Source organism: Alligator mississippiensis, chromosome 4, assembly GCF_030867095.1.
Source record: "Alligator mississippiensis isolate rAllMis1 chromosome 4, rAllMis1, whole genome shotgun sequence".
Classification (NCBI taxonomy): domain Eukaryota; kingdom Metazoa; phylum Chordata; order Crocodylia; family Alligatoridae; genus Alligator; species Alligator mississippiensis.
This window is the reverse complement of record NC_081827.1, coordinates 186,360,550-186,633,469: the sequence shown is the minus strand read 5'-3', so window position 1 is coordinate 186,633,469 and position 272,920 is coordinate 186,360,550. Positions and strand designations below refer to the sequence as shown.

At 43.5% G+C, this 272,920-nt stretch overlaps 2 protein-coding genes and 1 long non-coding RNA gene across 9 annotated transcripts; all 3 read left to right on the top strand.

Annotated features, from left to right (window-relative positions):
- The first annotated feature begins 24,550 nt into the window (after positions 1 to 24,550).
- LOC109284278 (uncharacterized) lies at positions 24,551 to 29,876 on the top strand. The gene is made up of 2 exons (XR_009462068.1): positions 24,551 to 24,878; positions 26,313 to 29,876. It is a non-coding gene; the product is annotated as an uncharacterized LOC109284278 (long non-coding RNA).
- Positions 29,877 to 60,999: 31,123 nt separating this feature from the next.
- COL6A3 (collagen type VI alpha 3 chain) lies at positions 61,000 to 184,204 on the top strand. 7 transcript variants are annotated; one of them, XM_014594260.3, is made up of 46 exons: positions 61,001 to 61,286; positions 93,231 to 93,375; positions 94,940 to 95,557; positions 100,339 to 100,941; positions 106,397 to 106,999; positions 110,700 to 111,299; positions 112,868 to 113,434; positions 115,732 to 116,349; positions 119,034 to 119,627; positions 120,059 to 120,661; positions 124,185 to 124,787; positions 127,325 to 127,671; positions 128,369 to 128,447; positions 130,050 to 130,195; positions 132,354 to 132,446; positions 133,155 to 133,208; positions 134,321 to 134,392; positions 135,549 to 135,575; positions 135,696 to 135,740; positions 135,836 to 135,889; positions 137,048 to 137,110; positions 138,083 to 138,148; positions 138,559 to 138,612; positions 140,949 to 140,984; positions 142,011 to 142,073; positions 142,482 to 142,544; positions 144,571 to 144,633; positions 147,226 to 147,288; positions 148,143 to 148,193; positions 148,366 to 148,401; positions 148,508 to 148,570; positions 149,757 to 149,819; positions 151,495 to 151,527; positions 151,622 to 151,658; positions 151,755 to 151,766; positions 151,959 to 152,452; positions 153,793 to 153,892; positions 155,929 to 156,627; positions 159,418 to 159,520; positions 160,751 to 160,995; positions 163,499 to 163,762; positions 166,610 to 166,693; positions 170,919 to 171,089; positions 171,207 to 171,257; positions 182,128 to 182,298; positions 183,375 to 184,204. In XM_014594260.3, exons 2-46 carry the CDS (start codon positions 93,288 to 93,290, stop codon positions 183,413 to 183,415), a joined length of 9,603 nt encoding a protein of 3,200 aa, XP_014449746.1. In that variant the 5' UTR covers positions 61,001 to 61,286; positions 93,231 to 93,287; the 3' UTR covers positions 183,416 to 184,204. The 7 variants fall into 7 exon arrangements, with proteins under 7 accessions (XP_014449747.1, XP_019347550.1, XP_014449746.1 ...); XM_014594261.3 differs by lacking the exon at positions 170,919 to 171,089 and having other exon boundaries at positions 61,000 to 61,286; XM_019492005.2 differs by lacking the exon at positions 171,207 to 171,257 and having other exon boundaries at positions 61,000 to 61,286.
- Positions 184,205 to 202,511: 18,307 nt separating this feature from the next.
- LOC132249893 (uncharacterized) lies at positions 202,512 to 212,455 on the top strand. The gene is made up of 2 exons (XM_059725553.1): positions 202,512 to 202,622; positions 210,647 to 212,455. Exons 1-2 carry the CDS (start codon positions 202,574 to 202,576, stop codon positions 211,306 to 211,308), a joined length of 711 nt encoding a protein of 236 aa, XP_059581536.1. The 5' UTR covers positions 202,512 to 202,573; the 3' UTR covers positions 211,309 to 212,455.
- The last annotated feature ends 60,465 nt before the right edge of the window (positions 212,456 to 272,920 follow it).

Sequence of the window (272,920 nt, the reverse complement as noted above, 5' to 3'; positions counted from 1 at the left end):
AAAATGTTGGCTGGAGCTGAGGGGAGACCCAGGGATAAGCTTTGCTTATGTGCATTTTATAAGCATTCCCCTTGACTTGCTGATGTGTTAGCTCTTCCATCTGCAATGGTTTGCAGGTGACTGTAGAAAGCAGTCACAGACTAAGTGCTTATTTTTTGTGGTGTTTTCAATCCACTGGGATGGGTCCTTAATGCCTTTGATAAAATAGATGCTAGGGAGAGAGGCCATCCTAGGAGTAGGGTTGCAAACCCTCCAGGGTTGCCCTGGAGTCTCCAGGAATTAGAAATATATCTCCAGGAGACTGCTGAGAGTCCCCTAGGAGATAAATTATAGGGCCTTCGTTAAAATAAATATTAAATGTTGAATCTGATTTATATAGTAGTCCAGTGGATTTTTTAAAATGTAATAGTAATGTGTACTTGCCTTCCTAATGTAATAGCATTAATGCCATTACGTCACGTGATGAAACCTCCTGGAACAGATTCAAAGAGTTGGCAACACTACCTAGGAGATGCACGCCCAGGGTTTGTCTCTGGTTCCACAGGAGTTAGGTACCGTCTCAGTTATCTGACTGCCTAATACAACAGAGATTAGATGCTTCTGCAGGGCTTCTTAGAGAAACAGTATCTGCCTGCTATGTACTGGGCTAGGGAGAGACCAGAAAGAGTTCATCCCTCAGTGATGGGGACCAAGAGGAAAGCAAATCACTCTTCTTTTCCCAGTGGGATTTGCTTTTAGCTACTCGTAACCAGAGGAAGGATTGTCCTAGAGTAGGAAATTAGGCTGGGACTTGCAAAACCTCTGTTCATCTCTGTTCTCTGCCACTGATGCTCTGCAAAATATTGAGAGAAGTTTCTATCAGTTCACCAGACAGAATATAGCAGCTCATGAGCTGCTGAAAGATTACCATACTACAAGAGCATCTCACCATTTGTACAGTAGTTAATGTGGTCCCTGATGAGCCATGTTAGAGTATAGAGAGTAAGACAAATTTCTTCTGTACCAGAGACATGCCTTAAAATGATTGCAACACCTTGGCATTTTTCATGGTGGATAGCTTCTCAGTGCAGGTACAGCATGCCAGCAGCATCAATTCACTTTTAGTCATATATTCATAGACATGGTTATCTTTTAAATGGGCCCTCACCTTTAAGCCTTAGTTGTTTTTCATTTCGGCAACTGAATAAAAATAAAAAAGGGTAGTTTGTGGTGCCAGTTAGATTCAAAGCCTAAGCAACTATTTTCATACTAAGACACTCAACTGGATAACATATCATCATCATTGGCAAACACTTGCAGTCGAGGATGATTGTTGTCCATGACTGCCTGATCTGAGGGTCTGAAGATGGCTGACAAGGCCAATCCAGAATTAACGGACTCTGTTGCAACTCAGGCATGTGCTTCCCTGTGGGGCTGGTGGCTCTGGTCTGCAACACACTGTTTTTGCCTTCCCTGCTTTTCCACCTCCTGTTGTTGTCTTAAGGTTTCAGAGTACTTAGAACCTCACAGCAGACATTTGCTCCATTTGAGGTGGTCCTGGGCAATAGTCTCCCATAAGTTGATGTTGCATTTTTTCAAGCTGGCCTTGAGGATGTCCTTGAAGTGCTTACTCTGCCCTCATTTTGAGCATATGCCTTGACTAAGCTAGAAAAATAAAACTTGTATTGGAACTGTGCAGTTGGACATCCAGATGATGTCACTGGCCCAGTGAAGTTGATGTCAGATGATCATTGCCTCAATGCTCATGGTGTTTGCTTGCGAGAGGACACTAATGTTGGTGTGTCTGTCTTTCCACTGGATTTGAAGGATTTTCCACAGGTAGCATTGATGGTACTTCTCCAGCGACTTGAGGCGTCTCTTAAATTATCTTTGAGACACCTCAAGGATAACATATAAGGTCACATTAATTTAACTTATTTAGAAAAAGCAAGTCTTCTCACACCAGATGCCATATTTATTTTGCATCTCCCATGCAGAAAATGACTCATCACATCCCCTCCTCCTTTTGGTTCTAGATTATGTAAGCAGACACAGTACAACAGTTATGTTCAGTTTGGAGAAGAGCCCTAAGTCTGTTAACCGTGAAACACGGGGACATCATCTGACAAGATTTTAATTCCACATTTTTGTAATTAAAAACAGTGCCCATTATTTTCTGGAAAAAAAAATATTTTCCATTGGCCCAGCATGGGCTGGAGGGAGGAGGAGGGGGGTTTCTGTGCTGCACCAGGCAGCTTGGTCATGGCCCCTGACTAGTGTTAGCCGGCTGCCCTGCCCCACAAGTACGGGCACCAGCCCTGCTGCTGCCAGCCCGACCATGCAGCTCTCTCCCACACCCCTTCCCCAGCTGGAAAGGGCAGGCACCTTCCCGCCACCCCTCTGCCTTGCTATGTTCCTCCAGCGCCGATTGCCCCAAGCAGCCCCTTGCAGGCTGGAATGCTGCCAGCCTGCAAGGGGAGACCTGTGCTTTCCCATGGTTTTTGGTGATTTGTCCATGACCCTTTCAAATATTCTCGCGACCCACTTTTGGGTTGTGACCACAGGTTGAGAAACACTGCTTTCAACAGCAAGATTAGCTGGGGGAAGGAAATGCATCCTATGAATGTTCAGTCCTAAAATAATCCAGTTAGCTCCATTCACACAGAATTGTAGAGCAATTAAAAATAAAAACAACTCCCACAAGGTATAAAGGGAATAACAAACAGATAAGAGGGCTGCACAGTTATGCATCTAAAATAAACCAGATCTTGCTGCCACTGAATTAAGTGGTGAACATGGTATTGACTTAAAGGAACCAAAAAAAGGATGAAAGGGAAGGTGTGCATTACCAACTTCTGCAAGCATGGTTATGCTGATCTGTGGTGTCATCTGCAACAGCTGTGCCTACAAAGGCCCTGCTGTAGATGCAGCCATATAGTGGCCAAATTATGCTCTGCTACTATCTATTTTTTTAAAATAAACTATGCAAGAAATACATTGTTTTGCAAGGATAAGCAGTGCTGAATCTAAGAGCACGTTGCTGGCAGTAGTGATATGGCAAGGAATTCCTACACCATAGGAATTTTGGGGCACCATTCATACTGTTCTAAGGAGGGTGTAAAAAGCTACCAGATCAGGATGTCAGCATTTTGAAATCATTTTGTTCTGGCTTATTTGAAAGCATGATCTCCAAGTAAATAGAGAAACAGGAATATTAGTTTAATTTTTTTTTCCCTTCTGATAAGTCAATTTGATCTATGCCACCTTTCTTTGTGTGGTATTTTCTTGTTCTTTCTACAACTACAGATGAGATTAATTAATGTACTGCATGTTCTCAACTACATCAATTAAAGATTTTTAACAACAAGTACTTTATGTTTTGAAATGAACTATTTTCTTCCCAGGGCAAGTTGCAGGGTGGGGAGAGGCAGGGGCAAAATTCTGTAGCCTTTTCAACCAAGCAAGATTCCTATGAAATACAACAGGGATTTTGCTCAAATAAGAACCACAGGATTTTACTGTTCATGTAATATTGCTGATTATAACCACTTAATAATCATAAGCCTAAAAATCCCTCCAAAACCATGAGATTTAACAACCTTCAAAGCTTCCCAAAACACATTGGTTCTTTGTACTTGTTCTGAGTTTTTCAGCCTCTTCAAGCTCCTAATCTCAAAGCTGTGGGGAGGAACAATAAGTTTGAAAGCTGATATTTTCACAGAATCATAAGACTCCAGGAGCTGGGGCTTGATTGGAATCAAATATTGCAAAGTTGACAGTAATTATTAGGGCCTGGTTTAAATTGCTATTTTGCATTTTTCATGAAAGTCATGAAATTAAGTGATTTTCATGAAAAATGCAATTTGCAACAAAATACTACCATATGGCTGCTTCCAGGGGTGTTCCCGAGCAAGCAGCATATCATGGTTTTTCATTGCAACAACACCATGGGATGGGGCAGGGGTTAAAGAGAGGAGCAGCATGGCCCGCCTGCTGGGAAAGCAACAGTGGTGGTGGCAGCAGGGTGGAGGAGAATAGTCTGCCCTCCTGCTGCTGCCAGGATGCCCCTGAGCCCTGCCGGCCTCCATAAAGATAGAGACGGCAGTGGCCATTGCCTCTCCAGCCCTATCTTTGTGCACCAGCCCAGCCTGCCTTGCCCAGGTTGGCCCCAGGCTTTATTCAGCTCTGAGGAGGTGTGGGTGGAGCTGTTGTGCTGTCCCCTCCACAGCCCATAGATGGGAGAGGACTGGAGCCCCTAAAATGGCAGTGGTGAGGGTGGCGGCCAGCAGGAAGGGGCCGACTCGCTGCCCATCTGGCCCATCCTCAGCCTGCGGGCGTGGGGTGGAGCAAAGGGGCCAGAACCCCTGTGGTGGCAGTGGTGGTGGCCAGTAGGAAGGGGCCAGCCCCCTGGATGAGGAAAGCAAAGTTACTGCCAGACTGGGCCAGCCTCTCCCTTACACACTCCCGTGTCCCCTTCCCCATCCCCAGGGGATAGCTGGGGCCAGGAAGGGGCTTCATGCCCTCCCCAAATGTGGAGGTGAGGAGGAAGCCCCAGCCACAGGGGACGAAGGGGGACCCCTTTCTCAGCTCAGTGGAAGGGGGCAGGGGAGGTGGGACTTTGTTGGCACCATGATCTAGGCGTGAAAATGGTGGCCCCTTATTTGCAAGCTGGGCCTACAATTTAAACCAAACCCTGCTAATTATAGTAGTTGGTAACACTGGGTGTGTCTACATGACATGCTTTACTAGCATTACTAGGTAACCCAGTGCAGGAGCTACTGCACAGTAGATTAGTGATCTACAGTGCAGCTTTCTACTACAGTAGCTACTGCGCTGAAGCAAATGGTTAGATACTTGACCCCCAGCAAATTGCTCCTAGTCAGCCTGGGCAGGAGGGGCAGGAAGAATAATCCCAGGGCACAGTCTGGTTGCAGAGCCTGGATGGGACAATGTCCCTGTGCCCTGGCAGCAGGCAGCTCCTGGCCCTGGCTCTACAATTGTGGCTGGGGCTGGGAGATTGTTCTGTGGAGCTGGGGCCTGGAGAAGGGTACAGGATCAGAGATCCTGTCATTACTATTTATTTTTTTAAGGCAGACACATATTTTTCAAATGCAATCAGCATTCAAAAGGACATGGCAAATGTAGTTTTTCCCACCCTGTACAGTTTCCAGGCAGCACAACCTTTATTTCTGGAGCAGATAAGTGTGTGAGGAGTTATTGATGTTTGCTGCCTGGGATCTCTACAGATTTGTAGTTTTGGCTGTTAGAGTCAGGTTTCCTATTCACTTCTTTCCTTATCATTATACATAATACATACTTGATAGAAAATGCTGGATGTTTATTATTAAGGTTGGCTAATACTTCTCATTACAAGACACAGTTTTCAGTTGCTCATAACTTTTCCAAACACTCAGAATTTTGACTGAGATTTTCCACTCCAGGGAAAATCAGCCTGAGGCTGAATGCTTTTAGAAAATGCCAATCAAAATCATTTGACCATGTCCAAAAATTATGATAATGAAAAATACATGGTTTTATCCATGCTAATTTTGGGTGAGCTTTTCTCTGAAATATGCTAGCATATTTCACATTGGAACAGATGCAGGTGGTGGGTTTTTGTATAGGGCTGTGTCTTTTGCTGCCTCCATGATAATCTACTCAAGTTTGACCATGCCAGGAGCCTTTTGATAAACTGCAGTCTTCACATGTCCAGTAGAAACCTCTCTGACTTCAGTTCTAAATTTCCTGAAGATTATATCCATGGGGCCCACATAGGACTGAGAGCAGGAAGACTCTCTCCTGTGTTCTTAGTGATGGAGGAAACTGTCTGATTTGAATACACAGGGGGAAAGAGCTGCACCAATCATGGGTGGGTGGTATAGATTAGGATAAGAAACCTAGGAGAGATGGGACAGATTGAGACTGGGGTAAAGTATCCCTATGTGGGAGAAAGAGTGGAACAGGGAGTCTGGAGGGATTAGATCACAGACTATCTGGACAAGGTGACTGAGGTAAGATGCCTAACAAAGGGAGACTGGGACCAGTTGGGTGAGGAGAATGGAAATAGGATGAGGAGCCAGATACGGGGAAAAGACAGGACAGGGAGAGGTTAGAAAAGTTGGGGTAAAAGAGGCCATGCTTAGGGAAATGAACAGAAGAGTGCGTGAAGATTAGAGTACACACTGCTCCAGAGCCTGGAATGGAGCCCAAAGGTTCCTGGGTCTCGACATTCCTTTGTTGGCAACATGCATCTGTGAAACCCACTGGCAAAGTATGTGCCTCTAGTGCTTGTCTCCATAAAGGGTGATAATCTGTTACTGCTGTCAGCTGATGAAGTGCCAATAATCTGTGTTGTGAATCTACCCCTGTTCATAAACTTGTGGCTGTCAATATGATACAGTTTGGCTTTTCAGTTTATTTTCTAAAATTGTAGGAAACCTCTGATCCACATGAATATATGTATGGGATATTAGAAGAACATACATTTCCAAAATCCAGCTCACAGAAGTTGGAAGATGCCAAAATTAAAGTTTTTATGCAATCCAAATTTAGCTCTCCCGCATATATGCTCTACAGTGCAGTCTTTTATTAGACAATTACACTTGACCTGAGCCTCCAAGAGGCTGAGAAGTGATTTCCCCCCAGTCCCCCTGCATCTTAACAGCACAGAGGATGAACAGTCCTTAACTGATGGCCAGCTGTTCAAGAGTTTATTTTCTCCTTATAGTGCAAAGTGAGGCCCCAGGCCTTACTGACTGCCCTTTATTCATCATCATTGGCAATCCCTTGATTCAAGCATGATTTCTGCCACAGCCCATTGATAAACTTTAGAGTTAGTTTATTATTGAATAAAGAGCCCTTTATTCAAACCCTACTCTCAGCCCTGAATTATTACTTTAATTCTATGCTTGCTTATGGAGCCCATGCCTATAAAATCTGAGTGCTTCATAGATGCTATTCAATCTGTCTTCATAACATCTCTGACAGATCTTTTTCTCAGTTTGCAGTTCAGAATCTCAGACACAGAGAGTTACAGGTAAAAGATATCCACTGATTTTGGCAGTCCAGTCTGAGACTCCTACAATCTGATTTTTTGGAATACTTAGCACAATGTAACATTTTTCATGTTCAAAGCACAGTTTCAGCTGGCTTTGATTGTTGCTGGGGTACCTGACTTTTATCTGTAATAACACATTTAGTGAATAAGTGTCAATATTATACAGAAGTTAAGGAATGGGAATTGTTTCCTTCATGGTAAGTGATCTAGCAGTTGGCTGGTAGGAAAGGGTTCTTTATTAAGCATGCTGAGCCAGTGTTATATGCCAAGAGTCAAGCGTCTGAGCATAGGCAGCCTGGCATTGTCTTGTACTCCCAAATCCTACTGGAATTATGGGCCAATGTTGGTTTTTTGGGGGGAACTGGACATTAACATTTTGGCTCACACTCCTTCAACAGAGACTTGCTTGCATGCATTGTGTGATCACTTCTGTTCAAGGGCAGGTGAATGTGCTATAAACAAATCACTCCAACTGCACATCTCTGAGTTCTCTTCCAAATGGGGAGTCAATCTGTGAAGCCATGATAGCTGCTCCTGCTCATCAGAGAGAAGATGGGACCATCCAAAAAAAAGGACAACAAAAAGTCCTTCTATAGGTACGTAGAGAGCAAGAAAAAAAAAATCAAGCTCCACTGTGGGACCCCTACTGAATTCAGAGGGGCAGTCCACAGTTGATCCCCACGAAAAGGCAGAGCTCCTAAATGCTTACTTCACATTGGTGTTCCTGAAATCAGGTGGGACCTGTTCACCTGTCCAGAGGCTCAGGGATTATGGGGAAGACAACAGCCCACATAAAATCAGTCCTGAACAGGTGAGGGTACTCTTAGATCATCTAGACGTGTTCAAGTCTGCTGAGCTAGATGACCTGCATCCGAGAGTCCTGAAAGAAATGGCTGAGCTCATAGCAGAGCTTCTGGCAAAGCTGTTCAAAGAGTTGTGGAACTTGGGAGTGGTCCCGAATGACTGGAAGAGGGCTAATGTGGTACCCATTTTTAAGAAAGGGAAAAGGAACAATCCTGAAAACTACAGACCAGTCAGGCTAACCTCAGTCCTGGGAAAAATCTTTGAAAATTGTCAAGGAGGCCATCAACCACAAGCTTCTAACTGGTGGGGTATTAAGAAGCAACCAGCATGGATTTGTTGAGAGCAGGTCATGCTTAACAATCCTGGTGTCTTTTTATGACCAGGTAACTAATCAGCTAGACAAGGGGCATGAGGTTGATATTGTTGCAGAAATGCCACCATTGGTGCTCCTCTCCAGAGATCTGTCTCCACCAGCCTGGGAGGCTGCTGTTGAATCCCTCAGAGCGGGGATCTCCCACCTTGTCTGCATGACAAAAGCCTGGCGCCTGGGAGGCGATGCTCTGGTCACCTGGGCAGAGGGGGGGACAAGCCCGGCCCTGCGCGGGGACCCAGGTAGCCAGGGATGCTTGGGAGATTGGTCGGTTTGTAGCCAGTATTGGCAGCTTCGATTGGACCGGGCTGCTGAGGTCAGAGAGGTTATTTAAGGGTCCGGTCCAGGGAGAAGGCAGCCATTAGCCATGAGGTCATCCAGGTGAATCTGAACCTGGCCCTCTCCTCATCACTGCATGTTCCAAGAGTGGCCTGCCTCCAAAGGAAACAGCAACCACCTCTGGATGATGCGAGTGAGTAAGCTACTCGAGATCCGATTAGATATTTAGCTTCAGTAACTCAGATGAGTGTTTAAACGGCTACCTCAGCCACCCTGGTTTGCTCTATGGGATTCCTTTGATATTCCTGTAATATTTCTATGATATTGCTCTGCCTTTTACCCTGTTTCCACCCTACCCCCTGTAATCAATAAAGTTCTACTTGTGACTGGTGTGGGAGACTTATTGAGGGGTGGGTCTAAATTATGCCAAGGAGGCCCCTTGGGTTGGTGGACTAAGGGAGGCTTCCTAATAAGCCCCTGACTTGGGGAAGTGCCCCAAGTAATTGTATTGGGTTTAGTACCCATTGGACAAACAGGCCTGTGTTCTCCAAGGTGCACAGAGCCAGAAGTGAGTCCAGAGCCTTGGATGGTGGCAGCGGGACCCCCAGGCTAGTGGGCGTGCTCCAGGGAAGGGGTCGGCCGGACGGGAGGCACCCCAGGGAGGCACTCGGAGCCTGGAAGGTGGTCGGGCGCAGGGAGGTGGGCGGCTCAATGCTGGAGCGCCCCCCTACTGGCCCGCCACAGATATCATTTACCTAGACTTCAGCAAGGCCTTTGATACTGTTTCCCATGAGATCCTATCAATTAAGATGGAACGTGCTGGCCTAGACCAGTCTACAGTGAAGTGGGTTGGCAATTGGCTCAGAGGCCGATTCCACAGAGTTGTAATCGATGGGATGGCCTCATCCTGGAGGGCCGTCTCCAGTGGTGTCCCCCAGGGATTGGTGCTTGGGCCCATGCTGTTCAACATCTTTATCAGTGACTTGGATGAGGGGGTGGAAAGTGCAATGATTAAGATTGCGGAGGACACCAAGTTGTGGGGAAATGCAGACACATCTGAGGATAGGGAAAGGATCCAAGATGACCTTGACAGACTGGTCCTATGGGCTGAACGCAATCAAATGAGGTTCAATAGGGACAAGTGCCAGGTCCTTCATCTAGGTAGGAAGAACCTTCACCATATCTATATGATGGGTGGTGGCCACTGGCTGGCACTCTATTTGAAAGGGACCTGGGGGTGACAATCTACCAGATGATGAATGTGAGCCAACAGTGCAATCAAGTCACCAGGAGAACAAATAGGACTCTGGTGTGTATCAGCTGATGTGTTGTGAACAGATCCAGAAAGGCACTCCTCCCCCTCTTTGGCATTGGTGAGGCCATAGCTGGAGTACTGTGTCCAATTCTGGGGACCACCCTTCAGGAAGGATGTGGATAAGCTTGAGAGGGTACAAAGAAGGACCACCTGTATGAGGATAGGCCCTATGAAGAGAGACTCCAGGAACTGGGCCTGTTCAGTCTGGGTAAGAGAAGACTGAGAGGTGACTTGATAGCCGCCTACAAGTATGTCAGGGGTGAACACCAAGATCTAGGGGAGCAACTCTTCAGAAAAGCACCTCTAGGGAGGACGAGGATCAACAGGCACAAGCTAACTGAGGAAAGATTTAGGTTGGACATTAGGAAAAACTTCTTTTCTGTAAGGGTATCTAGAATCTGGAACACACTCCCAGCATGGGGTGTTGCAGTCACCGTCTTTGGAGGTGCTAAAGAGGCGGCTGGTCAAGCACCTCAAAGAGCTCGTTTGAGCACAATAATCTCCTGCCCATGACAGGGGATTGGACTTGATGATCTTATAGGTCCCTTCCAGTCCTTTGATTCTATGTACAACACAAAGGGTCAGCTCTGACTCTTCCTGACCTCATTTTTCCTTCTGCAAGTTATCACTCTTTGAAGATTTCTTGCCTCAGTTTCCTAATTTATATATTTTTATGCCCTATTACTACAGCACACAGGAGGGTATGCCTCCCTTCTCAGTCTCACATATTTATGCATATTGGACATGTGCCTTCCCCAATGATATTGCATGGTGCACAGGAATCTCTTGGAGTTTTCATTCAAGTAAAGAGCTGGCCTAATCCAGATTAATTTGCAATACAGTGGGAATCACAGCACAGTGGGAGAGCTTTATAGATAGGGCTAGAAAGCCACTATGATCTTCTAGGCTGACATCTTGAAGAACACAGGCCATTGGACTTCTCTGCATTAATTTCTATTTAAAATTACATATATCTATTAGAAAAAATATGGTTATTGATAGAGACTCCACCACAACCCTTGGTCAGTTGTTCCAATGGTGAATTGTCCTCACTGTTAACATTTGCACCTTGCTTACTAGTTTGCTTACTGGAGACTAAAGCTATGAAATTTCAGAGTCAGATTATTGAGAAATAAGGGTAGAGAAATAAAGATGAATTATAATGAATTCTGGAGCAGAGGACCTCAGAGGAAGGGGGCAGAGTAAGCACAACCACATACCAAGCATTCATGAGTGGCAGTACAACATGCTTTTTCATAAGAATGTAGCTCATGGAGTTTTGCTATGCACTTGTGGGTGCTGACAGATGTGAGCTTAGCTTAATCGCTAGCCTCCTTGGAGATGTAAGGTTGTATTTGCATGTCTGTTAAGTCTGTTTTGAGCTGCCCAACTTTCCAGATATGGAAAACTGGCCAAGACAACTTTGCCCACTGTGGACATTCCTAGTTAGGAGAGTACGTTTAGTCAAACTTAAGCATCCATAAAGGAAAATCTGTGTGAGTCTTTCATGATTACCTATCCCAAGCTAGAACCCCACTCAGAACCTAGAGTAGACCTTAATATTGTTCCTTCTTAAAATCAAGGCCTTAGGTCACAGGAGTTGCCATTTTTCTAGCTCAGAAGCATTCTCTTGGTCTGAGAAACTCAGTCTATTTAATAGAGCCAGTTACAAGACCAGCCACTTTCTCCAAATCAATACATCAAATGAAAGTGGGAGAATGCAAACATTTAAGAATGAGTAATTTCACTCATGTGAGCAGGCAGAGGTTTGTCAGATAGGCCTGTAGGAGCAGAACAGCACACCACAAAAGGATTTTTAATAAGATAGAACAGAGAATATCTGTCACACTGCTTTTTCAGGAAACTGTTGTTTGAACACAGAGCCACTAATTTTGTTCAAGTAAAATAGTTGGTCTGATATACTATCAGCTTATCAATAGATTATTGCTATGTACTAGGCTAGCTTTAACTATGAGTGAACCATAGCCAGTTAGGGCAATTCCTTTGTTTCATTCAGGAAAAACAGAGGACAAGAATTGATTGAAATCCTTGGACTGATTAGATCAGTGATTCTTAACCAGGGTGCTGTGAGATCCTTTAAAGCAGTGGTTCTCAACCTTTTTTGTACTAGGACCCATTTGTAAAAATCAATGGCCAGTCCCAACCCAGTGCCCCTGACTTCTGACCTCTGTCCCCAACCCTGCAATGCGTGGGGTGGGGGAGGGCATGGGGGCCCCCAAGCAGCCCCTTGAAGGTTAAAGCTCTGACACCCCTCAAGAGAAAAGCCACAGTTTCCCATGTTTTTCTCCTTTAAAGAAGAATCCATTTTTAAAATTTGCTTGCAAGCCTTTCATATATTCCTGTGACCTACAGATTGAGAAACGCTGTTTTAAAGGAGTGCCACACAACATTAGCACCATTTGTTGTGCAAATACCTACACACGATTCACAAGATTAAACCCAGAGATTTCAAATAGGAATCCATAGCGTCAACAAAATGTGGACCTGTTGTGGTCTGAGTTCTTTGCAATAGAAGAATGGTTCTAATCTTTTTCTGCACTCAGACAACACACAAATACTAAGAGCTGGCATTTTCCAGAGAGCAGGGGGAGGGCCTTGAGTCTATCTCATGTAGTTAGTCCTTATTTCAGTTTATGAGCACTTGAAATAAGAGTGAAGGAAACAAACATTGTTTCAGTTCAGATAGAACATTCTGTTTGAAGCCAAATGAATTTTGGGGGTTTTTATGTTTCAGTGAAGAAACTTGTGGAGGGGGAGGGGAGTTGGCTATTGGGTAACTTTTTGCTTTATGCTGGGGTCACTTTCCTGTCTAGTGTGGGGGGGCTGGACCTGATGATCTGCAAGGTCCCTTCCAGCCCCTTACAATCTGTGAATCTATGAATCTCACTGAACCCCTCTGTACCATTTACTATGCAAGGCTTGAAGGCAGTGTGAAAACTAGCTCCCTTTCCCCAGACACATAACAACTAGGGTCTGTAGCCTGGGTGGCAATGGCTGGGCAGGTAATGGTGGCTATGGCAGCTGGGCTGGCAGCAGCGGTGGTTGTCATCTTGTGCCCCCTCTAATTGGGCACCCAGGACCCTGTTCACCCACTGCTTATTACACAGCTGTCCCTTCTCTAATTCATATTGTGCATGAGCTGCTTGAAGGGAATGGATGACACTAGTTTCCTTGTGCCACCTAGTGGCTTTTAGCCATAATGACAGGAGCATCCCAGTGTCCAGCAGAGGCTGACAGCAGAGAGCGCAACTGATTCACAAGAAAATCTGCTCCTACCACTCACGCACACAAAAGTTCCACCAGCTCCTGCTGCTGAAGGTAAAACAATTAATGAAGTTTTAATAGTGTAGTGTGAGATGATGCAAGAAGAAAGCACAGCACAGACATTGCTAGGAAAACAGAGTTTCTGTGCTGTTCAAACTAGGTCTTACGTGGTCAACTTAGCCTTAGATAGTCTGAATAGGATAGGGGCAGGCTAACTCTCGTTGTCACTCAGCAGTGACAATTAGCCTACCTAAGGAGCTCAGTGGATGCACCTAGATGGCTTCCAGTAATGCTACATCCCATCTGCAGCTGCACTACTGGGGAGCTGCTATGGAACAGGATAAGTTTACTGTGAAATATGGCCTAAATGAGACGAAAAAAATGTCTCTCTCCCCTAAAGGGGATAAGACTTTTTTTTTCCTTTTAAAGCCCTCAAGGGATAGCACACTCTCTACCCCTACAGCAGTCCCCTCTTAGTGCCTGGTCCCAAGTCAATGAAAAGACTCCCACTAACGTCAGTGAGCTTTGGCTCCAGTCCTGTAGTTCCTTCACAAGCATTATAAATCACTTTAGTTTACTTCCATTATGGAGAGATCCCCAAACAATCTGAGCCCTGAGGATATGCAGCTGTGACCTGTCTGCTCCTGAGGAAAAGGTTAACTCTTTTCCTGCTGACTGCTAGAATGCACCAAGATTATTCTGTAATGCACTCAGTATTATTACTTGGGCTTCTGGTAATTCCCCACTGATCAGGAGCAATTAGGGCTCATGGTGTCAGAAACATCATGTTTCTAAGCATGAGATCTTAGCAAAGATTAGAGCTTTCCATATTTTCAGACGCCAATGACAGCCTCTCCCTTTGTGGTTACATTGCTCATGGAAGCAATCCCAGAACTCTGCATGTAAGCTAACATGGATCTTTCACAAAAATTGGAATGATTAGATTAAAAAATTAAGTAACAAAAAAGAAAAAAAAATCTCTCCCTCTGGAAACAGTAGGTTGTACACTTCTCTTGCATAGTGAAAAATCAAGGAGGAAGAAGCTGTAAAGCAGTAGGGGCCAACCTTTTTTTAGCAGGCATGCCACAAATCAGCCCCACACCTTCCTCAGGTGTCACTCTAATCCCCTTCCCCTGTCTGATTGTCTGCTCTGCTTTCTGCTCCTTACCCTATACTCCATGCCCAATTTGCTCCTCTGCTTTCTGCTCCTGGTCTTGTTTGCCACTGCACTGCTTGTCCCCCTTCCCCCCCCCAGTCTGCCACATACTACACAAACTGCCTATACCACCTGTGACAAGTATGCCATAGGTTGGTCACCTGTGCTCTCAAGCATCCAAAGAGACTTAGTAGTTTATGCTATACTGCAAATGAGATATGGTTCTTAGCTAAAAGCAGGAAGAAAAGAACTCAAGGCAACAGTTGCAAGTCGGTCTCTAAATGACTTCATATGGAAAGGGAACTGGGGTGGTGGTATGAAAGCAGGGAAAAAAATCAGGAGATGTATGATGATGGGGATGTCATGCCTAGGCCAAGGGGAGAAGAATCACATGGGGTTAATGGGGGTGTGGTAGATGCCCATGGTTGCAAAGAATTTCAGAACTGCTTTTATGGCCTTTCTATGGATATAGCAGAACCCAGTATGCTCCTGTGTACAGTTGTCTATGCTTGTTGTTAACATGTTGGCTGTATTTGCATGATTTACCTGATGCTAGGGTTAGGTTAAGATTATATACTAAGTCTTTTTTGATGTTAGATGAGATTTTTCACAACACTAATACTGAATGTGCACTAACAGAGTTGAAGAGAAAATCCTGGTTTCAGTATATGTATTAGCAGAGACACAAAGAGATAAGGATGTTGAGGATGATGAAGACCTTCAATGAATTAGGGTAAGAGAAATGGTCAGTGAAGTGTGCTGGATGCTGGTGGAGATATTGGATCTCAATGTGTAATGCTCTGCAATATGAATGATACCTCAAACCAGCTGGCTAAAGCTACCTTGCTATGTCAAAACAGGTATTTAGGACACAGCACCTTAGCCTGCCTCTTAACTTAGAAAGTGAATTTTGACAGAAGGCTCATTGCTTTGTACAAAGGCTTTTGGGAATATCCTACACTTCAGCTTTTACTAGAAAAATTGGGTGTGGGCATAGGGGCCTAAAACCTGTAGTCCACACTGGCATAGCTCTGTTGAAGGGCAATGGACCTACACCATTTGCTTCAGTGGATCATCTGCCCAGTACATTCCTTAGAATAGCAGAGCCAAAGCTTGGTTCTACTAATAATGGCACCAATTCTGTCAAAACTAATTGTCAAATCTTTGCCTTTAATTTCCTATGCATATTGTGCTGAAGCAAGATTGTCTGGGAACTAGGCTTTCACTGTAGTCACCTTATCAGAGCCAGACATGGCTCAGCTCATTTTAGAGGAGGAAGTTTCTTGCCAAACCTGTAGCAGAAGGAATAAGTTCTAGAAAAAATGGGGTTTCAGTTTTTTCATATTGTATAACCTCTTATTAAAGCACAGAAAGCAATATTGTACATGGCTGTCTCAAAGAATGTGGTCAAGAGACAGGAATGCTACAACCCAAACACTGGGGGAAAAATGGAAAACAGCTGTCTTTTGTCTCTTTGAGGGAACTTCTCTGGCATATGTGCTTTGAGACAGCTGCTCTGAATGAAGGTCATTTTTACTGGACCTCCATTGGCAAGTTAAGCTCTCAAGAAACTATTGTGAAAATACTACTACTTCCCTTTTCATAGATTCATAGATGTTAGGGTCGGAAGGGACCTCAATAGATCATCGAGTCCGACCCCCTGCATATGCAGGAAAGAGTGCTGGGTCTAGATGACCCCATCTAGATGCTTATCTAACCTCCTCTTGAAGACCCCCAGGGTAGGGGAGAGCACCACCTCCCTTGGGAGCCCGTTCCAGACCTTGGCCACTCTAACTGTGAAGAAGTTCTTCCTAATGTCCAGTCTAAATCTGCTCTCTGCTAGCTTGTGGCCATTATTTCTTGTAACCCCCGGGGGCACCTCTGTGAATAAATACTCACCAATTTCCTTCTGTGCCCCCGTGATGAACTTATAGGCAGCCACAAGGTCGCCTCTCAACCTTCTCTTGCGGAGGCTGAAAAGGTCCAGTTTCTCTAGTCTCTCCTCGTAGGGCTTGGTTTGCAGGCCCTTAACCATACTAGTGGCCCTTCTCTGGACCCTCTCCAAGTTATCCGCATCCCTCTTGAATTGCGGCGCCCAGAATTGCACGCAGTACTCCAACTGTGGTCTGACCAGCACCCGATAGAGGGGAAGTATCACCTCCTTGAATCTATTCATCATGCATCTGCTGATGCACGATAAAGTGCCATTGGCTTTTCTGATGGCTTCGTCACACTGCCGACTCATGTTCATTTTGGAGTCCACTTGGACTCCAAGATCCCTTTCCACTTCCGTGCCACCCAGCAGGTCATTTCCTAGGCTGTAGGTGTGCTGGACATTTTTCCTCCCTAGGTGCAGCACTTTGCATTTCTCCTTGTTGAACTGCATTCTGTTGTTTTCTGCCCATATGTTCAACCTGTCCAGGTCTGCTTGTAGCTGTTCTCTGCCCTCCGGCCTGTCCACTTCTCCCCATAGCTTTGTGTCATCCGCAAACATGGACAGAGTACACTTCACTCCCTCGTCCAAGTCGCTGATGAAGACATTAAAGAGTATTGGTCCAAGGACCGAGCCCTGCGGGACCCCACTGCCCACACCCTTCCAGGTTGAAACCGACCCATCCACCACGACTCTCTGGGTGCGACCCTCTAGCCAATTCACCACCCACCGGACTGTGTAGTCATCCAAGTCACAGCCTCTTAACTTGTTCACCAGTATGGGGTGGGATACCGTATCGAAGGCCTTCCTGAAGTCTAAGTATACGACATCCACCCCTCCTCCTGTGTCCAGGCGTTTCGTAACCTGGTCATAAAAAGAGACTAGATTGGTCAGGCACAATCTGCCTGCCATGAACCCGTGCTGGTTTCCCCTCAGCATAATTCGTCCTGCCGGGCTCTCGCAAACGTGAGCCTTGATAATTTTTTCAAAGACTTTGCCAAGGATGGAGGTGAGACTGACTGGCCTATACTTGCCCGGGTCCTCCTTCCTCCCCTTCTTGAAAATGGGGACCACATTGGCCCATTTTCAGTCCTCCAGGACTTGGCCCGTGTGCCATGAGCGTTCAAATATTCCCGCCAGTGGCTGTGCAATGATGTCGGCCAGTAGCTTCAGCACCCTCGAATGGAGCTCATCCGGGCTTGCCGACTTAAAGACATCCAGTTCTTCCAAGTGACTCTGCAGCATCTCAGGGTCTACGCATGGTAGTCTGGTGCCTTGCTGCTGCCTCTCTACAACCCCAGTGAGAGACTTGTCGTGCCCCTCACTTAGGAACACTGAGGCAAAGAAATCGTTGAGGAGTTCAGCCTTGTCCCCCCTGTCTGTCACCAATTGTTTCTGCCCATTTAGCAGGGGTCCTATTCCTCCCTGGGCCTTCCTTTTACTCCCTATATATCTAAAAAATAATTTCTTGTTGTCCTTTACTTGGGATGCCATCCTCAGCTCCATGGTAGCTTTGGCCCGTCTAACTACCTCCCTACAAGCACGAGCAGAGGAGGTATATTCGTCTTTGGTGACCTCTCCCTGTTTCCACTTTTTATGTGCTCCCCTTTTGGCCCTTAGGCTGCCCTGGATTTCTGTGGTCAGCCAGGGAAGCCTTCTGGCCCCTTTTCCTCTTTTACCTCGCACGGGGATCATCTTGCTTTGTGCCTGAAGGATCGTTTCCTTAAGGAACAGCCACCCTTCTTGGGCTCCCATCACTTCAAAACTCCTACTCTGCAGTGTGTCCTTGACTAATCGCCTGAGTTCATTTAAATCAGCTTTCCTAAAGTCTAGCACTTTCACCCTACTAGTTATCTTACCCACTCAACATCTTATGGTGAATTCTATTATTAGGTGATCACTGTCCCCCAGATGGCTACTGATCTATAGGTCCCCTACCATGTCATCCCCCATTGCCAATACCAGATCCAGTATGGCATTCCCTCTAGCGGGACCGTGTACCTCCTGTGTCAGGTGGAGGTCCTGTACACAGGTTAGAAACCTGCGTGAGCAGTGGGACTTTGCCATCTGTGTCTCCCAGCAGATGTCCGGGTAGTTTAGGTCCTCCATGACTACCGCCTCTTTAGCTTTTATGGTCTCTGAGAGCTGCCTCAAGAGCCCCGAATCTATTTCTTCCCCTTGATGTGGGGGTCTGTAGCAGACCCCTAATACCAAATCCCTTTCTCCTTGCCCCCCATGTAGCCTAACCCACAATCCTTCTACTTCCTCATCCTTGGATTCCGTCTTGATGAGAGTCGATGTATATTGCTCATTGTCATAGAGCGCAACCCCTCTCCCTTTCTTCCCCACCCTGTCCTTTCTGTACAATCTATAGCCCTCAATATGTACCGCCCAGTCGTGGGACGAATCCCACCAGGTTTCCTTTAGCCCCACTAAGTCATAGGTGTTTTGTGCAAGCAGGAGCGCTAGTTCATCGTGCTTGTTTCCCATGCTCCTAGCATTAGTATATAGGCACTTGAGCCCTTTTCATTAGGGGTAAGCAAAATGGTGGATCTAGCCAGTGGCTGGACACCATTTCCCAGCATCCCCTGCCCACATCACTGTAGCCAGTTTCCATGGAGATCTCAGGAATCCAGGGTTTCCATGGAGATTGGCCCCAGCAGTGCTGGCAGGGTGTGTGGCTGGTGGGGAGGGGCTGGGATCTTGCAGTGGCGACAGCTTCCTGCAAGCCCCTGCCTGGCATGTGTGGTCAGTGGATCGTAGCTGTGCCCCAGCTCTGGACCATGCTGTCACTGTCACAAGATCCCAGGCCCAGAGCAGCTCTCTGACCAGCTGTGTGCCCCAACAGTGTTGCTGGGGCCAGTCTCCATGGGAAGCCTAGCCCCATGCTGTCATGGTGCTGCCAATCCTGGGGTTTCCAGTGATGCAGGCAGGGGCTGCTGGGAAATGGAGTCTGCCATGGGTCCCATCCGGCCCATGGGCCAGACTTTGTCTGCCCCTGCTTTACATATACCCATGATGAAAGTTACTTCAGGTGTAGATGTAATGAAGTGCTATATTCCCTGTCATCACAAAACTAGGAGGATCACATACTCAACATAATGATGTCAGACAAGAAGTGTCACTTTCAATTCCTTGGAAATAACAATTTCCAATTCACATGAAATAATGTGTGAACTCTTATCCCATCTTGTGGTTTCTAATTAGCATCATTAGTTAGACAATGATGTAACTTAAGAGAAATAGGAACATATCACACTAGCCTCAGTACACCATAACATAACAATGTACCAAGTGACCTTCACTAAGTACAGTCAAAAAGCCTGAGGCTGATTCAATTCAGTCTTTGCAGGTTAGTCTAAGCTGCAGAGATTAAATTGAAACAGAAGCGAACAGACATTTAACTTTGATTGGGAAAATACAGCCACATGCCTGCAGTGGCTCAGGCCAGGAGCTGGAGTGCACTAGAGCACAGCTCTCTGGCTGAATGGTCACTTTCTCTTCCTGTTGTCCCCAAGGTCTCTGGGATTTTCAGTCCAGAATTACAGCAGCAGGATTCTGCAGGGTTGTTCATCACTTCCTTTTCCTGCTTCCAGGTGCCTCTGGCATTTGTAGTCCACAGTTGCAGTAAGTTTGAGCAGGAGAAGGGGTGTTTAACCCCTATCCCTGGCCCCAGCTCCCATCTGGGGTTTGCCTGGAGGGGCAGTCCCCCTGCCCTCTGTAGACTGGGCTGCACCCCTAGCTGGGTTTGCGCCCCTCCCCATTGTCAGCCAGCCCTCACTGCTTCAGCTAGGGAGCAGAGGGGCAGGGCCAGCCCTGCTCTCTGGAGCAGACAGTATAGCACAGCCCAGGGCTGCAAAGCATGCTGGGATGCTGGCAGACTAGGGGTCTGGGACAGAAGTTTCATAAACTGGTTTGACTTGAATCAGTTAAGTCTGATACTACATTCAACCAGGTTTATCTTAAACCAGTTTCAGCCATTTTGAAACTGGTTTATGCACACTGAGCTTCTGTTCTGTTACAGGTTTAAACCCGTTTCTGATTACTCAAACTGGTGTATGTGTAACTTCTGTCCCTAGCCCTCATAGCAACTACTTAGGTGAAGCTAAATAACAAGTACACACGAGAATGACCAGTCACTGACAAAATAAAAAGGACAGACATACACACATCATTAATATCACATTTCTCACAGAACAACAGCTGCTTCCAACCTCACTATCTTGATGCTCAAGGAAAATCTACCCAACACTTTTAAAAGGTGAACTTGGGAACAAAAATTCATAAGCTGGCTAGACATGAAAAGCCACGGATTAAACACTGATGTCAGGTTTATAGTACATTCTCACTTTTCTATTTACACAGGAATTCAGGAGTTGGATAAAATATAATGACGCCCCTCCCTGATAGACTAGTCTCCCATTATCAGCTTATTTTCTTCTCCTAATTGTGTGTCTGCTACCCCTGAGAATTTCTCCAGCTCCCTCCTTTGCTCTTTTTCACTATGCTGTGCCCAGCTCCCTGTGATCAGAGACTTAAGGAAGTATGACTTGCCTTTGAAAGCTTGTCTAACTTTATCCCACCTACATAGTTAGTCCAATAACAAATATCACCCTAAGAAATCCTATACCATAATACTCACTCTCGCATAGTAAAGTCTTACAGCAGCTAATAGCAGGATCAAAAGCAATTTTAATATACTTCTTTTAAAGGAAGAGAAGTGAATGCATGCAGCCCCTATTTTCTCTCAACTTGGCTTTCTTTTGCTTCTATCTCAACTCCTGACTAAAACTGCTTCAGTCTTCAAGTTTCTGTCCACTTCTTTGCCTTACTTGATGGGCTAGATGCATTTCAGGGAAGGGGCGGGGGAGGCCTGGGCTCTGCTCAATGCTAGTAGAAGAACTTGACCAGGTTTGGCCATTGCTCTGGTGTTTGGCTCCATGCTACTGGACTGTTGCCAGAGCAAGAAGCCCTAGGTTTGAGTCTCCTCTAGGCCATGCTTTTTGGAGCAGACCTGGGAAACCCACTGTCCCCTGAATCCCTTTCAGAGAAGAAATGAAGAGAGACTCTTTTTGTAACTCTCTACTACGGAACTTTCTAGCCTGCCAAATTAGGGCTGGCTCAGGCCAGTCCCAGGGCCCCCATTTGTGCTGTAAAAACACTGAAGTAGAGCGCCACAGGAGAAGGAGACTTGAACACAGGTCATGGCTCATGCATAGTGCACAGGCAAAGCAACACTTGGCATGCTTCTCAGAGATGAGGGCAGGCTAGGTTAAAACTTGCCTTTTGCCTGCTGTGCAGTTGAAAGAGCAAGCCATTGCCTTCCCGTGCCTGGGCCCAGGGTTATGCCCCAAGTCACCATGCTGTGGTGTTGCTCTTCCACTCCTCAAGTGTCACACGATGGCACCTAAACACACCATGCAAAATAAACAAAGAACACAATAGAGATTCCTCTTCCCCTTCCCAAGTCTGGAGGATAACAGGAGCTAGAATATTACACACACAAAACACCATGCTCCATTTAGGTTCCCATTCAAAGCCTATCACTTCTGCACAGAACAGGTCACATAAACACTCTGGAAATCCTCTACACTCCCACCCTTGCCCTGCATGACTAGGGGTTTCTTGTATCGAGCTGGGCACTAAAAGTCTGGTTTGTGCTTTATACTTTCCTTCCCAGGTATATACAACTAAGAATTCATGTTTAAAGTCAGCAAAGCTCCAATCCAAAGCACAGTCTTAAGGATGTACTTAGCTTGAGCTTCAACAAGTTACTTGAGGATTGAAAATAAAACACATTTTATTGTTATTGTGTTATTGTGCCCTGTTCAGTGCCTATCATGTTAATGGGCATGGACCAGGTATTTTGAGCTTTCTAGATTTTTCATGAAAGTGCTTTATACCAGCCTCTGGCCAAGGACTGTCAACAGGCTTTCTCCATGCAAAACATCTTAAACCATGGAAAAGAAACAAACATAACCTTTAAGAACTCCTTATTTTTTACCTTTGGAAGGCTTTCCTATCCCCTTGGGAGCAATTACATGTTTGCTTTTCCTCTCCTCATTGCTCTCTTCTGTTACTAAGGGAGAAAAACATGAGTGTTCACAAATTATTTCAGTGAATGCAAGCTAATGGTCACCTCTTCCAGGGTGGAGTCCCCTTGCCTTTCTTTTTTTTTAGAGTTTACTCTTTTAATTTAATTAGGTTTGTCCAGGATGGTCCAGTACTTCTATAAGTATAGTACCTTTCTAAATAAGGGACCTTTTCTTGATCTATGTAAATATCACAGAAGTAAATCTACCCTTATATCCTAGTCTGAGAAAAGCTGTCCCATTCACCCTGATGAACTTCCAAAAAAGAAGGGAAAAAAAGGATTTTGTCCCTAGAAAGTATGTACTGCCTCACTATGGGGCTATGTACTGCTGTAGAGAGAGAGAGATGGGTTGCATCCCCTCTGGACAATGCCTGCAATGCCTATGTAAGGGCTAGGTCATAGGTGGCTTAATGATCTGGCCACTGTGGGATGGCTGGAGCTTCGAGGGTGAGGCGGGGGCAGTTGCTGGGACAGAATCCTAGAGCTGAATTACCAAGTCCCGAGGAAAACCTGGTGCAGCAGCCACAACACAGGTCAGGATCAGGATCCAGAAGGTCAGAAGTCAGGCTACCAAGTCTGAAGGGAAACCCACAGGTTGGGATCTGAATACAGAGCCAGACCAGGGATCAAGAACCAGAGCATAGATGTGTAGGGTAACCCAAAGCCAAGGTCCAAAGAAAACTCAAAAGCCAGGATCAGGAACTAGGAATACCAAAGAACAGAAAAATCCAGAGACTTGCCACAGCAGACTATGTCAGAACTGCTGACTGTCCTGCAAACCCATGGCCCCAGCTGGGTCTAAATGAACAGATGCACTCCCATCCGCCAATCAGGTCACTTGCTGTTCTTAAACTGGAGCGGAGTTTGCTAGCTGGTGTCTTACTGCAGGTGTGGCTGCTTAGGTACTTGGCTCAGGCTGGCTTGCCTGATCTTGGTCCCTGACATCAGTCACATAAATAAAGACTTGCAAGGGGGCACCAGCTTTGGGCATCAATTTAGAGGGGGCATCAGTGCTATCTTATAGTATCCTATGCTCCTGCTCTCTGGTGCTCAGATTCTCCCTACCCTCCCTTCCTCTCATTTGCTCAACAGTATCTCTCTGCCCAGGGTACTTAAATTGCTAGTTACACCCCTGCATAAACCACATAACTAAGTTCACTAAAATCACTTCCTCCCAGGCCTACCAATAGCCACATTGTTTTCTTGTGCTCACTAAACATCTGTTTATAGTAGGGGCAGGTAATTATTTTGGGCAGAGGGCTGCTTACTGAGTTTTGGCAAGCCATCGAAGGCTGCATGACAGGCAGCCAAGGGCAGATATATATTAATTTCCTACATTTTGTGGGGCCCTGTGGGCCGGATAGAATGGCCTGGCAGGCTGCATTTGGCCTGTGTGCCGCAGTTTGCCCACCCCTGGTCTATAGTCAGTTGGTCTGCCTGGTGCTATATTTAAACTAAGAACTCTTTAGGCTAAGGTCATCTTTTTATTCTGTGTTTTAACAACAACTAGCATAATGGGGTTCTGTGATCCTCTGTACTGAAAGCAGGTAGCCATACCCAGCAGGCAACTAGGGCCGTGGGGCAGTTGTTAGGCCACTAGCAACCAGGCCAACTTGGGTAACTAGGTCTGGCTGGTGACAATTTGACTAGTCTGCTGCTCTGGCCCCTGACCTCTGCCTTAGCAAGTTAATAGTTTTACTCAGTTTAATAAAGTCAGCTGAAGCACCGTGTGTCCTGCATGGCAAGAAGAGGCAGCAGCCATCATTCTTCTATGGGAGCATCCTGCCATTTAGAGAAACACAATGTGGTAATCAACTAAACAATAAACTCAGTGTTTTCATAATCTGTTTCTGGTATTACCTGGCAATACATTCTAAGTGTGTTACTACTTCCTGAATACAGTTAAGAACTTCATTTTGATAAGAGAAATCTCAGTGGATATTTATTTCATATAGAATATGTTTTCATTCAGTTTGCTACATCTATTTTATTCAGGGACTGTGTGGGGGACACTTGGCTAAACTATTTGAACAGATGTTCTCTGAAGAGATTTGAAATTTTATACAGCACAGCTAAAAAAGGACATTAGTGGCATGTTCCTTAAGTATACAGATCAAAATCAGTACATACTGTACTCCGCACATTGTTTCACGTTTCTGCTAGCAGAAAGGACCGGATATAGGCAACTGTTCTCTTTTTGGAAATTAGCATTTCAGATCAAGTTACTAAAGTGGATATATAGCTTCAGTTTCAGATGCAGGAATTCTTTGGACATAATAGCTATGCAAAGCGAGAGAAAAATGGATGCAAGTTTTGGATTGCTGGATTCTGAACTGAAGCAGAGGGCTTAGTATGATACTGGGTATATAGTTACTTTTGTCCATTTCATATTGTCCAACTTTTCATCATCAACAGTCCCTCAATCTGAGGAGTAAATAGGGGAAGTCACCAGAGAGTCCAGAGATGGCCGAGGAGGCCAAACCAAGATTCACATGTTCGACTACAGATGTGGCATATAGTTCTGGAAGGAAGGAGTGGGTCCTGATAATGTTGAATCACAGCTCTTTCCCTTTGTCTCTCTTGGCTGTTTGCTTCCTCATAGTGAGGTGAGTTTCCTCAAAATGATCAATGTCATGTTGTACATTGTGGACCCATTGGCAATTCATTATTTGAGTTTCCCTAAGTACTGATGTTGATATCACATTTATTCAGATTGGCCTTCAAAGTATGCTTGAATCTCTTCTTTTACCCACCTCTGGAGTAGTGACCATTGGTGAGTTGGGAGTATAGGACCTGCTTTAGGAGCTGGACACAGACCTGGTGCTATATACATATAGCTTCACTGCTGGTTGAGTTTCTTGAGCCAGAATACTGGTGTTCATTTTTCTGTCCTTCCAGTTGATATGGAGGATTTTCCAAAGATGTTGCTGATGGTAACATTCCAAAGCTCTGAGGTGTTTCCAAAATGTCATCCAGCTTTCACACCCATACAGCAGAGTAAGAATGATAACAGCTTGGTAGACATGAAGTTTGGTTTGGGTTCTAATGTTGTGATGATCATTGAAGACGCAGTTTTGAAGATATCTAAAGGAAGCACTGGCAGATTTTACCTAGTGTTGAATGTCATAATCTATGTTTACTTTTTGGGGAAGGTGGATACCCAAGTAGCAGAAATATTTAATATTCTTCAAAGATTATTCCCTAATTGTAATATGTGGATGAGCAACTGATTGGAGTGGGCTGTATTAATAAAGTATCTTGGTTTTCATAAATCTGATAGTGAGTCAAAGCATTTCATGTTTTATAAAAACAAGTCAAGAGTGCCCTGAAGTTTTTCAACTGAGTGGGAGTGCCTGGCACCATCATCAGTGTACTGAAGATTGATAATGCAGATATTGGTTGTCTTGAATTTGGAAAGTAACTGGTTGATGTTAGAGAAACTTCCATTCCTGCAGTACAAGGTGCTGATTCTGGATGGAAGCCTGTCAGCAATAAGATGCAGAATAGCTGATATAGATGGCAAAGATACTTCGTGCAATCATACATCCTTGCTTGATTCCTATTCTAATAATGATGGGGTTTGTTTCATAGCCACTACTTAAGACCTCAGAGGGAATGGCTCCTTATGTGCTTGGCCCCTAGAGAGCTTTGGCTGTGCTGAAGAAACTACACAAGTCATGGCTGTCAGCCAACTTTTGAATCTCTTTTACTTTGCACTGCTTGTTTTTTCACTCTTGTATCTTTCTGTGGTGTTAACTGTCTTGCTTCTGTTTGGAGTTGATATCATTCTGCCATATTTAGAAGGCTCTCCATTTTCTGTCAGGGAGAGCTTGAATTTTCCTATAATTCTTATCAAACTAGTCTTGATGATCCTTTGTGGAGAAGCCTAGTGATTTTTGCATACTTCATGGATGCCTTTCTTGAGGCTCTCCCAGTGATCAGTGGTCTCAAGATCATCAAGAAGGTCAAAGAATTTCTTACTGATGCACTGCTGGAGGTGTTGAATCGCTTTCATAGCTTCTTGTGTTTACTTCATTTAGGAACGATGCGAATGGACATTGTGGACCGTATTAGATGAGGATCCATCCTGCAGCTATCTGTGCTGGTCATACCTCTGGTGATACAGACATTGTGATGGTCTGAAGCATGCACCATGTTGGAGTTTGTGAGAATGAGATCATGTTCTGAACACTTGCTCAGGGAAGAATTCCATCAGAGTCTATGCTCACTCTAACATTAAAATTCCCAAGAAGAATTATCTTCTCTACTTTGGAGACAAATGACAGCAATAGAACTCTTCTTCTGTTTTGTCATCTGCATCAAAGGTCAGGGCATATGTACTAATGACTTTTGCATGTTACCTGCTGCTGGATATCACTTATATCTGACAGGATTATCTGACAGCAGTAAATTAGTCTACTGTGCCCTAATTGCCATGCATGTCTAGACAGTTATGCTTTACTGCACAGCAAATTAGTCTGCTGTACAGTAAAATGTCTCATATAAACATGCCCACTGAGGAAGGAGGACGTTGACTGGAGAGGAAGGACAGACTCCATGACTTGAAGGAGAAGTCATATGCTAAAATGAGACACTAGAAACCTTAGATAACTATAAAGAATACTCTAGTATTTTGAGGAAACCAAGACAGGGAATGGCATAGAGGCATTTTATTTTGCCTGGAGCTGTATTGCGTTGTCTAGAAAAGATGAATGTTTTGGTTTGGAAACTTTGGCAAAACATTTGCTTTAAATGCTTATAAAGGCCTTTTAGGCTGACAAATAAATGCCGATATAAGATAAAATGACTACAGATATATTTAGACTAGAAATTAGAAGAGGACTTCTGTCAGAAGAGTAAAGTTTTGGAATTGTCCTTGAAGCAAAGTACTGGGGGCACAAAGCTTAGTCACTTCAAGAATGAACTGGACAAATTATGCAAGGGATGATATGATAGGATAGATTTCTGGCTTAACAATCAGTGTGTCTGTGATACAGATTCATGTGTTTGCACCCCCAGTTTGAAATATTAAGGTAGCTCTTATGGCCAGAAAGATTTCTGGAAAGGCAGTCCTGGAAACAAAGACTAAAGACATCTTAAGTTGAATGTCCTTTAGAGAGCGCCCAGCAGCAGGAGCTTTGCCAAGGATGACAGTAGCAAATAAAAAAAATAGTTAGCTGTGTTAAACTGAAGGTAAGCAGAAGCCAGGGCAGTGTGACACCTTACAGACTCACTTGTTCAGCAAGCCATGAACTTTTGTAGTCTACAGCCTACTTTGTCATATGCTATAAAATAGCAGAAGTAGCAAATAAGGTACAGTAGAGTACTGATTATTCCAAATGTCAATTAACTGGAAGGTTTTGTATTAATGAGAAAATGCTGTGTTTGCCAGTGTAATAAGTTCAGTACCAGTAACATACATGGAATTTGCCCTGCCCTCTGACCTTCCCCCTCACTCTTTCATGCAGGCATAGTCAGCAATTTTGGGTTCATGCTTCTTATTTGCTGTACAGTACAGTAATTATAGCATTCAGCACTTCAAACTATGTTGTTTGATTATCTGGAAAAAAATTATTATCCAGAATGATGGTGATACTAACAATTCCTGATAATCTATGCTCTACTGTACATGGAAACAGAACAAATTTCCATTCTTTTTCTTTGTTAATTAGTGGTATTTTTTTTTCTTCCAGAAATCTCAGCTCCCCATAAACTTCCAGATCCCAGAAATTCATTCACTCTAAACATTTTGAACTAACCAGAGGCCAAGGCAAAGAGTCAATTTCCCTATGGCTCAGGCAGCCACCTTGCATATAACATGGCATGTTATCCCAAGACTGGCCATTTGTTCACACCTTAATATTAGTCTTCCAGATTCTTTCTTGGTTATGCTACCTGGTTGATACCTGCCATAACATACATAAAACCCTGCCTTTTGTTTTTAAGTGAAATTTATTTCTACAGTGAGAATAGGGGAGCTGAAAGCCCCCCTTTTTTTAGCTTACACTTGACGTGAGAAGCTCTAAAGCAAAAACACATGTCTTAGAAGAGTAAAGATGATTTTAATTTTCTAATTTAAGAATATTAGTCAGATGGTTTAAGGAAAATGTTTCCAATGCCAGAAGACAAAAATCTTCAAAGGTATTATATTTCTTAGAAGGTTGGAAGGAAGTATAAAATAGATTGATTGTGATGTGGTAGGAAGCAAACTAAAGCCCCCAGTTATGCAGGGAAGAAAGTCTTTTGCAAGTTGCTACAGCCCTGGCAGCTGTATAAGGCTTAAATTTGGTAACCTGGCATTCATCTCATGTCCTAGAAAGAAAAAGCTCTCATTCAGTTTTTCTGGAGACTTTCTATTTCTTTATAGATACTGAGTGATGAAGATGGAGAATGAAGACGATGTGGAAGGAAGTGGGGGAGTAAAGCCTTCTTCAAAACATCTTCTTAGAAAGATTACCTCTGAACTATGGAAACAGCTGAGTAAAAGGAAGGATTCTTAGGGAGCATGTTCTCTTTGCCTACAGTTCAGGATCTACCAAACTCAAAGAGGTAGCCAGCTGATTTCACAGGCAGATCCCAGGGCCAGCCACCAGTTTTGTGGGCTGAGCATAGAGGGGTCCTACCATGCCTCTGATTGGCCAAGGGGCACTGGCAGTCCTATCCCTCCCTGCAGATTGCCATGTGACTTCAAATTACCTTGAGCCTACAGCTCAAGGTAAGCTAAATTAGCTTGATTACCCTGATTAAACCCAGGGAAGTCATTAATCCATGTGTTATTAAGTGTGGATTAACGGCTTCCCCAGGCTTAATCAGGATGATTAAGCCATGGTTTTGAGCCATCCCCAAGCAGTGGGCTCCATGACTTTGGCTGGCTTGCAGCAAACCGCCCCCCTTCCCCCCCCAACCCCTCCCCACAAAAAACAAAAACCCCAAACAACAAACAAACCCAACCCCACCAAAAACCCCTTACTGGCAAGCAGAAAGTCTTGGAACATGGGGAAGGTGTGTAGGGCAGGTTCGTTCTGCCCCACCCCCTTCTCCTTCTCTCCCTCTTCCCTGCCCCTCCCACCCCCCAGCACAGTTACACATATTGCAAAAAGTGGAAATTCATTAGACAATAGGAGAGATGCAAGTGTGGAATCAGAATAAATATATGCCTTAAACTTTGATTATTTTAGTTATAAGATGACATAACCGCTTTGTGGAGAATTGCTGGCTCTGTATAGTAGAACAGATAAAAGAAAGTGTTTGTTCTTTGTAACTCCTCTGTAACTGCTTTGCTCACCGCGGCCTTGAAGATAGCAAAAAAGTATGTACAAATCTGATTTCCAGGTGCAAGAAGGAGGTTTGTGAACTAACCTGGCCTCCCCCATTAGTTCCCATCCTGATTACAGCAAAGAAATAATGAAGTAATATTATAGCCGCTTTTCATGCTAATGTCACTATATGATCACGTGAGTTGTAAGCGACTGTTAAAAAGTATATAAGCCTCCTGATTTTGCTCTTGGGGGGGGACCCCTTCCAAGTGCTTGGGAAATCCATGTCACTTTGGAACTCCCCCTACAGCTATAGTTTCTTTTGAATAAAAGCTTCTGCTGACCTGACCCAAAAGTATGCTGCGTGTGTTTCCACGACACAAGGAAATGCATTACCCAATGAATTTAAATAGGGAGCCTCTTTTGGATTTGTTAGTGAAGATAACTGGCCAATAATGTGAACCTATTTCTCAAGGTACTGCACTGAACACAGAAAAAAGTGATGTTGCAGTGCTATTGCGAAGACTGAAACCTTGCCTTTTATGATGCAGCAGTTTTTTCAGATCTAAGATGCCAATGGCAAAAGCAGAAGCTGAGCAAAGCCTTCACTGAGACAACATAGAAAAGGATGAACTGTCACAGCACCCCAGTTAACAACAAGGGAATTATTTTATTGTCTGGAGCCAAGTTTCCAATTGCATCTGCAATGCAAAGCAGTTTGCCCCAGGGAAGAAGAAAATAATCCTTCTCCAATGTGCCTGAAAAGTCCCAGGGTCTCAGTCAAGAAAAGAAATTATGAAGTTTTTGATTGTGTTTGGGCCTGTAGTTAGTGCCGAGGAATCATCCAGCATAAGATGGTATGACAGAGCCTAGCCCTTAGTGGAACGTGATATTTATGTATATCTGTTGGATTAAAGGGGTCAAAGAAAAGGAATGATGGAGAGGTCCGGAGAGAACATTGCTATGCTGTGCTATACTGCTGAGGAGACACACACAGGCACCACAGGCAAACAGCCTGAAGAAAACTGGTATTGCAAGAGTGTGTTGAAGGGAGGGGATGGAAGGGTATCAATTTAAACTAGTTGAAAGGACACCAGTAATTCAGAAAGATATTCTGCATAGAAAAACTTGCTTATAAATCTAAAACTTTATGCAAAATGTTGCAGACACTGCTGGGCCACAGAGCTGGGGAAATGCCTGCACCAACAGTCAGCAGATAGTGCCTCAGAGGAGGGAAAAACTAGCCAAATGGCACAGTCTTGGTTACTGTTTCTCATCACTACAGGCTACATTAAGGCTGGTGGCACTGCAGAAGCAGCATAGGGCAACGTGATGGTTTAGAGAGGATCTGGGAAAGTTGCTATTAAGCAGAGCCCAAGTTGGGGATACCACTGTAACAGGTTGGAGTCCTAGGGGCTGCCGTGACACCTCCTGGTGGCCAGGCAAATCCTGCCCCGGCTCCAACTCTAGGGGCTTTCATCTTCTTTTCTCGCCTGTTTGATGTTAATGTTTGGAAATGAGGGAGGCTGCCTGAGGGACCTAGAGCATACCTGTTGTTGCTGGAATTTCAGGCTTCATCCACTTCAGCCTCTGCCCTTTTCCTTCAGCTGAACCCACTAGCTCTAGTCCAGGACTAGCCCGAGCTTCAGGGTTCTCAGCTTCTTGACTGGCCCTCTCAGACCTCGATGTCAGATTGCCCCTCTCAAGCTTGTGTCAGACTGTAGCTCCCTCCTTGTGAGTACTATGGGACCTCCTGAACCACCCCTATAAGCCCCCCAAACCTCTGGGTCTATCAATATTGGGCTTTTAGATTCCCCATGTCTCGGCTGTGGCCAGTCAGTGACCTTCAGCCCCCCGGGCCCTGGCCCCACCTTGGGCCAGTTGAGATCTCCAGGTCCTTGTTTCCAGCAGCCTCGACCGTGGTCCCTCTTGGGCACTGGCCCTGCCTTGGGCCAGTTCAGACACAATCCCTCAGCAACCAGCCCAGTATACTGAAATCAAAACCTCAAATACAAACCCTATCCCCCTGAGTCAGGGTTTCTGAGCCTGCCTAGACTCAAACTAATCAAAATACACATACGGGCCCTTCTGGCTCAAACTACTGCTGCCCAATCCTGGCCTGAAATTCTTTGTTAGCCTTCAGCTCTGTGGCTGACTGAGGGTCTAGCCTATTCTCTATTTTACAGAGGTCCTTCTTGCTCAGCTCTCCCCAGCCAGTCTCTGGAGCTGCCTTATATTCCTCAGGCCTGCTCTTCTTCCGGTCAGCTGGCTTTCACTGCGCGTGCCTGCAGGTGCCTCCTAATTAATTATAGCAATCCAGCCCCAACAGTGCCCTGCTTGCCCTGCAAGGCTGTGGCTGGGGTCTGGCTCTCAAAGTGACAGAGCCCCTCAGGTCACAACCACTATCACAGCCCTTATCAGCTGAGTTCACAGCTTTTTTTGAGGTGGAGTTTGGATACCCAGATCCTCCAGAGACATCAGAGCAATAGTGGTGAAGGGAGGGAAATCATTTTTACAGACACCTACATTTCTCTAGACCAACACCTGGTCTCCAGACTCTCAAATCTAGCTCCTGGAGGTTTCTCTCACAGCAGCTGTTTACAATTCACTTTTGCTACCAGATGACTCTTCCTGTCTTTTCTCATTTCCCACGACTTTTTGTTTTGTATTCATCACTACCTTTCCCCAGACTTAAATTTTTCACATCTCTTTTTTCCCCCCTGTACACTTACCCTTTTTCCTCCCACCTTCTCCATGTCAGAATGTGTAAATAAACAGATCAAAATAGGCCATACCCACTAGGAATCCTTAATATAACCTAAAACGTATTAAGTGCATCAACTCAAGTAAAGCCACCACCAATAAGTGACTCATGCTGAAATTCACCACCATCAGTCCATTTTCCACTGTTTTTGTGGTCTTGGTTCACTTCTAATGGCTGGTTACCAGAAGAGGAGAGATGAGTGGCAAACTATTCTTTCATGCCATGACAGTTTGATTTAAAATTTAAAAAGTACTTCTGTCCTATTAGGATGAAACCAAAAATGAAGCCCATGCCAGGAGTGCCCATAGGTCAATAGTGAGAACACTCACCTAGGAGGGGAAAGCACAATTTAAACTCTTGCCTTTGCCTGGAACACATTTGAATTTTGTTCTTCCCAGTTGTGCATCTAACCACTGGGCATTTTGCAGGAATTGGGGAGCTGCCTCATTTCACCCTGGAGCCAAGAAACATGTTTCCCAGTAAAAATTGTGCCTTCAGTACATTCCCATAAAAATCACTTTTTCCCCTGAGCCTGCACACCCCACCTCCCAGAAATAGCATTTTCCAGCAGGCATTTTGGACAGACAAATTCTCAGTTAAATGACCAGCACTATCCAGGTTACTCTTTTACTTAAAAAGGTAGAGCCATATATATTTTAGCACTGGAGGTTTTAGCTTCAGGCTCCACTCATGAACCAAACATAGTGGTTATTACATTATGCAATTTCAGTCAAGGGAATTGACAGCTAATATGTCCTAAAATGCAGGGACTGTTACTGGGATTGGACGTAGCAAGGGAAACCCCTTATCTTATGTTCTCTCCAGGGATACATACTACACAAATTCTTGAGAAAAGCCCTTGCTTGGGATCTCCAACCCTAACTGGTCCTTTGAACACCTCCTAAGGCCAGCCAAAGTCCGAATCATCAAAGCTCTTCAAATCTTTTCCGAAGATTTGGAGAGGTTTGAATCGATTCGGGCCTTAGAATTGATCCCTGATTTGATTGGGATTTGGTGATTCAGCCACCAAATCGGACCGGATCTCCTGCAAATCGAATCATCACCCAAAGCTTCGCACAGCCCTAGCAGGGATGTCTGTTTGCAACTTGTGCCACCATAACAATTTAAATCAAGCTTATGATCACACGATCTAAGGTTATTTTCTGTTATCCCAAGCAAGTCTAATACAGTATCATCTCCTGTTGGCTTAATGATTGTTTAGTGAAGTAATCTTTCAGCTGTCACATAAATGGACCTACTATTACTAATAGCTTCTGTTCACCAAACTCTTTCTGGGATGTTATTTAAAGTCTCCCATAATGACAGTTTTTGTTATTATTCATCTCTCACAGGCAGCTAGTCATATCCAGATTTAGATCATGGGGTATACAGCAGACTCTAATCACTGTACCAACAGAACGTTGTTTAACATCCTACCATAAAGGAATCTTGGCCCATAGCAGCTCTTGTTTTATCCATATTATTTCTTTTTATGTCTTTATAGTCTGGCATCTTTACCATACTTGGTTATCCTTCCATTTTAACTTCATTTTCTATCTTTCTGAAACATCATGTATCCTTCATGATCCATGTTCCAGACATTCCTGTTATTTCACTATGTTATCCCATTAATATGTGCCCTTGGTGCTGTTTCTTTAATTTCTCCATTTGCTGCCCTTGCTCCTTGCATTAGTACACATACTTTCCAGTTGTTTCTATTGACAACACCTAGCTCCCTCACTGAATTAGGCACTAACTAGGTTATTTGTATTACTACACCTAAGTTATTTATATTACTACAATTCTCATAAATAATGGTACTTCGTTCTTACTATAAATTCATATATAACTTGTAGCATCTGATTCACAAAAAGTTAATATCAGCTAAAAACAAATCAGTATTCAATCTTCTTCCATGTAATTACTGCATATTAATTTAACATGAGTAGTGAAACCATGTGACTTATAGAACTCATATGCAGATTATCATTTGTATTATTGGAAGCAGCTAAGTAATAACCAAGGCTATAGTAATGTCCACAAATTATATGAATGATCCATTTTTTCAACCCAGCCCAAACCCCAGTTTTTTGTTCTTCTGTTTCATAACATGTTATTTATTCCTTTCAGTTCAAAAGATGTCATTATCTTTCATGAATTATCTGTCATATCTTTTAGCAGACTCACTTTCTTGTTTAAAGATTTGTCTTCTACAATAACAAGTATCAGAGATACTTCCTTCATCTTTCATGTGGTTCATTCTCATTCCTCCAGAATGCCATTCTGGAGCCTGTCCCCAAACAAAACTGTATTTGTTCAAGATTCATTCTCTCCATGTTCCACCCTGGGAGTGGTTACCAATTATTTGCATGCTAGTGACTGTTCCAATGGGAAAAGAAAAAACGGCCAGCAGAAAGTAGAGAGCCAAGTAATTTATGCTCTACTGGGAGCCAGAGCAATCAATTAGAGCTTTCGTTTGCTGCTTTTGCTTATTTGCCCTACTTTCAGCCATTATTGGTACACATGTAAGAGGTAATAGCACTTGGTCTTTCAGGTCCCAACAATATGCTGCTAGGCATCATTTTTTACAACGGAAAGAGACAAACGTGCAGTCTTGTAACTCTGGCAGGTGACAGGGTTTTCCTATGTTTCTCTTGCTTCAGAATGAAGAAATATTTGACTGAGAATGCATTAGTAAGGCTGGCAACGTTGCTCAATATGTGTTTTATAGGGAAGGCCTTTTTCCGTTAGTTTATCCCATAAGCTGTTGGAAAGCCTGAAAACAGTAACTGTAACTATGTGACCCTTCCCCACCTTTTCCTTTCTTAGTGCAGGTTGACTTTGCATGTCAAAACAGACTTCAAGAAGCCAGACACCCTTCATATGAAGCAGTTGACAAGGGTAGTCAGCTCCACAGCCAACTCCACGTATTGCTTGAAATTCAGAATATTCTATGCTCAGAGACAAACAAATATTTAGAGCAAGCAAAGTGAATGTGGTCCCTTGGGGAGCGAGGAAAAGCTGGGGAAAGGTTTTCTAGGGACATATTAAATATAAAAATATAAATATTTAATAAATTTTATATAAATATTTCTGGGAAACATTATAAAATGGAGTTCATGGTGATTAGTATGTAGCATGTCTCCTCTTCAGGAAATTAGCTTTGAGGAAGCCACATGACACAGACAGCATCTCCTTTCCCTACGCCAGCCATCTGAACATCTGTTTGGGCAACTGAAATATTATTAAACTTGGGCTCAGCTAATATTAAGATGAATGAACTGTCAAAGTTCCTTGCAAAAAATAGTTTTTTCCCAACACCACCTCTACAAGTGAAGATTCTTGAGCAGCCACATTTTATGGACGCAGAAACTGAGACAAGGGACTGAATTAGAGTTTGTCCAAGTACAGAGGAGCCTGTGTGTCAAGGCTGGACCTCAGGACTCCCAGGCTATCACTCTCATAAGGGACACCTTTCTCAGGTTAAGCATGGTCTCTGAAGTATGACAATACTTGCATTTTGACCAGCACCAGTTCATTTGCATCCTCACTCCAGACAGCTATTGTAACAACAGATATTGTTTCTAGTTTAGACAATACTTCATGAGTTATTCTTTAATATTTTGCAATCTCCATATGCCATTTAAGGCTGTCTACTCAACTGATTTTTTAAAAAATTAGCAGATCATATTTTTCAGTCCAAATCCCTGTTCTAAATCAGGAAAAGTGAACATTTTAGCCAAGGCTTCTTATCTCCAGGGCAGTGCCTGAACTACTGTGTTAGGGAGTCTTTTTTGCTGTGGACATGCAAGGAGATCTTGCAACTTGGAACAGTGTCAGCAGGAGGGATTGAGAGTGCAAGAGGGATTGACTCCTAACTCAAGTCTCAGGCTTTCTCAGGGCCATAGGCTGTTTAGCCTTGTCTCTGTCTCTTGTGGGCTTTGAACCCCTTCAAACTCCTGCCCCTTCAACCCTCTAAAGCAATGCTGGACTCCTTGGCCCTTGTCTCTGCCCTGCTAGTTCTCTAGGCCCTGGGCACGGTCAGCGCCTTGAGCCTGACCCCTGGTAGGACTCAAGGCAGTAATGGGACCTCCAAAAAACCCACTCTTTACAGTCCAACCCACACTACCAGTTGTAAACTGTAATTAAAAACATAAGCACTCTGGCTATAACTAATAGGCCTGTGTGAAGTGGCTAGTATTTACTTTGGATTCAGCCGATTCGGGGGACAGTGATTCAATTTGGTGATTCGAATCACTGTCCCAAATTGATTCAGCTGAATCTGATTTGGAGATTTGGCTGCCACCAAATCAGCTGAATCTCCGAATCACACAGGCCCCAACCTCTGCCCACTCTCAATGGCTGCCCCACGTGCCCTCAATGGCTGCCCCACCCGCCCCAGCTCCTGGCTCTTTGAAAAAAAAAAGCCCCCACTCACCGGCTCCTGCCCAGCAAGGGGGGCGATCCCTGCTGCCCCCCAGTGCTCCATGCCACATGGGGGGCTCTGTCATGAGCCCTCCAGCCCCTGCCTGTTCTCCCAGCCCCCCCATGGCTGCCCTGCACACTCCAGCTCCCAGCCTTTTAAAACAAACAAACAAACAAAAAACCTTGGGCTCACCAGCTCCTGCCCAGCAGGGGGGGGCATGATCCCTGTTGCCCCTCACTGCCCTGCGCTGCGTGGGGGGCTCTTCCATGAGCCCCCAGAAGCCCTGAGGCTGCAGCAGTTGGTGAGTGTGGGCGGGGGTTCAAAGAGCTGGTAGCTGGGCTGGGTGGGGCAGCCATGCAGGGAGCTGGGAGAGCAGGTGGATATCGGTGGGCTCCTGGCAGAGCCCCCCATGCAGCATGGAGCAGTGGGGGGCAGTGGGGATCTCCCCCCTGCCTGGCAGCACCCAATGAGTAGGTGCTTTTTTTTAAACAACCAGGAGCTGGGGCCAGGTGGGGAAGCCATGGGGGGGCTGGGAGAGCAGGTGGGGGTTGGGAGGAGCTTGGTGGGGCTGGGGGACCAGGCAGGGGATGGGGCCTGGCAGGGGTCCCCCCCATGGTTGCCTCCCCTCTCATCTAGTCCCCCACCCCATACTTACCAGCATGGAGTCGGGGTCCGACTCCCTGCTGCAGCCAGTGGGGACTGCCCAAATCGCTGAAGCTCTCCGAATCTTTTCCGAATCAATTTGGACCTTTTAATTGGTCTCCTGATTCGATTTGGATTTGGAGATTCAGCGGCCGAATTGAGCCGAATCTCCTCCAAATTGAATCAGCACCTGAAGCTTCGCACAGTCCTAATAACTAAACCTCTAGCCTCCAACCTCTATAAGAGTCCTACCTAGCCATGGGCCTTAGTCGGCTGTAAGCCCTCAGCCTTTTACTTGCTGTCACAGATCTGTTCCCTTTCCAGCCTCCATGGGCAGACTGGCTACCCTGGCCCTGACTACCTCTCTCCCAGGTGACTGCAAAGGGCTGGCCACAGGTGCCCCCTAATTAGGTTCACTAACTGGTCTCCATGGCAGCCTACCTGTAGCACTGCCTTATCTCCTCTGCAGGGCTCCTGCCTATAGTCATACTGCTCTACTTCTGATTTACCAGCTCTGCAGTAAGCACTCCTAGTCCCTACTTCCCTGGCCAGTTCTCCTGCAGCTTCTTCCACAGAGTCTTCTCCCACCTGCCCCTCTCTCTGGGCTCTTTTTCCATTAAAATAACAGAGAGCCTCAGGTTCTGTTAGAAGGTGCTTGAAAACAAAACATTTCATGGAGATATTACAAGATGTTTGGCCATTTTTAAACCAAATTTGGCTAGATTTTAGCCAGATTTGGCAATCTGAAATCACAAATATTTTTGGCTGTGCCCAAACTGTATTCTTTCGTCAAATATGACTTGCTAAAAAAATTGTCCAGTTCAAGTCCTTTTCTTTCCTTCTATAGATTGTTTTAATGAGATGCTCGAAACTGGTAATTTGTCCAACTTTAAGTGATTTTGTTGCTTAACAAGTTATTTAAAAATCCAGTTGCCGAAGTTTATATGCAAACAATGTAGGACTATAAAATATAAACAACTGAGGACTATACCAGGCTTAAGAAAAGCCATTTTGTTAATGATGCATACTGCAGTTGTACTGGTTTTTGATGTAGCACTATTAAAGCACACTTTATAATTTACTTTAACAGTCCAGCAAGTCCTGATTAATCCCAGATTAACCCACATATAAGATCTTTGAATAAATTAAGATCATAAACATGCTTGCATTGCATGAAATATTGGTGTGGATTTCAAAATTAACAATGAATAAATTGATCAATATTATTTCTGCAATATTACAGGAATGCGTTCAGATATTTAGTCATTTTATGTAACTTTTGACAAGTATGCTGCTGAATGCATGGCAAAAATTGCCCCATGACTCATTCTTTAAGTCACCCAGGAAAGACAGAAAACATTGTACCTGGCTGTGTCCTTCCATTTGATCCCCACTGCCCCCTTCCCCCCCCAGTTATTATTAATAAAAACAAACCTGTCTTATACCATGTTCTAGAGACTGATAAACTTATGCTTCTTTAAATAAGTAGCGGCTGAAGGACCCACGTTTATACATAAAATGCCTCACTGCCAGTTCACAAAGGACAGAAAGTGATACCCTTTCCTTTACTACACATCTTACCATACAAGTAGATCCACTGAAGTTAATGTGATTTCTGTCATGGAGTAAGGGTGACAGAGTTAGATCTGTGTGAATAGTTGCATTTTTCAGCAAATCATCTGTCTGATGAAAGAAATTGCACAGTGCTAATCAGAAACCAGTCCCACGTAAGTACATTTAGAAACTTTTGGCAAATTGATTCAGCTGATGTCAGCTATCACAAAGATGCATTCATGACAGGCTGGTTCTTCACAAGTGCCACCTACCAATTCACATAAAGCTTTGTGGAATGGGATAACATTTCCAAAGTGACTCAGTAACGTATGCCTGATTCATTTTAGAAAATTTTACCCGAGAAAACTTCTTTCCACAACCTGAAGCCATTAGGAAGCCAGTGCAAAACAGGGGTGTATTGTGCTCACATCACACTACTTCCACAGAAGTCCCTGTGAGTTTTACTTGGGATGTAAGGAGAAGAAATTTTAACCCATGGTTAAAATTTTCAATAGAGGTGGTAGGGAACACTTGAACAGCATAGAGTTTAAATGCTTGTGGCTGTGCCTGCAGTCAGAGTCAGTTCATTAAAGTGGAAATTAAAGTTATATTTGTTGGACTTTTACTACTGACATGCTACTGACCTACTTGATATCCTACCAGTAGGATAACTAGGGGTGGGGGTAGGGGGCGGGGGACAACCGGGGAAGCAAAAATAGCTGTCATTGCAGTGGAGGTAGATGGCTGTACCGCTGCCGTTGGCATCCAGTGCTTTCCCATGTGCAGCGGCTGCTTAGGGCATGGAAGTGTCCCGGTTGCACCTGTACTTGATAATAAGTGAGGGAAGGTGTGAGGCTATGGTGGGGTGCTAACAGAAACCCTAAAGGAACAGATAACACACAAGGCAGCTGGGCCTTACAGGCATTGAAAACAACAAATGTTCTGGAGACCTAGATTCCAAGGCCTCTTCTTTTCTCTACCTGCACGCTGAACTCCAGTTGATGGTCTTTGTCTTTGCCAATGAATATAGGGAGAAGATAGCCCCTAAAAGACAAACTGAAATGGGACATGGAATACTTTTCAGTTACTAGACCCAATGTAAAGCATCTCTACTGTCTGCCTAATTTGAAAATGCTGACATGTGATAAAGTGATATATGATGTGTAAGTTTCATCCAGCCATATTCAATGCACTCACAATTCTTCCCCAGGAGGAAAATGAGAGAAGGAATGAACTGCATGTGACAGAAGTTAATCATATTTCAATGCACTGCCATGAAGTGCTCAGATTTTCAGGCAATGATGGTGGTATAAGAAGCTACCTAAAAGAGAGGAGGTTAGAAATGGGTGCTCCATGTCTCTGAGGTAGTATCTCAGATAGTTTAGTATTGTAGGATACACTTATAAGTGATTTAACTTTTCTGATAACATTGAAATATGCCCTTGATCCTCTTATTTATGAGCTCTTACAGGCTCTCACCTTCCGAACTCATTTAGATGAAGATAAATATGGTCCCTCAACTTCTAACCACCTTAATCTTTTCCCACATTCCCACCCAGTTTCTTCCTGTGCCTTGAGAAAGGCACACTTCTTCCTCTATGTAGCAAGAGTAATTTCTTGGGTAATAAAATTGTCATTAAAGCCTGGAGTTAGCTGAGGTGATAGATTCAGGGTCATGAAAAAGAGGTAGACATGGTTTTTATGGACATGTGTACCATGAATTATGAGGCTTGAATTTAGTCAGTTGTTTGTTCTGGATTAAGATACAAAATTTTTCTGTAGGCACTCCTCCAGCTTTCTGGAGTTCAGCCATTTAACCTTTTGAACCAAATCTGAACCCTGTAATGGAAAATAAATGAAACATACTAGAAGGCTAAGACAAAGCAGGGGCTCTATCAGGTACATGCTCAGACAAAATTTAACAGAAACAACTAGGAGCATGGTATTGTGGCTATGAAATAGAACAAAGACCCTTCAGGTTTTCATTCCTAATTAAAGTAGAAAGTCCTTTATGAATAATTTTTATTGGGTCAGATCCTTATCTTCTGTGAACTGGCATGTCTCTAAGTTCAGTGCATCTTACTTTTTAAGTTAACACCAACTGGTCTAGTCTGTTCTTATTAGCACTAAGGGGGCACATCCAGATGAGCATGGAAGTGTGGTATGTGGTACTGCAAACACCTTTGCAGCGCCACATACCTCACAGTCCAGAGTTCTCCGTGTTGCAGGCACACACTGCCCAAGCGTGCACTGCTCCATTTTTTTTCCATGTTTTTTTTACCCCTGGGTGTCCAGGGGTCAAAAAAACACTGTGGAAAAAAACCCTGAAATGGAGCCAGGCTGCTCAGAGCCATGCTGCAGCTGCCAGCCAGGCTCTGCCCGACAGGATCGCTGTGGCTGAAGCTCCAAGAGGCCCCCAGGACCCTAGGTAAGGCTGCTGGGGCCAGCAGAGTGCTGACCCCCCCCCCCCCCCCGAACTCCTCAACGAGTTCTTTGCCTCAGTGTTCCTAAGCGAGGGGCACGACAAGTCTCTCACTGGGGTTGTAGAGAGGCAGCAGCAAGGTGCCAGACTTCCATACGTAGATCCTGAGGTGGTGCAGAGTCACTTTGAAGAACTGGATGCCTTTAAGTCGGCAGGCCCGGATGAGCTCCATCCGAGGGTGCTGAAGGCACTGGCCAACATCATTGCAGAGCCACTGGCGGGAATATTTGAACGCTTGTGGTGTACGGGCCAAGTCCTGGAGGACTGGAAAAGGGCCAATGTGGTCCCCATTTTCAAGAAGGGGAGGAAGGAGGACCCGGGCAACTATAGGCCAGTCAGTCTCACCTCCATCCTTGGCAAAGTCTTTGAAAAAATTATCAAGGCTCACATTTGCGAGAGCCCGGCAGGACAAATTATGTTGAGGGGAAACCAGCACGGGTTTGTGGCAGGCAGATCGTGCTTGACCAATCTAGTCTCTTTTTATGACCAGGTTGCGAAACGCCTGGACACAGGAAGAGGGGTGGATGTCGTATACTTAGACTTCAGGAAGGCCTTCGATACGGTATCCCACCCCATACTGGTGAACAAGTTAAGAGGCTGTGACTTGGATGACTACACATTCCGGTGGGTGGCGAATTGGCTGGAGGGTCACACCCAGAGAGTCGTGGTGGATGGGTCGGCTTCGACCTGGAAGGGTGTGGGCAGTGGGGTCCTGCAGGGCTTGGTCCTTGGACCGATACTCTTTAATGTCTTCATCAGCGACTTGGATGAGGGAGTGAAATGTACTCTGTCCAAGTTTGCAGATGACACAAAGCTATGGGGAGAAGTGGACAGGCCGGAGGGCAGGGAACAGCTGCAAGCAGACCTGGACAGGTTGGACATATGGGCAGAAAACAACAGAATGCAGTTCAACAAGGAGAAATGCAAAGTGCTGCACCTAGGGAGGAAAAATGTCCAGCACACCTACAGCCTAGGGACTGACCTGCTGGGTGGCACGGAAGTGGAAAGGGATCTTGGAGTCCTAGTGGACTCTAAGATGAACATGAGTTGGCAGTGTGACGAAGCCATCAGAAAAACCAATGGCACTTTATCGTGCATCAGCAGATGCATGACAAATAGGTCCAAGGAGGTGATACTTCCCCTCTATAGGGCGCTGGTCAGACCGCAGTTGGAGTACTGCGTGCAATTCTGGGCACCACAATTCAAGAGGGTTGCGGATAACCTGGAGAGGGTCCAGAGAAGGGCCACTTGTATGGTTAAGGGCCTGCAGACCAAGCCCTACAAGGAGAGACTAGAGAAACTGGACCTTTTCAGCCTCCGCAAGAGAAGGTTGAGAGGCGACCTTGTGGCTGCCTATAAGTTCATCACGGGAGCACAGAAGGGAATTGGTGAGGTTTTATTCACCGAGGTGCCCCCGGGGGTTACAAGAAATAATGGCCACAAGCTAGCAGAGAGCAGATTTAGACTGGACATTAGGAAGAACTTTTTCACAGTTCGAGTGGCCAAGGTCTGGAATGGGCTCCCAAGGGAGGTGGTGCTCTCCCCTACCCTGGGGGTCTTCAACAGGAGGTTAGATAAGCATCTAGCTGGGGTCATCTAGACCCAGCACTCTTTCCTGCCTATGCAGGGGTTCGGACTTTATGATCTATTGAGGTCCCTTCCGACCCTAACATCTATGAATCTATGAATCTATGCCACCTCAAGGACAAGAAGTGACAGTGCAAGATGCGCCGCCACTACTTGTCCCTGGGGAACCAAACATTCACACGTCTGGACACGTCCAGTATACCTATATACATGGCTCAAAGGTAGGGAGTGGACACTTTAATTAGAGTGGTTCCCAGAGATCCACTTTAATTAAAATGCTGCAGTAGCACGTGTATTAAGCCCCTGCACATTTAAAAATAGCCATGGGATGCTTTAACTAAAACTCATTTGATGAGCTTTAGTTAAATCATCCCAGCAGCCATTTTTAAACTCACAGGAGATTATACATGTAATGCTGTGGCAATGCTAGAACGCTCTAATTAGAAGTTGGAGCAGACTTGATTAAGTAAGTCTGCTCTGATGCATTCTAATTAGAACACATCGGAGCACATGTATAGGCACCCTAAGTGTTGTGGTTATGTCAGTAAATTAATCTATAAAAAAGGTCTCTGGTTTAAATGTGGCAGATGGGTGAGAAAGATGCTGATTATTAGTTTGGATGGAAAAAAATAGGTCCCTCCACCACAGAAATGATAGATAGAGAAAATCAAGGTGCTTTTGGATGGCATGGATAGACATTCATTTGAAGCACTCCAACTCCCTTTCTAATATGGTGTGGTTTAAATTTGGTACACTTTAGCATTTGGTGGCAATTCTCTCCAGTCAAGGGCTGGAGATCAGATATCCCCACATGCTTCGGCCTCCAGTCTCTGGAACTCACAGGAGAGCACTCATTAGAAGCATACCATACTCAGATGGGTGAGGGGAGGAGGAGGGGAGAAGAATGAGGAGGAGCACTATGGTATGCCCGAGGACTGAGCATACTCCTATCATGCTCTGCTGGAGGATGCAAGCATTGGAGGTGCTCCAAAATGAAACATTTCTAAGTTGCTTTTTTTTTTTTTTTTTTGTCTCTAGGAGTCATTTTTTAAGTGCTTTGTCTAGTGTTCATCCATGAATTAATGGAGGCCGCATGTGCACAGGACATGGTTGTCATGGGTAACTTCAACTACCCAGACATCTCCTGGGAGGAATGCTCAGCCAGCTCAGATCGATCACAATCCTTCCTGACCAGCATGGAAGAGCTTTTTTTGACTCAGGAGGTGCACAGGCCAACTAGAGGCAAAGCAATTCTTGACCTGGTCCTGGCCAAAGGGGATGACCAGGTGACCAACTTAAACATGGAGGGCAGCCTAGGTGATAGTGACCATGAAATCATTAGGTTCATGATTAATTGCAAGGCTGGCAAAACAGATACCAAGCTCAAAGTCTTAGACTTCAAAACCACAAATTTTAATAAGCTCAGGTCACTAGTAGAGAATGCTCTGAGAGAACAAGGACCACAGGTAAAGGAGAGAAAGAAGAATGGTCGTTCCTTAAGGATACAATCCTTAAGGCTCAGAGAACATACATTCCCTTACCGAGAAAAAGTAGCAAAAAGATCAAAAAACCCTCTTGGCTAAGCAGGGAAGTTGCAGCCCTCCTACAGAAAAAGAAAGAGGTGTACAAACAATGGAAGCTTGGGACAGTATGGCAAAGTGGGGCTTGCCGCCTAGCCACAGTGCTAGGTTCCCCGCTTGCCATTGGGCATGCCACCCACCTGACTCGCTTGCCACGCAGTTGTTAATTAAGGTGGCAGGCAGCCCATGTTATGCACTGATGCTGGGGGTACTATCTGCGGCTCCGAACCTTCCCTACACCACAGCCCATGCCTCACTGATGGCATCCAGATATTACAGTGCTCCCGGCTTACAGATGGACCAAGCTTAGGCCACACCGTCAGGCCTCAGTCACACGCACATTCATACCGCCCTCCTCTCACTAAAGCCTCTCATTCCACCCTCTCCCACAGGGTTTCTTTCATACATCAACGACTCATCATGCCTTGCTTCCTCTTGAAGCAGGCCCCTTAGGCCATAGGCTTAGCTAGTCCATCCCTTGGGTGGCAGACTTATAATCTTTTGGGCCTCTACCATGACCCTCACCAGGGTACTGGCCAACCAATTACCCGACTGGGTCTAAGCTTGCTCTAGCCCCTTCCAGGGGCAACTCTACGTATATAAACCTACTGGGCACTCAGTTTTCCTTCCCCCCCACTGGGGCTCTTCATCTCCAGCCCTTTCGGGGGCCATCCCTCACTGGGGCATTCTTATTTCCTTCACTTGGGGCTCCGCACTGGCCCCTTCACTCAGGGATATTCATCTCTGACCCCCTCAGTCAGGGCTACTCACTGCCCCCTTGCTTGGGGCTACTCATTTCTGTCCCCTTCACTTGGGGCTCCACACCGCCCCCTCACCTGGGGCCACGGGGCTTCACTCCCCAGTGGGCTTAGGTGGCCGTAGCAGTGCCTGGCCCCACTCTCCCTCCTCAGGGTGTCTTGGGGTCTTGCACCCCACAGGGCTCAGGTGGCCTCAACCGTGCCTGGCCCCCAACTACCTCCGGTGTTACTTAACCCACCCAAAGTGAGGTTAGGGTTAAGGCACCCCTACCCGCCTTTCACCAGGATGATAACTGGCCTGGCATTTCCTGGGGCTCCGGTGCCACTGGGAGCCCCACCAGGCCACCCACTCCTGGCAGGGTGCAATTTGAGGTCATGCCCAGGACCAGGAGCCTCCAATCCATCCCCTACAGCTCCTACCCTTACCCCCAGGATGTTATGGAGCCTTGCAGCTAGGCAATGTTACTGCCTGCCCTGCCAGCAAGAACCTGATCTGTTTATATGGGCAGCCAGAGATCTAAAATGGTCGCTGCAATCAAGTACCTGTTGGCTGCTTGGCTCCAGTCTTAAAGTGGCAGGCACCAACAGTGCCCTGCCATACACCTTCCCCCTTAAAATGGTACCTGGGGAAGGTTTCCCCTCAGAGCCCTCAGAGCCTGTGAGAGACCACAAGTGGCGAGCACTTACAAAGGTGCTCCACCACAGACAGCCTCTAAGGAAGACTACTTGGCAATGGCCCGCACTTGTAGAAAACAGATTAGGCAAGCTGAGGCAGAAACTGAACTAAAACTAGCTACAAGAATCAAGGACAACAAAAAGTCCTTCTTTAGCTACATAGGGAGTAAAAGGAAAATTAATGGGAGTGTGGGGCCACTGCTCAATGCCTCAGGATACCTGGTCACTACCACTCAGGAAAAAACAGAACTCCTAAATGACTACTTTGCCTCGGTCTTTCACAAGACCAAAGGGAACAACATGCCAGGTAGGGCACAGAACGAGCAGGGTGGGATTGACACTGTTCTCACCATTGCCATAGAACTGGTGCACAATCAATTAAAGAAATTAGACATATGTAAATCAGCAGGACCAGACAAACTCCACCCAAGAGTGCTGCAAGAGTTAGCCGAAGTAATCGCAGAGCCCCTGGCAAAGGTCTTTAAAAAATCATGGGCCTCTGGAGAAATCCCAGAGGACTGGAAGAGGGCCAGTGTTGTGCCCATCTTCAAGAAAGGGAAGCGTGAAGACCTGGGAAACTACAGGCCAATTAGCTTAACTTCTATTTCAGGGAAAATCCTGGAAATATTCATCGAAGAGGTGATATGTGACAAATTTGCAGAAGGAATGATACTGAATGACAGCCAGCATGGCTTTGTCGCGGGCAGGTCTTGTCTGAACAACCTCATTTCTTTCTATGATCAGATGACTCCTCACCTGGATGAGAGAAAAGTGGTTGACATCATCTACTTCACGTTCCAGAAAGCCTTTGACCTGGTATCCCATGAGGTACTGATCAGAAAACTGGAAGATATTGGGCTCAACTGCGGGACTGTCAAGTGGGTGCAAAACTGGTTGTGGGTTAGGACACAGAGAGTCCAAATGAATGGATCAGTGTTTTCCTGGTGAGATGTGGGCAGTGGTGTACCCCAGGGGTTGGTACTTGGCTCAGTGCTGTTCAATATCTTCATCAACGACCTGGATGAGGAGGTGAAAAGCCCATTGGCCAAGTTCGCGGATGACACCAAGATATGGGGTTGTGCAGACACACCTGCAGATAGGCTGTGGGTACAAGCAGACTTAGACAGGTTGGCATGTTGGGCAGAACAGAACCAGATGAAGTTCAACGTAGAGAAATGAAAAGTGCTGCAACTGGGAAGTGTCATAACCAGATGAGTTGAGTGCCCCTGTCACAATAGAACTGCTGAATGACCACAGTTATTAATACCCTTAGTTGGTATTTTACTTTGTGTTTGTGTTGGATGTTGTATCTTAAACACACTTAAGAACTCGAAGGTATCTAATCTGGCATTTGGTCAAGGGGGCACGTGTAAATGGAGAATGACCAAGCGCCAGTCAAATGTAAAACACGAGGGTGAATTATGCTCAGAGTGTGAGGGAGTCATGATGAATGCACGATCAAATAGCCTCAGCAAATCAGGGGTTACATGAGGGGTGTGACCACACGGCCGGCAGTCACAGCCTCCTAAAAGTCAGCAGATACACAGGGCGCATTTTGATTGGCTCTGTAGCTTATAAAAAGGGGCAGAACACAAGCACAAGGGGGATCCACAAGTCAGTTTGGAGAGGCCTGATCACCCTTTCCAGGATCCTGCGTCCACGAAATCCCTTCCCCCCGGATGCCCCCATCATGACCGAGTATATCATTCAAACGTGTTTAGAGCTCTCGAGTCACCAGCGAGTTTAATCTTGAAACTGCTGTAAAGGAAACCACCTAGACGAAAGTGGTGAGTAAAGCATTTATTTGTTATACCGCCTCCTTAATTGTTTTTCTGTCAACGGGAAGAGAGATAAGAGAAGGAGAAACAAGGTCCCGTAACCCTTTCGTCCCCGGCCTGTTCGCGCAGCACCTTTCTGGGTCCAACCACCCACCGTCAGGTTGGTCAGGAAGGAAGAACCCCCAGCACACCTACAGGCTGGGCATCACTAACCTGACCAACACTACAAATGAAAGTGATCTAGGGGTAACAATAGACTCCAGCATGAATATGAGCTGGCAATGTGACACAGTAGCCACTAGGGCTAATAAAACTCTGGCATGCATCAATCGATGCATCTCCAGTAAATCCAAAGAAGTGATCCTTTCAGTTTACTCAACATTGGTGCAGCTGCAGCTGGAGTATTGCATCCAGTGCAGGGCACTGCACTTCAAGAAGGATGTGCTAAAACTTGAGAGAGTCCAGAGAAGAGCCTCCCGTATGTTCAGGGACTTGCATGGCAAGCCATACGAGGAGAGGCTGAGGGATCTTGGACTCTTCAGCCTAAAGAAAAGAAGGCTGAGAGGGGACCTGATTGCGGCTTATTGCTATATCAGATGTGTACATTAGGGGCATGGTGAACAACTGTTCACCAAGGCGCCCTGGGGGAAAACTAGAAACACCAGCCACAAACTCCTGGAAGATAGTTTCAGGCTGAACGTTAGGAAAAACTTCTTTATAACTAGGGTGTCCAGACTATGGAACAAGCTCCCCCTAGAGATGGTGCAGTCATCTACCCTAGAGGTCTTCAAGAGAAGACTGGACAGTCACCTGGCTGGGGTTGTTTGACCCCAGATGTCTTTCCTGCTCATGCAGGGGGCTGGACCTGATGATCCTTCGGGGTCCCTTCCCGCCCTATGATTCTATTTTTGAAGTTTTTCTTTGGCCATAAACATCTGCACCTTAGCTTTTTTTAGAGCACTTCAGAGGCACTTGGAGCGCTTCAAATACAATGTCCATCGATGGCCTGAATCTACTATAGATGCTTGGAATGGTCTTATGTGTTTTTCTCAAATCAAACAAACTTCAGGTTATCCATGGGCAAGTTATGCCTCCCACATACAAATAACAAATTCCAGCATGCTCTTGCTGGAATACAACACCAGAGGTGCAAACCTCTGACAAATAATAGTAGCAGCTGTTATAATAAAGCCACACACAGTTGAAGACAACAGAGAAAGATAAATGGAGTTACAGAGGTGATTTTTCTCAATTGTAAGCTTTTCTTTATCCACTGGATTCAAAATAATACAATTTGGATTAGGAAGGACATGATACAAATGAGGATTTAGGGCCTAATCCAAAATCCATTAAAGTTAATAGAAAGGCACTTGATGACTTCAATAGGCTTTAACCCATGCATATAGTTTCTACAGACATCAGGCCATGTGGCAATAGGGGCTGTCAAGGGCTCTAACCTCCCTAACCTTTAATTCTCTAACCTCCCTTCTTAACCTAAAAGAGATCTGTGATAGATGATTTCATGTGCTAGATGACAAAAAAAGGTAATGTAATGGCTGTTAGAGCAGCACTGAGAATGCCAAGTACAATTCACACTAATATGCTTGAAACAGAATCTGGGTGAAGTGCTAGTTATACACCAAAAAGTAGCTATGTGGTGTTTTTTGATAGATCATTATCCCCCATCGTAGGTGTGCGGGCCGGGAGAGGTCCGAGGCTTTCGGGGGCGCGCGGCGGGCTGTGGCCAGCAGCCCTGGCACATGGGTCAGGGAATTCGGCACGGCGGACTAGAATTAGGCACGCTTAGAGGTTGATTAAAGATTATTTTACTTACACCGTAGTTGGTCGCGGTGCAGGCAGGAAAACTTGCTTGTGTTGCAGTTACAGATAGGAAAGAAGAAGAGTGGACTAGAGTTCTAAGCGAACTCTGGTCCAAGGCCGGCTGAGAGCTCTAGAACTGTGAGCCCGTCGAATCAACCGGATGAAATAACTCGAGAAGAGCTCTGGATACCACGATGAGAGTCCGAAAGGTGACTCTCCACGAAAGCGCGCAGGGAAGGGTACGCCGAGGGATCAGGCGGCGACGGGGAGAGGCTAGAGGTTGATCAGGCCCCTGTATCCTGCTTAAGGCATACGCTGGGTTCGTTAAGCTCCACAGCGCGCTTAGAGTTCTTCACGAGATGTGAAGTCCTAATTTTCCTCCTCCAACTTGGGCGGAAACCGCTCAAGCCTCTTATACGGCTAGCAAGCCAATTGCTAGCCACCACGTGGGAAAAATTTAGAAACAGCCAATAGTGGGACACAAATTTACATATGGGTGGCGGGAACTCCTTTGCACCGGGGCTGTCTCTATGCAACTGAGAATTGCACCGTGCAAATAAAGCTCCTCGTGGCGGGAAATAATTCTGCAGTGCCGAAGCACACACACAATCATACCCTTTGGGTCATGACAGTAGGGAACATTATCTACCAATGAGGAAACTACATTTTCCATCACATTCTTGTGCGTTGTCCTAACACAACCATTTCAGATTTGGAGACACACTGCACCTACAAATGAATAGCACTACCAAGGGGACACATAGGGTCCCCCATTATTAGGATGACCCTCCATCCTGGTTGGAAATCTGGGACATTGCCTCTCTCTCCCTCCCTCACTCCCAAGTTAGTGGTGCGCTGCAACAGGCAGGCAGGCCAGCCGTGGTGTCTGCTTGGCTAACTTCCTGGGGCACCATGCTGCTTCCCTTTCCCACTGGACTATGTGCTGTATCTGGGATGCTCATTTTAATCTGTGTCCTGTGCCCAGTACCAGCCTCCAAAATCTGGGACTGTCCTGGAAAAAAATGGAACAGATGGTCACCCTACCCATTATACCACCATATTTATGACAGACCTCAAAGTCTGCTTTCTCCACAGCTGCCCTCTCCTCCTGGTATACCTGGGGTATGTAGATGACATCTTTCACCATGTGGACATATAGAACACATCCTGCCCACATTAATGCTGCTTACATTTAGCATTACAGATATAGGCTAATTTGGGTTGTGGTTATGATCAAGACAAGGAGGAGAATTGTATTTGGGAAAGATGCATTATTTTTAAATCATTCTGCTAGCTACATGTGCATGCTTTGCTCCATGTGATAGGAAAGGCAGAACAGGGTGTATCTTTCTCCTGCTTAATTTGCTTTCTGAGAACAGTTTTCTAAATTTCTTTCTCCCCTTTGCATACACTAGAATGCCCTGGCCCTATAAGCCTCCCTGCTTGCTTTTCAGCATAAGCATGTTATCAAACAGTTGAAGCATTTGCATACCATGTATCAGATAAACATAGAGCTTAGAAAAGAGTGGAATCAAGAAAAGCTTTAGAAAATATTTCCTGGATCATTTCCTAACTGGGAAAAAATATTTGGAGGAAAGTGATGGCAGACGCTTTGGAACTAATGAAAAACATATATTTCAAGCAAAATCATAATGCAGTCAGCAACCCTGGGCTGGAATCTACATCTGTCATTTTAGGACAAGTAAATAACAAAAGCCAAACAACAGATCTCTTCAGAGGATATAGCAACAATATATACAAATATAAAATGTTTGGGTTTGGTTCACTGTACAGAAACTAGTGAAGGTCAAACACAGACCATCCCTAGTTTGATCTGCATGGTTAGATATTATCCTCCCTCATGATAAACAACAATGCTCATTTCAGGAACTGCAAACAATTTATTCTGGAGTAAGAATAGCATTAGATCCAGCAGGCTGCACAAAATATGCCTGCTCGAGGAAGACAGGCCCTGTCCTGATCTTGTTCACTTCCATGTATCAGAGGTGAATTGCTTAACATTTTGATGGGGAAGAAACCTTCTAGACTTTATTACGCTGATTCACTGGTAGCGTCAGTGCTGTGAGTGACCCAGGCTTCTGAGATCTGTTAAGAAAGTATTGTCTGTATATGTATATATAAAGAGAGAGAGAGTAGAGTTGGAGTGTTGTAGCTATAATGATCCAGGAAATATGTGAGGGAGGGTTTTTTTTGTGATATTCTTTTTATTGGACCCAACTGTACAGCCGAGAGAAATCTAAGACAAACTGTTGGACCCTTCCTATAAATGTAAACAGTTACTTCTTGGTAAAGTGCCTTTAGATAGTGCTCAAGAATATGCAACTGAGAAGCTGGGTTTTATAGGGCCAGTACATCTATCACAGATCTCTCTTAGGTTAAGAAGGGAGTTAAGCAAGTCTGCGTCTTCGCTTCAACACTCTTCTTAATATTCCTTACTGCAAGGCTACATCTCACCATCAACAAGCTTCCAGTTGGAATGGAGCTAAATTACTGAATGGCTGGTAAGCTGTTTAATATCAGCCGACTCCAAGCCAAAGCTAAGACCACCCTGACCTCAGTCATCAAGCTGCAGTATGCTGTAGTGCATGCTTACCCAGAAGCAGACCTTCAGGTAATTGTCGACATCTTCATCAAGGCATACACAAAAATGTGACTTATGCTTAACATTCAGAAGACTGAGGTACTTATCAACTAGCTCTTAATGAGCAATCCCTAGCTCTGGTAATTCAGATTTACAGTGAGGCTCTGGAGAACGTTGAGTATTTCCCATACCTCGGAAACCATCTCTCACAGAAAGCTGACATTGGTGAAGAAATCCAACTTCACCTCAAATATGCAAGTGAAGCTTTCAGATTCCTGAGCAAACAGGTGTTCAAAGATCATGGCATCAGATTTGAAACCAAGCTCATGGTTTATCAAGCAATTTTGATCCTACCTTATTGTAGACACGGACAACATACAGGAGACACCTCAAGTTGCTGGAGAAAACCATCAACACTGCCTATGGAAGATCCTTTGAATCCAGTGGAAAGACAAATGAACCAACATCAGTGTCCTCTCACAAGCAAACACTTGGAGCATCAAGGCAATGATCATTCAACATCAACTTTTCTGGACTGGCCATGTCATCCAGATGTCTGACTCCAGGCTCCTAAAGCAAGTTTTATTCTCCCAGGTTAGCCAAGGCATACGCTCAAGAGCAGAGCAGAGAAAGCACTTCAAGCATGTCCTCAAGGCCAACTTAAAAAAATGCAACATCAACTTGTAGGAGGCTATCACCCAGGATTGCCCCAAATGGAGGAAGAGTTTGCTGCATCACTCTGAGTACTTTGAAACCTCACAACAACAACATGAAATGGAAAAGCAGGAGTGACACCAACAACATGTTGTGGGCTGAACCAGGAATCCAGAACCATCCACCCGGCACAGAAATATATGCTTGAGTTGCAACAGAACCTGTCGATCAGGTTCTGGCCTTGTCTGGACTGGTCTTGTCTAGACCCACAGATAAAACAATCATGGAAGACAATCATCCTCGACTGTGAGGGGTTGCTGACAATGATGACATCTTAATGTTTTCTCTGCAGATGGCTTCCTCTGTGCAGCTTTTTATATTGACTCCTAACACAGTATCAGAAGTAAAAGCTTTCACTCCTCTAGTTTTTCCTTCTGGATGACCAGAGGCTTCCCCTTTAACAACACCTCAGTCTCTGCAGTGATGGCGGTGCATGGGATATTCATGAAAATGGAAACTTCTTCAGTCTCATGGACAACTATTTATCTACATATACCCTGAGAGTTCTCTGGTAACAGTGCGCCATAGAGACCTCCCTTGCCTGTAGGTGAAAATGGCTTTATTGCTTGCCCTTCCCCCTCATCCCTGCATGGAGATTCCTGGAGACCTCCTGCTGTCTCCGTAGATAATGATGACTAGTGGAGAGGCTCTCTTTGCTGACATTATATGGACAGCCTGGGGTTGAGTGGATCTCCATGAAAAGCCACATTAGATATATTCATTCAGAAGGACAAAAAAATCTTTTTCACAAACAATGGCATTACTTTTTAGAAATTCAATTTATCCTAATCAGGGAATAATAAGTAACATTAATTCCTTTTGGCATGGAGCCACAGCTCACCATTCTACTCTGATACAATTCCTGTCAGCTTCCCAGTGCCTTGTATGCTGCTACCTGAGGGAAGAATATAGCTCTGATGCAAGTATAGACTATTGACTTAAACTGAAAAACAAAGAAAGCCTCTTTTTTTATTCACACACAGAAATATGATGAATAAATCCTAAATAATCTATCCCACTGAACATTTAAAAAAAATGATATAACCTTGGAGCTTTGTTCCAAAGGGGAGAAAGGCCACTTGGGTGGAATAGCTTCAGATTACAAATTTATCTAAAGCCCAAATTTAAAGGGGCAATACTTTCATTCAAATGAAACACTGCACCTGTGAACAGGTTGACATTTTAGAAATTGGTTGAGGATAAGCCCCACCCTCAACAGGGCCATGATCCCTCTCTGTAAGAAGATGTTTATTGTGATCTTACTTCTGAAGAATAGTTTTGATCATGAATGAGAGGGACTTCTGAGATTCAGTATCAGGCAGAAAAGAAACTGACAGTGGACAACATGTTACATTCTTATAGGAACTTTATTCCACAAGTCAAAAAGGTCAAAGCTCCATCCAAGCATAGTAGCCCATTGGGCTAGCATGGTAAAGGCGTAACAGGTTCTGGGTCAGCTGCAGCACCCTTTGGTAGAAGCCTGAGGTGAAGCTTAAACTCACATCTCTGGAACAGAGCAAGACACCATAAGTGCTTTATCACTACACCCCTTCTCACCTTACTGAAATCAATGAATTTACTTATAGAAAAAAGCAATTTGCCTCTTAGTATGAACAAAGGGATCACAATTCAGCCCAAAGCCAAAAGGACTCCCCAATGAAAGATGTAAGACTGTTCCAATTGAAGACGTAAGACTCTTTCCCACATTAAAAATTGGATTATGTAGTCTAGAGCAAAACCAAAACAGTGCTTCTCTTTTCTGTCATACTGAGAATTTACTACCTTCTAGAACTGTCATTCTTCTGAGACATAGACTATACAAGAAACAAAAGAGTGTGGCAAAAACAAGTCCTAATTTTGTGATCTGCTGCATGGAGGATAAATGAAGGTGGCTAAGATCCATTGTCCACCCAAGGACTTTCAGAATTACTTCCTGTAACATCAGTGTTTGATACAAGATGAGAACATCTTAGGTCTTGTCAGTGGATTGGTTACATTAGAACAATATTTTTGTTAATTGAATGGTAACACACTAAAGGCGGTAGGTGAAATTCTGGCTCCTTTGACTTCAATAGAGCTAGATTTTCACAGTGGTCTTTTTAGGATGAATGTGGGGTTTTTTGTTGCTCTGCAGTGCTGATTCAGATATATTTTCTTTCTCAGACTTTGGTATTGAATTTGTCACAAGGCACACAGCTCATAGAGAGGGCCTGTGTGTATTTTTGATGCCCCAGGAGCAATCCAGGGAAGGAATTCTGGCTCAAGAAACCAGTTTTCTTCTAGTTTCCCCTTGCTCTATGGGTGCAGTAATTTGTGCTAGTCTAGACCAGCACTAAATTGCTACCTCCCACATCCTGGCCACAGAGTAGTAGTAGTAGCTCTCTCTATTCCCTGTCCCATACCTCCTTTGGGAAGGAATAAGTGAGCACATAAATGAGCTGGTCTAGTGGTTCAACAGCTACTCTGAGGTATGGGAGACCTCAGGGTTTGAGTCCCTGTGTAAGTTTAATAAAGTCAGTTAGGGAAGAAGTTTTCCAAGGAATAAACAACATATGCAGCATCTCTGGACTTTCAATGAGAGTAGCCAACCCCTTGAACTGCAAACCATGCATCAGTGAAATTCCCTACTACTCAAGGAAACTGGGAAGGTGAATACTTTACAGGGGGTGATGTGCACAGATATTATAACAGAGAACATAGAGGGAAAGGTACAACCCCCTGAAGTTGCCTGTATAAGGGTCTATAGGTGACTCCCTCTCACTACTTCATACAGCCCTGTCTCCCAAGACATGTTTTAGATCTTTGCTTTAGTACTGGTCAAATAATTTATTGGGATTTTTACTGCCCTGTTCTAGCAAGATGAAAAAGGCATCTTTGAAAAACTTGGACCTGACTCAAGATTATTGAATCATGTCTCATAAGGTTTCCGCTCTGTAGTGTACTAAGTAGCATTAGCCATTGCTCTCAGCTTCTGTCTGCAGAACATAACAGCATGTTTCAATGCTGTGTTTAGCTTTCTCGCCCCACAAATGAGGTGGGAATGGGAAGAAGCATTTGACTTAAAACATACTCTACCACTGTCCACAGTGTGACAATGAATACAGTTAGGATTTGTCTTTACTCTGAACTGATTGTTTCTATCTGGAATGTGTCCCTTTGTTATTGATCAGCTGGCAGATAGAAAGTTTCCTGGCACTTTCTTCTGAGGATGGAAGCGTCTCTGCAGAAAGAGAGGGACTTGCTGAAGTTGCTGGGTGAGGCAGTCATGAGACTCTATCAGTATAACTGAAGACTATCGTGAATAAAAATCCCTTTGCCTGCATTGCTAGATTGGTTGTGGCACTTTTGCAGTGAAGCTATAAACCCCTTTTTGGAAAACTTTTAACATGATTATTAACATAATAAAACCAGTAATATGGAAATTAAAAACCTTACCTACTCTCCTTCAATTAACACAGTACTTGGTAAAATAGCTTTAATATTAAAACCATATTAAGACAAATTTTGTCATAAAAACACTACATATTAAATTACAAGTGAAATATGTTTTAAATAGAACTGCTATCAAAATATAATGCAGACCATATGGGTTTTGCCAGCACCATTACACCATTTGTCTGTAAAGCTGTAACTTAGCTGTTTTCACTGCTGTTCTGTCTTCTTTTGCTATTGCCAATCTTAAAAAAAAATCTTGCCCATATTTTTAATTTCTCTATGATTGACTGTTTCTAATGCTGCTCTATACTAAACCATTGTTTTAAATGTCATAAAAATAATCCTAGTTGGGATGTTAGTGAATGATTTCCATGGAGTGCCTGTGATCTTCAAAAAACCCCCACCAAAACTTCCAAGACAATGTGATACATCAATAATGTATTGTTTTGGTTACAGTGGGCATGTCTACATGTGAGCTTTAATGCGCAGTAGCCTATTTTACTGCACATTAAAACTGCGCATAAAAAAACCTGCACTATTATGCTAATGCTCAGTAAAATAGGCTACTGTACATTGTCACCTGAAAAGCATGCACTTGTGCTATGCTATTACAGGTTAGTGCATCCGAATATGCATTAATTTAGTACCTCACATTGGAGGTACTAACTTTAATGTGCATTAGGAAAAGTGCATTGATCCACATGTAGATGAGCCCAGTAAGTCATAAATTGAAATCACAGAATCATAGAGAGGTAGGGCTGGAAGGAATTCCCATTGGCCATCTTATCCAACCCCCTACTTGAGGCAGAATCATTTCCTCCCAGCCCGACGTGGCAACCAGCAAAGCCCAGATGCCTACAGAGTTGTTGGCTATTTGTGTTGAATTCATATTTATGGCAATCACATTTGTATATAAGGTTATAACAGAGCTTAGATATATGCAATTATCATTTTGTTTATTAATTCAAACAGACATAATAAACCATTCATTTTGTTTATTAATTAATGAATGCATAGTTGCGTTGAGGCAGTTCCAAGAGGCCTAGCAGAGCTTACAACTAGCAGAACCTAGTTGAGGATGGTGAAGAAACACATGAACAGACAGTAGATAGACAAGGAGTGGGAAAATAGAATGCCCATTAGAGGCAAACAGAACTCACAGATAGTGAAATCATTTGACCAGCACAATGGACAGGGACCATGGAAAAGCCAGGATGTGAAGCCGGGGGGGAGGGGAGGGTCCTTTATTTCTAGTCTAACAGAAAATTCATCAAATTGTTTCTAATGGGTATTATATTCTACTTAATAAGTGTGCACGTAATCCTGAAGTGCTTACTCAGCTCTTATTCAGGCAAAACTCCCACTGAAGCCAATAGGTATCTTTCTTCATTTGCAACTCAAAAAGGGCTCTAGAACTTAACCTCATCTCAATAATGCACAGTACTGGCTGAATATGCAAATTTAGCATAGATGAAAGGGACAAAAGAGTTTGACACAAAAGTTAAATTGTTTCTCCTTTGTACAGTAATTGAGAAGTGAATTTTGGCCCATCATCTGCTGATTTGGGGCTGTGGACATCATTTTCAAATGGTTGCTGGCAGTGCTTCTGGCAATTGTGGTCTACACTTAGCCCATAACTATAGCCTAAGCTTCTTCTTAGGTATCTGCTATATGGCTCATTTTGGCTGTGTAGTCCCTAACTAGCTTTCTAGTCATTTCTTTACCATTATGGAAGGCAGTGAAGTAACAGCTAGATTCTGTTCAGTTCTCAATATTACTATCCAAGAAAGGGAATTAACACAGGGAGCCCAGTGCTGTCATCACTTACCTACCTCTTCAATGAGAAGCCATAACCAGGGCAGGAGTAAGGCAATCTAGTTGTTGCAACCATATAGGACTGTAGCGGTGGAACCCCAAGAGTGAGCAAACCCCACAGGGAGGAGCCCCATTAGGTAAGGTGGGTGGCTGCAGTCTAACTGGCAATAGCCTGGTAGGGGTTAGAGACAGAATTGACTCACCTGCAGGTTCAGAAAAGTCAGAGCTGGAATAGTGCATTGCACCACTGCAGCACTTTATCAGTGCGTGCTCCCTGCAGCTCTGGGGATGCTCTTGTACTGACATCCAATTATTGCGATGTGTCAGTGATACAAAACTGGAAGCAGAGCCAGAAGGGGTGGGGGAAGAGTTGGGTGCAGCTTGGGGGAATGTAGAATCCAACTAAGTGCAGGGTTGTCTCCACAGTGTGAAGACCAGGAGGGGCTTCTAACATCTTCTCAAAGTAGGACTTCATGGGTAGGGAAGACCGGTAAGAGGGGAAGGTGCTTTACCAGAGGGAGCGATTGGAGAAGGACTAATTGCTGGCACCTGAGGGTTTGGGTCCAGCTCTAGGACTGTAGTGGACATTTTCTTTTTTGCTTTCATTTTCAGCTGCTCACTGTTCTTTTGAGTTCGGTTTCCTTTAAGGATATGTTTCCTTTTCCTTTTGAGCCTTGGCACAAAAAGGTGCTGTAGCAGACAGGATAACCCTAGTTAAGAGAAAGGGTCTTGACCCAGGGGGTCCGGAATTGTCTAAGGTCATACAGCAAGACAGTGTCATGGCTGGGAATAGATCCTAAGGTACTGTACTTGTGGTCAAATCACCAGACCACCAGAAGAGAGATTCTTAAATGTGGCATGAAGACTAATGATGGTCTGAAGAGCGTTGTTGGTGGTCCTCAGAATGCTGGCAGACCACATAATTCTGGCTCTGCTCTTTGTTTCCAGCTATTGACAGCATTAAACACAGTTAAACACATACACAACTTACTGCCGGCCTAATATTACTGTTTCATACAGGTAATTGCTGTCATTACTGCATAGCTGACATGACCATGTACAGAAGGAGAGATCGCCCATACCATCACAGATGCAGGGGCCAATGGCTGTTGTGATAATTTATGGAAGGGAAGACCATGAAGAGGCCAAATCTATCAAGATGTCCACCATATGAAAAGCTCGGGAATCCTTTTATCCTGCTTTTGATGAAACTCTGGAGCTCCTCAGAGGGTCTTTAATCAGCAGAGCTCCACTGACTTTCACAGCACTGTACCAAGATACACCAGCAAGGCACTCCTGTCTACAGGACAGTTTTCTAGATGTATCTAATCTCTACTGAAGAAACAGTTTCCCTGGAGATCATAGTTTCAGTGTTTGGGGTATGTTTTCTGCATGATACATAGTGTGGCTGTTTATATTGCATCCTTATATGAACTCAAACATTCACATTCCATGCTAATGTAGCGACCAAATGGTACCAAGTGCCATTTCTAAAACTATTACATCAGTAAAAGAGTTCTAGGAGTTTTCATCACTGATTTGTTCCAGCTATTTTTTCATATGGCTGATATTAGCAGGAACATCAATCAAGAACAAACAATCCCCATTTACAATGTGTTAAAATAATTTGAATGATATTTTACTGGTTAGTTACCTTAATTTCTGTCTTATAAAGGACAAAGGTGGAATGAACAAAAGTGTTTTTATATTCTAATCCTTGTAAAGAAAAAGAAAAAAGTACACTATTTTGGTTCAATCAATGACGGCAATTGGTATGGATGCAGAAGCTTTCAAATATCCTCAAATACTTGTTTGATATCTTACCTCTTTCAAGACAGAGGGTAACATATTTATAATCACTGTTTTAGTTTGTTCAAAACCAACTAAATGTCGTGGGAGCTTAAGTCGCATTTTCAAAATTAGGTAGGCACTTAGGGATAGTTTTTAAAGGTATTCAAGAACTTAGAAGATACAGATAGTCACACAGAGGTTTTAAAACAGCTTAAATCATCTTTAAGTGCCTAAATACTTTTGGGTGCCTAAATAGCTTTTGGAAAGTTGCATGTACATCATTTTAGAAAGTAGATGTCTATGTCACTTAGGCACTTAAAAAAAAATTAAACACAAATATGAGGATTATTGAAATTATCTTTCACTATTTTGCCTGTGTGCTAACCTTGTTTTTCATGCAATGGAGCAAGAACAGGATTGCAGACAACATCACACATTTCTATGAAAAGAGATTTGCAAAAGAAAAAGCTATAAGGATTGTCATATTAAAGAAAAAGCAAAACGTATTTCAAATATCTTATGATACTGCTGCAATATGTAACCAAATTTGAAAAAAACCACAGTGAGGGTTCTATCTACTACCTCTTTTCTGTCTTTTGCAACTGTTTCTTCAATAAAACTGATTCAGTAAGGAACACCATGGTTGTTTTCCATTTATTACTCAGTATAAAACCACAGAAAATTTTATTTGGTTAAAAAAACCCTCCCCAAACCTTCCAGATTAAAGGACGGATTATTAAAATGCACACTGTGTGTCCTAAAATTCAAACAAGCAAAGTTTTATTTTTAAATGTGAAAAAACACTGCATTTCCTGTGTTTTCCCCTTCAGATAACTGTGAAAAACAGTTCAGGCCAACTCTGGGTGCTGGGGAAACACTTCAAACAGAAATCCCACTTAAGAGAGCTTTTAGGGATGTAGCCAAAAAGGTGATCAGAGAGGAACTTTTTTGAAGAGCTCATGTAAAAGTGTGGGATGGAGACAGCCTTCGATATGTGACATCACCCTGGAAGAAGAGCCAGAAGAAACAACGTAGCATGAGTCTGTTTTTCATTTACAGTTGAGTCACTCAGCGAGGAGGCCTTAAGTGTAATACTGGAGACAATCCAGTTCGGAGCTGCATCCTCCACCTAAAGGCAGCTCACTTCTCTGCTGCTCCAGTTTCTCTGCAAGAACTGCAAGAGGATTTTTACCATTCACAACCCCAATTCCTCCCACTGGGGAGAAAAACATCTGAGAGAAGGGGAGACTAAACAAAAAGAAGAGATGATTCAAAGGTGCAAATGATTTGGTGTGAAAAGTCCTGGAATTATTAACACTTCAGATTACTCAGGGGTAAGTGTTTTTTTAAGTACATTAGAGCTGTTATGGCTGAGTTAACCTTACTTCACATCATTGCTGCTGTACTGGAAGTTCTCTCTCCTGTCAATTCAAGTTGCATGTTGTTTCCTTTGCAGAATTTGGTTTGTTTTAGACAAAACTTTTCTTCTTTTTTGTTAGATCAAGTAACCACACACAGCCTGAGTGCAATGGCTCTGACTCAGTATCTGCCAGGATGCATCTTATCCCATACTTTCAATGGGATCTGAGCAACAGACACTCCCCAGCCTTATTTATTTGCAGGGGCTTTGGCTCATACCCGAGCAGATAAAAAATTTGCAAACCAGTAACATAGAGGAAGCCAGTAGCAGAGTGAGAGTAAATTTAATCCCATTGTTGTCGGGAACCGTAAATGAAAAGCAGTCCAAAGCCATAAATGAGGTTTTATTTAGATTGCTGGCTGCTGAGTTTTTTTTCCTTTGCTGCCTTAGTTTTATACTGTACACATAAGAAACATTGCAGCTGCCCCATCTGAGGAGAAGCAGGACCAAAGCTATGGAAGAGCCAGTCCCCAGGAGGGGCTGAGGCAGGGTGGGGCCGAGGCAGAGTTAGTGCCTGTGGTGGGGTTGAGGAGAGGAAGGAGCTGGCTGGCAAAGTGTTATGAAGGCCACCTCCTCCCCCTTCGGGCTTCTTTGCCAATCAGCAGCGAAGGGCAGAGCTGCCAAGAAATGCCTATGACATTGACTCTTCATGATCTTTATAAGTTTTTAAGGACAGGTTACACAAACACGTGTCTGGAAAGGTTTAGGCAGGGATGATCCTGCCTTGAGCAAGGCGGGGTTGACTAGATGGACTCCTGCAGTCCCTATCAGCCCCCATATTCCTATGAATCACGATTCTAATTCAGGGGGACAGGGATGGGTGGTGCTATTGGATGATGCCAAGTCCTGGTAAATGTATCTAAGAAGGTGGCACAGAAAGGCTAATCAAGCTGGTGAAATGATTTGCTGTCTCTCTGTCCTGTCCATGAATCAACACTTAGTTATGTGAATGCCTTTGATTTCGAGTTGGTTGGGCAGGGCACTGGGATAAAAGGTCCAAAGCAGTCTCCCCAAGGGAAAAAAAACTGCTCCGATAGGAATTTGGCTCCTTTGGAAATACTCTCCTGTCAGGACCGTTTTTTTCTCCCACTCTAGGGTAAGAAGGAAACCAACAAGTCTCTGCTCCTTATAGGGTGGATATAAAGGGCTCTATAGCCACACCCAGCTACAGAACTACCCCTGCCTCTTCCCACTCTCTCACAGCCACTCATGAACCTGGTATCTCAACTGCAGGCACTTATCTCTCTACTTAACAGTTTGCTGCCCTAGTGAACAGCATGGAATTGCCTTTGATTCCCTCATAATTCATTTGAGCTAGAAAATTGCAGTTCAGATGATTTAATATTTTGTGTGTTGAGGAAAGTTAGCTCCCCTTTACTTGCCACTTGGGCAAGTAAAAGGCATACTTCACAGTGATCCATGGCCTTCCAAATACACACTGCTGTACTGGGATGGGATTTATGTGCATTGGGCTGCAATGCCCTGTTTCTCTACGGCAGGGGTAGGCAGTGTTTTTTGGGCGGAGTGCCGAAAAAACCAAAATTTCTACCTTGGAAGGTGCCGGAGTGCCGACATACCAGAGCCTGGAGCAGTTGTTTGCAGCCTCCTGGCTGCAGCCGGCCCATGGAGCCCGGTCTGCTTGCAGCAGGGCTTACAGCCTCCCAGCTGCCTGCTGGGAGAAGCCTGAGCTCTGTGGCTGGCAGCAGCTGCTTAGAGCTCGGGTTGGTGGTAGTGTGCTAAGCAAAATGGCCTTGCATGCCATGATCAGCACACGTGCCGGGGATTGCTGACCCCTGCGAATCAGAGACCCTTTAATCTCTCCAAATTGAACCAGAACGCCCCGAATCAATTCAGAAAGATTCAGCCATTCAGACATAGATACAGCTTTAAATGTTTTTTCTACATACCTCAAGGTACTAGGTGGCTCGTGAACACTGTGACGCTGTGGTGCATGGAGCTGGGGCGCATGGAGCATCCCACAGAAGTGTGGGGGGCTCCCTAGCGTGCTTGGCAGCAGACCCAGAAGTGGATCAGAAGCACGTCCAGTCCACTTCTGGTTCTTCTGGAAAGTGCGCTGTGGGGCCCCCCTGTGAACCCTTGGTTTGGTGAGTGGTGCCTTCTGGGTCTCGGGGTGCACCTGGGTTCCCCCTGCGGCCAATCACTAAGCCGGAGAGGTGCAGGGGGTCCCCCAGTGCGCTCCCCGATGGACCTGGAAGTGGACCGGAACTACTTCCGATCCACTTCCAGGCTTGCTGCTGAGCACATAGAGGGCCCCTCCGTACTCCTGTGGGATGTTCCATCCATCTCAGCATTGCAGTGATCATGAGCTGCGCTGGTACCTCAAGGTATGTAAAAAAAATATTTAAAGCTGTGTCTATGTCTGAATCACTGATTCTCCGACTCAGCATTGAATTTTCAGATTCAGATTCGGCCGAATCGAATCAGGGACAGTGATCTGAATCAATTAATCGAATCACTGTCCCTGATTTGAACCGAATTTGAATCGAATAGGGCCCGCTTTGCACACCCCTAATGGGCATACTGAAAAGAGACTGAAGTATCCTAGCAAGACAGTGTCAAAACTCCTGTAACCATTAGAAAAGCTTATAGAAGAAATGTAACTGCATATGTTTTCAAGGGGGATATATACAGATATATATAATGTGGTTTTTTTGTTTTTTTTGCTGTGACTAACTGTAGAGCAAGCCATGCCAAACTCCCCCTCTTTTGCTCTAGTAGCACTCCCTTCCTGACCATATCCCTGGGTGAGAAATATGTTCCTGGCCAAAACTGGTTCCTTACCATATATGTGGTCCAAGAATACTCCTGACCAAATTGGAGATGGCCAAACTCAGACTCATTCCAGTGGCTGTAATGGGAGAACTGTTTGGAAGAGAAACTCTCTTGATTCATTTGTGGCTCTTTTGCTATGGTGATTCATGTAAACTCTCTAAGGAGTGTACTTTTAAAAAAAATTCACATATTTTCCTTTAAAAGAAAATCCCCATTGTGGCAAGAGAGCTGCTTCATTTGAACAGGCCACTCAGGAAGCTTTTGGGAGAGCACAGCGTTAAACTTGGGCTCTTCATCTCCCATTTTACCTCCACCCCCACCTTCCCCACCCCTCCTGATACTCTTTGGGGCTCACCCTTTGAGGTCAGTTGCTCCAATATGAGTAATTGTGGTTCAAATAGCATGGAGAACATGGTCTTCTCTGTTTTGCGCTCTTATATAGTCTTTTCAACCAGTTCTTTAAAATAAAATAAAAATATGCATGTAGTGAGACATAGTGAGAACAAAAAACGAATGTCTCTGGCTCTTACACAAAGAGATTATCAGGTTAAAACTCAGGGACCTGAACTTGCTGCCTCTGGTCTTAGAGGCAATACTTTCATTGAATTCCCAGTCATGTGCATTGGGTCTTTGCCATGCCCGCTCCCCAACAAAAAATTAAAAGCATCCTGAATGTACCTATTTGCTTCTTATAATTTAAGCTTATTCATTTTGACACGTCTATCTGAGAAGAAAAAGTGCTCTCCATGAGAGCCCAAGATACCACTAGCACATAAATAGTATTTCCATCTCATCTATCTTGAATATCACACTATCATTTTTTTTCACTGGTTACATGCAGATTTACATGTCAGTATGACTTATGTTTATTCTCTTTGTTAAATGTGCGTAATACTGTTTGGCCCCTGATGGTATTGTATGCCTGTTTTCTCCAGTGAATCAGAAGTCAAGCTTCACCGTTTCACACATCCATCATTTTTTCCACATTTCAATCATCTGTGTTCCACATTAAGAAGCGGAGTAGCATGGGTGGAGGGTGGTTGGTAGAGCAGGTTACTATGTATGAAAGAGTCATTGAGGTCTGAGGGAGTGTCTTCATATTTTCAACAAATACCCTTTTTTCTCTTACTAACTGCTCTATTTATGTCCCAGACATAAGAAGAACATAACCAGATTGTAAGACAACTCTAGGATTTTATAGAGAAACTCCCCCCATCAGATTATTATTAACTACCCACCAACTCTTACATCTATTTTGTTGTTCTAGCTTTGATTTCCTTATATTTTCCTTTAATAGTAGCAAGAAGGGCAAAGGAATCTGCTCTAAGCAGCAGTATGTGAGAAAGGAAAATGTTGTGAGGTTAAGTTAGGAGGAGAGAAAAGGAAAGCCATGGAAATAAACGATTTGCTTTGGCTAAGGCTTTCTGAATGGATGGCAGATCAGGCTCATGGAGTATAGGCAGAGCTAAAAATAAAATAAAAAGTCAGCACACAAGGTGTTATAGTTGAGAAGAGCAGTTTGAGTGGCTATTACTGAATTGTGTTCTCATCCTGTTTCCTTTAGATCTGTATGAAATAGGCAGCAGTTTACACAGTATGACTGAGGAGGTTTACCAGGTGTGGCTTACAGTGCTAAAGGCTACTTACTGAACTTCTCACCAGAGATTCCTACTGAGTTTAGTTAGCTGTCTAATTAAATCATTCCCATTCATACTCCATAAATTTGAAGTGGCTTTGAAGTTAAAGGAGAGCATTTTTCTCTCAAAAGCACATATGTAACTGTCATTAACACTAGTGTTCAAAGGATCTACCTGGATACAATAGAGACCATAGCTCCAAATGTGAAACCCAGCCCACAACAGTCAGTAAAAGAATATTGCTTAGAAAAAATGGGTTGCAATGGAAAACTTTCTGATGCTCTAAACATTTTTTTCCTTTTGCTGAGTCCAAGATTAATTTGAAGGAAATGTTTTTGGGAATGGACATTAGCCTAGCACAATCTTCTTTTTTAAAGCATGATCGGTGCCAGAAAATGTTAATAACAGTTTCAACTTTTCAGGCCAGATATAAATTAGTATCATTCCAAGCAACTCATTGTAGCTACAAGTAAACTGATGATTTGGTCTTATGACAAATCATATGTCTACTGAAGTAGCTACCCCTTTGGGCTGTCTGGCAGTGATGTTACTTGCCACAATGGGACCTAGGGATAAAAATGTGCGAAAGGGCCTCAGAAGCCTAAGTCTAATCAGTTCTTTGCTACCAAGTCTCAGTAAAAGTTATCGGAATTCAAGCTCCTTGGTATCTAACTCATTTATGAAAATGGAAATTGGCTAAAATGAAAAAAATATGCATCTTAAAAATAGGACTTGGGGCCCTGAGTCACTGAAGCATATCTGAAGGTCTAAATTAGTGGTTCTCAACCTTTTGGCTCCATGGACCAGATGAGTGGTGCAGGGCCAATCCACAGGGTTGTTGCTCAGATCAGGCCCCACATACCTAGATATGGCCTTGCTGCCTGGATCTGCCTTGTGCTGTCCAGATTCTGGATTGCCCTGCACTCAATCTGGCATGCATGGCCATAGTATCTGGCCCATGGGTCTAAAAATTTGGCAGCTGGGGGGTGGCAATTAATGCCACCACTGCCAAATTTCCCCCACTGCCCAATTTTTAGACCTGTGGGAAGCCCGGCAGGCTGGATGACATGGACCCATAGGCTGTTGGTTGAGCATCCCTGGCCTAAATGCAAATTGTGAATCAAAAAGAGGAAAGATATTTACAAATGTCATGTTATGTGGACTGTCATGCAAGCTTACGGTTACGTTGGATCATCAATTTCTGTTTTCATACATCTGGCATTATTTAGTATGCAGTCATGGAAATTAACTAGTTAATTAACTAGTTAAAAAGTTAAAGAAATGGCTAACTTTTATCTTTAACTAGTTAAATTTTTCAGCTGTCAACTTTTACCTTTAAGTACTTAAACACAAAGGTTAACTTTAACTAAGCATAAAGCCTTCACCACTTGATTCTAGCAAGTATACTATGTAAACAAGGAACAGTTGAGACCCAGGTATTTCAAGCTAAATAACTTGATTAGGAAGGCTTATATAATGAGAAGCTTTCTGTGCAGTTGGTTAGAGTTCCAAATGACAAATGTTTAATATTGACTAATGCCAGAAGTCATGATTTTTTCCCCTGGCAAATCATCTGTCCCAGTCTTCCAAATAATTTCAAAACTGGAATGTATTGAATAGCAGCTGTGCATAATTCAGGTCTCAGGAGAAAATGTTCCAGGAAATCAATAATTTAGTAGGAGACTTCTGTTGTATGTATTTAACTGCCCACTGGAGTCAACAAACAATGTTGTTGCTTGAAGGACAGTGGTTCACCGACTTGATGACAACCACACTACATGTTCTAGTGATGCATATCAATCAACTGAATTAAGATCTACTATGAATTGACGGTTAGTTGATTTGTGCTATATTTTTTTTATACAGGGAGTACCAGTTTGCAAATTAAGATGTTATTAACATTTCTTACAAACTAACTGTACCTTGAAGGGAGATTGTTCTTTAAAGTTCTGACCCTAAGAATTTAAACAGCAGTTCTTTCTGTCATACTATATAATACTGTCTGAGCTGTTCACAATCTTTATTTTATATACTGCATTTTCATAGCACTCCTATTTAGCATGGCAATGTGATTATCTACATTTTATAGATACAGGCAAATTGAGATACAGAGGGACTAGGTGACTAGCTGAAGGTTAGAAGAAGCCTATTGCAGAGCAGGGAATTGAATCTAGATTTTGCAAGTCCCAGGCTAGTGCCCTAACAGGTGGCCATCCTTTCTCCTTAGTGAAATTCAATAGGAATTAGGTGAAAAATTCCCTTAATCTCTTTTGAAACTCCCAGTTAGAAATAGACAAGGATGCAATTGATATGCATATTTTTGCTGGATCTGAACTGAATAATCTTGAATAATGATGTATAGGAACAATTACATTGAATTGACTGTTCATATCTCTTTCTGTGGTTGATATGAGATCAAGAGCTTTGTCTTTGAGGTTGGCATCTTTTCAATGGATATATGTTTCATTTGGTTTGGATGAGCAATGCTGATGTAATCCATTATAAAATGGTTTGTATCATTGTTTCACGGTGTCAAAGCTAATTTGAGTACTTTTCTGTTTTAAGATAAGTACATATGTATGGATTACAAAGTTTTAAAGGAAGAGCCAAAGTATATAGATTCTGTAACTGCCTGAGAATGTATTTCTTTGTAAAGCTTTTTAGTGTTATGAGGAATCGTTTTCCTCTATGCAGGTGCTAAGAAAAAATAATAAGTTGGAAATTTGGAATCTCTAGACCTGTGAGGCATTCTTGGTCTGTCCCCTTTCATCCAACCTAATTTTTGTAGCAGTCAGCTTTTCATCTTAAAACTACAGACCAAACTCTATTTTCCATAGCCATGTAAGCAGTCCCCTTCACTTGCCAGGATTTGGCTGGACATCAACCCCTATGGAGATGGGATGGGTAAAGAGAGACCCTGACTCAGCAATGCAAGTGCATTCCTTAGAGTTGCTGGAGGCTCTCTGTAGAAATAATCGGTCATGTGTAGGTGAAGCTAAATTTCATGTGAATTGGAATTGTTTTTATGAGGCAGAGAGTTTTTATTTTTCTCTGCTGAAACACAAGTGGTAGCTTCCAGAAGGGCTGACCTGGGTTACTTACCTGACATTTAACACATCTCTTTTAAACAGATTTATATTCCCCTAACCAGCTTTTTCATCTGTAGTATGTAACCAATACGGGGGTACCAAGCACAGAGGCATTGTGTGGGTTCACTAACATCTGGGAATTACTTGAATATAAAAACTTAGAGAAGCGCTCAATATTTGGCATGGGAAACTAACATTTACTTTACTGCTACCTCCGGCACTTGACAGAACACACCAAGTTCTATTGCATATCCTTTGAAGGAATTTGAAGCAAGGACTCCAGCAGGCGGCAGCAAAACTGAGGTTATGACATGAATCCCTTGGCAAGACAGAAAGTTGTGACTCACAGCCCTAAGAATTCCACCAACTTCAGCCAAAGCTGGGAATTGCAAGGGGTGTGGGGGTGTGGGAGGGGCGATCACAATGTATATCTTCTGTATATTAGCCTTTTTTTAGTCATTGCCCAATGCAGTGACTGGGTAGAAATAAATCTTGTAGCACAAAATATTTCTCTGGAAATAGGTTGGTAGTTTACCCTCGCATTTCCATTTGTGAAACGGAATAGCCAAGAAGAGATGAAAAAACTCTGTTTTCTTTTTGTGTGCTGCTTAAACCAGTTGTGTGTGCGTACACACTGTGTTAGGTCTCAATCATACCTGTCACAAGCCCTGAGCTGGGGTAACGTACAGTTTCTTTTTCCTGGGGCAGACTGATATTCTGCTCCTGGTTTCCATATAAGGGAGAGGCAGTGTAAGCCAGTTTTTTCGTCTGACACAGCTTAGCTCTCAAAGTGCACCAACTTCACCTACACTGTATTCTTCACCAGAAGACACTATGCCCTTAAGCTCACCTCCTACTCATCCCTACATGGGAGAACAAGTAGCACCTAGGCCTGTGCGAAGCAGCTAGTATTCACTTCAGATTTAGATTTGGTTGATTTGGGGGACAGTGATTCGACTGGTGATTTGAATCACTGCCCCGAATCGATTCGGGGATTCAGCTGCTGCCAAATCTCCAAATCTCTGAATCAGCCAGGCCCATCCGCCTCAGCCTGGCAATGGCTGCTCTGCCTGCCACAGCTCCTGGCTCTTTGGGAAAAAAAAGCCCCGACTCATTGGGTGCTGCTGGGTGGGGGGGGGCGATCCCTGCTGCCCCCCCCACTGCCCCATGCTGCATGGGGGGGATCTACTATGCAGTCAGTGTCATGAAAAAGCCGTTTGGTATAAACAGTACTACATTACTGGAGGGGTATTATCTTACTGCAGTGTAAATTAGTTTACTGTGACCTAATATCATTGCATGTATAGATGGTAACACTTTAATCCACAGCTAATTAGTCTACTCTGCAGTAAAGTGCACGTGTAGATGCAGTCTGGCAGTAACATATGCCTTGTAGTCAATTGCTTATATCTCAAATAATCAATACTCCTGGTGAAAGTATTAAAGGTTTATACAAAATGTTCCAAGTGGAAAAAGCCCTAGAGGAGGCCAGCAGAGGAGCAAACTTCCCTGTTGCCAAATTAAATACAGTCACAAGAAGAGCAGGAGTAATCACCCACCCAATTCCTCACGCAACATTTCCACCCCAAACTGAGTCTATAAAGCTAGGGAAAATCCAATATTAAGCTGCTTCTTGTGGGTGACTGACCCTGTTGGTGGGGAAGGGCCACATTCTGAGAAACATAAGTGAGAAGCCTCTTCAGTTTATGCAGGGGGCAGCTGTGCTGGCAATGCCAAGAATAGCTCCAGCAGCTCAAAAACATTTGAGGGGCAGGCAGCTAGATCTAGCATCATGACTGGTCTTTATTCACAGAGCCTTTGTATGTTCAGCCAACACCCTCTGGCCCTTCCAATAAATAGCTGGTGACATATAACCAATGGGATTCTGCAGTACTGCTTTGGCTATTCAGAGGACATTGGTCTCTTCAAATAAGCCCTCCCCCTCCTTCCCACCAGCTTTTTTCCATGGGGTGAAAGTATGTGATTCTAAATATATGAGATATCAGCTGTGATTTTGCCTGAGAGAAGCTGAAGGTTGCCTCAGGGCTTTAGATGCTTGATTTCTATGCATTCTATGGCAATGAGTTTTTTCAAAGCCAGATTTGGTATTAATATAACTTCCCCACACTTTCATTAAGTAGATTTTAACTTGTCATTTGACACACCTCAAAGCCTGTAAAAAGCATACAATTCAATATAAAAATGGCATTAATCTACACACGACTAGGAAACTTCCATCCTACAATGTAAGAATCTAAAGAGAACAGCATGAGGCAGAAGGGCTTGTTTGCCAAGCCATTTTGAATCCATAATTGCTGATGCTTAACTAATGCATTTTAAGGACTCTTCAAAGTATTTTCAGAGCTGTACTCAGATGTAGTTTCTCCTTCTGAAAATGCAAATTCCAATGATTAACTATACTATGCAAAATCTACTATGTAATCTAAAATGCAAAATCCAATTAAATACTTGGTTGGGATAGTTTAGTCAGGGATGGTTCTTCCTTAAGCAGAGGACTGGATGACTTGATGAGGTCCTTTCCAGCCCTGCTTTCCTATGATCCTATATTACAAGTTGAGTATAGGAATAATTCTAAAATGTTCGTATTTTAAAAATAAATGGGGCCAAATTATGGGGCTACCCTCCTGCACAGGACACTTTTACTCATGTGGGTTAAAAGTAGTCTCCTCACGGGCCATGTCTACACAAAATGCTGACTGTGCAGTTGTTTATACAGTAGTATCTTATGCTGGGGTAATTTACAGTGATTAAATGCACATGTAGATGCTGACCACAGGTCTAAGTTGCACCCAGTCAGCCTGCCAGCCAGAGGCCAGGTTCCTGCCTGCCACCTAGTCACATAGCTTTGCACTTTCAGCATCCTTGTGCCCTGGCCAGCCCTGACACCACCTGATCCTGCAACCTGGAGACCAGGACTGAATGGCCCTAGTGTAAACTGCTGTGCCTCAGCTCAAATTTCTGCTGTTCCAGTTACATGTGTAGGTGCTGTGCCCAGGAGTAATTTACTAGGCCTGTGCGAAGCGGCTAGTATTTGCTTTGGATTTGGATTTGCCTGATTTGAGGGACAGTGATTCGATTTGGTGATTCGACTCACTGTCCCGAATTGATTCAGCTGAATCTGATTTGGAGATTTGGCTGCTGCTGAATTGGCCGAATCTCTGAATCACACAGGCCCCATCCCCCACCTGCTCTCCCAGCCCCTGCAATAGCTGCCCCGCCCACCCCAGCTCTGGCCCTTTAAGGAAAAAAACCCGACAGAAACCCCCCAGACTCACTGGTTCCTGCCAGGTGGGGGGCAATCCCTGCTGACCCCCACTGCCCCGTGCTGTGTGGGGGGCTCTGTACAAGCCCCCAGAAGCCCCAAGGCTGCTGCAGGAGCTGGTGAGCTTGAGGTTTTTTGGGTTCTTTTTCCTTAAATGGCCGGAGCTGGAGCAGGTGGGGCAGCCATGGCGGGGAGGCTGGGAGAGCAAGTGGAGGTCAGAGGGCTCATGGCAGAGCCCTCCCATGCAGCATGGGGCAGTGGGGGGCAGCGGGGATCACCCCACTGCCAGGAAGCAGCTGGTGAGTGGGGCCTTTTTTTTAAATCTCTGGGAGCTGGGGTGAGCAGGGCAGCCCTGGGTGGGGGCTGGGGGAGCAGGCCGGGTTTGGGGCCTGGCAGGAGTCCCTCCATGATCCCCTTCCCCTTCCTTCAGCCCCCACCCTGTGCCCCCTACTTACCAGCTTGGAGTCCAGGTCCAGCTCCCTGCTGCAGCCAGCAGGGACTGCCTAAATCACCGAAGCTCTCCAATTTTTTTCCAAATTGATTCAGACCTTTTAATTGGTCCCATGATTCAATTCGGATTTGGAGATTTGGCCACCAAATCGGGCTGAATGTCCTCCTTCGCACAGCCTGTTGGGCCATCACTGTGTAAGGGCGTATACTCCGACGTCCTGCTGACATGCACCGGCCCCTCAGGGTGGCTGTGCCCCTATGGCTGAGCTGGATGAGATCTGACGTCCCTTCTTTTCCCGCCTGCCATGACTTTGATGATATAAGAGATCTATAAAAGGGAGGTGGTGACTGCCCATCTCCTGCCCAGCTCAATCACAAGGGGCTGCCTCGCACCCTGGGGCCCAAATCTGAGAGCGAAAGAAGGACCAGCTCGGAGCCAACTTTCTAATTCTCTCTTCTCCTTTTGTTATTATTATTTTTTTTTATTTTTTAAGAAGAGTCCTTGACCTTTGGCCTTCTCTTCCTCAGGGGTCTTCAAGGTCTGGTGCTCTCTTGCCTGGGGCCGCTACCCCAGACTCTTCCATGATCCACTTTCCCCACCCAGGTCTCTTCCCCAGGACTTTCAAATTGTGTTGCAGGGAGCCTGATTACTGGCAAGTGCCGCTCGAGTGGCAGGGGATTCCCTCAGACATAATCAGCTGGGGCAGACGTAGTCTTCGCGGCTTGGGATCTTGCCTGCCCTGCCTCAGCTACAAAGGCTTCTGTGGGGAGGCGGGCCCTGCTCCCCTTTTCCCTTGGGCAGGTGCCTGGCCTCAGTCCAGACTCTCTGACCAGCCGGGGGATGTCCATGGGAGGCAAAAAGAAAAGAAAAAGAGAAAAAAAATGCCACGGTGTGTGGTTCGGGCGGATCTGCCACCTCTACTGCTCCCAGGGGCTATCCCCAGATTCCCCTCCTGTGCCTGACTTCTTGCACCCTCCACTTCACTCCTGCGGTGAGGGTGTCTCCGTCTTTTCAGCCTCAACCCAGCAGCTTACCCATGCTTCTGGTTCCTTGGCTACTCGCCCCTGATTCTTCGACCTTCCCTTGGGTCCGCCCCTGGCGTCCGGATATAGCCCGCACTGCAGATTGGCCCCAATTCGCTTCACCTGATGTGGAGGTAAAGCTGAGCCGGTGCAGATCGGGAGTTCTCACCGTAGAATAGACGTTGCCGTGTGAGGTAGCTCATGTCCCTGGCCGGAGATATAGCCCCGGTGAGTGCCCTCCGGGTTCTCACACAGCCCTATAATTTGCTCCCACTCAAACCGCTCTGGAGTTTATTGCTTCAAATTAATTGTGTGTAGATGCACTCAGTGCTGCATAATACAAAGGCACATGAGACTGAATTAGAATACGTTGGATTTATCACTGTGATTCCACAAGTAAGATCCCCATATCTCCTCCTATGTTAAAAAGGTGAAAGGTAATAACTGTATCAAAGAGATGCCTGGCTTTGAAAGAGCTACAGTGAAAGAGCTACAGTTCCACTGCAAAGTCTCTCTAGAAAAGAAGACCCAAAAGTGAGGGGCAAGGGCCAAGGACTACAAAACAGGCATTGGCCATTAAATTTGTCCCTCAGCCTTTGACCAACCATTAGCAGCACAACCAGGCAAATATTAGTGCTCCCAGTTGCTGTGTGCTTCTCCAATGATCTTGGTAATCTGCAAACTACCTGTACTAGGTACAGCAGCAGCACTACTCCTCATACTTATCCATCTTTCTCAGGGAACTTTACAGACAGAACTGAGCTCAGCTCCTTGCCCCTTTTTCAGGGAATTGCCTGCATAGAGCTCAACTAACATTTGCTCATTATACAATAAAACCAGGATGCAATAGGCCAGCCACAGTTCTATGCTTTGGCTGTCACATGGAGGACTAAACCAGCAATTTCCAGAGCTAAAGCACAAGTTGGGGCAGCTTTTGGGTTAAAGGACTAAGGTATGCTTACGACTGTAACAAACTCACATTCTCTGTGGATCTGGCACAGAGAGTGACCTGCAACACACGCTAATTTGAGTGTTACCATCTTATTTCCTTTTGGTATATGAAATGCCATATGGATTTGGGATTAAGTATAGGCAATCTCTTTTTCTGTGAAATGAAACATGTTCTTTATATATTAGGATTTATTGCCACAATAGCAATGCATGTGTTTGCCTAATATATCCCTGAGATACATTGGATACCTGCAAAAATACTGTGCCTCCTTGACCTTTATTCTTCTGAGGCAATACATACATGGATTACTAGCTGCACATGCAGAGTGAATGTAAAAAATGCCCTTCAAGACAGAGAACAGATTTTAGGCCCGTCTTTGTATAATAATAGCTCAGTTGATATGCATAGATGTTTAGAGAAGTAGAACAGCCCATACAAAATTGAATAGTATTTGTTCAAATCTGTTGAGAAAGATCACATCATAGATTCATAGATGTTAGGGTCAGAAGGGACCTCAGTAGGTAATCGAGTCTGACCCCCTGCCCTGGGCAGGGAAGAGCACTGGGGTCAGACAACCCCAGCTAGGTGCTCGTCCAGTCTCCTTTTGAAGATCCCCAGGGTAGGGAAGAGCACCACCTCCCTTGGAAGCCCATTCCAGATTTTGGCAACCCTTACTTTGAACAAGTTCTTTCTAATGTCCAACCTAAATCTGCTCTCTGTCAATTTGTGGCCATTGTTCCTAGTTACTCCAGGGGGTGCCCTAGATAGAGCATCTCCTATTCCCTGCTGCCCTCCCCTGATGAATTTATAGGCAGCCACAAGATCAACTCTCAGCATTCTCTTGCGAAGGCTGAAGAGAGCTAAGTCCCTTAGTCTCTCCTCATAGGGCCTCTGACCATACGAGTGGCCCTCCTCTGAACCCTCTCAAGATCCTCCGCATCTCTCTTGAAGTGCAGCGCTCAAAACTGGATGCAGTACTCCAACTGTGGCCTGACCAGAGCTGCACAGAGGGGAAGCATCACCTTCCCAGACCTCTTCATCATGCATCTGCTAATGCATGATAAAGTGTGGTTAGCCTTGTTGATCACTTTGTCACATGGACGACTCATGTTCATCTTAGAGTCAGCACTTTGCACTTGTCTTTGTTGAACTGCATCCTATTTCATTCTGCCAATTTTTCCAACCTGTCCAGATCCGCCTGGATCTGTTCTGTACTCTCTGGTATGTTAACTTTGCCCCATATTTTGGTATCATCTGCGAACTTGGACAGGGTGCTCTCCACGCCCTTGTCCAAGTCACTGATGAAGATACTGAATAGCACTGGTCCAAGGACTGAGCCTTGCAGGACTCCACTGTCCACATCTTTCCAGGTCGATATCAACCCATCCACCCCCACTCTCTCGCTGCGACTCCCTAAGACAATTTGCCACCCACCTGACCGTGTAATCATCTACATCACAGCCTGTCGGTTTATTTATGAGAACAGAATGCTATACCATATCAAAGGCCTTCTTAAAGTCTAGGTAGATGACATCTACCTCGACTCCTGCATCTAAGCTTTTTGTGACCCGGTCATAAAAAGAAACAAGGTTAGTCAGGCAGGATTTACCTGCAATGAATCTGTGCTGATTTCCTTTCAGCATTACTTCCCCTGCTGGGCTCCCACAAATGCGATCCTTAATGATTTTTCCAGAGTTTTCCCAAGGATAAAGGTGAGACTAACTGGCCTATAGTTTCCCATTTCCTCCATCCTCCCCTTCTTGAAAATAGGGACCACATTGGTCCTTTTCCAGTCCTCTGGGACCTGACTGGAGCACCATGAGTGCTCAAACAGCTGTGCCAGTGGCTCTGCTATGACACTGGCCAATTCCTTCAGCACCCTTGGATGAAGTTCATCTGGGCCCACTGATTTGAACACATCCAGTCCCTCCAAGTGCCCCTTCACTAAGTCTGCAGTAAGAGTTGGTGGGCTGGTGTCCCTCCTGTGCCTATTTATGATCCAATTGGGAGATTTGCCTTGGTTTGTATCTAGGACTACAAGATCCAAAGAACTCATTGAAGAGCTCAGCTTTGTCCCCCTCTGTCACCAATTGCCCTAGTTCAGTGGTGGGCAAAATGCAGCCCGCAGGCTGGGTGTGGCCCACAAGGCCATTCTAACTAACTATCTGGCCTGAGGGGGCCCCCCCCCCAATTTAGAAAATTAATGTTTATCTGCCCCTGGCTGCCTATCATGCAGCCCTCGATGGCTTGCCAAAACTCAGTAAGTGTCCCTCCATCCAAAATAATTGCCCATCCTGTTTATCCTGTAGGGGTCCTATGCTACCCTGTGCATTCCTTTTGCTCCCTATATACCTGAAGAAGGACTTTTTGTTGTCTTTAATTTTTGTCACCGGCCTAAATTCTAATCCTGCTTTGGCCTTCCTAACTGATTCCCTGCAAGTGCGAGCCAGGGAGGTATACTCCTCCTTGGTAGCTATCCCCTGTTTCCACAGCCTGTATACCTCTTTCTTTGCCCTTAGGCTTTCTTGGACTTCCGTGTTCAGCCAAGAGGGCTTCTTGGCCCCTTTTCCCCCTTTTATGCACAATGAGATTGTCTCCTTCTGCAGCCGTAGGATTGCTCCCTTGAGGAACAACCACCCTTCCTGGACCCCCATTTCGTCAATGCTCCTGAGCTTTAACACCTCACTAACTAATCTCCTGAGCACACTGAAGTTAGCCTTTCTGAAGTCTAGCACTTCAGCCCTGCTGGTTGGTTTACCCACCCTTCGCCGGATAGTAAATTCAATCAATTGATGGTCACTATCGCCTAGGTCACCTTGTTCCTGCAGATTCCCCACCAGGTCGTCCCCTGTAGCTAACACCAAGTCCCACAAGGCATTTCCCCTAGTGGGATCCTATACCTCCTGCATTAGGTGGAGGTCCTGTATGCAGGTTAAGAACCTACGTGAATGGTTATGTTTGTCTGACTGTGGTGCTTTAGTTCAAAAGTGCACTGCTATCATTTTCTGCATGCTGACACTCATTTCACCACTTATACAACTGCACGTGGTACAGTGCAGTTTGCCTCAGCTCACATGTGGAGCAGACTTGATTAATCGAGTCTGCTTTGAAGCAGTGGATCTCCAGCACATCATGGGACAAAAAAGTATGTGTATAAATGCCCTATGCTCTTTAGTTAATGTGCATTAAGACAGGCTAATGTGCATTTTCCTAGCACCTCACAATGGAGGTACTAGATTTAATGCACACTAACTAAAGCACGTTAATGCATGTGTAGATATGCCCAGTGGGTTACAATATTATTAAAAAATGATTAATAGAACCAAAATAAAATATGTCCTCCATCCTGAAGGGTTTTTTTGTTGTTGCCATTTTGGGGTCTATTGTGGGCAGGAATTTCACAAATAAGTCCCTACCCATGGCTGTATGGTTGAAAAATTCCCAGATTCATGCCTGATCTAAAACTTACTATGCCCTCTATTTAATTGCCTCATGCACTAAAACTGCAAAGAATAGCAAATAGTGAATATAAAAAATCCCGTGGGAATTTAGAGTTGCCCAAATATCCCTGTATGCTTTATATTATGACTCAGTGACTCGGTATTCCCCGTCCTTTCTTCCCAACATTTCCCCTCCACATCCCTCCCTCCCCAAATCCCCCCTCTGCCCCAAACCACAGCTGGGAAATGAATTCAAGAAAAATTTTGAAATAACAGTAATTATGCACCCCATGTGCACCCACATACATACTACAGTCATGGATGTACCCTCACTGCCTCTCAAGATCAGACAGACCAGCTGAGACATATGTAATGAATCAGAATGATATGTAACAGCTTTAGTAATTTTTTCCTGCCTTTCATGTTCAGCTCAAATGTGCTTTCAGATGTGGTTATTTGCTTTGCACTTCTTGGTTCTACTTATTTTTTCTAGTAAAAAAAATAATGAAGGAGTTTAGAAGGAGAGTGTTCAACATTTACTAAAATATAAAATTATGTTAATTGTCAGCCATTATGCACAGAAAAGTATGAAATAGGCAGAAAAAAGTTGCTGGGGAAATATTTAAGGAAATCTGTTCATAGCATTAGTTATTAGAAATGATTGCCTTTTGAAAGAGTTATTAGTAACAGATGTGTATTATCTGATGTAACAGTGTACATACATTGCAGGAAGGGTTAGTACATTTTATACACACTTTAGACAGACGTAAAACTTCAGATTATTGAATACTACACAATTTAACCTTTAAACACATAAAATATTAGCAAAATGGTTCTGCAGCATTTGGTGTTAATCCACACCAGCTCTAGAATAAGCCCTGCTGTTCCAAGTTTATTCAAACCACAGGCATTAAGTCCTATTCTTTTGCAAAATGTAGTGTTTCATTTTACATGAAGTTCTTATGTGTGAGGATTGTGAGAACATGCATTCACACAAACACAAAACTCCCAAGTAGGGGGAAATAACCAACCCTGTTACCATTGGGGTAATGCAAATAAATATCTATTTATCATCATGCTTTAGAAATGTTGTTCTAATTACAATAAACAAACAAACAAAAAGCATTAAGCAAAAACACTTGGTGATACTATTATGAAAAAGCCACTGTTTGAAAGCCAGAAATTTAGGAAGCTGTAGAACAAGAAGACCTATGCCAAAAAGCTAAAATGGCTTTATTACAAACTAGCTCCATACCCGCATGAGTATTCAGAAACACTTTTTTCTGCACCAGCCGTCCACACAGCAGGTTACAATGGAGTGGAGAGAACAACTCTAGCAGAGTCACACTACTCCTCCTATTTAGGTGACATGGGAAAAATTGAAAACTTTGGCATTCCTTACTTTATCTCCAGGACTGTGGCCTGCAAAGGCAGTGTGCTGGGGAAGTAATTTTGTAGGGCAAAAGGCAAAAGAGGTTTCCTTTTGTCCTGGAGGAAGGATCAATTGTCACAATTTGACTTATTTATGACCTACTTCTGAGGCCACTAGCCCTAAGTTTCCAATGCCAACCGTAAATTCTTATCTTCCCCTTGCTATCAGGAAAACTACATCATTTCATTCTCTCCCTCTCCTATTTGGGGATTTATATAGTGCCCCTTATCATGGATCCTTGAATAATCATCTTGCTACATTACTTCTTTTAAGCAACCAGAATATTTATTTCCTTCCACTCTTGTCTCCTGTCCTATGTCCACACACAGCCCCTTTCCTGATCTTGTCTGTCATGCCTCCATCATTTCCTTCTAGAAGTCTTTCTTCAAAACACATTTCTTCTATGGGCAGCAGCCTTTTCTTAGCAGATGAGAATGTGGCCATGGTAAGAGCACATGATGGAAGCCAAAGGGCAGTATGGGGATGATGATACTTAGAAGGCAGGCATGACAGCAGTTTCAAGAGATGGACAATCAACCTCAGCAACAGCATTTCCTTATTTCCTGTAGCCTTCATTCATCCATCTACCTCTCCTCATCTGATGTGTGTCCCTTTCCATTGAATGACTTGAATAAATAAAGAAATGCATTTGTATCTCTATGTGAAGTATAATGGTTTTAGTATTCAAGGCAAGTAATACAAAGAAAAAAATAACAACTGGCTTATCACCTCACATCATTGACCTCCATGAAAAACAAAACACTATATGTTGGGTCCCTAAATATTTCCTTATGTATTTAACTTTAAGGCACCCACATTTAAGTAGTCTTTGATCATTACGCCTATTTCTGCTTCAGTCCACTTGAAGTACTGAGAGATTTGTTTTTGATTTCATTGGAAGTGGGCCACACTTTCCCAAGCTTGCTTCCAGCAGGAAGCATAACAATAAAAGGACAAACAGGTATTACCTGTCCAGTGGTGTTCTTCCATCCTATTTGCAATTTCCATCCATTCCATTACTTCCATCCTATCTGCAATTCTTTACAGGAAGTTACCCTCCCTATTCCTTCCTATCTGCTTCATGTACCTACTTGTTTTTTGGCCTTCGCAAGCAAAGATAACCACATCCAGTGGGGGGGAGGGGAAGGAGAAGAGAGAGAAAGGAAGGGAGGGAGAAAAGAGAAAGGGAGAAAGAGAGGAAAGAGGAGAAAGAAGAGAGAGGAAAGAGAGAAGAGTGGGGTGGAGGCTAGGTCGCGTAGGTACGCAGATGATTTATAAGCCCAATCTTTGCCCTGAACAACCTGCTGCAGGAGGGGCAGGAGCGTGATGAGGACTGGACATGAGAGGTCCTTGTTTTCCCAGCTGCCTCCTCAGTGCCTCTGTCGTGCGTTGCTGCTTGAAAGCCAGTGCTCTGATGACCTCCAGGATGGACGGTCACGAATGATTTGCTCCCAGAACTCTGGGCTGAAACTCTCTAGGGACATCTTTAAGGTGTGCTTGTATTGCTTCTTTGGTGCTCTGCAAAAGCATACTCCATTTGAGTTTGCCATAGAAGATTTTTTTGGCAGGCAAGTGTCAGGCATTCTTGAAAGGTGGCCAGCCCATCTTAGCTGTGCCAGTTTCAGTAGGTGTGGATACTGGGGAGAGCTGATCTTCTGAGCACCTCAGTGTCTGGCATTTTGTCCTGCCACTTGATCTTTAGTATCTTTTGCAGGCAGCACAGGTGGAAGTGGTTTAGTTTCTTGGCATGATGCTGGTAGACAGTTCAGGTTTCGCAGGCATAAAGGAGGGTCGGGCAAATGATGGCTTTGTAAACCTTCAATTACATGACATTCTGATGCCTCTGCGGTCCCAGACTGACTTTGGTCCGCAGAGGCGGACTAACGTACCTACTTAATGTAATGCAATTTCACTTATCCATTTAATTTAAATATATTAATCTGCTTTTATAGTTTATCTAGCTTTCATTGTAAGCTGCCCTGAGCCTATTTTGGGGAGAATGGCAAATCAATTTAGTAAATAAGCAAACAAACTCTTTCACCATTAACAAAGTAGAAATTATATCTTCTGTTCAGAACAGAAAACACATGGTGTTGCCAGCTCTCATGATTTTATTACAAGTGTCGTTAAGTTTGATTTTGTACCTAATAGTTCTGCTGTTGTATGCATATTGTTTCTTGAGGATCTCAGCTTCCATATAAACAAAAATCAGCTTCAAGCACTTAATTATAGAGAAAATCTTGGAAACATGCTCTGAATACCTCTGAAAGGCAACAGAATGGAAATACAGATTTGCAAATTCATTTTTTTTAATTCATGAGTTTTAAGCCAAAGTAGATAACATGACAACGTGTCAGTTTCTTTTAACTTTTTCATGATTTAAAAAAAAACTTCTATTTTGGGACCTGCCATTTTTTAAAGGTATGACCATAAGAAACACTTTGACTAAATGAAAATGGTGTTTATTGACATTGCTAGATTATTGTGAAATGCAATAAAAGTATTATTCTGAAAAAAACTCTTTGATGTGCACAAAGGAAGGCCAGTCAAGGGGAAAGAGTGTTTCATGCTTATGTCACTGCAGTGGGCTTTAGAAGAATTAGGCTCAATTCCTGGCACTACCACAAGCCCCCAACAGACTTATTAGTCAGGTGACTGAGATTTTCAAAGCCATCTAGAAAATTTAGATGGGACTTCACACCCTAATTACCTAGGTAGCCTCAAATGTCTCACCCTTAATTTCTTTGTACCTTGATTCAATTCACCACTTATACCAGTGATGGCCAAACATTTTTGGCAGACGTGCCACAACCTAAGTCCCACACTCTCCAAGTGCCACTGTCATCCTGACTTTGCTGCTCTGCCTTCTGCTTCCTGTCCTGCGCTCTCTGCCCAATCTGTTGCTCCAGTCCCTGCTCCTTCCCCAATCTGCTGCATGCCACAAACAGAGGCTGCTTATGCCACTTATGGCACGTGTCATGGGTTGGCTACCCTGATCTATGTCATGAAGATAAACAGCATTTTGCTATGAGACAAGAGCATAGATTCATAGATTCATAGATGTTAGGGTCGGAAGGGACCTCAACAGATCATCGAGTCCGACCCCCTGCATAAGCAGGAAAGAGTGCTGGGTCTAGATGACCCCAGCTAGATACTCATCTAACCTCCTCTTGAAGACCCCCAGGGTAGGGGAGAGCACCACCTCCCTTGGGAGCCCATTCCAGACCCTGGCCACTCGAACTGTGAAGAAGTTCGTCCTAATGTCCAATCTAAATCTGCTCTCTGCTAGCTTGTGGCCATTATTTCTTGTAACCCCCGGGGGCGCCTTGGTGAACAAATACTCACCAATTCCCTTCTGTGCCCCCGTGAAGAACTTATAGGCGGCCACAAAGTCGCCTCTCAACCTTCTCTTGCGGAGACTGAAAAGATCCAGTTTCTCTAGTCTCTCCTCGTAGGGCTTGGTCTGTAGGCCCTTAACCATACGAGTGGCCCTTCTCTGGACCCTCTCCAGGTTATCCGCATCCCTCTTGAATTGCGGCGCCCAGAATTGCACGCAGTACTCCAACTGTGGTCTGACCAGCGCCCGATAGAGGGGAAGTACTCCTTCGACCTATTCGTCATGCATCTGCTGATGCACGATAAAGTGCCATTGGCTTTTTTGATGGCTTCATCACACTGCCGACTCATGTTCATCTTGGAGTCCACTAGGACTCCAAGATCCCTTTCCACTTCCGTGCCACCCAGCAGGTCAGTCCCTAGGCTGTAGGTGTGCTGGACATTTTTCCTCCCTAGGTGCAGCACTTTGCATTTCTCCTTGTTGAACTGCATTCTGTTGTTTTCTGCCCACTTGTCCAACCTGTCCAGATCTGCTTGCAGCTGTTCCCTGCCCTCCGGCGTGTCCACATCTTCCCATAGCTTTGTGTCATCTGCAAACTTGGACAGAGTACATTTGACTCCCTCGTCCAAGTCACTGATGAAGACATTAAAGAGTATCGGTCCAAGGACCGAACCCTGCGGGACCCCACTGCCCACACCCTTCCAGGTCGAAACCGACCCATCCACCACAACTCTCTGGGTGTGACCCTCCAGCCAATTCGCCACCCACCAGACTGTGTAGTCATCCAAGACACAGCCTCTTAACTTGTTCACCAGTATGGGATGGGATACCATATCGAAGGCCTTCCTGAAGTCTAAGTATACGACATCCACCCCTCCTCCTGTGTCCAGGCGTTTCATAACCTGGTCATAAAAAGAGACTAGATTGGTCAGGCACGATCTGCCCACCACAAACCCGTGCTGATTTCCCCTCAGCATAATTTGTCCTGCTGGGCTCTCACAAATGTGAGCCTTGATAATTTTTTTAAAGACTTTGCCAAGGATGGAGGTGAGACTGACTGGCCTATACTTGCCCGGGTCCTCCTTCCTCCCCTTTTTGAAAATGGGGACCACGTTGGCCCTTTTCCAGTCCTCCGGGACTTGGCCCGTGCGCCACGAGCTTTCAAATATTCCCGCCAGTGGCTCTGCAATGATGTCAGCCAGTGCCTTCAGCACCCTCGGATGGAGCTTATCCGGGCCTGCCGACTTAAAGGCATCGAGCTCTTCCAAGTGACTCTGCACCATCTCAGGGTCTACACATGGAAGTCTGGCGTCTTGCTGCTGCCTCTCTACAGCCCCAGTGAGAGACTTGTTGTGCCCCTCACTTAGGAACACTGAGGCAAAGAACTCGTTGAGGAGTTCAGCCTTGTCCCCCCTGTCTGTCACCAATTGTTTCTGCCCATTTAGCAGGGGTCCTATTCCTCCCTGGGCCTTCCTTTTACTCCCTATATATCTAAAAAACAATTTCTTGTTGTCTTTTACTTGGGTTGCCATCCTCATCTCCATGGTAGCTTTGGCCCGCGTAACTACCTCCCTACAAGCACGAGCAGAGGAGGTATATTCATCTTTGGTGATCTCTCCCTGTTTCCACTTTTTATGTGCTCCCCTTTTGTCCCTTAGGCTGCCCTGGATTTCTCTGGTCAGCCAGGGAAGCCTCCTGGCCCCTTTCCCTCTTTTGCTTCGCTTGGGGATTGTCTTGCTTTGTGCCCAAAGGATCATTTCCTTAAGGCACAGCCACCCTTCTTGGGCTTCCATTTCTTCAAATCTCCTACTCTGCAGTGTGTCCTTGACTAATCCCACGAGTTCATTGAAATCAGCTTTCCTAAAGTCTATCACTTTCACCCTACTAGTTACCTTACCCACTCGACATCTTATGGTGTATTCTATTATTAGGTGACCACTGTCTCCCAGATGGCTACCGATCTGGAGGTCCGCTACCATGTCATCTCCCGTTGCCAATACCAGATCCAGTATGGCATTCCCCCTAGTGGGACCGTGTACCTCCTGTGTCAGGTGGAGGTCCTGTACACAGGTTAGAAACCTGCATGAGAGGTGGGACTTTGCTGTCTGTGACTCCCAGCAGATGTCCGGGTAGTTTAGGTCCCCCATGACTACTGCCTCTTTAGCTTTTATGGTCTCCGAGAGTTGCCTCAGGAGCCCCGAATCTCTTTCTTCCCCTTGATGTGGGGGTCTGTAGCAGGCCCCTACCACCAAATCCCTTTCTCCTTGCCCCCCATGTAGCCTAACCCACAATCCTTCTACTTCCTCATCCTTGGATTCCGTCTTGATGAGGGTTGATGTATAATGCTCACTGACATAGAGTGCAACCCCTCCCCCTTTCTTCCCCACTCTGTCCTTTCTGTACAATCTATAGCCCTCAATATGTACCGCCCAGTCATGGGATGAATCCCACCAGGTTTCCGTTAGCCCCACTAAGTCATAGGTGTTTAGTGCAAGCAGGAGCGCTAGTTCATCCTGCTTGTTTCCCATGCTCCTAGCATTAGTATATAGGCACTTCAGCCCTGCGACTGGTGCCTTTGCTGCCCCCCCCACTCCGAGTCCCAAGGGGCCCCTTGATTCTTACCTTCTCATTTCTTACCTGTGCCGTAGTGCTGGCCTCCCCATGGCTTTCAGGTTCCCAATGCTCTCTTTTTTCAGGCTGGGCTGTCCTTGTGGGTGCCACATGGTTTGGTGGTCCACAGCTTCCCCCGCCCTCATCTTCCCCTCCCCCCGACGAGCCTAGTTTAAAGCCCGCCGGAGGAGATCTGCCAACATAGAAGAAAACACACGCTTACCTTTGGGGGACAGGTGAAGCCCATCCCAGCTGAGCATGTCCCTCATCGTGATGTGCGGGTCGTTGTCCAGGGAAAGATAAACACAACAAAGAGTGCAAGGGGCACAAGATACATGGCACTACATCATGATCAGTACTTCATATTTTGATCTCTAGTCAAACAGTTTGAAAACATGTTGGATATCTTTTCATATCTTATAGCATACTATCCAAGTTTTTCTAGCCTGAGCCTAGACTACATCAGTTGAAAGTAGACTACATCAGTAAAAGCCTGTAAACAAGCTAGTATAATCCTATTCACTCTTAATATCAAACGCTAAAAAACAAATAATTTTCATTTTGGTTCCATGGGCGACTCGTGCTGGCTTAGTCCTGCTCACCAGGGTGGGGAGGTCCCCCACGGCTGATCTCACTGCCCTGACCCCCACAGCTACTTCCAAGAGTGGCTGCAGCTGCTTCTGGGAGCGGCTGCAGCGATCAGCCGGTGCTTGTGGGGGGGGCACTGGTGCTCCCGCCTACCCCCCCGCCCATCGCCTAAGCGGCAAGTGCGGCTGGTCAGAGGGTGCACTGGTGCTCTCAGGGGGTGCACATGCAACCCCATGTATCCCTTAGGCGTCACCACTGATTGGTTCTTTCATATTAGTTGAGAAAAGATTAATTTTCATTCATTCATTCATTCACTTCCATCTCCTTACAGGCCAGATGTTCTAGATTAAGGAGTTTGACTAAAAGATGAAAGGCAGACCATCTGTAGTCAATAAATGGAAGAATAATAATAATATAAAATGTATACCCAGTGGCATAACAAGTAGAGTTGGTGCCTGAGGCAAGCCCTACAGGACAGTGGGGTGGGGGATGTGGATTCTGAGAGGAGGGGCGTGGATGGTCCCAAGAGTTGGGGGTGGAGGGAAGAGGCATGAGGGTGCAGTGTTGCCCATGTCAGGAACTCCTAAATAGTCCTCAGCTAGGTTGCTGCTTCTGCTGCTGCTGTGTACTCTTCCCACCCTAGGTGTTGCTCTAAAAAGGAGCAGCAGCAGCCAGAGAGTGTTTTGGAGTTTCTGGCATAGGTATGGTGCTAGGCATGGACTCTGCAGAGGGTGAGGGGTGATTCTGGCACTACTTCTAAGTCAGCACCCATGACAGGTGCCCTTCTTGCCCACCCCTAGTTACACTACTGTGTATGCCTTTTAGAAAAAAATATTACCAGTCTAATCAGATTACACACATTAGTCACACTTATGTGAATAAAGCCAACATAATTGTGAGGCCACTCATTTGGACTGTGTATTTTATTTTAGATATCTAATCAGTTAGTAGCTTAATTTTTACTGTTGCAACAAATGCTAATAAAGCAACCTAACATGAATCCCTGCAGTGCTTGTAGAACCCAGTTTTCACAGAGAGGAAATTTTCCAACAAGGCAGAGGGAGATTAGCATGAATCATTCTTCTCATTTTGTGCAAAAGTAGGACCCATGCCACAGATACATATCTTTGTGTCATAGTACACAGGTGAATAATCTCATGGCAAGCAATGAATGAGCCTGTCCCCACAGCTAAGCTTGCATGCGTATGTGAGTGTTTGCAGGAGCAGGGAATGGGGGCTTTGCTATTGACTCAGGGGAGCCAAGTTTTCACCTTTTGTTGTTTGCAGTTTTGAAATAATTAAACAGAAGGATCTCCGAGGGAGCTGCATGTAGAAGAAAACAATGGATAAGTCTGTGAAAAAGGCCTTACAGAGAAAGGAGAAGTCAGGTGTTCTATTGGATAAAATACTGGGGCAAACTAACTCATATAGCCTAAGGCTGTTTTTAATTATGCAAAGTTATTATCTAATACTTATCATATGTTTGTCATATGGTTTTCCAGTATAAACTGCTGTCTTATGTTTGACAAATTGATGGAATGTAAAATATATTGGACCAAATCCTCAGCTGATGTAAATTGGCTCAGTTCCATTGAAGCTAATAGCATTATATTGATATATTCAAGCTGAGGATTTTGTTCATTATTCCTAAGGGTTCCATCATATTTTGAGTTCACAGAGTTCTTATTATTTATCCTTTGTATTATGGTAGCAATTGGGGGTCCCCAGAGAATGAATCTCTGTTGTGATGACTTATGGAAAGGAAAAAAGAAAGATAACAAAGTTCAATGTATTTAGAAATAAAGGATCAGGTCATCCTTGTGTTGCTCCACGCAGCCACTCCTGCAGTTCAGTTCTTCACAGTCCATTTTCTTGAGAAGAATTACAAGAGGGAACCCAACATTATGAGGCATCTCAGGGAATTGTTGGTTGTAGCCGTGTTGGTCTAAGGACACAGGCAGACAAGGTACTTTGGATAGATGAGATATTTCTTATTAGACCAACTAAATAGTTGAAAAAATGATTCTTTGCTAGCTTTTGGGGGCACACACCCTTCTTCAGGCAGATTCTTAATATGCCTGAAGTGTGTTTCACGGTAGATGTTTCATATGTGTTTGTGCCTGAAAGCTTGGAAAGAACAATTTTCCCAACTATTTAGTTGGTCTAATAAAGATTTCACATTTACCCAAAGAAACTTGTCAGTGGGGTTTAAGCATTTATCAGTCTACTGAAAGTAAGGTGAGTGTACACATGGAATGGCCAGGATCTGTGGCTTCTGGGCTTTACAGATACGTGGGGAAGGGCTGAGCCAGACCATCCTTCTGCCTTCTACCAGAGGTTCAGCAAAAGCCACATGCATGTGTTCTTTAATGTGTTCTTTACTCATGTGCATTACGCACTAAGGACTCCTTACAGGATTTCTGTGTAGGAATCTGGGGACAGAGGAGGAGATGGTACTGCTGAAATCAGTTGCTCTCTTTTGCTATCTTCTTCTGCTACCCTACCCAGAGTGCTTCAGAGGGGTAACTCCATTGAAACTGCTCTGGAAAGTATTTTTAGGCAGGCTGGGATCAGCGGTGTCCAACTTTTTCCAGGGCCATGGGGGTGGGAAAGGAATTATACTTACTACTGGAGGGGCGTGGGGGATAGGGAAGGGACAGGAGTCATTCCTGCCTAGGCTCTCCTCACTTGAGTGCCAGCTGCTACTGTTGCTGTTCTAACAGTGCAGGCTGGGCTGCTACCAGAGGGACACACAACAGATCCAGGGGCTCCTCACGGTGCTTCATTCACCTTCCTGTCCCCATGAGTAGGGCTGACCCTCCCACGGCAAAGCCTCCCAGGAGAAGGGGCATCATTCCACCTCCTTTTCCTGCCAATCAGATACAGTGCTGGGCATGATGCTGCTCCTGCCTGGTTCCCTATGATTGGGCTCTGTAGGGCTCTTTCTGCCATGAAACAACTCCTAGTGAGGAGGAGGCTATACTAATGCCCCCTCTAAGTCAGTGACCAGTGTCGGTGTCCCTTATGTCATCCTGGTGACAGTACTAGGTGGAATGACAATGACTTGGAAGTAGCCCACTTTCCCTTATTGATGGCTCCCTGAGCATAGTCCTTTTCACTCATAGAAGTGGAGGGTACAATCAATCATAATTGTTATTTATATGTGTTCTTAGGTTTCACTTTCACTGCAGTCAACAAAAGCTTTGAAATTGATTTTAATGGGAGTAGGAAGGAGCTTTTACTTGCTAAAATAATACTTTTCTAAGTTTTATAATGATGGTGATATTACTCTCAGCTATGATAGTTGTCTCTATTAAGTCAACATTTGCCAACTTTCTTAATAATTAGAATATAAAATAATTGTTACATGCTAAGTATTGGCTCCTGTTGACTTTTTAATGGCAGTCACTCAATATAATCATTTCCATGTTCGTGAATAATTAAGGCATTTACTTCGATTTCTTTCATGCAAAGTAAATAACTTTAATGTTGTGAGCAAAGAAGCAAAGCTAGAAGAGAGATGAGGGATACAGCCACGCATACCATCTGGAACAGTAAACATTGTGGATTCTTTCTCCTAAATAGGAAAATATGTGTGCATTTTGGATTTTCAATAATTCATAACAAACTGAGTGTATGTTTCCTGGATCTCTTGCATTTCCTTGAAATATGTTGGACCATATTCTTAGCTTATGTCAATCACTGTTGTCCTGCGGAAGTCAATGGAGTGATGATGATTTATACAAGCTGAGGAACCGGATCAGATTAAACCCACTATGAAAAGACCGTGTGTAAAATTATTTCTCTGTGAAGAGTTAACTTCTCCAATTATGCTTCAGTTTCCTGAATTTTCAAAGGTTCAGGACATGTAGATTTATTTACAGCTGTTTTTTGTCAGTTGTGTAACTTGCAAGGATTGAAGCAAACTCATTGTTCTTTTCGTTAATGGTCCTGGAATCCTTTGTACCACTTGCCAACTCAGTTAACGTAGTGAGGGCTAAGAATAGCAGAAACGAAAAAGAATGTAATTACTGATGTTGACCTGATTTAATACCTGGCATGTTTGAATCTCTCCTGTCTCATTTGAAAGATTGATCTCATTTTGGGGAGAAATAAATTCTAAATCAGTGGGGGGTCAACACACGATTCTGTACAGCTGTGGATGGGGATTAATTTCCTTATGTTGACTTGCTGTTTGTTCCAACCTCTTCTATCTCCTTCTTCATAGTGCCTTTACTTCAGCTGCACTCTAGCTACTTTCCCTTTTGTCCTTCTATTAAAATACAAGGACCAAAAAAAAAAAAAAAAGAGTTGACACTAATTTGCTAGTTTACTGCTATCTCTCTTTTCAGTGCCCTTCCCTTACAAAGTCTATTTAAATTGCAAGCAATTTGTGGCAAAGACTGCCCACTATTCTGTCTTGTACGGTGCCTATGTAATGGAGCCCTAATTTTGGTTAGTCCCTATGCATTATTGAAGGAGTAGTTTTAACTAATAAAAACAACACACACACTGCCAGTTTCCTCTTGAGATTTCAGTAATCTTAGGCTGAATTTGGCCATGATAAAATACAATTTTCTTTGGATCTTTTTGACTTGCTATTGATTTTCAATTATACATAATTCTTTGTGTGCATGCACGTGTCACGCAACACACTCATTTGTAACTAATTAATTCATATTGTGATTAACACGTAGAATCCCCAGTCGTGAACAAGATCCGAACAAGTCCCAGTGGTGCCAAGCACTGTAGAAACACAGAATAAAGAGACCATCCCTGCCATCAGTGACTTGCAATCTAGTATTGGTGATAGAAACATTTCACCAAGTAGGAAACAGAGATCAGCAGTGAGATGATGAGCCAGCTCTCCAGCTGATATTAATCTGCATACTTCTACTGACTTCAGTGGAGTCAATTGATTTGCATCAGCTGTGGATCCAATGCATTACAACCGCTGTAGATGACAGATGTTATGTAACTGTTTTCAGTTCATGCTGCTTTGTCCAATGATAGGACATAGATTTTAGATTTTTTCATACATTTAATACATTTTTAGGGTTGGAAGGAACCTCAGTAAATCATTGAGTCCAACCCTCTGCCCTGGGTAGGAAAGAGCGCTGTCCTAAGGCACCTGTGTCTCCAGCTTTTCATTTTCATTTAGAGCTAGACAATGGGCTGAACAGTTCATCTGCACAGGTTTTCAAGGATATGTAAGAATCTTCTTTATGCCCATTTGTAGGTGACCTTGGCTTTGTGTCTAGATCAGTGGTTTTCAACCTCTGGTCCATGGACTCCTAGGGATCCACAGACTACGTCTAATGGGTCCATGAAAGATGATTATGATCCATCAAAAGTATGTGAATACCCACACTTACAATTCAAAGGGGCCCACACCTCCATTCAAAATTTCAAAAGGGGTCAGTACCTCCATTCAAAACATTTTCTGCAAATGAAAAAAGTTTGAAAACCACTGGTTTAGATGCATAGGAGTAAGCAGGCCAAACACAGGAGAATCACAGATCTGCCTTTGAAGTGCGCTAGACTTCATTGTGGAAGCAGTGATGTGGGGCAGGGAGCAGTAGCTTATTGCTGATAATGGACGCCATTCCTTCCCACAAAGCTGTATTCCTTGGGGATAGATCAGCACCCCCCATATAATTCGCCCTGATCATTTTTCAACAAACTGCAGCTACGTAGAAGTCTATTTTCCATTCTATTTCTAATATCTTTTACTGGTTAGTTAGAAAACATTTTCCTTTCCAAATTTCCATTTAGCAAACATTCATTTTTCCTATTTTTGAAGAGGTCTTCAGTTTCCTTACCTATTTTATTTTTAATGTCCATCAATAGCCACTTCTATTTTTTATTTTTTTTCCATGAAAAAAAACAGTGTTTTTCATGCATCCTGGTTGGCCACAATGTTAGGATAGGAACACCATCTAAATATTATTTTGTTTAACTGAGGCTACAGAGCAAATTGAAGTTGTATAAATTATTGGGAGGTAGGGAGCCACTGACGACTGGACTTGACTTGTTATGGGACAGATTTTCTTCCCTTTTACCCTAGTGAAAATCTATTGAAGGCAATGAGCTAAATTCAGCTTTGGCATAAACAAGCTGCTCTCCCCCTGGAATCAGGAAAAGTTACATTTTCTTACACTAGTGCTTAATTTGGTCCAAGGACATTTCAGAGGTATTCTTGCAATATATTTATAGAATCAGACACTCAGAAAAATAGGATTGAAAGGGACCTCAAGAGGTCATTTAGTTCAGCCCCCATGCCAGACAAATATCTGCTTTAACCTTCACTTAAAAACTTCAAATGAGATGGATTCCTCAACTACTCTATGTCAAATGTTGCTGTGCTTAACAGCTCTCCTAGCTAGAAAGTAGTATCCAACCTATGTCAGCCTTGCAATTTCAGCCCTTTACTTTTTGAAAGAAGAAGAGTACACCATAGAGTCCTTAGTAAACAGGATTTGGATTTGCCTGAGAGAACTCACTGATTTACTAGCTCAGTGCCTTAACCACTCATCCATAACTAATATACCCTGCCTAACATTGATTTAGTTAGCTTGAGCACTGGTAGCAGTAAATCCCTAATGATCTTGGTTTCAATCAAGCAAGTACCTAGAGTCCTGGGCACAAGCAGGATTTTTCAACCTATTCTGAAGCCCATGCTACTACAGCTTCATTGCTTTTGGTACCCGAACTAGGGAGATTAAAGCTAATTTTGATAACTTTGTCTACACATGCTGCAACCACACTTCTAGAGTACAGTGGTAGAAATGGAGTAGTGAGAGGAGAATTTAGCCTGTTATGATGTACATCCTATCATCTTTTCATTTCCAGACCTCTCATCAAAACCTGCGGGAATTCTACGGAAAAATCTATAATAGGTTTATGTCCTGTATTACTTAGGGACCCTATACTTTTCTTGTTCATTAGTAGAGTTTTCCATGGACATGAGGGGAAAGTTGCAAAGCAGAGATCACTGACTGAGGAAAGTGCTTATTATCATCATCATCACTATTACTTCTACTGCAGTTTATTGTATGCATAGTGTTTTGCAGGTCTGCTAATGGATTGTGCCATGTGCTGTATATGCTCATGCCCAGGCCCAGGCTCATGCCCAGGCCTAGCCCTACAGCTGTGTTGTGAAATCATTATTAGAGCTGAACTGAGAATGCTATTTACACTGACAATGTCTCTGTTTTTATTTAGGTCACACATTGGTGCTTTGAAAAACAAAAAAAACAAAATAAACAAAAAAAAATCAATATGAGGAAACATCGACATTTGCCCATCGTGGCAATCATTTCTATCATACTCTCTGGCTGTTGTATGGTTGAGGCTCAGCAACAAGAAGGTAAGTCCTTGGCGTCTTTAGAGAATTTGTAAAAATGTGATGCTTTCTCATGAGATGTTTCTAGAATGTTTTTAAATGTGCATGTTGAAAATGCATTGTGATTTGCCAGCATTGCTGATGGAGAATTAGCCCAAGCATACTACTAGCTTATTCTTTGCCAGCCCATTGGGCTGAACATCATTTCATGTACATCCCTTAGAAAACATTCAAGTTTTCTTATGTAGGCACGTAAATAGCAAATAATGATGTTTTGCATGAGAATATGACTTTGCCAGTAGAGTGTTAACATTTAGTGTGTTATCTATGTATTATCCATGCAGAACTATTCTGCCTCCCTTATATGTATGGAAAAACCTGGATAGGGAAATTGAATGTTGTAATGGCAAAACCACCAAATTCCAGCCATTGACATGGATGGCCACTCCCCTGCATTGTTGCGGAGAGAGGTTCATTAGCTTTTTGAAAGGATATAATAGCTTATTTTGTATTGTAACTAATTTACTAGGGGTCTGGCATAAGGTGAAAGTTATTGGGGAACAGAATTCAATCTGGCACCTTAATTTTTGCAATTACTTAGGTCATGTTTACACTAATGGTCTCTCTAAAGTCCAGAGGGCTCCTTGTGTGAACAAATATTGCAGGATTTGGCCCATATTAACTAAACCAGTGATTCCCAAACTGTAGTCTGTGGTGGTCCACAAGACCATGGTAAGTTGACCAGGACCTGTCCCCTGTTGGTCAATTAAAAGTTTGATGATAAGAGTGTATGGTTGTCCATGAGATATGCTGAGGGTTAACAGTGGTCTGCTAGTCCAGAAGATTTGGGAATCACTGCTGTAAATCTCATGCAAGAAATATTTGTATATATTAGCAGTGTTCAATATCTAAGCTTGCATTTTGACTGGCCAGAAAGATGTCCTGGGCCTAAAAGTCTATTGTCATATGGTTTGGGTATTAGTGGGACTTTAAACCTGTAATAACATTAAGCAGTAATTGTGACTTTCAGACTCAAATCCAGCAAAGCACTGGAGCAAATGCATGACTGACTTAAGGTTCATAAGGAGTCCCACCCCAGAAGGGCTACTTGCCTGCTTGGAGTTGCACACATGATTCAGTGCTCTGCTGGATGGAGCTGTGGTGCCAGTAAGGGGAAGTAGAGGCACAGAACTTCAGTGAAAGCACATGGAAGAAATTATCTCAGATTAGTGCAATGGCTTTTGAAGACAGAAGGAACATGACTTCTGCTACGCACTATGAAATGGTGCAGTGCATGCTCCTCCCCTGCTAAATGCTGTCCCTTCTCACCTTTGTGTTCTCTAAGTACAGTCTGGGACAAGCCCCTGTGCAGCTATAAAGGAGGATGGCTTCTTGCACCCTTTCATCTACTTGTGTTCCTGTGCAGGGGTATTCACAGTCCAGTTTACAGAGATCCTTCTGTTCTGTCCTGCATTATGAAAGAAATATGAGTTTCACGCTGAAGATGTGAAATAGGCCATGCTTTAAAAAAGTGTTTGGGCAACATGGAAATATTCAGCTGACCTGTAGAAAATCTGTTTTTTTAAAGATGTCAAAATCGTTGCTGCGGCTGATATAATATTTCTAGTGGATTCCTCTTGGAGCATTGGAAAGGAACATTTCCAACTTGTTCGAGAGTTTCTTTATGATGTTGTAAAATCTTTAGATGTGGGAGAGAATGATTTCCATTTTGCTCTGGTCCAGTTCAGCGGAAACCCACACACAGAGTTCCAGTTAAACACGTATCGCTCTACCCAAGATGTCTTGTCCCACATTTTGAACATGCCTTATATGGGGGGAGGCACCAAGACTGGAAAAGGATTAGAATACCTAATTCAGAACCATCTCTCTAAAGCTGCTGGAAGCAGAGCAAGTGATGGCACCCCCCAGATTATTATAGTGTTAACGGATGGACGATCTCAAGATGATGTGGCTCTGCCATCATCTGTCCTTAAGTCTGCTGATGTAAACATGTTTGCAATTGGAGTGCAGAATGCAGTGGAAGGGGAATTAAAGGAAATAGCAAGTGAACCACTTGATTTGCACGTTTTCAACCTAGAGAACTTTACTGCTCTCCACAACATAGTAGGAGACTTAGTGGCAAGTGTTCGTACATCTATGACTCCAGAAATGGCTGGAGAGAAAGGAGTGGTTAAAGACATAACAGGTAATGGCAAACTGCTGTGCTGTGTCTTTGCCATACTGATATCTGAAATAGGTATGGCAATTGCTGGTATTGCACTGTTTTAAAAACTCTGTAGGGATTGTCAGAGATGGAGGTTTAAAAGGTTTAAAACCTTTTTGAAAGGTTTAAAAAAAAAAGGTTTCAGTGTTACTGTCACAGGTTTCCAATAGATTGTAGAGCTAAAGTTGCTCATTGTTTGCAAAAGAGGCCTCATTCATTAGTTGTGTGACATTACAACCACTGCAGAGGCAAAACTCCTTTCTGGTCAAGGATTATTCTGTACAACAATGTGATTTCTAAATGAATGAGCGTAATCATGCAAATGATTGCAAAAATTCCATTGTTGTTCATTTAATTACAGAACACATTTTTGGAGATGTGGGTAAAAATTCAGTTTCACTATAGTTGCCTTTAATATCCCATGATGGTCAACATTTCATAACTAGTATATATGAAGGCAAAAGCAAATAATTACCTTGTCAGCTGCAAATTTGCCAAATTATCCCTGTTTATCAGCTTCCAAGACAGGCTGAGAAATGTAAAACAAAGGTCCTCAGTAATACAGTTACTGTCCTATAAGGTCCTAAGTCTGAGCCAGCTTAGCTAGTCCATTAGACTAGCATTTTTAAGCCATGCCAGTTTAGGTAGCCAGCAGCACACAGGGGAGACATGTGACTGACTTCACTTCCAACTGCCTTGGTCTCCCCAGCCTGAATAACCAGATACAATTCACAACTGAATTGATTAAGGATAGTTTCCACTTGAAAGTCTGGAAGAAAGCTTGTACTCACAACTCTGGAGGTAGACAGCAGACCTTCACAGCTCTGCCACTGTATCCCACATTGTCTTGTAAAATCATAATTTAAACCTTGTTGGCTCCAGTGGAGCCACAAATTATTTCAACCTTCAGCAGCTAAATATTTCAATTTGTGAAATACAGGGTAACCTATTTGTCTGCTCCCATCCATACCCCAAATGAAGTAAATGAGAGTTTTTCCATGGGCCTGAATGGGTTTTGGGATCAAAGCTGTTTCATAGTTTTTAGGGGCTGGAAGGGACCTTACATGTGAACCTGGATAAGATAATTTGGGTAGGGTAAATAGGGTATGGTAAACAGAAGGGAGAAACATCTGGGTTTGAAATCTTCACTTTTTCATCAGAGGGAAGAGAAGGTGGGACCCTATTAATCCTGTCCATTGAACAGGGCCTGAAACCTCAATGGGAAGTCTCTGAAAGGGTATATTTGTACTTACAGGAACACTGGGCCTTAGAAAGTCTATCTGTTCTTTCTACTACTTGCTCAGATCAAGTGCAACAAAAAATGACTTCTAATTCCTATTCACTTGCTGCTGGTAGCAGCTATAAGAAGAGCAGTGACCTCAAATTCCTGTGCACCTTTCTCCCTGTTAGATTGGCCTAACTTTGGGTGATTTGACAATTGCCTTATTGATGTAGCATTTATAGCACGAGGTTAGCAGCTGATATTTGCCACATACCAAAATGACTGGAGCAGTGGGATCTACTTGTAAGTGAAGGAAATATTACCTGACCCTGTTGCCTTTGGTAGAACTTACTATAAGCAAATGCTGAATTTGGCTCAAGAAATGCTAAAGGATCAAACCTTTTTTTTTTATTCCTGAGACTCCATCTAAACCTCAGTAGCATTTTGATGAAAAAAACAGTAGCAATACGCAAGGTATAACATTAATCCATTCATTTTGTCTTGTGTAATTAACCCCTTACTTCAGTCCCATCAATTGCTGTATATCACTGCATGATACTTTGCAAAACAAAGAGCTGTGCTCACATATTTTTGTGCTTGGTGTTTGGCAGGGCAAATAGCCAGTTGACTTGCAAGCCATGGAGAAATTAAACTTGTTTCCATCGGTGATGTAAGCTCTCTGAATTATAAAAAACATTTTTTTTTAATAAACAAAATATTTGTGACATCAGATTGCTCTTTAAAAAGTGCATTTTTGCAGTAAAGGGCCTGATCCTATTATAATTAAAGTCAATCAATATTTCACTACTGGCTTTAATGGGTGGGCTGGGGTTTATGTATGTCTTGATAAGAAACAAGACTAATGTGTAGAGTATCCTATTTGCTTATGCACATCTTCATAAAAGCAAATATTTTTAGGGGCAAAACATGTTTCTATGTATGAAAATGAGTATTTCTAAGGTGACCTCCATCCAGAGATCCTTTTGAGAAATGTTTCTGCTCAGTAAAGAAAGTGAAAAGTACTTTTGCTCTTTGTATAGCAAGTTGGTGCTGTGTAATTTACATGGCCAATATATACATTCTTTTTATATTGGATTATATTGAGCGCTATGTAAGGCATAGTGCAAACTGACCATCTGTCTAGGATGACTTTGAGGTGCCATTTATTCCTTTAGGAAATGCTTTTGCAATTCTAGGTAGTTTGTTTTGCATTTTCTACATTTATAAATGACGTGGAGATTATGTAGTATGGACCATGAGTGTGAGAGGAAAAACAGACTTTGTATTTACATGATAGAAAAGCCCAAATTGTCAATCTTTTGACAGTCCCAGAGTTCAAGGCTAGTCTTGAATTTGCCCTGATGCATACATTAAATCTTAGCTGTCTGTCTCATCTGACACTCTCTGCTTAGTTGTGTAACAAGCATGCTTTTATTTGTCCTCCAGCACTGGCTTGTTCATTAGCGTGTACTTAAGTACAAGGTTTTTACAGTGATGACAAATTATCCAACATTTAGAGCTATCTTGTTTCTATTTTGTCTTATATGGGAAGTATTCCTACAATAGAAATACCTATGAGGAATTTAAATATCACTACTAAAAGGAGAATCAAGATACTTGAAATATATACAAACAACACTGTCCTATATTTTTCTTTGCTCTTTTCCTATTTTTGTGGACTCTGTATGCCACAACCAGTTAAATTAAATGTTAAGGACTTTTATAGGCAAACAGGGTTCTTTGGGTAGATGTGATATCTTTTATTAGACCAACTAAATAGTTGGAAAATTTGTTCTTTGCAAGCTTTCAGCTGCAAACACCCTTCTTCAGGCATGAGGAGAGTCATAACCTAAAGAAGGGTGTTTGTACCCGAAAGCTTGCAAAGAGCAATTTTTTCAACTATTTAGTTGGTCTAATAAAAAATATTACATCTACCCAAAGAACCTTGCTTGCCTATGTCCTTAGACCAAAACGGGTACAACTAGCAACCCTAAAAACTTTCATAACTTTTGACTAAATCACAAAATAATCTCTGAACCTTTAAATAATTCACAGATATCTCCATTCTTTAACAGGCATGTTTCATGGGGATGAAAAAGGTTCAAGAGATAGGTAATAGAATAGAGAACATTTGACTTCATGTATGAATTACATAATTGAATCATGTGATGGTACTGCATAATAGCTTCATCAAAGTCAATGAGAGTTGGGTCATAGACTTCATTGGTACCAGGATTTCACCTCAGCTGAGAGTCAGGCAATGTTTTCAAAACTGATGTCTCAGTCATTTTCAATAGCATGCATGCATGCACGTGCGTGCACACCCCACCACAATAACTTTAAAAAGACTGCAGAGTAGTGCCCTGGAAACATTTGAGTATTCCGTGAGATACCTGCATATGTCTTTCACTGACATTGATAGGAGTTATGTGAGGATATGGAATGAAGGGCAGACTCTAGAAAGTTTTCAGTCTGCTTTGATAAGTCATGAAACTAAATTATGCCCTGCCTTTTCTCTAATTCTAATGCTATATAAAGTTTCATTTGATGTGTATGATCAGATTAGCCATTTCCTGCCATCTAGGTATCGTCACAGGTTGGATAATTATGTCATGGCTGGTTTTATCACCCTGTTTTAACATGATTCTGCATTACTTGATTGAATATACAGTGGTTATGTGCAAAATACACACCAGACACCTACAGTGGTCATCAGCAGAAGTTATCATATTTGTACAAAATCAAATACCAAGTTAATGTGTTATTTGTCATTACAGGTATAGTAAATATGCAGCTAAACTTATAATTGTATCATGCATTCACTTGACAATGGAAAATAATATTCATCAATCAGACAGACTTTTTTTTTCACAAAGTGGCTTTGAATAATTATACCTTTGATGAGAAAAGCCACCAGTGTATATTCAGCCAATGTTTTAAACATTTCCTAGAAATCTCAACAAAGGCTGAAACTTTCCATGTATAAAACATGATTCCATCTGTGAATAATAGTTTACAGTATAGCAATAACATTTATTTTTGAAACTGTATTGGCAGTTGTTTTTTAAAAAAATATGTAATGAGATAACCTCCTATGAATTACATTTTGAATATAATTTATATTCTCTTTTGTGTATTTCCAGGAAATCTGGTTTGCTCATTTGAATTTTGTGTCTCTAAATATTTAGGCTTTTAGACAAATAGTAGACACCACCCTAGAAATGATCTAGAGATATAAAAAAATTCTGTGCTGTAGAGTTTTCTCCCCACAAAAGAAAACTTATCTTAATATTTAATAATAGTCATGAATTTAGAGTCTGTCAAAACAGAATACTGTCTTCTGAAACACATTCGATCTGATAGCTCATATTCAATCAGAATGCAGAACTAAAAGGCAAATATCACTATCTTTAGCGAACACATATTTGTTTTCTATTTTCGTGTTTCTTACCAGCTTCCAAAGAAACATGTCAGAACACTGTACAACTGCATGTAATCACTTGTTTTAATGCTTTCACCTTTTGCATTTCTTTTTTTAAAGCGCAAGATTCTGCTGACCTTATTTTCCTTATTGATGGATCAAACAACATCGGAAGTGTCAATTTCCAAGCCATACGTGATTTCCTTGTAAATTTGATTGAAAACCTCAGAGTTGGAGCTCAGCAGATACACACTGGGGTGGTGCAGTATAGTGATGAACCCAGAACTGAGTTCTTTTTGAACAGCTACTCCACAAAAGCTGATGTTCTGGATGCAGTGAAAGCACTTAGTTTTCTTGGTGGCGAGGAAGCTAACACTGGTGCAGCACTGGAATATGTGGTGCAGAACCACTTCACCCGGGCAGGAGGCAGCAGAATAGAGGAAGCTGTGCCTCAGATATTAGTGCTGATAAGTGGTGGAGAGTCTAGTGATGATGTCAGAGAGGGAGTGTTAGCAGTGAAGCAAGCTAGTATATTTTCACTTAGCATTGGGGTCCTGAATGCTGACAGTGCAGAGCTGCAGCAGATTGCTACTGATGGAAGCTTCGCATTTTCTGCCCTGGATGTCCGTAACCTTGATGGTCTTCAGGAACAATTACTACCAAACATTGTTGGAGTGGCCCAAAGGCTCATTTTATTAGAGGCCCCAACCATTGTTACTGAAGGTATGTATGCATTTACAGACTGCTGTATTTTGTTGAATTAATGAACTATTACAACATATTTTTGAGCACATTTCTCTGCTATGCTCTAGAAAGAAATGAGAAAGCAAATAAATGGTGGCATATTATGAGGATAGTCATTTGCCCAGGAAATTACAATTTGAACACTCTGAAATGTTGTACCAATGACTATCGCAACATGCAGTTTTGAACAAAATAATCAGGGAATTAAAAAGCAATATCAACCTCCCATATAATTTCTTTGTACTGCAGGTACCATGATAATATCTGAACAGGCCTGAAGACAAGGACATGGCCTATTTCTGAGAAGTGCTTGTCTCATGAAAACTTTCATTAAATGTTTATATAAACCTTCACTAGATGTCTTAAATATGAAATTTGGCTGGGGGAGTTATCAGAGATGTGGAATCCAGATGAGGAATATGTAGTGTTAATGACATTGTCATTTCCATGGATGGGATTGGTTTTTCTTAACTATTATTTAGTATAGATGGCCCCAAGGTATACTTTTCATATCCATATCTATATTTTGAACAACTCCTCAGTGTTAGAAGAAATTTGGATTCAGTTTGAATTCAGGCTAGAGCTGGTCAAAAAGAAAAAAAAAGTTTCTTTTTTAATGCTGAAAATGTTTACTTTTCATGGGGCATTCTTTTTCAGCATAGCAAAAGAAAATGGAACTAGTTAACCAAAAATGAATATTTATCAGTTTTTGGTTTTCTGTTGACAAACTTTTTTTTCCTTTGGGGAAAGCAGACACATGTAAATAAATGAACGTGGTTAAAAATTCAATTTTATTCCATAAAAAAAAAAATTGGTGGGAGATTTTCAACCAGCCCTATTTCACATCCAGCCCTAGAAATCAAGAATTGTATACAAAGGAATTATTTTCTGTACAAAGGCTTATTCATTATTTATGTCCCCTATTTTGAAGACTTTTGTGATGAAACATAACCAGAACATAGAGGTTGTGCAGACTTTCTGCCTAGGGATTTTGAATAATATTTGAGGATAATATAATTGTGCACAGAATTTAAAAGAACAATAACCCTCAATTATTTTTAAAGGCATTCTCTTTACTGTTATCATAACTTACCCTTTAATATTGTAGCTTATTTGGTTTGCAGCTTTATGCAGAGGCAGTAGAAATAGCCAACTTGGGTTTCATTAAATGATTTAATTTCAGTGAGGATTTAAAATAGTAGTTTATCTATGCGATGCCATTAACTTGTTTATTGTAACCTAATGCATGGATGTATCTAGTATCATGTTTATTCCAGCACTAGAGGTTCACGCTGGCATAAATTTGTGCATTTTATGGATCATACAATAGGATTCTATGGTATTGTAATCTTAATTTTAAAATTGCTTTATTTAAGTTAAATTCACTAACAGAAGATTTTCATGACAGACACTATGAGCAGTACTATCAAAGGCCACTGCACTGAGTCAATCTTGAAAAGTCTATGCATCCATTCAGCCAACAATTCTCCCTAGGTACATGGAAATATTTATTTTGTCCATACAGTTATTGAAATGAAATGCATAAATAACCATGAATCCAAATGCCATTGTGCAATTTTGTTAATTATATTCAGTTTACCAGCTTGATTGGCATTCAGGTATTTCACCCCAAATGTTTTCATTTGTTCCTTCTGACCATGTTTTATATCATTGGACCCTCATAGACATAACTGAGAGCAAAATTTGACCTACTATGTTATCATACAACGTGGGCCTGATTTTTCCCTTCAAGAGCTCTCACTGACGGCATTTGGGTGTCTAAGTACCCTACATGAACCATTTTCAAAATTTAATCAGAGCACAGAATCTTTATTTAGATTAAAACATCCATTTCAAAACCCATCAAAGTCTTTGAGAAGGCCCTACCCACTATTGACTGCACTGGGTTTCAGATCATGCCATGTTAATGGGTTATCCCTTCATAGAAAGGCTGGAAGATTGGGATCTTAGTCTGGAATTAATTTATTTTTCTTTGATCATTTGTACTGTATAGCTTTTTAATCTTTCTCACCCACAGAAATCACTCAATATGCTGGGGGAAGGGGCACAGTTTGTTCTATTTGGATTTGTATAACTTCAACTCACAGAACAATTAATTTGAAGAAAACATCTGTCTGCACCAACATAACATAGCTAGTATCTAATTGATAAGGTACAGAGCTGGCTTCTGTGGAAGTTAAATTTGCAAGGGAACTGAAATTGTTCAAGGGTCTGGGAAGAGGCTCAGTATAAACAAATAATTGCTAATATGTGAAAAACTTAATTGTTGACAATTTATAAGTTGGAGAATGGAAGCATATGCAAGACTGTGATTGGAGTATGTGCCTGGATGGGGAAAGTAATAACCTCTATGTTCTTCTATGTGGGTTGCATAGACTTGGGGTCCTGCGGCATAAAAATAAGGTTATTCTTGGCTTTTGCCTAATACATTGTGCAGTCCTTACTCAATCATTAATTGATGCTTCCCCCAGAAACCTTGAGGCCTTTAGGTATTTTGTCTGAGAAAGGAATGAAGGGCACCCTTCAGTTCTCTATTCAAAGCCAGAGTAAGGTCAGGCTTCTCCAGGAGATCTCTGAAGAGTTCATAGAAATCAGCTTTTCACTCTCCTGTTGGAGTATTTGTTACTGCCTCTCGTGAGCAATAATAATTACCTTCCCAACATGGACCATTTTCAGACCTCTTCCTGGACCTTTCAGTGGAGTATCATAGTCATGGCCAGGCCCCAGTTTCTCTCTCTTTTCCCTTCCTCACACCCCAGTTCATGGAGTCACAGAAAGAAATAGTACAACTCTGGGCCCTGTAGTGCAACAGAGAGTGCTGAGTCTCTGTAATCGGCTTTTCACAATCTGCCTATGCAGCAAAACACGAGGCAATTCCAGCTATTTGGGAGCCTCTGGTTCTTCTCAAAATGTAGTTGTGAAAATGGGATCTTGTCTCATGAGAACATCAAACTCTAAAGCTATTTTAAAGTTTTTTACTAGCCAGCTGTGCTGCTGTTAATATACTGCTATACTTTCTTATCTAAGACTCAATGGCCATGTCTACATGAGACACTACCGTGCAGTGGTTACTGCACATCTATTTAGTACTTGTTTATACCTGACTTACTGCAGAGTCATACCGGCAATCACCATTTTTGTGACACTACTGCACAATAGCCTAATACTACTGCATAGTAGCGTCGTATCATGGTTTTTGCCATGCGATGCTACTGCGCAGTAGCATAAGACTACTGCGCAGTCAGAGACTTGTGTAGATGTTCCCAGTGTCTATATGAAAAGCCATGCCATTCTCTTTTAGATGAGCTAAAATATAAAAAAAACTGGGTAAGATTTTAAAAACTAACTAGTGACTCCAGGTGCCTCATTTTTTTGGGTGACCAATCTGAGACATTGTAAAGGAGCCTCAGTTTTAGTTGTTAAGGAAATCAGCATCTCAAGTTGCACACCCAAAATAAGGCAATCAAAGTAACTCATCACTTTTGAATGTTGTGGCCACTCTAGGATAATAATACCTGGAAAAAATTGATTGCTTTTCATTTGTGTTTAATGTCATCCAAAGAAACCAAGAAATTAAGAGCATTATAAAAAAAGTGTAAATTGAAGCTGAATATTAAAACCATGAATATAATGCTCTTTCTTCGAACCTATAATATGTTGATTTTTCACTTATTATGAAATTTATGAAAGTCATGTGAAGGCTGCCCAATATTCAGCTGTCCAGATACATTTTAAATTTGTCAATAAACTTCCCAAATAACATTTACACCAAAGGTTTTTCATTGTTTTCCTCATCTGAACTATATTTTCTGCTGATATATATTTGCATACCTCACTTGAAATTATTCCTATACTTTAGCAGAGAGAATTTGGACTTCCAGTGAAGCCTTATCTAGTGTCATTTGAAATCCATGGAGTGATTCCCATTTTTGTGTTGGAGCTGAGGTAGACTGTTGGTATTTTTTTCATGTGGCCAAAAAACTCACAGGATATTTCATAGATTTCATAGATATTAAGGCTAGAAGGGACCTCGGAAGATCATCGAGTCCAGCCCCCTACCCCAGGGGCAGGAAGCCAGCTGGGGTCAAAGGATCCCAGCAAGATAAACGTCCAAATGTCTCTTAAAGGAGTCCAGAGTAGGTGCTTGCACCAACTGTGTGTTTCAGGCCTTGGGGGCTCGGACAGTAAAGAAGTTTTTCCTTATGTCCAGCCTAAAACGGTCTTGGAGGAGTTTGTGACTGTTTGACCTTGTCATCCCTTGGGGTGCTCTGGTGAACAGGCATTCCCCTAGATCCTGATGTACACCCCTTATATACTTGTAGGTAGCCACCAGGTCCCCCCTGAGCCTGTGCTTTTCCAGGCTGAAGAGTCCCATAGCTCTCAGCGTCTCATCATAAGGCCTGTTTTCCTGCCCTCCAAATCATATTGTCAAATGCAAAAAACCTCTTGTGTTAATAATGATTTATTATGACATGATTGTGTTTTATCATAAAGTTATTAAGTATTTTAATATTATCAATACTCATTTATCTATTTCTCCTTTAAACGGTTTATTGGTTTTTGCCCTGTCTTACTTCAAGTTAACCAGGGAACTGAAAATCTAGTTGTATTCTTTCTGCTTCTTTCATCATCATCTGTAATAAAGATTTAAATTGCAGGGATGTAAATAAAAGTGACAATTGTTTTAGTAATATGGGAGCCATAATTAAAGCCACTCTACTCCTCTATAACTGGGTTGGCTGTGCTGAACAAAGAGAAGTAGTAACTTGTATTTGTTAGCTAAGGAAATGTATAGGACATGAAGACACACAGGGAACAGGTACGTGGAATTTGTGGGAACTGTTCTTTCCTTGTTTCTGTAAGCATAACCTATTTTATCCACATGGGAGCAGATCCCCAGCTGGTGGCAATCAGCATGACTCCACTGAACCCAATGTTGCTATACTGCGCTGTGTTAACTGATGATCTTGCTCACAAAGACTATGCACTTCTAAAATGAAGCTTTTTCATCTGTGTCTTTTGGGGCGTGCGTGTTAGAATACCTTTTAAAATGTAGCATTGTATTATAATCAACCTATGAATTTTTTCTAACATGTTCTGTTTTTCAGAAAGGGATAATGTTACAATAAGTCAAATGATAATGGAATTGAGTGCAATGTACATTAGAAAAAAGGAAATATGTTCTGAAAGGAGGCTGTTTAAAATGGAAGTGAGTGAGGGTCATGATACAAAATGAAAGTGTGAAGAAGAGACACTGAAAATAATAATAAAACTTACCTCTAGGAGTTAAGAGGTCACATAGGATGTTACCCCATTGATTTCAGCTTTATTGTTCACATTGGTATAAGCACTGTTTATTGAATTCTTTAAATAATGAGATGTGTATATTATATGTATATATGGTTACTTGCAGTTATTGAAGTAAACAAGAAGGACATAGTCTTCCTGATAGATGGCACAACTGCAATGGGAAGCACCCATTTTTCTGCAATCCGTGATTTCATTGCCAAAATCGTCCAAAGGCTGGAAATTGGACCAGACCTCATCCAAGTAGCTGTGGCACAATACGCAGATACTGTAAAACCAGAATTCTATTTTAATGATCATCAGTCCAGAAAAGACGTCCATTCTGCTGTGAGGAAAATAAAATTAATGGGTGGTTCAACACTCAATACTGGTTTGGCCTTGGACTTTGTTAGAAACAACTTCTTCGTCAGTTCTACAGGGTGTAGGATTGATGAAGGTGTTTTGCCTATGCTAGTCCTTGTTACGAGTGGCAAATCCAGAGATGATATTACCCAACCCGTAGCAGAGATGAAAAGGAGCAGGATAATGGTTCTTACCATTGGATCCAAAAATGCAGACAAGTCGGAACTTCAAGTAATTGCCCACGAGCCAGAACTTGTTTTCAGTGCAGATGACTTCCGCGTCCAACCCCTGCAAGCCCTTCTTCCTAGAGTGCTGACACCTCTAAAAACACTCTCTGGAGCAGTGATCATTCAAGAAATACCATCAGGTGAGCATGCTTTTTTAAACAAAGTAGATGCCTTTGACTTCGTTTGTATTCCTTATTGTAAACAAGTAGAGCTACTGAAGAATCCATAATGAATAATCCAGAGCTGGTAAATTTGGCCACTTTTTCCATTTGCAAAATGATTGTGGAAAGATTCATATATTTGTTATTTATATTTTTTCATTCATTTATTTGTCAGAAATATTTAAATGTTTAACGTTGATGTATATGCTTTAGTAGTTTGTTGCTTAAGTACTGAGGTATTGTTTCTTCCTTCTGATTAGATAATTAGCAACTTTTGAATCCTATCAGCAAATATAGTTGGAAATTCAGTTTTGGAAGATACTTGATTTTAGTGAAAGTAATGTGCTTGTGGTAATACAGCTAGACCATTGCGATTTTTAGTGAAAGAAAATCTGACAAGTCTATGCACATTGTTGAGTTGAAAATCACCCTCAGATCCAAAAAAAAATTTGCAGAATTTTTTTCTACTTCATTCACTTAGTTCTAGTGCAGAGTGGAATTTAGGACTGTTCTGTTTTTCTATTTCGTGTGTAATTAAAAATATCAGTTGAAGTCAATGGATACTTTATATTGAATCTTTCCATTGACTTGAGTAGCTTTTAGTTAAAAACTATACACAAATGTCTTCTAGTTTACTATGTATTTTAAACGGTGGTTTTATCTGCTGAAAGATTTTGAGCTATAGTTTTTCTCAGGGGTTTTTAGTGAGGGAAACATATCAGACTGCATTTGTGTCATTAGAAAATATAAATGATCACATTCTGAATTGAATTCCCATACCATAGGAACATTAGAGAAACTGAGCCTCTTCCAGCTGCCATTCAGTTCAACAGAGAGGCTTCCATTGACTTATATAGCCAGGGTCACATTATTTTTCAGGTTCTCCAAGCTACTGAAATTATAAGTTAGGGTGCAGGGAATTTCTGCTGTTTTAAGGATTCTTTCAAAACTCAGTGAAATGATCTATATGGAGGGCTCTAGGTTGTAGCTGTGGTGGTCTAAGGACATATGCAGACAAGATTCTTTGGGTGAAGCTGATCTCTTTTATTAGACCAACTTAAATAGTTGGAAAAAACTGGAAAAAAAATCTATATGGAGGGCTGACATTTTAAAATAAATTCACCAATACTTGTCCTTAATTAAGATGAATATCACGGAATAGTCTATCATTTAATAAGCTATTTCAAAACATGTTTTCTGCTAATACAGTGTTGCATGGCTATGTATCAACCCTGACATTTTTATTTCTATGTATAAATTAAAAATGTCCTCATTCTTTAAAATGTTATACACACTGCTTCTCTTTTTGTCTGTTTCTCTTTTTCTGTTATATAGTACACATAGCCATAAGCACACTCTGTAGGCAAGTAAGTCTTCCTCTCCAACAGCCCATTGCTAATTATTACCACTCAGTGGGCATGTCGACATGTGCGTTAATGCACCATAATTATCACGTATTAAGTTGAGCACGTATAATAACAGGTATTAACTTAATGCGCCATAATTGGCATTACTGCACAGTAGTGCTGGTGTATGTTTTTTACTAATTCTGCAGCACATTAGCGCATTAGCGCAGCTTTCGCTGTGACATGCTAATGCACAGTAGAATTAGTCTACTGAGCTTCTAGCATCTTGTGTAGATGCGCCCAATGTGACATTTCAAGTGTTACATTTCTTTTTGTTTATCTGAAAATATTAGCCCAGATTGGAACTATTATCATAGTAGAAATTAGAGATATAGACAACAGATCTACTCATTGTTATTTGCCAGAAATCATTACCCTCCAAAGGGTCCAACATTTCTCTTTCATTTTTAATGCACTATTACTATAGTGAATATAAGGTAAGGGATAGTGATCCTGATAGTTTAATAAGCAAACTTGGAAAATGTGCAGTTGTTAAGCATTGTCCTTGACAAAAGAGCATTAAAATAACAAACCTATGTATACATGCACATGTACCATATATATGTGAAAGGGGCAGCAAACTGATGAATGACAGAGATATCTATTAAATCTCATGGCAGATGATAAATAATTTGTCACCTACAGTGTAATTTATCATATATCTATGACCTCATGTCCTGCTCATTAATCCAATATCTGGGGCCTTACACTAACATTTTCGATCCTTCAGCTGCTTCAAACCTCTGATGTATTTTTTTACACAACCTACAAGAAAAGATTTGATTCCTTCCTTCCTCATTCCCGTAAAATGGATTCTCCTCCAACAAAATGATCCAAGCTAAGTCCTTGATTCACTCCTGGAACAGTTACAGCTTTTTAGTACATAGAAATATAATGCTTTTCAGTTTAATAGTATAAGTCCTTTAAGAACTACAAGTGGAAGCTCTCTGATTTTGAAAAAGGGAGATTCCAAGACGAAATCCAGAGCCCTACTGAAGATAATAAGATTTTTATTATTGACCTCCATGGGGTCAGGATTTTATTATAAATTGGCCAATGAGATTTAGCATGGACTTCAAGCTCTGTGAAGGAGCTTAAATACTACCATAACATTGTGATATTTTTGTTTGGATCCTGTAGTTGTGCATATCTTTAGGCAAAAGGACCCAAAAGCTGATGTAGGGGGAATGTTCTGCTAGCACTGAATTAGTGTCATGGCTTTTAAGCCTGCATTTTTGTGCTAAAAGGGGCTATGGCTGCATCCAGGTTCTGTGTGATATGATTAAGCAAAAAAATGACTAAGTGAAGACTGTAGGATTATTCTGTATGTTAGGAAGACTCAGCCAAATGTTGAGCATTCCTTCTGCTTAGGTAATCGCTGACAGAAAAATGCTTATTTCCAAATATGCAGCAAGGGACAGTTTAGATGTAACAGTATCTTACATAGTCACGTCCATATGGTCATGTACCAGTGAAATTTATTTAAAGTGACCGCTCAAAATTGGTTACTTAACAGTAGTAGTCTTCTACAGAAAGTAGAGCCAAATTGTACTCTGTGGGCTAGATTCTGCTCCCAGATGCACCTTGTACATCTGGAGTAACTCTCCTGAAATCAGTGGAGTTCCTTTAGACATTGAGAGGAGGATTTGGTTCACTATACTTGAGGCTGCCTTTTTGGCTTCCTCAAGGAATAGGAAAGTGGCTGATGAGGCTGGTTGCTGGCATTAGTTCATTTGTCAGTGCCTGATAGAAGAGATTTTTTTCAGGTGCTGCAGGGTTAACATTTTCAATAAGGCTCCAGTGATGTTCACAAAGTATTATTAGATAGCATCTGCCTTACACCAGGGTAAATTTGGATAAGTATAGAAACAGCTCCTCAGTGGGTATATAAATTGATACTGATCCACTGAAGTCAATGAAACCAATTTATATTTGCTAAGGATCTGGCCCACTGTGCCTAGAGAAAAGGAAGTCCTTAGTTTTTTGCAGTGGATGAAATTGCCTCTGAAGGATCAGAGACTAGGCTCCATTACTAAACTTTGCCATTAAAATACTTGTTATAGAATGATTCAAGCAACAAAATGTCTAATAACTTTCAGTGTTATCCTTGCTGTTTATTTCTTGGACACTGTTTCATTTCTTGCTTGCTCTCCCTTTTCCCACATCTCTCTAACAAGGTATGCATGTGTGTACAGTATATACTGTATGCACACATGAAAATGTCTGTTATGTTTTCTATGATGTCTCATGTTATTTTCTGTGCTCTACTGCAGTTCAAGTAAACAAAAGGGATATCATCTTTCTTTTGGATGGATCACTCAACGTTGGAAATGCCAACTTCCCATTTGTGCGTGACTTTGTTTTGAAACTAGTTGACTACCTTGATGTTGGAATTGACAATATACGAATCGGCCTAATACAATTTAGTGACACTCCCAGAACTGAATTCTTTTTAAACACATATCTAATCAAATCAGAAATAATTAATCGCCTGGGCCAGTTGAAGCCTAAGGGAGGCTCAGTGTTGAACACTGGCTCTGCATTAGACTTTGTCCTTGCAAATCACTTCACTGAAGCAGGTGGGAGCAGGATAGATGAACAAGTTGAACAGATCCTAGTCCTGGTTACAGCAGGGCAATCTGCTGATGCATACTTGGATGCTTCCCATGCATTAGCTCGGGCCGGAGTGCTAACTTTTTGTGTTGGAGTTAGGAATGCCAATAAGGCAGAACTTGAGCAGATCGCATTTGATCCAAGAATGGTATATTTTACGGATGATTTCAGTTCTCTGGCAGCTTTACCACAGGAATTAATTAAACCTTTAACAACATATGTTAGTGGAGGTGTACAAGAAGTTCCACTCACCCCGTCAGGTAATACCTACCTTTCTTCAAGTTGACTTAATATTGGTCTTTCTTCTCTTGATTCCTTGCTTTAAATGTACTACAAACTTCTTTTTTTCCAAGGTCTTGAACCAGCAAAGCACGTAAGTCTACACTTAACTTTAAGCAGTGGCTATGCTCATTGAATCCTTAAGCTCATTGAAGTCAAATTTAACATGCTTACAGTTCAGCACATTTTTAAGTGCGTCACTGGATCAGGATCAAAAGATAGATCAGAGTGAGTCTTTGACCACCGTATCAAATATTCTGTTCACTTATGTTATGAGTCTTTTTGTCTTTCTTTTTATTTTTTGATAATGTGGAATATACTGACGTCTACTTAATGTGCTTGTATATACAGCAGCTCACACAGAGTGGTTACAGGTAAATTAGGTGGAGTTATTAAAATAGTACCATTCAGTATAGATGAATGAAAACAAAACCAAAGCATGTAAGTTTGGAATCTAGTTATTTCCATTTGGTACAGCTTCCTCTCCTCCCCCCAGTAGTAGTGGGTTGGCATGGCTGTAGCTGAGGGCAAAATCTTACTCCCAGTATAAATTTAATGAGTTAAAAAGTCTTTGAGAGTTTTTGACATTTTTGACATTAGCTACAGAAACATTTCTGGGAGGGTTAACTTGATTTAAACAGGTATTTGCTCAATAGTTGTTTTATTGTGGCTCTGACCACTCGGAGACATTAAAAAGACTAGGATCAACTAGCGATGGAAAGGAGACAATTAAAAGCAACATGGCAGATGGATATCAAATTCTCCCCAAGAATTCTAAAATAGGTGAAAGGTTCCCATATATAATTAAAGTATGGATCTTAAAGGGCCATTCCTCTGCCATTTCTCTAGGTCATGGTGGGAGAGGGGAGTGAATTACAGCAGTCCTTTAAAGGGTGCAGCTCACTTCCTTTCTTGAGACTAGTCATTTATGAGGGCAGTGGGGCAGGGAAATCAAGCCAAGTGCCTGCAGAATTCTGCTAGGTCCATGTTCACTTGATCACAGTGAGCAATATATTGTACTCAAAACTCAGACCAAAACTCTAAGTAAAGCCAAGGAAGTCTGTGAGAAGGGGTTCTTTTTCTCTATTCCCTATTTAGCTAAATAAATCAAGGGCACTGTCAAGCCCTTTTAGCACTGAGATATTTCAGTAGAGGAAAACCACTCGGATACTTTATACCATATTTTCTTGAATGCAACACTCATTTTTCCCAAAACCCGGTTGTAGAAAGTTGGATTGTGCAATATAGGCAAGGAAATATGGTTAGAACACTTTTTGCTGCTTCCTGGGCAAAAGTGAAAGTAAAGTCTGCACTCAGTTCCCATAGGGAACACAACATTGAGCAGGCTCAGCTCATTAGCTCAGCTCTCGTACTACAAAGAAAGATCTTTTTTTCTTCATTCTGCCGTTCAAAAACAAGGTGTATATGGTATATGAGAAAATATGGTATATTAATATCCTGCTCCTTTAAAGAAAAGTTTCTCTGATGAAATTCAAAAGGAGAAAAAGCCTTCATATTCTTATTTCCTTTTATTTTGAATTCATTCTAGAAAGCAAGAAAGATATTTTATTCATGATTGATGGTTCAGCCAACTTATTGGGTCAGTTCCCTGCAGTCCGAGACTTTGTGCACAGAATTATTTCTGACCTCAATGTGAGTCCAGATGCCATCCGAGTTGCTGTAGTTCAGTTCAGTGACAATGTTCAAGTTGAATTCAACTTCAGTGAGTTGCCATCGAAGCAAGACATGCTTCTAAAAGTTAAACGGATGAAGATAAAAACTGGGAAGCAACTGAACATAGGTTCTGCACTGGATTATGCAGTGAGGAACCTGTTTGTGAAGAATGCTGGGAGCAGGATTGAAGAAGGAGTTCCTCAGTTTTTGGTCCTACTTGCTGCTGGGAAATCATCTGATAGTGTGGAAGATGCAGCGGAGGCCCTGAAACGAGCTGGTGTTGTCACTTTTATTATCAAAGCCAGGACTGCAGAGCAAGTAGAACTTGAAAGGATAGTTTACGATCCACAATTTATTCTGAGTGTGGATTCCCTTTCTAGAATTGGAGAAATTCAGTCAAACATAGTAAACCTATTGAAAACCATACAATATCAACCAACAGGTACAGAAATGCAGTTTCATTTGTTTCTAAAATGCTGAATTAGATGTCTTTTAGATGACTGAAAAATTGTAGTAGACAACACTTGTAAATTAACATTATATACATAATGATGTTTCGTTGTCTTTATTTAAAACTCACTGAAGTCAGTGGAAAGACTCCCAGTGATTGGACTTGGATTAGGCATATGACTTAAATCAAGACCAATATATTTGAAATTATTTAAAAAATGCTATTGCCTGTTATTGAGGCTATGGTTCTGCAAAGCACTGAAGTGCAGGCTTAACTTTAAACACAAATAATCCCACTGAAGTAAAAGCCTGTTTTACAATAATAGGCAGACTTTGTCCTCAAAATCTTAAGTAGTTTTCAGGGTTTTGGTTGTAGCTGTGTTGTCTAAGGACAGAGTCAGGCAAGGTTCTTTGAGTAGATGTGATATCTTTCATTAGACCAACTGAGGAGTTGGAAAAAAGTTCTAGACAAGCTTTTGGGCGCAGTCACCCTTCTTCAGGCATAGGGAGTCTCTGCTGGTCTGAGACTGCAAGGAATGGAGAAGCTAAAAGTGTGGCAGGATGTCAGTGAAAATGTAAATAGGTAGGAATTTGAAAGACAGAAGGTAAAGCAGGTTGTAATGTGTCATAAATCCAATGCCTATACTGAGTCCATGATTTTTTATATCCAGTAGATTTATGAAGTGAAGTTTGTAGGCTCATTTACGAAAGGTGAGAAAGATGAGCTATGAAAAACGAGCCTACTAACTTCACTTCATCAACCTCCTGGATACAAAAAATCATGGACTCAATATAGACATTGGATTTATGATACATTACTACCTGCCTGACATCTGATTTACCAGATACCTGCCTGACCTGACTTCTTACATTCTTCTTTTCCCCTACCTTTTCTCCCCTTTCCTCCCCTCCCCTCCTTTTCTGCCTTTTGTCTTCCTCATTTCCAACTAGTTCCTTTTTCATTGAGAGACTCTTTCACCTTGTATTATTATCACTGCAGTGTTTCTTTTTGGCCTGTCTTCCTCTGCTTTCTTCCCCCTCCCTTCCCTGTTTTACCTTTTGTTTTTCTAATTTCTACCTATTTATGTTTTCACTGACATCCTGCCACACTTTTAGCTTATCTCATTTCTTGCAGTCTCAGACCAGCAGAGACTCACTATGCCTGAAGAACGGCAACTGTGACCGAAAGCTTGCCAAGAACTTTTTTCTGAAAAGTTTTAAGAATTAAAAAAAAAATCAAAATATCAAAATGCTTTTACAAAAAGGTTTTTACTGTTTTCAGTCAGCATCATTTATCAGCAGGTATTTTGTGTGCACATGGTATTACTATTTTCTAAATTAGAGAGACACTCAGTGAAAGTTTTTCAACATCTTTGTCTCACCCTCCATAGCTCCATAGAGCACACTACGCAAAGTGCTAATATAATGCGCTACCTTTCAAGACCTGGATTGCTCTGGGACCTAACCTCTGGTTCCATTACCTCCCATTGAGCATCCCTGCTTGACAGCTAGCATTTCAGGGAAGAAGCAGCAGATACCTAAGGAGACACTTTACTGATCAAGCATAGCCCTTGTTGCCCATGTAGTGATTATCACTACACTATATCCATCTGTTTATTAGCCAAGAGTGTTTGACTGATGGTATGTCTACATTGATATTCAGGGTTGCTCTTAAGACATCTCCAGCCAACCAGAGCCAAGTGATCTTGTCTCCCTGATCTGTACTGTACACTGTATCCAACAGCAAGCCTAGCAACATGGTTCTTCTTTCTTCCTTTGCAGAGCCCTTCTAGTAATTGGTCTATAGATAACTTGTCTGTCCTTCTGGGTTTGTCTCTACTCATGGGCAAAAGAGAGAGAGAGAGAGGAGGAAGTAGGCCTGGAAATCAGAACCAGGCAGTTTGGGGAATGTAATTCCGGGTCTGTACACTCGGCTAAATTTCAAATACTACCAAAAGGGGTGACCTCAGTGTTAATTTCATACGTACAACATTAGCAAACTTGCAGGATTGGACATGACTGCCAAGCAGAGTTGAATTTAAAACCTGTACAATGTAACTGGATAGTGGGTATGGGCTTAGGGATGACCTTATGGTTGATCCTACCCATCAGTGGATATAGGCTGACTGGATACAGATGACAAACTTTAAATAAATTGAATCAACAATTATGATGCCTGACCTAGAATCCCAAGAATTTCTGTGCATAAAATGATTCACAAAAAGAAGAATGTCTACCTATACAGATAATTTTACTTAAGTTCTTCTCTAATTTTTTTCCAAACCACAGTTGTTGGAGATGAGAAGAAGGATGTGGTGTTTCTGATTGATGGCTCGGATGGTGCGAGAAGTGGGTTCTCTTTTCTAAAGAACTTTGTTTTACGTATGGTTGAAAGCCTGGACATCAGTCGTGACAGAGTTCATGTTGCTGTAGCACAGTACAGCAATGTCATCAGACCTGAGTTCCTTTTTAACAGCTACTATGATAAAGCAGATGTTATTAGAGCCATTCAGGGCATGTCTGTTATGGGAGGGTCTCCTCTCAACACTGGTGCAGCCTTGGACTATCTCATAAAGCAGATATTTACTGCTCAAGGTGGGAGCAGGATTGCTGAAAATGTCCCTCAATTCCTGATTTTGCTGACTGCTGACAGATCAAGGGACGATGTGCGAAGGCCCTCAGTGGTCTTGAAGACAAGTGGTGCTGTGCCTTTTGGCATTGGCATTGGAAACGCTGATATCACGGAAATGCAGACAATTTCATTTGTCCCAGACTTTGCTGCTGTTGTCCCTGACTTCAATCAACTGGATACTGTACAGCAGCTCATTTCAGACCGAGTCACTCGGCTAACCAAAAAAGAAATAGAAACACTAGCCCCGGATCTGCTTTTTCCATCACCCAGTCCAGGTGGGCAGATGTTTATCAGCTGTTTTTCATGTGGGGGTATTGTTGTGCTAGTCAGTATCTGCAACAAAATTAAAAAACCCTGATTTTTAAATAATGTGGGGTTGTGACACAAATAGAGAAAAAGCAAACACATTTACAATTGAGGCTCCAATTCTAACTGCTAATTTATCCTTTACTGAGGTAGGTTTGCTTTGCTAGGAACCATGTAATTACAATCAGCCACCCAAAAGCGCTTATAGTCCCCAATTGTACACCCAATTGTGGTTCATGATACCTCTACAGAGTGCAACTGAAGTCAATGAAGGATATTGACCCGAGTCTTAAAATAGATGAATGGGATATTACACTAGTCAGTAGCTTAATATTAGTGTTTTCCCCTTCCAATGAAAACTGAATAATTTAGATTTTATAATGGTGCTTTCCTACTATTGTGAATTAAAATCCCTATCCTGATAAATACTATTTTCCAGAAATTTATAATTTAGGTTCCACATTTTGCTTTGACATGAAACCTTACCATCAGGAGCCAACTTTTCTTTAGAGATAAGAGTAACCAGGAAAATAAGTTATAGGAGTTGAATGCAAAAGAACTGAGTGATGAGAAAGCAAGGAGAGAGAGAGCATGTGTGTTTGAAGGGGGGGGTGGTCAATGTATTCACTTTCAAAATATATCTCTGGGCTAGAGAGAAAACTTACAGTAAGTCCTCACTAGGAAATGTCTCTAAGAAAAAACTAATACGGTAATGTTATTTAGAATGACTCCTCACAATCCCCCTCGCGCCCCCCTGCCCCCCCCACCGATAATTCTCCTGGCTCTGGGGAAAGGGCAAATTATTTAACTCCTTTTCTTGGGACAGTTTATTTTCTGGTATGTATGTGAAAACCAAGTCTGGTGAATAGGGAAGAGTACAAAGCCAAGATTCTGCCCACCCCCTGCTTATTTTCCCACAAAAAGCGTATTGCAAGAGCAACTGCTACTCTTCCCTTATGGCCAATCACAATTTCAGCAGGGAAATAATGGAGACCTTAATATCCATAAGTCCCTCCTGCCGTGGCCAAGTAGGAGCTGAGATAATCTATGCCTTGTGTACACTAAATTATTCCTATATTTAGAATCTGGTTTTTAACACCCATTTCTTAAAATTAATGGATGCACCAGAATAAAGCTATATGAATTCAATAAAGGACAGAATTTGGCTTGGAAGGTTGGGTCTCCCTTAGAAGCTTGTGTCATAAATTGCAGTTACGTATGCATGGTGACTAGAGGTGACTTTTTCTAACTATTTGATATTTTGCTTAAGGCTTCATTGGGGAACTGATTTCCACTTGGTACCTTTTTGATCTGTGCAGTAGATTATACACTTTTTCTGAGCCTCTGATATGTTTTTTTAAACAGCTTCCCAGCTCTGGTAGGCCTTTTAACCTTCCTTTTAACTTCTAAAATGAGGAAATTGTTAGATGATACAAAATGTCCAAGGGCTCCTTAATAAATCATTTGAAGCTGAACATCTTTAAGGCCAGACAGATAAGCAGCAGAGAACTATATTTCATCATTTTGGGATCCATCAAAAGTAGATTTTCAAAAACTTGGGATGAAAGTCCTTGCTGAACACACTTGAAAATTGACTTGTCATGGGATTAAAGGGAATTTGCAAAGTTTCATGAATGACCAGGAAAAGGGAGTACCTAGTGAATTTGTAAAGTTTGCAGCTAATACTAAATTCTTCTGGGGAGTCAAATCCCAGTCTGATGATAAGGGGCTGCAGATAGATTTCACAAGACTAAGAAAATGATCAATAAAGTGGAAGATAAATGTAAACGTTAACAAGTGCAAAAGTGTTAACATAGGTTATGTATACTATATGTTTGTAACTATATGCATGTAATGCTAGACTCTGAGCTAACTGTTATAACTCAATTGTTGATAGTACTCTAAAAATATTGGATCAGTGTGCAGTAGAGACTAAAAAAGCTAATAAAATGTTGTGCATCATTAAGAAGAAAATGAAAGCAAAATAAGAAACAACATTATGTCATTGTATAAACTGATGCTGTACACATATCTTGAATGCTATGTGCAGTTCTGTTCTCCATATCAGAAAAGGATGTAGTAGAATTAGAAAAGGTGCAGGGAAGGGCAACAAAGATGAGCAGTATTATGGAACAGCTGCTACACCAGGAGAGACTGTAAGGGCTAGGACTCTTCAATTAGGAAAGAAGTTTGAAAGGGATATGATAAAGGTCTCTAAAATCATGAAGTAAATGGATAAAGTAATAGAAAATTGTTGTTCACCAAGCCCCAGAATGCAAGAACTAAGTGGGCACTATGGGGAGAAACCAAGAGGAGTATGAAAGTTTAAACAAGAGGAAGTAGCTCCTTACACAGTACATAGTTAAGCTTACAGAACTCAGTACTGCAGGAGTCTATAGAACCAGATAGTATAACTGGATTAAAAAAGGAGGACAGGTTGACTGGGAGCTATTAAACAGAAAAAAAATCAGGGATGCATCCTAAACCAAAGATATTCGATATCAGGGAGGGCATGTCACGGTATAGATCACTCTAGACATGCCCTATTTGTATCGTCTCATCTAAAGCTTGTACTAATTGCCACCTTAAGAGACAGAATGCTGAGCTAGATTGGCTATTGCTCTGACCCAGTACTTATGTTCTTTTTTCACAGTCAAGAAAGATGTGGTGTTTCTCATTGATGGTTCCCAGTTTGCTTCCTCTGAGTTCCAGCTAATTCGTGATTTCATTGTAAGGGTAGTAGACAGCTTGGATGTAGGTTTTGACACCACCCGCGTTGCAGTGGTCCAGTTCAGCACAGACCCCAAGGTTGAATTTCTGCTTAACACCCACTCTACCAAAGATGACGTGCAAAGTGCTGTGAGAAGACTAAGGCCCAAAGGTGGCAGAGAAGTTAATGTAGGAGATGCTCTGGAGTATGTAGCAAAGAATATCTTTACAAGACCCTCTGGAAGTCGCATAGAGGATGGTGTCCCTCAGTTTTTAATACTTCTCTCTTCCCGCAAGTCTAATGATGAAGTAGTGGCCCCTGCAGTCCAAATCAAACAAGTTGGTGTGGCACCTCTGGTTATAGCAAAAAATGTGGATCCTGAGGAGTTGGCTCAGATTTCTCTTAGCCCTGAATATGTATACCAAGTCACAAACTTCCAGGAATTGCCCAGCATAGAACAGAAGCTGCTGAGTCCTCTTACATCCCTGACTGCTGATGACATAAAAGGGATCCTGGGAGATGTATCTCTCCCTCCAGGTAAGAGTGTCTGAAATAACTTTATAGTCCTTTACTTTCAGTAAATGAAATATTTTCCCCCTTAAAAACAAGTATGGCACATTTCCACTATCAGGAGAATGGAGATTCATTAGACCGTTCAGACTGTTGGTCATCCCTGTAGATGAGCATATAGGTTTTTGGGTCAAGAGCTGCATTACTTTTCTTGCGCTTACTCATTCAAAGTGTTCTCTAATTAAAACAAACAGAAATCTGAGGCAGATGAAGCTAGGAACATTGAATAAAAATAACTGAATAAAAAGTAAATGTCAAAGAATTATGGAGCTAGTTAATTGTGTGCTTACAATTGTAGACATCTCAATTCAAAATGAACCTTATAGTAAAGATGAGGCAAAAAAAGTTTGATACTTCAATAATTTTATTTTCTCCTTAATATTTTTGTTTTCCTGCAGATGGTGAAGGTGATGAAAGGGACATAGTCTTCCTCATTGATAGCTCTGATAGTGTCAGGACTGATGGACTTGCTCACATTCGAGATTTCATCATTAAAATTGTTCAGCAGCTCAATGTCGGTCCAAACAAAGTGAGAATTGGTGTGGTTCAGTTTAGTAATGATGTGTTTCCTGAGTTCTACTTAAAAACACACAAAACCAAAACTGCAGTAGTAGATGCCATACGTCGCCTGAGGTTCAGAGGAGGATCTCCACTGAATGCTGGGAAAGCTCTGGACTATGTTGTGAAGAATTACTTCATTAAGTCTGCAGGAAGCAGAATAGAAGATACGGTCCCTCAGCATTTAGTTCTGTTCCTTGGAGAGAGGTCCCAGGATGACGTTAACAGACCTTCTTCTGTGATCACCTCGGTTGGGATTACAAGTCAAGGCGTTGGAGCAAGGAATGCAGACAGAACTCAGCTGGAGAGGATAACCAATGATCCTAGACTTGTATTCACAGTCAGAGATTTTCCAGATCTTCCAAGCATAGAAAGCAGGTTCCTCCAACCAATTTTACGACCTCAAATATATACAACTGAACCGCCTATATTTATAGACATGAGTAAGTCTTTTTTTCATACTGGGAAAATATTGCAGAGGTCTGATATAGAGCATGGGGTAAAATCCTAATAATCTGTGAAGCAATTTAGAAATAGTGCCTTTAGTTACTACTACTTTTTTTTTTTTCTGCATCACACTAAATACTTGCTGAAAGAAACTTGAAGGACATAGAAAATAATAGAATGTATAGATAGTAGAATAGAATAATAGATAGTAGGAGGAAAAATTTTCCTCATAAAATAAAGAACATCTCATCATTGTGCTTTATATTACATTTCTTTCCAGTATATGAAAAAAATGTACAAGGCCGAAGAAAATTCAAAATGAGATGAAAATAATAGCAAAATTGAATGGGTATGTCAAACCTAATGTTAGGGTCAACCTTGAGGGTTGGGCCTTAACCAATCAGAGCTACATAAACTGCCTTTCCTATCTCAGGGCTGTCCAACTGGTGGGCTGCAGGCCACATGTGGCCTGCAAGGTGTTACATTGCAGCCCCCAGGGGCTTCAAGAACAGGTAGAGTCACAGGTCCCCCTCTCTCCAGCTTCCTTTTCTCTGCCCCACCTGGCAGGGCAGTGCAGCGCAGCACACACGACTCAGGGAGCTTGCAGCCACGGCCCCCTGAGAGGTGAGGTGCAGGTGGAAAACCTAGAGTGAGGAGGGATGCCCAGTGCAGTTGGGGCTGGAGAGGTGTTCCTGGGTGTACAGTGCAGTGGCAGGGAAGGCTGCCTGGGGGCCCTGTGCACCCAGGGGAGGGGCATGCAGAGCACAGCCCTAGGGGCTCATGTCCCCCACTGGTGCAGCCCCCAGCTGCTTAGAAGTCAGACAGATCTGTTTTACTTTTTGGCCACACCAAAGCAGCTCTCTTGTACTCTCTATTCTATGTGTGTGATCTTTCGAAGAACCGCCTGCAGACTACTTGTCCCTCCTTCTGTGCTTGGTTCTAATTATAGGTCACAGAAATAGGATGTGAGATGCAGACAGACTTGCTACTTACAGACTTTCTATGGGAAGTCCTATGGGAAGGTCTTCCTGTAGGGAGGCTTGCAGACAGAAAAGGTGTGAGCCAGAAGGTGAGTGGGTGTTAGGGTTAGCACCAAACCCAGTTCAGAAGAACCAGTGGTGAGGTTTATGTGTTTTCAGTGTAAATGGTTGATGGGTCCAAACTTGAGGGACACTTTGATTTTGACCCTAACTGTTGGCATACCTAATGTTAGTTCACATAGAACTTGCTCAAAATTCCACTGAAGTCAATAGAAGGACTCTCAGTGATGCCAAACATTTTTGGATCAGACATATATTTAGAAGTTTTGCTAACCTAAAAATGTATTAAAGCATTTTTCTAGAATAGTGAGGAATCAGTATTTCATTTTGTATTTGCAATATTTTTGTTTGTATTCTAGCTCTGCACTGGTTTCAGTGAGGGTCTTGATTTATGGTTTATGATCATTTGTGAATTACATTTTTTTTACAATTTTTTTTTGCTTAGCAGTTCTTTTATTTTTCACTGGAATCCAGTAATAAATGAACCAATTATACCACAAACAGGAATTGTTATGGACTTATACTCCTTGGCTACTTATTCTTTTGAAATTAAATAACTAATTTCCATTTCTTCATGCAAACACCACTCTCTTTCTATAACAACCCTGAGTTGCACTTGTATTATTCTGTGAGTATCCTGTACCCAGTCCCCTCAAGACTTCTCCTTCCTGTCTTTGACTTATTTTGCTCTCAAGAGGCCATGTCTAGTTAATGTTCCTCCAAATTCATGTTTCTAAATGGCTTCTACAAATCCCACATTTTGGGGAGACGTCTGGGAGTGTGTGGAATTTGGAGACAGCAGCCTGTCCAGCCCTGTCCTGCTACAAGAAATATTGCTAAAAACTTACCCTGAAACAGCAAAACATGTAAGAGTGAACATCCAGGCTTGTTGTGGGCATAACAGACTTCTTACTTTTGTATATGCTCCAGGGTTTGGAGGGAGGAGGAGGTACTTTAGTTACAATGGCTCCAAGAGGTGCTTTAATTAAAGTGCCGCTGCATCTCCTATATCAGCTTCCCTGCAGTTAAAAATGGTGGTGGGGATGCTTCAACTAAAGCTTGTCAAACGAGCTTTTGTTCAAGTGCCTCCACCACCATTTTTAAGCGCACAGATGCTGATACATGAGATGCAGGAGGTTGGTGGAGCACAGCAATTGCTATGCTCCAGCAGACTCAATTGATCAAGTCTGGTCCAATGCACTGGATTTCCAGCATGTCGGACCAGCTATGGTGCTTATATATAGGCGCTCTTTGAGATCAGGTACACAGTTCTTCAAAAAGATTCAGGTTTGAGCTGGAGATTCTGTCAGTTTGCTAACATTGGCTAAGATTTTCAGAAGTCACAAATCATTTCTGTGTTTCCGGGTACTTTTATTTTTTGGTGCCCAAAATGTGAGATCACATAAAAGGGTACAATTTGCACAATATATTTGCTACCTCTCTACTAAATCAGATGTTCTCTGAGGTGTTACATTCTGGGTACTGAGAAATGGAGGCAGCTAGTCACATTATTGGGCACATGTACATATGAGCTTTAATGCACATTAGCCTATCTTAATGTGCATTAAAGCATCACCTAAAAAACCATGCACTGTCGCTAATGCGCATTTAAACTATTTTAATGTCACTTAAAAACCGTTAGCATTTATACACATACATTTGTCTGATCCAGCGTGTATTAATCAAGTCTGCTTTACATGCAAGCTGACATGTCCGGTGCTACATCACATGCATTTGTATAAATGGTGAAATATGCGTCAGCACTGAGAAAATGGTGGCGGGGCGCTTTTGAACTGAAACACTTTTGATGTGTTTTAGTTCAAAAGTGGACTGCCACTATTTTCTCAGTGCTGACACACATTTCGCCATTTATACAAATGTACGCGCCGCAGCGCCGGGCACTTTAAAAAGAGCTGGCGCTGCTACGCAAGCATGTGTACTAATTCCCCATGCTCTTTAGTTAATGCACATTAAGATAGGCTAATGTACCTCACAATGGAGGGCATTTATACATGTGCTCTGGGAGTGGAGAGGAGGTGCTTTAACTACAGCAGTTCCAAGAGTTACTGTAATTAGTGTCCAGAGTATTAGCATCCCTGAGCTGAAAAATGGCAGCGGGGTGTTTTAAATAAAGATTGTTAAACACGTTTTAGTTAAAGCATCTCCACATTTTTCAGTGTGGAGGTGCTGATACACAAGACACTGGAGTCTGCTGGAGTGTAGTTGCATCTATCTTGGTCTTCACTAGATCACTCATTCTTAATTGGCTGCTATTTTTTGTGCTTTTTTATGGGACAACCCCCTTCCACCCCCCCCTTCCCCCCCTTCTAAATTAAGGGTAAAATTACTTCCATGAGCAGCATGTACTGTTTGCATGTAATTTAAGAATGAATTGTTTTGTTTTTTCTTTTTATAGTTCAGTACAATATTATGGAGGCTACAAAGGATTCAAAACTCATTTTCTTTTTGATTATTTCAGATGGGAAGAAACAAGCTGATATTGTATTTTTGCTGGATGGCTCCATCAATTTAGGGAGAGAGAATTTCCAAGAAGTTATCCAATTTGTTTCTTCTATAGTTGATGCTATCTATGATGATACTGCCTCTATTCAGGTAGGACTGGCCCAGTACAACTCAGATGTGACTGATGAATTCTTTCTCAAGGATCACACCACCAAACAAGAGATTTTAGATGCTATCAATAAAGTAGCATATAAAGGAGGCAGAGTGGCGAATACTGGAGCAGCAATCAAACATCTCCAGGCCAAACACTTTGTGAAGGAGGCTGGGAGCAGGGCAGACCAGAGGATACCTCAAATTGCTTTTATCGTAACAGGAGGCAGACCTGCGGATGATGGACAGACAGCTGCATTGGCACTAAAGCAGTCTGGGGTGAAGCTATTTGCAGTTGGTGTGAAAAACATTGACCTGGATGAAGTGAACAAATTGTCCAGTGAACCTGCTACTGGGTTCAGAGTGAAAGCTGTCCAAGAGCTGTCAGAATTGAATGAGCAAATTTTAGTTACAATGGATGCCGTTATGAAGGAGACTCTCTGTCCAGGAGTCACTGATGTTTCGAGAGGTAAATATAATTACTTACTTCCATGGATGATCCAGAGACTGGAACACTTTGAACATTTTAAATGGATTCATTCAATAGTGCAATTGTATCCTGTTCCTGTATGGTCTTAAGCCTTAGCTTTGGAATGCCTATAGCATAGGTGTGGCGACCCTATGCAATCAGCCTGTATGCGCTCTGGCACAAGAAACATGTCTCCAAACACACAGACAATGAAGGTTGGGTGCTTCCGCTATATAAATAATAGGGCTGTGCAAAGCTCACTGATTCGCTTTGGCAGAGATTCGGCCTGATACTTGTATTGTATTCAGAGAGACTTAGACAAATTGTAGGATTGGGCCAAAAGAAATCTCATGAGGTTCAACAAGGACAAGTGCAAAATCCTGCACTTAGTACAGAATAATCACATGCATCAGTACAGCCTGGGGGATGACTGGCTGGGCAGCAGCTTTGGAGAAAGGGACCTGGGGGTTATAGTGGACAATAAGCTGAATATGAGTCAACAATATGCCCTTGTTGCTAAGAAGGCTAACAGCATACTCGGCTGCATTAGTAGAAGTGTTGCCAGCAGATTGAGGGAAGTATTATACCCAGTTGGTAATTATATTCCACTTGGTACCAGCTACCAACTAGACCCTGAGCCACTGATCAGCACCTGTTGAGCCCACATCCCTCTATTCTTCACTGGTGAGGCCACATCTGGAATGCTGTGTCTGGTTTTGGGCCCTCCACTACAGAAAGGATGTGGACAAGCTGGAGAGAGTCCAGCAGAGGGCAATGAAAATTGTTTGGGGCCCGGGGGCATGTGACTTCTGAGGAGAGGCTGAGAGAACTGGGTTTATTTAGTCAACAGAAGAGAAGACTGAGGAGGGATTTGATAGCAGCCTTCAACTACCTGAAGGGTGGTTACAAAGAAGATGGAGCTAGACTGTTCTCAGTGGTGTCAGATGATAAAACAAGGAAAAATGGTCTCAAGTTGCAGCAAGAGAAGTTTAGATTAGATATTAGGAAAACTTTGTCACTAGGAGGGTAGTGAAGCACTGGGGTGGGTTATCTAGAGTGGTGGACCATCATTGGAGATTTTTACAACCTGACTCGACAAAGTCCTGGCTGGAATGATGTAGTTGGAGCTGGTCCTGCTTTGAGAAGAGGGTTGAACTAGATAACCTCCTGAGGTCCCCTTCCAACCAGTTGTGCTGACAGGCGTTGTGGTGCCTAGCCTATGGCATGGCTGGATTAACCTCTCCTTTTATGGCTGAATTGTTTGCTCACTGTTTGTCAGTCAGATACTCAGAACAGTGCATCTTCTGGATCCTAAGTTGCTCTTAGCATCCCTCTTTGCTTTGGTGCTCTTCTCACCTGCATTTAGCATAACTGTTGTGGCATTTAATCTCTGATATGAGCCTTGCCCCATTAATTCATGCCTTTGTGACTTCCTAGTTGGACTGAAGGAACTTAGATGTCATTTTGTTGCATACAGGGTAAGAACATGAATTGACTAGATTGGAATTGCTTAATTGCTTCTTTGCATGAAGATACCCCTTGAGGAACATTTGAAGCTGACAGGCAATACAGAATTACCTACTTGCACAGCAATATTGGCTACAGGCCAGCCTAAGAAGCTAGTATTGAAAGACCTTTCCTGGCCTTTTGTCTGCTTCTGAGTGTAGTTTAGTGTTACTACTGATATAAAATATAAATCTTAGGTACTGGGGAAGCAACCCTACTGTGTATGCTTGAGTTGATATTAAACTATTTCCCCCACTTTCAACCACAATAGTTGAGAGACCAGTGGGTATACATGTACAGAAGGAAGTCTACATCTGTGGCATTGTTTAGTGTATTGGGTTGAGTCCCTGAGTCTGATGGCTTTCTCTCAAATTTATAGTAAGGCACCTGGGCCTGCAAGTGAAGTGATGCAAAATAATAAATCCAGTACATTAAAGCAACCTAACATTTCTTAAATAGTTTCCTTGTGCCATATATAGCATATAAGAAATACAATTTATTTTATTTTTATTTAAAATCAGTTCCATTTTGTCAAATTGCAACAAAGTACAACCTCCTGAAATTCTAGGATTGTCGTACATCATTGCAAACATTTCACACAGCGCCCTAAAAAGATATTAAAATGATGAAGGAGAACATGTTCGACAAAACACAGCTTTTTTGCTTAGTTTCAGCCTCATTCTGTGAATCACTTGAACCTAGAGCCATACATTTTGAAATCAGTGGAAAGCTCATTGACTTCACTTTCCTTGGTTTCAGTGGGTCTTAGGTCAGGTTCATTTAACAGTTCTTAAAGGGAAGCAGGAATTCTATGGATCAGGGCCCTATTATACTTGGCATTATACAAATACATAATATAAAAACAGTTCTTTTGCCAGAGAATTCACAATCTAATATTTCACATGTGAACAAGAGAGAACTTTTTTTTTTAAAATAATGGAGTTCTGTGAATACTCTCTTGTGAAACAATTGTGGCTTTTCCCATCTCTAATCTGTGTCTGAATGACTCTTCCTATATATTTCTTCTTCAGACTGCAAGCTTGATGTGATATTGGGCTTTGATGTCTCAGATACTGGACCAGGACAAAATATATTTTATTCTCAGAGAGGGCTGGAGTCAAAGGTAGAGGCCATTCTGAACAGAATTACTCAGATGCAGAGGATCAGCTGTACTGGCAACCAACAGCCAACTATACGAGTAGCCATCATGGGCCAGTCCACTACTGGAGCAATTGAAGGACTGGACTTTATTGAGTACCAGCCAGAATTGTTTGAGAAGTTCCAAGCCATGCGCAACCGTGGTCCATATTATCTAACAGCAGATACACTGAAGTCTTATCAGAACAAATTCAGAACAGCTCCTAGTGACAGTGTGAAAGTAAGTCCTCTCTCATTTTTCTATATGCTGAGAAAAATAAATACGTTGAGCTGGATTATCTGATGGTATAAACAAGAACAGCTCAGTTAAAATCAATGTACTGTGGCAGTTAATTAACACTATCAAGGACTTTCTCTCCTTGAAGTATAAGACATGTGAAAGGTTTCCTAACACTGCAATTGCTTAAAAACATAAAATTTGTAAATAAACAAAAGTTTAATGAAATAATGTGTATTTGGGATATTGTTTTGCATATGTAAATTTAACTGGCATAAACAGATTAATGAATAGGCATCTAGACCCTAAATTATTGCTGCACTCACCTGGCATTGCAATGAACATTGTCAGACGCAAAAATGCTGAGTATCATTCCGTCTAATGTTTGCAAATGCTGTTTTGGTTTTAGAATAATAATCCAGCTCCATCTATTACTAAGCATATATGTTGATAGCATGATCTGGCATATGAATTAAAAGGTGGGAGGGGTTACTGCCATAATCTAGTTGGACTCAGATAAAGTACATTGCAGAAGTTTGTAACTTCAAGATCTGCTTTCAACATTTTGGGGCAGTTCTGATGCTGATGGAAATTGCTGTAACTGCAGTGAAGTGATGTTGATATATGCCAGAGCACCCATGCCTGATGGAACATTTCTGTGTTTAATAGTGGACCTGATGGGATTTTGCTTCCTTCCCAGGTTGTAATCCACCTAACTGATGGTGCAGATGATGGAATGGCTCGCTTAGCGGCTGCTTCAACTGCTCTGCAAAAGGAAGGTATTACATGCCAATTCAAGCGCGCACACACACACACACACACACACACACACACACACTATATGGACTTATTTTTTCTTTTTGGGGGGAATTGAAACAGATAACTCTTGTGATTCTTTCCAATCCTATGATTCTATGTTTTTACTGAAAGTTTGGATAAATGAAGCATACCCACATTTTCTAATGGCCCAGGCTAAAGCACTCAGACCTGAATCCGATTTTTACCAGAGTTTGGAGGCAAGGATGTCATGTAGATGCACTTCAACTCCATCCCCAGTTATAAGCTATACAAGCCCATTTCTTATTTCAGCTGTAACTAGTTAGTTGAATGTAACTGAGGATGATTGGTGGAGGGGTATTATTGGAGGAGTATTTGTCTAATCCAAAGCCATTTTAATGCAAGTTTCTGGTGCAGCACTGGTAGGAGCAGTGCAAAGTCCACCCCTCCCCAGCACACTCTTCTGAAGGAATCACCTATAGGACTATGAGGGGAGTTCAGTGCCCACCCATACTTGTTCTGCAAGCGTCCTGTGTACAGGAACCCCCACTGATTTCTCAGGGTGATGGGTTCACAGACTTGAGCCCCTTGCTTTTGGCTTTTCCATTTGGGACTACTGTATTTGTTTTAGATTAGAGATGGCCAAACTCATGAACCAAAAGCCACTCCAGAGCCATTTAAAAGCAGCTCCTGAAGAAGGAGAAATATCTTTTGTCTCTCTGTTCATTTTTTATTTTCTATTTTTGATTTTCTTTGGCTCAACACATTATTATTTGAGCTGAGGCATTTTGCACAGATCATTGACTCTGGGGCATGCACATTTCAAGAGTTTTGCCTCCTGCAGTTCTCAGCCATGCCAAAATGTTGGTTTGGAGCTAAGAGGGTTAGGAAGTTTGACCTCCCTGATCTTGATTATACCATTAAAGCAGAACCTTGCACCAGTCCCTGAAAGGGGCAGCCCACAGGAAATACAAACTTATACTCTCCTTTAAGGAGTGCACTGTATTTTCTGTGCACACTTTACTACTGATTGTGATTCTGTCTACTTCCTACCACTTTCTGAAAACAATACTTCACTGGGGAGCATCTCAGATACAGACCTGCATGCCGCTGATAGCTGCAAATCCAGTCTTATGTAGAAGGTGAAAAAGTGGTAAGCTTCCTTGTGCTTTCCACACTACAAATCCAAGTGTGAGCTAACTTCCATTGTACCCCAAGATAACAGTTTTGGTGATCTGGATCTGGCCTGTACAGAGCTAATACAACTCAGCTTCCTAAAGACCAAATAATCAACCAGCAGGTATTTGAGCCACCAAATAAAGGAAACTGAATTTCAATGGGAGACTTAGCAGTGAAAAGTTGTGTATGTAGTTACTTACTGGCAATTAAAATAATGGAGCTTGCAAACATTGGGAGAGTTAGGCAGACTACTAATTTCCTACATTACCCTTGACTCATTGCGCTTACTGACCATATAGCAATATATATATATTTATAGATTTGAAGCTGCACAGATACAAATAATCCATTCTAAAATGTCCACAGGTGGGCTTCCTCTTGCTTTATGTCCCCTCACAGAAATAAATTATGTTTCAATCCTCCAGGTGTCAAGGCTCTCATCTTTGTTGGACTGGAAAGAGTGCAAAATTTAGAAGATTTAATGCAAATAGAATTTGGACGTGGGTTTACATATAACAGGCCACTCAGAGTAAATCTACTGGATTTAGATTATGAACTGGCAGAACAACTCGTAAGTAATGTCTGGCTGCTTCACTTTTATATTGGAGAAGCTTTACAAACACTGTGGGTCAGATTTGCAACTGATGTAGGTCAGTCAAGCTCCTTTGACTTTCACCAGCCTGGCTTTCACCTCACTTGGAGCACTTTGTTGTCTTTGTTTATTTATTGAGGCACCCATCAGACTTTTGTAGTGTAAATCAGTCTAGTGTTGTTAAACTCCAAGGCTAAGTACAGACAGTCAAAAAGCCTGAGGCTGAATGAATTCAATCTTTGCAGGTTAGTTTAAGCTGCGTAGATTGAACTGGTAAACAAGTGACCAGACATTCACTTTTGATTCTGGAAATGCAGCCACATGCCTGCAGTGGCCCAAGCAGAAGCTGGGCAGCACTAGAACATGCCTCTCTGGTTGGTTGGAACAGGCAGCTTGGGCCAAGACTAGCCTGCCCATCCTGTGAGGGGGAGTTTGCAGGGGAGATGCAAAACATCCTGGGATGCTGAGAGACTGTGAGTTCACTTGAATCTGGAGGGGATGTGTGACAGAAGTTTAATAAACTGATTTAACCTAAATCAGTTAAGTCTGATCCAGTTACTTCCATCCAGGTTTATCTTTCTCCATTTTGAAAGTGGTTTATGCGCATTGAACTTCTGTTGTGTTACAGATCTGAACTGATTTCTGATCACTTATATTTATAACTTCTGTCCCTAGCCCAAGAAGCTAGGCTAATTTATACCAGCTGAGACTGTAGCCTAGTATTTCAGAGATAATCAATAGGAGTAGGGTAATTATTTTCTGGTTCTAAGAGGTTGGGCTTCTTCCCATATTTGTTCTGATCCTTTTTATAGACTAATTTCATTACAGGCTAGCAGCTAATTTGTAGGCACCCCTTGTCATTGTTACATTTCTTCCAGCAAAAGAGCCTTTTAAGTTTCTTCCTCTATGTGAATATTTGTCTTTCAGAAAACCATTTCACCAAAGTGCCATCTTGCAGTTTTCCAAATATTATTTTATGAATCCCTAGCCATGTACATAATCTCTCCAGAGCTATTTCAATTAATTTTCAATCCTCACCGGTATTTGCAGTTCCTCCCAATTTAGTATCTGCTGCCAGTTTTGTTCACTTTCTCTTCCAGATTGTTAATGAAAACATTAAATAAGACTTTATCATTGATTCCAGTGGTTTCTCTACTGGGACCTTCTGTCCAAATCAGAAAATAGTCATTTCATATTCACTTTTGGTTTGTCATATTTGAGTTAGTCCTTGACCATGCAAATCAGGTTTTTTTCCAGTAATGAGTTGAGAAGGGCAAAACATTTGTAACAGGTTACTTGGCAAAATTAATTTTTGTATCATTCCTGTGGCTATTCAAAATTAGATTGTGATTTTTGTGATTGTGTTTGCTCTTTGAAATAGTTTTGTGCAATTTCCTTTCAGCCTGCGCACTGTTTAGATATTATTTACTATAAAGCTTCTTTTGATAGTGCATGTTTGGGATTTGCTATTCTAGCACTAAGACCTTTCCCATACATAACAGGACATTGTTCTGGGGTGAAAATGATGCCATATAGACTAGAGGGTTGTTTTAATGAGACCAGTGTACTACTCCATTCCCATTTCAGCTAATTCCTTGGGCCTCAATATAGGTCAGCTTGTTTCCCTTATGGTATAACTTAGTTTGGATGAACAAATTGCTTGCAGCCCTTTGTTTCAATCTCATTTTGAGAGATTCACTTGGGATTCACTTTCCATGAACATCTGTGTGGTTAAGTCTTTGTCTGTATGAATATATATGAAATGCTAAGGCAAAAGGATGCAAATACAGCAGAAGCAGAATTCTACTTAGAATACTTGTGAATGTTTTCTCCCGGTCTTAGTCCAGCCCTATTTATAAGGCCGTATCAACTGTTTTGCAGATGTACACCAACCTAACTCCTCATTCTACAGTGGAACCTCTCTTTTGGTTGATAGGGCTCATTGCAAGATGGGGGGTGGAGGGTGGGGTGGGAAGGAGGTCTTGCCTTGACTGTGTACTTACATGCAGGAAAAATAACATAGCAGTCTATGAACATCTATGTCATACATCTATGTCAGAATTAATGTTGCATTCAGAGTTCATGTTCTGCCCAAAATTTCCATGTCTTTCTTTTGAATTTGCTTGTTTCTTTCCAGGACAACATTGCAGAAAGATACTGCTGTGGAGTCTCATGTAAGTGTTCTGGGCAGCGAGGAGACAGAGGAGTGCTAGGTCCCATTGGACCAAAGGTATGTTGCTTCATTTGGTTTCATCATTTCAAAACAGAGGTCTGCTATGCACAGAAATTAATGAACACAGGTAGCACTTATCCAACTACCATCCATTCTGACCTTCAAAGGGATGAACATATGCTATTTTTTTTAAAGTTTTATTTAATATGGTTTCAAGTTTAGATGGTACTATTTTCCTTTTTTGTAGTTTTGTGGGGTGAGAAATGAAGGGGGAAGGTAGAATATTCAAAGATAGTCATCTGAAACAACACTTATGAAACTGCAGGGTACCATTCTCATTTTACCTTAGAATTATATTAATTCATTAATATTTATCCCAAAAGTCCCTAAAGACTCAAATCTGGATCAGAGCCTTATTGCAAGATGTTATCCAAATACATAGCAGGAGACAGACCCTGGTCACAAAGAGCTTATAATATAATTTATAGCAAGATGCAATGAGCAGGAAAAACAAACAAGCTGGAGGGAAAGGATAAAGCAAATTAGCGGCAGAGTGATGGTGTTATGCAGTTACATAGGCCAGTTAAATGGTTTGTGGAAGTCCTAAGTGGATTCCTTCTCTAAGTAAATTAATTTATAGATTTATTAGATTATGACACAAACCTCTCTTCTGTGATGATCCAGGGGAATTTTGAATGGGGATTTAAAGGCAGAACATGTATTATAAGAAAGGAAATACAATAACATCTGTGTGTTTATTTTTAGGGTGTTCCAGGCGAGAATGGTTACAGAGGATATCCTGGTGATGAAGGAGGCCCAGTAAGTACCAGTCTAGAGATATTTAATTATAGCTGCTATTATCTTCACTACTACTCAGATTGTGTTTCTGCCTACAGAAAAGGGAACAGGCTCTTTTCCTCCTGTGAAGAAGTGGTTAGGCTAGAGCAGGGAGTAGGAAAAGCTTTACCTGCAGCCTCCCCTAGTTGCTAGACAAAATAGCATTACTCCCAGTGCGGAGTGAAGTAGACATTCCCACAGAGACTCTGAGCCTCTGCTCTGCTTCTCGCTTGTGCAACTACATGCCATACTGTACCCAAGGCAGGGTGAAAAGTATACCATAGGTCCTGTTAATAGGGTTTCAGCTATACAGAGAAAGTCAAACCAATGGAGTAAGATACCTGACCATGAAAATGCCAGAATATCCAAACGTGATTGATACTGAGCTCATTCTGAAGGAAATTTATTAAGGTAGAGTGATTTTCCTGCCCTTTACAATCTGATTTTTGGAATATCAGACAGTAACAGTGCTAATAGCATGAGTCCCATGATTTTAATTTCTTCATCCAAACAGTTACTTCATCATGAAGTTGCACATATCCAAAGGAATAAACATCCCTTAGTCCCTCACACCACATGGTGAAATGATGGAAGCCAGCTGGCTGTCTTTTCTCATCTGATTTACAATACAGTATAGAAAAGCCAAAATCTTTCTGTCAGATACTGTTTGCAGTGGGATCTTTGCATGGGTATTTAAGGGCAGGATTTCATTATAGATGCACCCAGAGCCCAGTTTTGAAAAGAAGTGATGAGAAGATTTCATAGTTTAGAGTCTAGACATCATTTGACAAGGATGGTATTTTTCAGTTATTTGTAAGACTAGATTTAACTTCAGGGGAGTATGTCAGATCATTGGCAGGATAGTGGGAGGAAACATACACTGCAGCTGCATGCCCTGTCAGGGCCTGACCTCTGAAAAGCACTAATACATTGTATTATGTAATTATTATATTAGGGCACACATAGCCCTTTGATATATGTTTAAATTCTAGTACTGTAAAACCACAAGCCAAGCATATCAATAAAAGCAGTTAGGGGGAGGAGGTGTATGGCAGACAAAGGACAACTGTTTCATTTTTTCTTTTTTATGACAGGGTGATCGTGGTCCACCAGGTGTCAATGGAACTCAGGGATTCCAAGGATGTCCTGGTCAAAGAGGAATTAAGGTATGTTTTTAATGAATCTACAGGTATTATAGCCAGATGCACGACAAGAGTCAATCAGTATCACTTCATTGTAGCAAGCTTACATTGGCTAACAATCTTATGCCAAAGCAGTAAAGGACTATTTCTGGGAGACAGAAATGTTACCCTGGCAGAAATGTGAGGCCTTCAAGCATATTACGTGGTATCATCATTCCATTGCATTGTAATGTGACAGCATGGTACTCATGAAAGAACAGTGCTGTTAGGCAAACCTAATATCCCATAAATGTAGCCTGCAGATAAGATAATATTATTGCTGGGTGGCTTTAGAATTGGACCATAGGGGAGAGAAGTTTAATCTTCTTAACACTCTGATCATGTGTGAGTCTTGGCTCAACTCTGAGACTGTGTTGGAGAGGAAATCTACAACTGGGAGACAGGGAGCAATGTGAGGATATGACTATGATTTTGAATAGATGCATTAAGTAGCAGCTCAAAAGAGAGACCATGAATAAAAGCATGAACTAGGGGAGCAGTGCAACTTTTATTACAACTAATTCTAGATTTTTAAGGCCATAAGGGACCATTCTGATAACTTGTTCTGGCCTGCTGTTTAACGCAGCCCAAGGGATTTCACCCTGGCTCTTTTGCCTCATATACAATATTTGTGGTTGATCTGCTGCAATGCAGTAATTGAAAGGACCAAATGTTATTCTTATCCAGAGAAATGAGATTGATAAAGGACTGCAATACCAATTCTTTAGTCTAGTCCCTTTGCTTAGTGAATACCTAGCCATATCTTATCTAGGTCTGGAACAGAATAGAGCCCCTGATCTCCAGATATTCTTCAGATGGGGAGGAAGCCCAGGAGGGTCAGGGAATAGGTGGAGCCATACTCTCTCTACTATTCACCGGTCAGAGAACTTGTTTAGTGGAACATTAGAGGGAATAGTAAATATCCTTCCCAGGGCTGTTCAGCTATGTCACCATTTACTCAGGACTTTGAGACTCAGTCTGTCCCTCAGTTGCTCCTATTTAGGTCTTCTTAGTCTTATCATGGGCGCACACTCCAGCTCCTGTTCGTGCAAAGTGAAAGACTAACCCATCTTCCCTTAGCTGCAGGCCACTGTGGAAAGTCTGTTTGGAAAAGTGATTGTATGTTCTCTGTTGTCTGCAGGGGTCACGTGGATTCCCAGGAGAAAAGGTACGTAAGCCTTTTGGAAACACCACAACAATGATTGGTAATATGTGGGTTCTTTGAATATTGCCCCTTCGCCTTTATATATATTTAATCATTTTGCACTGTGCTGCTTTTATTCCATAGGGAGAAGTGGGAGAAATGGGTCTGGATGGAATAGATGGTGAAGACGTAAGTCATTTTAACTGGCTCTCTTGTTTCCTGAGAAGCTTTGGTCCTGTTCCCTACATGCAGCAGAATGTTACTAATACATTTTTCTTTGGCAGGGAAACAAAGGTCTACCAGGCTTTTCTGGGGAGAAAGGAAATCCTGGACAAAGGGTATGCTTTATTATGTTGATTCATGCAGAATAGCTAAATAAATCACCCCAGTGCATGGCACATTCATACGAGATGCTTACTGTGCATTAGCTAAATACCACCGCATAGTAAGCATCATAATAACTGGGCACTGGCGCTACTGCACAGAAACCTTAGTTACTGCACATTTAGTTAGTACTTCATTAAGCAAGTACTAAACTAAATGTGCAGTAATTAAGATGCATTAATGAACATGTAGACATGCCCAGATAGTACAATTTTTGAAGGGATGCAGAACGATGGATATAAGCCCACAGCTTTGGCTCACTGTGCACCAGCCTGATTCCAAGGTAGAAGAGCATCTGTCAGTCTGCTCTAATTGACATCAGCTCTCTATAGCCCCTAAAAGGTATTACACCAACTGGGGATTTCTGGAGTGGAGAAATTTCCTGGTCGTGTCTCCCTTCTCTCCATCAGAAGTTAAAGGTCCACCCAAGCTGGACAGGCCATCAAGCTATTATGGTTAAGTGATGATCATTTGTATAGCCTATGAAAAGCCTGTGGCTTCCCAGCTTGAAAATATACCTGGGTTGATTGGGATTGCCTTTAGTATGTTCAGAGCAGAGCTGGAATTCATGTCTCTGGAGCCATAGTAAGGCACTTTAATCAGTCTACCACCCTAAGCCCCTAGCACTATGCCTATCCATATTAGAAAATAAAGCCTGGCACGGGGAAGCCTTGTGCCCACATCCTCTTTTGCTGGCTATATCCATTACATCAGTGGAGAGCTAAGGAGTGCAGGAAATCATTATGCCAGTCCCACATCAACAGATGCAGTTCATATAGTAAGGGGATCTTCCCCTGACCAGGTCCATGGGCTATTGGGCTATTCTGTATATGCAGCTGAACACCAGGGTCAGATGCCTTCTTAATGAGTGGCTTCATACTTTTTTCATTAAGATTTGTACCAAGACCAGTGATCAGTATGATTCCATGAGTTAAACACACTGAGTTCAGTGTGAGCCTATACTCCTTACTTCATCCTTAGGCAGTTTCTCTTGAATGAGGCAAAGTGGATTGCAGCTGAAGCTCTGAGTAATGCTAATGTTAATAGTTCTTGGGTATAAGCATGTAAGGTCTTTCTGCAGTGTTTCTAATTCTCTGTATGTCTTCTTAAAGGGTTATAAAGGGCCTAAAGGAGAAAAAGGAGAACGAGGTGACCGTGGGCTTCGAGGTGATCCGGTAAATACTGTTTAATCTTCATAAGGTTTTACGTCCCCTAGGCTCCCCGCACAGACCTAGCCACATTCTTTAAGGTGACAATTCTGCACCCACACTTCCCACTGTTTAGGAGCTAGATCCTTGGTTTTGTGTTTCATTTAAAGACACCAGCCTGCAAGTCTGACCCTATCTGCATTAGGACTGTACAGTGAGGTCCTTTCTAAGAACAGATTGGATAGGAGAGTTATAGCTGTGTCACCCATACTCCTAGAGTAGGGTCACATATTAATATGGTTGTTGCTGCTGTATATACAGCAGCATTATGCCTATTTTCAGGTGGTTGCCCAAATCTGACCCATTGAACATATAGACAATGGCTTCTTAAGAAACTGTAGAAATAAAAATTATAGTTATATAGGTTTCTTCATAATTAAGTAGTAGAATCATTCCTGTTTTGAAACTCGCAACTGAAGTCTAAATAAATGTTGTTGAGAGACACATAAAGGGAATCAGAATAACATAAGGAAGACACACAGACCACTTTGCATTGCATGAGACCGATCTAAAAAAATCTGACATGTTTCATAGGCCCTAGCCACAGTGTGGAGGAGGTAAAGTAATTGCAATATGAACACAATACTGTACTGAATCATAATTACTAAGTGATTACATGAACAAAGGAAAGGGCCAATTGTAACAGCCATCAGACTGACTGGGGTCCACATTTGGATAACATAAACCTCTTGATATTGATTTATGTTAAACTGGCCATTTATGTACTGTTTGAAAACAGTCTTTCATTGTATAAACAGCCCTTTCTGATTTTTTATTCTCCTTTGCAATGTACATGGCTCAAGCTACTGTTCCAATACCTCATAGAATTCATTGTAAAACACAAAATGTTAACACTGAAGTATAGAAAAACATTTTTTATAATGTATGTGTCAGTGCCCCACTTACACAGGTGTTTTTCATTGCTTTTGCTGCTTTCAGGGTGAGAATGGAGTTGATAACACTCAGCGAGGCCCCAGAGGGTCAAAGGGTGAAATTGGCCCAATGGTAAAGTATTGATTTTTTTTTACTGTATGATAGACCAAAACCAGCAAGAAAATAGAACACTGCAAATAACATGTGGATAAACCAGAGCCAGTTAGACATTTTCAGAATGAATATTTTCCATTATTCCAAATTATTATGATATGATATGATTAATATAATATTATTATTCCAAAATATTGACATCAAGACTTTTGACATGAAGATGTTAATTTCAATGGTACTTTGCTCTTTAGGGGAAAATTAACAAATCCTTATTGGACTGAAGCATTTTTATTTTTCATTTCAAAACAGCTCCTTATTTTGAAATTTGTTTTATAGTCTTTTAGAAATTAGGAATCAAGCTCACATCTAAATGTTTTATTTGATCAAAATGGAACTTTTTGAGTGACCTGCATTTTTATTTATTCCAGGGAGATGATGGAGTAGAGGGGGCACTAGGTTCCGCTGGTGGACGTGGAAAGAATGTAAGTATCCTTAAGTCTGGAATTATAAACACTTCTTTCAGAAAGCATCCAGTACTATGGAAGGGAAAAGTTCCAGTCTAATTATACTGAATGGAAGCCAAAGGGAGAAGAGAGAGGTTTGTCACTTAGGTCAGTTCTGTTTAATAATGACAGGCTGTACCTTATCATACTATTTTGCTTCCATCTTTATTGAATCCAAATTCCCAAAGCCTCAAATCAATTGGAGTTTTTCCTGAATAAGGACTGAGTAGAAATTTTAGGATTAAAGATCTTTTTAATTATTTTGTTTAGGAGATATTAAGATACAATATTGAAACAATTGCTGTCATTTTTAAAACTCTGATTTGTGTATTTTTTTTATTAGGGATAGGTCCAAACCAAAATCCCAAATCAAACTTCAGGAAAGCTGTAAGCTGGGTATAAACTCTGCAGCTTTGGCCTCTCTCATCATCTTAGCAAATATGCAAATGTGCAAGTACACTTTGCCAAAAAAATCAGGATATGAAGAAAATTAAATAACACTATCTTATTACTCAATGTTGAAACAAAATGAGTGTTACAAATATTACGTGAGAAGGTCTTTGATCTGTAGTAGAGCTCCCATTTAAAGACCAATCCCTCGATGGCAATGCTGAGTGGAGATCATATGAAGAATACACTATACACATTCCAGAACAAAGGCCAGATTCTGATACTATACCAATGTAAAACCAATGTGCAAACAGATTAAGTTAAATCCCTCTTCGCATCTAGATACTGGAGGTCCAATCTGCCACCTACTCAGGATTATATCTTAAAGTTATGATTTAGCCTGAAGAAGCAGCAATATAGGGCTAAAAGGATGATATTGTGAATTAAACAAAACAAAGCTATTAAGTGGAAATTTATAGAAGAGTACTTGGTATATTTGACATAACTCATATTAACAACAGTGAGTTTCCTTTTGAATGGATTTCCTGCACCCTGCGCCCTTTCTTTAGATGATTATATCTTACAACAGGACATGCACTAGTATGTGTGCTCAGAAACTTGCACCTGCCCTTTAGATGCAGTGGAGTTTCCAAGTTTTATAGGAATGCTTATCTGTATATTTGATGGTGAGTGTGTTTACACATGCACTTAAAAGCAAATTAGCCTATTTTAATGTGCATTAAAGGGTCACTAAAAATATTGTGCTTTTTAGTTAATGTACATTAAAATAGGGTAATGCTCATTAAGTATCATTTAAAAACCGTGGGCACTTTTACATGTGCTCTGGGGGTGGGAGGAGACAGTGCTTTAATTTGAGTGGCTCTGACAGCCATTCTAATTAAAGTACCACCACGGTTCATGTATCAGCATCCCCACGCTTCAAAATGGGACGGGGGGAAGTGGGGGCTATTGAACTAAAGCTTGTTCGATGAGCTTCAGTTCAAGTGCCCCACTGCCATTTTGAAGCACGGGGACACTGATACATGAGATGCAGGAAGCTGCTGGAGTGCAGTAATTGCCACGCTCCAGCAGACTCGATTGAGTCTACTCTGATGTGCTGGATTTCCAGTGTGTCAGAGCAATCTCAGCGTTCATTTATGGGTGCCCTGTGCTCTTTAGTTAATGTGCATTAAGACAGGCTAATATGCATTTTCCTAGTATCTCACAATGGAGGTACTAGATTTAATACGCATTAACTAAAGTGCATTAATGGACGTATAGATGCACCCATTTAAAGACCAATCCCTATTAATATGTCCTATCTAGATTTGTTTGAACAATTGTCTGCTATAGACTCCCTTGTTAACTTCTCTAATACATTTACATCTTCAGACTCAAAGGTGTGTATTTTTTGCTGATGTTGCAGTTCATATTACAATGGGTTGGATCCTCAGTTAAGGATCTGGTCCAGAGAGATTTGGAAAGCCTAAGGAATTGTGTTGAGAGAGAACTTTTTGACTTCTGGCCTTACTTCATATTTCCCCTACAACTCTAAGCAGGAGCTAAGTTCCCCAAAGGAAAAGGTCTTGTGATTTTTCCACACTTTTCATAGACTTTAAAAATCTAATTTTGATTTCATTTCCAGTGGAGTAACTCTAATGCAAGTTCAGTTGGTCCTAATTTACACTGATGGAAAGGGCAGTAGAAGCAGGTTCTTAGTTTTAAAAGGGAAAATAGGAGGCCATTGCTCTTTTAGTCGGTGAGCCTGAACCCTTTGGAGAAACCTTCCTCCACTGCCTTGAAACACTGCTCCCATGCTGCTCACATAGCACACACTTAAAGGAGTTCAGAGTGTAAGCTGTCAGTAATCAGTGAGGTTAAGGTGCTTCACTTGACATGATTTGTTGTGATTTATTGATTTGCAGGGTAATGTAGGACGAAGAGGGCCCCCAGGACCCAAAGTAAGTATTCAAAGCAGTGTGCTGTAACTACAAGGACTCACAGTTTATTACAGGCAGTCTGTTTACACTGAAGATAGAATAAGTGATGCAGAATGAACATGTTTCAACCAGTGAGGTAGGAGTGATATGTACAATAGAAGGATATTTGAATCTTGTTTCGGTCTTCTTTTCTTCCCTCACACTTTGCAGCCCCTTCCAGTCTTGTTGCTTTTGTAAAACTGGGCCCCCATATGTGCAGAATGGTGGTCTTCAAGCTAAACTTCCATTCAGGCTAGTCATCAGCAATTCTTACCCTTCTCTTATACACAGTGTGGACCCATGGGTATCAATCAGTAGGAGCAATGCCATGGTAAACAGACAAAAAACAGTTCCTCAGTGTTTTATGTCCCTCTGGCTGGGTATTAGATAAGGAAAAGAGGAATGAAGTGGCAGAGGTTTGAGTAAGAAGTGTATCATAAGGGCTTCATACTGCAAAATATTGAGCATCTCCTCAGGGGCCCTTAATTTCCACTGAAGTAAATGGGTCTTCAAAGTGCTCAGCACCTGTCAAGATCAGGTTTTTGAATCATAAACCTATAATCATTTACTGGAGCGGGGTAACTGGGTGACATTTTAAGACTTTTGTGGGAGATCAAATAGAAGAACAAATGTGAAAATATACCCCCGAATGCATGTAATTTACTATGCATAAAACATTAATGTTCATTAATGTTCAGTGTTTGCTCACCTTTATACCAAGGCCATTTTACGGTGCCAGAATGAAGTAAAACAGCCTTAGCATACACGTAGGTACGTTGAATTTAACTAAACTAGGAGTCAAGCTAACAAGAGCTGAAATGATTACAAACTGGTATTTATTGACTGTTTCTGTGCTGTAACCTCATATTACCATTAAACAAAATAGAGCTCTTGCTTCCTAACCAGCAATAAAGAGAGGGTCCTCACAGCACCAGCTTGTTTGTAATCCTCATGTTTTATATCATACCAGCCCATTCTAACCTGCATTGTATTGCATTGTATTTTAAGGGTCCCAAAGGTACACCAGGACAAGCAGGACAACCAGGAGAACAGGGAAGAAGAGGGGCTCAGGTTAGTAGATTTTACAGACTGTTCAAGACTAAATATGTTTGCTTTGATATGTTGTGTCCTTTTCTTTCCTACTGCCATATGCCATACCTTGCAATTGTCCTATGTAATTGTTTTCAAAATTGTTCCATAATCACTCTTAAGACCACTGCAAGGGGATTTGATTTCATGATCTCTGGCTTACACTATGTTCACCAGAGACCCATAGTACACTGGAGACCCAAGTACTCCAATCCCAGAACACGTATTACCTCTCAAAATGAGGGTGTTGATTGCACCATTCAAGGAGAGAATTGGTTGGATAGTTTAAAATTTGTCTTTTGGTCTTGATATTCCTTGCTCTCTCATATTAACAAACTTTAGGTCTTTAATCTTTTACCTCTTACAGTCTGAACTTTTTTTCATATACAGGGTCCTCCTGGTCAGCTGGGAACTCCAGGTATAAGAGGAGAACAAGGCATTCCAGGACCAAGGGTAAATCTTGCTCTTTGATCTTGCTCAGACATCAGAAAATGCTTCAGACAGTCTTACTTGGTGTGATTTAATGGAAGTCAATAAAAATCTTCCCATTGACTTCACCTACTGCTTTTCTTTTTCTGCCTAATTAACAAAACATTATTCTTAGTTCATTCTAAAGTTCCACTAGCTGCTCGCTTAAAAAGGAATGCTAATTTTAAATTCACTGAATCAGTTTTGGATTGCATTTGAATCTTTTTCTCAAGCAAACTCCTTTCAGAAGTGCTGTCTGGATGGAGAATTGGATAGAAGAAAGTCAGTACTTTGGGAACTAGTTTGTTCTGATTTAAGACAGTTAAAAAATTGATACATAAGAATTATAATGTGTGAATAATATTACTAGCAGCTTCTAATTGACCCTAGTATGGAAAAGGGAGCATGGCACAGGTTTTTTAGAGGGGATACTACAACATAAGCAGGAGTTGCATTCTAAAATATCATTTTAAAAGCATGACAGTATTTTATTTTTATTGGACTCTTAGTGGCGGTTGTCATGGATGTTCTGTATTTAGAATTTGGAAAACACACAATGTGGATTGCACAACACTGCATATTTCCAAGTGTGACTCACTTGGTGCGACAGCTACCCATTTGTTCCTGCTGTTACCGTGTCACTTCATCCATTCAGCTTAAAAATGGGGCAGAATGGATTAAGTGATAGAGGGCGTGTCTACATGTTGCTTTATGGTGCCGTTGCTATGGTGCTGTGTTTTAGTACTTCCTGTTGGAAGTACTGAAGCACGGCACAGTAACTGCCTGTACTGCATTGTGCGCATGGTGCACGGTTTAATTTCACTGATACTTCACTGTAGTGGTATGCTAAGACAGGGGAGCGTGCCGCTATGGTGAAGTAGTTGCCAATCATGTGTAGACTCATGTGATCGCTATGTTGCCATAGCATGCCTTATGGCGATGCAGCGTGTCACTACGGCAATGTTGGGCGATGTGTAGATGCATCCACAGTCACTTAATAAAACAGTAGAACAAACCTTGGTTGCACCAAGGTCTGTTCTAGAGCTTTCTTTCCTTATCATTCATAAGCAGAGCCCTACATTTCTTTTTACTTCTTCTGCCCTTGAGTCCTCCCATGCATACTTACCATACTTGAGTGGGGAGGAGGATGCTGTAAGCAGCAGGTACCTCATACATGCTTATCCACCTCAGTCAAAATGCAGATGCCTAATGTAATTCTTATTGAATGCAAGAACAAAGGCTTATGTGTTACTTTTACTTGCTCACACCTGTGTAGAATAATCACCTGGGAGCTGCAAAGCACACCTGGGAGATGTGAAACTGAATTAAAATAAACTGGTCCTTTGGATCAGGCATCTTGATACATAATAATTACTGCATGGTCAAAATTTCTCTTCATGACAATGAGAGATTTGTCTGAGGCAAGACTACAGAACAGGTCTTGGGTTCATAACAGCAACATGGTAAAATAAAAAATGATTAACTTCCTCTGAAGACAACCTAGACTAATATTAACAATGCCACTAAGGAGATTTGGTCGCATAGGGTCAGATTCTGTTCTACCTATTGGGCATCTAAGTAGATTTAAATGCTTCAGTGTGATCTTAGTCTACCCTGTTCAAGTGCCTGAAAACCCATATTGCTTAACACTGTGTCACAAAAGAGCAGTGAAGAGTAGGAGGACTCACCAAACTTTGCTATTAATGGTTTTCCGGAGACTCAATTAGGCTGTAATAGAATTGTATTAGGCACCTAAGTCTATTTACATGCCGAATTGGTGAAATGGAATCAGGTCCATAATGCCTATTAAATGCAGGAGGACTGAGCATTTGACCTCTTTGGAGAGTTGTTATAGATGTCAGACTTAATAGGTAATAAGGGATTTCCACTCTTATACAAAATCTTTTTATGATTTGTTGTACCTGCTACTGTTATTAATAAATGTCTAGATGTAATTTACTAAGCTTTACTGACAGGTTGCAAATCTTAAGCTCTTGTCTTTCTCATTTAGGGTTCTGGAGGTCCCGCTGGACCGCCTGGAGAACGTGGCAGGACTGGTCCCTTTGGACTAAAGGTATATCCTGAAAAATGCTGAGCATGGACATCTAAGGGTCTGGACAAAATTATACTTGGAGCATCCTCAGAAGGGCAGAAGGAGCCCCTGCTTGGGAATGAGCAGCAACTGTTGTGCTGCAACAGTAATGTGTGCTAGTGATAGAAATGAACTAAATTACTCCAACTTTGAAGCCGGATAAAGTAGGGGTAAAGCTGGAGGAGCTTTGCTACACTTGTATCAGTACATCACTCCTGCATGCCAACTGTTACAGCTTAACATTAGCTGAAAGCTGTGTGAAGTAGCTTGCTCTCCCCTTTTGAAGCAGCTCCGCAAGTATGCATTTGTCTGTGCCCTAAAACAGCAATGAAAAGCTGCCAAATCCAAGTTTAAATTTGTTATGATACTGTCAATCAACAGACTTTTAGTAAACTGTGTTTTGTCCTCTGATGGAAAGGCATGAAATGGAACAAAACAGAGCCCAGGTCTCTGGCTGTTTCGCTAGAATCCTAGTTCATTTAACTGAGGGCCTTGTTACATATTAATTTTAGGCAGTTCCTGTATTGTCAACACACATTAACACCTGAAACTAGTTTTAAGCACACTTTAGGCAGCTTAAAGTTACACCATTCCAGGGCAGATTTATCTTTGATCTGTGTTACCCGGTTTATGTTCCATTAATGTGTGGCCACTCCCCATGGATAAGCCACCTAAGTTGTAGCTCTCCAGCATCCCAGGATGCACTGTTTGCTTCCTGACACCTCCTGCTCTGTGCGGACAAACTTTCCACCCTCTGAACTCTACTGCCCAGGGGGCGGTTCTGGCATCAAGCCAATTCCCTCTCCTGCTGCTTGGGGTGCAAACATCCCATGCCAAGGGGTACAACCCCATGCAAACAGCCTGCAGAGCACATGCCAGCTAGCCAGGTCACAGATGGGTCCAAGAGTGTGGTCTAGGGGGTGGGGGGAGGAACAAGGTAGGGGGCTGGGTTGGGTTCCCATTAGCAGGGGCTTCTTTCCCAGGGCAGGGGCTGTAGATCCCCCAAAAGCACCTTCCCTCTCTATTCCCACTTCTTAGCCACCTCAGAAGAACAACTAGGATCCGCTACATCCAATCCCAAATCCCAATTTATTTAAACATGAGGCCTTCTTTAATTTATATCCTCTATTTCTTTTTAAATTCTTTTTTTCCTTTTTTTTTTTTTTTTTTTTTACACTTCTGATTTTATCCTTCAGTGGCTGACTTCCTTCATTTCAACATGCTTCCTCCCATTTCATTATCCACCGCCATCCCTCATCCCAGGTTCAGGTCCCCTGCCCTCCCCAACACATCTTTCATATGACCCCCACCTAGAACAGGGATAAAAGTCTACTCTGTCTCATGAGCCCTGTAGTGGCAACTCACAGCTGTAAGTCTTACTGAAGCCCCTGTTTACCACCCTCTAGTAAAAAGTCACAGTTGTGTAGGTAGGGGTAGTCAGAGAAGATACTTAGCCTTAAGGGCTGGATCCAGACATGCAGGCATGCATGGTTTGTGGTGCTGCAGGGTGCCTCCGATTGGCTGCTCCACTGTCTCCATGTGCTTCAGGGCTGTCTGCTCCCCTGTCTCAGGCTATACTGTGCTGCAGCCAGCTGCTCTGTTGCTTGCCTGCCTGCTTGCTCCCCCATCTTAAGGCACACTGTGCTCTAGACACCCAGGGAGTGGCTGGGGCATAGGGTGCCTTAGCATGCGGCTCCACAGTGCACAGAGATGGGGGAGTAGGCAGCCCTGGCTAGCCTGGTCCTCTATCTCCATGCGCTGATCCCTGGCGGACTGGGGCACAGAGTGCCTCAGCACAGGGGTTGGCTAGCCTCTGCTGAGGCACCGTGTGCTCCAGGCAGCCCCCCCTGCAGCAGATAGAGCAATGGGACAATGTGTCCTGCTGCAAAGCAAATGGACAGAGGCATGCACTAAGGCACCAGCTAGCAGCACAAATTTCTGGTGCTACTATTTGTGCTGCTGCAAAGGCACGCCCCTGCTTGTGTGGAGACAGCCAAGGTGCAACTGCTCTGAACCTGAGCTAGCACTAAAAACAATCAGCGGTTGAGCAGCTCAAAGTACAATATGTGACAAGGCCCTGATAGGTATATTTTAGAATGTGAATGTCTTTGAGACTGATAAGTCTTTTTCTGAGCTGTTTCCTCAGCTGGTATCTGTCAGTAAAACTTCACTGCTTTTGTTAATTGACACCAGATAATGATCTGAATCTTTCTTTACTTCATGATCATTATAGCTGTTATGCTGTACACACACACACACACACGGATATATATGTTGTGTGGTATGTAGTGGTTTGTTATGGAATGGTGTACAACAAATGCTGGCACATTGGGCAGGATTTGGCAGGACTCCTAAATCACACTATCAGCTTCTGTGAAATGGCTGGTCAGGCAAAAGAACAAGCAGAGTTTGATCCATACACTGTTGGGCGTATGAACGTGGCCTTGCATTTCTTCCTGCTAGGGACTGTTGCAGGACAATTTGTAGAATAGAACCAAGGTACAACTGGGGAGACTGAGAGAAATAAGTCAAATTACATTTTGTTGTATGCTAAAACGTTACTACCTTTTTCAGGGTGAACCTGGTGATTCCGGACCCCCAGGACCAAGTGGATATCCCGGCACACGAGGAGAGACAGTAAGCATGGACTTAAACACTTCTGAGAGTTGTGGTCTACGCCTCTTCTCATGTGATTGGTAAAATTCCCTGAAGCAAAGAATTTTGCTTCCTGCTATCCCCTCTCTATAGCTCATTGTAAAAGATACAAAGAAAAATTATGCCTCAGTGTTTTACTCGTGTGTTATTTTTTTCAAAGATGGCAGTCACTTTCAGGAGGAGATTTTACACTGCTGAACAGATACTGTTAGTTGATTCTTTTGTCTCTTGTAAACTATTAATTTCCTAGAATACTTCACAGTGAGCAGGAGTGGAATGGATATATTGTACCTTAGACACTAACTACCTCTCTCTGTTTGTGGATATATTGAACAGTACATGAAGTATTGCTATCTCTATCTCTATGGTGGCCCCATAGAGAGACTAATTTGTTGTATAAGCTTCTGTAGGCAACAACCTCTTTCATCCGATACTATGAATGGACTACAACCACTCTATATAGCTCCAACTTATCCAGTTGCAGAGGGACAGCACCATCCCATAAGTGATGACTATTTTTCCTGACCCATTGCACAAAGCCTGGATGGATACCCCAAGTTCCTAGTATCCTAAACTTAATTCATACAACCATCCCTAAAAGTCAACTGTAGGTATCATGTCACAGGGCCTGATTCCCCTTACTCCATGTGGGACTGAAGCTGAGGAGGAGGAATAAGGAAGAACAAACACAAGTCCTAATTTTGCAAGTGCTTGTATATGTGTTAGGTTAAGCATATGCTTAAGAGTGCAGGATCATGCAAGCAGTGTCCAGTCTTGTTCCCTGCACACGTGTAATACATAGTAATTTTGTTGCTGTTGTTTTTTGCTAATTTTAGGGAGAAGATGGACTAAGTGTAACTGGTGATCCAGGACCTAAAGGCAGAAAGGTATATTGAACCTCCTTGTGTCTGTCTAATAGTTCAGCTTTACAGAGCTTGAAAATTACCCTTAAATATTGGAGCTAACAGGGGTCTATACTCCAAACAGTTGGCTCTGTGTGGATCAGCACTTTTAGACATCTCACTGAAGTTAATTTTAATGAACTCTTCTGTATTTCAGGGAGAAAGAGGTTTCCCGGGACCCCCAGGACCGAAGGTATCATACAGCTAATGTAATTTATATCTCGTTTTCTTAGAGTGTAGCAGTTTGTGCACCATGGAGCCTGGAACTTTAACTATTGTTTATGCTGTTTCTTAAATAGGGAGCATCTGGAGACCGTGGTGGTTCCGGAAGTCTTGGTGTCAAGGGAAACAGAGGCCGCAGAGTAAGCTTTTATCACAATATAATGTTTCACATAATCCCCTAGGTAATAATGGAGTGAAAGCTGCTTGGTTCCAGGAATCTGGAAGGTTTGTCATACAGCACTGATAGCTCATGTCCATTCTCCTGCAGATTCTCAGTACTGTCATGGTGTAGTTTCAGGAGAAAAATGTGCTAAGCCACATTTTGCTCTGAGTTACACTAGAGCTTCCAGCAGTACTCAGAGAGTTCATTCTGCTCACAGAGAATGGTTTTGCATGCCACAGATAAACTACTGCTTGCCGTAACCTCTGCATGTTGATGCCAGAGCAGTTCTGCAAACCAGGAAGGTGGAGGAGGATTCTTCCTGCATGCTGCTGCTTTCAACCTCTCTACTTGGGTATGAATTTGCTCCTAAAACATAGACACACTTATATGGTTTATTAGCATAAATAGTCGGCTGGACAAAATATTTTTCTTGAAGCAGCTTTTATATAGAGATGCCTTTACTCTTTAAAAAACCCTAATCTGCTTTTCAGTTCATTGTTCATAAACCTGCTTTGCTGTTTCATTACGGTGCTGTAGGCTATAACGCTTTTAACTCATTAACGCCTATCTACCTTCTGGACTCTATTTGCTTTTAAGAGCTTTTAAGACAACCATCAAGGCTGGTGTGTGCTCATATGTAGGGACCTACTTAATTCACAGTTTCACGGATTTTGCAGTTTCGGTGAAGTCTGGAATTGTGTGCAAGATCTGCGAAATCAACAACAAAATAAACCTTAATAAAAATAAAATGCTGGCTCCACACTGAGAGTCAGCAGTCCTCACTGCTCGGAGGTGAAGGTGCTGGCTGGAGGGGTGGCGTGATGAACAGCAGACAAGATGGCGGCTGTCCCCTCCTCCCTTCTCTTTCCCACTGGGGCTTTTCTGCCAATCAGAATTAAGGGGTGGGGCTACACGAAGGGCAGCCAACAGTCAAGTGGTGGCTGCCCCCTCATCCTTCCTCCCCTGGGGCCTCTCTGCCGATCGGTACCAAGGGGTAGGGCCTTTCCAATCATCACCAAGGGGCGGGGCCACTGAAGAAGACTGCAGACTTAGATCTTTATGCCGCATTCAACCCATGAAAATTGGTAAGTCCCCCAATGATTTAGGTAGACCCCTAGTCATATGGAATATGAATCAGAGATAATTACTTTACTCTTTCCTAGGGAAATGCAGGAGAACCCGGGGATCCAGGTCAGCCAGGAGACTATGGATATGCAGGACCACCTGTAAGTGCTCATTTTATGAATAGTGGTCTACAGACAGGTTTCACCACTGCCCCCTGAGAGCCTTCACATTTCCTGTACTATTTCACTTGATGTTTAGTCTGTATGCCAATAATGGAAATAAATGCCATTTTACCTCACGTCATCTTAAAACTGAACAATTTCCTCCTCACTTATCTTGTACCACTTCCATGTTTCCTTTAGGAAAAAGGGATCCTGATGTCATGGTTCTTACTTTAAGTGCCTAACTTGCTGTTATCACTGGAAATTTCACATTGCTCAAGGTTCAATGAGTGATGCAAGGGAGAAGGCAGAGGGCTTAGCACTCCTGAGTACAGTAAAGGCTATCAATGGAAATGTACCAATGAAAAGTCTTATCTAGGAACCTGTTGAATCTTTGGTGCTTAGTACCACGTATAAGGTATCTTGGATATCGTGGTGAACTCTGACCCTTCCCTATACTACCAGCTTAATATAAGAGCTACGGGCTGAGATCATTTGGATTTTGTCCTGTAAATTACTAGTTTAACATAATTGTCTCTTCTGGCCTTAATATCTGTTAAACCAGTGCAGAAACTTAAGTAGCATTTAATAAATGATCTTTGCATTTACATATCTAGCTGTGAGTGGGCTTAGAGAGAGAGTGGGAAATGTACTCTTCGTCTTTATTCTGGATGTAGAACCTTTTGCCTCTGTCACAAGACCTAGGTCCTTCCTCTTTTCAAATGTGGGACTAGTCATTAAGGGACAATACAAAATTTCTCAGCTCTTATTTTTTCTGACATCTGGTCTTTTGTTGTTCCAAGTGGGAATTTTCCTTTGCAGCATTTGATCAGATGGAAACCTGCCAAATAAAATAGCTAAACCCAAGCCCTTTTCACAACAGTGTAAGCACACAGAAACCTACTCCTGAGAGCTTTTGGGGACAGGTTGCCAAGCCTGCAGCTGCAGGAACCCTGGGCAGGTGACAAAGACTGTGTGGCACTGCACAAACAGTGCTAATATGCTATTGCACAGTATTATTAGGCTAGTGCGCAGTGTGTCACTAAAAAGGCATGCGCTGGCACTACTGTGCAGTAATTCTGGTTACTGCACACTAATTTAGTACTTGATTACACAAGTACTAAATTTTATGTGCAGTAACCACTATGCATTAAATGTGTAGAAGTGCCCACTGAAATGCATTGCCCTTAATCTGTTTTCTGGCAGTCATCCTAGCAAAGAGCTTCCAGAAACAGTGTGAAAACACAAGCCTAGAAACTGCAGTGTGGGAGGGAAGTCTTCTTATTGCCTCAGCACCAAGCTGCACACTCTTTTTTGGCAAAACATATGAATCCCAAACACTTGCACAGTGAAATTCAGCCATGCACCCAGGATCAGCCCAAAGTTCAGGAGCATCACGAATCCCCTGCTTTTAAGAACCCAGCTGATGTTCACCTTCTGCACAGGGATGAAATTTAACTATATGAAATTTAACTTACTTGCAACAAGAATGCTGTGCAATTATAAATTACATGGTAAGGAGTGTGTGTCAAGTTTAGAAAGGCAATTCCTGGTGAAGCAAATTAAAATGTGCAGAGTTTTCTATTTATACCTGCACAGTTCATGACTAAGCAATAAGTCTAGGTGACTTCCATCTTTTAATTAATTTTTTTCTGTTTTTTTATAATTTTAACAGGGGCTTAGGGGTGATAGAGGAGAAGCCAGAGATGTAAGTTCTTTTCTGTTTCCATATTGTTTTGAAATATCTTTCTGCATTACAGCATTCAGTAGCTTTCTCTTTTTCATTTCCCTCTTTTCTAAAGGAATGTGCACTTGTTCGGAACATCAAAGACAAATGTCGTGAGTATACCCATGCTATGTTGTATTTCTGTAGCTCACATTGATCACGTTGTATAAACTGAAGTAACTGACCAACTTTCTTTTTATTATTTGCAGCTTGCTGCTATGGTAAGTCATTTCTAATTTATTATTTTTTGGTCCAGACTTTCTATATTAATGGCCAGATGTTCAATTGGTATGAATCAGTCCATTGACTTGAATGGAAATGGTTCTATTTATGCCATCTCAGGATCAGGCCTTCCTGTGCCATTTATGAGTAAGAGCTATTATTAACCATTTTTAAACGTGAATTTCCCTCAGGTCCCAAGGAGTGCCCTGTTTACCCAACAGAACTGGCATTTGCTATAGATACCTCTCAAGGCGTCAATAGGGATGTTTTCAACAGAATGAAGCAAGCGGTGCTAAGGGTGGTTAACAGTCTGACTATTGCTGAGAGCAACTGCCCACGAGGTGCCCGGGTAGCTCTTGTTACCTACAACAATGAGGTTACCACAGAGATTCGTTTTGCTGACTCCAGAAAGAAATCAAGCCTTATACAACAGCTTCAGAACCTGCAACCAATTCAGACAACAAAGCAACGTAGCCTGGAAACAGCCATGGCTTTTGTAGCCAGAAATACCTTCAAGCGTGCACGCAGTGGTTTTCTTATGAAGAAGGTGGCTGTTTTCTTCAGCAATGGACCAACAAGGGCAACTGCACAACTTAATGATGCTGTGCTGAAACTGTATGATGCTGGAGTTTGGCCTGTATTCCTTACTAACAGAGACGATTCGGTTCTCATAAACGCACTGAAGGTTTGGATTACTAATACCTTATTTATGGCTTTTTCCTTTATGGCCACAATATAGCTCCCAGTAGAGTCAAAAGGCATGTTTCTGTTGATTTTAAGAGGCCCTAGATCACATTTTATTACATATGTGTAGGTTGGAAAAAGACTATATAAACAAGGATCAGATTTCAACAGTACCAGATTGTTTCACAACACAGTGCATTCTGTGAAAAGATATTATTTAGCTGTATTATAGACCATAGACCAAGAATCCATTTGGTGGGGCACTGTACAAGATGATCCTTGCCCCAAAGAGTTTACAAGTAAAGGGAAAGTATAGGACTGCAAGGCCATGCTTTATGAAATGGCCTTGGTACCATAATGCTGAGCCTCGAAACACCTAACTTGTAGACACCAGGCTCTCACAGTGGAATCCACAGCTGTAAATTAGGCACCTATGGTACATATACAATGCCTGGGAAAAGTTAGGCATAGCAGAGTGTGGATCCAACAAAACCAGCATAGTGGGTGGGGAATAGCATAGTGCTAGCCAGCAGGGAAATACTGAAGATAAGGGTGTATTTTAAATTCACAGGACTTCAGTGCTTTTTCAGTTGTACTAGAAGGTGTCTCTTTCCATTTAGAATTCACAGCCAGGGTGCCTCTCCAAGGAAGGTGTCTATTCCTATTCTTTTGGAGCCTGAACAAATGATTACTTTTTCTTTAAGACCACAGCCAGATGAGTCAGTGGTTAGAGCATGTCTAAAACTGAGTGGTTAGACACTCACCCAGGAAGTAGGAGCCCTGGGTTTAATTTCCTGCTTGAGCTGAAGGGATTTGAACCCACATTTCTCACCACCCAGGGGCATTCTCTAGCCTGCTCTAGGGTGTGTATGGGGGAGCAGGCCAATTTGGAAGGCAAACCAATGTGCAGAAAAAAGAATGCAAGACGCATTGGACCGAAGAAAAGGAGGGAGCAAGAGTGAACGAGATTCCATAGTGTAGTGATCGCAACAGCCAGGTGATAGCAGGGGTATTTTGTGATTCCAGTGCCTGCTCCCAGTGCTGTTTGTGTATTTTACATTAAATATGCATTAAAACATAACACATCCCTGGAGTAGGGGATGAACTCTGGAATTTCTGCCTAAATTGAAGTTTAATGAGCTAAATTCTTGTTTGGAGCTGGCACCAAACAACATGACTGGGACAGAGTTTAAGACAGACCCAACAAGAGATCCACATTCTTGATTCTGTGCCTTAATCACAAGCTCCCACCTACCCTTAGAGCCTTAAAGTTTACATCTGAAAAATACTGTATAATGAGCCCCATGCCTTTTTTGTTTTTTTGGCTTTTGTCTAAACCAGATCAATAACACAGCAGTGGGACATGCTACTGTCCTTCCGACTGGTGGAGATCAGTTGAATCGAACTATTCAGAGATTACTGAGATGTCATATTTGTTTGGGTAAGGAATTTGATATCTCTTCTCTGTGATTCTGATCAGTTAGGGTCACATTCTTTTTTTGTAGGCCTATGTCATAGATTGTTAGGGGCTGGAAGGGACCTCGCAAGCTCATTGGGTCCAGCCCCCCTGCACTAGGCAGGAAAGACAACTGGGGTCCGGTGACCCGAGTGAGGTGACTGTCCACCTCTTGAAGATTTCCAAGGTAGGTGATTACACCACCTCAGGAGGGAGTTTATTCCACAGTCTGGACACCCTGACTGTGAAGAAGTTTTTCCTAGAATTGAGCCTGAAGCAGTGTTCCAGGAGTTTGTGGCCATTACTCCTGCTTTTTCCCAAAGGTGCCCTGGTGAACAATTGTTCATTGAGCCTTGATGTATTTCCTTGATGTAGCGGTAAGCTGCTACCAAGTCCCCTCTCAGCCTTTTCTTTTTTTAGGCTGAAGAGGTCCAAGTCCCTCAGCCTTTCCTCATATGGCTTACCTTGCAAGTCTCTGATCATATGGGTGGCTCTTCTCTGGACTCTCTCAAGCTTTTCTACCTCCTTGTTGAAGTGCAGCATCCAGAACTGGATGCAGTACTCCAGTTGCAGTCTCACCAATGCCGAGTAAAGTGGAAGAATCATTTCCTTGGTTTTACATGAGATGAATCAGCTGATGCATGCCAGAATATTGTTTGCCCTGCTGGCTACAGCATCCCACTGATGGCTCATGTTCATGCTATGGTCTATTATTACCCCACAGTCACTTTCAGTCATGGTGCTAGTCATGGGTGACTGGTACCTCCTGAGTCTGGGGGGGGCACCCACAGAAGCCGCCAGCAGCGTCAGCAGTGGGGACATAGCTGGCTAGCATCCACAGATGCTGCTGGTGGCATCAGCAGCAGGGGTGGAGCTGGCAAGCTCCCGCAGACACCACTGGTGGCATCAGCACTGGGGGCACGTTGAACACCCGCAGATGCCCGTGGGCCCCCCCCACCAGTTGCCTATGGTGCTAGTCAAATTGTCAATAGCCATGTCATTCAATGGGAATGTGCCAGCATGCTATAGCTCTTACACAGTTTAAGATGGGTTACTTTAACATGCATAGTTTTTTGCTGAACTCTTAGGTTTGAGAGAAATTCAGCATAAAATTGCTTATTACCATTGCATTTTAGAACGGTAGCTCTGCAGCATGAACATTTTTCTGAGCACTCTCAAAATGGCTCACTTCTTTTCCCTGAGATTCAGTCCTCTACTGCCTAGTCCTATTACCAAATTTTGCAGCTGGGCAGAAGCCTGAAGGATCACAGTGGATTCCACAGCAAGAGATTCTCAGATTCCACAGAAATGTGTTCAAGTATTTTAAGATATCTCAAGATGATATCTTGTCTGTATTGTATCACTGATTTGTGCTCAAAGCTCGGGGGCATTTTATGTGACAAGAGTGAAGATTGCAATGTAAAAATATTTAATCTATGCAGTATATAAACATAGTACAGATACAGAGGATACAGAGAAATGTAATTTGATCATATTACTCTGTAGCTATGTGATCTAATCAAGCTTTTTTTTTTCTTTTAAAATCAATTCACTTGCACGTAGTGATATGAATGCCAATGGTATGGAAACAAAGGCCAGATTATTACTTGATTTGCCTTTAGAGCAAAACAGGGGGCAGGTAGTAAAGTGGTTAAAGTAACTTACGTTAGCTCCAACTTCTAACCTCTCTCCAAACTCTTACTGAAGGTCATCACCAGTGACATAGACTCAGGAATTACATGTGACTAGATGTGATGCTGGCCATAGCACTCCATCTGAGCTGTTGGTTACAGAAACTGGTGTGTGCCTTAACCATAGTAGTCTGTTGGGCTACCAACACTTGGTAGACCTTTGACCTGTTTGTTCACATAGCAAAACTATGTAATTCTCAGGTAAATTATCAAAATATTCTATAGGCATCTTTGTATTGGTTTAGTCTCATCAGACAATGGGTTATAATTATGTCAAGGAATTATATTCTTAAGGATTTACATATTAAACACCATGTGTTTTTTCCCCAGATACATGTGATCCTGATGCTGACTGTGAACCTGTTGTTCAAAGGACTAGTGTCAGAGACAAAAGAGCAGCCTCTACAGATGTAGACACTGACATGGCATTCATCATAGATAGCTCTGAAAGCACAACTCCTCTCCAGTTTAGTGAGATAAAAAAGTATATTTCCCATATAGTAAGATACATGGTAATCAGCTCTGATCCAAAGGCATCACAGCACCATGCAAGAGTAGCAGTTCTCCAACATGCTCCCTATGAGTATGAAACAAACACAAGCTCATCACCAGTGAAAGTAGCATTGTCACTAACAGATTATGGATCCAAAGATAAAATCACTAATTTTATTCAGAATCAAATGACTCAGTTACATGGCACAAGGGCTCTGGGAAGTGCAATTGAATACACAATAGCACAAGTTTTTGAAAGTTCACCTAACCCAAGAGATCTGAAAGTCATAGTTTTGATGATGACTGGAAAAGTGAACAAAGAAGAACTTGACTATCTTCAAAGAGTTGTTATACATGCTAAATGCAAAGGATATTTCTTTGTTGTGATGGGGATTGGGAAGAGGGTGAACGTCAAGAACATCTACAGCTTGGCTAGTGAGCCAAATGATGTGTTCTTCAAACTAGTTGATAAGCCATCTGAGTTGCAGGAAGATTCCTTACTGCGTTTCGGGAGACTGTTACCATCTTTTATAAGCAGTAAGTATAACATCATGCAGCACAAGCATGGGAAAGTGGCAATATGAATCTTTAATATTATAGTATAACATGGGGATGGGGAAAGCAAGAAAGTAAAGGAAAACAGCAGTTGCTGGGATACCATTCTTGTTCACTAATCTGACATTTTAACTAGAGAAAGGCTAAAAGCCCAAAGCTTAAATCTGAAGATCCAGGAATGGTACAAAAATTTGGCTCTGAAATAAGATAATCTAACTGGCCTGAATCATAATGGAAGATTTATGAAACCCTAACCTTAAACTCTGGAGCTCCTGGGAAGTCTGGATTTCAATTTGACCTGAACCTCAGAGATAGAACAAATTATAAAAATGTTTATCCTTTTATTTTGCATTTGCAAATTAATTCCCTAAGGGAAGAGTTCTGTGTTGGCTGCTTTCTGCAGTGCAAAATCTTTATCCATATGAATGCTTGCAAAGTCATTGTAAAGCAGTGAATCACAGAGATTGGAGAGATACTCAAGGACTTGATTCATAGATTCATAGATTTCTAGAGTTGGAAGGGTCCTGTTAGATCATTGGGTCCAACCCCAGGCAGGAAAGAGCACTGGGGGTAGGTAACTCCAGCCAGATGCCTGTCTAATCTCCACTTGAACACCTCCAGGGTAGGGGAAAGCACCACCTCCCTTGGAAGCCCATTCCATATTTTGGCAACCCTTACCGTAAAGAAGTTCTTCCTTATGTCCAATCTAAATCTGTTCTCCTTCAGTCTGTGGCCATTATTTCTGGTAACCCCGAGGGGCGCCCTGGTAAACAGAGTGTCCCTTATTCCCTGCTGGCCTCATGTAATGAGTTTGTAGGCAGCCACAAGATCGCCTCTCAGCCTTCTCTTGCGGAGGCTGAAGAGATTCAGATCCCTCAGTCTGTCTTCATAAGGTCTTACCTGCAGGCCCTCAACCATACGAGTAGCCCTTCTCTGAACCCTCTCAATGTTATCCACATCCCTCTTGAAGTACGGCGCCCAAAACTAGATGCAGTACTCCATCTGCGGCTTCACCAATGCTGCATAGAGGGTAATTATCACTTCCCTAGACCTGCTCGTAATATTCCTGCTGATGCAAGAAAGAGTGTGGTTAGCCCTGCTTATTACCTTGTTTTGAATTTGATTTGAATGCTTTTCTTGTGTTTGCTGTCCTACAGATGCTAAAGACTCCCTAGGAGTTTGTCCTTCTTAACCCCACCACAACACCCTGCCAGCTTGCCCAAACAAGGGCTTACAGTTTTCAGAGCTTAATTGTTCAGGTCTAAGAATTCTGGTAGCCAGAAATACAAATCATACTCATTATTTCAGCTCTCTGTTATGCAGAAAGAGGATAACTTTGTTCCATGTGGTTTACTTTGAATATCTCCCCTTGAGATTACTTTGAATATCTCCCCGAGACAATATCTTGAAAAATATTGTTCTCTTGCTAGAAAAAACATCCAACAACTTTGAGGTCAGTTGAGCTAGACCCCTAGGTACTGCAGGCTGTCATAGGTCCCATGACCTCAGTAGAATGATGACAATTTATGCAAACTCAGGTTCTGGACCACTGAGAAAAGATTTGGGCCCTTTGGTAGGACCACTGGTTCTATCATGAGAATATCTCTTGCTATAGGCAATGGATTAGTGCTGACAGTGGGGGAGCGGGGGGCATAACTCCACACTGCTGCAGCCACCTCCACTGTTATTGGGCATTGGATCCAGCTGGGCTGCAGCACCATGTCCCACCACTGGCACAGAAATTGTGCCGCTGCCATCCCCACTGCTGCCGGGCCATGGCTCCAGCCAGGCTTCAGCCCCATGCCGTGCACCCCACCGTTGGCACAGAAATCTGGGGAGGCACATACCCCTCCATGACCCCCTGACATTTCACCTGTGCCTCTTGCTATTCATGACATTCATCACAGCAGTTTCTTTTTCCTGCAATGTAGGATAGTTCCAATGCAATACGCGAAGCAAGCCAGTGGGGTTCCTCCAGAAGGATCCATGGCTCCAAGCAACAACTTGGCACCTGGGAATAAAACATAAATTAAGACCCTGCAGTTTCATTACCCTATTTACTACAGGAAGGAGGCTGAAAAACTGTAAATTGTTTAAAAAATATCAGCTGTTCAGTGCTATCTTTATTTTGGGTTTTAAGTGCAACAAGGATTAGACTAGTAGCTCTCAACCTTTTTGGGCTTGAGGCACCCCTCATTGGACTTGAGGCACTGCTCCGTAGCTTTCATGATCTGAATGGCACCCAATTTAAAAAATGAATTTATATATAACAGTCCTTACCTTCTTACACAGGGGCTGGGCAGTAGGGGTGGGGCATTGTCCAGGCAGGGACAAACCTGATCTTGGATTATCTGTTTATCTCCTCACACCTCACTTATTTCCTTGCACCCTGCAAAAGATCTGGTGGCAGCCCAGAGTACCCCAGATCCCTATCTGAGAATCACAGGATTAGATACTATCTATTATGTTATGTATATTATTGCAGGTTGTCCTGAAATGAATTGCAAACTTATGATCACCCCTAAAGTTTCATACCTCGCAGTAATACATTTACATTTGTAAGCAACAACTTAAATTTTAGTAACCAAATCAAATGAGATCAGAAGTGCCATAAAGCTATTAAGAGTAGAGTCTGACCTCCATTTTATACACAGCTTAGGACCAAAGTGGGATCTGCATTAACACAAAGTAATTGCTTTGCTCATTTGAAGCATTTGCCATTTTTAATACCATTTTAAACAATATTTAATGTTGAGTTGTATTTCTCCCTAGGTGAAAATGCTTTTTACCTGTCTCCAGACGTAAGGAAACAATGTGATTGGTTCCAGGGTGATCAGCCAGCTAAGAACCCTACTAAATTTGGCCAAAAAACAATGTAAGTTCAACCAAACAAGTTCCAATCACTTCCAGTCACTGTCTTTGTATTCCTTGTAAAATGTTGTTGAAACCCTGATATAAGAACTTCCCTAATGTCCTCTAAGTTGCATACAAGTTTGTTAGCCTCTTTTCAGTTTTCCTAGTGCATTATGAAGGGACTGTCTGTTTTTAGATACTTTTCTACTCTGGAGTCATGTGTGTTTGGTCATGTTTTGCAGCATATAAAACTATTTTCATTATTCAGTCTACGTTTTCCAAAAATTACTAGTCCCAAGAGGAACACCAAAAATTGAGATGCTCCAAAGCGCGAATTGCTTCTGGAAACAATAATCATAAATTTTAGTCATGATTTGAGAGTTAAACCTTTAAGTGGGGTCAGTAGACTCAAATCTACAAGTTCTCGGTTCATGAAAATCCCAGTGATTTCCATGATAACTCCAAGTTTGGAGCAAGCAAGATGGGGTCCTTATCTTCCCTTTATTTTAATTTATTTGTCTATTAGGGTGTGGACATACACACTTCTGGATGGAGCAGTGTTAAAATTATAGCAATATCACTCCATTTGAATCATTCTCAGTTTGTTCAGACATAACAATAAGAACTTAACAGCTGCTGCCCTTTTGAAGAGCCTCCAAATGGATGTGTATCCACACCTCTAGTTGTCCTTCTTTCTGTTCTTTCACTTGTATCACTGTAAATGACCATGAAGATGAGTCTGGTATCAGGTAATATGTATGGTGACAGTTGTTGCATTTTAACATAATCAGCATAATTGGCATAAGCATCGTACCATAGAATGGCTATGCCAAGATGACTCAATCTGTATTGTGATAAGTGCAATATATGAACTAAGACCATGAGACAGACAACCAGATGTGCTTGAAAGAGAGAAAGATGAATCTCTTTTCCAAAAAGCGTGTGTGATCTTTTCATATCTATATACCAATCTAAGCAACTACCCACTCCATTTGTAATTTTCCTGCCACCATAGCCTTAGGGGTGGTCTCTTCCAGTATGACAAGGAAAAGAAACATATTTTAATTTGTGTGTGGGCATGGTATACAGTTCATGGAAGTCCATGGCACGAATTCCATTGATCCCTATGGACTTTAGATCCTCTACCTTCAGAACTATAATTTAACACTAAAGATACTTTTGTCTGATGTGTCTATATGTTATGTTATCTGGAAAAAATATGCCTGTTGATAACTGTTTTTTGTTTAAATAGGTATTTTGCAACCAATGTTACTAAAAACACAAGGGTAGATACAAGTACCGGCACCAGTGCTAGGACCAAAACCAGGAGCGGCAACACCATGGCAGTCACCAGTGCCAGCACCACTGCACATACCACTGCAGGCACCACACTGGGCACCAAGACCAGCATTACAGCAACTACTACTACCACTACCATCACCACCACCACCACCACCACTGCAAGTGGCACTGCACGCCCTCAGAAAAAGGCAGCAGGTGGGTACAGGAATAATCATGCCTCCCATTCTTAAAGCCATGGTTTGGGATTTGAGCAATGACATTTTGAATTCATGTCTCAAATACTGTGAAATAAGTCAGCAAACACTTTCCTGTCTGCTTCACCTCCACTCTCCCAAATCATTTCTGCCCTCCTCATCTCCTGCCCCTCCACCTACCAGAGGCATGAGACCACAGGCCCTCCCATGAGATTTTTGAAAAGGAGGTGCACATGATGTGGTGCCTCATCACATATAACACAGCACATTTTTCTCCAGATAAAAAAGAAACTAGAATCTGTACTACTATGCCAAGGGTATAGGGCTGTATTATTATTTGAGATTGAAGCAAAAACAAATATAACTTTATTGGAATGAGTTACAAACAGTCTGCAGGGCTGTGAAATAGGAGCTACCAGCAGCAGCTAAAAGAGTAGAATTGAAAAAGAAAGGCTAGTTTGATTAGTGGAACATCAACATTATTAAAAAGGAGAGCAGATATTTAACACCTGTGGAATGAAGAGTTCAGAAGGAATTAGGTAGATTTTAATGACCCATGAATTGAATTGATACTGTCACTGCTGCCTGAACAGAAATGCTACTGCCACTGCCAAACCATTTGTTTTAAACTTTGGGTGGATCAGCAATCAAAGGGGGCTGCAACTCCACTACTTCACCCTCCCCCCTACCAAGGTGGGTGCTCTAAAAGACCCAAGGTGAAGTGGATAGAAGAGCACTTTTACATTGCCTCTGCTCCCCACAACTTAGGGAGGATAATAGAGCAACTGCCACTTGGAGACAGGGACCTGCAGAGCTGCACTGATGTTGCAGAACTACTGTATGGTGGGGGAAAAGCAGACCTGCAGGATGCAGCAGCTCCCTGCTGTGCCCCTTCCCTGGAGAATGTGTAGCCTGGTAATTCTGAAATGTTCCTGTTGGGAAGCATGGCAGGGGACTGCACATCTGTCCATGGCTGAAACACTCCATTTTGGAATTGCTTCGGAGTGCAGCTGCACTTTGGAATGCTTCAAGTGTTAGGCCTGTCTCCATTCAGAGAGGCCATGATTACATGTCTGCGCTGTCAGCAGAGTTAGGCTGCTTATGGCTGTGAAAAGATCACACCTGGTAGCCACTACTTCAGCATTGGCAAAATCCCCAATATAGACACAGCTCTGGCATCAGAAAGTGCCTTCTGTCAGCAAATCTTCTGTCCTTTGGGTGCCAGAGCTGGTGTAGCTCTGGCACCCAAAAAACTCCTCCTTCCAGCAGAGCTGCATCCACTCCAACTGCCCCAGCTACTATAGAAATGCCACCAGAATTAAAGCCAAAGGCCTTGGGGGTTGTGTGGCTCTCCCTGAATCAGAAACCAGACAATATTTACACAAAGCCTGGCCCAAAGATATTGCATATACTTAAGTGCCTTGTTGGTTCAGAGTGGTTTCAGAATAGTCACTATGGTGATCTACTTGTAGACAGTCCAGCCTTCTGATATTGAGTCATAGGCTGGAGTAAAGTCATTGTCTTTAATATCTTTAACGTAACATTACCTTAGAGCTAAATTTGACTCAAGGTGGTTAATTGCAGCTGCTGTGCAGGATCATTTATCTTTTCAGTCCATTATACTGAGAAGTCACAGATTGTGCAAAACAAAGGCAATGCAGACACCCTATATAAGAAAACAAAGTTTCTTTTCCTGTAAGCAGTGCCAACTTTAGCAGAGTTTTAACATAACCTTTGGTCCAGGGGTTTGTATAGCTCTTTAGGAAATGAAACCAACAACAGACACTATATGGCAAAGTGGATGTATGCTAGATCTTTGTAGAGGAACATGCCTCAGTATAAGCATATTGTTATGATTTCATTAGGGGTCAACTTTTTCATCAGTTTGAAGGGAACAAACAGCATCTGTACACATCACAAGGTTCAATAAGTTTTCAGGCAGCATTTGTCATCCAGTGTTTTATTGCAGTTTTGTCCAGGGCCGGGGAAAACCTTTCATTTAAATTAATTAGGCTCATTTAGACTGTTGCTTGCTCAGTTGCTGTTGTTGGACAGAGACTGGACTAAAATCTTCAGCAGATGTAGTCCAGAGTACCACTATTTTAATGGAGCTATGTCTCTTTACACTGATGATTTGACCCAATGGGTCATACAAATTGGCTGCAGTCTATGGGAAACTTTCAATACATTTAGTTTGAAACAGAACTTTGATTAATCAGGATTATTCGTGGGCTGTGATTGGTCATGGACTATGATACAGTCACCTAATATTTGAATATTTGGTCGTTTTAAGGTCTTTCAGGTTAGGCATAAACTGAGACAGCCCAACTACTTAATTCACTTCTGCAACACTTCTTTCTGTAATCTGTTGTAGACAGTAACCATCAACACCTTGATTAACTTTCACATTATCATCCTAAGTAATTGCTGCTTTGAAGCCACCACTGTACTGTTTTTCCTTTGAAGCCTCTTATTATAGTTTCTGTTTTGATTTTGCATTGCAGTTAAAATGGCAAATGAAATCCAGATCACTGACATCACTGAGACCAGTGCTAAGCTCCGCTGGGGAAACCCTGAGCCTGAGTCCTCCTATGTTTTTGACATCACCGTCACATCAGCACACGACCACTCCCTAGTCCTGAAGCAAAATGTAACTAGCACTGAACAAGTCATTGGAGGCCTCAGAAGTGGGCAGAAATACCATGTAGTAATTATCGGTTATCAAAAATCACAAATCAAACTAAACTACATGGCAACGTTCAGCACAAGTAAGTTGGTTTTATGTACACAAGCAATGAAAAAAACTGTGAACACAAGACACATTAACAACAGTGTAACTTCCACCAATGTAGAAGGTGGGGCAGGGTAGCACCTTAAAGGCTAACTGATTCAGAAGGGTGTGAGATTATGCCAGAAGTTTATACTTCTCTGAACTGGTTAGTCTTTAAAGTGCTCTCTCTCACCCTTCTTTTTATCTGACTTCAAACTAACATATCTAACTACCTCTTTTTTCATTATTATAAGTTGCATGGGTATCTGAAGTAGACAGACTACCAGTTGCCACAATAGGCACTTCTACCTGTAATAGGAGACAACACATGATATCCATCCATTGTAACTTATGCCATTGTAGTTTCACCCCTGATTATTCCTGGGCTAACATTCACTGAATTCTAGTCACTTACAGTGGGGTAGTGATAAAAGTCATGTGTCACCTTCTCTTTTACACTGGTGGAAGGACAGTTTACACTAAAGTAAATGGATCATGCATTCAAACCCAGTTGAGATGCTAGAAATGTTAAATGGAAGATCTGTGTAAACAATAGAGAGTAAACTGGTGTTAAATGCTAAATATGGCTCACATTCTTCCTTTCAGCTCAGTAGTACAACGTGAATTAGATGTGATCTTTTCAGCAAATATGAGTTATCATGTCAGCTGTGTTAAACTGACACAAACTGTAGTGCCCTTATGAGGTATTTGTCTCCTACTTGTATATCTCAAAAGTCTGACACATTGGAGCCCCAATCTAGATTGGGATGGTTAGCTGATTATTATTAACATTAATATTATCAGTGATAATAATACTAGGGAAACAGTATAGATTTAGGCCTTGAAAATAAAAAAATGCTTAAATACACTATTATTTTCATCACCATTTCTATAGCCTCTTACCTGTCCTACTCTCACCTATTCCATGTGTTCATATGGATGGAATCAAAACGTGGTCTAATCCAGGGGTGGCCAACTTGTAGCAGGGGTGCCACAAGTGGCATGGGTAGCCTCTGTGTGTGGTATGCAGCATATCAGGGAGAGAGCAGGAAGCACAGTGGCAGATATAGCAGCAAGCACAGGGTTGGGGAGCAGAAAGCAGAGCAGCAGATTGGGCAGGGGAAGGGGATCAAAATGGTACTCAGGGAGGGTCTGGAGCTGATTTGTGGGATTCCTGTGAAAAAGGTTGGCTCACAGTGGCCTAAACCTTTGAAGATTTGAGTCCATGTATACATAACTAGTAGAAAACTACTAAACCCTCTGGCATAGCTGGCAGTTGTTGCTCAATACAAGCCCAGGTTCCTGGCAGGTCAGTTAGAAGGTACACTGGCAAACTGATGGTAATTTGCATAGTTCCTGCCAACACTATGCCTGGCTTAGCCCCGTGTTATTAGGGCCTGATCCAATACCAAGTGAAATCAGTGAGAGTCTTTCTATTGACTTCAGTGGATTTGGATCAGGCTTGAAATCTCTTGTGTTCACAAGCAGTAAACTCTCCCAGAAAAATGTTAAGTAAAGACATCAACCCAGAGGAGAGAGAGGTGTTTGCACACATTGAATTAGAACAATGATGCCTAGTTCAGTTATTTCCATACAAGATACACTTAGTGTCAGATCAAAATAAGTAGTCTGTGACTGATGCCCATGTGTGCCCATAATTTAAGTAGCAGTCCTCCTTGTGGAACTAGTACTATGGACTTTGTGGATGGGATGGCTTTCTTCTAGCTAAATTATACTTTTGAATTATTTTCCCTTACCGCTAAACTACTTTTGGCAAAATCTATTTAATAAAAATATCCACTGCAATGTGCAGAAAAACTTTTCCCAGCAGAATTTACATTCACTGTCCAAGTGCTTGAGTAGACCTGTGTGTCACTGATTACATTCAGTCCAAACATTACTTACAAATCACAAGTATAACTCCAACAACTTGGTAATTACAAAATGCCCTGGGGGGACCAAAACTTCAGCTGATGTCCATTAGCATAGCTCCATTAACACCAATGAAGCAGCAGTCTTACAGCTGAGAATCTAGCCCACTGGGTTGGATCATTTCTTCCCCACCCAAATCCACATGTAGCTCTTCCCCCATCCCACACAGAAAGGAGCAGTTTCAGCCACATTTGCAATTCCACCAACATGGAAAGTGGGTCAGCAGCAGCACTGGAAGGGAGAAGGAGTAGGTTGGGCAGGGTGCCCTGTGGTGATTTCTTCTCCCCTCCAAGGTTCCTGACAGCAGCTACATCCAGGGACCCTTCTCACTGGTGCCCTTGCAATGTGGCTGTCAGGCCAACCTCTGGGAATTGATAGTGTGGGGGAAGAGCAGCTGTGAAGTTGCAACAGCTCCGTGCAGCTCCAGTTCAGTGCTTAGAGTTTGAGAAACTAATCCAAGGGTGCAAGCAAATTCTCCCTTACTTCTAATACAGAATAAAGCAGGCATGTTAATGTTGTTGGTAGAGACTGTGAAATTAAATCAGCTCTGCCACGGTTAACCTGAAATTTATTACTCATTGTCTCAGCTGCAACGAATAAACTTTTCTAACATTTATGTAAACAAGCCCAGATCTGAACATTGTAGTTCATTTTTGCTTCCCTTTCCATACTGGAACCTGGGCCAACAATTTTGTTTACCAGCTTTTATTCCAGTCCTTGACTGTTTGAACTGATCTGTTTCTGGCTGAGAGGTAGAGTTGTCATTGAGGACTATAGATTTCTAGTAGGCAAGCAAGATAAAGTAAGGGTTTTGAAAGATGGTTAGGAGGTGTGTTGCCTTTCCTTTCACTGCATACATCATTGCAGGATGTTTTACTTTTGAATGACCATTCCATTTGACTTTACCTTACAGAGAGTCCACCCCAGTCCAAGGCAGCTTCAATAGCAACTGCCAACCTCATGGTGAACACGGAGCCTTTGGAAGTCCCAGAAACCGGTAAGTGACAATGCAGCAAGAATCACTGAAACAGGAAGTTTTGATGTCTTGGCTAGATTCTCAGCTAGAATCTGCTGCAATTCTACTGAAGTTAGTGACTTAAGTGGGCCTTAAATTAGACATTACTGTAAATGGGAGTTGCTCCATTAGAATCAATGAACTATGATAATTTCTACCAGCTGAAGAGCTGGCCCTTTATTTTTGTCAGGATATAAATAATTTACTTAGGTAGTTAAGGTGCTAACAGCTGGAAAGTTTCTCTTCCCTTATGGCCACATTCTGCTGTTCAACCTCTGAATGCTGCATTGTACTTTATGCAATCCTATTGATTTTGATGGAATTGGATAGAGAGTGAGGTACTACTCCATGGACCTGAGACAAAGCCTGCTCATGTCACTGATTTGAATTCCATCAATTTCAGTGAGGCTTTGCATCAGGGCTCATGAAAATAAGGCTGGCAGCATCTGATCCTTCAGTAGAGGCTAAGAGCTGCCCAGTTAGCTGCTCTGCACGTCTCTCAACAATCTGCTCCCTGGCAGGAGCTGTAAGGAATGCTTTGTGCTCCTGACATTCCTCATTGTACTTGGGTCCTGTTTTTGGAAGGGGATGAACTGCCCAGGGACTGAGCATCATCAGCAACATCATCAGGTGCTTATTTCATATGGTATTTTTTGGTGGTAGTCAGGTCACCAATCTCCATTCCACAGTGTAACAAAAAGCTGTACCCACAATCCTGTTATTTACTAGGCAGACAATGGTAAAATATTTCCAGGGCATCCAAAAAGAATAGTCACATGATATTTTACAAATGTGCAGTAATGCAACTGATTTATTGGGTTTTCCTTATGTTGCACCTCCATTGCCAGACCATCCTCCCACTAATTTCTTCCCACCCTGCTTTATTGTAATAAACAATTCATGAGCAAGCAGTTCATGAGCAAGCAGTCCACCCTGCTTTATTGTAATAAGCAATTCATGGAACCCGACTCAGTGATTAACAATTTGTTTATTACCATTCATTGTTAACATGTAATCATTATAGCTAATAACATCTTCTCCATTTTGTTTTCATTGGCCATAGAGACCTTCTATTAACCCCACCAAAAGCATGCAGAAAGGGCTTATTTTAATGTTCTGTTTATTTTAAAGCCTTGTCTTTACCATAACATTATTTTTGTTGTAAACAGATTCTATACTTTTGAGAGTTACAAATGTATGATAAATGTATTAGGAGATTCAGACACCCAGCTCTTACTTGTTCCCTGTGGGAATCAAACAACTTTAATGACAATCCACATGCCGCATTGATTTCAAGGGATTTGTACGGGGGCCTGTGTATGGGTGCCTGTGTATATTGGTATATGTGTCCCTGTGTATCTGAGACACAGCTAAGACAATCATGGAAGACAATCATCCTCGACTGTGAGGGATTGCCAAAGAATGAGTGCAAACCATGGTAGAATTAAACAGTTTTCTGGAAACCAAGTTTAGGGTTCTTCAAGAGATCTGTAAACTACTAAAGAAAATTACAAGTCCTGACAGTTTTAAGGTGCTTTGAGGCAGTGACATTTCTGTGAGCTCTGAAAAAGCATGACTAGCTTTCCTAGAGTTGATATAGGCATAGAAGGGAAATCTTATTACTGGCTCAGTGTGTGTAACTGTCATTACATCTAAACTGTACCGTTCAGCAACACCACTTTGAACTTGTTGGCTCCAGACCAGGAACATTTCACTTCCGTGCTTTTTTGGACAGCATATCATTGCTGGGATTTGCTGCAGTACACCAAATGGTTTTTTCAATGTCCCTTTTTCATTTGATACATGTCACCATGTGCACTTGTTTCATTTTCATTGTCCATTATGTGTGTTCTAATAGTTCCATTCTGTGCATTATTGACCTCTGCTCTTCTCCTCACCACCATGTGCCATTCTGCATCTGCAGTGCCCTTGCCAACGTGCAAGGGTGCTTGTTCTTGTCTGTATGTTTAACCCTTGTTTTTCAGCTCTTCAGAAACAGCCTTACAAGATGCATGTCATACTGAGTCCATTTGTCCAAATTTAACTTCACAGGTTGTACACCACACTGTAGGAACTCTTAGGGGTTGATGTGAAGAACAAAGCAGCATCAAAATACATTAAGCTGTCGTACTGTATGTATTTTAGCAGGCATATGTGAATGTGGAATACAGGCTCATAGGAATAGGAAATATATGTTGTGTACACTGAGACTTTTGCTGTGAGTGCTTTGGTCCCAGAAAAGGAAGAGTCTCTAGTAGCTAGCAATCTGGTAGAAACATACCACTTTATAAACAATTCATGGGATGGCATTGCTTATCTGGATTGTTTCAACATGCATACAACATAAAACAGAATGCTCTTCTTGAAAAACACTGCTTAACATAAACTTTCCTTCAAACCTTTGCGGCAGACATCTGACTTGGATAAGAAGCATGCGTTTAAAAGTTCTAACATGTCACGCAGTAAAAGCTGAATGCTGCAGTCCTTATATAGACAAAACCTGCTATTAATGAATAGGGGCTGAGGAAGAGCTGTAGGATATAGTCCCAAAATATTAGTTTCAGGATCACAAGTGAAATACTCTAGTCTGTATTAATTTAAATGAGACCTGAAAACAGTGGGTGCCTATACTTGTATTTCAATGTGTTCTACTTAGAAAACTCAGGCACTGCTGTAGCATCATGTGTGTAAGCCCCTGTGGGTTTAAAAATGACCATTGGGGTGCTTTAACTAAAGCTTGTTGAATGATTTTTAGTTAAAGTGTCTTGTGGCCATTTTTAAATGTGCAAGGGCTTAATACACATTATGCTGCGGTGTTTTAATTGTAGCAGCTGTCCAGAAACTGCTTTAAATTAAAATGCCATCTCTGCCACCATTGAGCAGGTGTATAGGCACCCAGTGAGAGCACTTAAAAAGTGTTTTAAAACCAAAATTCACCCAAGTTGAACAGTTTTTTAACTGGTAGGATCTGGGCACACATAAGAATAGTCTCTGACTTCAGGAGGATGTTTCTGTGTAAATAGCAGCTCCTCAGAAGTTTATAATCTGGTCTTTAGTAAGCAAACATCCCTAATTGTGGCAGGTGTGGGCATGCCATCTACTTTAGCTAGGTGTTAAACTATGAAACCATATTGTAGAACATGTATTACTAAGTACCAAGTACAGCTCAGTGGTAGATAAATTATGTAGCAATTACATTGTTGCTTTCATTTAAGTAATTACTTAGGGTGAAAATTATGGGCCAAGCTGTGCAGTTCTTACATGAGCTAAGAAGAGCCAGTGTCCAGGAGCACTCCCCTTTTTCTTTGTCAGCGCTCACTGAGTCAAGTTCTACTTTCTATGAGGGAGGCCCAATATGGATTTGGAGATGCAGTGGTCAAGTGCGATGCTTGTTGAGGGACTTCTCACTGCACTCATACATAAAGGAGTGATAATATGGCTGTTAAAGCTTTGTGAGTGCATGAATCGAGGAGGGCATGTCTAGCAGTGATTGCAGTATTATACAATCCAAAAGGAGCTAACTTGATCAGGACATGAATATGGGAAAATCCTGACCACTGGAAGCACCTCTAGCCAGTGCCGAGGCAGCACACCCTTTACCTTTTCAACAGGTATAGCTAGTATCATTTTGTGCTGGGCTTCCTCGGAAATTATTATGGTATTATATCATATGCAGTCATGATGCTTGTCCTTACCTCTGCTTGGTAAGGGCAGCTCCATGCACTCTGGCCTATAACTGAGCCTTCACAGGTAAGATAAATCCCTCTGAAACCTAACCTGGATTTGGAGAAGCAGTGAAATTTGGTGGAGGGAGGAGGGGAGGGGAAATGGGAAGAAGTGCTTTATTTGTGGAATCACAGAAAAGTGATATGTCACAAGTTTTACGTGGGTCATGTAATATTTTACGCTGTTCTGGCACACTCACTATGCTCTGTTAGGCACTAGAGGCATGAAGACAGCAAGCCTATGCAAATAAGGCGCATGCACCAGCTGCTTAGCATGTTTAATTTAGTGGGATCAGTGCAAAGTACGTGCAGATGCTATTCTGTGGTACGAGCCACAAGCAGGGTTCAGCTCAGGCTCACAACAGTTCTATTTATGACGTTTTTAAAAGCTTGACTTCTCTTTGTTTGCTGTTTGGCTTTTCAGCTTTTAACCCTTTCAGAGTCATTTAACCTTTGCACATTTTGAAATTCAAATTTGACAGATCCTTGCTTGCTGGATTTTGACATGGGCACTCAGTGCAAGGAGTATCAGGTTATGTGGTTCTTTGACTACAAAAACAAGATCTGCACCCAGGTGTGGTATGGTGGGTGTAGCGGTAATGCCAATAGATTTGAGACAGAAGCTGATTGCATTAACAGATGCTTGAAGCCATGTAAGTACCATGCAGGGTTCATCATTTTGCATTTTATAATACTGTCAAATAAAGTTTCAGATTGGCAAAAAATACTGCTTTAAGAACAACCCCCAACACACTTTTCCCCCCCTACAGCAACTGAGAATGCCATGCAGCAACCACCCCTTGAGAACAGATTATTGTCAGGTAAAAGCACAAATAAAGCAGATTCTGTATTTAATCTTTAGATCATTTTATAGCTGTGTCATGGTGTTGAGCACTTCTGCTGCAAGCTTTGCTGTCATGGGACTAGGTCAAATGTAATTGGAATGTATGTCTTCTTTTTTCCTCCCTCCATTGGTTGACTTGAGTAAGATCCCATCACATGCTTTGCATGAATATGTTGTCTGCATGGATTGTCTTATACCACAAAATGCAACAGTGATGCAGTTTGAACATGGTTGTCTCAAAATGGCGCACTTTATTTCATGTTAAGCTTGTGCTCACTAAATTAGAGAAGTACTATCAGCAGGTAACCCATGTTATCACTCTGTAACTAACATGTCATTGTCTAGTTGGATGCTTTTTCCTCTTAAATATTTCAGTAGACAAGTATAAAATCAGTATTTATGCAAGTGAAAAAATGTGCCTTGTGGCTTGTATCTTGAGTCTAGATGCTCTCCTTATGCAGGGCCAAAAAAAACAAGGAGGAAGGAATACACTAAAAATAGCAAAGATTTCTTCAAGAAATTTCCTCTGCTCTAGACCCAAGGGTTTCCAGCCATGTAGACTGGAAGAGGGGATGTGACCTTGGGTACATCTTGGGTCAGGAAGAATAGAACAGAAAGCAGAGGGCTGGAACTGTCGGTGCTAATAGGAGAACTTTTTCCTCTAAATTGATAGACATAATACAAGAAATTGAATGTAGTAGAATCATGCTACCATTAGTGGAATCATGTCTTCTTACACTGTATTTATTCAGCCTGGTGATCATTACATACAACAACACTTTTGCTGAGAGTAAAATGTAATTTCACTTAGCTGACCAGGAAATGTAATTTCAGTTCTTTGAAAAATGCTGAAGTTTTGGAGGTTTCAGGTGATTGCTGTGTTGGTCTAAGGACATAGGCAGGCAGAATACCAAAATATTACCCAAGATGAGGGAATGGCTGGAATCATTGCAGGACTGTTGGCAAAGGTATTTGACACCCGAGAGTGCTGAGGGAATTGGCTGAAGTCAGTATGGGACCATTAGCAATGGTATTTAAGACATAGTACTTGGGAGAGGTCCCAGAAGACTAGAAAAGGGTCAATGTGGTGCCAATCTTTAAGAAGGGGGGGGAGGGAGGATCCAGGAAACTATAGGCCAATCGGTTTGACTGATACTAGGTAAAATTTTAGAAAAAGTTATCAAGAAGTCTATTTGTAAGAGACTGCCAGAAGGCATGATGCTGAAGAATAGTCAACATGGTTTCATTGTGGGCAGGTCATGTCTGACCAACCTAAGATTGAGTAATGAACTGCTTATATGAAGGAGATGGAGTTGATGTCATACACTTAGATTTTAAGAAGGCCTTCAATATGGCCTCCCATGACACTCTTATAAAAAAAAATGGGGGATTGTGGGTTAGCGGAGTCCATGGTCAGGTGGGTTGGGAACTGACTAAGAGGTCAAACCCAGAGAGTGTTAGTGGATGGGTCTGTATCATCTTGGCAGGAGGTGGCCAGTGGTGTCCCACAGGGTTAGGTTCTTGGCCCTGTGCTGTTTAACAGCTTTATCAACAATTTAGATGGGATGTGGAAAGCATGATCACTAAATTTACATAAAATGTACATACAGTACTAAGTTATGGGGAAAAGCAGTCATGTTAGGGGATAGGATGCAGATCCAAGTGGAACTGGACAAGCTGGAAAGGTGGGCGGCGTGGAACCGGATGCAGCTGATAAGGATAAATGCAGAGTGCTTCATCTGGGGAGAAGTAACCAGCAACATGAATATAGGTTAGGAGGAGATGTCCTGTCCAGCACAATGGCTGAAAGGGACCTCGGAGTTATGGGGTTGATTACAAGATGAACATGAGCTGCCAGTGCAACACTGTAGTCAAGAGCTAATAGCATACTGCAGTGCATTAGGTAATGCATTGCAAGAAGGGCTAAGGTAGGGACACTCCCTCTCTATTTGGCACAGGTGAGACCCCAGCTGGAGTACTGTGTTCAGTTCTGGGTGCTGCACTTCAAACAAGATGTGGAGAATCTTGAAAGGGTCCAGAGAAAGGCCACAAGAATAATTAAGGGCCTGAAGGACAGACCTTATGAGGAAAGACTATAGGATCTGGGACTGTTCAGCCTGGGGAAGAGAAGACTGAGGGAGGGACTTGGTGGTCATTTATAAGTATGTAAGGAGTGATTATCAGGAGCTGGGATAAAAACAGTTCACTAGGGCACTCCAGGGGAGGACAAAGAGCAGTGGCCATAAACTGTAAGAGGATGGTTTCAGGTTGGATGTAAGGAAAAACTTCTTTATGGTAAGGGTGACCAGAATCTGTAATAGACTTCCCAAGAAGGTAGTGAAGTTCCCAACTTTTGAAGTCTTCAAGAAGAGATGGACAGACATCTTGCAAGGATCATTTGATCTCAGCAGTGTTCCTGCCCAGAGGAGGGTGGTTGGACTCAATCCTTAATTTCTGTGATACATGTTAGTATTTCCAGTATCTATTTTAAAGCATATGTATAGTTATTTTTTTCTGTTCTGCAAACATCAAAATCTTAAGAATTCCCCAGCCCCCACCCCAGATTTGGAATTTTATATATATAAATTTTCATACACACACTCACATACATACAGGAAATACTAACTTGTTTTAGTATTACTTCCAAATATTCAAACATATATATTTGGAAATACTAACAGATATATATGGTACAGATAACTTTCCATGTGGTGTGTAGCAGCAGAGATAGGTAACCTAGCCATTTGGGGAGGTACAGAGCCTCAGACTCAAAGGTTCCCTGAATCCCTAGTGACTCAGTGTGGAACTTTAAATGTAGGGAATGTGGAAACCTAATACTCCTAGCATCCTCAGTGGTGGAAACCAGTATTCCAGCAGAAAATCAGTATTTTTTCAGCAAAATTGAAGTTTTTTTTCATGGAAAATTTGAAATTTGTAGAAATGGAGTTTTCTGTCAGAAAACTATTTGGCTAGAATATTCCCAACCTGCTTTGCTTGCCACCTCTGAGGCTGTAATTCAGTTTCAAATAATTTAGTACTTTGTTTATTGTCCCTGGTCATGGAGTTACAGGATGATGGGATATTCTCAGATTTAAGTTGAAGATAGATCAAGTTCTTAGCTCTTAGAGATACATCTAAGTGGTCAACTTAAAAGTACGCCCCTCTTGCTTCCTATAAATTCAAAAACCACAAGAGGCAAATAGGGACCACCTGCCATGTTTAATTTTAAAATTGCTCATGGTTTTCAAGCTATTATAATTTGTCATCACTTTAGGATGGCAAATGGTACTGCAGCATTAACTCCACAGTATTTTCCTGTTCCAGTATGCTTACCTATATTGTGAACTCTAGATACCCTGGAGCCAGTGAGAGTCTCAGTGCCTAAACCACTAGCATAATTCAGTCAACTATATGCATGATTTGCTCATTAACAGCACACAGTTTCCCATGCATACCTGAAATTTTCATGGTAGTGTGATATGTTGAGATCCCTGGGGCAGCCGTGACATACCCTGGTGGCCACACAATTCCTGCCCTGGCTCCAACTCTAGGCTCTCACCTCCACTTTCCTGCCATCCCTTTGATGTTATTATTTGGGAAGGAGGAGGGTTGCCGGAGGGACCTAGAGTGAGCCTGCTGTTCTTCCCGTGTCAGACTTTGGCCTTCTTGGCCTCCACCCTTTTACTCTAGTTGAGCGCTCTAGCTCTAGTTCATGGACTGGACTGAGCTTCAGGGGTCTCTGCTTCTTCTCTTGCCCTGTTGGGCTCTATCAGAGTCCCTCCAGCCTCCCTGGACCCCCTCTATCTGTATGGGCCCCAGGCCCATATGTTCCAAGGTCTTTGTCTATGCCCTCTCTCCGGCTGCTGAGCCTCCCTAAGCTCTCCCAGTTTGCTTATAGTCACCGGCACCTCTGGAGAGCTCTTCCTTCTCAGCCTCCACAGCCAGACAGGCTGCGCTGGCTCTAGCTCTGCCTTATATCTCTCCCAGGGCTCTGCCTCTTCTGGTTAGGTGACTCTCTTTGGTTGTTTGCAGATGCCTGCTAATTAATCTCTTTAGCTAGTGGCCCCCCAGTCACAGTTGTGCCCCGCCTGCCTTGCAGTGCTCGCTCTGGGCTGCTTCTCTCAAAGTGACAGAGCATCCCAGGCTCTCTGTCACAAGGGGATTCATGAGGTAAGAGATGCAGTCCTTTATCTTATACAGAATTAGCCAGGCAGAGCTCTTTTTCACAACAATATAAGAAAAATGCAAAGATTAGCCAAAGATTATTCTTAGATTTATTTCAAAATTATTTGATATTTCTTTACAACGTCTGAAACAAAATTCTGTGCTTCTGTTGTGAATAGATCACTGGTTCATTCACTGTCAGTTAATGGTGATTGGTTGGACGCACCATGCTAGTCTGGTACTTTTGGCTGCAAATTGAAGATAAAGATCTATTAACAATTGCACAGGAAACTAACATTAGAATTTGATCGCTTAAATGGAAATAGAACTCATACACGAGAGCTTGTCTGGCCTAAGCAAACCCACAACCTGCCAATCCCTGCTCCCCACCTGTCCAAAACCATAAGAGAAAAAAATGGAGGTTTTTAAAAGGATAACGGTTAGGTTTATTACAGAAATTTTTGAAGTACGTAAAAAATACATATTTCGCTGTATTCTAAGAACTGAATTAGAACATCATGCTTAACCTCTGCATTATTTACTTCTCTCTTATAAATGCGGAGCGTGGCTGGGGTGAAACAAGTACTAAGGCGCATGGTTGACATCGCAAAGCTTGCAAGTTTGGGGCCATAGCAGAAGCACGTATGGTGCAACCAGTCAGATTCCAATGAATCTGTGAATTCTGTTAAATACCTTGTCACAAGGACATGACAAAGGGAGGAAGGAATGCTGAGTGCACAGGATTTGGGAAGATGTATGGTTTACAACCCACAGACTGATGTTAGAATAACATTTCACATGAAATAAAACTAGAAGTAAAGAAGAGTAAAACTGGTCAGGATATAGTGATCATGGCTGGAACTTGAAAACAGGATGGGATACTACCGAGGATGCGTGATCTTTCACAAGGCTGTAAATTACATAATCAAATGAGAAACAATAAAGTATATAGGAAAATGTTGCATTTCATCGAATCATAGACAATTAGGGTTGGACCTCAGGAGGTCATCTAGTCCAACCCCTTACTCAAAGCAGGACCATCCCCAACTAGATCATCCTAGCCAAAACTTTGTTTAGCCGGGTCTTAAAAACCTCCAAGAATGATTATTCTGTCACCTCTCTGAGTAACCTGTTCCAGTGTTTTACTACCCTCCTAGTAAGGAAATTCTTCCTATTATCTCACCTAAACTTTTCTTGCTGCAACTTGAGACTGTTGCTCCTTGTTCTGTCATCTGCCACCACTGAGAACAATCTAGCTCCATCCTCTTTCAAACCCTGCTTCAGGTAGTTGAAGGCTGCTATTAAATCCCCACTCAGTCTCTTCTTCTCTATTGTAGCCCCAGGTCCTTTTCTGTAGAGCTGCTTTTTGTTTGCATCTGATGGTTTTTTTTTAAATGTTTGTCCATGGTTAATTGATATACAAAAACAATAAACTTGGGGAGGGGGTTCTTTTTAAAAAAGCAAAATCCTTCACAAACCATAAAATGGGAAAATGAATTCAATTTTTCCTTTTGCAAAAAGCTGTGTATTTATAACAGAACAGGGAAATAAAAACATTTTTTGGCCATTGCCATTAAAACTTTCTCCTGTCACGGAAAGGAGATATTGCTACTTCATCTTGCCCATAGTTTATCTGAATAATCTTGTTTTAAGTAAAACAGAGAGAGGTAGTTGGCCGAGAAGTCAGACAGAAAGTAGAGTAGAGCTGCACTGTATAGAATAAATCAAAGATGCTCTCTTACCAGCATCTTCATCAGCTGCTAAGGAGGGACTGTCTTAACTAAAGCAACCCTAGCAAATTACCAGTGTGTTAACAGTGCAGAAACTGAACTGACTGACACATGAGACTCACATTTGGCAAAGATGGTCAAAACATGTGCCATAAAGCAGAGGGATTTACAGCACAAAACATTTCAGCAGTAAAAAGAAAACACAATTAAAATGAAATGCCAGTATCTGAGGCTGAAGTGTCTCGGTACAAAGTGTACACAAGCACAAAACTGCATTTGTGCAGGTAATGGCCATATGATAAACTGCACAGGTATGTGATGAAGAAATTTTAAATTGAATTTGGTATCCCAATTTTTTGATCCATCCCCTAAAACTTACACTAACGTTCCAGGACCCAAAACAATTTCCAACTCCCAGTCTTCTTATTTTTAAATACTGTAATCCTTTCCTGAGAGACCATTTTTATAGCCTGTTTTTAATCAGAGTTTCAGATTAATCCCAAATTGTTCTCCAAAACAGAGTTCAGGGAGTATTATGCTGTGTTCTTTGGCATTTATCATGATTAAGTGAAGCTCACTTGCCAATGTACCTTTCATTCACCATTTCCTCTCAGTCTGGCACTTTGGGATCCTAGAACTGTCGTTGCTTTGTATTTGGCAAACCCATTGCTATAGTGAGTGAACAGTCGATGTTTGATATTAATGGGAAAAATGAAACTAGTAGAAATGGTAGTTTACAATTCCCTTTTCAGGATGCTAGGGCCTTTATTCTCATTAATTGCCCCACATGGTAAATAGTCTCATTAAACGATTTGAGCTGTGCATTTTTATGTTAAAAAAGGCTGATTCTTTTCACCTTCTTGGTTTTGTTAAGGTTGATTCAAATTTGTAATTGGGGAAAGGATTGCAAATTACAGAAGCTGTAATATACATAGGCAATTTAAACATTTCTAATCATTTAGGTAGCTGAACATTTTCATTGCCCAACCTGCAGCACTTTACAAAAGGCTTTTATTTTAGGGTGTTTCAAACTGGGAGCCCAAAACTTGAATTACCTAAAATAAACTTTTTTTTTTTTTTTTAAATACAGTGTACAGAAGTCTCGGCTAAGTTTTATGCAGGAAAAGGAAAGTCTTCAAAAGTACATAGGTGACATAAATTAAAAGAAAAAAATCAATCAATTAAAAGGTGCTTTGATTTTGCCTGTTGTCAAATCTTGCACATATCTTGCAAAATTGAATGCATATGCTATAATGCCGAAGGTTATTTATTAGCTGTAGAGTGTTATCCCTTTTGCAACTGTTTATAAATTTCATAAACAGTGAATATGTTACCAAAAAAGTGTGTAGCTAAGAGATGAAAAAATATTCCTACAGTTTAAGCATCTGCTTTTTCCTCAATTTAATTAAGAGTATTTATGAGATTTGTATATTTATTTGTTTGTTTTCATATGCTGCATGTGATTACAGTCATGTGCTATACTGAAGAATGCCAGCGTTAAACAAGAGACCAAGCAACTGGAAATACTTAAAACTATATTTGGGTCTGGCTGAACTGTTCTTGGTACAGCACGTAAGGAAAGGAGACAAAGGACATGTTTACGCATGCATTTAAGCACACCTAAATTTACTGCATATTAACTTAATACTCATTAAGCAGGTTTAGGCAAGCATCTACATGTGCAGCAGTTAAAGTGCATTAATGCTATGTGTGGACTGACTTGGGACTAAAGTTAGTCCTAAGTCTGTCCACACACACGCAGAGTGTTAATGCACTTTAACGCATCTACAAGTGCGTTAATGCAGTATAACTATTTGCGCCTTAATTTGATACTTGCATTTGAAGGTATCAAATTTAGGTCTGAATAGCCTAAATTCACCATTTTCAGTGCACATTAAGGGTGAGCACGTGTAGACATGCACCCTTAATGCACATTGACCTAGGCTAATGCGCATTAAAGCATCACATGTAGACATGCCCAAAGGGTATTAACAATTTTTAAACCCACCCTGTAATTCAGAGGACTACTAGATCCCTAATGAAAATTTGAGCAGCTAAGGACTGCTCTAACTTTCACTCTTTGCTCTCAAATTTCTCTATGACTGCTGTGCTAGACAGGTCATCCAAACATAGAAACGTGTCAACCCACCCTCAACACCAGAAGTGTCCTCTTCATCTCCCCTCCTTGCCCTTTGAGGCACTGGGGTAATACAAATCGGACTGTAGGACCTGAACCTCAACCATTATTTAACAATAACTATTAGACCATTGATCCTATGCTATAAGTGTTCAGGTTTCTGCAGGGCAACGGAGCTCCTATGTTATTTGTATCTGTTTGCAAACATCTTGCCAATGTACTCACTGCCCTATGGAATGTGTTCTCATTAGTTTTCACTTTGTTCTTGGCCCAGTGCAGAACTACTACAGCTAATAATGGTAAAATCTTCTTGCCAGATTATGCCCATCACATCATGGCCATTTAAGGCAATAGTTGATACTGTAGTGCTCAGCAGAAAGCAGCACTTTTTACATGGCAAATTATTTGAATGCTGTAAATTGTATTTCTAAGAAAGGCTGTGGCTTTATAAATCCTTTTTCCATGCTTGTGCCAGACTCTTTTGGGTGGTGAATCTCTTGGATGATACACAGTTTCTTATTATGTCTTTTGTATGAATTACTACACAATAAGCCCAGCTGAGAGACTTCTACTTTTCTCTTTCTGTCAAAAACTTGACCACTTTCATTTTGTGTAGCCTCCTGGGATTGCAGAGCACAATGTAGTCAGCAGCCACTGTGAGAGTGACCCTAATTGCAGAATCTGTTAGAAAATATTTACTAATCTGTGACATAGGGTATGGATAAACAACACAATTAGCTGATGGCAGGGGGAGAGAGGGGGATTTGTCCTGTTTCAGGCTGTTCTAATAGTTTTATGTGTCTGTTCTCTCTCAAAGTAAGTGGAAGCTAAATCTCAGTAATTTTTAACAGTTCACAGAAACATGGAAAAGTAGGGCTGGAAGGGATCTCAGGAGGTCATTTGGTTCAGTTGGACCAAATGACCTCCTGAGCTCAAGGCAGGATTAGTCCTGCCTTGAGTTCAGGGCAGGATCAGCTCTGACTAAACCAAGTGGCCATGTCTACACGTGCGCTTTACTGTGGAGTAGACTATTCAGTTGCAGAGTAAAGTGTCACCATTTCCATGTGCAATGCTATTAGGCTGCAGTAAACTAATTAACACTGCCATAAAATAGTACTGTGCATAGTGCAATAGTACAGTAAATGCACATGTAGATGCTGACCGTGGGCTTAAATTGTACCTGGTCAGACCAGCCAGCAAGAGGCCAGATTCCTGCCTGCCACCTAGAGCCAACCCTAGTGGGGTGTGGGTCCTGGGGGAAATCAGTCTGTGCAGGGCTCCCTTAACACCGTGCAGGGCTGTGGTACCCCTGCAAAGGTCGGGGGTGGGCTCCGTCCTTCTTCTATGGCATCAGGCTAAGCCATCAGCTCCAGGCAGCCCCAACAGGAGGGGCTATGGCCTCTCTGCCCAGCTCCATGGGCCCCCGCCAAAAGCATGGGGCCTGGGGTGGTCACCCCAATTCGCTGTACCCTAGGGACAGCTCTGCTGCCACCTAATGACATGGCTCCACACTTTAAGTACCCCTGTGCCCCAGCAAGCTGCTCCACCATCTGATGCTACCACCTGGAGCTTGGGGCAGATCAGGGCAGGAGCGGCCCTGGCATAAATTGTTCTGGCCTAGTTCAAATTACTGCTGTCCTAGGCACATGTGTAGATGCTGCTGCACCTGGGAGTAGTTTATTTCAGCTCAAACTGCTCCAGAGCTTATTGTTCTGAATTAATTGCACATATAGATGCACCCAGTGTCTGTCTAAACTGCTCTTGAAAATTTCGAGGGATAGATATTCTACAACAGGGGCTGGCAGTTATTTCAGGTGGAGGGTCGCTTAATAAGTTTTGTTGAGCTGTCAAGGGCTGCATGGGTAGCCTCACCCCTTGACGGCTGCCCTGCCCCCTTGTCACCATCTTGGGACTGGAAGTCCCACCCCTAACCCCTGACCTTTGCCACCAGAAGTCTCTCCCCTTGCCCCCCAGAAATCCTCGGGGGGGGGGAAGGGTGTTGCCACCTTAGTGTATGATTTGGGTTTTTTTCTGGTTCTAAGTCAAACACTGACTATAACATATTTTACTTTTATTATGAAAAATATTTTGTCATGATTTGTGTTTGTGTATTGTATATCGACTCAAAAATAAATTCTTAGTCTTGTATATTGTGTGTGTTTGTGTTTGTATGGTTGGGTGTGGGTGGAGTGTGTGTGTGTGTGTTTGTATGGTTGGGTGTGGGTGGAATGTGTGTGTGTGTTTGTATGGTTGGGTGTGGGTGGAGTGTATGTGTGAGTGTGGTGGGGTGTGAGAGGGTGTAGGTGTATGTGTATGGTAGGATGTAGGGGTGTGTGTGGAGGGTTTGTGAGGGGGTGTGGTGGTGTGTGTGCAGAGGCATAGAGTATGTTGGGGGGTTGTGTGGGTATATGTGGAGCTTTGTTGGAGCACGGTATGTATCTGTGAGGTTTGTGGGGTGTGGGGGAGGGAAGGGGGTGTGTGGGGAAACCCCTGCACTGCTCCCATGGTGCAGCAGCAGCAGGCGGGATGCTCAGGGCACAGGCGCTCAGTGGGGTGCAGCTCTGGCCAGCACTGCACATCGCAGCAGGGAGCACAGCATCAACCTGTGATTTCTGTTTTAATAAGGAGGTTGCTTCTTTAAAACTGCATGGCATCCATAACCATAGGTCTGCTGAAAACAGTGAGTCTCTGTCTTTGCATGCATATTCTAACAGGACATGTTTGACCTTGTATGTGTGTGAAACAACAGAAATGCAGGGCATGGTCTTCCCATTTTGTCTAATGCTGAGTCATTCTATTTCTCTATTATTTTATAGTCACAGATATCTGCAGGTTGCAAAAAGAAGAAGGAACCTGCAGGAAGTTTGAGCTAAAATGGTACTATGACTCAAATACCAAAAGCTGTGCAAGGTTCTGGTATGGTGGTTGCGGTGGAAATGAAAACAAATTTAGCACACAGAAAGAATGTGAAAAAGTTTGCATTCCTGGTAAGTGGAGTCTCATCTTCTACTACCAGTTTCCATTAGGGTATATTACCTGGAAACATGCAAAGGAACTACTGGTCATAAATCATTAATTGACCTCACCTACTGTAAATTGGAGTAGGTCCGTTGAGTACAATAGAACTACATTGATATACACTGGTTGAAGGTGCAGTCTATAGCCATTATGGCTTTAGGAAGTTATATCTTTGGTGTGATCTGAAAACACAGACTTTTGTCCCCAGAATCTGCATCACATGAACATTCTAGAAAGAGAGTTCTTTTAAAAGTATTAGTCCTGCCAATCATGAAGCCCCCTTTTATTCTTACAAGGTCTAATTTAAAACCAAGTGGCATAAATGAGAGTCTTCCTGCTGGACTGTCTTTTCTCATTAATTTAGGAGGAACTGCAATAGTAAATTAAAGCCAGGTTGTGAAAAAGGCATTGCCCACAAGGGCCAGGTACACAAAACTAGAAAGAAGAAAATATATTAAATCAGTTCTAAGCAGCATCTGCCAGTAAGGTGTGGGGGTAGGGGAAGAGGCAGAGACTGGGGAGCAGGGGATGGGCAACTATTGGTGACTGGAAGAAGTGTGTGTGTGGGGGGAGGGGGCGGGGAGCAAAGGATGATGGGTCCACCTGGCCTCCCCACCAGACACTATTCTCTTTGCTGTAGCAGTTGGTGGGAGGAGGGGACAAATTTAAGAAAGCCCTCCAAAAATTATATTCTATACCTGGAAAATTATAACAAAACCCAAAATGTGAAAAGAATTAGCTTTTCTTTACATAAAAATACATAGCTCAAATCCTTTAATGGAACTGCTTGCCACCTCAAATTGTGATAAATTTTCTATATATAAATTATTGGGGAGAGGGGGATCATCTTAAATTCAGAGTCAACTTAGATTTGAGTAAATATTCATAGATGTTAGGTGTTAGGGTTGGAAGAGACCTCAATAGATCATCGAGTCCGACCCCCAATATGGTCAATACTATCTTGTACAGCCACGAGAAGAGATGCTGAACATGCAGTGGTCACAAAATAAATGATTTATTTTATCCTCTCCTTCATTTTTTTCAGGTCACATTAATCCTGGGGTTGTTACGATGATAGGAACTTAAAGACGGCAACGTGTCAACATATACCTCTCAGAGAACCAGGAGTCAGCCATTGCCATCTTAGCCTTTTAGAAGCTAAGGGTATAAGTTACCTTGCACTGTACTATTTCATTCTTTAAGTTCCAAGCAAGCCTTGAAGAAAGTGTTTTGCTGCATGACCTATCAATATGGTGCTAAACTGTTTGTGGACTGAGTGCTACATGTGTCCGGGTTATATTGTAGAGCTTAAACTTTATGTAGTATTTACCCACTGCAGATTATTTTGTTTGAACATGTCTACAAATTACCATTTCTTTTGGATTTCGGCATTACGCCTATCTAAGGCAATGTAAAATGTAGAAAATAAGGGGGGAAATCATTTCACTGCAACTGTTTATGTACCTGCTTTTATCATTTTCATATCTGAGCATAACTTTAGATGGAAAGCCTGTGTGTAGGAGAGTAGTTAATTCTGATAAACAAGCAGTTTAAATTGTTCACTCTGTTTTTACTTTTGCTGGATTAGATCTCAAACTAACTGTCTTTTATGCATTTGTAACATATATGATCAATCAAACCAGTAAAGGAAAAAAAAAGCAAGATTTTTTGATACAGATGCACTGCTGGGACCAATGCCTCAGTTAAAGAATTTTTAAATTGTGGTGTAGAATGTTTTTGGCATTCCTCTAATGTTGTGTGTTTTATCATTTTTTTTTTTTCTTGCGGGGCTGGGGATTTTATTTTTATTGTGGTTTTTGTTTTTATGAAGTCTATACAAAAGAACTTTTAAATGAAGTCTAATGGAGATTTTGAGACTTGTCTGTTGTGTCTTATTTATTCAAAATTATGGGTGCATTCATAACTTCAGTGTAACTACTTGCATGTATAATTTAGTGCATGCATAGATCTGTGCATGGTCAAGGTACTTATCCTTTATTTTTGTAAAGGCAAGCGAAGTACTAAAAGTGAATTTTAGAGACAAGGCAATAATAATACTTCACTCTCCTGTCACAGTTATTGGCCATAAATGTTGAAGTAATTTACAAAACCATTATTCCCATTTTATAGGTGAAGTTGAGGCACAGAGGGGGATGTAACTTGTACAAGGTCACTCAGTACATCAGTGATGCAGACAGGAATAGAACTTGCTCTTCTGAGCTACTATCCATTGCTGTATCTAGTGGGCCAGGTTGACTTACAAAAGAATGTAGGACATTCATTTTAAGTGTTGTTCAGTCGTTTAGGGTCTGATTGGCTGAACAGGGGACAGAGTTTCCATGTGCTCCATGCCTGCGGGAGAATCCAGCCATAGCTGGAGCTGATCTTTGCCTGACAGTAAAGAGGAGAAGAAGGCAGAGAGAGGGCAGAAGCTGCAGAGATTAAATGAAGAGGGGGGCAGGAGAAGGCAATCACCGCATTCCCATCAATTTAAGTGAGTGAAGGGTCACACACTTAGAAAGCTTTCATAGTAAAAAATATGCATGCACAAATACTCCTCTCCACATTCACGAAAAGGAGAAAAATGTGGGAAACCATGGTTTTTCCCTTTCAGGCTGTCAGAGTTGCAGCCTGCAAGGGGCTGTTTGGGGCGCTCCATGCCCCACACATACCCCCACCTCCTGCCCCACACACTGAAGGGCTGAGACCTGGGGGTGGAGCAGCAGTTCAGGAGTGAGGGGCACTGGGTCAGGACTGGCCATCAGTGTTTACAAATAGGCCCTGGTACAAAAATGTTTGAGAGCCACTGATCTAGTCCAGCCTCCTGCCTGAGGCAGGATGATCCCTGTCTAAACCATCCCACACAAATTATAATCTAAACTCTACATACATAAGACTACCATCAACCCTGACACAACACAGGCATAGCACCTTAGCCTGCCACAGGTAAAGCAGAGAAACTACAGCAGCCAATGTCCTGCTTCTATGCAATGTTGTCAATATATGTTCAAGAGATCCCAGGTGGTATCCTATGCCCCCACACTACAGAGGAAGGCAAAAATCCCCAGAGTCCATACCAATCTGACTATGGAAATTCCTGCCCCCATATGTGGTGGTCGGCCTGACCTTGAGCAGGGGGGCAAGACCCTAGTCAGCTTTGTTCTCAAGAGGAGCATTGGCACACGTCAGTCAACGTCCCCAGCCTTGGCTGTAGCCAACACTCCATGCCTCTGGGAAGGCTTAAAAACACCCTGACACAAAACAGAAAGCACTACTCTAACAGTGAAGAAGTTTTTCCAGATATCCAATTTAAACTTAGTTTGCTGCAACTTCAAGCCATTGGTCCACCTCCTCTCTGCACCAAAAGAGGAAAGGTGCTTTCCCTCTTCTTTATGGCAGCCCTTCAAGTAGTTGAAGATTGCTATCATGCCCATCTTACATGCCTTTTCAGTAAGCTGAACATGTCTAGTTCCTTCAGCCTCTCCTTGTATGACTTGCTTTCCAAACCCTTTATCATCGTTATTGCCGGCCTTTGTACTGTCTCTTAATTTCTCCATGTCCTTTTTAAAATGTGGAGCCCAGAATTGCACACAGTACTCCAAATGAGGCCTAGCCAATGCCGAGCAGAGAGGCACTATCGTCTTCCAGGTCTTGCACCTAATGCTTCTATCAGTGCACCCCAAAATCTTAGCTGCCTTTTGTGTGGCTATGTTACACTGCAGACTCATAATGAATCTGTGGTCTCCAAAGACTCCCAAGTCTTTTCCATACTGCTGCCATCCAGACAGTTGTCACCCATTTTATGTTTGTGTTTTTCATTATTCCTCCCAAGGTGTAGCATCATTAGCTCTTGCCCAACTTTCCAATCTGTCAAGATTCTTCTGAATTTCACTCTCATTGTCCAGTGTGTTTGCAACCCTTCTTAGTTTTGTATTGTTTGCAAACTTGCTCAAGAAGCTTTCTATGCCAGCATTCAAATCATTAATAAATACGTTGACCAGCACAGGATAGACCCCTGTGGGACCTCACACAAAACCTCTTGCCCCTCTGAAATGGACCTGTTAATAATCACCCTTTGCTTGTGGCTATTGAACCAGTTATATATAGCCACCTTGTAGTAGTTTTATCTCACCCACATTTTCCAAATTGTTTATGAGACAGTTGTGCAGGACCTTGTTAAAAGCCTTGCTGAAGTCCAGATACACTATAGCCACAGCATTTCCTTTAGCCACCCAAGTGGTTACTTTGTCAAAGAAGGAGATCAAGTTAGTTTGTCGTGATTTGTTTTTCATAAATCCATGCTGGCTGCTTGTGGTCAGCCTTTCCTCCTCCATATGCTTCCAAATAACCTTCCTTAAGATATGTTCCAGTAACTTATCAGGTACTAAGGTGAAGATAACTGGTCTGTAGTTCCCTGTGTCCTCTTTTTTGCCTTTTTAAAGATGGCATTACGTTGGCCTTTTTCTAGTCCCTTGGTACCTGGTCTGTCTCTCAGGATGTCATGAAGATCACTGCCAGTTGCTCCAAGATCTCCTCTGCGAAGTCCTTCTGTACCCTGGGTTGAAGTTCATCCAGGCCTGCTGACTTGAATTCATTCAGACCCAACAAAAGCTCTCTGACTGTATCTTTGGCTATCTCCTCCCTAAACTTGCCCCCTTCCTTATCCAGATTAGGCTATAGCTGTAGTCTTATTTTATTGGGCTACAGCTTTTTTTTTTTTTTTGGAAAGACTGAAACATAGTAGCTGTTGAGTGGTTTTTGCCTTCTTTGCATTTTTGTTTAGGAGTTCCCCCTAGCTCAGCAGTTTTCAAACTTTGAGCTAAGCCCCACCTTTGAGTTACAATTTTGTTCACTCTCAAGGATGGAGATGCCCTTGCTTCTCTAGGCAGCCTGTTCCCATCCCTGACCAGCCTCCTAGTCAGGAAGTTTTTCCTAATCTCCAGCCTGAAGTGCCTCTAGCTGCAGTTTGGGGCCATATCACTACAGGAAGAGGGTTCAGCCTCAAGCTCCCTCAGGGGAGGAGGAGCCATCTGGGGTTGGGGGGCAGGACCCAGGGAAAGTGGAGGATCAGATTCCACAGCCCAGTCTGGGTGAGTGCAGAGGAGGCTCCTTAAAGCCCCATTCGGGGCTAATTTTCTAGTAGCCAGGCTGGGAGCACTTCTCTGCTTTCCTCCAATCAGATCCTCTTCTGCCTGAGCGGATCAGGAGGCTCAGGATGCAGCCACAAGGGACTGCGGGTGGGCTCTGCACCTGTTGCAGGAGCAGGAGGATGAGCAGGGCTCAGACCAGCCCTCCCCCCCACTGCAGGGCTAAGGCTGCTGCACCTTGGCACCGCTTCTCCGGCGCCAGCAGCTGGGCCTCAGTGGTCCATCCCGGCAGGAGTGGGAGGAGCATTTCAAATGCCGGCTGCCATCATGTTCCATGGGCAGCCCACACGTGAACTGAAGGCAGGAAGCCCCATGCCTGGGGCCATCTCAGTCTCACCTGCTGCTGCTGCCATGCCCCAGCTAGCACTGCTGCTGCCGCTCCTGCAGCTCCTGCCCCTAGCAGCGCCTGGCTCCTCAGTGAGCTCAGTCACCCGACTACTCCCTGTGGGATTCCCAGGTGGGTGGGAGCACAACATGCTCAGGCAGCAGGGAGAAAAAGGGATAACACCCCTGGAGCAGGGCACCTGCTGCTCCCCAGGCGCTTCCTGCTGGGGCTGAGCCTGCAGTGCCTGCTGGGACCAGGGACTTTGCAGACACATGGTGCAGCCTGGGCAGGGGGCCGGGAGGCATATACATCCTGAGCGAAGGCCGGACATTGCATGCTGGGCAGCCAGCACCCTCCAAGCTCCATGCCCAGGAGGCAAAACCAGAAGGGAAAAGAAGAGCTGGCATGTTCCCCCTCACCCCACCACTGCTTGCTGGACTTCAGATGTCTCTCTCTCTCTTTATCCACTGGTTCCTTGGGGGGAGCTTGCCTGTGCCTATGTGCTGTGCCCCTCCAACTCTCCTTCACGCCCCCACAGGGGGGTGCTTTCCACAGTTGGAAAACTGCTCATGTATATGGTTTGTGTGGGGAATCTGTGTGTAAGTAAATAATCTTGTGGAGACAGAAGATATATGGAGGACCCCAGCTCCAGCACCTAGAGGAAGCTTGGCCAGTGAAATTCTGGAGTTGAGTGAAAGGCCTAAGTAAATATACCCTTTTCTGTCCCAATTGTATTTAGTTACTGTTAATAAATCTAATTTTGAAGCCAGAATAGCTTCATCAATTATTTCATGTGTTTTGCCCGCCCTTTGTCCTAAATTGGTTACTTAATTAAGCACAGCACAGGTTCTTGCTATTTCCTTGTATGCGACTTTTGTGACCTGCCCATTCTTGCATTGCCTGTAGGCTTTCCTTTTGCATTTGAAGCATTTTAGAAACTCCTTGTGCAGACACATTGGGCTCCTATACACCTGCGAGGAGCCTGGTCCTACATGCTGGAAACCCAGTGAATCGGAACGGACTCCATTAATTGAGTCTGCAGGATCACAGAAATTGACGCGCCACGTCGCCATGCATCCCCATTCTGAAAAAATGGTGTGGGAGACTTCGATATAAAACATGTTCAATGAGCTTTATTTCAAAGCGCCCTGCCACCATTTTTTTCAGTGCAGGAACACTGACACATGTGGCATGCAGGAGAGGGGATGGGAGGGGCTCATGTAATCTGAAATGGGGCTGCTTGATGTGAGCACTTCAGCTTAATTAAGAATTCTAAATTATTGAATAACATTTAGATCCTGTACCCTGAGAAGTACATTTTAGGAGCCTCTCCTCTTCCAAATAAACCCTTCTTTGGATGGCTAAATAACATTTATTTTCTTCTCGAGACAAATGGTCTGGGAAATGTGCTGACAGTCACTGACTTAACATAGCGGCTATATTTAAAACATGATATAAATTTAAGAATTAAAAAGACGCCAGCATGCAGACAGATATGCAGGCAGTGAGATCTGCTCAAACTTCTCCTTTTTTGAAATTAATAAAGCCTGTTTTAGGCCTAGAAATCCACCTATCCAAAGTACAAAACTGCAAACAACAAGAAGTCATTACTTGACTGTGAGTCTCTCAAATGAGATGTGCAGTCATTATGGGCAGCTGATGCCTGACCTCATATAGAGACAGGGTATGTTTTAGGGAGAAGAATGAGATAGATTATTTAAATCACTATTTGTGGTCTCTGTATTTTTTTGAAAAAAAACCCCAGGAAAATGAATCTCTTCATTGGTAAAAAGTTGTAACTACTGAGGAAAAAACAATTTGGCTACTCACTAATAACTTGCAGCATGTGCTATATACTCTAGGTGAATTTGTCTTACTTGCACATAGAATAAGTGCCAAAATCAATGCAATTCCCCTATTTTTATTCTTTTCTTCTACTATTGTAGGTTGTTTCATTTAAGTTATTTTTGTATCATTGCATATTATGCTTTTACAATTTTGTTTAAATTGATAGAATATTTATGTTCTTACCAATAACTAGAATTAATACAATCTAATATTATAATGTTGTTAATGGTACTGTATTGTTTTAGTGAAAGTTGTAAATAAACAAAAAGTGAAATCTAAAATTTTTCAGGATCTAGAACTTCAGGATCTTTCCCATGTTGTCCATAATATTTTGGCACTGATTATTCTCAGATTTATTCCAGATTATAAAACACAGACAGTGTTCAGCATATTGATAGGGGCATCTATTGCCTTTAAAAGGATCCCCTCTAAATTAGGAAATTTAGGAGAAGGGCTTCAGAGAACCAATATAGGACCAGAATTGGCATTCATTTCCATGAGTGGAAAAAAGCCAGGGTACATTCATAGCCCTAAAAAAGTGAAAATGTGATTCTGAAACTATGACCCTCCCCTCAAGGGTTATATTTTAACCTCCCCATGCCAAACCCTTAAATGACCCTTCTTACCCCACAAGCAAGGGATCCCCATGGTAACCTGTGGTCAACACAACTGCACCCCATCCATCCCCAAACCCACCTTAAGGGGAGGGAACCTTTCAGTAGGGCTGTGCGAAGCTTCAGTCCCTGATTCAATTTGGTGGAGATTTGGCCTGATTCGGTGGCTGAATCTCCAAATCGAGGGGCGGCAGGAGAAGAGTCACTGGCGCTTCTGGATTGGTGTGATCGGCTGTGAGGAACTGCCCACCCCCAGGTCGGTGTGATTGGCTATGAGGGGCCCCCCCCCATCATTTGGCAAGATTGCCTATGAGGGATCCCCCCTCCCCTGGTCAGCGAGATCAGCTGTGGGGGACCCCCCTGGTTGCTGACTGGCTGCTGGGGGGGCATGTGCTCCTCCAGACTCAGGAGGCACGAGTCGCCCATGGCAAGAACCCTGGTTTGAAAGCAACCTCTCCCCAGAAAAAAAAGTTGCCTTGCAAGAACCCAGGTTTGAAAGCAACTTCTTCCCAGACAGGAGCCCGGGCCTTCAAGGACCCTGGTTTGAAAGCAACCTCTCCCTAGGAAAAAGAGTTGCCCTGCAAGACCCCTGGTTTAAAAGCAACCTTTCTCCAGACAGGAGCCCATGCCTGCAAAATCCTAGGTTCACAAACAACATCTTGCCAGAAAAGAGCCTTGCCCTGCAGTAGCTCAGGTTTGAAGAAAGCATATCTCCCCAGAAAAGAGCCTGGGCCTGCAAGAACACTGATTAGAAAGCAACTTCTCCCCAGACAGGAGCCCAGGGCCTGCAAGAACCTTGGTTTGAAAGTAACCCATCCCCAGGAAAAAAATTGCCCTGCAAGATCCCTGGCTTGAAAGCAACCTCTCCCCAGAAAACAGCCTTCTCCTGCACTAGCCAAGAGTTGAAACAGGAGTGTGTGATGGACAGCTCTGTGTCTCAATAGCTACCATTGACACCTCTCAGAGGGGTAAGGCAGGCAGAATGCCACAACCATCAACTTCTCTTCCAACAAATGTCCCTCTGTACTTGACCCCCACCTGGTTTTGGAATGGGCCTTTGTTAGCAGACATGCTGCATTATTAGTGCTGGATGAGCTTTATAGCCTCCTGTGCCTCACTCTCCTCCCGTAACCTGTTAGAATGAATTCTGCGTCCCCACCCTGCTCCCAGATATAATTCCATCATTCAGTTCATTCAGTGACAAAAAAGTTGGGGTTCTGGCAGTGAAGGACAAAGTGCCTCTGATTCAGTGGCTCAGTGAGGTTAAGAGAAGTTTGGCCTGTAGAATGAGCAGCTAGGCACAGACACTTGGGTGTGATCATCATTGGGACATTATGGGACATTATTGAGCTATCCAAATGGACAATGGGGGTCAATTTGGGCCAGGATAAGCCTATCACCATTTCTTGGTTCATAAATGGTGCTTGATCACATATCCCTGACTGCCAGTTCTGAGACACAGTTGACACCTGCACAATTATGAGTACATGGAATTTACGAAAAGGTTCATTCAAGACATGTCTATATAACAGCCCCACCAAGTTTGCCAGTGACCTTTCATGACTCAGTTATTGTCAGAATACCTTGGTCTTGACAAGTTCTTGGGCACGAACAGTTTCCCAGATTTCTCAGAAATCCAAGTCCAGCAGTATGCAGGTGATGGAGCAGGAGGCTGATAGATCCATCAACTGGGGCCCCAACTGGACCCAGGAAGAACTGAAGGACTTGATTGACATTTGGTTGGAGGAAAAGATCATAGAGCAGGTGGAAAGTAGGAGGAATAAGCTGGTATATATCGCAATAGCAAAAGAAATGCAGGCACAAAGGTACGACCAGGACTGGACACAGTGCTGGAGCAAGATCAAGACCCTGAGAAGTGCTTTTCATTGGGCCAAGGATGAAAATTCTTGTTCTGGGGCAGGGTGCACAATTGCTCCTTTCTACAACCAGCTGTCTGTCATTTTCTCCAAGTGGCAGGTGGGGCTTCCTGTCTCTAGTTGTTTGGGACTGGCATTGTCCTGGAGAGCACACCTATGGAAGGAGTCTCAGAGTGTCCGGAGAGGGAAATCATGACCATGTTGGAGCAGTGGGGTGACTGCTCCATGGTGCTGGATGAGAGGGATGCCCAAGAGGAGGTGACTGTGATCATGAACCTAATCTTCCCTCTGATTCTGCAGAGTATGTGACAGCCAGAATCAGAGGGATTAATAAGCAATAATATGTGCTTCTTGGAGGCATTTGGTATTTTGCCTAAACAGGTAATATTAGTTAATATAAGCTTGTAGGTTTGTAAACAGCAAATGTAACTTGTCTGTCATAAGTTTAACCAAAACGATAAATTAACTGGTTCATGGAACTGACTGGGCCCCGTAGGCAAAGCTGTAGCTGTGAGATTAGCTGGCCTAACGGTTTTTTGCTCAGGGTTCAGCCTTAGCGATAAAAACTGGATCTAACTGCTAGGCACACCCAACACATTCCAGGAAAGCATATCCCAAGAAAGCATATTCAATTGAAGCCTAAAAGGGGTTGGGATTTAGGCGGAGCAATGTCAATTTCAAACCTAAAGGTGCTGCATCATAATTTGCTTATTGGATAAACCTGCATCTGGGTAGTAACCTTTTATGATCATTTTAACACCTTTCAATCCCATAGGGTAACAGCTATAGGGCAATATTTATTGTGAGTCGCCCTGAGGCCAACAGATTAACATAAGACTAGGTATAAAAAACACATGCATCAGGTAACCAGCAGGAAGGAGGGAACAGAACAATCATTTCTGTCCCGCTCCCGGACCCCAGACTCCCAGTGTGAGTGAGTATTGGATCCTGAGCAAGGGACCTTCCCCGGTAATCCCTCTGGCAGCGTCAATCATCAGGGACGCCTGACTTCGCTGGAATCACTTGGCGCGCACCTGGCATTGAGGGACTATTGGTAAATTGCCAACCCATGTCTGTCTATTTGTTGTTTTGAACAGCCCAGTGTCGCTAATACCCTCGCAGTGCCCAGTTGGCCTGTGACAGATTGATCTATCTATCTGTTATTATTATCTGTTGTTATTATTTACTATTATCTCTTTTATACTGCCTTATCTGCTTATCGCATTTATCTTTCTGTTAACTGTTGTGTGTGTGTAAGCTGTAATAAACGTGCCTTTATTCCACTCCCAGCTTTGCCTCCTCGATCTGAAACTGAATCAAACAGCCCAGTTGGCCTGTGATAAAATTGATACACTCACAGTGCCCAGCTGGCCTGTGACAAGAGTAGCACAGATAAGGAGGAGGAGAAGAAGGAGGAGGAGGAAACCGCTTTGGATGCGGTTCCTGTGTCAGAGGTTCCTTTAGAGACCCAAAGAATGGTTTCTGTTCCTGTTACGCAAGAGGATGCGAGACTGGGGACTTGTAAGTATGGGTCTCTGTCCTCTTGTGGGGGTGGGTAAAGGATATTTTGCCACACCATGAACACTTTGTTTGCCTTTAACTGTTACCAGCTATGGTGGCCAATGCCAGCTGGGGTTGTGTCTCTGAACCGGGGACTTGTAAATATCGGGGAATGGGCATTATATCCATTTGTGCCACTCTGGCAGGAACTGTTTTGGTGCCTATGGGTTGGATATGTTGGGGAGTTAGTGCATGTAGCGCTGGAGGTGGGTCACCATCCTCTTGACTGCTTGGGGGTGGGGAAGGGAAATGTCACTACACCATGAAAACTTTGTTTTCCTTTTGTTACCAGCTACCACGACCGATGCCAGCCAGGGACATGCCTCTGGACCTCGGACCCCAGCTTGCCTTAGATCAGAGTACTCATAGGATTATCACCGCAGGCAATGATGCTCCAGAGACAGCATGATGGTGGCTTTGGTGGAGGTGGCACAAACCTGAGTCACCGCCACAGATGGCTGGCTGGCGGGATGAAGTCCAGGAGGTGCTTAGGTCTGATGAAGACCAGGAGAATCAAAGCATAGACAACATAATACAATTCAGGAAGCAGGTCCTAGACCACATAGACCAGTTTCTTGACCAGGTCACGCAGTGCCATGTCGATGTGCAGACAACACAAGACTTGATTAAGAATGTCCTGCAGCACGTGAACAAGTGCAGCGTCCATAAGCGGGTCTCACTCCCAAAAGGGCACACTAGCTTCCCTCTGTCCAGGAGGTAGCCAGGAGCATTACAGCTGAGCTGAGCTTGTTCCCCAAAACGCAGTGCAGGCAATTGAGGGGCGCATGAGTGCCAGCAGGGTCAGGTGGGCACCACTGCATTTCAGGGAGCAAGGGCCAGGTCAGACGGGGTGGGGGGCCATGGCAGGGAAAGAAGGCCAAGTAATACACTGCACAAAGTACCACACTGCTCCTAGGTGTTGCTATTTTTAGCTCCTGTTTCTCTAACTTCTCTGTTTGCTTCCTTCCTGTCTTCAGCTCTGATTGATACGCCACCATTGCCACTGCCGTTGGTGTTGCCACTGTTGCCAAAGAAAAGCAGACCACGTACAAAGCCTGAGAACGATGCCCGAAAACGCCATCACTAACTGTGCAGCATGGTTGAGATACATCAGTGTTAACTTGCAACGGTCCTACAATTGCCTTCCATAAAATATGCACAGTGGACGCATGGTAATGGCAGATAAATCTCTTGGTGCTAATTGCATGATCACTGTTACTGTTACTTGGTTGGTTGCATGAGGTGGGGCAAAGGGTTTGGCAGTTCTAGGCCCGTCTGCCTGCCTGCTGCCTCTGGTCTCTGCCCCACTGGCCATGGGGTGCCCTCTCTGCTTGTAGGGCCAGTATATGTCAAAGTGGTTAGTTCCTGCTTTTCCTCTACACGTGACAGAATCAGTTGGTTGGGGGCAGATGGAGGAACTGGGGCAGCAGGTATCTACCTGTCTTGTCTGAAGGCTAGGATGGGTGGCTCTAGGAAGATTTTTTTAAGAATAGGGTCTTTTTCTAATATGGGTTGCAATTTTTTGAGGATTTTCTGTACAGGTTCAAGGGATGGGTGATAGGTCATCACCAGCGGTGTGTGATTTGTGGGTGTTTTTCTTCTGTACTGCAGCAGTTCTTCACATGGTATCCAGGTGGCTCTTTCAAACATGCGATCTACCTCTCTGGAGGAGTGTCCTTGCTGGGTGAAAGCCTTTTTAAGATTGGTGAGGTGGCAATCCCGGGTGTTCTCTTCAGTACAGATGCGTTGGTATCTGAGGGCTTGGCTGTATATCACAGCTTTTTTGGTGTGTTTCGGGTGATTGCTGGTTCTGTGCAGATATGTATGTTGGTCTGTGGGTTTCTTGTATACTGTGGTCTGTATTTTACCCTTCTGGATACTGATCATTGTGTCTAAAAAGGGGATGTTGGTGCTGGAGTATTCTAAAGAAAGTCGGAAGAAAAACACCCACAAATCGCACACCGCTGGTTATGATGTATCACCCATCCCTTGAACCTGTACGAAAAATCCTCAAAAAATTGCAACCCACATTAGAAAAAGACCCTATTCTTAAAAAAAATCTTCCCAGAGCCACCCATCCTAGCCTTCAGACAAGCACCGAACCTTGCCAACCTCATCACCAGAAGCAAACTTCCTCAAGCCCAGAACACACCAAAAGGATCCAGACCGTGCCATGACAAGAAATGCAAAACCTGCCCCCACATCTCCACCACCTCCACTATTACTACACCCCACAACAGAGCCATCAGCATCCCTGGATCTTACAGCTGCACCTCCAGAAATGTAATATACCTCATCCAATGCACCAAATGCCCTGATGGAAGATATGTAGGAGAGACCAGACAACAACTGCGCACTAGAATTAACGCACACCGGAAATCCATCAAAGACAGAAACACCCAATTACCGGTGGGGGCACATTTCTCACAGGAGGGCCACTCTCTCTCCAATCTCTCAGTCCTGATCCTCAAGGGAAATTTACACAACACATCCCAGAGATGAGCCTATGAGCTCCATTTCATCAACCTGCTGGATACTAGAGATCAGGGACTAAACACAGACATTGGATTTTTGATACACTACAATCTGCCTGGCAACTGACTCCCCAGCCCAGCCCAGCCGCTGGCTTTACTTTTCATTCCATCCAGGAAGAGCACACACCAACTGCTGCAGCTTCCCTAGCCTGACGAAGGGTTTTTGAACCCGAAAGCTTGCTTAATAACTATTCTCCAACCATTTGGGTTGGTCTAATAAAAGATATCAAATTCACCCAAGGAACCTTGTTGGCATTACAGGGATTCAAGTATTTGCAATCCTCAAGTTATCACCAAGAGGCAACTTTCTCTGTGAGGGAAGTGCCAAATAATCCTATTTTGGGGGCTTTGGTTGGTTGTCTGTAGGGACCAGGAGGTTGTCTTGGTCATCTTCCCCTTCCTGCCTCTGTATTGCATACTGGCACAGCTGAAAGGTAGGAATTTTGATTGGGGTGAGCTGGTGCTTCTGGTCAGTACTTGGAAAGCTCCCTGGTATCCGGCTAGAGGGTCTTGTGCTCTTCTATGAAGGGGAAGATCAGCTGCCAGATTAAGGGTCAGGAGATGCTCAGAATCTTTGGTAATGAAGTCCATAGGCGTAAGTGAAGTTGAGGCAAAGGGTAGCATGCAGGAGGAGAGCAGGTGGGTAGGATATAAAAACTGAGGACTCTGGAGAGGATGGCTATGCTTATTTTTGAACTTTGGCTCAAAGACTCAGGAGACCTGGTTTTATCTCCAGATTTCGGTCACATTGCTTGCCCTTGATCTGCGAAGAACATTGCATAGCCTGAAGTCAGTGGGGCTCTTGCAGTCACAATTGAGCACATGGTTAAATATTTGAATAGACCAGGGTCTTACTTTTAGTTCTCATCTGTCCAGTGAGATTAACAATGCTTCCCTATAGGGAAGATTCCCTCTACACTGCGTGTATGTGTGGCCGCACATGATTAAAAATCTTGCCGCGCACCGACCCAGAGAGGAGCTGGGCTGCAGCTTCCCAGAGAGGAGCTGGGTGCAGAGCACAGTGGAGGCACCGGGGCTGGCATGGGACACTTAGTGGAGGTAAGCTCCTCACTCCGGGCAGGCAGCAGCTGCTCCCCGAGGCAAGGCGGGGGTGGGGACAGGGGCTGGGGCAGAGTGTCTCCTTGCCATGTGTTTCCTCGCTCCCTGAGGCAAGATGGGGGTGGAACCTGGGGCTGGTTTGGGCTCTGCTGACTGCAGGGAACTGCTCTGCTCCCCAGCCCTGATGCCATGTGCCTCCGTACTCTGCAAGGCAAGGCAGGGGCTCTGCCAGCTCCGAGGAACCGCTCCGCTTCCCAGCCCCTGTCAGTTAGGTTTCCAGAAATAAATATTTTTGGTTAAAGATTCCACCAAGGTTCGCTTCAGAACACAAGGTGAGAAGTTTCCATTCAAGTAAAACACAACAGTTTTAAGCTTATTTTTCTTGTACTGTTCCAGCTGAAGCTCTCGCTGTCACCTGCTCAAAAATTCCACCGACTTTCCAAGGGCCACAACCATGAGGGTATTTGCAATTTGGCATTTGCTTGCTGATGGCCAGAAGAATGCTGCAGCAGACAGCCACAACAGCATCACTGCATGTTTGACAAAGCACAAATAAATAGCAGGCCTGTGCAGCAGCACAGACCCATGGGAAGTTCTGGGTTACAGGGAACTGTCTCTAACAAGGGCAGAGAAAACAGCCATGATCTTGCAATCTCTCATCTGGGGCAAGCTGGTAGAAGCCATCTGAAACTTGCCTTTCCTAACACCCTCAGCATTTCTGGCAACAACTTCTCTCCCCTATTTCCATTCCTATGTTTTGGCTGTGAGGTTTAACTAACAGCAGTGTTGTGAATTAAGCACCAAGCGACTGAGGCCCAGATGCTATATCATCTTTTGTTGTTATACTGTGTTATACTGTGGGGCGGACCGAAGTGGTATGGCTGAAAGGGGAAGATGGGACCAATTCGGGAATGGACCGAAGCGGCGGGCTCACAGACCAAAGCGGCGTACTCACGGACCACTACACCTTAGAGGGAACATTGCCTACAGGAAGTTCTGCGAGTGTAAAGACACTAAGAGCCTTACTACAGTTACCTTTAAGCCAGCATAAATGCTCTTAAAACAGGAGCATTCCAGTTAAAGGTGTTAACCCATCATAAATACCCTTTAAATGTTTTAAAGTTATACCACTCTAGCTGAGGTTTATCTTTGACCTAGGGTTATTCAAGCGTATGGTATGAATGTTCTGGGGAAATAAGATACCTTACTTTCATTCCTCCAGCATCCCAGACTGCACCATTCCCAGGCCTTTCCAGGTCTCTGCTCAACTGGCAAACTTGCAACCCTCCTGAACTTTACTGCCCAGGTGGTGGTGCTGGATGCACGTCAACACCCCCTCCTGACCCCAGGGGTGTGATACTGACCACTCTGAGCATCCAGGTTCTGCTCATCGCTTTGCTGCTTGCTCTGAGCACTCTTGTGCAGCTCACCTCATCAGGCTGCTGTTTGCTTTAATAACTCCACACAAACATCAGTGGCTGCTACTCTACTATCTACTTACTACCTACTTCCATGGAGAGAATGAGTCAGAGGAGCACAGAAAACAACAGGCAGTCTGCAAACTGGACCCATGCTGAGGTGCTGGACCTCATTGCCATCTGGGGTGAGGGAAAAATACTTGCCACCACTGCCAAGGGCCTGAAGGGCAGCAGGCAGCACCAGGAGTTCTACCCGCACATTGCATTGGAGGTTTTGGGGTACCAGTGGAACTGGGTTTAGATATATGCCAAGGTCAAGTCAGTCAAGTCCTAGTATATTTGGGGTAGGGACATGAACAAGGTTTCTGGATCAATGTGCCCTACCACAAGGAGCTGTCTTGGATCCTCAAGGAGGACTATGCTGTTGCTCCCCAACAGTGCTCTTCACAGTTGCAGGCCCTGTGAGGCACAACCAGGACAGCAATGATGACAGAGCAGTATCCCTGCAGCAGCCACCTGGTGATGAGGTGGCCACACATGAGCAGGAAGGCAAGTACTCCAAGGACATGATCCAAGCTCTGACTGTGACCATGTGTTAGCCATGAAGGTTGGCTGGACTTACATATGAAATTTAAATTATTAAATTATAGCAACAGCTGCATCTTGCACAAGAATGAAAGATTGTGACTGGGGCCATTTGAAATGAAGCAATCGCAGCTGATCCATCTCCCACGCTAGTTATGGATATACTCGATGTTTAAGTATGCTAAACCACTTATGCATAACTGCGCTTCTCTAGGTGATTGTCTCTTACTTACCCACATGTCCTTCCCTGATCAATTTATATTTCCTGGACAGACAGAGAATGTCTGTCTGGGGTTTTGATCTGTCTCCATAGATTCCTACCAGTCAAGGATATTTTGGGTTCTGCCCCACTGCTAAAACAATTTTCCAAACAGTGTCTTACTATCAGTGTCCCAAGGTGTCTGATTCAGTCAATCAAGTCCCATCTCAGTTGATTAAATTGTAACCTCCAGGCCAATTAAGAGCTTGCGAAAGCAAGTTTCACAACTGGATGCACCAAACAGGATCTGAGCAGCTAACAATTGTGATCTAATTAAAATACAAAGGCTTCTTCCCTATCTGCTTTGTCTGGGCTTTAACTGTCCATCTATCAAGAAAGAATGCTTTGAAGGCACACACCTGAAGGGTGTAAGAGAGAAATGGAGCTGCTGCCAAGTTGGGCTCCAAGAGAAAGGATTCACTCATTGTAACACCGTAACTTACACCTACCTGATCACCTTCAGCAATGAACCCATGCCCAGTGAAGGCTGTAAAGATTGAGACCACTTTCTTGCCTGTATTGGTGAGATACACTATTACAGCTAAAATATACTGGATTTTAATAATAGCTCATTTATTTGAATATTGAGAAAGAGCCTTTCTGTCATGTTGTTTAAGGCTTGTTCTGTGGTGTAGTTAATAAAGCCTTTCTGCCATTCCTCAAACGAGGTGTCGTGTCAATCTCTAAACGCACTAGAGTCAAAATCCCATTCTTAAATATAATGCCGTGTTGTTATTCCTATTCGATGGTTAACAAGCAGAGGTTCATGCATAGGTGATGTATGGGGGGGCATGTGCCCACCCCCCACCCCCGAGATTGGCCCTTGCTGGCTGAGGCGTGGGGAGCAATGGCCGGTGCCCCCCCTGAGATTGTGGGGGCACCAGTGGCACTTCTGGGTTTGCTGCTGGCACGTCTGCTTGTGGTAGTGATTGGTCGCTGGGGAACCCCCAGTATCAGGAAGCACCAGTTGCCTGTTGGTTCATTCAAAATTAGTGAGGGGACTGAGTAGCCTTTTGAAGGGTTAATCACCCTATTAAATGCTTTGCTGCAGCCCATCCACCCTCCTCGGGCAACAGCCACCACCCTTAGCAAACCTTTCCACCTGGCCCAACTCCCATTCCAGCTGGCAGGCTGCCTGGCAACCTTCTGGTTGGATGCATGGTCATTAGAAGAAGCCCCCTTCCAGTTTGTGGTGGAAACTCAGGCACAACGCAGTGCCTGCCTGCCTGGCTGACACTGGTCGTAGGGAGGTGGGTGACAGCCTTGGGGAGGCAGGGAGGAGGGAGGGAAGGCCAGGGTGGCTGGGGGTTTGGAGGGGAAACCAACCAGGCATAATGCAGTGCTCATTTGCCTGGCCAGCACCACATGCTCAGAGCCCTGCTGGGGGGGGGGGGGGGAGGCAGGGAGATGGGTGACAGCCTCTGCAAGAGGGCGAGGGAGGGAGGGAAGGCTGATGTGGGTTTGTGGAGGAAACTGAAACACAAGGCAGGCACTGCTATGATGACCAAAGAGAGAGAGAGAGAGAGAGAGAGAGAGAGAAAAAATATGGCACCAGACATTTCCTGATGCTACATTAAGCACTTCAGTTGCATTAAGCCAAACAGTTGGTAAAATTCAAACAGGACTAAACATTCATATGCTCCATGAGACAAAAGTTAAAAGGGTAGTGCTAATAAAACTTTTGGAAGGGAGACAGATCTTTTTACTAGAAGGCAAGGTCAACCTTTAACCCTTAGGGATTAGGTTGTGATCTTCCTAGGACAGGTTATACTATATCTCCCTACTGTAGGTTTCTTATTGCCATTTCCTGCTGGCCTTTGTCAGAAGACACTGAACTAGACTGACCATAAATTCTTCCCATGTAGTAGTTTCTATGTGCCTATATAGGTTTGATGTTTACTTCAGAATGACAATTTGCCCGTTATGACATCATGAAGATAAAAAATGATTAATTAAACTGCCGTAATACATGGAATTCACCATTCAATGATCTACAACAGCTGCAAAGGATCAAGCTGTTTATCGCACCAACTTTCAGTAGGTTTATTTTTTGGAGCTTAATAATTGGAGTGGGCAAATTAACTCATAAAGACTACCTACTGCTGTGCAGGCAGAATGCTTCTGGTTTCCAAGAGATTTGTGGAAAAGCAAGTCGGTGTTTTCTAGACATAAACCCGAGTCTTGCCATCACTCGTGGGTCTTGGGATAGTTAATGTTTTTCTAAAAGGTCTATGCCCCAAAAATATGAGTTTCATTTAAAAAAAATATCAGCTTTCATTTAAAAAAAAAAAATAGATTTCCACCTCTCATGTTTGCAGATAAAAATCTGGTAAACATGATGCGGGTATTCCCTAATGACTCAAAATTCAAAAGACAAACAAATCCCCAATTCATTAAAAAAAAAATCTCATGATTTTAATACCCTTCACATGATCATGTGGGACCTGACTCATTCTTTTTATGGTAATCAAAATAAAGTGGAAAGAATTACCTATCTGAGTAATACTTCCTTAAAGCTAGTCAGGCAATATCTGATGTATTCCCAAAAGCAGGGCACTTTATATCTCATGCATTTTTTTTTTACCTTAGCTAATGTACATATGGAAGTTGCAATACTTGGACAAAATTTCATACGAATCGCTCTTAACTTCTGAATGAGGACATGATTTCCAGCCCACAGGCTTTTGGTTAACTTCAAGGTAAGAAGTCACATGCATGCCATGAATTGTATGAAAAAAGGCTTGCCTCCCATTCTGGGCATGCTTGGCAACACAAGTATATCTACTTCAGTACTATATCCTCTCCCATTTCTACTTCCTGGGAAGATTCAGTCTCATCACACAAAGGACAGATGTTTGCCTAATCTACAGGAAACACTTTTTGTTCAGGGTAGATTTTCCTTCTCTCTCTTCCCTTGCCATTGTACTGGTCTGCTTCTTTCCTGCTTTACAGAGCTGTCCTGGCTGGGGCACAGGCTTGGAACAGTTGGGAAGCTCTGACAAGAGACGGAAGTGTTACATGGAAGAAGTGTTTTGTCAGACTTGGGTTTCTCTACTTTGGAAGCTGAGTTAAGTGAATGTTTATTTGGACTTGCTTTCTAGTGCATTTCAAGCACCTAATTATAGAAGTGAGGAGGAGCATTTGTTGAGAGGGTTTGGGGTTTTTCTGTAAGATCAAACAAAAGTTACAGATACGTTAGATCAGGGCATCTCTGTAATGTTTTCACATAAGCATGCTACAGTACAGCCCTTCCCAATACATGCCCATCATAGAAATGAGACCCTTGAGGTGCTCTGCTGCTTCATGTGCACCAGAGGAAGAGACTTTGAGCAAGGTGGTTTTAAGATCTCATTTCCAAGTTGAGATGTTCAGAGTGAGAGCGGGTGGGTGAGGTGTAGGCCTGGGCAGATCTAGGAATGCAGATGGTGTGGTACATCATCACATATAACCACCCATTTTTCTTTAGTTAAAAAGAAATGTAAAAGCTTTAGTAATATGCTAGGGGCCTATGGCTATATTATTAAATTTTAAGATTCAATTTAAGCAAAAGAAAAAAAATCTGTTTTGGAATGTGCATTAATTTGCTATATCATATATTATGTATAACACAACAAATTAGGCAAAAATCAAAAGTTGTTTCATTAGTCCTATAGTCATTAAAAGGACATGTACATCTCTTTTTCAGATTCATAAAACAAAATCTAGCTTTCTTGAGCATCTTGATAGCGCATCCAATAATTCACTAAAAGTTATTTCCATGCCAGAGTTAATGTTTTTAGCTAGGAGGTACATTTCTAGGAGCAGCTAAACAACAGCAGAATTGCAGAAGAAAGCATAACTTGATTATTAGAACCATTAAAGACCATTATAAGAGAGAGAAAGGCATTAACACCTGTGGAATGAACAGTTCAGAAGGAATCATGCAGATTATAATGAGTTATAAAGGCAATTGACTGCTTTGCTGCTGCTTGACTAGAAATGCTGCTGCCACAGCCAGGTTTTTGATTTTAAGAACTTTTGGGTGGATCAGGAATCAAAGTAGGGTGTGACTGCATCACTGCACCCACTTCCCCCCCCCACCAGATCTGCCCCTGGATATAGGGGAAGACTGCTGAATACCAGTACATCTATTGGACAGACATACCCATAAAGGCCTAATTTTCATCTACAGTGCAAAAAGAAACAGGAAGGTGAGAAGGCAATTTCTGCTCACTTTAAGTACTGTTTGCACTCCTACAGTTGCAGAAAAGTGACTTGGTGTAAAGGAAAATAAAGAAGAATCTGACTATCCCACAATGGATGAATAATCAAGTCAAAGAAGGACAAGCTTGAGAGAGTCCAAACAAGAGCCACCCGTATGATCAGAGTCTTACATAGCAAGCCACACTAGGAAAGGCTGTGGGATCTGGGACTCTTCAGCCTGAAGAAAAGAAGGCTGAGAGGGGACCTGGTAGCAGCTTTCTGCTACACTAGGGGAGTACATCAAGGGCTCTGGGAACAACTGTTTTACACCGAAGGGGAAAACTGAGAGCAATGGCCACAAGCTCCTGGAAGACTTTCAGGCTCAACATTAGGAAAAAGTTCTTCACAGTCAGGGTGTCCAGACTGTGGAATAAGCTCCCTCCAGAGGTGGTGCAATCCCCTACCCTGGAAATCTTCAAGAGGAGACTAGACAGTCACCTTGCTGGGGTCACCTGACCCCCACTTATCTTTCCTGCTTGGTGCAGGGGGCTGGACCCGATGATCTTCCAAGGTCCCTTCTGGCCTTACAATATATGAATCTATGAAAATACAAAGAAGTTACTAGTGATTCATGGTTCCCTCCTGCACACCACCCATTTTTCATGCTGGACAGTGTTTCCTATTGCATCTTCCTGGGTCAGAGGCAGGTTCCACGGAAGACGGTTTTAAATGATTAATTATTTGTGGTGTGAGCACACTCATGTGCTTCATGGTGGCACTGCTGGAAGAAAACCATTTTCCCTCCTACCACATCAGGCATCTCTGCTCAGATTTTGCAATCCTTTTAAGGAAGCACATCATGTCACTGGAATCTGTTCAACTGCCTGCATTCCAGCCTGCACACATGGAACTGATTGCTGTTCAGCTGGGAGAGCTTCTGCCAGCGCGGCCAGACCAAAAATAACTCAGTGCAGTTCAGAGCCCTTTGCAGCAGCAGCACAGCTTTGTCTGTAGTCACTTTACATTTACTTCATAGGGCAGATGGTCCTGACTGATCTTGTGGATACATTAATTATTTCCACCCATTCTTTACTTGCACCACCATTCTATTTGTTCTGCTTGTGATCTCCAAAAGCAGCTGTTTAGCAAATAGAAGCAGCTCAGATCAGGGATCATAGATATTGGTCTTTCCCTATTCCTAGCTTTTTCCTTGGCTGTGGCCAGAACGAAAAACAAGGGAAATAGCAATAGCTTCCCCCAATGGAAAAAAAATCTGTGTCCAACTATCTTTTCACCATCAAAAGAGAGAGAGAGAGAGAGAGGATGACTTTTGTTTTTCTAAATACTGAAGCAGAAATACAACAGCGCTTACAAATATTCATTAAAAAGCTTTCCTAGGAGGAAAATTCAGTAAGTTATCTGTGAATAATGACCATTTTTGAGCAGAACAATGATTTGGGACACAGAGGAGCCGAGATCAGTTGCAGGTTCTGCCAGAGACCGTCATTTTTTGACCTTGGCAGCTCACTTAATCTCATTGTGCTTTCGCTCTTCTACTGAAAAATAGGCAAAATAGTATTTTATTTCTTCCATCCTTAGCCTGCGTTCTTCTTTTAGACTTTAAAGGGAAGGGACTATCGCTTTTGAGGTGGTTATACAAGAGCCCTGATCTCACTTGAAGGCAGCCATCCTTAATATAATGCAAATAAATATACTATCAGCATAAGAATCATGCTCACATAAGGACACTGTCATGTATTACCAAAACAGACTAAGAGGAAAATGTATCAGTGAAAGCTTGTCTTCAAGCAGTGTTAACTGAAACTTGGAAATTCCATTTCTCACTTCAAAACTTTATGGATAGTTCATAAAAGATTATGAAGATAAAAATATAACCCCAGGTTAAATTAAAATTCTAGAAAAAAGGTTTCAAAGTTTTCAACAAAGAGTCTGAAAAAGAGCAAATCCACAAGATTTTAAATGCATTTTCACTGCAGTTTGTGTCAAAATGGAGGTGATTTTGAAAAAAAAAGTTCTCTCCCTTTTTCAATATAAAAATTTTCCATGAAAAAAAAAATGTCTGAACAGCTTTATTTACTATGGTTTCAAAATGAAAGTTGCCCACTAACCCTCAGTAAGACCAAAAAAAAAGAGGTCAGACTGGTTTGTAAGTCCCCTGAACTGTACCATGAATGACAGCATTGTAAGAGGCAGTTCTCTATTTATATGCACAGTAGTGGGTCTAGATGATCTCTTGAGGTCCCTTCCAGCCTTATAGTTCTATGATGATACAGAAAGAAGAATCCAAAGAAGTGACTGGAAGATGAAGAGAAAAAAATCCTGGCAACAAAGGAAATCAAGGAGAGGCACAGGTGATACAAGAGGTGCTATATTGGAGTCCTATCCACTAAAATTTTACATCCTGGACAACCTTCAGTTTTCTTATTTTCCCAGTCCTGCATTCAAAGAAGAAAGTTCATCCTTTAATATCAAATGGCTCCTGCACCATCTGTTATGAGTTGTGATTTTGTCTTAAGATCTAAACTATCTGATGTTTCCCCCAGCCCCAAGTCTTTGATGGTGAGAAGACAAAGATAAACACTGAACTTAACTGAGATCAAAGCCAACCTCTATCAATATTTTGAAACCAATATTATGGGGAAGCCAAGGCTTCAGGTTACAGAAAGCATCTTAGTAAAGTGTTACTCACAGAAAATCCTGTGGTCTTAGTATAATTCAGGCAGATTCTATACATCTGTGTTTATCTGTTAGGGGTCAGCATTACCCCGAGACCAGAGCAAGAAAGATCTTTTGAAAGGTGTTACTAATCACTGACATTCCTCAAAGATTCAGCACGACCCAACATCCTTTATCAGCCAGAGCTTCTTCCCTTCTTTCTTATGAGGGGTTCCAGGTAAAGCTAATTCTATTGGCTCTATAAAGCTTACTGGCCTCATACACGTCCGACTGAAGTGAAAGGGACTCATCTTACTGCCTTTAATAAGTATAGTGGGAGTACAAAGGCAGTCATTTGTGGGAATGCTGAGACTGAGTCATGTCAGTGATTGGTAACGTTTAAAAGAAGTCTTCGTCTCCCTATTCATTAATCCAACAGTAGATATCTTCAGCCCTGAGTAGCTTGAATTCTAAGAGCTCTGCTTATATTCACACTATGTGTGGCTGTCACGGCGGGGTCCTTCAGGAGGGCCGTGATCTCCTTGAGGTCCCTTACTCCGTGTCAAGGCCGGCCCAAGGCTCCCTCTTATTCTCGCCCGCCACGACTTTGATGTTTGGTATATGTTGGGAGGCTGCCTATCACTCCCTGGGCACAGCTACTCGGGACCTCTGTCCCTGTGTGTTCCTGGACCCCTGTGGTCTCCCGGTATGATGGGTGCTCCCCAGGAACCCTAGCCTTATGGGCTGCGCGTGGCTCCTACCTCCCCTGATACCACGCCCCAAGCCTCGCAGATGGGATAGACATTGTCCGGTCACAACACGCCTATGCCCATTTTTGGGCCTTCTTTACAATAGGCTAGTCCCCTCAGGGACGTCCTCTCTGCCCACCGGTCTTTTGGGCCTACTACCCTCTCTGGTACGGGCTCACCGTGCTGCTATCCCCTTTGCGGACAACCGCAGCACCTTGCCCTTCTCCTGGGGCGCTGTGCCACTAACCCCTTCCGTTGGGGTCCACCGCAGCACCCTGCCCCTGTCCTGGGTTTTCCTGCGGTGCAGGCCTATCACCGGGTCCACCACGCCTGTCCTGGGCTTCTTAAACATTGCCCCTCTCGGGCTCCTCAATAATGCCCTTCTCTGGGGCTGGGGTCTATGCACCCTGCAAGTGACGCCCTTGCTGGCATCTGTTGCGCCCGTCCTGGGCTCCCTAATATGGCACTCCCCCTCTTTGGGTGTTGCTGTGCCCACCTCGGGCTTCTCAATAGACCAACATGGCTCTCCCCCTCTTTGGGGCTCGCCGTGCCCACCTTGGACTTCCCAATAAAATCACCCCTCTCTCTGGGGCTGGAGTCTACGTACCCCGCACACAACCCAGGGTCTGTGTTCCCCGTCTGCAACCCACTGGTTGCACCCGCAACCCACTGGTTGCGCTCCTCGCCGCCAGTTGCTCCTGCACTGGCGCGTAAGCTGCGCCTTCACTGGCACTGTGAGAATAATGCGCCCTCCTAGCGCTAAACTGCACCCTCACTGGTGCTAGGGCACCCCACCCCTATGGGGTCCCTATGAGGCCTCCTCCAACCCCTACAGCCTCACCCAAGCCTCCGGTTGTAATACCAACACTAACCAAACAAAACACAAACCTTCTGGCTGTAACGTAACTCAAGGCCGCCTGGCTGCAACAACATAACTCCTGCACCACAGAGCCACCATCCTTCAGCCTGCTCAAGCAGTCCTGGCATCTTAGCCCCATGAGCTCCTGCCTCTCTGGGTGCTGGCAGGGAACTGCCAGCCTAGCCTCAGCCCTGGGCTTTATAAAGGCCAGGCCTTGCCCCCTTCTGGCCAGCTGATCCTTATCAGTTGCCCTGGCAACCTGCAGCTGTGCTCGTTATCTCCGTTGGAGCTTCTCCTCTGGCAGCTTTCCCCTCTCTAGGAGCAGGAGCACCAAGGTGCCCTGCGACAGTGGCATATGACATTTGTTTAGCATGAGACTTGCCCACCTCTGGAAAGAACTCAGGTTCTACGGAAGAAAAGCACCACATTAGGCCTGAGCACTATTATTATTTTAACAAACCATTTGCATTAACTAGTGACAGGCTGAGACAGCAGAACAGAGGTGAGCCATTGTGTCTCATCTCATTGTCTCTCTGGGACATCACTTTTTATGGAGTTGTCTTCAGCTCCCTTAGACGTTGGCAAGTGGCCATGGTTGTTGATCTGAAAACTACGATACTGAGGCACTGGAGACTTTTTTTTTCATTAGTAAGAAGGAAATTGAACAAGATGGTTTTGATTAGAGTCCAATACAAGGATCACGTTTTTAATTTAATTAGCCTGTGGAACTGGCTGAAACAAGATATAATTTATGCCTAAAGCTTGGTGTGATTCAAAAGAAGCTTAACATTTAGATAATAATAATAATAATAATATCCATTTGTGTGAGGTGGGGGAAAAATGAGGATGTACTAATCCCCCATGCTCCATGACACAAGTGGCCACTAAATTGCAATTATGGGTAAATTATTCTATAATTACATCGTTTTTCCTCAGAAAAATCTTCAAATGGCCAATGTCAAACATAATACATCATAAAATGAATCACTGGTATGATAGGCCTGTCAATTCCTATGTCTAGGACAAAACTGAGAATCCACCCTTGAGGATTTGAGGATTGGTCCAGGATCTTGAGGACCAGTCGAAGACTATTTTAGTTTCTGGGGGTGTTCATTTTGATCTATAATGCCCTTTATGATTTAGATCCTGTCTCTATAGCAAATGATGCATGAGAATATGGCTAAGAACAGCTTAAGTAAAATTGCTAATTAGAAGGTAATGTCCAAGAGCTGTTGTCAGGATATACTTCTATAACACACTTGGCTCTTGAATGTACCTTCCCCTTCTTGGTCCAAACAGTTGGGCATTTTGACATTTAGGGAATGGTGCCAGGGTGATCTAATCTTTCAGCTGTTTGTATGATGGATTTTTTTGCTTGGGTTTACTTAATTGATAAACAGAGAGCTCACACTGACTAGCTAGTCTGTGAATATGACAAAAAAACATACTGACAAAACTTGCAAATTCAAAGCCAAATAGCTCTGATTTTACCCCCCACCCCCACCTTGTCTTTTGCTTTTAATTTCTTCTCAACCTGAACACACAGAGAAATGAAATGCAGTGTTACAATGCGAATGGTGAGTATTGAAAAGATGAGGAAATTGCCTTTTGAACATCAAACTTTTCTAAGCTGAAAATCCATAGTACTACTGCTCACTTCGTATTCCTGCTGCTCTTGTAAAATGTAATATTTCATTTTATTCCTTTTTTATGTATAAGGATATAGGATGTGAAGTGTAGAAAAGTTAGCCACTAACAGGAGCTTTAACTTATAGAACTTACTAACATTTCAGGCCTTGAAGTCTTGGCCTTTATGCTGTGTTTAATATTAAAGTTTTGCTTTAAATTATAGCCAACCTGGGAAATTTTTATAAGTAAATTTAAAGTGGTTCTTAAACATTTTATTAGCTAGTATTAAGTTTATGGCATCTATAAAAGAAACCAGACTGCCTGTGTATACACACACACACACATATGCACACGAGCGTACACGCACGCACGCACGCACACACACACACACTTAATACAAGTATCTAATCCCCTTAATTTAAAAATTGGTTTTCTAATAATGAAATTCTGAAGGAAGGTCATGCACAGGAGATATTTTTTCTGGGATCCAGAGTTATTTATTTATTTATTTTGAAAAGCATACCTAAATGCTCAGCACTTTTGAAAATCAGAGCACTTAGAGCACATCTCATCTATGGAAGTAGAGAATTAAAGCAACTAAGCATATACTTAGAAAAGATACTTGTGTGGTTAAAACCCTAATCTAGGTGCTGGCAGACCCAGGATAAATGACTTCCTTTGCCATACAGGAGTGTGACCATGGGCTAATAATTAAGTCTTTCTGTACTGCAGCTTCCCACTGTAGAACACATATAGTAACATTTCTCCACTTTCCAGGGCCATTAGAACTTGTCCAATAATAGATATTACAGTAATAAGGGCCATATAAATATGCTAGATGCATCAAAATTTGCAATGATTCTGTTTTTTTGGACAGGCCTCTCTCTCACTTTTGATGTTAAACATATAATGTTCCTTTCATATGTGCTTTCCCCCCACTTGTTTTTGAACTGACATTGTACTTGAGAGCAAATGCAATATATTTTCCTCTCCTAGATGGAGCGCTGTCAGGACATGATGGTAGACTGGTTAAGGCATCTTGCTACATTAATGGGAGGTGTGAATTCAAGCCCCACTTTGGACTTGTGCAAAAGCTGCTGTCAGTCATCCCAGCTGTAACTAGGTATCTGATCATCCAGATTGGAGAGTCAATGGCCGCATGTCCCGGGAGAGAACAGGGGAGAGAGGACAGACCCGGGCAGTGTGGGGATGCCAGGCCCACTCCGGGATTCCCACTGGGAAGAGTGAGCAAGGAGCCAGAGGAGGCTTCTGACACCAGCTGCAGCAACAGCAGTCGGGAACAAACCACCAGCGCTGGAGGCGAGTGGGAAGCGGCTCCACCAGCCTGTGAAGGCATCAGCTACAGGGAAAACAGTGAAGGGCACACAACGGTCATCACCACAGCAGGTGGGAGTACTGGGGGCCGTGGGGAGGAGGAGGAGCTTTATCCATTGAGAGAGCCCCGGCAGAAGCAGACAGAAGGACCACAGAGAATCAAGGCACTGACCCTGAGCATGGGAGAGAGCCAGCCACTTGTTAGGGAATGGCGAGGCACCTGGATAGGGATGCTCCGGAAGGGAGAGAAACGGGGTAGCTCAGGGCTTATAGAAGGGGAAGGGAGGACTCAAGCAGGAGGTCAGCTCCCAGCCAGACCGTAGAGGACTCAGCACCCAGGGTCTCTGACACAAGGGACCTGGGAAGGGAGTCGTTTTGTGTTTTTCTTTTTGTGTTTCTTTTCAGTTTTTCTGTGCGAAGGGGTTGAGGGGCAGGAAGGCTGCACAAGAATAGAAGATATGTGGTGAACTCCATAGGGTGGCACATGGGGTCAAGGCCTCAGGGGAAAGCTCCCCCTAGACGAGTACAGACATCATGAGCAAGACCTGTGAACATACATAACTTAGGATGGAATAAGCAAATCAGCCTTGGAAGCCGGTATCCTGGGCAGGACAGAAATCGAGAGGCTCCATGGTAGTGGAAGAAGAGGTACATAGTCACGAAGACGGGACAACTCATTGAGGTGGCATGAGGATGGGGTGTAGGGGTGGCAGAGCCCCGCTGGTGACCACTGGGCCGAGCGCGCCGTAGAAGATCCCCGGGTAGTCTCCCCACCCCCCCCTCACTGGGAAACATTCAAGTCATGGCAGGCAAGATAGGGGAAGGCTTCCCGTGGAGGGAACATCAGCTCGGCATTTTGTGGGAGGCTGCAGGGTGTACATTCCTTAGTGCGCGAGCCAAGGCAGCACGTGACTGATTACTCGAGACCCGGCGATCACACAGCGCAATGTCATGTTAGGTACACGATTCCCTTGTGTGCTGTTGACATTACAAAGTTGTATGCTTTCACTACACTAGTTGCATGGACCCTTTGGCTTGGATGGACCTTGGATTTAGAAGTACTCCTGTCTTGTCTACTTTAGCGGGAATTTTCTCCAAAATTATTCTAGCAAAACTGAGTGGGAAAGATGGTAGCTTAATGGTCCAGGCTGAATATTGTCAACTTCATTGAAGCGAGATGTATTTGGATGGTGGCAGGTGATGACATTTTACAGCCCTAATTTTTAATCACTGGAGCAGATTAAGAAAAAAGTTCAATGAAGGAGGAGAGGACTATACACAGCTCATTTCTGCAATGAGTGGGATTTTTAAACAAGTATTATAAGGCAGTTAAACTGTTACCAGAACTGAGAAGCTTGTCAATGTTTGCCTAAGCTGTTTTGCTTGTACATGATTGTATATTTTTCTACAGTCCAGATGCATGACTGTGAGCCTTTTCCTGGATTTATGCCAAAGTCTGTTCCCTGTTGATTCACCTGCTCATCATCCCAGGGAACCAAAGACAGGTGACATGATATTTTTTATTTACCAGATTGCTCCTTTTGTGGCACTGGTTACAGACACTAGCATACTTTAGCTAGGCTAATGCTGCCTGGGCTTGTGGTGGACAATGGACTATGGATCCAGCTATTTAGACCAGGGATGCTCAACCCCCAACCCATGCACCACATCCAGTCTGCAGTGCCATGTCACCCAAGTCATGGGGCTCCCCACAGGTCTGGAAATTTGGCAGCAGGGAAGTGAAGGCACTGCTTCTCTCCTGCCAAATATCTAGACCAATGGGGAGCCCCAGGCCCTGCATGCTACATTGGACACCTGATCTCAGTGTACACAGCCAGGCGAGGGCAGTGCCAGGCCCAAGGGCCCAATCCTGGCATGCAGAGGTAGCCCTGGGCCCAAGGTCCAATCTCAGTGTTGGGGGCTGGGAGTGGGGTTCCAGGCAGCTGGGGCCCAACCCTGGCATGCAGGGGTAGGAAGGAGTGGCACTAGGACCCCTGGAGCCCAATCTTGGCACCACTGGGGCCAAAAGGTTGGGCACCACTGGTTTAGACTGTAAGCTCTTTGGGGGAAACTATTGTAGGTCTGTGTTGTCTGTGCCACAGAGCATGCGATACTTGATTAGACAGTCATCACAAGAATGTTCCTCTCCCTTAGAAGCAGAGTCCTGAATCCTCAGTTGGGCAACAGTGCAGCCATTTAAGTTACACTAGAAAACTAAGACATCTGAGATTCCATTCTTTCCTTTTGACTCAGTGGGTGCATCTACTCGGTTGCTACCTCAATGTAGCAATGCACTAAGGTGAGATAGCGTCTGTGGGCAAAAACCATGATGGCTGCAGCTAGATCACTGTATTGACCAACTCCCTTGTTATAGCACATTGCTATGGTGACATAGTGCCTAAAAATAACTGTGCGTGGCTGTTACTTTTGCAAGTACTAAAAGATAGTGCAGGAACAATGGCGCCATAGAGGCACATGTAGATGCACCCAGTGTCTTTTTTCTGTGAGGACAAGAAAATCATATTAACAGCAACTAAAATCTAATACAACAAATCCATAGACCCTCAGGAAAATAATCTACCTCTGAATAACTGAGGGACTCAGGACTGAAATGTTTTCTGGTCTACCTGAATTCAGGTTCTCTGTATTCCACTCAAAACCACTTTAATGTATAACAGCATGCTTGTCTGCAGCAATTCAGAAGATGACTGTTACAGGTTGGGATGTATGCACAGTACAGTTGAAAGAGGCACTTGTGCCTAACAGAAAAGAATAGACTTACCTCCAAGCTTCATTCCTGCGTTGGGATTAGAGCTGAAAAAGATGCAAGGTTATTGGTTGTAGCCGTGTTGGTCTAAGGACATAGGCAGGCAAGGTTCTTTGGGTAGATATGATATCTTTTATTAGACCAACTAAATATTTGGAAAAATATTCTTTGCAAGGTTTCAGGTACAAATACCCTTCTTCAGGCATAGGGAGATTTTGCTGGTGTTATGTGTTCTCCAAGGTAGAAAAAAAAGCTAATTTGTAACATGCAAGTCTGTGAAAATGCCAATGAGTGGTAGTTTGGAAGAAAATAAGTAGAGATGGGGGGAGGTTGAGGAGCAAATGTGTGAAGGCATATAACTGGTCAGCTGCAGACAGGTTACCTGGGGTTATCAGATGGCAGTCAGCTGGTAATGTGTCATAAATCCAATGTCTATAGTTAGTCTATTATTTTTTGTATCCAGCTCAAAAAGATGGAACTTTATGATCTGTTTCACTGCATGGTGCACAAAATAGCAAAGATGTGCAATGCTCACTCTGGGGATCTCCGAGTGGAGAAGAAAAGTTGAAGTTATATGGCATACTTCTAGCTAGCTGCTCCAGAGGTAGCACTATAAACAAGCTGTCCATAGCATCTATCTGAGGCTGTGTGTGGTTACAGCAGTGTATGGCTGGTTCAAGAGAGCTGGACACTAGGCAGCAGCTGCTTTAAGGCCATGCTTGTGTAACCCGGGTGCACCCCAGAATATGCTCCCCTCTCCAGCAGTTGCCTGATTGTTGGAAATGTTCCACCAATCACAAGGAGGATTCTCTGAGTTTGGAGGCACTGGGCTGCTATCAGTAAGTCTACCACGCTCTCCCCTGTGGAACCCTTCACTGTCCCTGGTGAAGGGCATATCCCCCAGGCTTGAAGATTACTGGGTCCATGAGGCGGTGATGGGCACCTCTCCAGGCACCCCAGGGCATCAGAAGTAAACCCCCTAACAGGTTGCTGATTGTGCTGGGGATGAGGGATATTGTCATGTGTGGTGCTCCATGAGGGTCCTGGTGATGTAGGTTCTCTATCGCTTAGGGAGTCCCCTCTGCTCCCCTGTAGAGATGGCAGGGTAGTGTTTTCTTCAGAACAAACCAGCTGAGTCCACCTTCCGCTCAGGCCTGCCAGCTGAGGCCTCACTTGGAGCACCTCCTGAATTCCCACCACTTGCTGGAGTGGGGACCCCCAAGCTGGGGAGGAACTCTATGGGGTACCACCCGTTGTAATCTGAATCAGAGTCTGACTCCACGGAGGACGCTGGAGGTGCAGGTTCTTTCTAAGGGAGCCTCTTCTTATGGGAAGGTTGAGGCCTATTGGGCAGTGGGTCCCTTTCAAGTTGATTAGGCCCCACTAGCTGTTCCATGGGCAAGAGGAGGTTCCTGTGCACTACTTGACAGCGTCCAGGCCTGGTCTCAGGGATGACTTCACTGGGAGGTTCCCTATTTGGTTAACCACAGTGAAAGGCTCTGCCCTCCTGTGATTTTATGCTTTGCAATCAATCCCAGGTTCCTCAGTAGGACCCTGTCCTCTGGGCTTAATCCCTGTTCCCAAACACAGGTGTCGTAGTTTCTTTTATGGTGCTGCTGGTTCTGACCCGCCAGATCTGCCGCCAGATGGTAGGCTTGCCTCAGGCAGTCCTTCAACTGCTGAGCCTACTGCCTGTGGGTTAAGTACTGCCCATAAGCCTTCTCTATCCCGAAGCACAGATCTGTAGGCAGTTGGGGACGTCTCCCAAACATAAGGAGTTAGGGTCTGATCCCAGTAGCATCATTTTGGGTTGAATTATAGGCATGCACCAAGTAGGCCAGGTGCTAGCTCCAGGTGGGCTTCTGCTCATGATGGATTGTACCTAGCACATTTAACAAGGTGTAGTTAAACTGCTCAGGCTGTGGGTCCCCTTGCACATGGTGTAGGGTGGTTCAAGATTTTTTAATCCCAGTCACAGTCAACACTTTCCAGAGCAACTTGCTCTCAAAATCCTGGTTCTGATCTGAGTGTATTCTGGTGGGTAACCCAAACACTGAGAAATATTTTTCCCAGAGCACTTTACTACAGTCCTTGCTGTTTGATCACGAGTGGCAGAGGCTCAGTTATTAAAAGGATGTTTCCTTTTTGGTTTCCTTCTCCCTCAATAGACAAAAAGTCCATGTATATCAGCTCCAATGGCTGTGAGGTTTGTATAGTATGTACATAGGCTGTGCGCATCTGTAAGGTCTTTTGCTTCACGCAACACTCACAGTTAAGGCACTTAGTTCTTATGTCATTGACCATTTGCAGCCAGAAGAACCGCTCCCAAGCCAGAGCTAATGTGTGCTCTACACCCATATGCTCAAAGTCATCATGTAGGGCTTTGAGCCCAAGTGCCCGCTGCCCCTTGGGGAGGACCAACTGCAACACATCCTTGCCCTCCACATTACACACCTCATGGTGCAGGACCCCATCAAGAAGCCTTAACCTCTCCCACCCTCTCAGCAGGAGGTGGGCCATTGGGGTAACTTGACTGCTAATGGAGGGTGGAGCAGTCCCCTTTCGCCTGGCCCACAGTACATCTCATATGTTGGAGTCTTGTTCCTGAGTGGCACGCCACTCTGCAGCAGTTATCTGGGGTAGAGCCAAAGGAGGCAGAGTGGTATAATGGGCCCAAGCCTGTGGGGTTCCTTTGAAGGCACCCCTAGTACCTTGGCCACACAGATGCCATTTGCTCCTTCTGGTATAGAATCCTGAACTGGTAAGTCGCAGAGGGCCCAGACTGCCTCGGGTTGCAACACATCCTGACCAGCTGTGGAGGTCAATTGGGATAGGACATTGGCCCTATTCTTCTGTCCAGCACAGTAGTGCAAGCTGAAAGAATAATCCACCAGAGCAGTAACCCATTGATGTCTGGCTGCATCCAACTTTGTGCTGGTCAATATGTATGTAAGCGGGTTGTTATCAGTCCACACCTGAAAAGTGGTGCCATATAGATAATCTTTAAATTTCTCTGTGATGACCCACTGATGTGCCAAAAATTCTAGTTTGTGTGCTGGGTATCGAGTTTCACTAGGCTCTGACTGGCATAAGCTATTGGGGATCGCTGCCCTTTGTACAGCTGATACAGCATGGCCCCGAGTCCTGCTAGGCTGGTGTGTGTAATATGAATGGGCGGTTCAGGTCAAGGTAAGCCAGCACTGGCACATTCGTAAGATGCTTAATGATCTTACAGAAAGTGCCCTTGCATTGAGAATGCCAATGGGATCTGAAAGGCTCTGTGGGACTATGTATTCCATCAGTCCCTGCAGAGTGGCTATAGGCTCGCCGCTTACAGGAAGACTCCCCTACTGGGTGGCCTCTAGTGAGATGTTTCAATGGTTTGGCAATGGATGTGTAGTCCTGCACAAACCTCTGGTAAAACATGGTGAACCCTAGGAACTGCTTGAGTTCCCTGTAGTTGGTGGGCCATGGCCAGGTGGTTACAGCTTTGACCTTTTTGGGGTCTATACTGATCCCATCTTGGGATACTATATGCCCCACATATTTAACCGAGGCCTGGCAGAACTTTCATTTATCAATAGCTAATTTAAGCCCTGCAGCCTGGAGTTGATCCAACAAACGGAGGAGCCTCTCATTGTGTTATTCCAAAGTCTGGCCAAATACAATAATGTCATCCAGGTATATCAACACCTGGGTTAGGTGCATATCCCCAACCACCTTTTTCATCAGCCTCTGAAAAGTGTCTGGGGTGCCCAAGATGCCTTGGGGCATGAGTTCAAACTAGAAGAATCCTAAGGGACAGATGAAGGCCATCTTTTCTTTGTCAGCTTCCCCTAGATGGATCTGATAGTAACCACTCTGGAGGTCCAGCATGGAGAACCACTTACTTCCCCTAGACAATCCAAGGCCTCCTGTACCCTAGGAACTGTGTATTAGTTCACCACTGTGCAAGCATTCAGTACATGATAATTGATACACATTCTCAATTTCCCATTGTTCTTATGCACTATAACAATGGACGAGGCATAGGAACTCTTGGACTCAGTGATAATTTTGTGGTCAAGAAGCTCCTGCAAGTGGCGTTGAACCTCCCCCATCTCTGCCAACAGAACATGGTGAGATCTTTCATGAAAAGGACGCGGGTCGCTAAGCTGGATCTGGTGTTCAAAACCTTTAGCCTCCCCTATGTCCCACTCATGTAGGGAGAAGATGTTAATTCTACCCTGCAGCTTCTTACGCAGCTGTTCCTTCCATGCCTCCAGCATGGGGAAGTCCCCAAGGAAGAATCTGTCAGGTTCTATAGGCAGGGAGTCATGCCCCACAGTAAGAACCACCACCTTAGCCTCCCTGACTGTGGCCACTTTCTGTCCAGGGTGCACCACTACATCCTTCAAAGAAGGATTAACTACCACAACAATGACCTGCTCATTGCTCAGACTTCGGGGTTCAAATATCCTGTCAGCGACCCTTAGCACTTGGGGCCCTTCTTTCCCTGGGAAGATGTCTACCACAACCGGCCCCACCTGCGAGGGGCCACTTTCCCATCTGCACTCAGTGGGTAGGCCCATTGGCCCTTGGCAGGGATCTTCTTAGGTGTTGTCCTTGATAATGTAGGGCCCTCAGAATCTGGAAACTTTCTCCATACCCCTCTTTTCCCACCTAGCATACGCTTTGGAACGTAGAGCATGCATTTTCAGCTGCTTCTGATAACTTGGGCCAGCCTGCTGCCTGCAGTACTGGGCCAGTACCTGAAAGATACTGGAATTGGTTCCGATGAGGAGTGAAGCTCCCTTCCTCCACCCAGGGTCAGGATATACCAAGGTGATGGTTGACACTTCTTTATCTACCCCCCAGCCACAGTCACAGAAAATTTAATCTGGATTTTGACATATAAGGGTACTGATCCTGGCTTAAACCACACAAACCCAGGCCAAAGAGAGCATACAAAGGTAAATGCCTAAAATGCTCTTTGTAGAGGGATTCAAATAGAATAGTCACTTGCAACCTACTATCAATAGCCAGGCACTGGTGACCGTTTACAGTCACTGCAACCTCGGCTCTAAGGCCTATCAGTCCCTTGGGTATTGAGTTTAGGGTTGAGGTTTGGGAGTCTGGCAGTGCTGGGGGCAGAGCCAACTCCCTTGCTCCGTCCCTTTCTCATTTCCCAACTCCCACCAGGCCTTCAGTCATTGGAAGACCAGATCTGGATTTTTCAGCCTGGTGCACCCTTAGGCCATATGAACATATTCCCCACACCTAGAACAAGACCCAGGGGTTTTAGAGCGAGTCCTCAGCTTAGTACTGCCAGGGCATTCAGGCTAAGTCTAGGTTGTATCCCAAGGGGAGCCCTAATGACCATGGCTGCCAAAACCAGTGTCAAAGGCTCTTCCTCAGCCTTGAGGAGGGTTTTCTCCTAGGGGATTCCTGCCAACACCTGGTTAACGGGCCCCCTCTGAATGGGGGCGGTCCTCCAGGGCACACAACTTTGCATTAATGGAGGATTTCCTCCTCTTCTCTGACCTCCTTCATGAGCTGACTGAACCCAGGAGGGTTGTCCTTTCGCCCAGCCAAATGTAGATCCTGAATGAGGGATAAATGGTATTGGGCTCCTATTTGCACCTGTTGGAACCTCACATGATCATTTTCTACCACGTGAAGAGCTCCTTGTGATGCTACGCACTGTAGCACCTGTTCTAAGCAAAGCAGGTATGAGGAAACAGCCTCACCCCTACATTGAAAGATGCCAAGCAATTTGTAATAAGCTCCCCCCTGCATGCTGTGCTGGTTGTCCAAACATGTCTTGCAGGGTCTGGGGGCACTCTGGAGTAGTGATCCTGGGGTTTTGGAGTCTGGCAGTTCAAATGACCCAAAAGTGGGTTCTCACAGAACATCTAGAAGACGGCGACATTTTTCTTCATCTGGGATTTGCCACTTCAACAAGGTCTGTTGTATATGAGCAGCCCAGCCTTCAAAGCCTTCCTCTGCTTTAGGAACCAGGAGATTTCTTGAAAAGTTGCTTGATCAGTTATTGGAGGAGCTTGACACCTCCCTAATGACCTGCTGCAAGGCTGTGACCCACTCCAACATGACACTGGATAAAGCTGTTGCCCCTCCAGGCCCAAAGGATTCCCACGTACCCTCTCCTCCCAATGCTTGGGGACTACAAGGGTCTGACATGGTTCCCTTTCTGATTCTCTATAGAGATACATACCACTTCTAATGTTGAATCACTTACCACCAAATCCCAGATGAGCCCCCAAAATGTAACCCATCTGCACCCCAGAATGTGCTCGCCTCTCCGGCAATCACTCGATTGGTGGAAGTGTTCCAGCAATCACAAGGAGGATTCTCCGAACCTGGACACACCGGGCTGCTATCAGTAAGCCCACCACACTTGAACAGGAATTTTACTCCAAATTCTGTTAATTCTGTTGCTTGGGGCCTTAGCTTCTCTTGATTCCAGAATATCTACCCTTTGAACAGAGCCAACCCTAGGCGGCCCAGGGCCTATCAGCCTGTGCTGGGCCTGTGCAGGAAGGTGGGGGTGCAGGGAATGGGGAGCAGTTAGAGTGCGGGACCCCCGAAAGCACGGGGCCCGGGCGGTTGCCCCGCTTCGTACCCCGCAAAGGACAACTCTGCCTTGAGGCCTGGGTAGTGGTGAGCCCAGATATAACATTGTTTGGAGGTTCTGAGATCCACAACCTGGCATGAGGATTCCTTGCTGATCTGTGAATCCTGTCCAATTCTAGGACCATGTTTCAGCCCTTTTGTGGCAAGTTCTGGAAGGAGAAAAAAAATGCAAAGTGTTTGTAATTCTTCCTCCTCCCTCCATCTTTTTGATGAAGTTGTGACATAACCCATAGACAACCTAGTTTTACTGCTGCATAGCAAACTGCACAAAAAGCAGCAATGAGCTTCTTACAATACATTCAATGATAATAAGGGCTTCTACATGGCTCAGGAATCTGATGTAGACACTACTGACTGATCTTAGATAGTTCATAGACAAAGAAACATAGTTGTTATCAAACTAATCAGATCTGAGATCAATGTAGCTTAGTATCCCATGTCCAAGAGCTGCCATTACTAACTGCTTCAAAGGTATGAGAAACAACTGCTTCAAAGGTATGAGAAACCCTGAAGTTACAAGACAACCTATACCCAGGGAAAACTGCCTCCTAACTGCAAAATGCCAAGCTTGTATGAGAAGCATAAGGGTCAGTAGCTTTTAAGAAAGCTTCATGTGATCCTTTTTAGACTTTTTTATTATCCTTATAAATGTCCAATCTAAGCCTCTTCCAAACCATGCTAAGTTCTAGATTTCAATGGTGACTTGTTGCACTGAGTCTATTATGAGTAATTACGTATTATATATGGAAAACCTTCTTCCACACATGTCTTTCCCAGCATCCATTTGGATATCACATACATTCATATTTAAGGTTGTACCACTAATTTATTATCATCATTACTATTCCAGGAATTGTGCCCCCTCCCTTATGATACATTTTAAGATTTATGACAATTGCAGTCCAATTTATTTTAGGTATTCATCTTCTATCCACATCCCACTTCCCTACTCACTACCCTAGCCATCTCATGGCAAAGAAGGAAAGATCATAAAATGGCAGAACACAACTAGTTGAAAGTGAAGCTGTTTGTTTTAAAAGCAGACCTAGTGAAGTAAACAGTCCCAGCAATTAGACAAGTCTGTGTTCCAGATGCACAGTGATTTATGACATACCAAAACTGGTCTTTTTGCTCCAGTTAAACAGTGTGGGTAGATCCAAAGCAGATGTCTAACCTTTATCTCGATTTTTGGAGAGACAGAGGGAGCAGGCAGAGCAAGAGAAAGACAGAGCAAGCAGCAGCTAATGGAAACTAAAACATCTTCCAAAGTCAGCTCATAAAATAAAAAATTATGAATATCATTAGCCAGGAAACTTAGCCTTAGCTAAGACTATATGTTTTGTTTTGACATTTGCTACTATAACAACCACTGTGAAATAAAAGTGCAGCTTATCCCTGATGACCTCACCATATTACTGTATTAAAACTTGATATTAAAAAGCGTATATCTTGGGGCAGTTTTGTCTTAAGATTCGCTCACAAGAAGTGATTTTGATGGATCAGAAAGTTGCTGGAAGAACAGATATAGATAACGCATGGAATATTAAGTTAGAGGCTCAGCTAGCATAAATGGATCAAGTTCCACAGAGATCAGAGTTATATTGATCTACATCTTTCTAGGATCTGGATCATTAATCACAGTAGTGTAGAGGTATAGGGTCATTCAATCTGGTTCATCATTGCCATGCATCCACTGGGTGTGAAAATACTAGGTCAAAATGGCACTGCTTTGCATGTCTATGAATAGCTGCCGATGTGTAGAAAGTCCTGTCCAAAAAGGCTGAGAAGAAAATGGTTAATAACATACAGACCAAGTGGGGAGAAGACAACACCAAATTATGAAATAGGTAAAGGAGATAGATACAGAGAAGCAAATGGAGAGGGGAAAGGAGATAGATACAGAGAAGAAATGGAGAGAGGGAAGAAAAAAGGGATGAGATCTAGAAAAAAGGGATGACATTTCTAAAGGTCAATTCAGGGTTTGTCTATACTAGCAAAATCCAGACCCACAATTCAAACACTGGTACTGCTGTATCTATGGCAACGATAGTGAAAATATAGCCTGAATTCCAAATATTTGTACCACTGCATTATAGACCAGCCACATATCCTTATCTGAGGGCTAGATTATCCAGGGATTACTCATGCTTGTGAGCAATTACTTTTCAAAATGGGGATATCACTGGTCCTGCTTATACAAACAAGTGTTCACCAATATGAATAAGGTTTGCATGTAAGAATGCACTTGAGTAACTCTTTTTTAGAATAAGGGTTGCCAAAAGACTACACGTATATCTTAATGAGAAAGGATGCCCAGACTAGCTGTTGCATAGCACAGTAGCTGAGGTACTCGAGTTCTGCAGACACAAGCATTTACCCTATTGTTATTTGATTTCCTAAGAAATAATGAAAAAAAAAAGAATGCCTGGACTGACTGAAGGAAGCTGTTAAATCCCATGAAGAGATGGAGATGATGAGATAGGAATTCCTTAGGGAAAGAGGAAACCATTCTTCTCAGATGCAAAGTCTAGTGTAAGTGTATTTATATGATTAGAAGTCCTAGCGACAGCAAGGTCAGCATTAATTGGAACTAAATAAGTTAGTGAGAAATGGCTGCAGATGAATTGGGCTCTCAGAACCTATCTAGAAATGGATTAGTATTAGGACAGTCCTAAACATAAGAGAATAGATGGCAGATTGGTTCCTACACCTTAACCAAAAGAGTGACAAAGATAATTCATTGCAAACCTTTAATCCAATACCATTCATTTCCACGCTTTACTTCAGACAATGATGTGACATGCTAGAAAAATAAACATTCCCAAGGAATAGAGAAAGCTCCAAGGGAGTGTTGAACTTAATGACTGACTGCAATGCATTATGTACATATGATTTCCAGGTGCACTGGCTTGCTTATATGAAACTGAACTCTCTAATCATGAAGCAACAAAAGTCTGGTGAGCAGTGAAAAACAACTGGTGAGGTGAAACTCTGGAAGTAGGAAGGTACCCATTGCGCTCTGGTTTTCTTGACTTTACCTGTTAGGCCCAACCTGAGAAAAGATGAACGTTCCCAACTCTTGCTAAAGTGAACAAGCATTAAAAGTGGTCAATCCTAGAAGGAGATATTCAGTGTTATCAACCCAGAAGTCCAAAAAACATGAGTCACACCCCCAGAATTCACTTGTTAATAATAGATCAAATCACAACTAGAGCAGCCCTGGCCACCGACTATAAGGGAGCACCAGAATTGCCCCCTGAAAGTCTTTGCCACAGTGGAATGGTGACCCCCCCACAGGAGAGCAGGCACAGCCCTGTACACAATATGTATTTTTGGGGTGGGGAGTGAACAGGGCATCAGGGTCAGTTCCCAAGGAGCTTCTGGAGAGGAGCTTATGCTGCTATAGCAGCAGCAGTAGCCCAGGAAAGAAAGCCTTCCCTTCGACTCACTCACGTTTCTATCCATGATGGTTAGCATACCCTTGTGCACCCCCTACCCCTGCCCCAGGGGCTCAGTGAACTGGCTATGCCTCTCTTAAATCATACAGTGTTTTTTGAACTGCTGTGACCCTGAATGCATGAATGTGAGACAGCATTGCCAGGCTTGAGAATTTACAATGGGTGAGGCCATTTTGGCCATTGCTTCAGGAGCTCATTCTAGAAAATGCCATGGAAACTGGGTCCCCATTGTACTGGGCTCTGTAGATATACATATGAGAGAGAGTGCTAGCGCTGAATGCCTCGTGCAGTGGCTGTGAAGATTTTCTGCTGGCAACCCTACTTTCATTTATAAATCCTACTTCAATTATATTTCCATCAGCTTTACAGCTGCATTTTTAAGGGCTGCAGCCCCTAGGTTGGTACAAAGTCTGATGGGAAGTTTGTGGAGTGGAAACCAGAACTGGGATCCACTAAATTCAGCCCTTATATGGACTACCAAATATCCAATAAGTGGGTAGAGCGTCTCATCTTTATTGAACTGGATTCACACTAGTAATTTTAGGTGAAAGGTGCCATACCATATTAGCAGTGCCTTGAAGGAACATGTGCCCCTGAGCACCAGACTTGGAAAATAAGCCTACTTTTTGGAAAGGTGAGTTGATTGAATCAAATTCTGATCTTTTTGAAGCTAACCTTACAGGACATGTCTTCTATTCTTTGGACCCAAGGGCAAGTCTCCTAAATAGTGCGTTGGCTCTCAAATAAGTCTCAATGGGGCACATACCCTATTCCCTAAGCAATATTATATATGAATCAAATACAACTAATAAAAATGCATCAGCAAGACAAAGATGTGCATAACATCCACTTTCTCTCCTACAGTCAGTATTTTGCACTGTAAAAATCACTTTGTCAATTATTCCAACGTCCTTACACTAATCATATGTATACCTCCCTGTAACAGGGAACCTGAGCCCTGTTACTAGGCAGAGAGTTGAGTGGAGAGAAAGGGAAATGGAGAGTGGAGATGGTTGCTGGGGAAATGGGGCAAAGATTCCTTTAAGGGGGCTTCTAATTAAGAATAGAAACCTCCTGGGCAGAGAGGTGGCAGAGAAAGAGAGGGAAAGAGAGAGTGAGCAAGCAGCCAGCAGAGATAAAAGGGAGGCTGGAAACCACAGGAAGAGGGAAGAGAAGGAAAGTTGGGAGGTGCCAGAGAGGGGCTTCATAGAGTCCAGAGTTGTGAAGGTGCAGCGAACCAGTTGTGCGGAAGAAGCCAGCCCAGTGCTGGGGTGCAGCAATGAGAAGGGGACAGGACGTTGCAGCAGATAGAGCCAGAGAGGCTGCACACCAGTGAGAAACTAGGAGCAGCCAAAAGGAGAGGACTGTAAGTAAGGAGAGAGAGACTGCAAGATTTGGGGAGAGAGACTACTAAAGAGTCAGGGTACCCTATCACATGTTGAACCAATGAACTATTAAAATACCCCAGGTGGTGGTAAGAGACTGGGTAAGGAGCTGGCAATGGTGTCCCAGCTGATTCCAGCATTGTGCATATATAAAAATTGGTGATATTGGGAGTGAAAAGCCAGGACACTAAAGGTTGATGCTCGAACCAAGTGGAGGTGGAGGAAGGGGAGTGAGAGAGCCTGTAAGCAAGACGCTGTGGCAGCACAGGGGGAGGACCGGTGGTCTGCACCTGCCTCTAATTCAAGAACTCCTTAGTAACATGAAAATGTGGCAGAGAAGAACCTAGAGAGGGTGCAGGCTGAGGGCGGACTGGATATGATGCACCTCCAACCCCAGAGTTGGCAATGTAATTAGCCCACTGAGGCCAGGGACATTTACAGTGGTGCATTGTCTGGGAAACAGGTGTGATGGCAGACATGAGGATGCACCTTTGGGACAAATCCAAAGATGGACCTAGAGAAGGTCCTACAATTATTGGCTGCACTGCAGGGGGCTAATTTTCAGATACAGAATATGGGAGCATGACTTGTGCAGATGCAGCAGAAGCTGGTGAAGCAATAAGCAGTTTGGTTAGCTTGGCAGCAGACCATGTTTGAAGAATTCTTACAATTGGCAAGAAACTGAGTAGAGGAGGAAATGAAGTGGTGGCCAGCTTGAGAGGGCTTATGCTTCCTAAAATGATGAAGGAGGATGATCCTGAATTGTCCAGGTGGGGCCCCTATTGATTGAAGAGGCCCAAGTCACCTTCTGAATGCTCTGAAAGTAGCAATATCAAAAGGTAAAGGAGACCGTGCTGTGATGATTAGCAATATCTCCAGAATACCATAGGCAGAAGTTTTGGGATCACCAGGAGACAAGGTTCAAGGCCTGTCAGAGGGGACAGACAGGCATTATGAGACATAGTCTGGAAATGGCTGCATCCCCAGAAGGCAAAAGATGAAACTGTCAAGCAGTTCATACTCCAACAGTTCATCTGGGGCCTGGACAGGGACATGTGAGAAATGGTACATCAACACTGCCCCACAACCCTGGAAGTAGAAATGAAGCTAGTGGGGGCATTTGAACAGGCAGGGGATTTAGTCAAGAAAGAAAGGCCACAGAGGGCAGAAGGCAGCCCTCAGGAGCACAGAAAGTCCAAAGAAAAAGGACGGGAACCTGAAGGGAGGTATGAATCAATGTTTCTGGTGCAGTTGTGTGGGCCATTATTTTTTACAGTGTCCCAAAAAAGAAGAGGACAGGCCACTGGCCCATGAGGGCTGTGAAGGGAAAGAGACATGGAAGAAGAGGAAATGGACAGGAGCTTCGGGGAAATAAAGGGGGAAGAAATAACCCAATTAAGCAGAACAGAGTCAAACCAGTCATCAATACAGGTTTCCCTCAATTTATGAGGTACATGCGTTTCTGGAGAATGCTGCATAAATCCAATTTGCATAAAGAGAACCTAGTTTATAATGTAAGAAATAGGGATAGGTTCCTATGTTGGCTGCTCCCGGGGCCACTCCAGCATGGGCTGGGGTGGGTGCGGACAAACAGAGTCCCGGGTGGTGCAGGGCACGGCACTCACCACAGCCCTGGCTGCAGTGGCCCTGGGAGCTGCCGGCACCAGCTGCCTGCAGCTACTGTGCTGCACTGTGCCCCAAATCCTCGGGGCTCTGCCTGTCCCCAATCACCCCAGCTCCTGCTGCAGCTGTCCTGGGAGCAGCCGATGCCAGCTCCCCATAGTCGCTGGGCTGCACTGTGCCCTGGTGCAGGCAGCTGGTGCTGGCAGATCCCGGGGCCACTGCAGCCAGGGCTGGGGTGGAGACAGGCAAAGCACTAGGAAGAGCCTGAAGCCACCACTGGCCTGAGCCTGCAGTGGCTGCCGGCCCTGGCCTGTTCTTGTCTGGCTGCAGGTGGCTGCTTGCCCCTGCTGTAGCCCTGGGAGCAGCGGACACTGCCGGCTTGCAGCTGCTGGGCTCCACCATGCCGGGGGGGTCAGGGCACAATGCCCTGGGGGAAGCGGAGGCCTGGGGGGTTTGGGGCATGGTACAGCCGAGCAGCTGAAAGCAGGCAGCATCCACTGCTCCCAGGGCTGCAGCAGGGGTGGGAAGCTGCCAGCAGCCAGATGAGAGCAGGTTGGGGCTGGCCTAAGTCTGCAGCGCCATGCCTCAAACCCCCTGGTGCTCTGCTTCTCCCGAGGTACCATGCCTCGAAACCCAAAGGCAGCTGCCTGCAGCTGGGCAAGAGCAGGCTGGGGCCGGTGGCTGCTGCAGGCTCAGGACAGCAACGACCCCAGGAACTTCCTGGGGCTCTGCCTGTCTCCACCCCAGCCCCGGCTGCAGCGGCCCTGGGAGCTTCTGGTGCCAGCTGCCTGTACCAGGGCATGGTGCAGCTCCGTGGCTACAGGGAGCTGGCATTGGCTGCTCCTGGGACAGCAGCAGCAGGATCAGGGGTGAGTGGGGACAGGCAGAGCCCTGGGGGGTTCGGGGCATGGTGCAGCCCAGTGGCTGCAGGCAGCTGGTGCTGACAACTCATGGGGCTGCTACAGCCAGGGCTGGGATGAGTGCTGCGCCCCGCACCGCCCCGGGCTCTGCTTGTCCACACTTACCCCAGCCCATGCTGAAGTGACCCCCGGAGCAGCCAACACAGGAACCTATCCCTATTTCTTACATTATAAAATAGGTTTGCTTTATGTGAATTTGATTTATGCAGTGTTCTCCAGGCCTATGCTGATTGCCTATATGTGAATTTACCTTGCATATAACGATTTCGGGTACAAAAGGGTCATCGCATAAGAACGAATTCACATAAATCAAACCCACATAAATCAAGAGCCATGATGAATTCAGGCTGTTCCCAGGTGGCAATGGAGAGACACCTCATAGGATGAAAGAATCAATCAGTGGTAGACAGCCGGGCACTGATATGTCTGCTTATGGAAATTCATCCGTAGGATAGTGTGGGTAACTCTGATAATAAGGGGTAGTGGGCACACAATGTTGGCCCAAACACTAGCATACCCAAACACTAGCATACCCCATGATTTTGGGACTTGATTGGCCCTGGTTTTAAGAAGTGTTACATGGCATGACCCAAGGGGAAGATTAGCAGCAGCCAGAGGACAGGACTCAAGATAACTTCCTGGGGGGCTGGGCAGGCAGAGGAGTGGGGAGGTAGGGGGATTAGTTGAAGAGTTCCTGAGCCTGACAGCTGAGGCCCCTTTGGAAAGGTTGGATGTGGGCACAATCCTAGAAGAGGAAACTTCCAGCTAGAGCAAACCAGGAGCAGGATTTTAAAAATGCCTTTGGGAAACACTTGGATTAAGCCAATGGAGCGATCCTATGCCCAGATTTGGTCAAGGTAACACAAATTTGATGTGAAACATGGTTTGCTTTATTGTATTGAAAATGGGAGAATAGACAGGGAGCAGATAAAGCAACTCTGATAGCCTTGACGGTACTACCAGGCACTAGTGAAGGCCACCCATCAAATGCCCATGGGCAGACTTCTGGGAAGAGATAAAACAGATTCAAGACTGTAGGGAAGGTTATATTGGCTGGGGGTGAAGAGCAAGGTGGAACAGCTCTGCATGTCCTCCCCTATCCATCATAAGTTCTCCCCCAGCCAACTCTCCGGGTTTCACTTGGTACCCCTGCTGGTGATCAATACCCCGTTTGAAATGGTGGGGGTAGATATTATGGGGATGCTTCCTAAAAATAGTTCAGAATACCAGCATATCTTAGTAGTGATGGATTATTTAGCCCACTACCCAGAAACAGTTCCCTTGAGAACAAAAATAGCCACCAGGGTGGTGGAGGAATTCCTAAATATTTTTTTCACGGGTGGAACTTCCCTGGAAGGTAATCACTGATCAGGGGACTAATTTTACATTGACAGCATTTGAGGAAGTCTGTGAGATCTTAGGACTGAAACATTTAAGGACTTCAATCTATTATCCACAAACTGATGGGTTAGTAGAGTGCTTCAGTAGGACTCTGAATACAATACAAGAAAGCCAGGAAACATAAGTTTTCAGTCAGAGATCAGGTCCTCATTCTTCTTCCAGACAGCAAATCAAAACTAGTGGCAAGATCGAAGGACCATATGAGATCACATGCCAAGTGAATCCGATAGGCTATGAAGTCCTTCAGCCTGACAAATGAAAGAGATGACAGGTATATCATGTGAATTTGTTGAAAACATAGAGGAAGAGAGAAGCATTGTGAATCACACCCTACCCAGACGGCCCTGAGCTAGGACCGACCATGTTGGAAGGGAAGGGGGGAAGTGGAGAACGTGATGTTTAGATCCCAGTTAACTGAGGACCAATGACAGCAATCAGCAAAGCTGGTGAAAGAGTCCTGGGATGTGTATCAGGAGGCCCCTGGGGAAGCCAGAGGTATAGTGCACTGCATCAAAACACCACCTGGCCAAGTGATGAGGGAGTCCTGGAGAAGGATCCCACAGAGATTGCCAAACCAGGTGAAAACTGAGGTGGAGACCAGGGTGAAGAGGTGTATAATGCAAGAATCTCAAAGCAAATGTGGAGCTCCATGGTCACAGTGCCGAAGCCTGATGGGAACATTTGCCTGCGTATAGATTTTACAAAAGTGAATGCGCTGGCCTAATTTGATGCATACCCATGGCCCAGAGTTGACAAAATGATTAAAAGGATATTATCTGTTGGATAGATGCTTCACTGTAATGACTGATCATGCACTTTAGTGACTAATCTATGGAGGCTCCAGTGTATGAAAATGGACAATAGTTGGCTAACTCGGTGGTATTATTGTTTTGAGGTGAAAAACAGACTGGGATGGGAGAATACAAATGTTGATTTTTTTTTCTTTAAGGTAGGAAGAGGGAGAGAGAAAGGGGTGAAAAATAACCACCCAAAGATGGGATATAAGTGAGGGAGGAAGGGGGGATATGTAACAGGGAACCTGAGCCCTGTTACTAGGCAGAGAGTTGAGCAGTAAGAAAGGAAAATGGAGGGTGGATGGGGAAATGGGGTAAGGGTTCCTTTAAGAGCTGCTGGAGTGAAAGGAGACAAGGGGCCGCTAGTAACCTCCTGGGCAGAGAGATGATAGAGAGCCACCAGCCAACATAAAAAGGGAACCCAGAAACCACAGGCAGGGGGAAGAGAAGGAAGCTTGGGAGGAGCAAGACAGGAGCTCTGTGGATCCCAGGTTTCTGCAGGTGCGGTGAACCAGTCATGTGGAAGAGGTAAGCCCAGTGCTGGGGTGCAGGTGTGCACCAACAAGAAGTGGGCAGGACTTCATAGCAAACGGAGCCAGAGAGGCTGCATGCTGGTGAGATGTTGTGAGCAGCTGAAAGGGGAGGGCTGTAAGGAGAGAGAGACTGCAAGACTTGGGGAGAGAGGCTGTTGAAGAGTCAGGGTACCCTGTCAGCATGTTAAACTAATGCCAAGTGAATCTGAAGAAAACCCAGGTAAGAGGCTGGGTAAGCAGCTGACAATGATATCTCAGCTGACTCCACCATTGTACATATATAAAAACCGGTGATGTCGGGAGTGAAAGGCCAGGAGACTGAAGGTCAACGTGCAAACTGAGTGGAGGTGGAAAAGGAGTGAGAGAGCCTGTAATCGAGACACTGTGGCAGCATAGGGGAAGGACAAGCAGGCTGCACCTGCCTCTAATTCAAGATCTCCTTAGTAACATAAAGATGTGGCAGGAGAGAACATAGGGTGAAGGCTAAGGGTGGACTGGAGATCATGCACCTCCAGCCCAAGAGTAGGCAAGTTAATTGGCTCAATAGGGCCAGGGACATTTATACTCCCTTAACTAGAACAGGAAGAAAAAAGGATCTTCCTCCAAAACATCTAACGTTTTTCATTCTGATTTTATCATTGAAGCTAGAAAAATAACTTACATTTTCTGTAAAAAAATGATGAATAAACGTTTTGATGAAAATATAGTGACCAGTTGTAAGACTCAGGTCAGCTGCTTCCTTCAGCACCATTAGACTTCAGGGATCATGAAGCTAGTCTCTGCAGCCCTCAGCTAAGTTGCATTTATACAGCCCAGATCTGGGGACCAGAATGGGAAAGGAAAGTTTGCTGTGTCTATTTTTTGTATTTTCTTGCCTTCTGGAATATACAGTGTCCTCCCTCCATGCCATTGGTGAGGTAACACAATTATCCTTTAATTAGCTAACAACCTCAGACTTGCTTCAGTCTACAGCAGCCTTGTCAATAGGGCTCTTTCACTGACATTCCATACCTTCCTATTGATTCCAGCTCAGCAGCTAGGGAAATGACTTTTCCTGACTACGTATAATACATTCTCCATCCCCTGCAGTTTTATACCTATTTAGGTTATCCTAAATCACTCAAAAGTAGCATTTATTAGAGCTGTGTGAAACACCATCATTTTGTTTCAACATCCATTTTGTCATTTTGAAGGGACAGTGTTTTGTTTCGTTATTTCATTTCATTTTGCTGAAACTGTTTCGACGTTCCGACTCGTTTTGACATTTTGCCCACAGGCTATAATGGGGAATCATGAAAATGCCTAAAACATTGTCATTTGTTGCCTGATTCAGATGCAAATTGCAGGTACGGTAGCCCCTTCTGAGGAACTGAAGCCTGCCAAGTTTTAAGGAGATAGGTGCAGAGGTTTCTCAGAAACTGCATCTCAAATCTTGAAAGCAAAATTCATGCCACTTGCTGGCAGCAGCAGCCTGCTGTCATCTGGCACGCAGAGCTGGAGGCTCGCACCCCTGGAAGGGCTGTGGGGTTGTGCCAGACTCCCCCTGGATCTGCGCCAGATGACAGGAGGCTCCTGCTGCTGCTTGGAACCAGCAGTGGGCACAGCCTGCACCCAGCGCTGGGGAAAACTGATGCTGCCACTGGCTCCAGGCATTAGCAGCGGCCTCCTGTCATCTGGGCACAGATCCAGGGGCCCGCACCCTTGGGAGGGCGGTGGGGCTGTACCGAACTCCTCCCAGGAGTGCAGGCCCCTGGATCTGCTCTGGAGTGTCGTCTGGGATTGGCGCTGGGCACAGGTTGCACCCAGCACCAGGCTCCATAGAGCTCAGCCTGGCAGCGGGAGGTGGAGCACAGCCTCGGCTCTCCCTGCCTTCTGCTCCTGGGCTGTGCTCCGTGGGGCTGGCGGAGCCAATCTGAGCACAGCCCTGGCTCTGCCCACCTCTTGCTGCCGGGCTGCGCTCTGATCGGCTCTGCCAGCCCCATGGAGCTCAGCCTGGTGGTGGGACACAGGGAAAGCCAGCTCCCCGCCAGACTGAGCTACATGGGCCTACAGATCCACTCAGTGCAGCCCTTGCTCTCCCCTGCCTCCCACCCCCGGGCTGCTTTGAAACGCAAAACATTTCAAAACTTTTGAAACATTTTGAGTGCTCTCATTTAATTTCAAAGCTGTTTTGATGCTTTTTTTTTTTCATTTCAATGTTGTTATTTCGAGCTCAAAATGCATCAAAACAGCTTGGAAACGAAACACCCATCAAAAATTTCTCAAAGCCCTAGCATTTATTAATTTTGTTTTACATTCTGGTATGCCAAGTACTTGGCATAGACATACTTGCATGAGCCAAGAGGTAAAGACAGCACAGAGAGATTGTGCTTTCTATCTGCTCCAGAGCTTCTTTTACGAGTAGAGAAGTAATGAATACACGTTTAAAAAAAAAAAAAGAACAAAAGATGATTTTATGGTTCCTTTTATCAGACCTATAAGTCTTGAGTCTTAGCTACACAAAATCTTTACACCCAGCATAGCATAAAGGGGCTTTAAGAATGGAGGCAAAAAATACTTATTGTGATTATTTCAACCAACCTTTCTCAGTTTAGTCTTCTGACTACTTTCTCCGCTGTCACTTTTCTGTCTCTCCCATTATAACATTTAAATCAGGGACTATTAAAACAAGTTTTTTAGGAAATGTTTTCTGCCTATAGACATAGTACAGATGCTACTAGTGTTACCAAGATGATTTGTATAAGGCAGCAGTTCTCAACCACGGCGTGCCATGAGATGCTTTTAAGGGTACCATGGAGTGCCACATGCTATTAGCACTATTAGCTGTACTATACATGATTCACAAGTTAGTCCAAGAAATTTCAGATAGGACTCCATAGTGTCAAAAACCATTCTGATCTTTTGTGGTCTTTCTGAGTTCTTTGTTGGAGAATTTTTATTCCCATAATCAAAATGAAGTGAAAGCTAAGAGCTGGTATTTTCCATGTTGTACCTTGAATCTAAACAGGTCAAAAACTACTGGTATAAGGTATCTGTGGACTCAGTCAAAAGTGTCCTGTAGAACCTGCAAGACCTTTTTTGGAACAAAGCAGACTTTTTTTTTGCCCAACATAATACAAACTTCAGCTAGGGACAGACATTACACAAACTGATTTACGTGATCAGAAACTGGTTTAAACCCATAACAGCACAGATGTTCAGTGCACAAAAACCAGTTTGAAAATGGATGAAACCTGTTTGAGATAAACCTGATTGAATGTAGTATCAGACTTAATTGATTTGGGTCTGTCAGGTAGCCCCTTTGGAAGGGCGTGTGGCCTTGCACCTGACGGAGGTTCGCTGGCACTCACCTGCACGCCGTGCCCTCTCCAGCTAGATCAGGGCAACTCCCCTCTCTTTCTCCCATATGTTCATGCCTGCCACGACTTTTATTTTTGTTTGACGGTTATTAAAGATGGAAGGGAGAGAAGAGTGAGGGAGATGTTGATGTTACCACCCCGATCCCCACTGAGTGCTGGCTCGCTGCCGGATCTTCGTGCTGATGAAGAAAACAGAAAACTGCAAATGTTATGAACGAAAACTAGAAAGGAAATTTATTGAGGCCCATCAGATCCTTTTTTTTTTTTTCTTTTTTATCTTTTGTTGACAGGATGAGGACAACTTCCTCTGCTTGGCCCGTCTTCCCTTGAACATTATACCTGGCTCTTCCCTTCCCTCAGACTGCTGACACGCCCAGCTTAATTGGTGACCAGAGGTGGTTAATCAGTGTACAGCTCCTTGGAAGGGAGCATCCGCCCCTCTTTTCCTCTTCTTAATTGATCCCTGCCATGTCCAGGGTACTAGGCCACCGGCAGAGACCACCACCACTCCCAATGCGGAGAAAAAGAAGAGGAGACTGGGTCAGGGAAAAAGAAACCCATACCTCCCGTCCTTTCCACCTTAGTTGCTGCAGCATCCACTTGATTAGATGATGGTGGCGTTTAATCAAATGTTTAAATGAAAAAGGAACCTTGTAGCTGAAGTAGAGGGTGCCCATTCCTTCGCTTCCTCTCGCTCTTCTCCCTTGTCTGAGGATTCCTCCGAGTTCCCAAAAAAACCCTACTGGCCTCGTATTCATCCCCGTGTCTTCAGACCCTGGCAGGGTGTGGACCTCCTCTGCTCTGTTCACCATCTTCACTTCGCTCCCCTCTCTCTGTGTCCCAGCTCAGTCCTGGATATTGCTCCTGCCGCTGCAATTCACCAATCTGCTTCACCCAGCGAGGTGTTAAAGTGGATCTGATGTGTGCTGGCAGCTCCCGCTGTAGCGTGGAGACTTCGTTCACATTATTCCTGGGCTCGCAATTGAGAGGCTGTGCTGGGTGAGTATCTTCTGGTCTTTCACAGGGTCAAACCAGTTTATGCAATGTCTGTCCCATACCCCTTCCTCATTTAAGTTAAATCAGAGTCCCCCAGCATCTCAGCATGCTCTCTGGGCTGGGTGGGGCTCTCTGCTCCAGAGTGCTGGGCTGGCCCCTCCTCTGCTGTCTGGCTGCAGCTCTGGCAGAGACTGCAGGTACAGCAGGGTCTTCCTGGCTTCCTTCTGCTCCCCCTTCCCCTCCCCTCCCTGACTCCTTGCTCAAGCAGGGATTCCCTGCTCCCCTCTGTCTTACACAGACACCTATCAGCATTAGCTAGCATACCACGTGCTGGCTATAGTCCGTGCTGTGGGAGACAGGACAAAGGCAGACAGCACGGCTTAGGGCTTTTTGGAGCTAATCAACAGGTAGCTGGTAACATCCCTCTGTTCCTTCCTTGGAAAATGTTTAAGAAGAGCCTGAACTAATGACAGAAGCTTTTATTTTCTTAATGGGATAATAAGCACCGAGTTAAGGGTGATAAGCACTGTGTTATCTACTCCCTGCTGGGCTGCTGCGGGGTGGGGAACCCCTCCCTAATCAGAACATCATGCTGGGGCCTGGCCATGCCCCCCCGTCAGCTCAACATTATGGAAGGGAAGGGAGGGCTGCTCTAGCACCCCTCTGTCTTCTAGCCTGAGTCACTGCAGGCATGTGGCTGCATTTCTGGAATTAAAAGAGAAAGTCTACCCACCTCCAAATTGGTTTGAGCTTTGCAGGTTAAACTAACCTACAAAGATTGAATCAATTCAGGCTGAGGCTTTTTGAATGTCTGCCCCTAGCCTTCATAACTCATTATCTTAAGTGAGTCATGAAGAGTGACCTGGAGAAGCAAAAATCTAAGCATTGCCAGATCAGATCAGACCTGACCAAACCAATGTCCATTTAGCCCATTATTCTGTCTCCAATAGTGTCCAAAAACAAGTGATTCAGAAGATAGGCAAAAAAAGCCGTGAATAGACAGCTAGGCCAACGATGCATCCCCAAGGAAATTGTTTGTTTTTTAAAATCCCATTATTTACACATCGACTTATGCTCCAAAGCACCTAATCAGCTTGTCTTCATGTATTTACATTAAAGAGTCACCAGTGGCTGGTTTTAGTGGAAAGTAATAAGAAAGGGGTAAAATACAGTTATACAACCCAGACTGTTTAGGATAAGCAGAGTTCAACACCCAGCTTCCCTTGTAACTCAATGGGAGTTTGACATTTCAAACTGAATTTTTAGTGTCTTCTACATTTGAGTGCCTCCATTTTGGGATGCCTACTTTGACATGCTCCAACAGAAAACCTGAACTTAGTAGACACCGCTGAAAAAACTGAAACGCGCTGGAAGTAGGATCCCCCAAAACTGTGAGCACAGTTGACAAAGTTAAGAGGAAGTAAGCCCAGCAGGGCTGGAATTCAAGCAGTTGTTACACTAAAGCAGTAGTTTATCATTAGGCTTGAAAATGTTTGTCCTGGTTTCCAGAACAGTGATTAATGTAGCAGATGTGAGGTTGTACTGGAGGTTAATGAAAACAAAGAGCATTACACTGTGTTGGCTGGAACTTTGCAGCTGGAAAGATGCAAAGACAAAGAGGACGTAACCATGGAAAAGCCTAGCTTTATTTTTGAAATAATCAGACTTGTTTGTTGGGCTTTTTTTAAACATGCATTTGACCTTTTTCCACAATGGTACTCTCCCTAGTGCTGTCACCAGTCAAGAATTCCTATATGCAGCAGGAATTCTTCTATTCCTATGGATTGTTTACCCAATATAGTTGTAAATTCTTTGCAATAGTGTTATCACCTACAACCAGTCAAAACTTTCAGTAGGAGGAATTTGAGAAGCAAAGTAATGCAGAAAATGCCTTCATTTGATTTTCTACATATTTATCTTAAAATAAACTTAACACCCTCCCATCCAAAGCATGTGATATACAAGCAAATTGACTAGACCTGAATAACATGAAGCCTTTTTTCGATTCCACAACCACTGCACTTTATTATGAGCCACTCTCAGGTTCTCTCTCAAGCATGCTTGTTGGTGAAGGCTCAGAGCTACTCTAAGGTGGCTACGCTACCCTGGTCCAGGATTAGTGGGCAAGGTATGGTTCCTGGTGACACTTCAGGGAGTGGCAAAAAGAGGTGTACGCAAGCCCTTAGTCACTACATGCCTCCTCACTGGTAAAAGGAGGATAATACTTCCCTTATCTGTCTTGTCTGGAGGGTCTGTCTCTCATTTTGTGTATGTGTCCGTTCTTAGTAAGTACTGCAGATTTTGCTGTAATACAAAGAGCAGCAATAATCATGATATAGAGCTTTACCATTAAATAGTGTAACTTTGGATGGGGAAGGTGGGCATCAGCACCAGGAGACATAGGTGATGACTTTTATTTTTGCTGGTGGGAGGCTAAGACGATGGATATGTGGAAAGTTTTATGCATTTCAGGTGATGGCCCTGTTCCCAAGGGGGGCTGGAGCCCTCGGACCCCTGCGTACTCAGCTCCCCAGCCAGGAGATGATTTAAAGCGAGTGCCAAAATGGTAGTCCCAAGGAACCCTCCCCACCACAGTAGTAACCCAAGTTTGGGAGGACTTGGATTACAGCAGCAGCTGCAGCAGCCCCTATGCAGGAGTTAAGTGTTCAGTACCCTGTCTCCCCCTGGTGCCCCCAAATTCCTAGTTATGGGTCTGTTACAATGTTCCTAAGACAAGAAATTAGTTCATAAAAGCAAATACACTCCCACTGTTGTGGATTATAGTATGTCCCACAGCAGCCACAGTTACTGGTGTGGTTTTGGCTTTATGAAGCCATATGGAATATTGTAGACCCTGATGCAGCACAACCAACAACACCCTCTCATTTGGGACAGTAACCATGGTTGAAAGGCTACATAGCAATCTGACTCTTTAATTCAAGAAAATGATATGTGTCCTGAGCTTTCAGGACTCATAGCCTGGTGACAGTTGAAATTGTTTTATGAACAGATTTGGAAGGAATGATAGATAAACATAGGAGAAGCAAGTACCAAATCCACGACACTGTGCCAAACAATTGCTCAAAACTGTCACAAACCTTGGTTGCATTTTTAATGCCACTGTTTTTTTCTGCATGTCTCTTGTGCGCTTTTTTTCATTCCTTCATTTGAATCTGTCATTTCAGATGTGGCATCTATTTGGCAAATTTCACCTGAAAGTTGATGGCACTAACTCTTGATCATAATCCAGTCTGATGAGAGAAATTTTGCTGACTTCTTAACCAGTTGTTTTCACAGTTAAACAAAAATCAGCAATGGTTATTCTTTATCATCATCAGGGCTCCTGGTTTTCTGTTGTAAAAAATCCCCAATTCGGGGGTTTAAAGAAGTAAACCAAAATCCACGTTTTTCTGTTATCAAAATGAAACACCACTACACACACACATACACACCCATGCAATATACATATACAATATACATATACACACATATAAATGGCATTTCATTTTAATCACGGAAAAATGTAGATTTGGGGTTACTTTTCTAACCTGAAAATTGGGATTTTTTTTAAATCAGAGAAAACCAGGATCCCTGATCACCTTAGCTCCATAAGAACATTGCTGCCTTTGCATCATTGCCTACAAAGCTGACACTGAGACCGACCAATTTTGAATAACATCTTTTCCTTAAAAACACAAAAACAAAAAACAAAACAAGCCAAATTCAGCCCTTGTATAACTATGTAGACTTCATTCTATTCTTCTCTGTCCTTTATATTAAGGCATCTCTTCAGCAGAACTGCTAAGTTTACTGAGGGGGGAAAAAAAGAGAGATTTTGATTTATGTTTCAGCAATAACAAGATTGCCTAAGAGCAAGCTGTGTTCTCGTCAGCCTTTTGCATCATCACTACAATTGCCACCTCTGCTCCCTTTCTGAATTTTTTATCATTAGTGATTATGTGAAAGGGGAAAAGAATTTAAAACTTACTTTTGAAATGTTCTGGGCTGACAACTAGACAAAAAATATTTTCTCCTTTAAACTGAGCTCACATTTTGTGGAAGTCACTGATACTAAGGAAATGCACAGGGCCATCATGGCTCTGAGCAGAACCACATGTAAGCCTCTCAGGGGTTTTAGAATACCAGCCAAATGACTCACTGAGTCGTTGTGCCATTTATAAACAGTTTTAGGCCCCATCCTCATGCTCCTGGGATAACAATTAACTTGGACCATTTCATCCTGCCCCGAGTTGAAATGGGAAAGTTGTAACCTGGATCTCCCAGGGCACCATCCTCTGGGACAGAAGGATTTAGTAGCTGATTTAGTAGTAGGGACAAGAGCAGTTCAGTGGTGTAACTAGTCATTATTATGCCCTGGTTGGCAGCAGCATGTGGTGCTGGGGCAGTGGCCACAGGTTCACTACTGCTGGGGGAGATGTCCCTTCCCTTTTTGGTTGCCAACATGTGTGCTGAGTGGCCAGAAAAACCCAACAAAACCCAATCAATGTGCAGCAGCAGAAAAGGAAGCAGCATCTTCTTCAGCAGAATCAGGAAACCACCAGCCACTGCTTCTGCACCAGGCACAAATGCCACTGCTCTTCCCTTCCCACTGTTGTAGCTGGAGCCAGAGCTTCTCGTGTCTACTGTTGAGATTTTATGTATGTTATTAGATTAATCGCTTGCACTTCGATTATAAGCTCTGTGCGATGGTGATTGACCTTTATTCTCAGTAGCTATAATGCCTAGAAAAGTGGGGTCCAAGTCCACAATTGTGGCCAATGCAGTATAAACTAACCAGTAGTCATAATAATGAGAGTGAAAATTTAGGGCCTAATTTTTCATTGCCTTGTATTTTGAGCAGTGGTTTATATCAGTACCAAACAAGCGTACAATGCTGCCAGGGAAACCAGTGCAGCAGATGATACTTTGGTGTCTCTTCATACTATAGCAATCTAGTAGTTAGAACTGGTCTGGGACTTGGCCCCTGGCTTCTGTTCCCGGCTCTATCACTGGCCTCCTTGGTGAGGTTTGGCTAGTCATGATTTTCCATGCCTTTGTTTCCCCATCAATAAATCAGAGGCAATTATGCTGCCCCTCTTTCATGAAACACTTAGAAATCTATTAACTGGAACTAGCCGTTACTGTGCCATGGTGTGAGACAGTACAATACTGCACAGATTTTCCATATCCATTTTCCATGTCCACGCTATAACTGATGGGAAAAAATGACTCTGTTGACAAAGTATTTGTACAGCTACATTCTACCAAGTGGCACATTGAGCTAGAGTACGATTCTCACTTGGGATGCAAGTGGTGGAGTGGCTGCGTGTTCAACTGTTGAGGAAGCCAATGTGGCAGATGCAAGAACCATGGAACATCTGGAGCTTTTTCAGTGCAGTAAAAACAAATACATCAGACTCCTTTCAGGGCTCTCAGTTCAGTCCTCAGAGAAGACATGGCTTTTTGGTGTAAACAGTATGATTACAGTTCAAGATGATCTGAGCTCATATCTGTGCACAAGAAATCTCAATATACAGACTTTCTATGGTCTGAGTTATCCAGGAAATCAAAATAGATTATTCTGATGGTCTCAGGCTGTAGAAAGGGTTCTTGAACACAATGTATAAGTGGGTCCAGGAATTCCTCGTTTCCTCCCTTTATATAAAAGTTGGCTGGCTAGAGAAGGGGAAGGAAGGAAGGAAAGCCAGAGGCAAAAGTGTGCAGCATCATTCTGAGCCTGAGATCAAGACTCCTAAGTGAGATGAGACTTCAGTCTGAATCAGCTGCCCTGAGGTTTGTATGGGGGATAGTTCCATGCCATGGTTATTAATACCAACACAACAGCAAGCTGTTCAATGTCTGAAAATAATTAGTAGCCCTACAGGCTGCTTCATCCATTTCGCCATGCTTCTAAAGATGCCCCTGAAGCAGGCTGGCAGCTGGATTTCTTATTGCCCACACAGAGAGCTCCTTGTTGCACACTTCGGGCCTGATCCTGCAAATTTCGTCCATGCACACAAGAGCATCCCACAACAGAAGACCTCTCCACCCCTCCTTTTTTTTTTTTAAGAAGCACAGGTATTATTCACACTCTACTCTGTCCTGGGAGGGAGTACTGCAGATGGAAACACTGGCTTGTAAAATGGTGCTGACACTAGATAGATTACAATGCTGCCTACTGGAAAGATCAGCCAAATGCATTGTTGGCCATGATGAGTAAATGTTTCTGCCACAGCAAGTCTTTTCATGCCCTCTCTGTGGGTAGCACAATTCCATCCCCTTCTCTGCAGGTTCACATATGTCATGGTTTAGCTCTTACTGAGTAGGAGAAAACAATTAGTGTTTTGCATAGCTATGCAAAAGGGCAGAGTTTTGTTTGTTAATGACAAAAGGCCAAATCTACTTGCAACTACAAGAAAACTACAGGAGAGGATCTCAAGGCTCTGAGGAAGCACCACTGCATTCTGCCCTCATGGTTGTGGTCCAAAAAAAAAAAGAGGCCAGGGTAACACAGCCTCTGAACTCCTGGAACATGAGGAGGCACATCAAAACCTGCCATCAAAGCAACAGCATTTAGCGCCTCAGAACTGAGAGTCAGCCCACCCCTGCTCTTTTCCTCCTCTTTGCTGGTGTTTGTCCCTGGGATAGGGGATGGGGTCTGAACTGCTGGAAAGACAGTGTGCACAAAGCTGCTGTTTAATTGAAGACACAAGATCATTTTTTGGGGGGGGGAGGGAGAGGACTGCAGCCTATTTACAAGTACTATAAAAGGTTTCTTTATAGTAGCACAGCTAGCTTTATTTTCTACATGCAGCTTAGCAGAGCTTAGCAGTCTGCAAACTCCAAGCAAACAATACTGAATTTAATTCAAATGTGAATGGGAAAACTTTGGTGCCTCCAGAGCATTCCTTCCTAGTTTCTGCAAGACAGACCTTTGGGTCCCTCTCTTAGGAGGGGAGCTCAATACTTTTACAAAAGCTTTTTCCCAGTTTGTATGCTGAAGACGTCTGAGGGGAATTGAGCCAGAAGTGGTTTCTGCTCTGTCTGAGGGCACCATTGGGGTGAGGTGCTATAGGACCACCAGTGGCGACGTGCAGGGGGTGCATGTGCACGCCCTGAGAGTGCCGGTGCACCCCCTGTCAGGCTGCACTCCCTGCTCAGGCAATGGGCGGGGGTCAGGCAGGAGTGCCAATGCCCCCGCTGCGAGTGCTAGCTAGGGAGTGCAAACGCCAGATGTAGGCCGCAGCCACCTCTGGAAGCACCTCGGCCACTTCCAGGAGCAGCATGGCTGCTCACTGGTCGGTGTGATCGGCCATGGGGGGACCCCCTGGTCGCCGACTGGTCGCCTGGGAGGCATGTGCCCCGCCTGACTAAGGCGGCACCAGTCACCCATGAGGATCACAGTGACTCCTCTGGGGCCAGCAGATGTCTTGTTTATGCTGCCACAGTTCTCTTTCTCCATCTACCACCTACACCTTCCATATTAATCCCTCTCCTCTACTGCACAGAAGGGGCAAAGCAGAAGTTAGAGCTTCTATTGGCAGCGTAGATTTATGCTGGCTTTTGTATCAGTATTTTCCATAGGCTGCCAGGAAATGTCATGCCGTGTGAAAACAGCCACTCCCTTAAGCTGGGAAGAGAACCCATGAGTTCTGAATGGACTCCTGGCCCTGTGCTTGACCACGCTCCATTTTAAAAACAATACCACTGCAGCTAAACACGTTTGGGTGGAATGCATAGTGAAGGGAGGCAGGAGGTGAGTAGGGCACCAGCTCTGGGCACTGACTTGTGGGGGACATAAACAGCAGCTGCTGCATTGCCAGCCTTGCTGCCGTTGATACCACCCATCAGCACTGCCCCATGCACTGCCACTGGCCCCGGCACAGAAGTGCCCAACTACGCTTCTGCTGGCCTGTAACTTATTTGCATATAATCATGAAGATCACCCAGATATAAGTGTCTCTTTCTCCATGAGGCCCTTTCTGCTGACATGCTTCATCGTGGTGCTGTCCAATGTCTCTGGTGCCCTCAGACGTATAAAATATAATTCACCGAAAACAAAAGCCTAGAAGGTTTTAGTGCAGTCCTTGTTCCATTAAGTACTTTCTACTGCTACAGCAACAAAAATGCAATGTAAGAAAGGTGGCTTGTTATTGCAAACCATCTCAGACCTAGGAGAGATCAGTGTAATCATGTAAAGGCTAGTGAGCTTCCACCTGGAGAATTAAAAGTACTTTACTAAAGAAGCCAGTATCATTGTCCCCATTTTGAAAATATGTAACGTGTAAGCCAAGGCACAGAGAAGCAAAATGATCTGCTCTAGCTAACCCAGGGACCAGGTTTCCTGAGTCCCAGTACACTGCCTCTTACTTAATTATAGCAGATGGGAAGTCAAGGAATAGGGCTTCATTATGAATTATATGATGATAGTAGCTAAAGGCCATAGTTAGGATCAGAGGCCTATTGTCCAAGCCACTGTACACTAGAATGAGGGAGGGCTTAGAAGGGAGTAACTCCGCTTTCTGTGCTCATGATTGAGATGACCTTACTGTTTAACAGCTGATTTTTAAGTGCTCAGAAATTCAGGTGCACACTAAGATTATCTTGAAAATCAGTAAGCCTCATTAAGGTCCAGAGCAGGGCAAGTGCTGCAAATTTGGGGTCATTTGACCAAGGGGATCTCAGGTTGCAGTTTCCCTAAAAACATCAAACTAACATTTGGTGGCTCTTCCAACTATTTCTGTGTGCCCAGATCTCACTGTACTGCCCAGAACTAGCCAAAACTGGTATCATACAACTAGCAAATTGCCCATCAAAAATGGGGGGGGAGGGGAGGGGGCAGGTAGGGACAGAAGTCTGCGTCAGCCCCGCCACACCTCAGACTGGGGCCGGGGCCAGGGTCATTCCCTGCCTCCCCCCACTGCTTCCAGCTGGGCCCTGGGCCTGGGCCATTTCCCTCCTCTCCTTTGGGCTGGGGTTGTTCCTCGCCTCCCCCCATTGCTTTGGGCTATGGCTGGGGCTGGGACCAGGGCCAGGGCTGTTCCTCACCTCTCCCTGCTGCTTTGGGCCGGGGCCAGAGCCACTCCCCGCCTTCCCCCCACCGCTTCAGGCTGGTGCTGGGGCTGGGATCCGTGACCATGGTGGTGGTGGCAGTCATGGCTGTGGTGGGGTGCAGCCACCCCTTCCCACCCCCTCCTTCCCCTGTTCCCCACCTCCCCTCTATGCCGGCTGCTGTTGGGGGTGTGGCGGCTCCTAGGTCCAAGAAGCAGACCTGGGGCCCCCTCCACTCCGTCGCCTCCATTATGGTGGCACTCTGGTCCCCGCCATCTCCCTCTGCTTCCAAGGACCTGGGAGGGGGACTCCGGCCCCCTCAGTCCTCATTGTCATGGAGGTGCTTTGCCATATGTCTCTGTCTGTGTAGAGCACTCTGATTGGTTGCCGAGACAGCCAGAGTGTGAATAAAGCGTTATGGACAGACAGACCGACCGACTAAGGCTTTTATATTATTAGATTAGCTAGTGTCTTGCATACAGACAGGCCCTGACATGAAGAGCTTACTATCTAAATGTATGCACAGGAAGGAAAAGAGAGATACATAATGGGAAATGACTTGCCCAAGAACACAAATAAGGCCAATGGTGAAGGTGGGAATAGAATCTGGTTCTCCTGAATCCTAGGCTGGTGTTACACATAGGCATGTAACCAGGCACATCTATACATGCCTCAATGTGCAGCAATAAGCTCTGGAGTTAATTGCTGCCAGGCTCATGTCTGCACATGTGCCTAACTGCAGCACATTAAGCCAGGTTGCAGCAGCCCAGCTGGCAGCGGGTCTGGGGGCTCAGCCTCCCATGCTGGAGCTGCTCCGACTGGGCTCAACATGCTGCAGAGGGGTTGGCTGGGGCATGAGGGTGCTTCATTACTGGGCTAGTGAGCAGGTAGCCCACACACTGAAGTATCCTCATCTGGAGCCATGCCCCAGTGGGCACCTGCACCTGCTGGGGCTGCATGCTATGGGGGAGTGTGGGCCCCCCTCCATACCTACATGCTACCCATCCCAGCTCTGTGCTGCCGACAGCCTCCCCGGCCTGACCCCCAAGCCTGAACTCTGTGCTACTGCCAGGCGCAGCCCTGCCCCTGCTTCTTCCCTACCTGCTGCTTGGAGCCAGCAGGAGACTGGGGAAGCAAAGCAGGTCCTTGGAGCCTGCAGCAGGTGCAGTAGCAGCCCTGCCCAGAAGCTGCACGCTGGCAGGGTGGGGCCTTTTTGCCCACAAGGGTGGGAGTGAGGTAATAGGGTATGTTTGGGGGGTGGGTATATACGTAGGTGCCTTGCTTCCATCCTTGTGGATGGAAGAGCTGTGTGGGGCACAATTTGTTGGGGGGCCCCAAGGGCCAGATGAAAGTTATTGGTGGGCTGGATCTGGTCCATGGGCCATATTTTGCCCACCCCTGGGATATACTGTGGCTGGACCAGTCCAAATTTTTCCCCTCCAAGCTATGCTGTCAAATCACTTTGGGAACTATGTCAGCATGCTAAGGAAAAATGATTTCCATGCCTACTCCACATCCCCTGTGGAGAAAGAAATGATAATATTTCTGAAATATAAAAGATAAAAAATAACCCTGCTGACTTGTATAGAAAAAAAATTCAGGTTTAAATGTGTAGTTTCCAAACAGCTAGCTGCAAACTTAAGGAAATAAAGAAACTAAATCCTCAAGTGACTGTTGTGTAAGATAAATCATTTTTGGGAGAGTGAGGTGTTTAATGCAAAAATATTAGTTGCAGAAAAATAGTCCCAGCCACAAACTATTTCTCTGGAGGCTCTGAAAGCACATGAGCTAATCCTCTCCCCCATGAAGTCAATGGAAAAACTCCCACAGATATCAGCAGGCTTTAGAACAGACCAGAAACTGTGTGTTCCCTTTCTCACAGTTCCTCTATCTATCATCTGCTCTATCATATAGGTTTCTTCTTAATTGTAATGGAGCCAAGATGGAGAGAAATTGTCCTATTTCATTTGTCAGTTGTTACAGGGTTTCTGATACAGGATCACTCTGGACTAGCTACCAAATGGTAAAATGTTATACAGGTTTCCCTTGATTTATACGGGTTCTGTATATGTGAATTCACTTTTATGTGCTCTTATGACCATTTTTATGCCCCAAATTAGTTATATGTGAGATACAGTCACTCTTATGCGATCGGCTCCAGGGCTCCACTTGTTCCGACTCACCCCTGCCCTTGGGATGCGCCATGCCGTGGTGCAGGCAGGTGGTGTTAGCTGCTCCTGGGGCTGCTGTAGCAGGGGCTGGGATGACTGGGGAGAAGCAGAGGCCTGGGTGCAGTAGGGTAAGTCTGTAGGGGAAGGGGGGGAGGGGGCAGGATGGGGAGCTACGGCAAATTTTGGGGTGGCAACAGCCCTGCTCTTATTGCCATGGTCCACCTCAAGTGCCAGGAAGAGCCTGGTGCTGCCACCAGTCCCAGCCTGCAGCAGCCTCTGGCCCCAGCCTGCAGTGGGACAAGAGCACAAGGAAGAGCCCGGTGCTGCCCCTACTGCAGCCCCTGGAGCAGCCAACACCACCTTCTTGCAGCCACTGGGCTCTTCTGCGCCCCTCTCCCTGCCCCTTCCCTAGCCCCAGCCTTACTCCCTCCCTCCCTCACTGCCATGGGAATGTGTCCCTATTTATTACATTATAAACTGGGTTCCCTTTATGCAAATTCAATTTATGTGCAGTTTTGCGGGAATGCATCTACCGCATAAATTGAGGAAATCTGTATTAAAAATACTTGGCTAGGGATTACAGAGTGAAACCTACTCCAGGCTTCCTTGTTAAACATATTTCTTTTGGTTCCTGTCTATTGCTGATGTGTCAAGACCCTGATTGGGTCTATACCCAATGGGCATCATCCTATTAGAGCTCATTTCTAATGTCTTGGTTGGGCCACTGCATCAAGAAAAGAGGCCCCAGGGCTCAGGGAAACTCTAGGTTTTACAGAATGCAGAAGCCTAACTACCTTCCTACACAGAGTCTCAGGAAGGCAGTACTCCTTGAAAACTCTTTGAAGGAGTTTTAGTTTGCTGCACCCCCGAGTCATTTAAGGCACATTATGCTGCTGAATTTCCTGCAGCGGCTAGAATTAATGCGCAATATGCCACTGAGGTGTGCAAACACCAACGCCATTTAAGTGGTGCAAAAGCATTTAGCCTGCTTTAAAGTGTTGTGCATACATGCCTCTCGTTTCATCTACACGTGGACACTGTTATCTGCTAACTCAAGAAAGGTTTTTGGATGTTACAGTGATGAAACTATTTAAGTAACTCAAAAATTATCATTTAGCAATGAATGATTTGCAATGGCTTCTTGCACAAATCTGGCCTCTATGTTTGCTGACCATCTGTGAGCACATCTGTGTCCACCACATTTATTTGTTGTTCACAATTCTTAAAAAATTATTTCGGCATTTATTTTTTCAAATCAGTAGACTGATCCAAGAGTTTTCTGTAAATCTTGCTATTTATTATTCAGTCTATTTTGGTTATTTGCAGCTGGCCAGATAATGTCAAATGGTATAGTTAGCATTCCCCATTTGGTTGAACATGCAGAGATGTCAACGCTCATACCTGTATGGGTGGGTATAAGATTTGATATGCGAGTATAAACGTAGCTTTTCGCAAATCCTCGGTCAACACAGAGCTTTCAGAAACGTGCCACAAAAAAATGTAAACACGGTCAAAGTTACTTTGTGTAACAATTTGTGTTAATGGACCTTTTCAGCCTCCGCAAGAGAAGGTTGAGAGGCGACCTTGTGGCTGCCTTTAAGTTCATCACGGGGGCACAGAAGGGAATTGGTGAGTATTTATTCACCAAGGCGCCCCCGGGGGTTACAAGAAACAATGGCCACAAGCTAGCAGAGAGCAGATTTAGATTGGACATTAGGAAGAACTTCTTCACAGTTTGAGTGGCCAAGGTCTGGAACGGGCTTCCAAGGGAGGTGGTGCTCTCCCCTACCCTGGGGGTCTTCAAGAGGAGGTTAGATGAGTATCTAGCTGGGACCATCTAGACCCAGCACTTTTTCCTGCTTATGCAGGGGGTCGGACTCGATGATCTATTGAGGTCCCTTCCGACCCTAACATCTATGAATCTATGAATCTATGCAGGGCTGGAGGTAACTCAGCATGGGAGGAAGCATACACAAGCCGTGTAAATCCAAGAATGGTTAAAAAACTTGTTTATGATCTCTAAGTAGAAATATTCCATGAAGTTTTGTTGTGCACTTTGAATGAAGGTCTTGCAGGTGCTAAACCTTCTGCTTGATAACTTGAATTGAATATCAGTTCTGACACTCAGTATCATAAGCAGTCATTGGGGTTAAGCAAAAAGTTAATAGTAAGTGGTCTTGTTGGCATAGAAACCAACTCCTTACTCTATTTTGATTCCTGATGTCATAGGAAGCCAATTTGATCTTGGATGGAGTCCATTCTTTTTTAAAAACTGAAACTAACCAAAACAATTAGACATTTTACAGAGTGTTAGTGTTATCATAATTGCCTTTTTAAATGATATCTTAGCAATTAAAAACACAACTAAACCTTTCCAAAGATGGCTGGCACTTTCCAAGGTTTGTATGGCAGTAAGCAAGCCCTTAGCGGACATGGGACATAGACATTTTATCGTCATTATCCCTGCCATGTAGAGCTTAAAAACTACATTCAGATTATATAGATGAGGAAGCTAATGCACAGAACATTCAAAATCAGATTTGCTTAAGACAATAGTGACCAACCTGCAGCTCACATGCCACAAGTGATATAGGTAGCAGTGCAGGTGTGTTGTACATGGCAGACTGAGGATGGAGCAGGGAACACAGCTATAGACTGGGCAGGGAATAGAAAGACATCAAAACTAAGCCTGGAAAACTCCAGATGAGGTTGGGGAAGGGGATCAGAATGACACCTAAGCTAAGTACAGACAGTCAAACAGCCTGAGGCTGAATCGATTCAATCTTCACAGGTTAGTTTAAGATGCATAGATTGAACTGATAAGCAAGTGAACAGACATTCACTTTTGGTTCCAGAAATGCAGCCCCATGTATACAGTGGCCCAGGCCAGAAGCTGAGGGGCACTATGGGGAGGAGGGAGGGTTGCAGGGGAGGTGCAACACATCCTGGGATGCTGGGGGAATGTAGGTTAACTTGAATCTGGAGAGGATGTGGGACAGAAGTTCAGTAAACCAATTTAACTTAAATCAGTTCAGCTGATACTACATCAATCCAGGACTGACCATTCTGAGAGCAGCTTATGTGTACTGAACTTCTGGTTGTTGCAGATTTTAACCAGTTTCTTATCACTTATACTGGTGTATGTGTAATTTCTGTTCCTACCCCTAGGGAAGATGAAGGGTTCATCTTGCTGCACACTTGCTAAAAAACTTGGCCCCTGCAATGGCCTAAGGTTGCAGAGGAGGTCTGTTGCAGAGCCAGGAACTGAACCCAATTGTCCCAAGCCACTATCCAGAGTCTTACATTCAAAAATATATTTCTTTCTACTTTGTGTCAGAATGATTTTAAAGAAGGCTGAAGAATGTAAACTCCCTACTTAGAAAAGGTTAACTTATTGCCATAGTCAAAGTAAAAGTTGGTAGCATAATACAGACTATAATTGAATGGTGGAATTCAATTAATTCCTGGCAGAGTTTATTTGCTTCATTGAAAAGAGAAAAATGGTACATCCTACAGCTGTCTTGAGTTTTAAAGAGAGAGAGGAGTTTTCCAGGCTTAGTTTTGATTTGATCTTCCCTTGTGTTCCCTATGTTCTGTCATATAGTACATCCTCTACTGCATAAAAGCATTCCAAAAATTCACAGATTTTTAAGACAAGGAGAAACCTTTATGATCAACCTTCTAAATAACACAAGAAGGTATTGAAGGACAGCAAATGAAGTCTTCATCCATAAGCAAAGAACAAACAAATTAAAGTCTTGCTTGGAAACAATATTCAGTGTGTCATTGCATGTACAACATGGCTGCCCAGAGACAGTAGTGTCCTTAGATATTGAATATCCAGTATTGAGTAGTGTCATCACAGAAGGCTAATCTCAAAATTAATCGATGTAGCACAAGGGTGTTCAACCTCTGGCCCATGGGCCAGATCTAGCCCACAGCACTGTGTCAGCCTATAGGGCTTGCCATGGGTCTGGAAATTTGGCAGCAGGGGAATAATGGCACCGCTCCCCTGCTGTCAACTCTCCAGACCCATTAGGAGCACCAGCCCCTGCATACTGAATCTAGCATCTGATCCCAGTGCACAGAGCTAGGCAGAGGTGGTGCCAGCCTCTCTCAGCATACAGGGAGCAGGGAGGGGGTGGTGTTGGGCCCTCAGGACCCAATCTCAATGCATGGGGAGGGGATGGGGTGGTGCCAGGCCCCAATCCAGCCTGCAGATGGGCCCCATATCACTCTTCTGGCCTGCAGGGCCCAAAGACCACTAATGTAGCCCATGAAATAACCCATTTGGTTATAAGCCAACAGATATTGAAACTGGTCAGACTTCTGGGTGGAGAAAGGGAACAAAAAGTGTTAAATTAGTGAAAAGCAACCTTTCCAGTTATCTGTAGTTCATCTGAAAAGGGAGCTCCAATATTTTCTCTTTGGCTTGGAAGAGGGGGACAAAGATTCAAAACCAAGAGGAAATAACTGATCACAACAGAACACTCAGGACATACACATTTTAGACAGTTTATAGGGGAGGGAGAACTGCCACTTGAGAGCAGCAGCTGTTACCATGTTACATTTGCATAAGTCTGTAGGGATACAAAGTAACTTACCTGAAGCAAGGTTAAAGTTAGAGCAGTTCTGCTACACTTGTATTGCTACAGGCTTAGGTAGATGTAATATATCTAGGGACCTAATGAAATCGCGATTTCGTGAAATCTGGCCTTTCCCGCAAATGCTTGCAGTGCTTGTGAAATCCACAGGAAGAAAAAAAATGCTTACTGAGAATAAAATGCTGGCTCCCCAGAGGGAGCCAACAGTCCTTAGGACAATGTGGCAGCCCACTGGGGCAGGGAAGTGGGGAGGGTAGCTGCCCGCTCAAAGGGTTGCTGGCAAGATGGCTGTCTTCCTCATTCCTTGCCACTGATTGGCTATGAGGGCTGCCTGTCATATGGCCCTGTCCCTCTCCACCAACTGGCAGCAGGGGGCGGGGCCACATGATGCACAGCCTTTGTAGCCAATCAGCAGTAAGGGGCAGGGCCATATGACAGGCCCTTGCAACTGGTCAGTGGCAAGGGGTGAGGTCACTGGGGCCCCTTGGCTAATCTGAGGCATGGCGGGGCCCAGCATGCTTCACCCATGAAATGGCTGCCAGGTCCCATGCTCTGCCCACATAATCGGCAGGCAGCACCTTGAATCAGGTAAATCCCTACATATATCTTAACAGCTTTTACCTGTATCCTTTGATAGTGATAAAATGGTCACATCAGTCTATGCCCTCAGATTCAGACATAAGGGGGAAATCTGAATAACCACCATCTGAGTTTGGGGCAGCCATATATGATGCAATTAAAACACAACTCTAAAATCTACCAAATACTGTTTATTCATCGCATCAACAGGTACTTTACAGGCAAGGTAATTGGTGCCCTGGAATGTTATAGAAAGACTTGTCATCATATCCTACTTGGAAAGTCAATGCCAAATCTATACACATAAGGAAATTCTCTGGTTCTCAGATTCATTACTTTGAGGTAGAACAACCAAACTATAAATTAAATAGAGACACTGCTGTAGTAGTCTTAATGAAATGGGGTCTTTTAAAAGTTTTCTACAAACTCTACAGTAAGTGGCATGTAAGCAAAAGGGGAATATGTGTCTCCAGTGTAATTATATCCACATTTCACAGTCCAGATTGAAACCACATTGCTTCCATGGAGCACTGAGTAAGATGAGTGGAAGCATTTTCTCACAATAAGTGCTGTCTACTAAACTGCTCCCCACCTTCCCCTCCTCCTCATCTTTCATCTAAGCCAAGTACGTGTCTGGAAATTCTTGAGATTTCTGGTCCAGACACTGCACCAGCCTCAAGAAATCTCTGCACTTTTCACAGATGTGCCTGCAGTGACAACCATTGCACAATTAGCAGCACTGAACAAGCAAAGGGAGAATCCAAAAAAGTTAAGAAGTTTGAAGGCCGGGGAGGGGGAAGAGGGGAGTTTGGAAAACATTCAAAGGTTTGAAGCTGATCCAGCTTGTGACATCAGGCCCTCTCATGAGAGTTCTGCTATTTCCCAGCTGTAATGTCCTGGGAAAATCTCCAGAGTCTGGTCCTGAACTTTGGAATAATCAGAAAGGGATCACCCCAAGGATAGTAGCCTACATTTTATACAGAGGGGACTTAGCCATCTGCTGCATGCAGGCATAGGACTCTGGACCTTTGGATGGAACTGTATAGACAGAGAGATGTATATATCCCGTCAATACCTGTGGCCAAAACATTTTCTGGAGGCTATGATATGCCAACAGAACATGAAACAGTCCTGAGGCTGCTTTACTTCATGTGAGGAACTGGTTTACAGGTCTGAAAAACCCAAGAGTAGGCAACTGCTAAGACTGATGTTCTAATGCAGCTGAGAAAATGGCTCTACATATTTGAAGATGCTTTAGTGCAGCTTTTTATGATGGGTGGTGGTCCAGAAAGGTGGGCTCTTACAGAGCTTACACTGTATGATCATTATTAATCTTTCCTCATATTACAAATAGAGAAGATTAATTTGGGCCAAATTCAGACTGGGTGCATGCGATTATGACTCCAATGCTGTTTGTTACATTACACTCACTCCAGGTGTGCTTTAGGCACAGAGAGATTTGAGCCAACATTTCCAGACATGGTCGTGGGATTTGTGGAGTCTCGGTTTTTAGGTGGCTTGTCTGAAGGATCCTAGGGCTGATTTTTCAGAGACACAGCACACCTGCAGATCCTGCTCAACTAAGCTAGAAGTGTGGGTACCCAGTACTTTTGAAAAAATCAGACCCAAATACCTGAGGTTTGGTACACAAAAGTGAGTGTCCAAAACAGTGAAAATGCCAAGTTCACCAGCTGAATTTTTGTCAGACCCTGGAGTAGAATTTTCATTCTGGCTCCTAGGTTCAGACCATTAGATAGCTTGGCTCCTATCCCCAGTCCTCTCCAGCCCTCTCAATTTTAGTGCACCAAATACCGACACATCCACACTGTGAAGACAAGAACCAGAGGAAGTCTCTCCTATCCATCTTCACAGAGGGAGTGCAAGTTGTAGGATGGAACAGAGAGTATGCTGAAAAACAGCACAACAGAATGCTATGCAACATCTGTGCAAGATCCCCATGCACAGCTTTGGGGTTTGCCATGTCAGAACAAAATCTGTAATAATATTTATCCATTTCTTCTCTGTTGTGCCTGTCAGAGTTTCCAAGTGTGTACATTGCATGTATTTGATCACATCAAAGAAGATGCCACAAGAATTTGATTATTTATGTTGTCTTGCCTGTCATTTTTCTTAAAAATGAAAAGAATATTTGTCTACTCCTTTACTTTTAATGGGGGAAAAAAATCACAATTTCTATTTTTGTTTAAAAATAATTAAAATATACGTATTTCACTTTTGTGGGGAAAAATGCCCCTGCTCCTCCTGTTTTTTGTGAAAAAAGAACCAAGAAAAAGAAAAGGGGGAAAAAAGAAAAAAAAAACCCAAATTTTCCTCATGGAAAAAGGGAAGAGAAAAAAAATCCCCCCATGCCCCTGTAGCTCAACAATTTTCTGTAGATTTCTGTTTCAAAGAGAAAACAATTGATTAAAATTTTATTTTTATTCATGACAAAGTTTCATGACATTGAAAATGCATTTTGATAATGATGATGGTGGTGGTGGTGGTGGTGTTGGTGATAATGCATCCACTCAACATCAAAAACTTGGGCCCCTGGTTTATGGTCATTGAGGATACCAATTAATTTTTCATATCCCTATTAAGAGAAATTACCTCATTTAAAGTCTCCGCTGCAGTTTCTGTTGGATGAGATACATTCCTTTGCTTCCTGTCCTAAGTTGTTACACTGTACTTCACAAGGTGTTAATCAGCTGTGTTGTTTCATATCCCGTGGGTCCAAATCAGTGATGTGAAGAGAGGACTTTGCAGTACTTCAGAACGAAATGTTTTCCCCTTACACTACCAGAGGAAGCAACTGTAATTTCTATTTGAAAATATGAAAGGAAAAGGTCCTATTTCTGCATTTGGGGATTATTGGCATGATGTGGTAATCCAACTGCCCCCCCCCCCTCCCTTCACACTCTTTCTTTCTGGAATTCATAAGGCACGTTAAAATGCATTTTAAACCTGACCTAAAAGGAGTTACTGAAATCCATCATATGCCTTCACTTGCATCTTCCAGGAATAATATTAAATAGCAGCCTGTTGGATCTGGCAAAGAGACCTAATTTGGAAACTGAAATGAAAATAAAAGAAAATGGATTGCAGTTAATCATTTTTTATGTCAAATTGTGAGCTTTTGAGTTGCACTGGAGAAGTGGCTCAGTCCCATTTAAGAAAGGAGCATAGTTTAGACATGGGCTATGGGTTCTTGTTTTCTAAATTTACTGGAGGTTTTTTTTATTGGAAGGTTTCATAAACACTAACAATGATTTTGTGTCATTACTTAATAGCCTGACTCCAGAATGAAATGGAAGATCAGTAGTAAAGGGCCTTAAAGAGGGCCAGGTCCTCATCCTCTGTGAACCAACATTGCTCCATTGACTTTATGCCTGCTACAGATCTGGCCCAGTAAGGAATGGAAGATGAGGCTTTTGCATTTAATGTATTAATAGTATGGTGGGAGAGGTAGAAAAACAAGAGGGGGAGTCAAATTGAAAGACATAAGGAAACAGCAGTAAACATGGAGCCAGAAGACAAAATAACCCTCGGAATTAGATAGAAAACAGTGCACACAGGTACAGTTTTGAGGAAACACTAGCTCCTGTACTGTTGGCCAGCACAAAGCTAACGCATTCAGTAAATTAATTTCTAAAGGAAACAGACAAAAGCAAAAGTGCTATGAAGCATTAATAAAATTAATGCTAAAATACAAACTAAAATGCTACAAAGTATTAATAGAAATAAAAGGACAGTGGATTCCTGGTTTCAAGAGTCTCTTCCCCTGCACCTCCCCCATCGCTTCTCTCGCCCCAAGATAATAAATTGTGCTCAGGCAACATGACAACACCCATGTGCTTTATGTTGGGGTCTAATATAGTTCTCTGCTGTAAGTTTATTTTATGATTTCTGAAGCAGACCCTCATGGAAAGGAGACAGGAATGTATCATCAGGCAACAATGGAAAAAATCTCACAGCTCTCAAAAGAAAGCAGAGGAAGGAATCAGTCTGTCTAATGCTGTCAACACCTAGCAAGAGACAAAGGACATGGTTAGTTGTAAGGGAACACCCCACCAGGATATCATTTGAAAGGTTAACAGATTTATAGAAATAGGCCCAAGCCACATATTTCACAAATGGATCTGAACTTCCCTAAAGTTCAGGGTCCTGGAGATGATGTTTCTCTCTGGGCTCCTTTCTATTTATTTTGGTTTATAAGCAGACTCAGATTCAAATCTCTCAAAGTTGTCGCCTGTGCTTTTGTTACTTTTCTTTCAGAGAATACCTTTCAGGATGATAGTCAGGAGGCCTGTGCGAGTAGGCAGTTATTTGATCCGGCTTTGGATCTGGCCGCTTTGGATGCCAGGGATCCCATCCGGAGCTTTGGACCGGGTTCCTGCTTTGATCCAGCTGAAGTGGCTCTGAAGCTGCCTCGGAGATCTGGCCATAGGGTATAATGGGGAAATCAATGAAATATCTATAACTTTGTTGTTTTTTGTCTGGTTTGGATGAAACTTGCAGGGGTAGTAGCCTCTGCTGAGAGCATAAAACCTTCCAAGTGTCAAGAAGATCGGTGCAGGGGTTTGGGGGGAACTGTGCCCCAAATTCTTGAAAGCAAAACTCATGTCACATGTATGTGTTACACCACAGGGGGGTAAAAACTTCAGGGGTAGTGGCCCCTGGTGAGGCCACAAAGCTAGACAAATTTCAAGAAGATCGGTACAGGGGTTTGGGGGAAACTGCACATCAAGCTGCTGACAGGTAAAACTCGTGACATAGATGACCCTGTGTGTGTTAAGGCGCAGCGGGCTGAAAATTGTAGGGGTAGTGGCCCCTGCTGAGGCCACGAAGCCTGCCAAGTTTCAAGGAGATAAATGCAGGGGGCTTGGGGAAAACTGCATCTCAAGCTGTGGACAAGCAAAACTTGTGACATGGGTGACTGTGTGTGTTAAGACAAATGTCATCCAAACCAGACACCACCTGCAAACGTCATCCAAACCAGACAAAAAACAACAAAGTTATAGATATTTCATTGATTCCCCATTATACCCTATGGCCAGATCTCTGAAGCGGCTCCAAAGCTTTTCTAAATCACTTCAGACGCTCTGAACTGCTTCAGAAAGCCTAACGAAGCCAGTACTTTGATCCGGACATGCTGCTTCAGACGCCGAATCATCCGAAGCTTCTCAAGATTCAAAGCACAGTCCGAAGCCTCGCACAGCCCTAATAGTCAGCTAAACACAATTGGCTGGTTTCTGTCTGAATGAAGAAATGAGTACAGTCTGAAAGTGTTTGCTTAAAAATACAGGGATAGGGATGTGAACCTGGCAATTCCATCTCCTTCCTGTTACAGTGGATGCATTTTGAAAGTTCATTCCAGCTTTAGACATATTATGAGCTTGGTAATATCTTCAGTTGCAGAATGAACATGTGCAATTAGATATCTAGTTAGTGTAAAGCAGTGTGGCTCTTCTGAATGTACAATATCATGAAAAGCAATGGCTGTAGCTAGGATATCACCTCAAAAGATATGTATAAAATTCCATTTATACCGGTGACAAAACTGATCTGTTATATTTCCAAAGAACTGTATTTGTTTACTGTTTTCCTAAATGTTATTAAAGGAAGACCCATATGTTTGCTTCCTGTTATTACTGCAATCAATAGAAGAACTCATATTGACTTCAATAAGAGCCCATTTCACAAACATATAACATGCATCAAATTCTGTGCCCTATCTGAATGAACAACATTAATGACACTGAAAATAATTATGCCATGATCCTATAAGATGTTGTACTTCTTCTGTGAAATTTTAAGCATCTTTGATTCCCACTGATTTTCCTGGAGGTTGACCATACTCAGAAAGCACAAACCTTTAATCCTCTGCAAAGACACACACACAGACACAGACACAGACACACTTTCCATGCAGTTCTGAATACATGATGAAATCATCCTAGGTCATGAAGTCTGTTATCTTTAACAAGGAACCCTATTAGGGCAGCACAGACATTACTTTTGCTCAATGATGTGCAAGGAAAATATCTTAGTGACTGATGTTCCTTTGTCACGTAAAAGCTGGTTTATAAAGAAAATAGTATACGCTTCCAAATGATGAGAGTGCTCTTAACAATAACAGTTTAAATACATCAGATTCTCAAGCCTTTATTCTGAGTTTCTTCCACCCCTTGCCTCATATTTTCCAATGATTTGTGTGCACTGCTCTTGCTTCCCAAAATACATGTTTTTTTCTGTACATTGCTGTCTCTGGCAGGGCAAGAGGAAATAAAGGGGAGAAAACCCCCTGTTCACCCTTTCCCACTCCCCTACCATTCCCCATGGTGTGAAGACTGGCAGCCAGTGGGGAATGAGCAGCATGTCCTGGGATGGACCACCCACAACTTAGGAGCACAGTGAAAATACACCTGGGGCATTGGATTACAGGTGGTTAGAATACGAGCACGCTGATTGGAAACCTGGGGAATCAGCATGAGAATAGAGACAGGCTGTTACCTCCCAAAAGAGGGTGAAAAGGATACAAAAGCCCCAGACACTGGAAACCTGAAGAAAGAGTGAAAGGGGTGTGTGGCACCTGGATTTTCTCTTATTTACTTTGCATTATGCAACTTGTATCAATTGTTTACATGGAGGTTGTGGCATGAATGTAGAGGATGGAGGAGCTCCCACACTGTATTGCTCTGCTACAGTGATGTGGAATTGTTTGCTCTTTGATAGTGACAATGAACAAAAAAGTGTTTTTTCTTTGATGGAGAAAACTCCTGACCATGGGGGCCAATCTGTCTTATTGTCTCAGACACTGAGTAAACTTAGATTGTAAATTCAACCATTCCCCTTAAAGGAGATGGTGCCCAGACTAGCTACTGAACTGTTGAAGGGGAATAAGCCATGCTACTGGTAGCAATATATTGAAAGATGAATCACTTCCTGCTGTATCAATATAATTTAACAAGTCATGAAAGACAAAAAAAAAAAACAGGTGGGGGTCACCTCTGGGCCCAACCAGGTCAGGGGGGACCTTTAGCTTGCACCAGCCCCTTACCTGCCAACATTTGGTGCCTTGGCTGGGAAACTGAACCCAACCAAAATGGAAGGAACTAAGAATGTCCCCATGACTATGGATACATTGCAGCAAATGCAAGAGGCAGTGCTGCAAATCTTACATGAACAGCAGCAACAGTTTGAGGAATTGCTGAAATCAAGTTGAGGAAAATGAGGCCCACAAGATGCTATTTGCTAGGCAACTGGGCCTGAATGAAAAAAATGGTGGAGGTCTCAGGAACACCTGGTAGAAGGGCTGAGGAATTCAGGATGCCCAGGATGGAGCACAGGGAGGACCCAGAAGCCTACCTTGAGGCTTTTGAGAGGATGACCACAGAGGCCAGGTAGGACAGAGCAAAGTGAACAACCCCCTTTTGACAGGTAGAGCCTAGGCAACTTATAGGACCCTTTCCCATGAGGACTCTGGGGATTACCAGAGAGTGAAAGAAGCAATTCAGTACTGGCTGGAGATGTCCACAGAGAATTACAGGTTAAGGTTCAGGGAGAAAGAAATGAAAAAGGAAAGATGACCATGAATATCACTGCAACTACTAAGGGACCTGGTAAGAAAATGGCTGGACCCCCTGAAAAAAACACACCTTAGAGGAAATAATAGACCTAATCATACTAGAACAATTCACTGGGGACCTAGATGGAGGAACCAAACAATGGGTGCATCAATAGCAGCTACACATTAGAGACCTTGAATATAGCTGAAGCCTACATGGAAGTGGAGAAGAGTGTGTGGAGAGATAAGAGTCCAAAGAAGTATTTGGTTATAGGAAGAGGAATAATGGGAGAAACTGAGGGATGAGAGAAGGGAAATGGGTTGGTGTTGTGAGGGATGACAGATGCTATAAATGTGGAGAGGGCGGCCACGAAGCAAGAACCCACCCCAAACAGAGGTGGGAACGCTGGCCCACTAAGGAGATGCCATCCATCAACAATGACAGTAAAGAACATAACAGCAAGACAGGACACATAGACTGCAGTTATGGTAGTAGGGTGATGTGCCAGAGCCTACCAAAACCTACAGTAGAAATGCAACTGGGGGAATCTAACACTGTGTAGTGTGAACATCAACTGCACACAGACTATGGTGTGCACAGCATTCATGCCAGCAAATCTGGGGAAGCTGAGTGGATTGATATTATGGGATGCCTACATGGGGATACCAGAATATACAAGTGGCAGAAATTATTCTTAACCATCATCAGGAAAACCCATGAATTGCTGGTGGAAATGTCAATTAACCTACTTAATCCTACAATATTAGGCCATAATTGGCTTTATATTAAGGAATTATTATGGGAAGTTACCTCTGAACAGGGATTGCTGAGAGGTCCAAGGAGCTTCAGTAAACTGGATGAGGAAATGATGGGAAAAGAAGAGAAAAAAGATACTTTCCTGGAGGCTGAGGTCGAACCACTTGATATATAGCTATTGATCGGGTAAGGCCAAATCCAAGCAGACCAGAGCCAGGAGAATGCATTTCAGAATGTATATGAAAAAAGTACAGCTAACTGGAATGGCGAGGTCCTCAGGTCAAAGCTGAGGTCACCTGGGGAGGGATAAAGCTAAGATGGCACATTTAGTAAAATGTTTTTTTTTGGCCTGGGATATACAAAGAGGTGGAACAGTTTTGTGGGGGTTACCCAGCCCATCAAAAGGTGTCCACAATAAAACCTCCCAGGGCCCCACACCTACCTATGCCAGTAACTGAAAAAACATTTGAAAGAAGCACCCTAGGCATAATTGGGCTATTCCCCAAATGCATCACTGGATACCAATGTAATATAGTCTTGGTAATAATGGACTATGCTACAAGATAACCCAAAGTGGTACCTCTATGGTTGATTACAGCCCCCAAATAGTGTCAGAATTGATTAAATGGGTCTCCCAAGTGGGGCTCCCCAAAGAAATTTTAACTGACCGGGGAACCAATTTCATGTCCAGTGTTATGTGGGGCCTATGTGAAACATCACCTATCAAATACCTCTGTACTGCCATATATCATCCCCAAACAGATGGTTTTGTTGAGAGATTCAATAGGACAGTGAAAGGGATAAGAAGCATGATTCATGGGGATCTCTGCAACTGGAACCAGTTTCTAGCACCATTGTTGCATGCCATAAGGGAATCATCACAAGGCTCAACTGGGTTCTCACCTTTTGAACTAGTATATGGTTAGCAACCAAGGGACTCTTGGTTGGGAGAACCAGGCTAATGTTGTAACCACAATTCCAAATTATTTGGTTAAATTATGAGAAAGACTACACACCATACAACGATTGCCTTGGAACAATTTAAGGAGGACTCAGGAAAGACAAAAAGGACACATGATTACAGGACCCAAGAGAGATTTAGCTATGGGAGATAAGGTTCTTGTTGTGCTCACAGACCAGGGGAGCAAATTATTTGTCTCGATGGCAGGCCCCCTATGAAATCATCTGAAAAGTCAGCTGTGTGAACTATGAAGTGTGACACCTGGGATAGAGGAAGGAGGCTCAGGTTTATCACATAAACCTACTAAAAAAAATGGATGTAAAAAAAGAAGGCTGGCTGATGATCCAATACCCAGAGACTCTGGAGTTAGGGTCCTTGGAGCCAGAGAAACAAAAAATAAGGAAGAAGTCAGTATATCTATGGAAAAACATCTCCCAGAACATCAGCAGAGACAGTTACAATATATCTGTTACCAATAGGATTCTTTTTGCCAGAGACTCCCAAGGATTGACACAGCCCCTCGTCTGATTTGGTATCAAGTGAACTTTAATAGTAACCCCTAAACACTATTATAAGTTTCCTCCCTGTAATACAACAAGTGTCTCCTTTAGATGTTACAGGAGTGACCTCTGATGGTGCCGGCCTTGGGTCCTCCACTGGGTGTGTGGGATGTTTGTTTATGGCTTTCCAGCTGTTCTAGCAGAAATCCCCAACTGCCCCCTGTCTTTCCAGAGTAACAGCATGAACATGCAACTGTCCCTTTGTTTTTCCATTACTTTTATAACTTTCTCATCCCAAAATGTCCAGTCCTCAAGTCCCTTACTTCATTTTTTAGATAAGGTACTCCAAACCTATTCATTTGTTTTTGGTTTTATTTCCTTTTAGGGAAACTGATGTTCACCCACTGTACCAGTCACAGCACTCACTTTTTGTACTGCCATATAAGGCACTCTGTACAATTTTATTACCTAGTTCTGGGGAGGCCTAAACTATGGCTAAGAGCCCTAGCATAACTTAGTTTCCTGCTACAATATTGTACAAAACTTTGGAGATATTTTTAGCAGTTAGCTAGGTTTGGCTACAGGAGTGGTACATTGCATAAAGACCCCAGTAGGCCTGGTTGTTCATGAACATTAGCAAAGATTGCTACAGGGACTGCACAAAGAGATCAAAATGGTAATCAAACAAATGCTGGAGAAGGGAATAACAAGAGTCAAGAAGCTAATGGCACAATCTGGTGTATTGGTGCCAAAACCAGATAGGTCACTGAGACTATGCATAGACTTAAGAAAAGTGAATGCTATAGTCCAATTTGAAGCTTTCCCCATGCCCATGGCAGAAGAGATGATTGAGAAAATAGGCCGAGACCTGACTAGTGTTACATCCAATGACATTACATGTCTTTTTACCAGGTATGGAGACAAACACATTTGTCCTTTACCATAAGCAAGTTTATTAAACCCTAACAGATACAATTCTAAATTAGAAACGAAAGATTCTCAGCAGTTACAATTTTAATACTGTAGGTAGTCAAAGCAGATGCTCACTAGGGCTGTGCTAAGCTTCAGGTGCTGATTTGATTTGGAGGAGATTTGGCCTGATTCAGTGGCCAAATCTCTGAATCCAAATCAAGTCAGGGGACCAATTAAAAGGCCCAAATCAATTTGAAGCTCTCTGAATCAAATTTGGAAAAGATTCAGAGAGCTTTGGCAATTCTGGCAGTCCCCACTCCATGCAGCAGGGAGCTGGACCTGGATACTGAGCTAGTAAATAGGGGGTGGAGGAGGGAGGCCTGCAGCAGGAGGGAGGGGACCATGGGGGGACCCCTGCCAAGCCCCATCCCCTGCCTGCTCCCCCAGTCCCCCAACCCCTGCCCTCTCCCCCAGCCCCCCTCCCATGGCTGTCCCACCCATCCTAGCTCCTGGTAATTTAAAAAAAAGCCCTACTCATGGGGTGCTGCCTGGCGGGGAGGTGCAATCCGTGCTTCCCTCACTGCATGAAGAGCTCTATCATGAGTCCCCCAACCCTCCCCACTCTCCCAGTCCCCCATGGCTGCCCCACCCACCCCAGCTATAGCCCTTTAAGGAAAAAAAACAAAACAAAACCCCACACTCACCAGCTGCTGCAGCAGCCTCGGGTCTTTGGGGGCTAGTGCAGAGCTCCCCATGCAGCACAGGGTGGTGGGGGGCAGTGGGGATCGCCCCCTGCCAGGCAGGAACTGGTGAGTCCAGGGTTTGGTGGGTGTGGCAGCCATGGGGGGGCTGGGACAGTGGGGGGTGGTTGGGGGGGGCTTGTGACAGAGCCCCCCATGTGGCGTGGGGCAGTGGGGGGCAGCAGGGATTGCCCCCCTGCCTAGCAGCAGTCAGTGAGTCAGGGCTTTTTTTTTCCAAGGTGCCGGTAGCTGGGGTATGTGGGGGATGGGTCCTGTGTGATTCAGAGATTTGGCTGATTCGGCAGCAGCCAGGGGATGGGGCCACAGGGGGACACGAGGACACTTCCCAGCCAAGACAGGTGACGAGCACAAGAAGTACCCAAGTAAATGACAGGGGTCCAGATAGTCCTAGGATCAAGGAGGTGGCACACATAGGAGGCCTTAAATGCCTCTACACTAACGCTCATAATATAGGGAACAAGCAGGAGGAACTTGCCCTCCTGCTAGCTAACACAAACCCGGACATAGCAGGGCTCACCGAAACCTGGTGGGATTCAACCCATGATTGGGTGGTAAACATTAAGGGCTACAGACTGCACAGATGGGATAGAATGGGGAGGAAAAGAGGGGTGTGGCACTCTATGTCAAAGAGCAATACATGTCCTCAACAAACAGCATGGGGTCAAAGGAGGGGCAGACTGAAGTGTCAGACTGAAGGGTCAGAATACAAGGGGGTCATGGGGAAAGGGACTTAATGGTGGGTGTCTACTACATACCACCCAACCAGGGGGAAGAACTGTACCGGGAATTCTCAGGTCAGCTCGCGGAGGCAATTAAGTCAAGGGACGTGGTCATTATGGGTGACCTAAACTATCCAGACATCTGCTGGGAGGAGCAGTCAGCCAGGTCTGACTGCTCACGTAGGTTCCTAGCCGAGATATAGGACCTCCACCTAACCCAGGAGGTGTGCAGTCCCACCAGGGGAAATGCCTTGCTGGACCTGGTCCTGGCTACTGGTGATGACCTGGTGAGGGGACTGCGGGTTCTCGACCACCAGGGCGATAGCGATCATCACCTACTGGAATTCACCATGCAGCGCACGGTGTCAAAGGCCTGCAGCAAGGCAGTAGCCCTTGACTTCAGGAGGGCCAATTTCAATGAGTCAAGGAGATTAGTTGGAGAGGCACTGAGGTCCCAGAGGGTAGGGGAGTTGGGAGTCCAAGACGAGTGGTCATTCCTTAAGAAGATGATTCTCCAAGTCCAAAAGGTGACAGTCCCAACGCAAGTCAAAAGGGGCAAGAGTGCTCAAAAGCCCCCATGGCTCACCAAAGGCATTCAGGAATGTCTGAAAGTTAAAAAGGAGGCGTACACCTGGTGGAAGGGAGGGGCTATCACCAGAGGGGAACAAGCAACATGGCCCAAGATGGGCTGTCTGCAACTTAGGAGCATGGGGAAAACGCATCTGGAGTGTTAGGTTACAGGCAGCCAGAAGAACAGCATGCTCACTGGCAGCCTGGGGAATCAGTGTGAGAATAAAGACATGCTGTTACTTTCTGGAAGAAGGTAAGGAGGATATTGAAGCCCCAGACGCTGCAGAGGGTGAGAGGAGTGGGTGGCTCCTGGATTTTCTCTTGTTAATTACTTTATGTTGCATATCTTGTATCAATTGTTCACAAGGAGGTTGTGGCATGAGTGTAGGGAATGGAGGAACTCCCACCCTGCATTGCTCTCCTACAGTGATGTGGAGCTGTTTGCTCATTGATAGTGACAATGAACAAAAGAGCGTTTTTCTTTGATGGCGAAAACTCCTGAGCTTGGGGCCACCTTGTCTTATTGTCTCAGATGCTGAGTGAACTTAGACTGTAAACTTAACCATTCCCCTTAAAGGGTACAGTGCCTAGACTAGCTACTGAACTGTTAAAGAGGAATAAGCCATGCCATTGGTAGCAATATATTGAAAGGAGAATCACCCCCTGCTGTATCAGTAAAATTTAACAACAAGCCATGGCAGGAGAGAAAGCAGGTGGGAATCAACTCCAGGCCAAACTGGACCGGGGTAACTTTTAGCTTGCACCAGACCCATACCCACCCACACTGTCATTCTAGCAAAACCAAGAATGGACTGACTGAAGAGCAAATCAGTTAGAGTCAGTTTATGCTTTGACAAGATCTGAACCAAAACATTGTTAACCACCCTCCTTCTAATGTGAACCATGTTTGGACAATGACCCAAACTTGCAACTGGCCCCTCTCTTCATGGAGGGATATATCAATCCCTGTCACTTGCTGCTCAGACTTTCCCTGGTCTGAACAAACCTAAATTTCAAATGTGAATCCAAACTTGCAGCTTTTCCCCATCCCCAACTAGAAAATCAGCCACTTCCCTACCTTAATTTGCTTTTGCTTCTGGACAATCACTTTGGTCATATGCAATACTGTCACACAGTACATAGCTTTGGTTATCCTGCCAAAAAGCATGAATAGGAGACAGAGCCTTGTGCTTCTCCAGAGACTAGAGAGCACAATACTTAGTCTCCCACACAGTTCTGGTATCAGGCAATACAATACCAGACAGAAAAAAAAGATTAGGGAATCTCTGGTGTGTGACCAGTTTAATAGACAAGGCAATAAAAAATGGAACTTGGGAAAAATCTTTCAGAAATACAGGCCAAACACTATCCAGGCCTCAGACAGAGGAAACTTCACAGAGTCTAGAGAGTGATTGAACTTTTTGCCTTGCAAGTGCTATTTCATAGCCACTACTACAAGCTATTGGCTATGGTAGCATCCAGTGGAACTGGGTAAATAATGGATTTTTGGTTTAGTGACCCAAACAAATAGAGAGAGAGAAAGACTTTTGGTTTGGGTTTATTCAAAATGTCAAAACACCCAGTTGTTCTTAGCACCTACACAGAAAAAAAATCTAATAGAATAAAATGTTACTTTTGACCCAAAATGAGATGTTTCATTTTGTTTCTAAAAACATTTTAACCCCCCGAAAAGTTAACTTAATTTGAAACAAAATGTTGCTAAAAATAGCAAAACGTTTCATTTAAAAATATTACAGTCAAATGTTCCAAATTTAAAAATTTTTGCTTTCTTTTGTGATCAAGCCTACATCTTTTTGGCAAAATAACTGTGGTTCATCTCTAGTACCTACTTGGCTACTACCATCTATGCAAACATTTTAGCTATTAAATCAGTCTACTACCCATTCCCATATGCCTCCCCTGGCTCAGTCCTGGACTACCACAGAAAGCTGTCATTGGCTACAACTGCACTGCACATAGGGGATGAAGAATACTCCTTGGAGATTGCCTTGTAGGATATATCCTTGGCATCCACATGATGAACTACAGCAGTTACATTGCATTGTGGTCTTTCTACATTACTGGTTTAATAGATATTTTTAGACTCAAGACACCCCTCAGAAAATACCAACTCTTTGTTTTCATTCTCTTTGACTACAGAAAAAAGTGTTGCGAAGAATATAAAAGAACCACAAGTCAGGATGTTTTTAACACTATGGATTCCTATTTGAAATCTCTGCGATTTGAATCATGTTTGCACACCTAACAGTGCTAACATGGTATGGTACCTCGCAGCTCCCTTGAAAGGCCTTCAAGGCACTCCATGGCATCAGGGTGCCATGGCATCCTGGCTGAGAGTTAAAGAGATAGAGGCCTGAGTCCAGGAGGGCCATAGAATGCAGACCTATGCCCAAGAGGGGTGGAGATTATACAAGGTACAGAGGCCCAAGCCCAAGAGAGCCTGGGATGGTTAAAGACACATGGGCTGGAAGCCCTAACAGTGGTGGAGACTATTCCAGGTTTAGAAGCCTGCACTGATTGGAGTTGACACTGGGCCTGAAGGCCCGTGGATGAGGGCCAGACAGGACTGGACAACAGGACTTAATGGTCGGTGATTGGTAACATCTGTGAGGCTTGGGCCTAGCTAGAAGGGGACATGAGGCAACCACATAATTAGCCCTTTAGGTTATAAGCAGTGACATCTCTGTTCAACAGTATGAGATCTTGCTTGGGGAGCCCTGGGGCAACCTTCCTTTTTCTAAAAGCACAATTACATCAAGGCATCGCAGGAAAGCTGAATGGGAGACTGCCCAATACAGAAGTAAAAGTGATAGGGGCTGAAGCCACCCTTGGGGTGGGATGCTGTTAGAGACAAAACCTGTTTTTAAGACGCCATTTGAAGAATGTGATTTCCAAGTCTGTAAAACTGTAAGCATCAGCTGTGAACATAAATTTCCATGAGATACATGGAAAGTTTTGCCTATTATTGTTATATTCACCTTTTAAAGAGAGGAATACGTGGCAAAGCCAAATGATGACAAATATCATATCATACCATATCATATCATATCATATTCCCCATGCTGGGAAGCAGAGTCACTTGAATCATCATTCATGTCTAAAGCAGTTCATGTGATGCAAATTTTTCTAAGCCAATGATGTTTGTCATAGAAACTAAAAGTCAGTCAATTATTTCTGAACACTTTCCAAAGCCATCTGGGGAAGTACTTTTCCCCTTACATTATAGTTCTCTGTCAAAGGATTAATAGTTTTGAGCTCTCTGCCGAATTTTTGAATCCTGTTTTGTGATTTCTGGAAGCAACTCCTCCTCAGAAATTCATGTGACTGACTATCTAATGGGAAGGGGAGGATACCTTGCAGCAGAAAGGCAGGGTCCCTCCTTGAGCCAAACACTTGGTAGAGAAAGTTCAAGGAGACAGAATATGCAGTTCCAGATCCAGAGGAGATTTATAAAGAAATGTTTAGTTTCAAACCCAAACTAGAGGGAAAGTTCAGAATTAGTTTTGATTTCATAGATTGCATAGACATTAGGGCTGGAAGCGACCTTGGAAGATCGTTGAATCCAGCCCCCTGCCCCAGGGGCAGGAAGTCAGCAGGGGTCATATGATCCCAGCAAGTTAAACATCCAAATTTCTCTTGAAGGCGTTCAAGGTAGGTGCTTGAACCACCTCCGGCAGCAGTCTATTCCAGGCCTTGGGGGCTCAGACAGTAAAGGAGTTCTTCCTTATGTCCAGCTTGAAACGGTCTTGCAGGAGTTTATAACCATTTGACCTTGTCACTCCTTGTGGTGCTCTGGTGAACAGACGTTCCCCCAGATACTGGTGAACACCCCTTATAAAAACTTATAGGTGGCCATCAGATCGCCCCTGAGCCTGCACTTTTCCAGGCTGAAGAGCCCCATAGCTCTCAGCCTGTCATTGTAAGGTCTGTTTTCCTGACCTCTGATCATGTGTGTGGCTCTTCTCTGCACTCTCTCAAGCTTCTCCACATCCTTTTTGAATTGTGGAGCCCAAAACTGGACGCAGTGCTCCAGCTGCAGCCTCACCGCCGAGCCTATAAGCATGCTGCGGGGTTTTCTTCCCAAGGTGGAGAACCTTGCATTTTTTGGTGTCAAACACCATCAGGTTCTCATCCACCGATTTCCTGAGCCTGTCCAGGTCAGCCTGGATCACCTTCCTGTCCTCCGGTGTGGATGCTTTACTTCAAAGTTTGGTGTTGTCAGTGAACTTGGCCAGACCGCTTCTGACACCAATGTCCACGTCATTAATAAAGATGTTGAATAGTGTTGGCCCTAGGACAGAGCCTTGAGGGACCCCACTGGTCACAGGGCACCACGATGATTGACTTGCGTCAACCACCACCCTCTGGGTCCGACCACAGAACCAATTCCCAAGCCAGCGGATCGTGGTGAAGCCAAGGACACAGTTGGCCAGTTTTGCCAAGAGGTGATCATGGGATACCAGATCGAAGGCTTTTTTAAAGTCAAGATATACAACATCAACCTCTTCTTCCTTGTCCAGGTGATAGGTCACCTGGTCATAAAAGGAAATAAGATTGGTCAAGCAAGACCTACCTGCAACAAACCCGTGCTGGCTATTCCTCAGGATGTTGCCATTGGCTAGTCTGTTAAGAATGTCCTCTTTGATAATTTTTTCTAAGACTTTCCCTGGGGTAGAGGTCAGGCTGATAGGCCTGTAGCTTGCTGGATCCACTTTCCTCCCTTTCTTAAAGACAGGCACCACATTGGCCTTCTTCCAATCTTTGGGCATTTCACCAGAGCGCCAGGAGCTCTCGAAGATCTGTGCCAGGGGATGAGCTATGATGCTTGCCAGCTCCTTGAGTACCCTGGGGTGTAAACTGTCAGGGCCGGCTGACTGGAAGGTGTACAGCCTCTCAAGGTGTTCCTTCACAAGGTCAGCATTGATGGAGGGTAAGGAATCACCCTCACCTGGGCGTTCCCGTCGCATAATGGGGAGGGACGCCCCCTGGGACTGGTGAAAAACCGATGCAAAGCACCCATTTAGTAAGTTGGCTTTTTCCTGGGCATCAGCTGTCAGTTGTTCCATCTGGTTTAGCAGGGGTCCAAATGTTGCCCTTGCTTTTCCTCCGGCTCTCCACATATGACCCGGCTGACCCACTTCATGACCTGGCTGGGAGCGCTCCGAGCTGTGTCATTCATGCGCACGTGGATAAGGATCATAGGGTAGTGGTCAGTGGGCTGGAGGAGCTTAGGGATCTTTGCTGAAGTCAAGAGCTGTTTTTTGGATTCAACTCCAAAGGATGGATCTATGATTTAATGTATCTGGTTTAGCAGAGATACCCATATAAATACTAAGGCTTCATTCTGATCCCACAGCCAGAAAAAAAAGTTCTATTGTTAGATCTATGGCTAAGTTAGATTCCATTGCTTATTCTACTAAAAAATGTTATTGTTTCCTGTGCCCTTGTTTTTAACATAGAGATCTCTCAGATGTAGCAAATTGTGGGATAGTTTCTCAGAGGAAAAAGAAGGAAGCCTCATTACTTGAGTCATTTAAAAAACTGCATGAAACTATGCACTTGGGAATATAGTACATGGAACAATCCTGCACTTTGAGGGGAGATGGAAGACATTACCTAATAATTCATCCCTAGGCCCTAATTTAATAACATATTAAAAATATGTGCTTACTATTAAGCAAGTGAGTAGCTTCATTGATTACAGTAGGAGTACTTGCATGCCTAAACTTAGGCATAACACTTGAACATCTTGCTGAATTGGGAACATAATATTGATAAAAGGCTATGACCGTATATTATTAGAGATTTGTTTCTTTAAAATGGCCACATTTTTTAGCATTACCAGCCAAAAGATATAAAATTTCCTGTTCAGTATGGAAAAGTGCTTTTGTTAAAATAAGGGCTTTATAAATTTCCTGACTTTTTAAGAGCAATTAATCTTTGAACAGAGATTTCTCTTGCTTATCCCTCAACTACAAAGCAAGTGAATGAGAAAGAGGAGAATTTGATTAGAGTTCCACTCTGCTATTCTTGGTTTATGTCACAGCGAGTGAAGCAAAATACTCTGTGTCTGTGCATCCATAACTGCGTTAGGTTCCCTGCCTCTCTACCCAATATAGATACCCACTAGGCAAGCTGATCCTTTTGCCCCTGCAAGAGACTCATTCCATTAACTATGCTGAGGGTGTTGGTTGATGCGATTGCCAAGGGTCCTGGTTTTCTCTGATTAAAAAAATCCCCAATTTTTGTTTTAAAAAAAGTAACCCCAAATCCATATTTTTCTGTGATTAAAATGAAACACCACTTTACTGAAAATTAGGGATTCTTTCAAATCAGATAAAACCAGGATCCCCGGTGATTACAGAGCTTCTGGCCATTATCTTTAAAAACTCATGGTGATGGGGAGAGGTCCTAGACAATTGGAAAAGGGCAAATATAGTGCCCATCTTTAAGAAAGAGAAGAAGGAGGACCTAGAGAACTACAAACCAGTCAACCTCACCTTAATCCCTGGAAAAATCATGGAGCAGATCCTCAAGGAATCCATTTTATAGTTTCATAGTAGCTAGGGTCAGGAGGGACCTGAACAGATCATCTAGCCTGACCCCCTGCCACAGGCAGGAATGAATGCTGGGTTCACAAGACCCCAGACAGGTGATCATCCAACCTTCTCTTGAATTTGCCCAAGGTAGGGGCGAGAACCACTTCCCTGGGAAGTTGGTTCCAGATTTTGGCCACCCTAACTGTAAAATATTGCCATCTGATCTCTAACCTAAACCTATTCTCCATCAGCTTATTACCATTGTTCCTTGTCACCCCAGGTGGTGCTGGGGAGAAAAGGGCTCTTCCTATTTACTGTCGATCTCCCCTGATGAGCTTGTAGGCAGCCACCAGGTCTCCCCTCAGCCTTCTCTTGCTGAGCCTGAACAGGTTTAGGTCCTTCAGTCTCTCTTTGTAGGGCCTGTCCTCCTGCCCTCTCACCAAGTGGGTGGCCCTCCTCTGAACCCTCTCCAGGCTGGCCACATCCCTTTTGAAGTGCGGTGCCCAGTACTGGATGCAGTACTCCAACTGTGGCCTGACCAAAGTCGCATAGAGGGGAAGTATCACCTCTCTGGACTGGCTTGAGATGCACCTTTGGATTCATGACAAGGTATGGCTGGCCTTGCTGCCTGCGGGCTGGCATTGGTGGCTCATGTTCATCTTGGAGTCAATAATGACTCCAAGATCCCTTTCCACCTCTGTGCTTTCAAGAAGGGAACTCCCCAGCCTGTATGTATGCTGTGGATTCCTTCTCCCAAGGTGCAGCACCCTGCATTTATCTACGTTGAATCCCATCCTATTCTCATCTGCCCACTTTTGTAGTCTGTCTACATCTAGTTGCAGCCTCTCTCTCCCTTCAAGCCCCACATCTTAGTATCATCAGCAAATTTGGACAGCGTGCTTTCCACCCCCTCATCCAAGTCGCTGATGAAAATGTTAAACAGTGTGGGCCCGAGGACCAAGCCCTGGGGTACCCCACTGCTCACATCTTGCCAGGTTGAGTACAAACTGTCCACCACTATTCTCTGGGTGTGCCCCATCAGCCAATTTTTTACCCATCCAACTGTGCAGGCATCAATGCCACAGTTGCTTAATTTATTGATGAGGATGGGGTGAGGGACAGTATCAAAGGCCTTCTTAAAGTCTAGAAAGACTACATCCATGGCGACACCATCATCCAAGGATTTAGTTACCTGGTCATAAAAGGCAATCAGGTTGGTCAGGCAGGACCTGCCTTTGATGAACCCATGCTGGTTGCCCCCGAGCATGATCTCCCCTGCAGGCCCCCCACAGATGTGCTCCTTGATGATTCTCTCCAAGATCTTCCCGAGCACCGAGGTGAGGCTTACAGGTCTATAGTTACTTGGGTCCTCCTTTCTCCCCTTCTTGAAAATTGGGACCACATTAGCCAGTTTCCAATCCCTCGGCACCTGGCCAGATGACCACGAATGCTCATACAGCTGGGCCAAGGGCTCCGCGATGATCCCTGCCAGCTCCCTCGACACCCTTGGGTGGAGGGCATCTGGACCTGCAGATTTAAAAATGTCTAGCCCTTCCAGAAGATCCCTAACTACATCTGTGCTGACTGAAGGCCTGATAGAGCTATCCCCAAGATTGTCCCTACCTCTGGTAGGTGGGATGTCCCGGTCCCTGTTCAAGAAAACAGAGGCAAAGAAACTGTTAAAAATATCAGCTTTCTTGTCTGGCCTAGCCACAAGATTACTGTTTGCATCTTGCAGGGGCCCTACATTGCCTGGTGCCCTCTTCTTGCTCCCAATGTACTTGAAAAAGGACTTTTTGTTGTCCTTAATCCTGGATGCTAGCCTGAGTTCCATCTCTACCTTGGCCTTCCTAATAGCCCTCCTACACTCCCGGGCCGAGGAGGAGTACTCCTCCTTGGTGATAACCCCTCCCTTCCACTGGTTGTATGCTCCCCTTTTTGTCCTCAGGCATTCCTGAATGCCCTTGCTGAGCCAAGGGGGTTTCTGAGCACTCTTACTCTCCTTGCTTCTCTCAGGGACTGTTATCCTTTGGACCTGGAGGATCTCCCCCTTAAGGTACGACCATCCCTCATGGACTCCCATCTCCTCTACCTTCTGGGCTCCCAGTGCCTCCCCCACTCGTCTGCTAAGCTCATTGAAGTTGGCCCTTCTGAAGTCAAGGGCTTTAGCCTTGGTGTGAGCCCTTGACGCCCTGCGTTGGATAGTGAAATCCAGCAGGTGATGATTGCTATTGCCCAGGTGGTCAAGGACCTGCAGTCCCCTCACCAGGTCATCCCCCGTGGCCAGAACCAGGTCCAGCAAGGCGTTACCCCTAGTGGGGCTGTGCACTTCCTGGATAAGGTGACAGTCCTGT

Bases quoted from the DNA above. Each gene is read 5' to 3' on its own strand.
- COL6A3 (XM_014594260.3), top strand. From the start codon at position 93,288: ATGAGGAAACATCGACATTTGCCCATCGTGGCAATCATTTCTATCATA. The intron at 148,194-148,365 runs GTATATTGAACC...TCTGTATTTCAG, and splicing joins CAGGACCTAAAGGCAGAAAG to GGAGAAAGAGGTTTCCCGGG. The intron at 163,763-166,609 runs GTAAGTTGGTTT...TTTACCTTACAG, and splicing joins CATGGCAACGTTCAGCACAA to AGAGTCCACCCCAGTCCAAG.
- LOC132249893 (XM_059725553.1), top strand. From the start codon at position 202,574: ATGGAAGAAGTGTTTTGTCAGACTTGGGTTTCTCTACTTTGGAAGCTG. The intron at 202,623-210,646 runs GTTAAGTGAATG...TTCCTCTCCTAG, and splicing joins TTCTCTACTTTGGAAGCTGA to ATGGAGCGCTGTCAGGACAT.